The 231,210-nt window shown below is 39.9% G+C and overlaps 3 protein-coding genes, 2 long non-coding RNA genes and 1 pseudogene across 8 annotated transcripts; 4 read left to right on the top strand and 2 right to left on the bottom strand.

Annotated features, from left to right (window-relative positions):
* The first annotated feature begins 14,008 nt into the window (after positions 1 to 14,008).
* LOC100938116 (protein argonaute-3-like) lies at positions 14,009 to 15,048 on the top strand (annotated as a pseudogene).
* Positions 15,049 to 20,796: 5,748 nt separating this feature from the next.
* LOC129060446 (uncharacterized) lies at positions 20,797 to 30,374 on the top strand. The gene is made up of 3 exons (XR_008527178.2): positions 20,797 to 20,961; positions 29,282 to 29,342; positions 30,131 to 30,374. It is a non-coding gene; the product is annotated as an uncharacterized LOC129060446 (long non-coding RNA).
* Positions 30,375 to 86,251: 55,877 nt separating this feature from the next.
* SLC26A3 (solute carrier family 26 member 3) lies at positions 86,252 to 123,874 on the top strand. Its single transcript, XM_002818341.5, has 21 exons — positions 86,252 to 86,361; positions 94,933 to 95,151; positions 95,649 to 95,788; positions 97,588 to 97,698; positions 98,297 to 98,478; positions 99,807 to 99,971; positions 101,971 to 102,123; positions 102,571 to 102,653; positions 106,109 to 106,256; positions 106,368 to 106,481; positions 106,586 to 106,663; positions 109,700 to 109,795; positions 111,195 to 111,301; positions 112,767 to 112,836; positions 112,929 to 113,021; positions 114,594 to 114,689; positions 115,315 to 115,548; positions 117,365 to 117,419; positions 121,429 to 121,571; positions 121,698 to 121,763; positions 123,463 to 123,874. The coding sequence occupies exons 2-21, from the start codon at positions 95,021 to 95,023 to the stop codon at positions 123,484 to 123,486; spliced, it is 2,289 nt and encodes a 762-aa protein (XP_002818387.3). The 5' UTR covers positions 86,252 to 86,361; positions 94,933 to 95,020; the 3' UTR covers positions 123,487 to 123,874.
* A 3,767-nt stretch (positions 123,875 to 127,641) lies between these two features.
* On the bottom strand, positions 127,642 to 145,404 carry CBLL1 (Cbl proto-oncogene like 1). Of its 4 annotated transcripts, none has more exons than XM_003780713.4 (6): positions 145,169 to 145,404; positions 140,274 to 140,441; positions 135,806 to 135,906; positions 135,336 to 135,419; positions 133,817 to 133,890; positions 127,642 to 131,162 (listed from the first exon to the last, which is right to left on the bottom strand). In XM_003780713.4, the coding sequence occupies exons 1-6, from the start codon at positions 145,179 to 145,181 to the stop codon at positions 130,127 to 130,129; spliced, it is 1,476 nt and encodes a 491-aa protein (XP_003780761.3). In that variant the 5' UTR covers positions 145,182 to 145,404; the 3' UTR covers positions 127,642 to 130,126. The 4 variants fall into 4 exon arrangements, with proteins under 4 accessions (XP_003780761.3, XP_024105935.1, XP_054415626.1 ...); XM_024250167.2 differs by having other exon boundaries at positions 135,806 to 135,903; XM_054559651.1 differs by lacking the exon at positions 145,169 to 145,404 and adding an exon at positions 144,508 to 145,063.
* Positions 145,245 to 148,631, top strand: LOC112134379 (uncharacterized). The gene is made up of 2 exons (XR_002915806.3): positions 145,245 to 145,607; positions 145,942 to 148,631. It is a non-coding gene; the product is annotated as an uncharacterized LOC112134379 (long non-coding RNA).
* A 25,048-nt stretch (positions 148,632 to 173,679) lies between these two features.
* On the bottom strand, positions 173,680 to 230,688 carry SLC26A4 (solute carrier family 26 member 4). The gene is made up of 21 exons (XM_024249891.2): positions 230,661 to 230,688; positions 229,712 to 229,878; positions 228,082 to 228,221; positions 219,287 to 219,397; positions 217,181 to 217,365; positions 216,419 to 216,583; positions 208,522 to 208,674; positions 208,339 to 208,421; positions 202,653 to 202,800; positions 201,612 to 201,725; positions 197,039 to 197,116; positions 196,803 to 196,898; positions 195,480 to 195,586; positions 193,414 to 193,483; positions 191,356 to 191,448; positions 190,350 to 190,445; positions 189,494 to 189,724; positions 187,161 to 187,215; positions 181,334 to 181,479; positions 178,891 to 178,974; positions 173,680 to 176,082 (listed from the first exon to the last, which is right to left on the bottom strand). Exons 2-21 carry the CDS (start codon positions 229,873 to 229,875, stop codon positions 176,059 to 176,061), a joined length of 2,343 nt encoding a protein of 780 aa, XP_024105659.1. The 5' UTR covers positions 229,876 to 229,878; positions 230,661 to 230,688; the 3' UTR covers positions 173,680 to 176,058.
* Between the last annotated feature and the right edge of the window lie 522 nt (positions 230,689 to 231,210).

Raw genomic sequence — 231,210 nt, 5'->3', positions numbered from 1 at the left:
GAGAGCCGATTGGTCTGTTTTACAGAGAGCTGATCGGTCTGTTTTGACAGGGTGCTGATTGGTGCGTTTACAATGGCTGAGCTAGACACAAAAGTTCTCCAAGTCCCCACTAGATTAGCTAGATGCAGAGTGTCGAGTGGTGTATTTACAAACCCTGAGCTAGACACAGAGTGCTGATTGGTGCATTTACAAACCTTGAGCTAGATACAGAGTGCCGATTGGTGCATTCACAATCCCTTAGCTAGACATAAATATTCTCCAAGTCCCCACCAGATTAGCTAGACACAGAGCGCTGATTGGTGCATTTACAAACCTTGAGCTAGACACAGAGTGCTGATTGGTGCATTCACAATCCCTTAGCTAAACATAAAATGATTCTCCAAGTCCCCACCAGATTAGCTAGATACAGAGTGCCGATTGGTGCATCCACAAACCCTGAGCTAGACACAGGGTGCTGATTGGTGTGTTTACAAACCTTGAGCTAGATACAGAGTGCCCATTGGTGTATTCACAATCCCTTAGCTAGACATAAAGAGTCTCCAAGTCCCCGCCAGATTAGCTAGATACAGAGTGCCGATTGGTGCATCCACAAACCCTGAGCTAGACACAGGGTGCTCATTGGTGTGTTCACAAGCCTTGAGCTAGACACACAGTGCTGATTGGTGCACTCACAATCCCTTAACTAGACACAAAGGTTTTCCAAGTCTCCACTAGACTCAGGAGCCCAGCTGGCTTCACCAAGTGGATCCTGCAGGGGGGCCGCAGGGAGCTGCCCACCAGTCCCGCAGTGTGCCCGCACTCCTCAGCCCTTGGGCGCCAGTGGGCCGGCACTGCTGGGGGACCTGGCGCACCCTCCGTAGCTGCCGGCCTGAGTGCTAAGCCCCTCACTTCCCCGGGCAGGTGGGGCCGGCCGGCCAGCCTGCGAGTGCAGGGCCCGCCAAGCCCACGCCCACGCGGAACTTTAGCTGGCCCGCAAGCGCTGCACGCAGCCCGGTTCCCACCCGCGCCTCTCCCTCCACACCTCCCCGCAAGCCGAGGGAGCCGGCTCCAGCCTTGGCCAGCCCAGAAAGGGGCTCCCACTGTGCAGCGGCGGGCTGACGGGCTCCTCAAGCGCGGCCAGAGTGGGCGCCAAGGCCGAGGGGGCGCCGAGAGCGAGCCAGGGCTTCAAGGGCTGCCAGCATGCTGTCACCTCTCAATATTAGCCTACAACATTAGTTCTAATGACCACTGAGTATTTTGGGACATACCCTAATTTATTCAACTATATTTTATTCTTAGATATGTAAGCCATTACCAATTTTTCAATATCGTGATTAGCTTATCACTAAGTCTTTGCACACATTCTTTATCACTTCCTTGCAGTAAATTCCCAGAAGTGGAATTGCTAGGTCAAAGACAAAGCATATTTTAAAGATTTATATTGTCTCTCACTTATTTTATTTTATTTATTTATTTATTTATTTATTGACAGAACCTTGCTCTGTCACCAAGCTGGAGTGCAGTGGCGCGATCTCAGCTCACCGCAACCTCCGCCTCCTGGGTTCAAGTGATTCCCCTGCCTCAGCCTCCCAAGTAGCTGGGATTACAGGTGCCCGCCACCACGCCTGGCTAATTTTTGTATTTTAGTAGAGACAGGGTTTCACCGTGTTGGCCAGGATGGTCTCCATCTCCTGACCTCGTGATCCACCCGCCTCGGCCTCCCAAAGTGCTGGGATTATAGGTGTGAGCCACCGCACCCAGCCCACTTATTTTAATTCTTAACAGTGGTTACTTTAAATGAATCAGAAGTTCTAACTGGCAGTTTAAGGGGTTCATTAAACCCCTTAATTTAAGTGGGTTAATGGAGATGAGTTATTCATTATAAATGCAATAAGTCAGGCAATCAAAATACTTGAAAAGCATGGCTTTTCAAAACACTTCTTTTGCTGGTTTAAGAAAAAGGAAATATTAAATACAATAGGCTATATTTCATCAAGTTTTTTGGTACAGTTAATAATACAATGACAAGAGCATGAGTTTTGGAGTTGAAAAGGTTTATGAATTCTTGCTCCTGAACATAATAAATAAATATGGAACCTTGTAAACGTTTCTTAACTTTTCTAATCTTCACTTTCTTTAAAGGTAACACAAGGTGCTAGCTCCCACACGACAAGTTGTTGTAATTATTCAGTAGATGATATATGTACAAGGTCTAGCCCATGGTAAGCATTTAATCATCAGTCCCTTTCTCAAGCCCTTTCCTCCTCATATCAAACTATATCTTAATTCCTTCCTGAGCCAGTATAACAGACTCAGTAAGTCTTAGAAGAAAATGTACCTTCATAATGCAAATGGACTAGAAATTTAAATAATCAACAAAGTGGCCACAATTAAGTGTTCCATCCAAGGACAGAGCCAAATGGGGATTCTATCCTTTTCAGTCTCCTTCATTGGTTCTTCTTCATCTAACCTCTTAAATGTTAATGTTTCATAAAAACCTATCCTTGGCCGGGTGCAGTGGCTCACACCTGTAATCTCAGCACTTTAGGAGGCTGAGGTGGGTGCATCACCTGAGGTCAGGAGTTCGAGACCAGTTTGGCCAATATGGTCGACCCCATCTTTACTAAAAATACAAAAATTAGCTGGGCGTGGTGGCGTGTGCCTGAAATCCCAGCTACCCAGGAGGCTGAGGCAGGAGAATTGCTGGAACCCGGGAGGCAGAAGCTGCAGTGAGCTGAGATTGCACCACTGCACTCCAGCCTGGGCAACGGAGCAAGACTCTGTCTCAGAAAAAACCTATCCTTAACTTTCTGGTCTTTTCACCGTACATTTGCATTTTGGCCATCTTATCCATTTCCATGGCTTTGGCACCTGCCTACATACACTAATAACACTAATAATTTCTAAATCCTTATCTCCAGTCTTTCTAGAATTTGTTTTTTTGTTTTTGTTTGTTTGTTTGTTTTGTTTTTTTGTAGAAACAGGGTCTCATTTTGTTGTCCAGGCTGCTCTCAAACTCCTGGCCTCAAGCGCTCTTCCTGCCTCAGTTTCGCAAAGTGCTGGGATTACAGGCATGAGGCACTGCACCTAGCCCTTATCTTCAGTCTTTACTTCTCTCCTGATGTCCAATTGCATGTTTTCTCTCTTTTTCTGTTCTTCTTCTTTTTTATTTTTTTGTTTTTGTTTATAACATGGTCTCACTCTGTTTTCCAATCTGGAGTGCAGTGGAATGACCTCAGCTCCCTGCAGCGTCAACCTCCTGGGTTCAAGTAGTCCTCCTGACTCAGCCTCCCATGTAGCTGGGAGTGCACACGCCATACCCAGCGAATTTTTAAATTTATTTTGGTAGAGACAAGGTCGCACTATGTTGCCCAGGTTGGTCTTGAACTCCTGAGCTCAAGCAATCCTTTCACCTTGTCCTCCCAATGTGGTAGGATTACAGATGTAAGCCACTGCACCTGGTCTCAATTGCATATTTTCAACTGTCTACTGAATATGTCTAACAGTTATCTCAGTTTCAGTTATCTAACATCTTAATATAAAATACATACTTTTTTCATTATGATTAATGTTAATAACACCTCTAAAAAGCCTATATGAAAGATTTTGTAGCCAATTCTCAACTCCTCTCTTTATCCCATGTCTAACTGGCCACTGCTTTAGTTAGATTCTCTAGAAGCATAACCAGAAAGAAGAATTTGAATGTGAGGAGTTTATTTGATAAATGATGCAAGGAAGCACCAGTAGGAGATGGAAAAGGGATGAAAACTATTTCAGATACATTAATTAGTAGATTATCACTTGTTGGGAACAAGCCCCCCAAAATCTGGCCATAAATTTGCCCCAAAACTGGCCATAAACAAAATCTCTGCAGCACTGTGACATGTTCGTGATGGCCATAACGCCCACGCTGGAAGGTTGTGGGTTTACCGGAATGAGGGCAAGGAACACCTGGCCCACCCAGGGCGGAAAACCGCTTAAAGGCATTCTTAAGCCACAAACAATATCGATCTGTGCCTTAAGGACATGCTCCTGCTACAGTTAACTGGCCCAACCTATTCCTTTAATTTGGCCCATCCCTTCGTTTCCCATAAGGGATACTTTTAGTTAATTTAACATCTATAGAAACAATGCTAATGACTGGCTTGCTGTTAATAAATACGTGGGTAAATCTCTGTTTGGGGCTCTCAGCTCTGAAGGCTGTGAGACCCCTGATTTCCCACTTCACACCTCTATATTTCTGTGTGTGTGTCTTTAATTCCTCTAGCGCCACTGGGTTAGGGTCTCCTCGACTGAGCTGGTCTCAGCAACCACTGTGGGCAATTGGGCTCAGACTCACTGGAGGCATCTGGGAGACAGCATAGAGCATGCTTCAGAGTTGCCCTACCCAATCTATATCCATCAACTTCTATCAGTCATTGAATGAGAACTGATTACAGGGACTTAACTCTCTACACTTCTCACCTGCCCCATAAGTGCACAGAGTGAGTATCAGCAGCCAGAGAAATCTCCCAGGCAGAGTTTCTGATGCTTGCAGTAGAAATGCTTTGAGTGAACATGCAGAGGAGAACTGAGTGCTAAGAGGATACAGGGGAGACACTCACAAGATCTGTGATAATCACCAAGTCCTATAAATTCTGAATGTGAGAATGAGAGTGAAGGAAACATTGAGATGGCTCCAGAGTTGCTAGCTTAGACAGCTGGTAGAGAGTGAAACCAATGCAGAAATACGTAACACAGGAGAAAGAGCAGCCTTGGAAAAAGATAATGAGTTATGTTTTCTTTTGAATTTGAGATGCCAGCCGGACAACTGAGTGGAGAAAAGTTATTGGAGCACAATTCTAGAGCTTAGAAGCTCTAGACGTGGACTTGGAAATTTGCTGGCATGTCGACACATATGGGAATAGATGAATTCACTAAGGATAGCATGTTTTTAAAAAAAACGTTATGAGGGAGCATGAACAGGAGCTGAAAATGGTATGTCTGATACAGTGTTGGGCGTGGGGCAAGTCCAGGCTGGAGTGCAGTGGCATGAGTATAGGCTTCTTGCTCACACGGTGTTTAGTAGTTTCTTCTTGAGCCAATGCATGTATTATAGCAGCAGGCTTCCTTGTGCTTTCTCATCATAGTAATGTACTACTTGTAAATACATTTTTCCATTTTCTGTTTTTTTGTGTTTTTGATGTTTTGTTTCATTGGTGTGCTGTATATTTTCCATGCCCTCACTCCTTTAAGAAAAAAAAAAAAAGGAAAAAAGCAGCACACACCCACACAAAATCATTATTTGTTATATTATTTTTAACTGGGCTCTGGGTCTTTTAGAAGAGGCAGTTGCACAGAAGAATCCGTCATATAGTGCCACTCTCCTCCAAATTGCCTCAGGCAAGAACAGAATTGGTGAAACCCACACAGTGGGACCTGAGGGGTCATTAATTGGCCCCCACTGTCCCCCAAATTGTTCTTTTCCACCTAACACTTACCTAACTCCTGGCCTGAAAGTTTTCTATTAAGAAATTTATTCTTATTGCTCCATCTCCAAACATTTTCTATTCCAACTAGCTAACAGTTGCTGGATTTAAATACGATTCTTCCCTTAGGGCAAAGAGGGTAAGAGGATTATTCTAAACCCTGTGTGAAGCTTTTCATCATTTGTCCATTTAATCATCACTCCAGCCCTGTGAAGTGGTTTGCCAGTAGATTTTCTTGGATGGTTAGCCAAGGAACTAAGACTGTCAAGTGGATGAAGTAATTGTCATGGAGGGTAAGATCCTTTCCCAGTTGGACAGACTTAGGGCAGGGGGAGGGGAGCAGAGTGAGTGGCAAGTAGATAGCAGGTGAAGGGCAGAGGCTGAAAGAAAAGAGGAGCAAACATTGATGAGAAGTCAAAGACACCAGGCTTAGTAAAAATGCTGTATTGTCTTGAGTATGAGTACTAACCACTGCAGTAATAGTGTTAACAACTTTGATAATCTGCATTTTCTTTATAGCTTGTAAGATCTCTTTATCCATTCACTCCCTCACAGGTCCAGTAATCACTGAGGGCCCATTATGTGCTTGACATCGTGCTAAAAGCCAGGAAGGCAACAGAGAGCTAAACCAGAGCCAGTCCCTGACCTCATGGAGTTTACATCCTGACGGTGTAACTAGGTTAACCAACTACTGCCATATAAAATAGAAGAGTGCAATTACGATAAGCGCTATGAAAGAGCACGGAGATCCAGAAAGGATTTGAACGAGTTGGGCAAGACAAAAGAGCAGAAAAGGCTCTTCTGAGGGAGTGATGCTTGAGCTAATATCCAAACAATGACAAATTATCTGAGCAGGGAGGATGGAATGAGTGTTCTAGGCAATAAACATTATCAACATACTCATTTTACAAATAGGAAAGAATGTTATAGGGAGAACTGGACTGACAATCAGGAGACTCAAGTTCTAGACCTAACTGATCCTTTACTTTCAGTGTGTGTAATCTAGCATAAGTCATCTCTTCTTTTTATTTATTTTATTTATTACCTGCACTACACAGATATAGCATATGTCACATCTCTTGGCTTCCCAAACCTTAAATTGAGGGATTCCAATGTCCCTTCTAGCTATAAAGCCTACAGTCCTATTTAACTGAGCTGCAAAGAGCTGGCTTATGAAGAACCACATAATGGTCATAGTAGCCTCACACCTGTTAGGATGGCTAATTATCAAAAAGACAAGAGATAACAAGTGTTGGCAAGGTTATGGAGAAGAAGGAACTCTTGCACAATGGAAATGAAAATCGGTATAGCCATTATGGAAAACAGTATAGAGCTTTCTCAAAACATTAAAAATAGAACTACCATGTGACCCAGCAATCCTTCTTCTGGGTATATACCTAAAGGAAGTGAAATAAGTATCTTAAGAGATAGCTGCACTCCCACATCACAACCTTATCCACAGTAGTCAATATATAAACAACTAAATGTCCACTAATAGATGAAAGGATGATAATATTCTATTTTATATATGTACATATGTAAATTATATATTAAATTATATGTTATATTACCATTAATAATATTAATAAATAATAATAACAATAATTTAAGAAGAAGGAAATCCTGTTATTTGTAACAACATGAATGAACCTGGATGACATTATGCTAAGTGAAATAAGACAGACACAGAAAGCTAAATAGTGTATGATCTTACTTATATGTGGAATCTAAATAAGTCAAATTCATAGAAGCAGAGAGAATGGTAGTTGCCAAGGGCCAGAGGGTGGGTTGGGGGGAATGGTGAGATGTTGGTCAGAAGGAACAAACTTTTAGTTATAGGATGAATAAGTTCTGGGGATCTAATGTTCAGCAGGGTGGCTATAATTAACAATACTGTATTGTATACTAAGAGAGTAAATCTTTTTTCTTTTTTTTTTTGAGACAGAGTCTCACTGTGTTGCCCAGGCTGGAGTGCAGTGGTGCGATCTCGGCTCACTGCAAGCTCGGCCTCCCAGGTTCACGCCATTCTCCTGCCTCAGCCTCCCGAGTAGCTGGGACTACAGGCGCCCGCCACGCCTGGCTAATCTTTTTATTTTTAGTGGAGACGAGGTTTCACCGTGTTAGCCAGGATGGTCTCGATTTCCTGACCTCGTGATCCGCCTGCCTCGGCCTCCCAAAGTGCTAGGATTACAGGAGTGAGGCACCGTGCCCGGCCTAGAGTAAATCTTAAGTGTTCTTCACACACACACACAGACACACACACACACGCACACACACACACACTGGTACTGGTCCTTGGCCTGTTAGGAACTGGGCGGCACACAGGAAGTGAGTGGAGGGCGAGTGAACATTACTGCCTGAGCTCCGCCTCCTGTCACATCAGCCAAGGCATTAGGTTCTCGTAGGAGCGTGAACCCTACTGTGAACTGCGCATGCAAGGGATCTAGGTTGCCTGTTCCTTATGAGAATCTAGCTAAATGCCTGATAATCTGAGGTAGAAGTTTCATCCCGAAACTATCCCCCTTTTCTACGAAACCAGTCCCTGGTGCTGAAAAGTTTGGGGACCGCTGCTTTATGGGAACTCCCTTTCCATGTTTGAGGAATCCACCACAGTTTGAGACCAGACTCCATTATCCATTAGCAAGCCCAACTGGCCACCCCTGGCTCTCCTGGCCTCTAGCAGCTAGAGCAGGCACGCAACCTAAGCTCCGCCAATCAGATGCATTCACCAGGACCCGAATCAAAATAGGCGGCACAAAGAAACCGTGACAACTTAGAATGCACCCTACTGGCAGCAGCAGTGACTCTAGTGTCAGTGGCCAGTGGTGGCAAGGTAGTATCATACTCATACCCTTCCTGTGGAAAATCTCAGCCGGGGCCGTTTAGCTTTCTGCCAATTTGCCAACCTCATTTCTCAAAACTTCATGTTGATTCTGTTGCTATTGGATAGCCTGCCAATAAGTTCCTTTTCTGCATAAGCGAACAAGAGATTTTTCTCAGGCTATTTGCAACCCAGAATTCTGACTGGTACACTACCATTTATTGAAAAACCACCACATACCAGACACTTTAAGTGAAGTATTATTAGAAGTCTCATTTTCCTATTTTTTATTAGAAAGTCCTATTTTATTATTAGAATTATTAGTCCTATTATTATTAGAATTATTAGTCCTATTTTATTATTAGAAGTCTCATTTGCCTATTTTATAGGCAAGGAAACAGAAGCCCAGAGAATTTAAATAGCATGTCTAAGGTCACGTAGCCAAAAGGTGACCAACTCCACTTAATCTGCCCCAATCTTTCCTCAGTTATATACTACATCACCAGACACAGTACTAATTGGCAGAGAATAGTGTCCCTGACTCTTCCTTTTTACTACCTCATATTCTTATTGTGGAAGGCTTCATCCCTGGCATTCCCCTCTCCTGATTATTTAAGCCAGGTTTCCTGGAATTGAATTCTCCCCTTCATTATGGAAAAAATGAGCCCAAATGGATTTCAGAGTTATTGCCATACAACTCACAGCTCTGGGTTTTGTTTAGGGAATAACTGTAATTCACTTCCTAATCATCTTTTTCCAGAGAAATTTCATTTTCTTAGATGGTGCTTAAACAACAACAAAATTGTGTCAAAATGCTAATCTAATTAATTGTGGTTGATTGAGTAGATAATAATGAGTCATAGTGTTAACAGTATCTAAGTGAGCAGAGAGTTTTAGAATCAAAAGACACCAGCGCCTTCTGCCCAGAAGAGGGCAATGTTCTCTCATTATGCTATCTGCAAAAGCTGGGAACTCCAAAAAAGGAAACATGTATACTGTGGTAGGAACCCAAGGATTTACCATTAATGCTTCAAAATGATTCTAAATACAAAGTTATTAGGCCATGATGTGCCATAATCAATAAATCAACAATTACCAAGTGTTTGTTGAGCATTTACTGGATATAAAATATTGCACAGGACACTGAAGGAAACACAAAAAAGTTATCAGCACTTCTCCCTGATTTTATAAAGCTCATGATTTAGTTGAGGAGATCAGGCATCTATGCAAGCAGCAAAGAAATATCGGCCAGGCATGGTGGCTCACACCTGTAATCCCAGCACTTTGGGAGGCCAACGCGGGTGGATCACGATGTCAGGGGTTCAAGACCAGCCTAACCAACATAGTGAAACCCCATCTCTATTAAAAATACAAAAATTAGCTGGGCATGGTGGCATGTGCCTGTAATCCCACCTACTCGGGAGGCTGAGGCAGGAGAATCGCTCAAACCCAGGAGGCAGAGGTTGCAGTGAGCCAAGATCATGCCACTGCACTCCAGCCTGGGTGACAGAGCAAGATTCAGTCTCAAAAAAAAAAAAACAAAAAAAACAAAGAAAAGAAATATCAGACAACATGCCATCCTGGGCTGGATTTCTGTTCACACACACCCCTTTCCACCTTTCTCCTCAAACCAGCAGTAAACATATGACTCACTCCTTTGCCTCCTTGAAGTCCTTATTCAAAAGTTACTTTCTCAGTGAAATCTGTCCTTACCACTCTAATGAAAATCGCAATACAACCCATCTCTGCCCTGCACTGTCATTCTCCTTGACCTGGCTTTTTTTTTTTTTTTTTCATGATAAAGAAGCATTTATCATCTTCTAACATTCTATATAATTACTTTTTGTGTTTGTTTTATAACATTTTCTCCTGCCACTAGAATCTAAGCTCCACAAGTACTAAGATTTCCATCTGTTTTGTTCAGATACATCCCCGGGGCCTGGAACAATGCCTGGCATGTAATAGGGACTCAAAAAAAATTGTTCAATGAATGAAAGTCAGTAGGAAAGATAAGTGCTGCAGGAATTTGCAGGTAGGGAGATGGTAAGGGGCCAGGGACTTGGGGGATGTCTTTGTGCAAGATGTAATTACTTAAATTGGATTTTGAAAGGTAGGTAGGATTTTGATAGAGGGAGATGAAAAGTCAGGGAGAATGTGACTCTTGAGGCCTAGATACATCTGGGCAAAGAGGAATAAAGGACAAAGGCATAATAATTTACCAAGTAGTAGAAGGAAAAGGGTACAGGCTTTAGGGTAATGCCTAGGGGTTTGAATCTCATTGCGCAATTCCTTTGTGCCCTTGGACAAATTTGCTGACCTCTCAATTATTTCCTCATCTGTGAAACTGAGATAATACTTTCATCGAAGACCGTTAGGACAATTAGAGAAAACTTGTAAATAATCCACCTGGTTCACAGTATGTCCTTAAAAAGGTAAATTATTATACTGCTATAACACACTGAACACTTATCAAGCAGGTTTGTTGAATTAACTTTTTTTTTTTTGAGCCTGGTCTCACACCCGTTGCCCACGCTGAAGTACAGTGGTGTAATCACAGCTCACTGCAGCCTTGACTTCCCAGGCCCAGCTAATTCTCCCATCTCAGCCTCTCGAGTAGCTGGTAGCTGGGACTACAGATATGCACCACTGTACCCGGCTGATTTTTTGTATTTTTAGTAGAGACTGGGTTTCACCATGTTGCCCGGGTTAGTCTCAAACTCCTGGGCTCAAGCTATCTGCCTGCCTCAGCCTCCCAAAGGAATTCACTTTCAGAGTACATTTTGAGTCACTTGAGTCTCTGCAGGTATTCTATAGTGAATCTTCCATAAAATGGATTAAAGTAGTTGCCATGAAATATGAGTCTTTAATGAGCTCTAAGGGCAAGTATTAATTGCACTTTACATTTTATAGAATTTTGTCACAGACATTACCAGTACTGGTCTACATAGTAGTGATCCTGACATCGATATTATTATTATCATTACTTCTGATAATAAAGCATGAAACTACTGCTTTAATATGATTGAGTTGCTGGTCGAAGCTTACAAGTCTGACAAGTGATTAAGACAGAACTCATATTCAGAATTTCTGATCCCAAGTCCCTCACTCTTTTTATAAAATGACTGTCTGCCTCTAACCATTTTTATGGGATTTGAACCAACACAATTATACTGTTGATCTGTTCAATCAATTGAAAAAAATCTAAATGCCTCTGAAACCCATAGACGCCTTCTCACTTCCTTTCTCTGTCTAACTGAGACCGAGATAAGAGGAACGGGAGAACTGGAGTGTATCTCTTAAAGCCCACTTTCTGCCAGCTTATGAAGGATTTCCTCTTCATGGTCTTTGTTCTCACAGAATTTAAACCCCTTCAGGTGGAAATGGTACTTGAGGGAAAATACTTATCTCTTTCAACATATTTCATTTAATATTTCCAGTTAAGAAAGAAGTAAGAAACAAACAAAACAAGAAGTTAAATGACCCAAACACTCAAGATCTGTGAATAAATCCACATTGAAGTGGAAAAGTTATTGCTATATCCAAGGATTAAAAGAGCATGAAATAATGTAGGAGAAAATTGTGGTAGGGCGTTAGAAAATCTATTAGGCAGAGAGGAACTGGAGTTTGCTCTTCACATGACAGGGTATAAAGAAGTACATACGGGCCAGTTTAAGAATGAACTAGATGTGGCCAGGCACGGTGGCTCACGCTTGTAATTCCAGTACTTTGGGAGGCTGAGGCGGGTGGATCACGAGGTCAGGAGTTCAAGACCAGCCAGGCCAACATGGTGAAACCCCATCTCTACTAAAAATACAAAGATTAGCTGGGTGTGGTGGTGTGCACCTGTAATCCCAGCTACTCGGGAGGCTGAGACAGGAGAATTGCTTGAATCTGGGAGGCAGAGGTTACAGTGAGCTGAGATTGCACCACTGCACTCCAGCCTGGGTGACAGAGCAAGACTCCATCTCAAAAAAAAAAAGAATCAACTAGATGTAATGGGATTAGATGAAGTTTGAATGCAAGAGCTGTAACTACCGTACAAATATAGCTATCCCTAACAATACTATTACAGGTGGGTTCTCTGATGTGCTATAACAAAGAACATAGTTATTATCTGCCACAGATTGGATATTTCTTTGATTCCTACTCACAAACGAAGTAGGTATTTCTTATTTATTTACTTAAGTCAAGAAGAGAGATGCTCAAAGACATAATCTCTACAATTCCTCCTTTCTGCATCTCTTAGAGAACTGCAAATTTTCACTATGCCAACAATGATACAGTTTATCATGATTTTTCTGACAAAATCACCTTTAGCATGTTAAGCTAAAAGATGTTCCCATCTAATTTTTTTCTAGAGGCATGTGAAGTCAATTCTTTTAAGTTCATCTTTTAAGTTATTCTCCCCAAGATGACAAAATTATATCCCATGGTAGCAATTAATCAACAAATCAACATGTAGTACCCACAGTATGTCCAGCACTATACATGCTGCTGTGAAGAATATAAAAACATATTGTCCTTTTTTTGTTTAATTTTTTTTTTTTTTTTTTCTGAGATGGAGTCTCGCTCTGTCACCCAGGCTGGAGTGCAGTGATACAATCTCGGCTCACTGCAACTTCCGCCTCCTGGATTTAAGCAATTTCCTGCCTCGGCCTCCCAAGTAGCTGGGACTACAGGCAGGCACGCACCACCGCGCCCGGCTAATTTTTGTATTTTTGGTAGAGACGGGATTTCACTATGATGGCCAGGCTGGTCTTGAACTCCTGACCTCAGGCGATCCGCCCTCCTCGGCCTCCCAAAGTGCTGAGATTACAGGCGTGAGCCACTGCACCTGGCAATTTTGTTTGTTTGTTTAAATTTTATGGAAAATTTCCAACATACACAAAGCAAAGTAGCATAATAAACCTTCATAAATCCATCACTCAGTTTCAACCATGATCAGATTATGGCCAATATTGCTTTACTGCTCACTTCCCTTCCATTTTATTTTGAGACAAATCCCAGTAGTCATATAATTTCACCTATAACTAGTTCAGTGTGTATCTGTAAAGGATAAGGATTTTTTTTAATATAAACATTTAAAAAAAATAAAATTTAATTCCATAATGTTATCAAATTTCCAGTTACTGTTCAAATTTCCATTAAGACTTGTTATTCTTAACAATAACATTGACAGCGTTCTTTATATACATCAGGCGCTGTGCCAAATAATTTATAAACACTATGCAATTTAATCTTCACAATAACGCTATGAAGAAGGTAACATTATTATCCTACATTTTATAGCTGAAGGAACTAAGGCTCAGAGATGTTAAGAAATTTTCTCTGGTCAATGCCTTCAGAAGGTGAAGAAAATCTGCAGAAACAGAAACCAGGGTCACTTACAGTGGACTGCTGACTTAGAATAATACGGTTATGTTGGCGGCGGTGGCCCGCAGTCGTGGAGGAACGGTGGGAGCGTCGGCTGCCGCGGGCGATGCAACTTCCGGACAGGACTCCCCTCTGTCCGCGCCTCACATCTCCTCTTCCTCTCGCCTAGTCCCGTGCCGTTTTCCGTCCGCGACTCTTCCGGCCCAGAGCTTTCGGAGTGCGGTTGCTCAGGGGAAGCCGTCGCCGCCCCCGCCTCGGGGCCGAGTGAGAGTGCCTGCCGCGTCGCGCCGCGTCGCCCCCCGGGCCGCCTTCTTGCCCCCAGTGGCGGGCTCCACTCTCCCTCGAAGCACTCCCCCCAGCTCCGTGAATGGAAATCGGCTCCGCAGGACCCGCTGGGGCCCAGCCCCTATTCATGGGGCCCAGAAGACCTCGCTATGGCACCATGGGCAAACCCATTAAACTGCTGGCTAACTGTTTTCAAGTTGAAATCCCAAAGATTGATGTCTACCTCTATGAGGTAGATACTAAACCAGACAAGTGTCCTAGGAGAGTGAACAGGGAGGTGGTTGACTCAATGATTCAGCATTTTAAAGTAACTATTTGGAGACCATAGACCAGTTTATGATGGAAAAAAAAGTCTTTACACCGCCAATCCACTTCCTGTGGCAACTGCAGGGGTAGATTTAGACGTTACTTTACCTGGGGAAGGTGGAAAAGATCGACCTTTCAAGGTGTCAATCAAATTTGTCTCTCGGGTGAGTTGGCACCTACTGCATGAAGTACTGACAGGACGGACCTTGCCTGAGCCACTGGAATTAGACAAGCCAATCAGCACTAACCCTGTCCATGCCGTTGATGTGGTGCTACGACATCTGCCCTCCATGAAATACACGCCTGTGGGGCGTTCATTTTTCTCTGCTCCAGAAGGATATGACCACCCTCTGGGAGGGGGCAAGGAAGTGTGGTTTGGATTCCATCAGTCTGTTCGGCCTGCCATGTGGAAAATGATGCTTAATATCGATGAAAGAGACCTCTGGCAGCAGTGTGGAGAATAGATAGAGGAGAAAAAACTAATCTGAGAAGCCAGTTAGGAGGCTTTTCAATTACTAGTTCAGGTTTCAGTCTACATGTTACTTCCTTGAGAAGCAGTGTTTGACACCCTTCTCCCCCAAACCAGCCATCCCCCAAGTCTGAGTTAGGTATTTCTCTTCTGTATTCCCATAGCACAGTGTAATTCCCCTATAATAGCATGTATCACCTTGAATTATGAGTGTTTATTGTTCTGTCTCTCCTATTAGAACGAAAGCTCCATGAAGGGATTGTCATTTTATTCACCAGTGTACCCTCTATGCCCGGCTTTTGGTCATATTAAACAAAGAATGAATAAATAAATCCAAAAGCATAGGAGGAGGAGCATCCAAATGAGCCTGAAAAATCAGAGAAATATTTGTAGTAGTATGTGATATCCTAGCTGAGCTTTAACAAGTATAATGAGATCAAGAGTTTGGATTGAAAATGAGGTACTCAGGAATAAACGATTTCTGAGGTCTCTAAGATATTATAAAACTTTATTGAAAGATCTAAGAAAATTTAATGAAACACATTATTCTTATTAATCTATAAATGTAGTTTTAATTAAAATTCCAATAGGGGGCCAGGTACGGTGGGTATGCCGGTGTTTCCAGCACATTGGGAGGCCAAGGTGGGAGGATCGCTTGAGCCTGGGAGTTCTGACCAACATGGCAAAACCCTATCGCTAAAAAAAAGACAAAAAAATTAGCCAGGCGTTGAGGTGTATGACTGTAGTCCCAGCTACTCAAGAGGCTCAGTTGGGAGAATCGCTTGAGCCCAGAAGTCGAGGCTGCAGTAAACTGTGATCTCACCACTGTACTCCAGCCTGGGCAACAGAATGAGACCCTGTCTCAAAAAACATAAATAAAATAAAATTCCAGTGGGGTGTAGTATAACACTTGATAAGTCGATATTAAGATTTATATGGAAGAATAAGTGACTAAGAAAAACCAATAGAATTTTAAAGAAAAATAAAGCAGAAATTGCCCTACTTCCTATAAAACTGTAACAGTTATACCACATGGCTTCAAGTGCAGGGACAGGCAGATTAATGAAGCAGAGTCTAGAAATGATCCACATATGTGTTTATGGAAACTGTAAATATCTGATGTAGTGTTTCAGATCAGTAGGGAAAGAGTAGAATATTGAATAAATTGTGTTTACACAGTTAACTGTTTAAAAAATTAGATCCATCTTACATTAGACACAAAATTTATTTCTAGGTGAATTATATCCCAAATATGAAAAGCAAATCTCCAAAATTCTTTTAGGATAAAAATGAGAGAATATTCCTAACACCAAACAAAGTACAAAGTATAAACTGCAAAGGAAAATACTGATAAACTTGACCAAAATTTAAAACTTGTGTATTGCGAAAGAAACAATAAAGTTAAAAACATTAGAAAATTTGTAGCTCATATAACTGAGAACTTTACAAAATACAAGGACAGATGAATTGAAAAATAGGTAGTTCTCAAAATAGGAAACGCATATAGCCCGTAAACACGTGAAAAGATTCTCATTCATTAATAATCAAGAACTTGCAAGTGAAATCAGTGTTACCATTTTGTACGCGTCAGATTTGTAAAATTAAAAAGCCTTATGATTTGCAAAAAGTGCAAGGTGAAAAGAAAAATCTTATTAAATACCAAATGTTGGTGCGGATGAAGTAAAAGGAACTCTCACACATTGTTTGTAGAAGTACCATTTGGTACAACTACCCCGGAGAGCAATTCTCAACTGGAAGAGATGAAGTAAAGATGAAATTGCATAACTTAAAACCCATAAAGAAATATCTTGCATGTGTGCTTGAAGCATTATATGTAATAGCAGAAAATTGGAAACAGCCTAAATTCCTGTCAGTAGCAGAGTGAATAAACAGCACATAAATAGTTACATAATATTGTGGTGTACTACATAACAGTTAAATGAATGAACCAGATCTATATGTATCAATGTGAATTATTAAAACGATGCTGTACCCAGAAAAAGAAAAAGAATAATAGGGTTATGTTTAAAGGAAATCTATCTGTTCTGTAGCTGACAACAACAACATTCTGTTAAACGTAGGCCTGATAATCCATAATGCACAACTATTAAGATTTTTCTGTATTCTGTGATAAATAAGAATTCTAAAGAAAAGTCATTTCAAGATGCAGTTGAAGAAGTGTCTTGCCAGAAATATAAAGGGGCCCACAAATGACCAGCTTCATTTTTTTGGTTATGAAGCTGTAATATGTGACACAACCAATAGATGGCGGCAACATGGCAGCAATATTAAACGTCTCTGATCCTATCTTGCTCTATCCAGTAACAACCCTGCTTCACTCTGGATTGCTCCAGCATATTTCAGCAGATGTCTCAGTACTCTGAGCACTCTAAAGGTAATTTTGGAAACACAGAAAAAATAAAAGTGCGCCTGTAGGTTAGTGTTTCTCAAAGTATGTCTCATAGGCCCTCCACCCCCCAACACATTATCATCAGTTGGAAGCCTTGTTAAAATGATGGGTTTTGATGACTTGGTACAAGAAATGATATAAAACATTTTAATCACCATTTATGTTGATTACATGCTGAAAGAATGATATTTTGGATATACTAGGTTAAATAGAATGTATCATTATATTTAATTTCACCTTTTTTTTTTTTTCACTTTTTAAAGTATGGCTACCAGAGAATGTAAGATTATATATGTGGCTTATATCTGTGCCTCACATTTATGACTCCCCTTATATTTCTATTGGACATCTCTGCCCTGTAGAGATATGACTCACGCCTGGCCAATCAGAGCAACACATTCCCATGGCCACAGGAATTGGTTTAGGGACTTAAGGACAGAATAAGAAAGAATGAAACACACCCTTGTTCCTTTGAGATGTCCATCTGAGTGGATATAGAAACTGAAGCCATTGCAACTGCCTTGCTCCCATGCGTGGTCCTATGATGGAGCAAACTCTAAGGAATTAGAGGTAATCAAGGAGAGAAATGGCATCACAGTGATACGGAGTCCTGGATGAAGCTGTGCCTGTCCTTATTTCTATTTCTGGACTCCCCAGTTATATGAGCTGATACATTCTCCTTTTTGCTTAATCTAATTTTAGTTAGAATTTCTATTGCCTGTGACAGAAAAATGCCTGAATCAGTACATTTGCATTAGTGAGTGAGCTTTGTGAACAAATTTCAGTTAAAAAGAAGCCATAATTTAAGGGATTGAAAACACAGTGAAAAGGAAATATAGGCAGAAAATGTAGACATGATGTTTGTTGGTAAAAGGAAAGATAGGCTGGGCACGGTGGCTCACGCCTGTAATCCCAGCACTTTGGGAGGCCCAGGTGGGCGGATCACAAGGTCAGGAGTTCAAGACCAGCCTGACCAACATGGCGAAACCCCATCTCTACTAAAAATACAAAAATTAGCCAGATGTGGTAGTGCGCACCTGTAGTCCCAGCTACTCAGGAGGCTGAGACAAGAGAATCTCTTGAACCCAGGAGGCAGAGCTTGCAGTGAGCTGAGATTACACCATTGCACTCCAGCCTGGGCGACAGAGTGAGACTCTGTCTCCAAAAAAAAAAAAAAAAAAAAAAAGAGAGATAGCTAAGTCAGGGTCTGCTCAAAGGAGTATTGGTTCAAAGGAAGCAGGTTTTCTGTTTGCTGGTTTGGGGAGATCTGTAATATCCTCATTGCCTAGTTTTCCCTGGTTTGGGGTAAAAAAGAAACAAGGAATGTCTTCTCATCACCCTATCAAAAGTGTAGCATTAAAGTTTAGGCTTTCCATATCTTAGAAGAGAGACTTCTTGAAGTATCCCAAGCAACAAGTGATACATTCCTGAACTATGTTCATAGAGGTGGAGGGAAGAAAAGAAATTGAAGAGGCAGTAAAGAATGCACAGTTAAAAGGCTGGTGGTTTACTAGATGTAGGGGATAAAAAAGAGAAAGATGGCTGAGCACAGTGGCTCATGCCTGTAATCCCAGCACTCTTGGAGGCCAAGGCAGGAGGATCACTTGAGCCCAAGCACTCAAGACCAGTCTGGGCAACATAGGGAGACCACACCCCGCACCTCACTACACCCATCTCTACAAAATAATTTTTTTTTTAATTAGCTGGGTGTAGTGACAGATGCCTGTGATCTCAGCTACTCAGGAGGCTGAAATGGGAGGACTGATGGAGCCCAGGAGGCCAAGGCTGTAGTGAGCTATGATCATATCACTGCACTCCAGCCTGGGTGACAGAACAAGACCCTGTCCCAAAAAAGAGAGAGAGAGAAAGCAAAAGACAAAAATGACCCTCAGTTTCCTGACTTAGGATACTTGGTTTCTGGTGATGCCTTTCACCCACAATGGAGTACGGGAGCAGGAGCAGGTATGATGGATGTGCGGGGTATGTTTTTTTATACATGCCAGTTCATCTCTTTGCTCTCCTAGGGCCACTGAAACTGGCCTGAGGATGCCCCCTAACCTTTTCTTTCATTTTTCTTTATTCAAAGGGCTACTCCAAGAAACCCTCACTCTCTACAGATCTCCAGACAAGAACTGGACAGCAGTCTTCATGGATATAGAAAATCCCTCACCCTCGGGGACACTCATCAATCTCTCCTAAATATGCTCAGCTAACTTTCCACCCACAGCCACACATTTGGCTGCCCAGCTAGTATCCAGCCTGGGATCAAGAAGGCAGTCTCCCCTTCTTGTAGGAGCTCCGGTCTTTGTGAGTGACTCCCTCAGAGACCCACAGCACATTGCATGGGGTGGGGTGGGGAAGACACTTCCCGGTGGATGAAAGCTCAAGAACTCTCGACTCCTACTCCACCACAAATCACATCCCCTTCCCCAGGCCTCTCCTTATTTAGAAGGCAAGTAGTGTAGGGGAGGTAGTAGATGGCAGTAGGGCTGTTTATGGCTACTTCTGTGTATGGCCTGGGGGAAGAATCTTACCATATTTTTTAGTGGTTTTCTTCAGAATGCTGGGAATCAGAGCTTTTTTGTTTTTTGCTTGGGTTCCAATCACCAGAGTGCTAGAAGCAATGAATGAGGCAAACCTGGTGGAGCTGGGGAAAGCAGATTCCAGGCAGAAGGACCAACAATGCAAAGACCCCAAGATGGAAAATGTCTCAGCAAGTTTAAAGATCAGAAGAAGGCACAAATCTCAAGATCCTTAGCACAACCTATAAGGATCTTGAGGAAATTGCATTTCCTTGTCTTTGCCCTTGTCCGTCAATGCATTTCCCACTCTGTCTTCTGAGCACCAGTTTTCTATTGCTACATAGCAGGCTGTGCCAAAACACATTGGCTTGCAACAACAATGATTATATCTCATGAGTCTGGGGTTGACTGGACTCAGCTAGGTGGCTCATGTGTGCCATGTGGTTATTCACATAGGTGTGCAGTTATGTGCATAGCTTCGTTCATCTGGAAGCTTAGCTGAGGCTGAAATGTCTAAGATGGCCTCATTCATATGTCTGGGGCTTGGTTGTTGACAATTCTGTTGTCTTGGTGCTTCTGCCAATGGCCTTTCTCTCCACACAGTCTTTCATTGGTCAATAGTCTGACCCAAGTACTTTACATGGTAACTGGCTTCTACAAAGGTGATAACTAAATTTCCTAGCCTTGGAAATTTCACAAGATCACTTCCATTGCATTCTACTAATAAGTCAAGTTACATGACCAGCCCAGAGTCAATATCCCAAGTCTGGATGGGAGGAATGAGAAAGAATTGTGGCCATCTTTAAACTGTCATACTCTGGCAAAATAAATTTACATTTTTATTTTTTGAACACCATGCTGCTTCTTTACGTGTGTCTTTGGACATAGAATTACTTCTATCTGGACTGGCTTTTTCCTTTCCCTTTCTATTATCTTTATTAGTTACCTTACTAAATTACTTTGCAAGTTTCTTAAACCTCCACAGTGACCAGTCATCGGATACAGGCAATGACCTTGGGCATGGCAGCTCTCTTCAGTCTAGGGCAATTTCTGGAGAGGGCTGGCAGCCCTGGCAGCTGGAGGAATTAGTATGTTAATTTTGAAGGGGTATCTGGGTGGTATGGCACAATGTCCATTGTATCCTACTGTCCTCCCGCATTTTCTGTCTCTGTGTTGATAATCTGTTTTTTGTTTTGTTTTTTTGAGACAGGGTCTTATTTTGTCACCCAGGCTGGAGTGCAGCAGTGCAATCATAGCTCGCTGCAGCCTTGAACTCCTAGGCTCATGTGATCCTCCCACCTCAGCTTCCTGAGCAGCTGGGACCACAGGTATGTGCCACCACACCTGTTGTTTTGTAGAGCTAACTGTTGTGTTTTTTGTAGAGACAGGGGTCTCCCTATGTTGCCTAAGCTGATCCAAACTCATAAGCTCAAGTGATCCACCCACCTCGGCCTCCCAAAGTGCTGGGATTACAGGTTTGAGCCACTGCACTCAGCTGATCTATCATCTGTTCTTCACAAGCCTTATTGGAGTCACTGCTGCTTCTGAACTCCAGCCCTGCGGCTGGAATAATTACCCTTGTTTCCATTCCTCCCTAAGTTTTCAAATATTTACTGTACCTTAACTCACTGCTTTAATTTGTCACATATAGTCTCTAACCCATCCAGTTATCACTTGTTGTGTCTTCTTGAAGCTTACCCTGTTCTCAGTTGACCCATTACTTGTCAACAGCCCCCGAATCTTGAGTTTTGGCTCTCTGTGAATACCAGCTTTTGTTCCCTGGCTCTACCCTTCTAGTGTCTCTCCAGTTTAGGAGCCTTGTCTAATTTCATGGCCATCTCTGTTTGAGTCAGTGAACCTACATATGAAGAAATATTTTGGTTCACTAATAATCACAAAAATGCAAATAAAACAATTTTGACCTTTTTTGCATGTATAAGATTATCAAATATTTAAAACGCTGACAAAATCTTTGAAAAATGGCACTACTCCGTTTTCTTACACTGTTGGTGTGGTTAAATTGATATGATCTTTCTGGAGAAGAGTTTTTCAACATGTTTATCATCACGTAAATTATCCAGCAATTGAATTTCCAGTTATTTATACTAACAAGTTATTTTTGCAAGTGTGAAATGATTTATAAATAAGGATAGTCATTGTAATAAAATAGGAAAATTGGGAAGATAAACTAATAATTAATAAGTAAATTAGGGAATAAAGATACAATTTTATGGAAACATTAAGATGAGGAATACATTTATATTTATGTACATGAAAATATGTTTATGGTATCACTAAATGAAAAAATCAAGTTACAGAAAATCATGCATACTATGATCTCATTTGTATAAAATTATAAACATATTTATAAGTATATATTTATGCATCAAAAGATATTTGAAAGGTTATTTATCAAAGTGTTCCTATAAAAAAAATACCATTTGGGGCCTGGCACAGTAGCTCACACATATAATCTTTGCACTGTGGGAGGCCAGTGTGGACAGACTGCTTGAGGCCAAGAGTCAGAGACCACCCTGGTCAACATAACGTGACCTAATCTCTACAAAAACTTAAAAACAAAATAGCCAAGCATAGTGGTGGCATGACAATATTCCTAGCTACTTGGAGGTTGAAGTGGAAGGATCGCTTGAGCCCAGGAGTTTGAGGCTGCAGTGAGCTTCAAGTACACCATTGCACTCCAGTCTCGGTGACAGAGCAAGACCCTGTCTCTTAAAAAAAAAAAAAAAGGTACTATTTGAAGCAAAGATTTGGATAACATAATATAAAAAGTATTAGAAAAAATATAGGTGTACATATGTAAAAGTATTCTTATGCCTTGTAAGACTAAACAACTAAAATCATACAGGAGTAGATCAAATACATAAACCTTTGAAATTTCTGTATGGGATAAATATCATAAACAACATTGAAAGGCAAATGTAGGAAGCTTTTTTTTTAGAGACAGGATCTCACTCTATCACCCAGGCTGGAGTACAGTGGTACAATCACAGCTTACTGTAGCCTTGACCTCCCTGGCCCAAGCAATCCTCCCACCTCAGCCTCCCAAGCAGCTGGGACTACACATGGGCACCACCGTGCCAGGCTCTTGCTTATTTATTTTTATTTCTCCTTTACTTTATCAGCTTCACTAGAATGGAAGCTTTAAGAAATCAGGGACCTGGTCTGTTCTACTTCCAGAGTCTAGAATAGTACCTGTCAAAGAGTAGATACTTGATAAATATGTATTGAATAAATAGACAATGAGAGATAAGAACTAAATATCTTGCATCTCTGGTTTTTCCAGAAATACCTTTTTAGCTTTTATATATTGCAGACTCTCCCCTAATTTCACTGCTTCCTTTCACTTTCCTCCCTTCTCCATTTCTTCCTCTTCTACTTTCGTGGAAAAAAAAAAATTAAATCTTTCCTCCCTTCTCCATTTCTTCCTCTTCTACTTTCGCAGAAAAAAAAAATTAAATCCAATTAATTGGGAATAGTTCCAGCTGGAAGGCAGAAGGAAATGCATGCAGGTGACATCCAGGATGACTTCTACCCCTTTACATCTACATTTGCCTTTTTTTAATTAGGAAAAAATTCAAATTCTGCAGAAAGAGAACAAAAGTTGAGAGTCAGGAAAAGGCCAAAGATTAAAAATTATATAAGGTATAGTATAATGCAGGTTTATGTTAATTGAAGAGTTCATTTCCTTAAAATAGGATTGATAAACATTCATCCAAAAAAGTCATTCGCTTATTGCACACTTAAATAAACAAACGCTTATTATAGAAATGTAATTATGTTTTCAAAAGAAGCAAGAGTTCTGAATTTATTGACTTTTTCTGAGTCAATCTTGGCAAAGAGTATTCAAAACAAATTAGAAATTTCTGTACTTTGTCCAGTAAAAGCTTGGAAATAGGCTTGGCTTAGAATACAGGTGAGCAAACAGGTATTCTTTGGGTAAGCCCCAGCCCATACAGTTGTTTTGCCAAAAATTCAAATTTGAAATTGTTTTGAAAAATCATTTTCAATCTACATTGCCAATAGCAACAACCAGCTGGGGCTCATTAAGTACTAACAGTTGCTGAGCTTTAACATCTGACCCAATCTCAATAATCTGTATTTTGCTGACCCCTAGCTTCCTTTCCTTGTTTACATCACTTGCTTGGTCTCTGTAAATTTTCAAGTTTGAAGTAGCTATCTTAAAACAGAAATCAAAATCTATTAATTTAATACAATACTGAAGTCAGGCCACTATTCGGCCCATACACAGTGGTGCAGGAGCATCTCTTGTTTAAGCTCAATGATCATTCTGATTGGTCAGCACCGTATTGTACTGGTTGTTAAATATTTTGAATTTTTTTAATACTTTATTTTTTGGAGGAGTTTCAGGTTTGCAGCAAAATTGAGACGAAGTTACAGAGATTTTCCATATATCCCCTGCCCCCACGCATACACAGCCTCTCCCATTATCAACATTCCCCACCAGAGTGGTACATGTTTTACAATTGGTGAACCTACACTGATATTATTATCACCCTAAGTCAATAGTTTACATTAGGGTTCACTATTGGAGTTGTGCATTCTATGGGCTTGAACAAATGTATGACAACGCCGGGTTGGTGGCTCATGCCTGCAATCCCAGCACTTTGGGAGGCTGAAGTGGGTGGATCACCTGAGATCAGGAGCTCGAGACCAGCCTGGCTAACACGGTGAAACCCTGTCTCTACCAAAAATACAAAAAATTCCCCAGGCATGGTGGCACATGCCTTAATTCCAGCTACTAGGAAGCTGAGACAGGAGAATCACTTGAACCCGGGAGGCAGAGGTTGCAGTGAGCTGAGATGGCACCATTGCACTCCAGCCTGGGCAACAAGAGTGAAACTTCGTCTCAAAAAAAAAAAATACAAAAATTAGCTGGGTATGGTGGCACATGCCTGTCGTCCCAGCTATTCAGGAGGCTGAGGTGGGAGAATTGCTTGAGGCTGGGAGGTCGAGGCTGCAGTGAGCCAAGATCATACCACTGCACTCCAACCTGGGTGACAGAGCAATAACCTGTCTTAAAAAAAAAAAAAATGGTGAAATGACATGTATCCATCATGATAGTATCATACGAATTATTTTCATTGCCCTATAAATCCTCTGTGCTTTGCCTATTCATCCCACTGCTTCTTCCCTAGCCCATAAATATAATTCTTGCCTAAAATACTTCTCGTCATATTTTTAAGTTGACAGTTGTTTGAGTTTGTATTATAGATATTCAAATAAATAGAAAACTTTATTATATAATGAAGGTGAAGAAATTAGACCAATAAGTAAAGAATTTAAACCATATTAGATTTAACCTAAAACAAAGTAAGCTGTGAATGAGTAGAAATGTTTATCAAGTAGAAGAAAATATCCTACAGCATTCTTTAGTAATTATTTAGGTTAATCCTGTTTACAAAGTACTGAAAGTATTACGGTTTAGGGTATATTCAGTCTTGAAATCATATATTTAACTACCTATTTAACAACTCCAATGAAATATCCCCAAAACATCTCAAATATGACCACAAAATATTTGCAGTGATACACAGGAGATTCACCTTGGCTGGGTTTCATTATTATGGTAAAATTCTTTTCATAATCAATAAATGTGTACCTTTGTCCCATGTCTTTACTAAATGAGTTGACAAATGAGTTATAGCCCATGTCTTTGCTGAATTAGTTGATTCTGAAGACACAGGTATTCTCAGCACTGTGAGTGGGATTCACTATGATCACAGAAAAGCCTTTAGAGCAAATCCCATAAAACAGATTTCAAATAAAATCACACAAAAGAACTTTAAGCCCTCCCCTTCCATTTTGTCTCACTTCTTTGGCTGCCACAGTTGCCCTAAGATGTTTGGGTAATCTGCTTTTTTACAAAGTGGGACTGGTGATGAGTGACCCCGAAAGTGGTGTTTGTGGCTGCTGGGGTCTTAGACCTCTGCTTGTTTACTGCCTGGTCCTCAGTGGAAATCTGAACTCTCTTTTTCCTGTTGCTCTGTCTTGGAAAAGGATGTAAACAATGATTCAGTGTGAGTGTTTGGGGCCCATGGTAAATGGGTGGAATAATTGAATCATGGAACATTATAGGTGGTAAGAGCCTTTATATGTTGTTTAATCTGCTCTATTTCTTTTACAATTGAGGAAATTGAGCCTCAGAAACATAAAGTGACTTGCTTATGAGATCTTATAGCCAGTGAATTAGAGAGTCAGTTAAAGAACTTACCCTAGGCTGGGTGCAGTGGCTCACACCTGTAATCCCAGCACTTTGGGAGGCTGAGGTGGGAGGATCGCTTGAGGTTAGGAGTTTGAGACCAGCCTGGCCAACATGGTGAAACCCCGTCTCTACTAAAAATAAAAAAATAAAAAATTACCAAGGCATGGTGGTGCATGCCTATAATCCTAGCTACTGGGGAAGCAGAGATGGGAGGATTGCTTGAACCCTGAGGGCAGAGGTTGCAGTGCGCCGAGGTCACACCACTGCACACTCCAGCCTGGGTGACAGTGCAAGACTCCGTCTCAAAAAAAAAAAAAAAAAAAGAACTTATCCTATCATTTCAGATGAGCATATTGGTAGCATTGCTACCGTGAATTGGGGAATTAGCATAAGGAAACTTTACAATGGCAAATATACCATATCTCAGGAAAGCTCTGTATTTCACTCTGAAACTTCATGTGTCACCATCCTGCTAAGTAACTCAAAGGCATTTTCTAAATGACAGGATTCTCATTAATACCATGTTCAACTTTAACATTGAGAGTTAAGACTTTTGAAGAGATTTAGAAGACATGTCAACATGGGCTGCGCACTGTGATACAGGGAGGAAAAGAGGAGGCTGATGGTTGGTTGTGGTCAGCATGAGCTATGCAGAGGTATAGCCGACCAAGGAAACTCCTCATGCCCTTCTGTTGAATTCTTCATGTGCCTGGCATCATCTGTCACTCTGGCCTCTCTCCCAAGCTCCCAGCTCAGATCCTTCACTGCCTGTTGGACGTCTCTACGTAAACATATTAAAAAAAACAAAGGCTAAGCAATTCTCAAAGTGTATCTACCATCATCCCTTCAAAATATATTTAACTGCAAAATATGTTTAACTACAAAATATTTGTACTTCAACTCCAACAAAGTGTCCCAAAAATGTCTCAGATATAACTTATACACTCTCATCTTCACCTTGGCCCTCCGGCTCCTCCTGCAAATCTCATTCATCTCAGAAAATGACAATACCAGCCTTTCAAGATTGCTTGAGCCCAACACGCAGAAGACATTCTTGATCCCTCATTTCCTCTCTACTTTCAATCCTTCAGAAAGCGCTGGTAAACCGAGCTCCAACTGTATCTCAAATTCACCCACTTCTCTCCTTTGCCAGCCCCACTTCAAGCCATACCACCTCTCCTCTTACCGGTTGTACTGTAAAAGCTTCCTAAATGCTCTCTCTGCTTTCATTCCATTCTATGCCCCTCTCCAGTTCATTCACAGACCAGCACCAAGATTGATTTCTTCAAACACAAATTAGAGCAGGTTATTTCTCTGCACCAAAATCCTTCCCTGGCTTCTCACTCTGCTTAGAATAAAGTCAATGTCAAACTATTTACCATGATCCTGAATTATGTTACCACCAACTCCCCAAACTTAATTCAAGCCTGACTATTGTTTACTCTCCAACTCTTCATTTTCTCAGCATGCCAAGCTCATTCCAGTCCAGGACCTTTGCACAGGCTGAGCCCTGTGCTTGGAACTATTTTTCCTGCCACTATTCCAATGGCTGGCTCCTTCTCATCTTCAGTGTTGGCTTAAATGGCACTTTCTCAGGAGACTTTCCTGACTACCCTTTTAAAACTATGATGACCCATTACATCCTGTCTCAGCAACGTGTTTCCTTTGTAGCATCTGTGAACATCTGTAATTATTTTATTTATGGGTTTCTTATTTTATCTTTGTCTTGCTCACTAAATTGTAAGCCCCAGGAAGTTGAGGACCTTGACTATTTTGTTTATCTTTTTGTCTCTAACTCCTAGCATGGGACCTGGCATTTAGAAAGCACTCATTAAATATGTGTTGAATGGATGAATGAAGGAATACCTGCTTACTTCTCTGCACCCCACCCCCACCTCCACCCCAGGAGACCGCAAACTCTGTGTGGGTGGCAAATCTATCTTGTGATCAACACTTCCAACCCCAGAGCCTAGCACCATCCCTGGCACACAGTAAATATTCCATAGATATTGCTGAATTAAAATAAAATATAGGAGACCAATTATGAGACTATGGCAAGAATCTAGACTGATGGTAATGGAGACTGAACTAGAAAGATGGAGGGGAGAGAAAAAAGCGGAGGGCACCGCCACCACTTATTGCTGGGAAGACGCTTGCATTGGTCTTGTCCATCCTAGGCACTATTTGGTGCTATGTTATTAAAGCACTCTGGGAAGACTCTGCTAATCTGATGGCCACCAAACCATGCTACTAAATGAAAACAGCAAGGTGAAGAAGTGTAGTAGATTGTGTTCCTATTCCTATAATGTAAAAGTTGTATTTATACGTATGTATAGAAAATTTCAGTATACTCATGACCTATTAATGATTGTTTCTCAAGGAAGAAGATGGAGACTGGAAGGGAAATCTACATTTTAATAAATATTCTCTCATGTTGTTTAACTTTCTTTGCCATCAGCTGTGTGTTACTTATTTTCAAAAAAACATACTAGTTAATTTATTAAGTTAACAAATGTCCCTTTACGTATCCCCTTATGGATTATAGACTTCAATTCTTAGGAAGCTAGAGTAATTAACACAGGTGTTATTCCCTCATGATGAATTAAAACAATAATTAACATTAGCATAGTACTTTTTCATTTCCAAAGCACTTCCACATACATTATCTCATTATAACCTAGTGATGAATGTATTAGTAGTAGTAGTAACCACATTTTATTTTATTTATTTTGAGACGGAGTTTTGCTCTTGTTGCCCAGGAAATGGCACGATCTCGGCTCATTGCAACCTCCGCCTCCCAGGTTCAAGAGGCGCCCACCACCACACCTGGCTAATTTTTTGTTTTTTTTTTTTAGTAGAGACAGGGTTTCATCATGTTGGCCAGGCTGGTCTCGAACTCCTGACCTCAGGTGATCCACCCACCTCAGCCTCCCAAAGTGCTGGGATTACAAGTGTAAGCCACCGTGCCCAGCTGAGTAACCACATTTCATAAAGGAAGGAACACCTTCAAGGTAAACTCTAAATCGTGGATTCAGGGCTTATGAGAGGTCTATGAACATCAGATGCTGGTATTCTCTCTAAACACAACTGCTCTTCTGTTCACCAAATCATTTCCAAAATGACAACTTTCTACCTTTACTTCAGATTATATACATATGTATATTATATAGACTATTGGAGTGTATGGTAATTATTGTAAACACGTTATTGGAGTGTTGGCTATCCCTTTAAAACTCTATTATTAAATTGCAGGTTTCTTGCGTGCATTGAACATCTTGAATAAAGGTTACTCTATTTTTAATTTATGCTATCCTCTGTTTTATTAGAGAAAATATGAGTAACTTAAGACTTTTTTCCCCCCCAGTATGTATTGATCTGTTATCAACTTTTGATTTTGTTGACAGGAACTTTCTGTGAGCTGAGGTGCATGATCCTGATATTGATCCCAGACAATTGCTACATCTGGTGAGTTTTACCACAGCCTTGCTGGTATCAGAGTAGCAATAATGAACTCTGGACAGATTGAATTTCAATCCTAATAATATAAAATGGAGGTAGGGGGTTCCAGAGTTCTCCTCTCTTATGTTAGTCTAAGTAACCTGACGGAGCTTTTTGATGAACTGGATAGATACACCCCTGCCACAACAAATAGGAAAGGGCCTTCTTCCTTCCCTCCTCACCAAGAGTTCTCAGTCCTGTATGCACATTAAAATCACCTAAAGAGGTTTCTAAACAAATATCGATGCCTGGGCCCAACCCGCAGAGATTTTTTGAGTCAAATTGTCTGAGCTGGCACCTGGATATTGATATTTTTTCAGACTCTGCAGGCAATGCAATATTAATAAATTCAAACTGTCTGGAGCTGCATTAGGCAACCAACTTCTTTCAGGTCTACAGGACGCAGTTATTCCCCGAAGCAAACATTACCCCCCTCCTCCCTTATCAAAGTACTTTCATGGCCCTCAGTGGTCTTGGCCAGCGCCATCTCTCCCACGCTCAGTGATGCTGAACTCTGGGCCTCCAGCTGAGAACTTGCTCAGACATTTGAGCCAATTCCAGAGATCTTTATAAAACACCAACCCTGCCTCTGGCTTCCTGTTGTGCCCTCTGTATGATGTGAGAAGACTCCAGATCTAGGCAAGAATTCAGGTTTCTATATTTCACAACAAAGTAAAAACTTTACCTACTGGCATGCCTGGAATTTAAACCAGATGAGTCTATTTTCAATTAATAACAGAATTTCTACATTTCAGGGCCTGCTAAGCAATACAGCCTGGAACTCTCTGCTCTTCAGTGCCAAATAAAATCTGACTGAAATCATAATCAAATTTCAAGGTCCACGAGAATCATCCTCTTGGCTCAATTCCATATGCTCCATCCCTCTGCATGGAGTTAGCCAGATAGTGCCACACCTGTGCTAGTACTTTAGATTCTATTTTCATGTCACCACAATGGTAACCTTTAGTATTATGGCTTTGAATTTTTATGGCGAGTTAGTAAAAGGAGTAGTCACAGAAATACCAGCCCTCTGATTTTAAGTAAAACTATATTTGAAATCAATAGCTTGTCTTTTGCTCAGTGGACAGTATCAACCATTTTGCTCATTTTGTTCAATCAGCAATCATTTACTAAACACCTCCTTTGGACAAATAGATAGGCCATACATAGGTAAATCAGATACGTATCTATGTTTCCAAGAATTCACAGATAGTGAAGAAAACTGATAGAAATAGTCACAACGCAGTGAGCCGGGTGCAATAAAAGGGTTTAGCACAAAGTGCACAGATAAGGACCCAGTGCCAACTTGAGGCAGGTAGTCAGAGAAGGCTGCTGGGAAAAGTAAAAGGGGTTAGACGGGAGGACATGGCTTCTCTATGTGGAAGGTTTACATTTAACATTTTAGCAAGGTAATTCTGGAAGCAGTAAAAAGGTGGATTTACTGAACAAACGCATGGATAGCGCTTGCCATGACCCAAGCACTGTTCTAAGTGCCTATGTATAGTAAGTCACTTGATCCCCGAACAACTCTTTGAGGTAGGAATATTATCCTCAATTTACACATGAGGAAACAGGCACACTGAGATTGTGCAACTTGATTGAGGTTGTACGGTAGTTAAGGAGCAAAGCCAAGATTTAGAGGCAGTTGGTTTGGCTCCAGGGTCCTTGCACTTTGTCATTATATTATACTGCCTCAGGGAGAGCGGCAGAGAGAGTCAGAGAGGAGAGGCAGGTGGATCAGTTGTAAAACTTATGTAATATTCCAGGAGAGATGGATATGCTTTATTTAGGAGGTGAAAACAATGAGAAAATTGACTGACACTCACTCCTGACTTCTAGCTTGGAGAGGTAGGTAAATTACTAAGCTTTTAACTGAATTTAGGAGTGCTTAGAGGTAGATGTTTCAGACATGTAGACCAAAAGGAGAAGAAAAGAGAAATAACATTTATAAAGCAACATTACGTTCTAGGCCTTCTACATAGTTATCTTGTTAAATTCTTACAACTCTAAGAGGTAGGTATTAAATATGAGGAAATTAAGATTCAGAGAGGTTATGTAAGGTCACACAGTACATTAGATGTTTGTTGGTTTGGGCTGCCTAGCATCCTAAGAGCACCCTGGTTTTCTTTGGGGGAATCCCATCCCTCCCATGCATGCAGTCTTGGTGAGACCATAATTCCAGGTACCTGCTGCCAACAAGCATCAAGGAGCTGTGCCATTCCTCTTTATGGCTTTTATTATAGTCAAGGCATGGTGAGGCTGGCCAGAGCTGTTTTGGGCTGCTTGCAACTAAGAAATCCTAACTGAAGTACACAAGCAACAAAGCCAATACTCAAACCCCAGCCCGTCTGATGTCCAGCTCATACTTTTCTACTCCACCATGCTGCTCCCAGGGTTTCTGCACTCAGAATATGTGTACATGGAGATTGTTCACAAAGGGCCAATATGAGAGCCTTTCTACAAACCATTCAGTGCTTACTCCATAGTAAGTGAAAAATCTGTCAGGCAGTTAAATAAAATCCAGTTTGTTGAGGTATAACTTGCGTACACACAATTTATCCTATTTAGCCAACCAATTCTATGATTTTTAGCATGAAACTGCAGTCAGAAACAAAATATAGAAGGGTTCCGTCATCCAAAAAAGTTCTCTTATGTCCCTTTATAGTCAGCCTCTAACATCTCAGACCCCAGTTTCTGGTAACCACTGATCTATTTTTTATCCCTATGGTTTTGTCTTTTCCAGAATGCCATGTAGGTGGAATTTTACAATATGTAGTTGAGAGTCATGCATGGGGTTCCCTGATCATTAGTTCATTTATCGGGTAAATTGTACTGAATGTTAAATTTGTTAAGTTATCAGACAGTCAATAAATATGTATTAGGCTGGGTACTGCTCCAGGTATGGGGGGACAGGAGTGGGAACAGCAGGGACCGCAAGGATCTGAGTTCCTGCCTTCAATGAGCTCATGTTCCCATATTGGGCTGGGTTGTGGGTTGGGGGAAAACAAGCAAAAAACACATAAACAGGGCTTTAAAATAATTTAATTTTAAATCCTGCTAAGTGCCAGATGCGGCTCTAATAGGATAATGAGAGAGTGGTAGAAATGGGCAGAGAGGCCGGGTACGGTGGGTCACGCCTGTAATCCCAGCACTTTGGGAGGCCAAGGCGGGCAGATCACGAGGTCAGGAGATCCGGATCATCCTGGCCAACACGGTGAAACCCCGTCTCTACTAAAAACAAAAAAAAATTAGCTGGGCGTGGTGCTGCGCGTCTATAGTCCCAGCTACTCGGGAGGCTGAGGCAGGAGAATCACTTGAACCTGGGAGGCAGAGGTTGCAGTGAGCCAAGATTGCACCACCGCACTTCAGCCTGGGTGACAAGCAAGACTCCATCTCAAAGAAAAAAGAAGTGGGCAGAGAGTGCTGATTTATCTAGAGTGGTTTGTTGAGAAATCTCTAACAAGTGGATGTGAATTGAGACCCAAATAATGAGAGGGGGACAGCCGTGCAAAGATCTAGGCAAGAGGCACACAGCAGAAGGAAGAACAAGTGCAAAGGCCCAGAGCAGGGCTGAGCTTGGTGCATTCGTTCAGGAGATAGAAAGCCGAAGGGACTAGAGTGCTGAGGACCAGGAAGCAAGTTGTGGGTCACCTGGGAGAGCCAGGAAGGAGCCCGATCAGGCGAGTTTGGTAGGCCAAGGCTGGAGGGTAAGTTTTGTTCTAGTTGTAAGAGGAAGCCTTGGAGAGTTTTAAACCAGAGAGTTATGTAACCTGATTTACGCTTGGTAAAGATACCTCTGCCTGCTGCGTGTTCTATGGACTGTGCTTGACAGGGAGGAGGGTGGGATAAGACTGGAGGAAGGGAGATGGGCCTGGAGGCTTCCTCAGTGTTGAAGGGGGAGCTGACGGTGACTTGAACCAGATTGTGGCACTGCAAAAGGTGAGAAGTGTTGGAACTTACTACTTTCGTGGTATGGTGGATAAAGAAAAAGAATCCCAAAAGCAGTTACATTTTAGTATTTATTTTAAAAGCTGACTTCAAAAATCTCATTGATGCAAATCTGGAGAAATACACAAAAGCTTAAAACTCTCTATAATACAAAGTAGGTTGGTGACTAATTTGCACAATGCAAGTAAGCTAGTCTTGATACTCGAGGTCAAAAAGCCTAAACTTGGGGATTCATTTAGTTTTGCTGTATACACTGACGGAAATAATCCAGTAGCCTCCATAGCCCCCACTCCACTTTGTGTTATGAGGACAGCAGGCAGTCAGCACACATGCACTGACTCACATGACACCCACATTCAAAGAGCTTTAATGCGTTGGTTGGATTCCAAAGTAAAAAGAATAGAGACTCATTGCCATGGTTGTACCTGGTCAAAGTCACACCCCAGCCACACTTCTGAGCCATTTGGCTTGGAAATGGGAAATATTATAAAGTTGAGTCAGGAATATGGCAAACCTCCAACCACAGTAAACTATTTACAAATTCACATTTTCTTGTGGCCTTCAGTTTTTTCTCCTTGACATCCTCTGTTCTATCAAGACATTAAGGCCCATGGCCCATGCAAAAGACACTTGGTGCTGTGTTCTGAGATTATCATTTTGGTCTACATCTGACTACCATCTTTCCAGCCAAGACCAGCCTTCCTTGTAAATAAAGATCTGTTCAGAGGATATGAAAGAATACATATTCAAGGAATGCTCTATTCCTTTAGCTGTTCAAAGGATTTGAGGACCTTGTTTGTTTTGAAACAAGTAACCGGCTTTCTCTAACCACATAACCTCAACCTCACAGGACAGCCAGCAGGAAGTCAGAAATGAAGAACAGCCGATGACCTGGGTGCACTCTCTGGGTGCAGCCTGCTGTTGTCCTGTCCCCACCCTTGTCCTGTTTTTCACTTGTCTTGTTGTTTTTAAGAAAAATTTTTGTCTGCTCTGAGGATCTTCTGCTCATCTCAGGTTTTTCTTTCAGGTAATACATATGACAGGTGCTGGACAGAGTTGAACTGGAACAGGGGTCTGCAGCCATTCACAGAGGGCATGTCAATCTCACTCAGGCAGGAGGCAGGAACATGCAGGATGGGAATGGGGAAGTAAACAGGAGTGGCCATGGACTCCTAGCCTCTTCTCTCCATGAGGTTTTCTCACTGTGAGCCTGCTCCAGGGAAGGTGGTTGGCTAAGGCCTGGGGAACAGCTCTGTGACGCCTAGGAAGACCCCAGAAGAGGACTTTGCTGAGAAGAGAGCAGACGAGAAGTCAGGAGCGAGGTGAGAGCAGCTTCTCCCTCTCCTTTGCACACTTGTACGTAGGCATTCTCCCTCTATTCCCAGCTCCTGCGCCCAAGCCATAAAAACAAGTGTGGCCTACTGTAAGGCATTCCACAATAAATACCTCATTCCTTCTGAAAACTTTTCACACTGTAAGAAGCTTCTTCTGAAAGGCAAGCACAGTCACTAGCAACTAACACTGTAGCCACTGCTATTCATCTTTCTAGGTATTAAATAACATCTAGTTGAGGGCAAGAGTGGAACACAAGAGACATATCCAGAAGGAGAAAAGAGAGAGAGAATGAAAAGGGAATTAATTGGTGACGTGGGATGTACCAATTTTTCCTCAGGGTTGCCTGTATTCAAAATACAAAAATACTCTGTGAATACGAAAGTATTCAAAAATATTCGGTGAGCAACTTTCAGTGTATATTATTTATCAAATAAGCATTTTTTTTGCACCTTGGCACATAGTAGGTGCTCAATAAAAGTTATTGTTATTACTGGTATTAGTACTGTTGCTGTAATACTATTACTGCATGCCATGTTAACATACTGTTCTGGGTTCTAGGGATAGAGAGAGACAAAACCTAGTCTGTGTCCTCAAGGACTTACAGCCCAGAAGGGGGACAAGTGAGTTAGTGGCAGGTCCTGACACAGTGTTAATAAATGCTGTGATTAATGTCAGCATTAATAATATGACTAATGCTATTAATGTCAGCATGAATGCTGAGCCAGAATGGACCAGACTTTTATGGGAGTCTACAGGAGAAACACTGGCTAGGAGTGGGGCAGGGATGAGCACTGCTTTCCAAGAAAATAGTCACTGAGAGGAGTCTCAAAAGACAAATAGAAACTGGCCAGGTATATCAGAGCCTTTCTTTTTGTTAAGAAACAGGGTCTTGTTCTGCAGCCTCAAACTACTGGGCTCAAGTGATCCTCCTGCCTCAGCCTCCCTAGTAGCTGTGACTACAGGCATGCACCATCATGCCCAGCTGTTTTTTGGTAGAGATGGGATCTGCTATGTTGCCCAGGCTGATCTTGAATTCCTGGCCTCAAGGGATCCTTCCACCTTGGCCTTCCAAAGGTGCTGGGATTACAGGCATGAGCCACTATGCCCAGCCAGTCAGAGTCTTCATGGCAATTGACAGAAACAGACTGGCCTTTTTAAGCAGAGAATGTATAGAGAGGCTATCAGATGATCACACAATTTCTAGGAAACTTGGAGAACAAGATTTGGGAAAGTGGTGCCAGTGAGGTGAGGATGCCATTGGTGGTGTGGCATCACAGACTGGCCGCTGGAAATCACATGCTGCTGCCCCCTCACTCCTGCCAACCACCACGGCCAAAGGGAGTCTTCCTTGCCCTGCTTGTTTGTATCATTACTTCCAGATTCAATATTGCTAATAGGTGCAGCTGATGGACCAAGCCAAGGCTACCTCCCCACATCTTAGCTGCCAAGGTAGCAGCAGATTGAGTGCTGGGTCTTTTCAACTTCTGTAAAGGAAGACAAGCACTGTCTCCCAACAAGGCTCACAAGTGAGGAATGTCCTCACACATTTGGAGAGGATTCAGAGGCCATGAGTCAACAAATGCCAATTACTCTCCACCAGGTGAAGCAGGGAGGAAAGGGTCTAGTGGAGAGGGAACATGACCTGGGGGTGCTGGGGGTAAGACACAGCATAATGCAGGATGAGGACAATAACTCACTTTGACTGGAGCATGGAGTATGAGAGGGAGATAACCAAAGAGGAAGCTGGAAAGGTAGAGAGTCTAGACCAAAGAAAAGCCTTGTATATTCTGTGCCTGACGAGGAGTTTGGTCTTTATTTTGTGAATGAAGACATAGTGATTTATGTTTAGGGCTTTGGAGGGGAATAGAGGTGGGGTAGGGGTTGGCAAGGAAGATCAGAGTTTTGAAATTTGAGATGTGCGCTCACAAGTCTTCCCAGAGAACATCTTCTCTGTAGTTCTAGGTCAAGGACATTTATTTAGCTTTTGTAATCATCTTGCCAACCATGGCTTTCCATTCTGCCTTTTTGTGTCATAAGTTAATTTCACCTTCCCCAGGTTGCATCTATCACACAGGCTGATTTTGGGCTATGCATTGTTCTTATATTTGAGGGTTATGTAGACACAGGTGGAAACTGGCCAGGATTGCAAGAACTGTATTTGTTTAGAGCCAACACAAACGCTCAGCTACATCTATATTTTCACAATAGTAAGTACACTGCACTAAGACATAGAGGCAAATTGTGAAAAGCAGATATCCTCTTGTGATCCTAATTCATCAGGAAAAAGTACAATATAGAGATGTCTGCAGGTGTCACAGAGTAAAGTGGAGGCGTAACAACAATCTGGTTAGTGGGGGGCTGTTGTTCTGATAGGAATTTGTAGGCTAGAATGGGAATTTAGTAGAAAACTAGTTTCCCATCTCCTGGAGAGTCAAAGCTGTCTGGCTTTCAGGCCAGGAGAAAACACGAGGGTGAATAACATCTGGGGAGGCGATGCTCTGGGTGAGGCACCAGGAGTTGGTGCAATCACAGACGTTGTCTGCAGCACTTGTGTGAAAAGGCAAAGAGGAAACCCATTTCCATCTTCATAGGGGGCAAAAGAAAGAAACTAATTCAGACTCAGTTCAACATGTCCTTCCAATTCACCATCTCTCCCCTACCTGCCCAATCACACCTGCCCATAGAACGAACCATTACAGCAATCTCTGTAAAATCATCCGCAGTCCCCTAGTTCAGGAAGAGGCGCTGTTCGGGGGTACATGGTTTATGAGTGCAAGGCTAGGAACACCCCCAAACCCTAAGACATCTTCTCAGTGAGCCCCACCCCAGCTGCCTCTGCTTCCCAGGTCCTTCGCTGCGTTTGTTAACGTCTGGAATTCCTTGGTTGGAACAGATAACAGCATCTCAATAAGTGAGGGTGATTCTTGTACAGTTCTTGACAGCAAAGGATGCCAGACGTTTCGTGATTTTGAGTCTAGAAAACTCTATAATTTCTTTGTGAGGTCTCACAAAAGTTTACAGTGAGAATGCTTTGGATAGCTATATCTGTACATGTTTCTATGCAGATTTAGAACTTATGAATTTCAAAGGATTTTTTAAAAATTTAAACTAGGATTTTAAAAGTGAGTAGAATCTTCCCTGCCTTAATAGCTTCAGCTCTGACAGAATTACCTTGTTAGCCAATGAATCTAGCTGAGATTTCAAAAAGTAATTTTTAGGCTGGGCGCAGTGGCTCATGCCTGTGATCCCAGCACTTTGGGAGGCCGAGGTGGGTGGATCACTTGAGCTCAGGAGTCCAAGACCAGCCTGGGCAAGATGGCAAAACCCCGTCTCTACAAAAAATACAAAAGTTAGCCGAGCGTAATGGTGTGCATCTGTAATCCCAGCTACTCAGGAAGCTGAGATGGGCAATTGTGAGTCCGGGAGGAGGAGGTTGCAGTGAGCCGAGACCTGCCACTGCACTCCAGCCTGGGTAACAGAGCGATACTCTGTCTCGAAAAGAAAAAAAAAAGAAAGAAAAAGAAAAAAAGAAAAGAAAAAGCATTTTGGGGGAGGTAGGAAGTAAATCACTTGGTTCCTTATGTAAACCACATTATTCATTAGATAAATATCAGACGTAGACTTAAATGTACTTCTTGAGGAGTGCCTTGGAAAACCACCCATATGTGAATGGTGAAATGGGCATCTCTGCTCCTCATCATCCTGGGTGTGGGGTAGAGTGGGGCTTATGAAAATTTCAGCCCCACTGTCAAAACACAGTACAATGATTTTGGGGAAAACATGGCCAACAGCATATTTTCTCAACTCAGTCACAGTTTTGTAGATACAAGCACAGTCACATGAATATAACTCACTTTTCTTTTCTTTTTTTTTTTTTTTTTCGGTTTCCTTACAGTAAGAGCCATACTCTTACCCTCTTACACTGGAGTATTCTGGCTGAGCTTGATTGATGTGCTCTGGGTCAGTTTAGAGACCAAGACATTCCTGGCACTTCTCCACATTAGGCAATTGTTTAAATGTTTATTTTTTAATTATATGCTTTACATTGAACACTTGAAGAAAGAAAATAATTACAATGATTTCAAAATGCAATCCCTAGACTTAATGAATATTCTTTATAATTATACCCAGTCAATATATATAAATGCGTGGAGATACTAAGTCAACTAACAAAATAAGTCAAAGGACTATGTAAACTATAAATCTTAGTGATGGGGAACATACACTCAAGTCACTTATTTATCTACTTTGGTAGAGACAGGGTCTTAATATGTTGTCCAGACTGGTCCTGACCTCAAGCAATCCTTCTGCCTCAACCTCCCAAAGTGCTGGGATTATAGGCGTGAGCCACCATTCCCGGCCCCACTTTGTTTTTTTAAAACATGATTCACCTGTGTTTCAATTCCATACATTCATTGCAAGAGTTAAATGAGACTACTGAGTCTAACAATGTAAACCTGAGTCTCAACACTAATGTTCATAGCAGCATTATTCACAAAACCAAAAGGTAGGAACAACCCAGATGTCCATTAATGGTTAAATTAAATGTGGAATAAACATACAATGGAACACTATTCAGCCTTAAAAAGGAATCCAATTCTGACACATGCTACAACATGGCTGAACCTTGAAAACATTATGCTAAATAAAATAAGCAAGACACAGAAGGACAAATTTGTATGATTCCACCTACCTTGAGTAGTCAAATTCACAGAGACAGAAAGTAGAATAGTGGTTGCCAGGAGCTGGGGAGAGGGAAGACTGGGGAGTTACCATTTAATGGGTGGTTTTTGTTTAGGATGATGGAAAAGTTCTGGAGACAGATAGTGGTTCACAATGATGTGAATGTATTTAATGCCACTGAAAAGGTATAATTAATATATACTTAATGATTAAAATGGTAAATCTTTTTGTTGTTGTTGTTGTTTTGTTTTGTTTGAGACAGTCTTGCTCTGTCACCCAGGCTGGAGTGCAGTGACATGATCTTGGCTCACTGCAACCTCCACCTCCCAGGTTCAAGCAATTCTTGTGCCTCAGCCTCCCAAGTAGCTGAGATTACAGGCACCCACCACCACGCCTGGCTAATTTTTGGGGGTTTTTTTTTTTTGTATTTTTAGTAGAAATGGGGTTTCACCATGTTGGCCAGGCTGGTCTCCAACTCCTGACCTCAGATGATCTGCCCAACTCAGCCTCCCAAAGTGCTGGGATTACCAGCATAAGCCACCGCACCCAGCCTAAAATGGTAAATCTTATGTATATTTTACCACAATTTAAAAACAAAACAAAACAGAGTCTCAGGTGTAAAGGTTTCCAGTTCACTGGCCCTTTCCTGTTGCTGAAGACCACCTGGCTTTCTATTAGTCCAGGGCCTTTGCTTGCTCTTCTGTCTTCCTGGAATACTATTTACCAGCACTTCACATAAATGGCTCCTTCTTAACAGGCAGATATCAGCCTGAGTTTCTCTTTCTCCAGTCTGAATCACTTTACTCTGTTCATAACTTATTTATGCTTCATCAACGCCCCTCACTAGAATGTAAACTTGAAAGTTCCATCTGTTTTATTCTCTAGTACATAGAACAGTCTGACCCTAAGTCAGTACCCAATAAATAGTTATTGAATGACTGGCACTTAGAGCATCAGTGAATGCTCTCTATAAACCGACCTTATTGACGTCCAGTGCAAAAACTCAGGACTATGCCTCTGTTTTCTTGAGTATAAAGATGCATCCTTATACTCTCTCCTCCTCATCCTCACCTTTCAATTTTCCCAGCCCTAATTCCAGTTTAACATCATTTAAGTGAGTAATACTAAGCTTCTAGACACGGACCTCACCCATGTTAAAGTTCATTTGGTCCACACCCATCATACTGCCCTACCCATACTGGAGAGGTTGGGGTTTTAGAGGGGGGGAAGTGATTTGAAAGGTGAAAAAGTCAAACATCCCAGTCCATGGGGCCTCATGGAAAGATTCCAGAGTGGAATGATGAAATGGCAAGTTTTCCTGCATAGTTACATTTTACTACAGTCATCAGCTGGAGTAAGGCTCACTTCTGGATGTGATAGGCCCAGGAAGGAAAAATACAAGTAGGAAAAACCAGGAGCCATCTGAACTGGTCTCCATTCCAGCTTCTGCTCTCACAGCAATGATGTCTTCAATGCTGACATGCTCACATCCCCCAGAGCAGTACATTTCCAAGCACGGGGCTCCACTGCCCACAGATGCACCCAAGATCTGGGGGCTGGCTGTGGAAGACCTGGGGTGATCCAAAAACCTCTATGTTACTGGGAAATGTTTGTGTCAAGTGAGCCCAGGTCTAGCCCTTCAGATGTTAATAGAAGGAAGTTGCATCTATCTATTGCCAGCAGCTGTTAATCCAACGACCACAATCCCCAAGCACCCTATGTAAGGCCGGATCTGATCTGCCGTGGGTGATAAATGGTGGGCAACAGGAGTGCAAAATAACATATATATACACATACATATATATGTATACACACACACACACGCACATATTTTATATATATATATATATTTTTTTTTGGAGATGGAGTCTTGCTCTGTCACCCAGGCTGGAGTGCAGTGGCATGATCTCGGCTCACTGCAACCTCCGCCTCCAGGGTTCAAGCAATTCTCTTGCCTCAGCCTCCCAAGTAGCTGGGACTACAGGCACATGCTGCCATGCCTGGCTAATTTTTTTGTATTTTTAGTAGAGACGGGGTTTCACCATGTTGCCCAGGCTGGTTTCGAACTCCTGAGCTCAGGCAATCTGCCTGTCTTGGCCTCCCAAAGTGCTAGGATTACAGGCGTGAGTCACCGCAACCAGCTGCAAAATAACTTATATTTATTACAGTATGCCTTTTTCTAACATAGGGGCTTTACTTGACCTCATTTAATTTACCTGTAATCTTCACTCCATTCTTCAGCTGTAGACTACAAATCCCCTCTGGCCAGCCATGATACAAATACAGGTTCTGTGACACATGGAGTATTGGGAAAGATATGAGTTCAAATGTATCAGTCTTGGAAAAACTATTCAAGATGCAGATTAGAGAAAGTAGTTGACAACACATTTATTTATTTATTTATTTATTTATTTATTTATTTATTTATTTGCATAGTAAAAAATGATACACAAGGAAAAGAATATGCGTTTTGGATGATTTTGTCCTAAAAGTGGGATTACTCAATAAGTTTATTCACACGTGCCCCTTCCCATAACCACCACTTCACCTCCCTTAATCTTTTTTGTTTTCTCCATGAATCAGGTTGCTGTGACTATCAAAAGAAGTGGGAACTCTGAAGTTATGATAAAGTAGCCGAAGAGAGAATATAAGTCTAATATTCAAAAATAAAAGTAGGCCAGGTACGGTGGCTCACATCTGTGATCCCAGCACTTTGGGAGGCTGAGGCAAATAGATCCCTTGAGTCCAGGAGTTCAAGACCAGCCTGGGCAACATGGCAAAACCCCAGTCTCTACAGAAAATTAAAAAATTAACTGGGCATGGTGGTGTGTGCCTGTAGTCTCGACTGCTTGGGAGGCTGAGGTGGAAGGATGGCTTGATCCCAGGAAGTCAAGGCTGTAGTGAGCTGAGATCACACTACTGCTCTCCAGCCTGGGTGACAGAGCAAGACCCTGTCTCAAAAAATAATAAAATAAAATAAAATAAAATTAAATTAAATTAAAAAGTGTTGTTTATACCTCCTCGACAACTCCAACTGAGCCTTCTCCAGTTCTATCAACTGGAGGATTATGCTCTCCAGCTGCAGTTGAGCAAGACTCCTCAAGTGCAACACCATGGGAACAGCCCACTCTTCTTTTCACAGTTTTGAAAAATAGCACAAGTATGTGCACAGTGAGAGATGTGTGCAGAAGTTGTACATGTGAATGAGTAGGTTTCTGTGTGTGTGTGTTTGTTTGTTTGAGACAGGTCTCACTCTGGTTGCCCAGGCTGGACTACAGTGGTACAATCTCAGCTCACCGCAGCCTCTACCTCCCAGGTTCAAGCCATCCTCCCACCCCTGCACCACAAGTAGCTGGGACTACAGGTGCACACCACCACGCCTCGTTAAATTTTGTATTTTTTTGTAGAGATGGGGTCTCGCCCTGTTGCCCAGGGTGGTCTTGAACTCCAAGAAAACGAATTTTTGATCTTAATGTAGTTTGGAGTGGTCAGTTAGTTTGTCTTTCGAGCATAATTTAAAGTGGCTATTTAAGTGTTTCAATGATTGGGTTATTTAAATGGGAAACATAATAAAATCACTCTTATTTGAGATTTCTCTAATAAGAGTTGTTGAGTTAAAAAAATGTCAGTTTTCATGGTTACTTGGCTATCATTCTCATTTTTGGATTAATACATAGGTATGGATAATGTATCTGTATACATATAACCGTATATTGCAAAGGGACTTTCTGAGGTGATTAGGGTTAAGGACCTTGAGATGAGGAGATTATCTTGGATTACCTTAGGCTAGCCCAATTTAATTACATGAGTTCTTAAAATTAGAAAACAGAAAAAAGTAGGTCTGAGAGAAGCAATATGAGAAGGACTTGATCTGCCATGGTTGGCCTTGAAGATGAAGGGAAAGACCACAAATCAAGAAATGTGGGCAACTTCTAGAATTGGAAAGGGGAAGGAAACAGATTGTTCCCTAGAGCCTTCAGAGAGGAACATAGCCATGTCAGCACCTTGATTTTAGCCTAGTGAGGACTATGTCAAACTTCTGACATACAAAGCTGTAAGATAATATATCTGTGTTGTTTTAAACCACTAGTTGTGGTAATTCACACTTCAGAAAGAAAATTAATAAAGCTAGCAATTTCAATAATGGCATTCCAAATATCTTCTTCTGTCAAATTGGAGGAACAAGTGGAAAATATAAAAGATTTTAATGGTCCAAAAAAAGAAATCCTCTGCATCCTTGTCATCTAAATCAGCTAGTTTTAAATTTCATATTCCCTTCTCCCTATATCTACAGATTCTTGGAAAAGGCAAAAACTCTAGGGACAGAAAACAGATCAGTGGTCGCCAGAAGCTAGGTGTGAAGGAGAAAGTTTGCAGCCACAAAATGGAATTTTTTCAGGTGATAGAACCATTCTGTATCTTGATTGTGATGGTAACTACACTGCTGTGTATGACTGTCAAAACTCACAGAATTACTTGGGGGTGTAATATCTACAGAAGGAAAAAAATCATCATCATAGCTATCATTAACTGAGCTCTTGCTTCTACCATGCACTGTACTAAGTACTACAACTGTGGTCACATTATATCCTCACGTTAACTTCCATGAAGAAACTCAACCTTTAAAAGTAAAGAAAATTACCCAACACGACTAGTAGAGATGGGCAGAACCAAGATTGGGATCCAAGTTCCTGTGACTCCAAAGCCTATACAGTTAACAATGACCATAACTTTGGTTAATCCAGTTTACCCCAGAGCTTTGTGTATTTCCTCTAGCCCTACCATTGCCATAAATGTAGCAGGACAAGTGGCTCTAGACCTGTCCTGTAGGACAAGCATACACCTTAGATTTTTCCAGAACTGTCTTGCTAATTGAAAATATTGTCTCTTTGTTTTCAAAAAGTCACCACAATGTCCTAGAAATTCAAATGTTTCCTCAAAATGGTAAGTGAATAAACATTGTAATAAAATACACAGAGTCCCTCAAAATCATTTTTAAATCATATTTCCTTATTTGTGATTCAGATAATATGACCCAGATACTGCTATGTCACTTAGTCCCTTAGACATGTCATGGTAATTTGATGTCTATTGTATCCATTAAATTCCATCCTCCTAGGGAGGCTAATTTATGTAGCATAAAGTGAAGGGTAGGTTGAGCAATAATCCAGTTCATGTGATCAGTAGGGCACCTCAAACTGGGTGGCAACTCCAGATACACAGTTTAGGAGCTAGTTCCCCAGCATAGGACATTTCAGTGCACAGGCATTCAAGATGTATATTTAAAGCCACACAATTGTCACCCTAGAGACTCCCAAACAGCATAGCTGAGTCCTCAAGCTGCCAAGATCTGCTCTCCAATTACAGGTACTTATGCAGGGCCTGGGCCATCAAATTTCAGTCTCCTGGGCTGCGCTAGTCATCTGTCTTAGTCTGACCCTGAACCTTGTGGCTGGAGCAGCCCAAAGTACCACCTGTCAGGCTGGCTCCCTACGCCTACTGCAAACCAGGCCAGGACTCAGGGGTGGCTGAGCCAGAAGCAGGGGACTATCTGCTTTCAGTTTGTGATCCCGTTTCCATTTCTTCTACTGTTATTCACAAAATATGTTGCATTCTCTACCCATCTCCAGACAGCATAGAATTCAATGCAATATTCACTTCTGGACTGGAGTCTATGCTGTCAGGAAACAGGTAAAGAATGTAACATATTGTGTGAATAACAGTAGAAGAAATTAAAATGGGATCATAAACTGAAAGCAGATGGTACCAGCTGAAGGTCCCTTGCTTCTGCCAATCCAAAAGTGAAAGTTGCAGGCCAGGCACAATGGTTCACACCTGTAATCCCAGCGCTTTGGGAGGCCGAAGCTGGCGGATCACTTGAGGTCAGGAGTTTGAGACCAGCCTGGCCAACATGGTGAAACCCCTTCTCTACTAAAAATACAAAAATTAACCAGGTGTGGTGGCAGGAGCCTGTAATCTCATCTACGAGGGAGACTGAGGCAGGAGAATCCCTTGAACCAGGGAGGCGGAGGTTGCAGTGAGCCGAGATCATACCACTGCACTCCAGCCTGGGCAACAGAGCAAGTCTCCATCTCAAAAAAAAAAAAAAAAGAAAGAAAAAAAGAGAAGAAAAGAAAGAAAGAGAGAAGTGAATGTTGCAAATTTAATAAATAAGAGATACAGAAAAGAAAGGAAATCTTAATTACCTTTAAAACAAACCAACAAAAAAGATTTGTGCTAACTGGATTTGTTCCAGTGCTAACCTGAACTTTATACATTAATGGTGGGAATGTAAATTGATACAGCCATTTTGGAAAACAGTTTGGCACTTTTTAAATAAAGTTAAATATATGTTACCATATGACCCAGCAATCCCACTCCTAAATATTTAGCCTAGAAAAACAAAAATATATGCACACACACACACACACACACACACACACACAATACAAATACTGATACTGACTTTACTCATCATTGCCAAAAAACAAAAACAACCCAATGACCTTCAACAGGAGGCTGATATGATACATCCATACACTGAAATATTAATTAGTCAGCAAACAAAAAGGCCCAAACTACTGATACACACAGGACATAGAGAAATCTCTAAGTGAAAGAAGTTAGACTCAAAAAGCACTCTGCAATATATGATTTCATTTATATGAGATTCTTGGAAAAGGCAAAAGCTCTAGGGACAGAAAACAGATCAGTGGTTGCCAGAAGTTGGGGGCAGAGGACAGAATTTGCAACTACAAAATGGAATTTTTCTGGGTGAGGCAAACATTCTGTACCTCGATTGTGGTGGTAACTACAACACTGTATATGACTGTCAAAACTCATAGAACTGTACAATAAAATACCTCAATTTTATTGTGTGTAAATTACATCCCTAAGCAATCTGTGATCATAAGTATCTTATAATCTTCATAAGATAAAGGCAAACCCCATTCTTAGCTCTTGTAAAATCATTTTGGATCCGCGTGATCCACATGACTAAAGGAACACTGCCGCTTTTGGTATTTTCATGTAACAGTTGATTGGAGGTCAGTGACGTCATTCCGCGCTCACTCACCGCAATCTGCTTAGGTGGCCTCGCTCAGTCCCAAACACAGTCGCGTGTCCCACCACCGCCCTTCTGCGCATGCGCTCCCCACCTGCTGCTGCTGCTGCTGCTGCTGCTGCTGCTGCTGCTGCTGCTCTTTCTGGCTCCTCGCTTGGGTGGTGTCCTTGTACCTGCAGGTCTCTGCTGAAATCACCTCCTGAAAGAGGTGCTACCTCCTTTTCCCAAGCTAGATTGCGTGCCCACTGTTTTTCTCTATCACCATGCCCAGTTTGTGTGCTTCACTGATCATGGTCTTCAGCTTTTTCTCGTGTGTTCATTGATAGACTTGTTTATTGCCTATATTTTCCTGGAGATGGAAGCCCTGTAAAAGCAAGCACCGTTTTTGCCTTGTCTCTGGTTCTATCCCTAACACTCAGCACAGTTGCTAGACAGAATAGGTGCTCAGTAAATGTTTGTTAAACCAAGGAGACTGGATGCCTTGTCTAGAGCAAGCAGACCAAATCTACAGCAGCCTAAGTTGACCAAGCATTGAGGTTATCTTTAAAACCTGCAGTCGCTATCCCCCAGCCATTAAAACACAGTGGTGTCTGTACCTTGTTGAGCTGCACTGAAACCCAAGATGTGTGAAATAATATTCACAGATGCATTTCTTCTCCAAGTTGGAAGACTGCTGGGGTGAGTTCCATGGGGTTTGGATGGAACCAAATCGTGTCCCTCATACACTGAGACATAAACAATTATATCACAAGATCTGTGTATGTTCACAATACCTTTGCCCTATGTAATACTGCAGGATGAATGCAAACACCTCTAAAATATGAAAGAATTGGTTTGATCAATACATTATGCAACACTTCTCAGTCAGTAAATTATTAATCAATAAGTTAAAGCTTTTCCTAATGAATGTGATTTAAAAAGATAATTTCCTATTTAAATCATCGTCCAAGACTCAAATATTGATTTCTTCTCTGGTAATTATAGGCCAAATGTTTAAATCGTAGTCTTATCTGTTAACTAAGTATTTTTTTCCCTCTTCATCAAAAACTACATCCATGGGAACCACCAAACTGAACATTTCTTACTCAGGATTCTCTTAAACATATGTCATTAATTTTTTTTCTTTTTTTTTATTGTACTTTAAGTTCTAGGGTACATGTGCACAACGTGCAGGTTTGTTACATATGTATACATGTGCCACGTTGGTGTGCTGCACCCATTAACTCGTCATTTAACATTAGGTATATCTCCTAATGCTATCCCTCCCCCCTCCCCCCACCCCAAAACAGGCCCCGGTGTGTGATGTTCCCCTTTCTGTGTCCAAGTGTTCTCATTGTTCAATTCCCACCTATGAGTGAGAACATGCAGTGTTCGGTTTTTTGTCCTTGCAATAGTTTACTGAGAATGATGGTTTCCAGCTTCATCCATGTCCCTACAAAGGACATGAATGCATCCTTTTTTATGGCTGCATAGTATTCCATGGTGTATATGTGCCACATTTTCTTAATCCAGTCTATCATTGATGGACATTTGAGTTGGTTCCAAGTCTTTGCTATTGTGAATAGTGCCACAAAAAACATACATGTGCATGTGTCTTTAGAGCAGCATGATTTATAATCCTTTGGGTATATACCCAGTAATGGGATGGCTGGGTCAAATGGTATTTCTAGTTCTAGATCCTTGAGGAATTGCCACACTGTTTTCCACAATGGTTGAACTAGTTTACAGTCCCACCAACAGTGTAAAAGTGTTCCTATTTCTCCACATCCTCTCCAGCACCTGTTGTTTCCTGACTTTTTAATGATCGCCATTCTAACTGGTGTGAGATGGTATCTCATTGTGGTTTTGATTTGCATTTCTCTGATGGCCAGTGATGATGAGCATTTTTTCATGTGTCTGTTGTCTGCAGAAATGTCTTCTTTCGAGAAGTCTCTGTTCATATCCTTCACCCACTTTTTGATGAGGTTGTTTTTTTCTTGTAAATTTATTTGAGTTCATTGTAGATTCTGGATATTAGCCCTTTGTCAGATGAGTAGATTGCAAAAATTTTCTCCCATTCTGTAGGTTGCCTGTTCACTCTGATGGTAGTTTCTTTTGCTGTGCAGAAGCTGTTTAGTTAATTAGATCCCATTTGTCAATTTTGGCTTTTGTTGCCATTGCTTTTGGTGTTTTAGACATGAAGTCCTTGCCCATGCCTATGTCCTGAATGGTGTTGCCTAGGTTTTCTTCTAGGGTTTTTATGGTTTTAGGTATAACATTTAAGTCTTTAATCCATCTTGAATTAATTTTTGTATAAGGTGTGAGGAAGTGACCCAGTTTCAGTTTCTACATATGGCTAGCCAGTTTTCCCAGCACCATTTATTAAATAGGGAATCCTTTCCCCATTTCTTGTTTTTGTCAGGTTTGTCAAAGATCAGATGGTTGTAGATGTGTAGTATTATTTCTGAGGCCTCTGTTCTGTTCCATTTTTCTATATCTCTGTTTTGTTACCAGTACCATGCTGTTTTGGTTACTGTAGCCTTGTAGTATAGTTTGAAGTCAGGTAGCATGATGCTTCCAGCTTTGTTCTTTTGGCTTAGGATTGACTTGGCAATGCAGGCTCTTTTTTGGTTCTATATGAACTTTAAAGTAGTTTTTTCCAATTCTGTGAAGAAAGTCATTGGTAGCTTGATGGGGATGGCATTGAATCTGTAAATTACCTTGGGCAGTATGGCCATTTTCATGATATTGATTCTTCCTATCCATGAGCATGGAATGTTCTTCCATTGTTTATGTCCTCTTTTATTTCATTGAGCAGTGGCTTGTAGTTCTCCTTGAAGAGGTCCTTCACATCCCTTGTAAGTTAGATTCCTAGGTATTTTATTCTCTTTGAAGCAATTGTGAATGGGAGTTCACTCATGATTTGGCTCTCTGTTTGTCTGTTATTGGTGTATAAGAATGCTTGTGATTTTTTTTTTTTGAGATGGAGTCTCCCTCTGTCACCCAGGCTGGAGTCCAGTGGTTTGAACTTGGCTCACTGCAAGCTCCGCCTCCCCAGTTCCCACCATTCTCCTGCCTCAGCCTCCCGAATAGCTGGGACTACAGGCGACTGCCACCACGCCTAGCTAATTGTTAGCCAGGATGGTGTCGATCTCCTGACCTTGTGATCCGCCCGCCTTGGCCTCCCAAAGTGTGGGATTACAGGCATGAGCCACCGCACCCGGCTGTCACTAGTTTTTTTGGAGTGCAGTCTTTGTTATCTCCTGTTTTCTCTGCCTAGAACACTCTTCCCACATCTCCTTGTGGCTTACTCCTTTACTTCCCACCAGACTTGGTTCAAAGATCACCATATTAAAGACCCATCACTGATCATGCAATATAAAATCACATCCGTCATCCTCCCCTCCCCATACTCTGCATTCCTCTTTCCTGCTTCACTTATATCCATAGCGCTTATCTCCATCTGCCATTTGTGAATATAACTTATTTGTTTTGTTCACCTGATGTCTGCTCTCACTGGAATATAAACTTAAGGAGATCAAAGATGGTTTTTTAAACTCTTTTATTTACTATTATATCTCTAGGGCCTAGAACAGTGCCTGGCACACAGTAAGAGATCACTAAATATGTGCTGGATGAATATTTAACAGATTGATGCAATTTATTATATCAATCATTTAATACACAATTAATGGCAATCATCATATTCTGTGTCCAATCCCGCCTGGACAATATTCATTTGTTTCTCAGTTAGCTCTTGTTGGCAGGTGGGCCATTCAGAGCTCAGGAGCTGCAAGGGTTTCAGGGGGAACTAACATTTCTTGGGTGCTCTTGAGCTATGGACAATCACTAAGTATTTCTCTGAAATTCTCAGCACAAACCAAGCAAGTATCAGGTGGAGGCAACATGATGGAAATACCACTGTCCTGGGCTTCAGGACTCTGTATCTCTGTGGTGTCAGCCCAGTCACTTAACTCTCTGAGCCTCAATTGCCTCAACTGTAAAATGGAGGCAGTACTTGCCCTCCCTCCCTTATCAGGCTGAAGTGTGGGTGAAATGAGAAGTCTTTCCCCACTTCCCTATTACTCACTGCTTACCCTACCCTCTGGGTCCTACTCTGTTGCAGAAGTCTTATCAACTCACGAGAGCTAATGGGTATTAATGGACTAATGTACATGGGTTTAAAAAAAATTAATGGAGATTTTAGGGAGCTCTTGGACTTATTCTGAAAGAACAATTTCAGACAAACTATGAAGGTAAGAATTTCAGACAAAGTATGAAGCAGAGTATGGAGGTGGCAGTTCATTTTTTAGGGGGTGATGTTCCTTTTGACATGCACTAAATAGGACTTCAGACTGATCCAGGAAAAAATAGCTACAGGCTCTGGAGAATTATTGATTGGATTTTACAATTCAGGAAATGTCCTGAGCACCTGCTATGTACCTGGTACTTGGTGAACTGGTGGCTCCAGCCAGTTACCTTACGTCAGCTACATGTGCATGTTCTCTGATGTGCCACTTCCATCATTGTCTTGCTACAAAGTAGCAAAACACAAGGCACCTAGGAGAGGAACCCCTTCCCCCTCCTCAACAAACCCTCAATGTTGTCTGTAGATCAGGGATGTGCAATCTTTTGGCTTCCCTGGGCCACATTAGAAGAGGAAGAATGGTCTTGGGCCACACATAAAATACACTAACACTAATGATAGCCGGTGAGCTAAAAAAAAAATGGCAAAAAAATTTCATAATGTTTTAAGAAAGTTTAAGAATTTGTGCTGGGCTGCATTCAAAGCCATCCTGGGCTGCATGCAGCCACACAAGCTTGTTCTAGCCATCCTGTCTCCAATCCCAAGGAATACTACTACTGTCCTTATACATCTGAAAATACTTAGGTTAAAATTTACCTACTAGCTTCTGCATTCCTATCCTTTGTGTCATATCAGATTCCCCTTTCTTTTTGGCTATTTTTCTCCTTCCCTCATGTTTATATCTAGGTTGGCAGTTGATTTATACTGGGAGGAGTATGGTGTGGTGGTGGTGGTGGGTGCAGTTAAACTCATTATGCACTGTCAAACCGCATGTCTGTTAAAATCTCATACAATCAGCTAGGCACAGTGGCACATACCTGTAGTCCCAGTTACTTGGGAGGCTGAGGTAGGAGGATCATTTGAGCCCAGGAGTTCAAGGCTGTAGCGTGCTGTGATGGAGCCTGTGAATAGCCACTGTACTCCAGCCTGGGCAACATAGCAAGACCCAGCCTCTCTAAAAAAAAAAAAAAAAAACACTCATAGACTGTGTGTGGTGTTTGAGTTTGGGGCTGGGCTTATTGCATTCTTGGCCAGTTCAGTCTGTGCTTCTTAAGAAACATATCTGATGTGGGTCTGTGATGTGCATCTTTGTCCTTTATTAATCTTTCACAGAATAGTTAGGGCCAAAGTCTTCTAAGACTTCCCCTGAGAGAAAGGTTTAGGGGAAAAAATGTATTATCTCCTCTCTGGGCCTCTAAGACTTTGCTTATGGGAGAAAAGAATTTAAAAAAATTTTTTTTGAAACTCATCCTCCATCCAGACTTTCTGACTCATACCAACAAAGTGTAATCTTGATACATAGAGTCTCAAAACCCAAGTTCTTTCATTCTTTCAACAAAAATTAATTGAAGTCTTCCATGCACCTGAAGATAAAAGAGTGGTTAAGACAGACATGGTAGCTGTCCTCCAGGAACTTTCAGTGCAGGAGTCTGGCAATAAATAAAGAAAACAAACAAACCTAAATTATGTTAAGTGCTGAGAAGGGGAAAAGCATGGGGCAGTGAAAAATAAATGCAGGAGGAGCTCATTTAAAGTTGGGGAGGGGGAATGAGACAAGGCCTCAGGGGAAGAGTAAGTGGAGTCATCTAGGTGAAGGGAACAGGTGTTAAGCTTCAGACTTAGAGTCTTGTTATGAGGGCTCTAGGATGGGAGTGGGGGCCAGTGAGACTGAAGCCCTGGAAGTGGGGCAGAGAGGTAGAGTCCTGGCTGGACAGGGAGAGGTGGGATCAGGCAAGGATGTAGGCAGACTCCCCAAAGTTCCTCCCAAGCCAACTGATGTCCCCCCTGCACCTTTAGGGGATGGAGAGTATGGCGGGACACCAAGCTCTGCCCCACCCTGGTTTTTTTTTGGGTAACATTGATCTTTTCCCTGCAAATGAATTTCCCATGTTGACTTATTAATTTGGTGAGGGCAAAGAAGGAGTACAGAATGATGAGAAATGCACAAGAGGCATTTTTGATGTATAAAGTTGAAGCATCACTTCAATTCCAGTTAAAACCAATTTAAACCTGTTTAGACAAAACAAACAAACAAACAAAAAAACACTGTTGGCCCCAGGGAACTAGTGATCTGCCCTGATGACACTACCTATCACCTGAATTTCTCCCTTTCTGCACCTGCAGGCTCTTTCCACACTCCTAACAAGTATCTTTTTATTTTCTCCCCCCACTAACTATATCTTATCTCTAAATGCCATGTCATGTAAAAGTTGGTGGGCCCTGCTGAGGTCAGCCCCTGAATACATGAAAATCCTTATTCCCCTTCTAGCTGACCTTGCTGAAGGATATCACCAGGTGAGAAGCAGAGGCCAAATTTAAGAAAGAGGAGATGCTCCCCTAGCTAAATCCTTCAGAGACCATCTGGGTGGCAGAAATGTAGGAGCGACTGCATAATGGCTCCACCGTTGCCCACACCCTAATTTGAGCTTGGCAGGTGTTAACAATCCTTATCCCTGAAGTTTCTCTCCAGAAAATATTTGTCAGATTGCCTCACATCCCTTAGGCTGCTCAGGCTTCCACATAGTATGTGGAAGAAGCAGATACTTAATAATAACATTTATCAGTAGTTCCAAGCCAACTGACATGTGACCTTGACAGCAGTTCATGACAGATAACCCAGCACACAGCAAACACTTAAAAAGATAGCCGTATCCTGATAACATCAACATGATTAACACATTGCTGCATTTATGACTAACTCAATATCTCCTGCACATTGGGAAAATAGTTCATCTGTTGCCAATGGGCAAAAGATTTTCTCCACAGTCCGCCTGGTATTTGGGCTTCCTCCTGATCTATTGAAAAGAATAGCAACTGTTTTTTGACTGCTTATCATGAGGCAGAGCCAGGGCTAACCATTTATTAAGTTTACTCATCTCTCTAGTCTCCACAGCAGGGTATGAGATAGGTACTAGAGATGGGGAAAATCTCTGTTTTAGAGATGGGGGAAAATAGACAAAAAGAAGGTATGAAATTTGGACAATTTATACCCCTAATAAGTGGTGGAGGTGGGGATCCTACTCAGGCAGTTTGATTCCAGATGCTCCTTTAAACCATTTAGTATTGTCTATATTTGCTGGCACCACAGGGTACCTGCCAGGTACCATGGTTGCTTATAGTCCCCTGATCAGGGTAAAATTATAGCTAAACTGGAGAAATAAGTTCTAGTGTTCTTTAGCATTGTAGAGTGATTATCGTTAATAATTTATTCTATATTTTCAAATAGACAGAAGAGACAATTTTGTATATTCCCAGTACAAAAAAAGGATAAAGATGAGAGGTGATGGATATGCTAATTACCCTGATTTGATCATCACACATTGTATACATATATGGAACTATTGTGCTGTATCCCATAAGTATGTACAGTTATTATGTGTCAATCACATTTTTTGGAAAAGAAAGTAAATGGAAACCACTGGAGACTAGATGTGATCTGGAGGCCAGGGGAAATGGAGAGAGTGGTTTCTGTGCTCCCCTCATTGTGGGAGTAAAATCGCCATGCACACTTCTCCATACTCATTCATGGATGTGTCTCTTTAGGATTTATTATACCTGCCCAGGTTTTGGATGAAAAGATTGTGCTAAATGTGGAAAGAATGACTTTTTAAAAAAATCATACAGTTTGGTTTCACATAGCTAATGAATAGTGTGAAAAGGAAGTGTGTTTGTGCGTGTGTGCGTGCTGTAAAGGTATATACATCCATTAGTAAGAAAAGGGTTACAAATAATTGCTTCACTCTTTTACTCCACATTCTGCTCTCAAATCACACACAAAGGGATGAACATTGCAGTGGTTTTCTAGTTACTGAGTTTTACCAGTATTGACTTTAATTTCTGTCTTCTTAGATCTCTCGTCTAAGTTACTGTTTTATTCAACATTCCACGCATACATCAAGTTTACTGTCCAAAAAGTCTTGAGCTTTTGAAGCTGCTGCAAAGTTAACTATGAACTTATCAGACCATTTGTAATTACTCCTAAGATTGCTTTGGAAAAAAGCAACCTATTATATAACCCTTCTCTCGCTTGTGCTCTGTTTGGCCCAGAGCTAAGTGAGACCAAAACACAGATGGGGGTCAGAATAGCCTGGTCCAAGTGGGCTCAGATGTACTTGATGAGGAAAGAAGAGTTAAAGAACAGTCATTCTTCTACCATCAGCTCCATCTGGGGCATGTGAGAAATTGAGAAAACGGAAGGGGATTCACAATTTATGGGCACCTTCCATAGGCCAGGCACTGTGCTAGGAGCTTTCACAAATATTCCGCAATCTAATTGTTTCAATTTTATAGTTGATAGCTAACATTATCAAGCACCATGTGCTATGTGATTTACAAGTATTAATTCATGTAAGAGTCACAATGGCGTAAAGCAGATTCTGTTTATTATCCCCTCTTTAATACATGAAGAAACTGAGTCAGAAAGAGGTTAAGAATAATTTGCCAAAGGTCATGCAGCTGGTATATTGCAGAATCAAGATTTAAGCCCAGCTCCATAAACACTGACCTCTACCTCTGCACCATACTACCTCTCAGGGGGAGGAAAATGAAACTCAGAGACGTTATCTGGTCCAAGGTCATACAATTAGAGTGCGCAGAGCCAGGGCTCAGAGCCTTGCTTTGCCTGACATCAAAATTCTTGCTTTCAACAAGGTGCAGTAGCTCACATCTATAATCCCAGCACTTTGAGAGACCAAGGCAGGAGGATTGATTGAGCCCAAGAGTTTGAGACCAGCCTATGCAACATAGGGAGATATTGTCTCTGCAAAAATTTTTTAAAAATTAGCTGGGAGTTCTGGTGTGCACCTGTATGTGGTCCCATCTACTCAGGAGGCTGAGGCAGGAAGATTGCTTGAGCTGGGATGGTCAAGGCTACAGTGAGGTGTGATCATGCCACTGCACTCCAGCCTAGGCAACAGGGGTAGATGCTGTCTTAAAAGATAAAAAAAAAAAAAAAATAGTCTTACTTCCCACTGCACTTCACTACAGCCTTCCTCTTGTGGTGGCTGAACTATTTCATCCTACCCTTTAGGAACAAATTCACATAAATCTTTCCTTTTCTGATTCTCTGTTTTCTCCTCTCTCCTTAATTCTCCCCTTCATTCTTTCCTGTCTCCATTTCTCTTCCTTTTCTCCTATCTTCTTTCTTTTCCTTGTTTCATGTCCTTCTTTTTCCCACCCTTGCTCATGTCTCAAGTCTGCCAGTGACACCCAGAATAGGCAATGAGGGCTGAAAAGGTTAGTGAGTTCTGGCACTCATTAATTTAAGCAGACCCATTTAGCTTCAGAGTAACTGCCAATCTTGCCAGAAGCCTGTTAATAACTGAAACAGTGAATGCTTATCTCAACGAACACTGACATGATGAATTGGTCCAATTGTTGTGACAAAGGAGCAATTCGATTTTCATTACGGTCAGCCTATTGACCAATTAGATCGGATGATTAAGTGCTCACTGGATTAATTGTTTAATAATTTGATCAAGGGTTTGGTTATTGACGTGAGTGTTCAGGTTCACCAAATTACATAACCTTACCCTTAGCTGGGTCCTAGAGAGACCAGCAGGCACAAAAGTATAGGCTACCAACAAACTTCCCAGTTTATTGGCCTGGGGACATTATGGGTTTATAAGAGACCACACATTTTTTCAAATAAAGGGATTAAGCCATCAATGTTGTTGGGCATGGTGGCTCATGCTTATAATCCCAGTGCTTTGGGAGGTCGAGATGGGAGGATTGCTTGAGGCCATGAGTTGAGACCAGCCTGAGCAACACAGCGAGAACCCATCTGTATGAAATAAAAAAAAAATGTAAAAATTAGCCGGGCATGGTGGTGCACACCCATAGTCCCAGAAACTCTGGAGGCTGAGGTGGGAGGATCACTTGAGCCCAGAAGTTTGAGGCTGCAGTGAGCCATGATTACACCACTTCACTCCAGCCTGGGTGACAGAGCAAGAACATGTCTCCAAAAACAACAAAAAGTCATCAATGCCTCAACAACTCCTGAACATTCATTCATGTGTACAATTCTTTTGGTACATGATACCATCTATACATTTTCTATTCAAGTTCTAGTGCTGTCCGGGACTCTGACCCAGATCTTTTTCTTTTACATGTCTGCCTACTCATTCCCTTTTCTCTTGCTGATGACTAGACTCTCAACTGATGTTTCCAACAATCTTTCTGAAGCCTCCACTTGGCTATCCCTCAGCCATCTTAAATTCAACCAGAGTTCCTCGACCTCTCCCCATGCAATTCTGTTAATGGTATTTTTCAGTCTCATAAGCTAAAATCTTTGATTCATGCTTGAGTTCTCTTTCTCCTACACCCCATATTCAGTAGGTCTCCAAGTTCTACTAGTTTATACCATTGAGATGACTTCCAAATACCTTCATTTCTCTATCCCTACTATGACTGCCTCAGTCCCTCATCTCTTACAAGATAATTGCTGCAGGCTTATAAGGAGTATCTGGGATAGAATATGTGTTTGCTTCCTTATTTGTTTTCCTTCACAGTCTCTAAGTTACTTAAAGGCAAGAACTATGTCTTATTTATCTTTAGATCTAACTCCTAGCAGAACTGAGATGAGCTCACCTCACTTTAGTCCACTATTTATATTGCTGCAGAGCTTCACTTTCCACAAATCAGTCATCCCTTTATTTCCATCAGTTTTCCTATTACTTACAGAAGAAAGGTTAAGCATATTGCCATGGCATACAAGGCCCTTCACAATGTGGTCACAACTTAATTCTCTCCCTCCTTATTTCCCACCACTTTTCTCGGATATGGTTTGGATCTGTGTCTCCACCCAAATTTCAGGTCCAGTTGTAAACCCTGGTGTTGGAGGTGGAGCCTGGTGGGAGGTAATTGGATCATGTGGGTGGATCCTTCATGAATGGCTTAGCACCATCCTCTTGGTTCTGTTCTTGTGACAGAGTTCTCCCAAGATCTGGTTGTTTAAAAGTGTGCTGCACTTCCCCTGTCGGTCTCTGTCTTGCTCCCACTCCTGTCGTGTCAGATGCCTTCTCCCCTTTGCCTTCTGCCATGATTGTAAGTTTCCTGAGGCCTCCACAGAAGCCAAGCAGATGCCAGCATCGTGCTTCCTGTACGGCCTGCAGAACCGTGAGCCAATTTAACCTCTTTATTTCTTATTATTTTTTTTAAATAAATTACCCAGTCTCAGGTATTTCTCTATAGCAATGTGAAAACAGCCTAATACTTTTTCTATCTTCATGACTCTCCAACTGAACCCAGATATTCCGTTTCTCTGAAGAGGCCGTGCTCTATGTGTCTCCATGACTTTCACATGCTGCGGTGCCTGCCAGGAATCACCTCCTTGTGCACTGACCCCAACGCTGCCTGGAAAATGATGGCTTACCTTTTGAAAACCAGCTCAGTGTCTCTGCCTCTGGGACCCCTCCCAGACACCTACCAGACAGTTCCTTCCTCTGCAACCATCCACCACCTTGATTCTTACCTCCATATTTAATGTAGTTCTGCAAGGATTTATTTACTTGCATCACTGTCTGCATTCAATTCCTATGGCTGCTGTAATAAATTACTGGAGTCTGGGTGACTTAAAAGAACAGGAACTTATTCTCTTCCAGTCCTGGAGGCCAGAAGTCTCAAATCAATATTTGTGTGTTAAAATCAAGATATCAACAGGGCCTTACTCCCTCCAGAGATTCTAGGGTAGAAACAGTTCCTTGTCTCTTTCAGCCTTTGGTGGCTGCTGGCATTCCTTGACTTGTGGCTGCATCAGTCTAATCTCCGTCTCCATCTTCACATGACCTTCTCTCTCTCTCTCTCTCTCGCGTGTGTGTGTGTGTGTGTGTGTAAAATCTCCTTCCACCTCCTTCTTATAAGGATTGGCATTTATGGCCCACCTGGATAATCAAGGATAATCTCTCCATCTCAAGATCTGCAATCACATCTGCAAAGACCCATTTTCCAAATATTGTAACATTTACAGGTTCTAGGGAGGATTAGGGTCTGATATTTTGGCCACCATTCAGTCCACTACACTGTCCCAATAAACTGGGACCTCCTAAAGGGCAGGGACAGGGTTTTGCTCATATTTTTATTCCCAGCATTTAAGACCAATAGGGATTTAACAAATGTTTAATGAAGAGTTGGAGAATAAATAAACTAAACACTCTTATTTTGCAGGTATTGACTATGTATTTGTTCAACAGTCATTTATTGATCATTTTTAAATGTACTTGCCCTAGGCATAGAACATACAGATACTGCCCTAGGCATAGAACATATAGTAACAACACAAAACACACATGGCTCTGCCTTCAGGGAGCCTACATTCTAGTAGGGAAACCAGACATTTAAAAGGAGCATACACAAACAAATATATAAGTACATGCTATAATAACGGTTAGGAAATAAAAGTGCAAAGATCAATGAGAGAGAATAAAGGTGTGGAAGTCAGCAAAAACCTCTTCATGGAAGTAACTTTGTAAGCCCACAGCTAAAGCATGCATTATTGCTAAGTGAAGAGTGGAGAGAAGTACATATTCCAGGCAGAGATCATTACTCCAGGCTTTAAGGCCATAAAGCGCTTTGTGAGTCCAAGCAACAGAAAGAAGTCTGGAGAGGCTGGAGTATAATTTTTCTAAACGAGAAATGAGGAAGTACTGTCAGGGCAAATCATGCAGGCTTGGGACCATTACAGATTTTAAATTTTATTCTGGAAACATTCAGGATTTAAGACCAGTGAGTGACATGACATTATGAGATTTTAATTTTACATTATGTCTCTGGCTGCTCATTTGAGAACTAATTGGAATGGTAAAGAGAGGAAAGGGGAGACATCAGGAGTCCAGATGAGAGTTGATGGAGACTTGGACTGGAGTGGTAGCAGTTAATACGGGGAAAAGTGCACACATGAGATATATTTGGGAAGTAGAATGGATAGATTCCACATGCCAAATCAGAAATGCCTTTAAAAATAAAGATTAAGTTCACATGTCCATCTGGTCTGGTCTGGGTAGAGAAAGTGCAAAAGTCAATGGAGTAGATACCAATAGTTATTTGATTTTTGACAAGAGTATCAAGACCATCCAATGGGGAAAGAATAGTCTTTTCAACAAATGGTGCTGGGACAACTAGATATCCACAGGCAAGAGAATGAAGGTGGACCCCTATCTTACACCATATACAAAAATTTACTGAAAATGTATCAAATATCTGAAATTGAAGAGATAAAACCATAAAACTCTTGGGAGAAAACATCAGGGTAAATCTTTATAACCTTGGATTTGGCAATGGATTCTTAAAAATAGAAGGCATAAACAGCAAAAAAAATTAAATAAGTTGGACTTCATCAAAATTAAAAACTTGTGTGTATCAAAGAATACTATTAATAAAGTTAAAAGGGAACCCACATAATGGGAGAAAGCTTATCTGGTAAGGACTTAGTATACAAAATATATAAAGAACTGTTATAATTCAATAAGAAAAGGCAACTCTGTTAAAAAAAAAAAGGGTAAATGACTTGAATAGATATTTCTCCAAAGAGGATATACAAATGGCCAAAAAGCATATGAAAAGAAAAGATGACCAACATCATTAGTCATTAGGGAAAGGTAAATCAAAACCACAATGACACACCACTTCATACCCACTAGGATGGCTGTAATAAAAAAATGGAAAATAACAAGTGCTGATGAGGATATGGAGAAATTAGAATTCTTGTGCATTGTAAAATTGTCCAGCTACTATACAATGTAAAATGGTCCAGCTACTATACAAAACAATTTGGCAGTTCCTGAAAAAGTTAAACATAGAATTATCATATAACCCAGTATGTCCACTCCTAGGTATAGACCCCAAAGAAATGAAAACACTTATTCAAACAAATACTGGTACAGAAATATTTATAGCAGCACTATTTACAGTAGCCAAAAGGTGGAAACACCCAACTGTCCATCAACAGAAGAATGGATAAATCTTGAAAACATTATTCTAAGTGAAAGAAACCAGACCAAAAAAGTCATATATTGTATGATTCCAATTATATGAGATATCCAGAAAAAGTAAATTCAGAGACGGAGAGCACATTCTGAAATCTTATTTTGCATAGTTTATAAAAACTGGAAGGCACTGGCAGGAAGCAAAATGCTGATAAAGAGGTTTAACAAGTCATTGAGTAACATTTTCTCACAATACAAACTTAGTTCAACTTAATCCCAAGCATAGACTAAATTGATAATTCAAGAACAATACATATAGAATCATCAGCGTGTATTTTCACCTTGCAAGTGTTATATCCGGTGCATATGTAACTGATACTGGCAGGCATGTGATAAAATGTATGTGTTAATAATATAATAAATAACACTTATGGAACACTGACCAAGAACCAAGAACTCTGCTAAGTATTCTATATACATTTATATTACCCTCACCACAAATCTATAAGGTAGATACTTTTTTGTTTTCTTTGTGTTACATGCAAAGAAGCTAAAGAAAGCTTAGAGATGTTAACCTGCCCAGGGGCATACAACTAATAGGTAACAAAGCCAGGATTCTAAGCTACTTTGTCCATGTCACAGGAAAACCTTATAAAATGTATGAATGTGCCCTTTTCTTCCACATACGTATTTTCATGTTGTATACTTTTCTGTCATATGTATACAACCTTCTCCCTACAGCACCTGGGGCATACTGAGGGAGTTGGATGAGCTGGGGAGCAGGTGGGGGTGTGAGTTTAGGATTGTTACAGCGGAAAAGAAAACAAGAAAGAAAAAGAGAGAGAGTTAATATTCAGCTTTTGACATCCAAACTGAGATTTTTAATGCCTTAGCAGGACAATAGGCTTGAAATCACCAGGCTTTGTCAATAAAGAAAAGGATTTTTTCTAAATTTTCTTATCTCCTCCTCTACCATATCAAGAAGCATACATGGAAGACTTGATCAGAGACTTTCATAAAGGAGAGGTCTAGATAACATGAAAAAGCCCCCTCTCTCCTCTCTCAATGGTCTGTGAAGAGAAGAGCAGAGTTAGATTGGCAGGGTGAGATATGTGTCCCAATCTTCCCTCTCTCTGCCAATACCCCTGAGAGAAGAGGAGTTACAGATAAGGTGAGAGGAAGTCTAAATTAAAGGGGCTTCTGTTCCCCTTTCTGCTAAGGACTCTGGGAAGGAATCACCCGCATGAACTGTCTTGTGCCAACATGGAGGCAGCCATGTTGAAGTAAATTCAGAACGCAGCATGGTTAGGCAAGGGAGGGGCCTCATTTTAGTTGCGATAGGGGATATCAATTTCCACATGGGATATTTGAGGTTGGGGGAGCATGACATGGACGTGAGTATAGGGTCTGGAAAATTTGCCAAAAGTATTCATGTCCAAGGTGCCCTCAGGCCCAGTGAAGGCCAAGGCAGGGTTGAGGTGTCAGGGAAGAGAAGGGCAACCTAACCAAGCCAAGAGAAAAGACCATTCCCCTTCCTCAGCTGCAGACACCAGCAAAATACCTGGGGACTGGTTCAGACACCTTTAGTGGTCACCAGCTCAGGATGTCACTCTTAGGACTTCAGCATCCTCCACCACAGATGTTCACATCACTCCCCTCCCCACATGTCTCCCAAAACACTTAGCACCATCAGGACCAGAGGGGCCAGAAATCTGACAGAGTGAGCACTGCCTCCAAAGAAACGGAAATTTAAGTCTAAAGAGACAACTTAACTACTGACTTAAATTAGACTATTAAATTAAAATCCAATTTTTCCTCACTAACAAATACCATGGGAGATTATAAAGGCTATTATGCAGTTATAGAACCACTTCATTTTCTCAGCGAAAATCTTCACCCAAAATCTGGGCAGTGTCCGTAAATTTGTCTGAACCCAGAGCCTGTGCTCTAACCACTGCATTCTACTACTAGCATATGCTAGTGGTAAGGCTGCAGTCAAAACCATAGAGAGGTTAAACATTTTGATGTTCCTCAAGCATATATTGAAAGTGGTGGCAGAAGGTATATCACGTGCTAAAATAAATAATAAGACTGCTTTTCTCACTGGGTGGTTGTGAAAATTGAGCTTAGAATAGAGCCTGACAGTAAGTGCTACGTCCTTGCTGTCGTCATTATTATTATTTTCCTAGTAACTGTAATGAACATGGACAACTCCCTGGCATTCATATAATTCTTCTCCCACCAGGTAGCAGCTGTGTATTGTAAGTGGGCACAGATCCTAAATTGGTTCAACCAGAGTGAAAGCTGTTACTTCTATTTGACATTTTGGGAGAAAGCTCTCTTATAGGATTTGGTGAGTGAATTTGTTATCTAAAATTACTGTAGCCAATTTTGCCACTATACTGTTTAGGCTGTATTAGCAATTCTCAAATTTTCTGCTCTGAGGATCATTTTATACCCTTAAAAATTATTGAGGACCAAAGCCGGGTGCAGTGGCTCACACCTGTAATCCCAGCACTTTGGGAGGTCAAGGAGGGTGGATCACTTGAGGTCAGTAGTTCAAGACCAGCCTGGCCAACATGGCAAGACCCTGCCTCTACCTAAAATAACAAAAATTAGCTAGGCCTGGTGGTGTGTGCCTGTAGTCCCAGCTACTGAGGAGGCTGAGGCAGGAGAATAGTTTGAACCTGGGAGGCAGAAGTTGCAGTGAGCTGAGATTGTGCCACTGTACTCCAGCCTGGGTGATGGAATGAGATTCTGTCTCAAAAAAAAATTATTGAGGACCACGAAGAACTTTTATTTATGTGTGTTATAGTTATAAATATCTACTTTATTTAAATTAACACTGAGAACTTTGAAACTATTACTTCATTTAACATAATATTAGACCAGGTATGGTGGCTTATGCCTATAATTCCAGCATTTTGGGGAGGCCAAGGTGGGAGGATCCCATGAGGCCAGGAGTCTGAGACCAGCCTGGGCAACATAGTGAGATCCCATCTCTACAAAAATATATATATATTAGTTGGACATAGTGATGCATGTCTGTAGTCCTAGCTACCCCAGAGGCTAAGGTAGGAGGATCGTTTGAGTCCAGGAGTTTGAGGCTGCAGCTATGATTGCACCACTGCACTCCAGCAAAGGCAACAGAAAGAGAATCTGTTTCTAAAAAATAAATAGCAATATTAAACCCCTTACAGGTTAATATAAACAACATAGTTTTAAATGAAAAAACAATGACATTCCCAGCCCTATTCCCCACTTCAAATGTTTTATTCTGGACTGATGACTGCTAAGGGTAACTGGACCAGTCCCCAGGTATTTTGCTGGTGTCTGCAGCTGAATGGCTTCTCTCCCCCAAAAATTAGTGGGAAGAGTGGCATTGTTTCATATTTTTGTAAATCCTTTTAATATCTAGTGTAATAGAAGACAGCTAGATTCTAATATCTGATGCACTCATTGTGTTGTTAGAATATATCATCTAGCCCTTGGATTACTCCCCTTTATGCTTGGGAGAAAATGAGAGAGAAAAAGACAAATAGCATTCAAATATCTGCATTAGCTTCCTATTGTTGCTGTAACAAATTGACACAAATTTAGTGGCTTAAAACAATAAAAATTTATTATCTTACACTTCTGAGGTCAGAAGTCCAAAATCAGTCTCAGTGGGCTAAAATCAAGGTGTCAGCATGAAGGGTTCCTTCAGGGGGCTTTAGGGGAGAATCCATTCCCTTGCCTTTGCCAGCTTCTAGAAGCTGCCCACATTCCTTAACTTGTGGCCCCGTCCTCCATGTTCAAAGTCAGCAACGTAATGTCATCGGAGCTTCTTCTTTGACTCTATGCTCCTGCTTCTCTCTTATAAAGATCCTGTGATTACCCTGGGATCACCCAGATAATCCAAAGATATCTCCCCATTTCAAGATCCTTAACTTAAACACATTTGCAAACTCCCTTTTGCCAAGTAAAGTAACATATCCATCCACTGGTCCCCTGAATTAGAACATGGACATCTTTGCAGTGCAGCATTATTCAGCCGATCACAGTACTATTGTAAACATACTCTTGACCTCAGTGAACACTAAAAAAGTCTCAGAGACCCCCAGGGTCCAGGCTGGCTACTCTACACACCCAAAATAATTGTGGTCTAAACAAAATGCATATTTCTTTCACATTACTGTTAAGGCATAAACTGTAGAATGGCTGTCATGGCAGTTCTACAGTGTCAGGGACCCAGGATCCTTTCCTCTTGCTCTGCCTTAATCTGTAGGATTTGGATGGTTTTGCCTTAAAAGGTATCACCTTCATCTGTATGATTCAAGGTGACACATTACCCATGGTTAAATTCTATCCAATGAGAAGGAAGAAAATGGTGAAAAGAGGGCACGCTCTTTTTCTTTAGGGAAAGACTCAGAAACTACATACTTTATTTCTGCACATATCCTGTTAGCCAGACCTGGGCATGTGTTCACACCCAACTGCAATGGGATTTGGAAAGGTAGCCTTTAACTGGGCAATCATGGATCTAGCTAAAAATTCTATTGGAAGCAATAGAAGTCTCTACCTTGGTTCTCATGAGGAAAATCTAACCTGGTGATGGAGATTACTGAGAATAGCAGAGCCAAGACATTTCTCAAAGAAATGAAGCCAGACTAAGCCATCCCTGAGGCCTACCTCTGAACTTTTCAGTTGCCTGAGACTTAACACTTTCTTTATTTTAAAGCCTATTTGAGCCAGGCGCGGTGGCTCACGCCTGTAATCCCAACACTTTGGGAGGCCGAGGCGGGTGGATCACCTGAGGTCAGGAGTCGAGACCAGCCTGACCAACATGGAGAAACCCCGTCTCTACTAAAAATACAAAATTAGCCGGGTGTGGTGGCGCATGCCTGTAATCCCAGCTACTCAGGAGGCTGAGGCAGGAGAATTGCTTGAATCTGAGAGGCGGAGGCTGCGATGAGCCGAGATCATGCCATTGCACTCCAGCCTGGGCAACAAGAGCGAAACTTCATCTCAAACAAACAAACAAAAAAAACCTATTTGATTTGCAGTTTCAGTTATTTGCAACTGAAGCTATCTTCTTTAGTAACTGTACAGTATTTTTCCAATCAAAACATCTTACAGGGTCTTACCAGTTTATATGCAGTACAGGGACAATAGCATAAATTATTTAAAGTTGGAGCCACCCAGAACATTTGGGGGAAAAAATGGTCACTATGTAGTTTTAATATTGAGTCACATTCCCCATTAGCTAAAAATTCAACCACAATTTTTTTGAGAAGTCTTGAACACTGTGGATTAATGAGTCTAACTTCTTTATTGTACAAGTTGCAAGGCTACAATCGAAGGTAGTATCATTCAACATAAAACTAAGAATATCTTATTGGGGCTAATATGGGGTCTTCATGATTCATGGACTCTGGCTCCTTCCATCTTGTTCTATATCCCCTTAGAGTGGTTACGTGTATGCATATGATCTCAAATAGCACCACCACATCTGAAGTCTCATCAGCAGGAAAAGTGAAAGGAAGGTCATTCCAAGTCCTTCTGAGGGGTATTTATAAATTTTTACTGAGAGAAATCATCTATCAATAATCCTTTAGGTTTTACCAAAAAAAGAACATAAATAAGGGTTATCATTTACATAATTTAATTTGAATTTTAAAACAATGTTTTATTCCCAAAGCTGTAAAATAAAACAAAACACCAAATTATCATAGGATTTAGGAAAATGTTGAGGTAAAGGCACATTTTAGGTCATCAGTCGATGTTGAATGAATGGATGATAAAAGACCAATCACAGCAAACTTGCTAAGAAAATTGCATCAAAAGAGATGCTTATTTCTTTTATGTAAACCAGAGATCTTGAGTTGGTACCCCCAAACTCACAATAGATGTGAGAATGTTCATATTTTCTGCTGTCAAAAATTTTCCTCTTACAGACTCAGAGAAAAAGTGTCTAAAATCTTGAATATAAGGAAATGAGTTTTTTCAAACCAACAGGAAAGAGAAAAAGGAATATTTGCCATCAGGAAAGGGTTACCAAAGTGGTCTTAGCCTTCACTGCTGAGCCTGGTATATCACTTAGCATCTTAATAATATGCTCTGGAAGACGCACTGTATAGTCAGATCTTTGTATGTGACAACATAGTGTTGGAAAATGAAAGGACAAGCCAATAGGACTGAACCTGTTTTGAAGACTTTTAAGGGCTCTATAAATATGCAAAGAGGTGGAACATGAAATTTGGAGTTGATAACTAATTCAAGTAAAATGTATAAGAGAATGAATTTTTGAGCTTACAGTTGTGTGTCTAGAAAGGGATATAGAATTCACAATGATCTGTCCTCTGACTTTGCCTGCCTTTCCTTGCTGGATTAGATTGGATCAGCAGGGTGTCAAAGTAAAATATTTTTAATGTTACAGAACAAAAGAGAAAAGCCATTGGGAATACTGTTTTCTATTTTTTAAAACAGGGCAATGTAGTACTGACTGCAAGTACATAAAAGTCAATTATTAATTAGTATTAATTAACATGGTCAAGAAAAACTTCTCTCTTTTCAATAAAGGGAGTCATTTTTCCTTCCTTTTCATACTCTACTGCCCATAATGTATGTGTTCGTCCCTCTCCGTTTTTTGTTTTCGTTTGTTTGTTTGTTTTGTTTTGTTTGAGACGGAGTCTCACTCTCTCGCCCAGGCCGGAGTGCAGTGGTGCGATCTCGGCTCACTGCAACTTCCACCTCCCAGGTTCAAGCAATTCTCCTGCCTCAGCCTCCTGAGTAGCTGGGACTACAGGCGCGTGCCACCACGCCTGGCTAATTTTTGTATTTTTTAGTAGAGACAGGGTTTCACCATATTGGCCAGGCTGGTCTCGAATTCCTGACCTCGTGATCGTCTGCCTCAGCCTCCCAAAGTGCTGGGATTACAGGCGTGAGCCACTGCACCCGGCCTCTCTCTGTTTTTAAAATTTTGATTACCCGACAAAGAATACATTAAAGTTGGCAATATTTGCATATGCAATCTCTTCATAATGAATTCAACAGACATTCAATGATTATAAATAGTAACACTAGGACAAGAAATACTTAAACTTACAATGGGTTGCATTAGTCAAAGAGGTATAATAAATTAAAATATTGTGATTTTCACATAGGAACAATGCTGCAATAACAGTGTTATGTTTGTAACCAAATGTCTGATGCCATATGTTGTTTTAATGACCATACTATCACATTTAATCAATTCTAAGTTATATGCCACACAGTAATACACTTTTTAATGTGTATATAAATCAATGACCAATTCAGTTGCATAACCAAGTGTAAGAATTGTATTTATTTAAGGGCGCCTATGGAGAATTTTGGTGGCAGGAGCAGTGCTGATCTGTAAGAACGTTCATCATCCCAAGAAATATTGTATCTGGGGCTCAGGAGGCAGAGCAGTTCCTAGGAAATGATCTACATACAGAAGAAACCGGGGCCCTGAAGGTTCAAGGCCAATGGAGACAAGGAAGGCCCCAGTTCATTCTTACACAGTTCAATTGGGAGAAACTGAGGGTGGTCTATGAGCAGAGAGGAGAGAGTCTGAGGACTTAAATATTGAATACCTGGCAAAGCCAGGTAGTATCTCCTTTTACCCAAGCTTTGGTTGGCTCTGGGGATCTCCTATACAAAGCTTATCTCTTTTGCTCATTTTAGATGTTCTTTGTTTCTAGTTCCTCTGTTCAGCGATTGGAATAGTAGTATTTAATCTGTCCTATGAGCACATCCAGAGAATGGCATTTTTGCCTCACATTCACCAAAACCTTAAAAAAAAAAAAAGATCAGTGCTATTGAAACAGGTACAAAAGGTGAACAATTAGTTTCTCTTCTCATCTAAGCCTACTAACACTACCGAAATTTCTATCATAAATAACTCTTGGTTAGCTTTTTTGTTAACAAGTAAAATTGGCGTGATAGAAGGGAACTTTCCATTTTACCCTGAAAAAAAAAGCTTTTTTTACAACGACCATGTGTAACTTTTGCACCAAAAAACTTTTCTGTTTTGAAAATGAGCATGGGAAAGACTGTAGAGAAATGGATTGACTTGAATCAAATTAAAGAAAAGTGGAAGAGAAAATAAAATAGATACGGTAAAGCTGATTGATGCAAGACCTTGGGTAACGAGTAGAGCAGTTGAGGCTTCCCCTGCTTACTGGTTACTTTCTACTCAAATTACAGCAAGGAGAGTTTACAAAAGGGTCTCAAGGATGGAAGTTAAGGGGTTTGACTGTGGGAAAACTTGTTCCAGGGGTAGCCCCTAACTCTGCTAGTCCAGATCCATGGTAACAGCAACAACCATCTCTTCTCCTTCAGAAGAAATTCTCCAAGAGCCTCACCAGCTCACCAGCTGTCATGATGCCAGTCTTGTCAATCTGTGATTCCAGAGTAGGGTCATAGCACAAAAGAGAGTTAGCAAAGGAATTCAATGATGAAAACAGTATTTCAGAAAGTTAAACTTGATAGCAGCATGTAGTATAAATTAGAGGATATAGTAGCAATAGGAAAAAACCCTAGAGAGAAAGTAGAAAATGGTATTTATTGAGCACACACTCTATGCCATAAATTTGGTTTTCTTACATAATTTTAATCCTAAAATAACCCCTCTTCACTATGTAGAAGTTATTATTCCTATTTTACATATGAACAAATTAAAGGGTGATTAAGTGGCTTACCCACGTTCTCACTGCAGATAAGTTCAGAATCAGGGCAGAGGCAACCTTAATGGAGATGGAAGGATGAAGCTAAGAGACACTGTGGAGGAGGAAGGGGATTTGGTGACTCCACAAGAAAGTCAAAAATGAAAGAGGATTCAAGGCTGGTTCCAAACTCCTAAGCCATGGTGTTAAAAGAGTAATGCGAATGAAATTGGGGAAACCAGGAGATAAATTTGTAGGAAAGAAAGGAGTGGTTTTTTTCTGCTGTTAACAATAAAACTATAAGTATTTTTTAAAATTCAGCAATACAATATGATTTACATTGAAAAGTAAAAATCTTCTTCCTTTTCCCATTCCCACTCTCAAATCTTAGTGACTATTCACTGCTTCTTGTGTATTCTTCCTTAAAAGTTTCTTTTACACAAATAATGATCATACACTACCAAATCTTATTTACGTTGCCATTAATAGTATATTTTTAAGCTAGAGCTTTCCAGGTGTGCCTCATCCTTTTTAAAAGCTGCATAGTTTTTCACTGTACTCACTTATCCTTAACCAATTCTGTACTCAGTTAAACTTAACCAATTCTGTATTGATAAGTATTTTGGCTGTATTTAGTAGGATCGTTTATAGTGTTGTTTTTGCCACTATTATTGCTTACAACTACAAAACATTGCTGCAATGCAAATTCTTGTATGAAATTTTTTCTTTTTCTTTTTTTAATTTTAATTTTTATTTTTGAGATGGTCTCTCCTTATGTTGCCAAGTTGTAGTGTAGTGGCTATTCAGACACAATTATAGTGCCCTACAGCCTCAAAATCCTGGGTTCAAGCAATCCTCCCTTCTCAGCTTCCTGAGTACTGGGACTTCATGTGTGTGCCGCTGTGCCCAGCTTCATTTTTAACTGACATACAACAATTTTACATATTGGTGGGTTACATAATAATAATGTAAAATGATCAGATCAGGGTAATTAACATATCTATCATCTTGAACATTTATCATTTCTTTGTGTTGGGAACATTCAGTATCCTCCTTCTAGTTGTTTGAAACTATATATTATTGTTAACTACAGTCATTCTACAGTGGCATAGAACACAGGAACTTATTTATTCTATCTAGCTGTAATTTCGTATCCTTTAGCAAGTCTCTCCCTATACCCGTCTTCCTTCTACCTTTCACAGCCTCTAGTATCTCCTGTTCTACTTTTTACTTCTATGAGATCAACTTTTTTTTAACTTCTACTTATGAATGAGAACATGCAGTGTTTACATTTCTGTTCCTCCTTATTTCACTTAACATGATGTCCTCCAGTTCCATCCATGTTGCTGCAAATGACAGGATTTCTTTTTATGGCTGAATAATATTCAACTGTGTATGTAAACATTTTCTTTATGGCTCTTTATGGTTCATTCATCTGTTTTGGGCCACCTATGTTGATCTCATATCTTGGCTGTTGTGAATAGTGTTGCAGTAAACTTGGGGGTGCAGATGGCTCTTTGATATCTGGTTTCCTTTCCTTTAAATAAATGCCCAGTAGTGGGATTGCTGGATCGTTAGGTAGTTCTCTTTGTAGTTTTTTCCAGAACCTCCATAATGTTCTCCATAGTGGCTGTACTAATTTACATTCCCACCAACAATGCATGTGTTCTCATTTCTCTGCAACCTCACCAGGATTTACTTTTTGTCTTTTTGATAATGGCCATCCTAAATGGATCATTGTGGTTTTGATTCTGATGATTAGTGATGTTGAGCATTTTTTCCTATATTTGTTGGCAATTTATATGTCTTCTTTTGAGAAATGCCCATTCAGAGCATTTGACCATTTAAAAATCAGATTGTTTGGGTTTTTTGCTGTTGAGATGTTTGAGCGCCTTGTATATTTGGATATTAATCCCATGTTTGATGAATAGTTTGCAAATATTTTCTCTCATTCTGTAGGCTTTTTACTCTGTTGATTATTTCCTTTGCTATGCAGAAGCTTTTTCGTTTTATATAATCCTATTTGTTTATTTTTGCTTTTGTTGCCTGTGCTTTTGAGGTCTTATTCATAAAATCTTTTCCCAAACCAATATCCTCAGGCATCTCCCCTGTATTTTCTCCTAGTATTTTTATGGCTTCAGCTCTTATGTTTAGGTATTTGATCCTTTCTTAGTTGATTTTTGTATATGATGAGAGATGAGGGCCTAGTTTCATCCTTCTGCATATGAATATCCAGTTTTCCCAGCACCATTTATTGAAGAGACTGTCCTTTTCTCCAGTGAGCATTCTTGGTGCCTTTATCAAAAATCAGTTGGCTGTGTGGATTCACTTATAGGTTGTCTATTCTGTTCCATTGGACTACGTGTCTGTTTTTATGCCAGTACCATGCTGTTTCGGTTATTATAGGTTTGTAGTATATTTTGAAGTCTAGTAGTGTGATGCCTTCAGCTTTGTTCTTTTTTTTTCTCAGGATTTCTTTGGCTGTTTGGGATCTTTTTGGGCTCTATACAAATTTTACGTTTTTTTTCTATTTCTGTGAAGAATGTCATTGGTATTTTGATCAAGATTGCACTGAATCTGTCAGTTTATTTGGGTAGTATTGTATGCAATTTTAAAACATATTTATGAACATGTATTTCTTTCTTTTTTTTTTTTTTGAGACGAAGTCTCGCTCCCACTGTGCCCCGGGCTGGAGTACAATGGTGTGATCTCGGTTCACTGCAACCTCCACCTCCCAGGTTCAAGGAATTCTCCTGCCTCAGCCTCCCAAGTAGCTGGGATTACAGACACACACCACCACACCCGGCTAATTTTTTGTATTTTTAGAAGAGACAGGGTTTCACTATGTTGGCCAGACTGGTCTCGAACTCCTGATCTCATGATCTGCCCACCTCAGCCTCCCAAAGTGCTGGGATTACAGGCGTGAGCCACCGTGCCTGGCCTATGAACATGTATTTCTAAGAGAAATTCTTATTAATGGCAGAGCTGGCCGGGTGCGGTGGCTCAGGCCTGTAATCCCAGCACTTTGGGAGGCCGAGGTGGGCAGATCCCCGAGGTCAGGAGTTCTAGACTAGCAGCCTGGCCAACATAATGAAACCTTGTCTCTACTAAAAATACAAAAAATTAGCCAGGTGTGGTGGCAGGCACCTGTAGTCCCAGCTACTTGGGAGGCTGAGGCAGGAGAATCGCTTGAACCTGGGAGGCGGAGGTTGTGGCGAGCCGAGATTGCGCCGCTGTACTTCAGCCTGGGTAACAAGAGTGAAACTCCATCTCAAAAAAATAAACAAATAAATAAAATAAAATAAATGGAAGAGCTAGGTCAAATAATTTCTTTTATATTTTAATAAGTGTCTTTTAAATGTTGATAAATATTACCAAATAAACATACTAACAAACAGCCATACCTACAGAACACAGGGGGGCCTTATTCTCCACACTTTTATTATTTTATTTTATTTTATTACTTTTATTTTATTTATTCTTTTGGAAATGGAGTCTCACTCTGTCACCCAGTCTGGAGTGCAGTGTTGTGATTTTGGCTTGCTGCAACCTCTGCCTCATAGGTTCAAGTGATTCTCTTGCCTTAGCCTCCCAAGTAGCTGGGATTGCAGGCGCCTGCCATCACACTCAGCTAATTTTTGTATTTTTAGTACAGACGGAGTTTCGCCATGTTGGCCAGGCTGATCTTGAACTCTTGACCTCAGGTGATCTGCCCGCCTTGGCCTCCCAAACTGCTGGGATTATAGGCGTGAGCCACAGCACCCAGCCAGAATGTGTATTTTCAAACTAATTCATCTTGCCAAACTGACACATGAATAATGTTACTATATTGTTTTAAGTTGCTGCATGAAATGTTTTTTGAGTTTGAGGAGCTGCAGGGTCACTTACAAAGAGCATTCTTGTAGGTAGTTAGAAGTATAGGATCTACATTTGAATGAACAATGAGGATTATAGATGTTGATTTTGGAATCATGCCCATGAAAAACTAAAGTGTTCTAAAAGAGTAAGTGTACAGTGAAAAGTGAAGAGGAACAAAACTAAGCTCTGGGGATGAGAAGTGGTGACAGAAAGAGGAAGATGAATCAGCTATAAGGAAACTATAAGGCCTAGGAAAATTCGGAGAAACTTAAGATTACAGAAGGCAAAAGAGGAGAGTCCAGGAAGTGAGACGTGTCACGTGTTGCATCAAGAACTAGGAAAATAACCAAAAAAGAAGTTATTTGCTTTGTCAGATAAATGAAAACAGGTTTATTCAGTTTTATTATCTATATGTTGGAACTCATGTGAGCCACATCTATGGTTGAAACCTTTACTATTTATTAGACAATTCCACCATAACATGACAGATGAGAAACCCAGCTAGCTCTTTAAATTTTTCCAGAGATGAAGTTGGCCCATTTCCAGAATGTTAAATAATGCTGGCAATAAAATGGAGGGTAGTTTTGAAATGACCATTCTCACCATCCCATCCCAATGTACCCTGCCCACCCATTGTTTTACTAGCAGTTGCACCTTTAAAATGAAGACTCTAGCAATGCAAGGGAGGCCTGAAAGGTTGAGGATAAAGGTTATTGTGTTATATTTAAACATATAAAATTTAATCTTTATTCCAATATTGCTATAAGAAGTCTATTCATACTGCTACACATAATAAAATGAACTGAAATAAGAAGCAATAAAGAAATCATGACTTATTCTTGGAATGAGAATCATGAACCCTAGGTGACTAATGTCAAGACTATGCAAAGTGTACTTCCTGCCAGTGTCTTAGCATCGCCTCCCACTCCCTTCCTCAACCACCCACACCTTCCATATATATCTGAAGATGACTTCAACTCCACTATGCCTCTCTAATCCAAGCTCTTCCAATGGAAGAAGAATGCCTTATAATTGTATTCTACAGGATTATTTCTTGTCTTCCTTTTGTACTCTCAAGACTCAAGTTTGACCAAGATAAAAGACATCAGAAAATATAATTTGTTTCCGACTGGTGATTACTCGCTGATTTTACTTTTTGCTCTCTATTCTGAAATATGAGTTTTCATCTGATGTCTCTGGACTCATCTTTGTGGTGGTGGTGGTGTTGCTGCTGCTGTTTTAGTTTTTTAAGAGATAGGGTCTTGCTATGATGCCCAGGCTGGAGTGCAGTGGCTATTCAAAGGTGCAATTATAGCGCACTACATCCTCAAACCCTCTGCGTTCAAGTGATCCTCCCACTTCAGCCTTCCAAACAGTTGGGGCTACAGGCACACACCATAGTGGCTGGCTCTGGACTCATCTTGACACTGAAAGGGATTAGTAGAAATTCATATTAAATTTAGGAATTATATATTTGCTGCATTAGACTCCTTTCAGGGTCAATCTTTATGAAGTATATAATAACAACTGTCTTGGCCGGGTGCAGTGGCTCATGCCTGTAATTCCAGCACTTTGGGAGGCTGAGGCAGGTGGATTACCCGAGGTCAGGAGTTCAAGGCCAGCCTGGCCAACATGGTGAAACCTCATTTCTACTAAAAATACAAAAAAATTAGCTGGGCGTGATGACAGTCACCTGTAATCCCAGCTACTCGGGAGGCTAAGGCAAGAGAATCGCTTGAACCCAGGAGTTGGAGGTTGCAGTGAGCTGAGATGGCTCCATTGCACTCCAGCCTGGGCGACAGAGTGGGACTCTGTCTCAAAACAAAAACAAACAAACAAACAAAAGAATAACTGTCTCATTTCCAACTTCTCGGGGAAACAGAAACAGATGCTCTGAATGGACACACTGGGTTCCTGAAAATGAAGCCTGGAGTCTATTAAAAAAAATCAGTATGATTTGAAGTCAAGGCATAACAGTAAGTCTAGGGGAGGTGAAGTTTTGTTCCCTCCATGACCAAGAGATTTGCCTCCCAGTGTAATTTCTGCCCATTTTGTCAATGATGTTTGGGGATGCACCTGCAGTCAAACACTGACTGGTCAACTCAGGAGAAGGAAAACCAAGCTCATTATTTAAATGTAGTCCACTAATTGTTACACACAAATTGTCATAATTGGCCAGTCAGTCTAGCCACAATATTAAGTCTCTTAACTTTACTCTATAACTTTTCATATTTCTTCACATATGCAAGTCTGATGAAAACTATGGACACGTTCCCCTGAAAAATTCACATTTGCATACCCACCCCACCCTCCGACACACAAACATGCACACACATGTCTTTTGTAGAGCTTTAATAGATACTCTGAATTCTAACCACATATCCCTGGGGGTGCCCAAATAGGCACTTCTCTTACCTTTAAATGAGTTTGAGTCAGGAAAATTTTATCCAAATATTCTTCTAGTAAAATTCAGCACAGCCAAGAGGCCATGCCTTTCAGGCTATAGAGTAGGGTGATACCACACTACTAAATATAAAAATACCCCTCTCAAAAGTGATATGAGTAATGTGCTATCACATCTGGAACAACCCTGTGGGTGGAAAACTTGATGGCTTGGGAGAACATGGATGGACCACCAAAATCCCCTTTTTTAAACAAGTGCTAATTTTCTTCTTAAATTGAGTACACATCCAGGCTGGGCATGGTGGCTCACACCTATAATCCCAGCACTTTGGGAGCCCAGGCAGGCAGATTACCTGAGGTCAGGAGTTCAACACCAGCCTGGCCAACATGGCAATACCCCATCTCTACTAAAAATACCAAAATTAGCCCAGGAGCAGTGGCTTACACCTGTAATTCCGGTACTTTGAGAGGCCAAGGCAGGAGGATCATCTGAGGTCAGGAGTTCAGGACCAGCCTGGCCAACATGGCGAAACCCTGTCTCTACTGAAAATACAAAAAATTATCCAGGCATGGTGGCACATGCCTGTAATCCTAGCTACTCGGAGATGCTGAGGCAGTAGAATCGCTTGAACCATGCAGGCAGAGGTTGCAGTGAGCCGAGATCACGCCACTGCACTCCAGACTGAGTGACAGAGCAAGACTCAGTCTCGAAAAAAAAAAAAGAAGAAAAAGAAAAAATTAAGTACACTTCCTTCCACCATAAATGGAAGAACAGAATAAAACAGGATTTTTTACCTCAATCCAAATTTGTAAATGGGGTCACATTAAGATTTCTTTATAAATTTGAAATCTTCTAAAAGAAAGATTGGTGATTCTAGTCTATCATATTTATGCTTTAAATTAATATGCTTGCTTATTTGTTTATTGACTCAACAACCTTATTGAGCACTGGCTATGAGCCCAGCACTATGCTAGGCATGTGGGACAGAAAGATATATAAATAAACACAGTCCATCTCCAAGAAGTGGGAGAATGGTGAGAAACTGAGAGTATTTAATACAAGGTATAACATCAATTACAGGGATAAAGTGTGACAAGCAAAAAAAAAAACTGTTTTCTAGGATATACAGGTAAGTCAATACATTTGTTGTATTAAGCCTTAAATATTAAATTATTAAGTGTGCTTCTAAGTTATAATCATACAATGGCTTTAACTATAGTTTAGTAACATATACTACCAAAGCTTTAACTCCATGAAACTTGGGCTAAACTTTTAAAGGATATTCCTTATTTTGGTGTTTGAGGAAAAGTTTTTGCTTTTTTTTTTTTTTAAAGAAATAAAATGAACACCCATCATAACGGCTAAAACTGAAAAGACTGATAGTGCTAAATGGTGGCAAGGATAGGAGCAACTGGAACTCTCATATGTTGAGTGTAGGAATTTAAATCGGTAAAACCACTTTTCAAAAATTATTTAGCAGTTTCATATAAAGTTAAACATATTTCTATGCCATGACTCAGCAATCCTCCCAGGACCCAAGAGAAATAAAAATATGTTCACAAAAGACTTTTATAAGAAAGTTTGTAATAGCTCCAAATTGGAAACAATCCAAATGTTCATTAACAAGAGATTGTATAAACAGAGTTTGTCATATTCATACTAATGGAATACTATTCAACAATAAAAAGAATGGGCAACTAATACACATAACAATATAGATGCACCTCAAAAACACTGTGCTGTGAGATAGCACCTAGGCACAAAAGAGAACTTACTGTACGTCCCATTTGTATGAAGCTCTAGAACAGGCCAAACTAATGAAAGATGATAGAAATCAGAACAGAAGTTGCCTCTGGCAGTTGGCTGTGATGAACTGAGAAGAAGCACGAAGGAATTTTCAGAGAGAGGAACATTCTCCATTTCGGGAGGGTGAGTGTTACATGATGTGGTAGGCAGAATAATGGCTCCCAAAGATGCCCACATCCTAACACTCCAAACCTGAGAATATGCTACCTTATATGGCAAAAAGGACTTTGCAGATGTGATAAAGGTTAAGGACTTTGCCGGGCGCAGTGGCTCACGCCTGTAATCCCAGCACTTTGGGAGACCGAGGCAGGCAGATCACGAGGTCAGGAGTTCAAGACCAGCCTGGCCAATATGGTGAAATCCCATTTCTACTAAAAATACAAAAATTAGTCAGGCATGGTGGTGCATGCCTGTAGTCCTAGCTGCTCGGGAGGCTGAGGCAGAAGAATTGCTTGAACCCGGGAAGTGGAAGTTGCAGTGAGCTGAGATCATGCCACTGCACTCCAGCCTGGGCGACAGAGCCAGACTCTGTCTCAAAAAAAAAAAAAAAAAAAAAAAAGTAAGGACTTTAAGATGGGGAGATTATCTGGGTGGGTCTAATCTAACCATATGAGCCCTTAAAAGTACAGACCTTTCCCTGGCTGTGGGCAGAGAGAATGGTATCGGACAAAAAGGGCAAAAAGATACAATATTGCTGGTGTTGAAGATGCAGGAAGGGGTCATGAGCCAAGGAATGTGGGTGGTCTCTAGAAATTAGAAGAGAATAGGAAATAGATTCTCCTTCAGAGCCCCCAGAAAGGAACACAGCCCTGTCAACACCTTGATTTTAGTCCAGTGAGATCCATATCAAGCTTCTGACCTACAGAAGTGTAAGATAATAAATTTGTGATGTTTTAAGTTATTACATTTGTGATAATTTGTTACAAGGTCAATAGAGAACTAACACACATAGGTATATGCATTTGTCAAAACTCATCAAAAGGTACATTCAAGATCTATATATATCACTGCATGTAAATTATACCTTGTTATGGATTGAACTGTGTTCCCCAAAAAGATATGATGAAGTTCTAATCCCCAGTACCTCAGAAAGCCTTTATTTGGAAATAGGGTCATTGCAGATATAATTAGTAAAGATGAGGTTGTACTAGCGAGTGGGATAGGCCCTTAACCCAAAATGACTAATGTCCTTACAAGAAGGGGAAAGACAAAGATATACCGTGAGAATGCCATGCAGTGACAGGGGCAGAGACTCAAGTGACGCAGCTGCAAGATGAGGAATGCTAAGAAGTGATCACCAGGAACTAGAAAGAGCCAATCAGGGATTCCACTCAGTGTCTGCTGGGGGTGTGGCCTTGCTAACACCTTGATTTTGGAGTTCTAGTCTCTGAAACTATAGAATAAATGTCTATTGTTTGAAGTCACCCAGTTTGTGATACTTTGTTATGGCAACCCTAGGAAATTAATATATATCTCAAAAGTTTGTTTAAATCTGGAGTAACAAAAAGAAATAAAATATTACAGATACAGTTGAAGCCCCTTTCATAGTCCTGCCAGTAAACTTCTTCCCTCTCTCCATGGAGGTAACCACCATCCTTAATTTCTTATCTATCATTCCATTGCTTATTTTTATACATTTGCTATATATCTATGAATCAAGCATTTTTGCATGTTTTTATTTTTTCATTTATTGGAACAAAAATAGAAACTCCTCGTTTCTTTCTTTTTTTTTGATAAGTGTATGGGTACAATGATTTGATACGTGTGCACATTATGAAATGACTACTACAATGAAGCTAATGAACACCTCTATCACCTCACAGTTACCTTTTCTGCGTACATATATGGTGAAAACACTTAAGAGCTACTGTCTCAGCAAATTTCAAGTATACAATACAGTATAATTAACTGCAGTCACTGTGCTATACAACAGATCACAACAATTCATTCATCTTGTAACTGAAACTTTATACTCCCAGCCTCTGGAAACCACCACTTTATTCTCTGTTTTTATGAATGTTTTGTTTTTGTTTTTGTTTTAGTGTATTGCAGTCTCCATCTCCTGGGCTCAAACCATCCTCCCACCTCAGCCTCCTGAGTGGCTGGGATGACAGGCGTGTGCCACCATGCCCAGCTAATTTTTAAAATTTTTTGTAGAGATGGGGTCTCAAACTGGACTGGTCTCAAACTCCTGTGCTCAAGCAATCCACACGCCTTGGCCTCCCAAAGTGCTGGGATTACAGGTGTGAGCCACCACGCCTGGCCTGTACTGTTATTTTTTAATAGAAACCACATCACTTCATTTGTTACAGCAAATAATAAATGAGACACAATAATTCAAAAGGGACCCAAAAAGCTTTCTCATCCCACAAAATAACAGAAAAGATAAGCACCCAAGCCTTTGGTTAATTTTTTCCTTTGATCCCTGTTCTCTCACCCACATTGGCATGCTGCTTCCAAAATAGAACTTTGCCTTCAACTTTTACACGAGCTAAGATGCTAGTCCATCAACTTGCCTTCATAATGTAATGGAGGTACTTAACTTAGCTGAGGCACCTGGACAAGAATTTGATTTCAACTTCATCCTAAGGCCCATGACTGGTTTCTTTAAAAAGCTGCAGGTGAATGAGATAGAAAGGACAGAGACATGAGATGGAAACTAGAGAAGGATGAAGAGGATGACTCCACGCACTATAGGACCGCAGGCCTCTCAAGGCTGAAAACTCAAAGAGCAGTATGACACCCACACAGCTGGGGAGAGCACATGCCTTCGGTTTCTCCTGTAACATGGGCCATGGGGCAAAAATCTGGATGGCAAATGTCACCATGATGAAGGCATACAGGGACCAGGGAAGGCATGAGGACAGGCAGACAGAAGCAACGATGGCCGTGTTCAAGGACAATGTGATGGATACAACGGCAGCATTGGTGCCACAGTGAAAGCAGATGAGGTGGCCTAACAGCGTGAAGACTGACTGACACAGCACAGGTGGTGTCAGTGCTGACAGACTGTCAGGGTCTTCGACACTAGCAAACAGCCATAGATGAAAGTACTGAAGACTACAGGCTCTTCAAGTCAGCCCACCGGACATGCCCACTCTACTTCCACCCTTCACCTCTAATCAAGATCAAATAAAACATATGCAGCCGGTGAAGAAGCCAGGCCAGTCCCAGAAGGCCAGTGGGAGACCAGAAACCCTTTGTCCATGTAACATCAGATAACTACGAAAAACATAGACACCATGCAGCTGATGGATCACCACACTCAACTCAAATACCCCAGTCGAATATTGGTATTTCTGAGCACAGCTCTTTCAGGTCCACGTAATTATCAGGGAAGGGCTGTCACTCACATAAGGCCTTCTGCCACTCGGCCTCCTTAGTGTTAGTTACAGGTTGGCATGATTTCTTTATGCACTGTCTACTGTCCTATTAATGAAGAGTAGATAGCGGATAAAGGATATTAGGCTATTTATAAGGTGAGTAGACTATCAACCAGACTATGAGTAGACTATCAACCAGGCTATCTAGTGGATTGAGGATATTTATTTTCTTTTTTTGCTATTATAAATGTTGTATATTTATATATGCTAGAAATATTCATTAACATGAGTCAATGTTTGTTAAGGATACATACTAATGGAATTGCCAGGTCTTAGAAGATATATATCTTCAATTTGACAAGACAGTCACACACTGCTATCGGAAATGACTGCCCCAATTTACAACTCACAACGATAGTATAAGGGTTCCTATTGCTCCACAGCCTCTGTGACACTTGGTATTTTCAGGCATTTCATTTTTACCATCTGATAGACAAAAGCAGATTTACCAGAAAGCAAATGAGGTTTAGGCTTCAGGACCTTTCATTTGCATGGGCCCCTTCAAAGGCCCTGCAGTTAATTTTATATGTGAAATTTTGTAATCTTTTTCTTAAAACGAGATCCACAAATTGCATAATCTTCATGCTCCACTGAAGCTAGTTACAGCCCTGCTAATGATGGATGTGAAATGTATATGGTTGTACTTACTTTTCCCTGATAACTAGTGAACTTGAACATACTTTCATATGTTAATTGGCACTTCAAGTTTTCTGTGAATTTTGCCTTTTGTTTATTGATTTGTAGGAGTTCTTGATATCTTCTGGATATTAATCTTTTTTAAGACTTAACTGGGCAAATACCTTGTTCAGTCTAGAGCTTGTCTTCACTTTTGTTGTAGTGTCTTCCATGTTTTAATTTTAATAAAGTTGGATTTGTCAATCGTTTCCTTTATGATATGCACATTTATGTGACTTGTTGAAGAAATATTTTTATTCCAAGGTTATAACAGCATATTTTTTCTTCTAAAAGTTTAAAATTTTACCTTTTCTATTTAGGCCTTTGGTCAATCGAAAAAATGTGTGTGTGATTGCTGCGAAATAGAAATCTAAATTTTATTTGTTCCACATGGATAGCCAGTTGTCTCAGCACCATTTGTTGAGTAGTCCATCTTTTCTCTAATGCCATGTAACCTCTATTATATATCAAGTTTCAATACATGTTTCTAGGCCTTCTGTCCTCTTCCATTGGTATGTTTATTTCCCACAGCACAAACATATAACTGCCATAATTACTATAGCTTGATAATAAGTCTTTATATCTGCAAAATAAGTTTCCCCATTTTTTCTTCTTCAAAGTTGTCAACAAATGTTGCATGTTCTCACTAATATGTGGGAGCCAAAAAAGTGGATCTCATGGAGAGAGAAAGTAGAATTATGGCTACCCACAGGCTGAAAAAAGTAGCAGGGAGGGGGGATGGAGAGCTGTTGATCAATGGGTACAAACGTACAGTTAGATATAAGGAATAAGTTCTAGTGTTTGATAACACGGTAGGGTGGCTATAGTTAACAATAAATTATTGTATAGTTCAAAATAGCTAGAAGAGAAAATTTGGAATGTTCCCAACACAGAGAAATGATAAATGTTTGAGGTGATAGATATCATTATTACCCTGATTTGATGATTACACATTGTATGCATATATCAAAATATCACATATATCCCATAAATATGTACAATTATTATGCATCAATTTCAAAAATTGTCTTGACTTTTCTTGGCCCTTTGTGCTTCCATACAAGTTTTAGGCCAAGTTTGTCCAGTTCTATTACAATGAAAAAGAAAAGCTTTTTCATTGTAATAGCATTTATGTAATAGGTTAATTTGACGAAAACATCTATATGATATTGAACTTTCACATTCATGAAGATTTATGGCTTCATATTTTTTTTTCTTTTTTTTTTTTTGAGACGGAGTCTCGCTCTGTCGCCCAGGCTGGAGTGCAGTGGTGCGATCTCGGCTCACTGCAAGCTCCGCCTCCCGGGTTCACGCCATTCTCCTGCCTCAGCCTCCTGCATAGCTGGGACTACAGGCGCCTGCCACCACCACGCCCGGCTAATTTTTTGTATTTTTCAGTAGAGACGGGGTTTCACCGTGTTAGCCAGGAAGGTCTCGATCTCCTGACCTCGTGATCCGCCCGCCTCGGCCTCCCAGTGTTGGGATTACAGGCGTGAGCCACCGCGCCCGGCTATATTTTTCTTAGGTTTTGTTTTTGTCCTTTAATAATGTTGTGTAATTATCTCTATAAAGTTCATCATTATATATCTTTAGATAAGATTTACTCCAGCCAGGCACAGTGGTTTGTGCCTGTAATCCCAGCACTTTGGGAGGTCGAGGTAGCAGGATAGTTTGAGTCCAGGAGTTGGAGACCAGCCTAGACAACATAGAAAAAACCCATCTCTACAAAATAAAATTAAAATTAAAAAATTTACTCCTGTAATCCCAGCACTTTGGGAGGCCGAGGCGGGCAGATCACGAGATCAAGAGTTCAAGACCAGCCTGACCAACATGGTGAAACCCTGTTTCTACTAAAAATACAAAAATTAGCCAGGCGTGGTGGTGCACGCCTGTAATCCCAGCTACTCAGGAGACTGAGGCAGGAGAATCGCTTGAACCCGGGAGGCAGAGGTTGCAGTGAGCTGAGATCGCACCACTGCACCCCAGCCTGGGCAACAGAGTGAGACTCCATCTCAAAACAAATAAATAAATAAAATTAGCCAGGTGTGGTGGCATGTGCCTGTAGTCTAAGCTACTTGGGAGGCTGAGGCAGGAGGATCACTTGAGCCCAGGAGTTCAAGGTTTCAGGAAGCTATGATTGAGCCACTATACTCCAGCCTCAGTGACAGAACCAGATCTTGTCTCTTAAAAATAAAAAACAAAAAGGATTTATTTCTACTAATCTTTGTAGCTTTTGTTGCTATTACCAATGATATCTTTCTTTTCATTACATTTACTACATTGTTATTATTAGTATATAGAAAGGCTATATACTATGTAATATATATAGTGTAATAATTTGCCTTTGTTCAGCTTGTATCCATCAATCTTGCAAAACTCTCTTATTTGTTCTAAAATAAATCATTTTTATGCTGATCAATATAATTCTGAGCCTCTACCTTTAAGTGCAATATTTTCCAGTTCTTCCATCAACCATACCTAAATACAAAATTTAATCAGTGTATAGTGGTTCTGAATAAATATGCTGTACATCTGTTAAAATTATAAAAAGCAGTATTATACAGTAGTTAAAGACATGACAAAGTTAGGCTTTCTGGATTCTAGCTGGCTTCAATAAAAGCCAATAAAAATTAAAAATTGAGATTTCACCACAAATGAAATCTCAATCTATTCATTTGTAAAATAGGAATAAAAATACTAAGCTATCTATGGTTGTTATGAGGATTAAATGGGATAAACCCAATAAAACACATTGCAAAGTTACAGCCCATACTAAGCACTAATTAAAGTTAGCTAATATTGATAAAAGCACGATAAGTGGCACCACAGCTCATTCAGTTACGCAGTTAGCACAGGTGTGAGCCAGATTTAAAAACACAGGTTAGATTAATTTCTAACAAACGCTAGTGACCTGTCCACATTCTTTTGGAATTGTCTTATATCAAACATAATTCATTGATTAAACTGTCATTGAACCACTATTTATTGAGTCATTGTTCTGTGGTAGATTCATTCTAGGTACTGGGCATACAGCAGTGAATTCACCAAAGTCCCTGCCTGCGTAGGGCTTTCATTCTGATGAGAAAGCCAAACATTAGCCAAGTAAATAATTGTGTATTTTTAAATTATGATGCTATGTTTTAAAAAGTACATGCAAATTAACCAAGGGACTTTAAATGGTTAAAGTCTGAGAGAATGCCACAAGAGGGGCTAATTGAGATTAGGAAGTCAAAGTGGTTCTCCTTGAGAAAGTGATGTTGAAGCTAAGTAACAGCCAAACCGAGAGAGAGACAGAGAAGTGCATTTAAGCAGAGAAAATGATGTCTGCAAAGAGTGGGCAAATTTGGGACTACAGGGGGCCACCATGGTGGGAGTGGAGAACAAAAAAGTAAGAGCAGAGTCAGATGAGGTTGGAGGGTTGTGCAGGGAGATCATGCAAAGACTTTGGAGGCCTGTTTTCTTCCGTGTAATCATCAGCCCCACAAAGAGGACTAGTGTGAAAAGATCATTCTGATTAATGAGTGGTAAAGAGATGGGGAGGGCTGCAAGAGGAAGCAAGAAGTGCAGCAAAAGGTAAGAGTGAAGATGAAGAAAAGTGATGGCTTTGGGATGTATTTTGGAGGCATGCTCAATAGGGCTTAAGGATGGATTGGCTGCGGGTGGGGAGAAGGTCTGCAAGAGGAAGTGTCAGAAATGGTTCCCAGGTCTCTGACATGAGTAAAGGGGAATATTCTTTACTGAAATTGGGAAGACTAGAGATGGAGCAGATTTGGGAGGAAAGATCAAGAGGTCTTAATCTCGATATGTGTCGTGTTTGAGATGCCTATGAGGCATCCAAGCAAAGATGTGGAATAGGCAGTTAAATATGTGGACCTAGAGAGCTGGGGTTAGAAATCTGAATGTTGCTGGGAGCCATGGGACTCTTATTTAGGGTAAGAGGGTAGCAAGAGAGGAGAAGGAAATTCAGAACAGAATCTTAGGAAATGCCAAAGAAAGAGTTAGAGAAGAAATTGGCAAAAAGGATGAGGTGAAAAACAAGTGTGTTAAAATTTTTTTAGCATTTTAAGAAGAGAAGATTTTAGCCCAGCATGATGGCTGAGGCCTGTAATCCCAGCTACTCAGGAGGTTAAAGCAGGAGGATCACTTCAGGCCAGGAGTTTGAGACCAGCCTGAGCAACACAGCAATACCCCATCTCTAAAATTAACTAATTAGTTAAATAATTTTTAAAATAAGAAGAGGAGTTCATGAAAGAGTAGTCAGCAAGGCCAATGCTTTTAAGTAAGATGAGAGTTGAAAGGATTCATTGTGTTTAGCAACATAGGGTTTATTGCTCTTAGGAAGAGCTGTGGTGGGGGCGGAAATTGGAATGCAGATATGGCCTGTGGCTGGAAGTTGGGTGAGTGTTCCTAATGAGGGCCTTTATCATACCAGGAGTTAACCTATACACTACACTTTTGTAGCCCATGACAGATTCCATGGAGTCATCCAGCCAAAAAACACCACCACTAAACTCTCATCTAAACAAGTTGGTAAAATGTCAAGGAGATAACCCTTGAGAAGATTTTTTTTTTTTAAGTCCACGTGCGCATCTGCTGTGCAAATCTCTGCAAACCAATGAAATTACATACACACAAGTGCAATGGGTGGTTTAATCTCACAAGGAACTTGAGGAAGCAATTTTCATCATCACTTCTGCTGATCAAAGTCTCAAAGGTCAAGACCACATTGCAGTCTTTTCATTGTTGTAAAAGTTAATGAAAGTTAATTATTAAAGCTGACAGAAAGGTAATTTGTCCACTGTCTTACATAGCCTATATATAGACATCCCTATGCATATGGATGCATGCAGAGCCTGTAGACCTGAGTGGATGGACACTGCCTCTGAGAACTAGAACTTAGAACTTTATCTTGAAAATGTACCACTGTTGCAGAAGCTCCTCACAGAGTGTATGTCAGGTAGGAACCAAATTTATGATTGTTATATTCAAACTGGTTTTCTGTTCCTTGAAAATGGTATTTTTTCTGATCAAAGCCTATTTAGGAGTTATGTTCTTAAATTTATTCCATGTGTGTGAATATTTTGAATGAATCCACTAATAAGCTATGCATGTATGTCTGGAGCACTAGCAATGTGGAATAAATATTTAAGTAGACTTTAATTTAACAAGTAAATGGTTGTAGGCATCATTATAGCCTTTTCAAAGATATTAGTGTTCTTGTTTTAATTATTCAGATAATTCCTTTAATTCTCCACTCAAATCTTGACTTTATAGATAGATTGCTCTGAGGGTTGGCAAAAAAAAAAAAAAAGCAAGCTTTAAGGAAAGAATTTCTCCAGGAGACAGAATCACCTACTAGAAAAGATTCAGAAAGGCCATCTGGTCCCAGACAGGCATAGGGGTATGTACCTATAGTCCTAGCTACTCAAGAGGCTAAGGCAGGAGGATAGCTTAGCCCAAGAGTTTGAGATCAGCCTGGGCAACATGGCAACACCTTGTCTCTTAAAAAAAAAAAAAGGGGGTGGGGGGCATATGGTCTAGAAGTGAGAAATTTATCTGCTAGACATCCTAGAAAGTCCAAGACTAAGGGAAACAGGGAGAGAAGAAAAGGCAATGGGAGTAAGAAGGATAGAGAATGGAAAGAGAATAGAGATGGGGAGAAAATGGTCACTGGAAAGTAGCAGAATGCCCTATGCCACAAGTAGTATAATATAATATAATATATTAGTAATGTATGAGTACTTATCCCATACGTTACTAACTCTATCAAGATAAAATCTATTTTATTCTTTAAAATGTCAGGAAAAGATTATACAACTTTCTTTGTATATGCAAGTGAGGAACAATTTATCAAATTATTGGACTAAATAATTCTCTTTTCTGAAGTAAGTTAGTCATTTGGAAAAACTGTGTCATGAAATTTGACTGCATAAAGCTCATTCCTTTTTTTTTTTCTTTTCTGAGACGGATTCTCACTGTGTCGCCCAGGCTGGAGTGCAGTGGCACAATTTCTGCTCACTGCAACCTCCGCCTCCCAGGTTCAAGTGATTATCCTGCCTCAGCCTCCCAAGCAGCTGATACTACAGGCATGCTCCCCTGTGCCTGGCTATTTTTTTTTTTTTTTTTTTTTTGTATTTTTAGTAGAGACAGGGTTTCGCCATGTTGGCCAGGCTGGTCTCGAACTCCTGACCTCAGGTTATCTGTCCACCTCAGTCTCCCAAAGTGCTGGGATTACAGGCATGTGCCACCCCATCCGGCCAAGGATTATTGCTAATGAAAAATTAGGAAGCAACTAATTTGATTTCAGAAACAAGTAAAATGGGGTAACACAATACATACTTTGCCTTCTCCCTCTGGATAAGGGAATAAGTAAGTATATAAAGACATGAACAAATGTTTAATACCTCCTAAACAGCTCATATTCTACTAAGAAACAAAATCATTCAGAAAATGAGAATGAATATTTTTCAATTACAAGAATAAATATGCAATAACACAGTCTAGCTCTTCTCTACAATAAAAGTCTTTGATTCTCCAAAGAGAAAAGAAGAGGCTTCTCTAGCCTCTTTGTCACTTTGTTGAGAAGCAAGGGGAAGAATAAAGCAAGTCACCTCAAGGAGATTGGTCCCTAGGCCACCAGGCTCATGTTTTGTGTTGTGGATATTGAGTGTAGGAGTGTGAGGCTTTCATGCTCAAAAGCAAGGACCCTGAAGGTGCCTCACCTTGTTCTTTTGCCTTGTCTCTCTTGGGGGTAGGGGCTGAGCCCCCTGACATTCAATATGTAGCAGAGAAGAAGATGTAGTGGAGAGAGTCAGTTATTCACAAGATGTGGCTTCTCATCCTGGCTCTGGGAAGTTGAGAAAGTCATTTATCTTCTCTCATCTCCATTTCTTCATCTGTAAATTAGTGACAATACAGCCTATCTTGTCTGCTTCCATCACACAGTAATACTCAAGGAAGCAAAGTGAAAGTGCTCAGAAAACCTCAAAGCCTTATAGAAATGGCCAGGGATTCTCTTTCGCCTTCTGTGAGCCTACTGGGTGTGAAACCCCTTGCTATGCTGCATCCCAACATTTCTCTAACGGTTTAGCCTATGGGCCAACAAAGCCTTCTGTTTCAGTGTTTGGAACTCTCAATATCTTTTGACATGATTTGCTTATTGCCCACTGCTTTGTCATCACCCCTGCCAAACCTATCTGTTCTTTAAAGTCTAACCCAAGACTCACAGTTCCTTCACAAAACCTTCCTAACTCCAACCCACATTTACATCCCTTCTTCCAATTTATTATCTGCACCAATTATTTTGGGCACTTCTCCTGTGTATGTAAACTTTGGAGTTTAGGTCTACATTATTTATATATCTTTTGCTCATAGTTCAGTTTATTTCAACAAACTTTCTTGTATACTTACTATGTCATAGGACCTAGCAAAAGAGGGAAAAATGGTTAAGATTTGGGCCTCGCCCTTGGGAAACTCAGTCTTAAAGGGAAGAGAAACATAAACAAATAATGTATGACATGGAATAGACATATATACAAGGTACTTACAAGAAGGAAATGATTAACTCTATCTAGGGATTCCATGAAGGCTTTACATCATTTTCTTATCTTCTACAACTGTTTTAGGAACTGAGTTCCTGACAAATAATAGGCTGATACATGTTTGTTGAAGGAATGAAGAAATGAATCAATGGTCAGCTGAGTTGTGTTCTTTTTTGTTTGTTTGTTAGTTTGTTGTTGTTTTGTTTTTTTTGTTTTTTTTGTTTTTTTTTTAGAGACAGGGTTTCTTTATATTGGCCAGGCTGGTCTTGAACTCCTGGCCTCAAGCAATCCTCCCACTTCAGTCTCCCAATGTGCCAAGATTACAGGCATGAGCCATGGCGCCCAGTTGTGCTGAGTATTTTTAAGAATGAATTGGAATCTACCAGGTATTGGAGAAGAAAAACACAAAGGAAATCATGTGTACAAAGATACGGAACTGCTAAATATCATAGTGTGTTAGGAAGCTGCTGCAATTGTGAAGGAGGAGTGAAGAAGCTTGTGAGATAGACCAGAGCCAAAACATGAAGGACCTTGTATGCCATTCTAGGAAGCTCAGATAGATAGATAATTTTAAAACTACGTTAAAACAAACTAGGATAAAAATGGAAAACTGCTACTTCTAAAGATAAGCTTAGAGTAAACATAAAGTCATAGAAAAGTTGGCAGCACTAACATTTTCCAACAGGTTCTAGCTGACTTTTGTCATGTGGACCAGTTGTAAATTCAGTCTAAACAGTCAATACTAAACTCACTTCTGAGACTGCTACCTATGAACTTAAGGCTAAGAAGTCTCCCTTTGTATACCCTGCTTTCAGTTTTAAGAACAGCCCTAGAAGGAAAATAATGGTCTCTTCCTTTTGCTATTAGGAAATTGAAGGCTTGGGCCGGGTGCTCACGCCTGTAATCCCAGCATTTTGGGAGGCCGAGGCAGGCAGACCACTTGAGGCCAGGAGTTCAAGACCAGCCTGGCCAACATGGCGAAACTCCATCTCTACTAAAAATACAAAAACTTAACTGGGCATGGTAACGGGTGCCTGTAGTCCCAGCTACTCGGGAGGCTGAAGCAGGAGAATCACTTGAACCTGGGAGGTGGAGTTTGCAGTGAGCCGAAATCGCACCACTGCACTCCAGCCTCCAGCGTGGGTGACAGAGCAAGACTCTGTTTCAAAAAAAAAAGAAAATTGATGGCTTGAATCACTGGCTCATAGCAAACGTAGTTAAGATATGGCAAGGCAAGGATTTGAAACCTGGTGTGCTTAGTTGCCAAAGTCTCACTCTTTTCTGTTGTACCTCCCAATTAAATTAGGTTTGACTTCCTTCTTCAGCATCTTGGGCAATGTAGTAATAGAATTGATGAAAAATAATAGTAATGATTATTGCCCACCTCAGCCTCTGACCTCTTCTGAGCTCTCTTAACCAACCTCAGTGCTGAGACCCCCTCCCCTCCATTCACCACTCCAGCCCTCTCCCATTCTGATGCCATCATCTCCCTGCTTCTATCCAGCCTCGCACTAACCAGAATGTGGAGCTTCTTGTGCGCTTGATTTCTGATTCCTCTGGCTGCTGATGGAGATCCCTCTGAAGGTGCTCACTGGAGCAATTATTCTGCTTGTTCTCCCATCTCTCACCTGCTCCCCCAAGTACAGTTATCAGGACGCTGCTGTATTTCCCATTGTCCAAGGACTAATTCATGAAATAGGGCTGGCTTACCTCTGGTTTTGCACTGACTGGCTCAGAGATATTTTGAGATCCATGAGGTGAATCGTGTTTTCAGCAGATTTCAGGCACAGTATGGCATTTTCAGTGATGTCTCCATTGAAGGCCTTTCTCAGCTTGAGCAGCTATGGAGAGGTGATGCTACTAGGAGCTGCCTTGTCCAAGAGTGGAGGCATCTAATGTGACTGCGGACGGACTGGGAAGTGTTCTGCACCCTTGCTTGTCTGCTGGTTTCAAATGACCGCTAATTAAAGACAAATCCTAGCACTGCTCGTCAGCATCTTGGTTCAAATTAGTTGTTTCCCAGCAAAAAGGGCAGACCTCTGAAAGACTAAAACACAGAATAGATAAACACTGAGTGGAAAGGTCAGGGCCAAAAGACACTTCTCAGCAGAGCAGGGCAGGCAGAGTGGAGGTTCTCGCAACTGGAGGCCAGTCTGCAGGTTGGAAATGGGTGGAACTTGGAGTGGTGGGGAGGTATGTACATGACAATCCCTAGAAATATCAAAAAGTTGTTAATACATGGGAATAGTTAAACTGAGAAACTGAACTTCAGAAATTAGTCCCAGGATTAAATTTCTGCTCAAAAAGAAAAAAAAAAAAGCAGAGAACAACAATGTGTATGACTAAGCCACAGCACCAAGATATGTAGGTATATGAATGTCTACGTGTGTGTCTATGTATGTAATATATATATCATAAAGGCCAAAAAAATAATAAAAAGCACGTCATAGGGAAGCAAATAAAAGTGGAAATATATACAAACAAGGCTTGGGATTCTATAATTAGTAAGAGGAAGGGACTCTGCGAATGAATTTCAATCCCCAAATCCGCAGACACCCCAAGGAACTCAGAGATCCATGAAGATAGAACATGAAAAGGCTTTTACATTAATATGGGCGTAATATTTGAAATTGGAATTGTGATTCCAGGAACCAGAAAAAAGTGTTTTCCAAGAATTTCTGGCAAAAATGTAACTTGTTCAGGTGAAAAAAAAGTTTAAAAAATCTCTTTTGAATTCCTAATTAAAGACGAGCCGAGATCTCGCCACTACATTCCAGCCTGGGCAACAGGGCAAGACTCCGTCTCAAAAAAAAAAACAAACAAACAAACAAAAAAAAATGAAGGTCATGCTCAAGAATCTCAGAAATGATGACATGGAGAATGTCATTAATTTATGACTATCTGGAACATCTCTTCAGCAGAGGTACCATTGGGGTAGTTGATTCAGAGGCCCACATTGTATGTTACACATGGAGGCATAGCTTTTGGAAGCGGGGATGGGTGCAAGGGGAAAACAAAAAGGCTGGAATGTGGCCCTCAAGATTTCTCCCTAAAGTCTGGAAAGATTTCTTTTCTTTTCTTTTTTTTTTTTTTTGAGATGGAGTCTTGCTCTGTCGCCCAGGCTGGAGTGCAGGGGCATGATTTCAGATCACTGCAACCGCTGCCTCCCGGGTTCAAGCAATTCTCCTGTCTCAGCCTCCTGAGTAGCTGCGATTACAGGTGCCCGCCACCACGCCTGGCTAATTTTTGTGTTTTTAGTAGAGACAAGTTTTCACTGTGTTGGCCAGGTTGGTCTTGAACCCCTGACCTCAAGTGATCCTCCTGCCTCAGCCTCCCAAAGTGCTGGGATTACAGGCGTGAGCCACCCCGCACCTGGCCGGAAAGATTTCTTAAGCTCCCCTGATTCCTACCCTGAGCAGTCCCCTTGCAGGCAGTGCTTGGGTATGAGGAGGAGGCTTTTACTGGCAAGACAGCCAGAGTTCAGGCTCTTGATTCAGCTGGAGGTATAAGAAAGCCCACTAAAGAGACAGCCATAGCCATCCTCAGAGAAGGAAGCTGATTAGAAATGAAGTTATATTTCTCCCATCATTGTCATCGGCAAAAAAAAATTAAAATTAAAAAAAAAATACAACAGCCAGAAGAACATAAGTACCTTCAAGATATTTTTTTAGGGAAGATAACTAATACATTTCTGTGAACTTCTTGAGGAAAGCATGAGTAAAGCAAGCAAAGAGCAGAATCTTTTTTTTTTTTCCTGTCCATAGCAGCATCTGACAGAAATACAAATACACAGTGCTGAAGTCTTCTTCATCCTAAGGTTGGCTAGGTTGGTTCCTTCAAAGGATTAAAGCTGTTCTTATAAGATATTCCAGATACCCTTTGTGAGAAATCCAAGATGTCAGAAGTGATTGACCATGGATTAGATCTTAATTATTAATGCTCCAATCATGTTGTTGGTAATCAGCAAAAAAAAGACAAAAATCCATGCTCTGCACAGCAATGCACAAGTCACCTCCACTTTGCGAGCAAGTTCTTCTGACAATGGGAAGTACTGTCTAGTTAGTGGGATTTGACCCCTGCAGTGTGGGTGGAGAGATGGAAGAGGGAATGGAAACAAAAGAGAAAAGAAGCACTTGGGAGTGGCAGGGGAGGAGAGGCCCAGAAAGAATAGCAAAGGAGGATCTAAATGTCATAACCTAGGCCCTGGTGGTGCACCTATCAGCTACTTGGGAGGCTGAGGCTGAAGGATTGCTTAAGCCTAGGAGTTTGAGGCCAGCCTGGGCAACATATGAAAGATCCCTGCCTCTACTGAAATATTTTAAAAATTAGCAGGGCATGGTGGACCACACCTGTAGTCCCAGCTACTCAGGAGACAGGAGGACCGCTTGAGCCTAGGAGTTAAGAGGCCATAGTGAGCTATGATTGCACCACTGCATTCTACCCTAAGCGACAGTGAGATCCTGTCTCTAATAATAATAATAATAATAAGGGAGTCATAACTGAACTCAAAGGAACTCAAATCCTGGAGGTCAAGCCAGAGATTTGGGGCAGAAGCAGTACATTGTGGTCAAAAGTTAGTACAGAGGACTTTAGAGGAAACTAGAAAATGGGGTGGGAGAGAAAAATGGGTGATCAAAGAGAGGTCAAGTGGGGCCAGCAGTAGAGGCCAGCATCTGATTCCTGGTTATAACTTGAGCTCTGCAAACATGCTGAAAATCCCATAAGGTATATGAGGGCACGGTATAACAAGATGCTATCTAGTGTGAGATAATTCAATTAATCGCTGTGATTGAAGTTGAGGAACAAAACTTGGGCATTATGAGTAGTAATATAGAACAAGATTAGAGGGAAAAAATGCTAGCAGTTAGTTGGAATGTTCTTCGATTATGTTCATATTGAACAATAGAGAAGCTGCATGACATAGAAAAGATAGCAAAGAAGTCTGAAAATGCAGGTACCATTTCTGCCATTTTAACAAGCTGTATGTCCCAAGAAAAAGTATTTCCATTTTAGTGTGGGTTTGGAGTGTGTGTGATTATTTTATCATTTGTAAGAATAAAATAATAATAATAAAATAATAAGAGTAACTGCCTCGAATTGTGAAGGCTAACCTGGTAATGTGCATTTAAACATTTTGTAAAATTGATCTTTTAAGCATAATAGAACAGGATTGAGATAAGAATTAAAAACTTAAACATTTTGTGTAGAAAATGCTAATAATTAAAATAATAACTACCATTTAGTAAATGCCTATAGTGTGTTGGATATAAAACTAGATGCTTTGGAAACCTTATTTAATCTTCACAATCACCTGAAACTTGAATATCTTTATCCCCATTATACAGGCAAGGCTCAGAGAGGTTAAGGAACTTGCCCAGGATCATTCCTTTAAAAAGACCTTATTACTCACAAATAAAGTAAACAAATAATATTTAGTTTGTTTCATAGTTTCCTTAACCACAAATTGTAAAACTCTAACTCCCAGAAACAATAAGGAAATAACTGAAATAGGCAATACCTTTAAATTTCACAATTTTTTAATTTTACAAGGTAAAAAAATCAAATTTTAAAATTCTATTGGGTAAATTGGAACAGTCTGGACTGGAGTTAGGGGCAATAAATAAACTTTAAATCTAATCTGTCCCAACACTTCAATGCCTTAACTTTGGAAATATTTCTGGGAAAAAAGTTGATGAGAGTATCTTGCCTTATAAGTAAAAAATTGACTAAATGATTCATAAACTGAGTCAATTTTGTTACTTTTTGGCAAATTAAAAAATAAAATAAAGCTCTTGTTTACTTACCTAAAAAAGCCATGTCCAGCTCACCGGAATAAAATATCGCTGTCGCAAAACACAATCTAGGTCCCTTAATCCTGCCTTTTTTGATCTTAAAAGGTGGTAACATTCAGTTCGGAGCTCACTCATCTGTAAATTGCATCACATTATCTCTGAGTTATTTAAGAAGCAAGCTCTGTTTGGTTTCAGGCATTTTTAACCTGCTAAAGGCAAGAAGAAGTGTTCACCACATAGTTCCAAAGGTCTTCAACTTGCCACAGCCAACAGAAAAATCAAAATGATTGAACCCTTTGGGAATCAGTATATTGTGGCCAGGCCAGTGTATTCGACAAATGCTTTTGACGAAAGTCATAAAAAGAGAGACAGACATCATAAAACATTTCTGGATCATCTCAAAGTGTGTTGTAGGTAAGATATTTTTTAAGGTATTGGCATTAGGAATACATTTTTGAAACACTTTCTCCTAAATTTTCTAACTTTCCAACTCTCCCTTCTGGCTCTAGTCCACAGCCTACAGTTCTTTCCTCTTTAGTTTCCAAACCTCCTACTCCCTGACAGAGTTGGAAAGGTAGTGTCTAAAATGAACCCCATCTCGGCTTATCAACACGGTCTTTCCAAATCAGACAACTAACAGATGGGGACAGAGGAAAATTCTCATTTGAAATATTGCATGATTTGAGCTGAGGATGACAAATAGGTCTATTATGGTTAAAGAAAAGCAAGCATTTTAAAAAATCCTTTGTTGGTGACCAGAGGGCAGCTGATTATGGGTAAAGAATGTTACTGGGAGTGAAATTACTAGTTTAATCTTTAGCATATTACCATCTTTACCAATTTCCCACCGACAGGTACTAAACTTAAAGTTTGATGTTAATTGACTGACCTGTGGCTTTCCATGTTTTCAGCTGTTCCGCACAAAAGGCCAAGAGAATTGTCCTCTCTTTGTTCCCCATAGCATCTTGGTTGCCAGCATACCGGCTTAAAGAATGGTTGCTCAGTGATATTGTTTCTGGTATCAGCACAGGGATTGTGGCCGTACTACAAGGTAAAAATTTTTTTAAGTATAATTTATATACCATAAAATTCATCCTTTGAGTGTGTACAGCTCAGGGACTTTTCGTATATTCACTAGGTTGTGCATCTGTCACCACTATCTAATTCTGGAACATTTTCACCACCACCAACCCCTAAAAATCCCTTACCCATTAACTTCACATCCCCCCCACCCTTTCTCTGTGGATTTGCCTATTCTGGATATTTTATGCGAATGAAATAATACAATACATGGCACTTTGTGTCTGGTTTCTTTCACTCACTGTAATGTTTTCAAGGTTGATCCATATTGTAGCATGTATTGGTACTTCATTCCATTTTATGGACAAATAAGTATTCTGTTGTATGGGCATATCACAATTTTTTTATCCGCTCATCAGTTGATGAACATTTGAGTTGTTTCCACTTGGGGGCTATTATGAGTTATGAGTAATGCTATTTTGAACATCTGTGTACAAATATTTGTGTGAACATGCTTCAATTTTCTTGGTTATATCACTAGGATTGTAATTGCTGGATCATATGGTAACCCTATATTTAATCATTTGTGGAATTGCTAACTTATTTTCTAAAGTAGCTATACCATTTTACATTGCCACTAGCAGTGTATGAGGGTTCAAATTTCTCCATATCATCAACACTTGTTATTGTCCATCTTTTTTCTTTTAGCTATCCCAGTGAGTGTGAAGTAGTATCTCATTGTGGTTTTCATTTGCATTTCTCTAATGACTAACAATATTGAATATTTTTTCCAGGTGTTTATTGGCCATTCATATATCTTTTGAAACATGTCTATTCAAATTTTATATCCATTTTTAAATTGGGTTATTTGTCTTTTTGTTGTGGAGTTGCAAGTGTTGTTTCTATATTCTGGATACCAGACCCTTGTCAGATACACAATTTGCAAATAACTTTTTTATTTTGTGAATTATTGGTTAACTTTCTTGATAGTATCCTTTGAAGTACGCATTTTTAAATTGTGATTAAGTCCAGTGTATCTGTTTTTTTTATTGGTTGCTTATGCCAGGGGTCCCCAATCCCTGGGCCACAGACCAGTACAGGTCCGTGGCCTGTTAAGAACCGGGCCACACAGCAGGAGGTGAGTGGCAGGTGAGCAAATGAAGCCTCATCTGTATTTACAGCCACTCCTCATTGCTCTCTTTACCTCCTGAGCTCCACCTCCTGTTAGATCAGTGACAACATTATATTCTCATAGGAGTGCAAACCCTATCGTGAACTGTGCACACAAGGGATCTAGGTTGCGTGCTCCTTATGAGAATCTAATGTCTAATGATCTGTCACGGTCTCCCATCACCCCTAGAGGGAACCATCTAGTTGCAGGAAAACAAGCTCAGGGCTCCCACTGATTCTACATTATGGTGAATTGTATAATTATTTCATTATATATTACAATGTAATAATAATAGAAATAAAGTGCACAAAAAATGTAATACACTTGAGTCATCCCAAAACCATCTCCCCTTCCCTAGTCAGTGGAAAAATTATCTTCCACAAAACCAGTCTCTGGTGCCAAAAAGGTTGGGGACCGCTGGCTTATGCCGTAGGTGTCATTTCTAAGAAACCATTGACAAATCCAGGTCACAAAGATTTATACCTATGCTTTCTTCTAAAAGTTTTATAGTTTTAGTTCTTACATTTACATTTTTAATACATTTTGAATTAATGAGGTAACATTTTTAGGATCCAATTCTAAGTACCATAAGAACCAAATGAGAATGTCTTCGATTCCTCTTGCACAGAGTAAGGGCTCTGCTGCTTATGTGTTTACAGGTTTAGCATTTGCTCTGCTGGTCGACATTCCCCCAGTCTATGGGTTGTATGCATCCTTTTTCCCAGCCATAATCTACCTTTTCTTCGGCACTTCCAGACACATATCCGTGGGTAAGTCAGTTACTGAGCTGATTAATGCTCACATTGTTTTTTCTTTATGAATTTTATTAGCCATACCTTGTATCAATTCCAAATTTCACATAATCCAGGAGAAGAGTCATGGTCTCCTGTGAGAATTAGGACCAGGGTTTGAGAAGGAGGGCAGGGTCACAGATGGCAGCCATTTTATTTATTTATTTATTTATTTATTTATTTATTTATATTTATTTTTTGAGACGGAGTTTTGCTCTTGTGGCCCAGGTTGGAGTGCAGTGGCATGATCTCAGCTCACTGCAACCTCCACCTCCCAGGTTCAAGCGATTCTCCTGCCTCAGCCTCCCAAGTAGCTGGGATTACAGGCATGCGCCATCACGCCTGACTAATTTTTGTATTGTTGGTAGAGACAAAGCTTCTCCATGTTGGTCAGGCTGGTCTCAAACTCCCGACCTCAGGTGATCCGCCCGCCTCGGCCTCCCAAAGTGCTGGGATTACAGGCATGAGCCACCACGCCCAGCCTCGCCAGTCATTTTATATGCTCTTATTCTGTGGTTGAAAGACAATATGCTTTAGAGAGGCATATACTGACCACAATTCACCCACTCTTAATTAGGTCCGTTTCCGATTCTGAGTATGATGGTGGGACTAGCAGTTTCAGGAGCAGTTTCAGGAGCAGTCCCAGATGGCAATGCAACTACTTCGGGATTGTCTAACAACTCGAGTAATTCTTCATCACTGGATGACAGGAAGGTGATGGTGGCGGCATCAGTCACAGTGCTTTCTGGAATCATCCAGGTGAGCACCTTCTCATGTAACTTGCCCACCTCAATCTGTTCGTCTTGACTGTTACACATCTCTCTATTTTTCCTCCCCCCTGCCACTCCTCCCCATCTTCCCTTTGGTTTGTGTCTCTCCCTCATGGCCCATAGGAAATACTGTAAGAAGGGTCACTCACCACAACCAGAGGGAGAGGAGTGGGTCAACAGTACAAAAACGAATGAATGTGGGTCTAGACAGAAGGAAGAAGGGGAATGGAGAGGCACAAACAGTGACAAGTGAAATGCTTCAACATATATCTGGGAATTGATAGAGTCAAGAAACATAACTGTATACAAGAAATCGTCATACTGGTGGCTTTGGAATTTTTTCTTTAATACTTCAGCAACTATAATCTAGTTGGAAGGGATGGGGGCTTTGAACTGTTCATGTCAATTTTGGGGAAAACTGAAGAGGTTTATGGTGGAGCCTAAAGTCTCGCTCCCAAGCCATACGCTGACACTCCTGCTGAATAGTGAAAATGTCATGGACTTTTTGAGATGTTGCCTAAGTTTATGGATAATGATATTACTGGTTAAGACCATTTCTCAAAGAAAGAAAAAGTCAATTTCTACAAGGACATAAGCATGTGTCTTATTGACAATTTGGTTAGTTATTTCTAATACATTTCTGAACCTAGTATAGAAATGGAACCCAACTGGGCTTTGGGCAGCCACAGCTCTGGCTGCGTTCTGGAGACGTGAGCAGAAAGACAGGCCAAGTATCCAAGGGAAGGAGAATCCATCCAATTCACTTTATTGCAAAACAATGATGCTTTAGGGGTGAATTAACCATCCTTTTCCCCCAGCTAGAACCAAGCACTTCTGATGTCCAATATGCAGTTATGTATTTCTTAAGCAAGTTGAGCAACTTTGAGGAAACAGGATAGACACTCGCTCATGTATGTTCCAGCAGCTAGAAAGTATAACTTAAAATTACATCAGCAAATTTATGAGGGCTGATGCTAGCTAAGATTCTACTAGAAAAGGCCTATGAGTCTTCCAAAGACAGCACACTTAAAAATAAATTAAGTGCGAATAAGCCTGTTACTTCTTGGGGGCAAACTAGACTTATATCCTATGTGAATACCATGTAACGTTCCACCTAGATGATGCGGTGGAAGGGAAGGAGAGCGAGGAACCCTGGATGGGAGGTGTCCCAGGAGGCAGGGACATTTGCTTATTCAAGGCATGTACATACAGTTTGAGCCTTTACGTTTTGTGTAATATTATTTCAGTTGCGGGTCCTTGAGTTTGCTGAGGTATACTCCTAATCTATGCTGACAAAGGCTTTTGTTCTCTTTCCAGTTGGCTTTTGGGATTCTGCGGATTGGATTTGTAGTGATATACCTATCTGAGTCCCTCATCAGTGGCTTCACTACTGCTGCTGCTGTTCATGTTTTGGTTTCCCAACTCAAATTCATTTTTCAGTTGACAGTCCCGTCACACACTGATCCACTTTCAATTTTCAAAGTAAGTATTTTTTTCACCTAAAAAATACTGAAATACATGAAACTCACTACTGTGTTTTTAGAGAGCTTTCCTTTAATGCCTTTGCCATAGGGTTTACCTACAGGTTGTAAAATTTATTCATATTAAAAAAGAAAGCAGCACTTTGGGAGGCCGAGGCAGGCAGATCACAAGGTCAGGAGATCGAGACCATCCTGGCTAACACAGTGAAACCCCGTCTCTACTAAAAATTTAAAAAAAAAATAGCCAGGCATGGTGGTGGGCACCTGTAGTCCCAGCTACTCGGGAGGCTGAGGCAGGAGAATGGTGTGAACTAGGGAGGTGGATCTTGCAGTGAGTCGAGATCACGCCACTGCACTCCAGCCTGGGCAACACAGTGAGACTCTCGTCTCAAAAAAAAAAAAAAAGAAAAGAAAAAGAAAGTAAAGCCAGGCATGATGGCTCATACCTGTAATCCCAGCACTTTGGGAGCCTGAGGCAGGAGGATCACTTGACACTTGAACCCAGGAGTTCAAGACCAGCCTGTGCAACAAAGTGAAACCTCACCTTTACAATAAATAAAATAATTAGCCGGGCATGGTGGTGCATGTCTGTAGTCCCAGCTTTTTGGAAGGCCGAGGCAGAGGATCTCTTGAGCCAGAGAGTTAGAGGCAGCAGTGAGCTGTGATTGCACCACCGCACTCCAGCCTGGGCAACAGAGCAAGACATAGTCTCAAAAAAAAAAAAAAAAAAAAAAAAAAGAAAAGAAAAGAAAGAAAAAAGGAAAGGAAAGAAAAGAAAAAGTAGCAAGGGAACAATACTGAAAATCAACCACATCTACCATACAGCTAATGTTAACAACAAAATTAAGTAACACTTCTCTTAGATTTGACTCAAGTATTTTCCAAAAGGAAAAAAAAAAGTCTATGTTTTAAAAGCTTTACCATTTTGTCCCAAGTTTTAAAATGTTTCTTAAAATCTTATTTTGAAAGAAATTTGCTGATTGAGTTATGATGTTTTCCTGTTTCTTGAAAAGCATGTCTCATTCTTTTAGAATTGAAGTTCTTGGGTCCTTTTTGCACCCCGTTTAGAAAATAAAAGAACATTTACCACTATATAGGTCAGCAGTTCTCCCCTCCTCCAGAGGATGCAAAGTAGAACAGATAGTGTTCTTAGTTTTAAAACTTGGGACAAAATGGTAAAGCTTTTAATAACATAGATTTTTTTTTTTTGAAAATACTTGAGTCAAATATAGGAGAAGTGTTACTTAATTTTTGTTGTTAACATTAGCTCAATGGTAGATGTGTTTGATTTTTAACAACTCCCAACAGTTTTTGGGAGTTGAGACAGAACTTGCTCCCAATTGGAACCAACACTCTCTCAATTCCATCCAGAGGCATTCCAGAAGTGGAGTGTTCTAGAAGCAATTTGGGATCCAGTTTTGGCCTGCTTGGGCTTTTGGGGGTATGTGGATGTGGAACCCAACTAGCTTCAAGAAGTAAGACCATGCATAGTGCACAGTTAACCAGAAAACTATTTTCCAGAAGTGACATAGAGAGTCAGCTAAGAAATGTGAGGGGGTGTAAACCCCCAAAAAGGGCCATGAATTGAGCATACTAAGCAAAACTATCAAAGATCAGAAGTTATTCCCTGGATAGAGTAGTGATGGCTGTGAAATAAAAAGTGATGACCAAAGAGACCTAATAAAGGCAGGAGACCAGTGGGAAAAATGTGAAAAGTATCCAACAAAATTTGACACTAGCCATAGAGATTCCCAGAAAAATGCCAGAAGCATTCTTAAACTAGTGTGCCGCCTACACTATGCTAACTTACTCTTCTCATATCTCCATCGCTACTCTCTACAATTTCACATTCACGATTAAACCGGGGCAGAACAGGAAATCACCATCAGTCTCTGTCAGTCTTTTTGCTTCCATGTTTATTTTTATTTGTTTGGAGATTTGTTGTATCCAAATTATGCATTAATATAGGGCTTTGGTGGTTTTTGTTTTTGTAATTGTAGGTACTAGAGTCTGTATTCTCACAAATAGAGAAGACTAATATTGCAGACCTGGTGACAGCTCTGATTGTCCTTTTGGTTGTATCCATTGTTAAAGAAATAAATCAGCGCTTCAAAGACAAACTTCCAGTGCCTATTCCAATCGAATTCATTATGGTAATTGATCATTTTCAGACTCTGTCATAGTTACTCTACTGTTTATATGTTGAAAGTCCTTCACCATCTGTAGCTCAGGAGGTTTTAGTGGGGCAGAGGCCATCTCTGCAGTTTTCGGGCATAATGTTTAGCATGGTTTTATTTTTATTCAGAATTTAATAACTTCCTCTTAAGATTTTGAGTTAATTTTTTCCATGTGAGACAAGGATAGTGCAGAGAGCAAGACCCTTGACAAAATGTCGTGTTAGAGCCGTTTGAATTTAGCTGTGGTTCTCAATCCTGGAGGCATGTTAGAATTGCCTCCGAATTTCTTAAAAAGTAACAAAGCCTGGGCTGGAATTCTTACTTAACAGGTACAGAAGTGGGTTTTGGCAATTTATTTTTTTTCAAAGCAAGACTCTTACTTGCATCTCACATTTCTAACTTGGGCCATTTGCAACTTTGCAGACCGTGATCGCAGCAGGTGTATCCTATGGCTTTGACTTCAAAACCAAGTTTAGAGTGGCTGTGGTTGGGGACATGAATCCTGGGTAAGTGTGTCTTCGATGATGGCATCACCATGCACTAAGCAGAGAGTTAGCAGTAGTGACAGGAGAGGTACAATCCGAACTGCAGGTCAGCCTGCAGGTAACCCTCATCAGAATCCTCCCTGCACCCTGCATCCCTAAGGAAGGCTCACTGCTTTCCTTCTAGGAAGGTGCTACAAAGAAAGGCAGGGTGTGCAGTTGTTTTTTTTTTTTTTTCAGCCTCCCCACAGTGAATGCAGTTCTTAATATCAGAAGGCTTCTCCTTGTGGAAGAACTCACAAACAAGACAAGCAGGGACACAGACCAGTAGAAACTCACAGGAAAGTAAAATTTAGCAAAGTAGTGAAAGTATAAAAATAAGCAAAGTAAGTCCAGACGTGGTGGCTCATGCCTGAAATCCCAGCAATTTGAGAGGCCAAGGTGGGAGGATCACTTGAGCCCGGGGGTTCAAGACCAGTCTGGGCAACACAGCAAGACCCCCATCTCTTGTTTTTTAAAAAATATATAAATAATACAATAAAGAAATATAGGCAAAGTAAACTGCTTCTCCTCTTAAAGAAACATCAAGTGAAACCAGATTTCCTTGTCCATAAATTACTATAAACAATATGTAATGCTTTGTTTGAAGTTACTGGAGCCAAGTTCTGAAAGTTCAAAGAAGACACTGAAGGAACACAGGCACTCCACGTGAGCAGTCCAGATAGGCACACTCTGTCCTTTCTCCTGATCAGATTCAAAACAAGGGCAGAGCAACTTTTCCCACTGCAAAAGGATGAGAAGTCCAATTTGTACAAGAATTTTAAAATGTATTTCATTACATTTAGTGAATTGAGAAGGAAGATCATTTTGTGTTGTTTCTTCTAACCACAGCATCAGTTTCTTCCAACTTACCAAGGAAAAGTTGTTTTCCTGTTTTGTTTTGTTTTGTTTTTTTAAAATATTAAAATATGCTTAACACATATTTGAGAATTCGAGAAATCAACATTTATATGAATTTTTTTTTTACTTTAAAACAGCCACATTCTTTTAAAGGCAAATATATGTTCTTTTAATTTTTTTAAAGAAAAAAAATTTTTTTATTACCAGATCTTCGTGTGTTACATTTCATGAATCTCAAGCATCACTTTTAATTTTTAAAGTTTTAAAGTGGAAATTAGGCTGAAACTGAAAGACTGTTTCTAGGGTTTCCTTCTATTCTGCCACTTTGAAGTGATTTCACTTTACTTAAATGTCTTGGGAGACATAAACCAAATAGAAAAAATAAATACTTGCAAAACCAAACAGGATCTTGTCAGAAGGGCTTGGAAAATAAAAGATAAACTTAAGATCACTGAGTTACACCTTAAATACCTCAACAACAGTCTTGTTTAGTGAGTGTATTTTCAATGTCAGTGTACCTCTCTCCACAGTGTGTGGGGTGTGGCAACGGGTAACCATTACATTCAAAAGAGTGGCAGTGTAACCTAGTAGGTAAGCTCCAGTGTTCTAGAGGCAGAGTACCTGAGATTTGATTCTGACTCACTTTCTGAGCTAAGCACATTACCAAAAACTGTGCCTCAATGTTCTTGGCTGTAAAAATGAGGCTAAAAATAATAGCTATCAAGTAGGATTCTTTTAAGAGTTGAGTGACTTAATACATGTAACATGCTTAAGTGCCTGACTTACAATAAATGTTCAAATTACACTACTATTGTTACTAGTTTAACACCTAAATTAGGTAGCAAGCACTTGAGCTTTTTACTCTCCGTTTTTTTTCTGGGTGATGATTGAATGGGTATTTTAAGTTTTTGTTGATTGCAAATAGACTATAACTGGAAGGTAGTGATTATTAATTATTGCTAACCTACTGTTCATGAGTATGCCACCTTAGAAGTTATTTTGCAAAGTCTCATACACTAAATACAAATAATTTGGCTGAAGAAAAGTGCTCATTGAAACAGTAAAGGAAACACAAGGAGTATATTCAGATTCCAGAGGGATCCTATAATAATAGCTGACAGGCACTTTGTGTTTTACAGTGTGTAAATAGTATTTGCATTTATTATTTGACCCTCCCACTAAACTGTGAAGAAAAGAGAACAAGGACAGGCGCCATGGCTCACGTCTGTAATCCCAGCACTTTGGGAGGTCGAGGCGGGTGAATCACTTGCGGTCAGGAGTTCGAGACCATCCTGGCCAACATGGCAAAACCCTGTCTCTACTAAAAATACAAAAATTAGCTGGGCGTGGTGGCATGCACCTGTAGTCCCAGCTACTTGGGAGGCTGAGGTGGGGTGATCTCTTGAGCCTGGAAGGTGGAGGTTGCAGTGAGCTGTGCACTCCAGCCTGGGAAAGAGGAGACCCCATCTCAAAAAAACAGAGAACAAGCATTATTATCCTCACTCTACAAATGAGGAAATTGTGACTCGGGAAGGGCAAGTGGCAGAGCCAGGAAATGAACCCAAGTCTTTAGACTGTAAATCTTCATCACATCACTCTGTCTATGGTGTTCAGAGACCAGAACAAAAGAATAATAAGGTCCTGGTTATTAAAAAACAAAAACATTCCAAGCTAACTTTTGGATTTATAATGGCATCAGATATAATAGTACTTCTTCAAAATTATGGTATAATAGTACTTCAAAATTAGAGCTAAAAATGTATTACCATAGATATTCACAAAATGTGGAACAGCAATTCAGAAAGAGTTGATTGGACCTAATTAACCCACTTCCAATAAGTCTGATGTCAGAAATAGATGCTTATAGGAGTGGAACATTTTAGTAAATTGATGTTAAGCTTGAGATACATCCACCTTTTATGATACAATTAGTAAATATAATTGAACTGGTCTGCGTTCATGAGGCTTAAGCACAGAAGTATGCCCTATGAGTTGAAGGTTTCTCTGACATATATCACTTTAAAGAGAAACCCACTCTCCATTAGGGTCACAGTTGGCTCTAGCATTTCTGTGAAGTGCAGGGCAGAGTCCAAGGCCCATCTATTTGCCAGGAGTTTTCCATGAAAGGTTATTATTATCAACGGAAAGAAGACTTTTTTGCTTTCCTTGTCTCGGAATTGTGTTTGCTCAAAGGACTTCATGTATGGATAACTATTGGGAGCATTTTGAGTGATGCTTTGCAACCCAGTGTAACAATACAAGTGGAATGGAAGACATTTTGCAGGAAGCTTATAAGAATACACACGCACATTATAGTGTGGTTTTACTGGCAAAATCATATCTGATTTACCACTATCCTTGGATTGAATTTGCAATCTTTTACCAAATTCAGGCAGTGTTGCTTTTCAGCATTAAGAAAGCAGATTCCAAAGTTGTCAGTGGAGATAAATTCTCGTTAATCATACTCCAAAGTGAGACACAACTCAGCCTAGATTGCATTCATTCATTGATTTGCCCAATGGTTATATCAGTTTATGAATTGGTTGGTGACATTCAGACTTGCTTAATTTCAATTTTAGATTTCAGCCTCCTATGACACCTGACGTGCAGACTTTCCAAAACACCATAGGAGATTGCTTCGGCATCGCAATGGTTGCATTTGCAGTCGCCTTTTCAGTTGCCAGCGTCTATTCTCTCAAATATGATTATCCACTTGATGGCAATCAGGTAAGTATACAAACTACACTGGGTCTCATTGGGCAACTTTAAATAATATTTTGCACACATAATATCAATGGTGCCACTTCTGAAAAAGGTTCCTTCTTGTTTTCTTGTCAGGAGTTAATAGCCTTGGGATTGGGTAACATAGTCTGTGGAGTATTCAGAGGATTTGCTGGGAGTACTGCCCTCTCCAGATCAGCAGTTCAGGAGAGCACAGGAGGCAAAACACAGGTATGTTAAGATCTTTGCTGCAAGCACTGTCCTAGCATTAGTAACTAGGAAATTCAAGCCGGGGAAAAGTTGAGTTGGTGATGATAATTTTTTTATCCTCCCAGATTGCTGGGCTTATTGGTGCCATCATCGTGCTGATTGTCGTTCTAGCCATTGGATTTCTCCTGGCGCCTCTACAAAAGGTAACACTGTCTTTGGATAGCATCTCTACTTTTGGTGGTAAATCAAGGACCCCGGTTCTTAAATTCTGAAAGCACAAACTAAACTAGGGGAAATGAGGTAATGACAAACTCTCAAGTACTCTTCTTGGCCAATCCTCTGTGTGACCAAAAATATTTCTTTTCTGCTGGCAACGTTTTCTGAATGTTAGGAACATAGATGCCCAACCCGCCTTATCTCCTCTACACTTTGCATGTGCATAGCCCCAAGTAGAATTAATGTTGAAATAGGAGGGCACCCTGTAACCGCACCTTCAACATGCATGGACTGAGTAGAGGTTTTCTTAAAGGTTAAGGTAATCAGGCCCTCTATCTAATTCAGAGAATGGCACTACCAGCCACACAACTCGTTCTTAGGAAGACACCCTGAAGCTTCTAGAACTTTGGTTTAACCCCAAGACCAACACTGTTGGATTGTGGGATGGGAGTGAACAGCCAGCACAGACCTCCCAGCCCTACTCTCATGCTCCTCTGCCTATAAGCTTGAGGGTTTAGTTTAATACTTTGTAAATTGCTGCAGCACTCAGATATAAAACATACCATCAGACCCTGGAAAGCAAAGGCTCTCTAGGAAACAAGATGACAGTAAATATATTGTTCCTTGTGGTTTTAATATAATTTTGTGATGGTACATGGAGCCCTGTTGACCTGCTTCTAATCCTGGCTCTGCTACTTATTATCTGTGTGATTTTGGGCAAATTACTTAATCTTGCTGAACCTCAAGCGCCACATTTGTAAAATAGAAAGGGAAATAATACCCACTACACAGAGTGACTATAAAAATAAATAAGATCATGTATGTGAACTACTTAGCTGAGGGTTTGGCATATGATAAATACTTGATAAATGATAGTCATTATTGTTAATATTATTATTATTCTACATTGTATTACACTCCTGGCTACAAAGGATATAGAGATATGATACAGCCCACCAATGTCTATTGGCTGTTACCTAGGCCTTTTTTCCTTGTTGGTTGGTAGCCGAACGGTGACTTTGGTCCCAGGTTTCTGGACTCCCAGTGTGGTCATCTCAAAAAGCTCACTGACCAAATCCATCTTCAAGCAGGGCAGAGAACAATTTGCCAAAAATATGCATTCTCCATAGGCTATACTTCTGATTTCAAAATAAGTGGCATAAAAGGAATGAAAAAGTCACCACTAAAGAAATAGAAGAATATATCTCAATAAAAATAAACGCACACACACTCACCCCTACAGAGAGAACTCCACCCTCTCATGCTTCTCCCCGGGTATACACTTGAGTTCTACCTAGCTCACATCTATTTGGAGACACTAAAGGAATAATTACCAAATCTTGTCCAAGATTTAATCAAAGCCCCTTTTATAAAGGGTCCTGTGATATGTTCTTTTTAGGCCATTGCGGTCAGGAATGTCTTTGTTTCAAACACCCAAATAACTATTTTGCTTCTTTTTATCATATGAAGGCAAAATAACCCATAATAAAAGCTCATAATAGATATTTGTTGAGTGCTCACTGCATGTCAGCAGAGCTCTAAGCATTTTCTCTTCATTTAATCCTTTATATCAAATGCAGTACGGATACCAGATTCCTGCGGAAATTATCCCCCTTTCCTTTCTATGATTTCTTAATGCTCTGTAATCTTTACTTTAAAAGTACTCTGTCATATATGTATGTCATCGTAAATTATTTCAAATTGTTTTTCCGTAGAATACTGACTAGGTGGGAAATAATGCCCGTGAAAAAAAAATGTCTCTTCGCACAGGTGTCTCTTGACATATTTTATACTTAGAGAATTAAAAGTCCTGCAAAATGGAGAAGCCGGTTGTACAGTCCTCTGACTTCTTCGCCTAGCTACCACAATGGTGACATCTTACGTAGCTGTAGTACAGTATCAGTACTATACATTAGTATAGTATGTTAAGTAGATTACAGACTTTATTCAATTTTCACCATTTTTTAACTGGCATTCACTTGCGTGCCAAATTTTTTAAAAATCACTTAAGACCATATTTCTTCTAAACTGTGACCTCTATTCTCACAGTTAGTAAAATTAATTGCTTAGATATTATATTATAAGGATTACCTGTGAAAATTAGAAATAGGCAGATCAGTTCAACTGTCCTCAAGATATAAAAATAAAAACTGTGTCTGGCTTTTCTTTGTACATTGTGTTTTCATGGTATAGCAGTATACAAGTTCCATACTCCATTCAGAATAAAATAAATTGGCAGAGGGAACGGACAGTGAGGGGCATGTTCCTACAATTACGATAAAATCCAAAGAACGAAGAGAATTTACTTAGCTATTCAGCATTTTTCACCTTAACTATCACAATTCCTGCAAGACAAAAGATCACATTCTGGCTGTGGAAGAATTGGAAGCCTGAAGCGTGGCTGTAGGGATTAGTACTGGCCTGGGAAATATTCATTCATTGGCTCAGCCACTCATTCACTGACTAATTTTAAAGCCCCTCCTGTATGCATTTAACATAGTAGGTTCTGGGGATATAGCAGGAACTAGATAGATATGTTTCATGCTGTCCCAGAAAGCCCGCCTCAAGTCATCTCATTCCAGGACCTCAAGCTCCCCAAGCTATTTTTTTTTTTTTAAGCAAAGAGCAACCCCCATCTCCTTGACTCCAATAAACAAACACACATTAGACTGACTGTCTCTGCTTGGGAGGAGTTTATTCCAAGTGTTTATCTCTCATAGGTCTGAAGGTCTGCCTTTCTCTGTCCCAAGGTGCAGGCTACTAAACGCCATCAGATCATCTATCTCATAATCACAAGAGCAGCCTAGGCCTTGTCACTGTTGTGGGGACAAAGTCATTCATAGGAACAGGTCAGAGTCCCAGTTCTGGTGTGTCTTGTGTGGCATCGCACACCGGAAAGGGGTGTATGCTTTGATTTGCTTTGAGGCCCTTTAAAGCACACACTTATCTATAGCCTTCACCTTCGCTTCCATATGGTTTATTTCATTAACTTAAAGTACATCTGATGTTTGTGTTTTTCACAGTCCGTCCTGGCAGCTTTAGCACTGGGAAACTTAAAGGGAATGCTGATGCAGTTTGCTGAAATAGGCAGATTGTGGCGAAAGGATAAATATGATTGTGTAAGTAGAGGCAATAGTATTTGAAAGAGAGATAAATCACAATAGCATTTTAACGCTAATGTGAAATGTATGTTTATATTGTAAACAAAATATAGAAATTTTGTTTCTATATATCCATTCAAAAAAACCTTAGTTTGTTTTATTTGCTATTTTTAAATTGCATACTCTAATGATCATTTTCTGGGACTTTAATTTTTTTAAATGGGCTACTTTTAACTTAAAAGAATGGGCTCCATGAAACACTAGTCTAGAACTTCCTTAGGCCTATTCTAAAAGTTCTTGCAGTAATCCCAAATACCACAGAAACTCTCTGAATTTAGGGTATGCATGGCTTCTGTTCTTCATTACATAATGTGTTTGTTTCCACAAATCTGTGAAGAACTTAATTTCTGAACATTCCTTTTGGAAATACTCTCATTTGGAAAGGCTCCCCCTTGCTCTCACATGCTTTGCTATTTTAACAGGGTCAAAGTCTGTGGTGTAAAAATGCCTGTTAACATACCCTTAGGTATTTAAAGATCGTAACTAGTAAACTACACTTGGTTTACTTTTGTGGGGCATTTTAACACCCTTTTGGCACGCTAAAATTCTTATAAAGATAGCAACCATTAATTAAATCAGCAGACCAAGAGTAAAACATTAGTATAAGCTCTACCAGTTAATTTGCTGATTTTTTTTTTAAGAGATAGGATCTCCCTCTGTCACCCAGGCTGGAGTGCAATGGTGCCATCCTAGCTCACTATAACCTCAAACTCCTGGGCTCAGGCAATCCCCCTGCCCCAGCCTCCTGAGTAGCAATGACTACAGCTGCAGACCACCATCCTCAGCTATTTTTTTTTATTTTTTGTAGAAACAGATTCTCACTATGTTGCCCAGGCTAGTCTTGAACTCCTGGGCTCAAGTGATCCTCCCACCTCAGCCTCCCAAAGTGCTGGCATTACAGGTGTGAGCCTTCACGCCCAGTCTAATTTGCTGATTTTAATGAACAGCACCTGGTTCTATTAGGTTGGTGCAAAAGTAATTGCGGTTTTTGCAATTATAATTATCACTGTGAAAGATAATTCCATTTCCTAAGTGAGTTGGAGATGGGATTAGAAATAAATACACTTTCTTTGACTCCTCTTATATTTGTGTGTGTTTTTGTGGCCCAGAACCTGAGCCAGCAGAAATGACCTCTTGGGAAAAGTGTCTTCTGTGCACTTTACTCCCTGGCGCAAGATGACAACTTTCAACTTCCACCACGTCTGGCAATTTTTTAAATTTCTTTTTATACGGACAAGGTCTCACTGTCTCTACAAAAAAAAAAAAAAAAAAAAAAGAGTTTTTTTAAAAGACCCCGTCTCGACATTGTACTTCAATCAAAGTAAATTGTAGTGTACGTGTTGCCTTCTTTTCACAGTTAATTTGGATCATGACCTTCATCTTCGCCATTGTCCTGGGACTCGGGTTAGGCCTGGCAGCTAGTGTGGCATTTCAACTGCTAACCATCGTGTTCAGGACCCAATTGTGAGTGCTCAAAGTGCTCTGCATCCTGGCAGGCTCGGACCTGCCCACATCAGAAGAGAAAAAAAAATGTCACTGGCTAAGAGAACAGTAGTTGGTTGATAGGTGTGCATTTCTATCAGGATGGGTCAGTTTATCCTCCCTCCGGTTGCTCATCTCAAGGCCTGAAGGGCAATAGCGTGGCCCAGCTTTGGAACATCAGCCCAGGGAGGAGACCTGCTGTTGGTCTGCTTCTGGCTTTGACTCCAGTTCAAATAAATCATATAAATCTCTGAGTCTATTCGCCCAGCTATAAACCAGAAGTAATTCTATTCCAAGCAGGCTTAATGTCTTTGCCTTGTACTTGTTAAACATGGAAATGTGTTACTGAGATTGTGAGATTCCTTCCATCTAGTGGATGGATTTCCTCTTTATAGGTTGTTAGATTGCACTCGTACCTTTAAAATATGGAGCTGGATTAGAGAACTTCTCAAAGGTCCCTCTTACCTTAAAATTCCACAAAAGCCATTTGGAATTCTTGATTTTTAATAATCATTCAGTCCAAGCATCTTTTTAATTTTTATTTGTTTATTTATTATTTTTTGAGACAGAGTTTCGCTCTTGTCGCCCAGGCTGGAGTGCAATGCTGCAATCTCGGCTCACTGCAACCTCTGCCTCCTGGGTTCAAGCAATTCTTCTGCCTCAGCCTCCCAAGTAGCTGGGACTATAGGTGCCTGCCACTGGCTAATTTTTGTATTTTTACTAGAGACACGGTTTCACCGTGTTGGCCAGGCTGGTTCGTGAACTCCTGACCTTGGGTGATCTGCTCACCTTAGCCTGCCAAAGTGCTGGGATTACAGTCATGAGCCATGGCGACCAACCTTGATTTTTTTAAATCTCTGCCATGTAACATCACTACCATGTGGTTGCTGAGCCTATTTTGAATTACATGGTGTGACAGAAAAAGAGGCTTCCTTGGGAACTAAGGAGTTCTAGAACAGAAATTGTTATCACAAAGTCAATCCCTGACTGATGGAATACATCCATATTGAAATACTCCTGAACTCTTTCATTTATTTATATTTCATTCCATTTTTTACTGGGAACCCATCAAACATAGAGACAATGAATGGTCATAAGCAAGTCATTTTACTTTTCCATGTCCTTATCCATACAACTGGGTAATCATATCTGCCTTACCTCATGGAATAACTGTGATATTCACAATCAAAATGGCAAAAGCATAAGGAGTTGCTTTGTAAACTGTAACATGACAAATGAGAGGCACTTTTTAGGTGCTGTGAGAGGATACAAAGATAAGTAAAACAAGGTGTTCACCTTCCAGAGTCTCTGATGGCATGATGATTCCCCAACCTTTTACATTTTGAAAAGTGAGCCTGCTTTGGTATGCTGGAAAAAAAATCAGTGTTAGCCTTATAGGCTTAACAAACATACATGAATGATTTACTTGGTGTTTTTCTCCCTACAGTCCAAAATGCAGCACACTGGCTAATATTGGAAGAAGCAACATCTATAAGAATAAAAAAGATTATTATGATGTAAGGGAGATTCATTTTTTTCTTTGACTTGCTAAATGATATTAACTATGGATCTAATGGGCACCACCTAACAATGCTTCTCTGCCTTATAGATGTATGAGCCAGAAGGAGTGAAAATTTTCAGATGTCCATCTCCTATCTACTTTGCAAACATTGGTTTCTTTAGGCAGAAACTTATCGATGCTGTAAGGTTTGGGGTTATTTAATTTTTTTCCTTGTAATCTTACTGAATATCTGGGAATGTCATTGTTCTGTAAGGTCATTGTTGAGGCTGGGTTGTGTCACATATGTTGAGGTGGGGTTGTGCCAGTATTTTTTGTCCCATGTCCCACAGCAGATGAAATTACCTTATGGGGAGTTTGTTAATAGGTTGGGAAATAAGCCTCTTCAGATGACATCTAATATAGAAGAATCCTTTTCTCAAATTCTGATGTAGAGTAAAAGAAATTTACCAAGTTTTGGGCTGCTAGCTTTTAGTAAGTGTCATCCTACAGATTTTCTTTGGGCATCAACTTCAGAAACAGTGAAGGAGCATTTAATATTTGACCACATTCTCAAAGAGATTCACTATAACAGTTGTAAATGAATAGTTAATACTGAATAACAATAAATACTGAGTGTCCCTGGCAAACTGGAGAGATGATGACAAGGAAGCAGTCTTGAGAGTTAAGAAAAAAAGCTCAGTCCTCCCTCTTGAAACATGCCTTTGGTCTACTCTGTACCTTGCATAGAGCCTCTGCCTTAAACCTTAACTATTATTATTAGTTTGATATGCATCCGATATTTTTCTACCGAGTTTTTTGTTGTTGTTTGCAAAATGAGATTATATTGTATATTTGGTTTTCTGTACTGCCCTTTTCGATTACTCTAGTAAACTTCCATCTAACTATATTTTTTGTCAAGGATTTTTTTTTTTTGAGACAAGGTCTCGCTTTGTCACCCAGGCTGGCATCATCACAGCTCACTGCAACCTCAAACTCCTGGGTTTGAGCCATCCCCCTACCTCAGCCCCCAAGTAGATGAGACTCCAGGCATGTGCCACTACACCCCACTAAATTTTAAATTTTTTGTAGAGAGGAGGGCTTGCTTTGTTGCCCAGGCTGGCCTTGAACTCGTGGCCTCATGCAATCCTCCCACCTTGGCCTCCCAAAGTGCTAGGATTAGAGGCTTGAGCCACCACGCCTGGCCAAGGATTTTTTATTATGTAATTTGATCCTCCTCTCTTATTTATCTGTAACTAAATATTACAGCAATAAGAATTCATTAGTGTTAAAAAAACAAAGATTAGCCTCAAATATAATACTAAAATTATAAAATAAAATTATACAATAATAAATAACATACAATTATAAATTTTAATAAGATAAAAATTACATACAAGCAGAACACTTATGTAGGTGCCACTCGTACTCAATAAATAGAAAATAAGTAAAATAAAATTCCTTAAGAGTTGTGTAGGTTCCAAACACAAACAGATTCAAATAGAGTTTATGTCCATTCATGTATAATTTATGGATGAATCCTGGACTGTGTTATACAAAAGCTTTTGACTGTTGATAACTGCATACAGGTGGAGCAGAGCATGGGTGTGACCCAATGTTGTTGCTGATGTTGTTTAAACCACTTTTAAATTTTGTCACAAATATTTTTATTATCTGTCCCAATCCCTCAAATCACTCCACTTAAAGTAGTTAAAATTATGCTATATAAATAACAGAATATTCAGTACTCTTGTAACACAGCAATGGGTTTCTCAGGTTGGCTTTAGTCCACTTCGAATTCTACGCAAGCGCAACAAAGCTTTGAGGAAAATCCGAAAACTGCAGAAGCAAGGCTTGCTACAAGTGACACCAGTAAGTTACTTGACCACATTTCTATGCATTATAGCTAAAAGCTTAGTAAAGGATGATTCAAGGTGTTAGTTCCATTCCTTTAAATGAAATGCCAGATAAACAAGGGATTTCATGTGTCAATGAGTGTTATATTTTAAAATGACATCGTTTTGAGGGTCTCCCTAAAATTTTTATTCTCCTGGGAAAACTACCAAACACAATTGTCTACAATCTTGTTGTTGTTTTGAGACAGTGTCTCACTCTGTGGCCTAGGCTGGAGCGCAGTGGTGTGATCACAGCTCATTGCAGCCTTGACCTCCCAGACTCAAGCGACCCTCCCACCTCAGCCTTCCAAGTAGCTGAAACCACAAGCACATGTGCCACCACGCCTGGCTAATTTTTTTATTTTTTGCAGAGATGGAGTCTCGCCATGTTGCCCTGGCTGGTCTCAAACTCCTGGGCTCAAGTTATCCTCCCACCTCAGTTTCCTAAAGTGCTGGGATTACAGGCATGAGCCACCACACCTAGTCCAATCCCATCGTTTGGCTCAACTCAGAATCAGTGCTTCTGAAACTCACTGGCTATCTCTGACATACACAATGTTTTTCTTGGTCACAGTTTTCATGCTTGTTATCCTCTCCTGCAGAAAGGATTTCTATGTACTGTTGACACCATAAAAGATTCCGACGAAGAGCTGGACAACAATCAGATAGAAGTACTGGACCAGCCAATCAATACCACAGACCTGCCTTTCCAGATTGACTGGAATGATGATCTTCCTCTCAACATTGAGGTCCCCAAAATCAGCCTCCACAGCCTCATTCTCGACTTTTCAGCAGTGTCCTTTCTTGATGTTTCTTCAATGAGGGGCCTTAAATCGGTAATTTCTTTGTTCTTAATGGAAACAACCAATCAATGACTAAAGGTAAAAAAAAAAAAGTGTATTTGTGGGCTGAGCACAGTGGCTCATGCCTGTAATCCCAGCACTTTGGGAGGCCGAGGTGGGTGGATCACTTGAGGTCAGGACTTCAAGACCAGCCTGGCCAACATGGTGAAGCTCCGTCTCTACCAAAAATACAAAAATCAACTGCGTGTGGTGGCGTGCACCTATAATCCCAGCTACTCGGGAGGCTGAGGCAGGAAAACAGCTTGAACTTGGGAGGTGGCAATTGCAGTGAGCTGAAATTGCACCACTGCAGTCCAGCAACAGAGTGAGACTCTGTCTCAAAAACAACAACAACAAAAAACTGTATTTGTGGAAGGATGCTCCTTTAGGTAACATACATTTAATTAGAAGTAAATGATAATCTTAGAGTATTCCATGGAGGGAAAGGTGGTGTTCAGTGGACTCTTGAAAAGGGCATTTTCCATGAGACTGGGTACTATATTGAAGGGAATCAAATCTACAGTTCTAATGTATGCTGAATCTGCTGGTGGACAACTATGCTCACATTCCTTTCAAATTTCAATTCTGTGCTGTTTTCAAATCTTTGTGGGCATTGTATCTAAATTATTCTGAAATCAGAGAAGATCTGGAAGGGTCCTGGGAAAAAATGTAAGAGTGGATCCTTTTGTTTTATCCTCATCTATTATAAGCTGATGAAATTTCACTTGGCTAAAACCCAAATAGATATATGAGAGAATAAATGTCACGTGATTTCAAAACACGACTGAAACAATCAGATTGCAGTCTGTTTTCTTTCCACAGATTAATCACGTTTCTAAAATAAATTAGTTTCTAACAGAAATGCAGAAACATATAAAAAGAAAATTTAAGAAATTCTACATCTTTCTCTCTTTTTCTTGGGTTTCCACAAAAATCTGCCCAAGTGAGAGCTGACTGAAGATAAGACCTATTAAGCATGGGTGAACTGGATACAAAATTAGAAAATGGAAGAATTTTTTTTAAATGTTAACATCATGCAATTCTCAAGTCTACTTGCATTTTCTTTTCTTTTTTGGTTTTGGTTTTTGTTTATTTTAGCTTTTGATTACTTTAGCTTTTGTTTCTGCATTTTCACTCACACACACACACACACACACATTTATTTTTTGGTTCTAGCAGTATAACACAAAGGACAGGGGCTCTAATTCTTAGTTAAGTGCCTAGAAGAGGTTCTGAAAGTGTTTACTGATGATGGCAATGATATTAATGATCATCTAACCTAATCAAACAATATAAGCTACTTTTCTTACCTCACATGATCTTACTCATATCACTACTGGTATTTGTTCTTAGCCTAGAGACCAGAAAAATGTATAAAGATTCATTGGTGCTAGATACATCCATTCATTGTGGACAAGAATAATTAGCAACTCATGGTCCATAGGTTCTTTTTTAAAACTTTTATGTAGCAAGAAAGCTCTAGTTGAGATCATCCCAAAGAAGACACTATTTTAAAATTAAATCAGAGTTGTTCTTATGAGTTTGAGGCACAACATTTTCCCATAATACTTCCTTCAAGAATTATCATTTTTAACTTCTTACTGAGGAGAAGGGCTCCTTTGTTTGGGTTTATTTCTGTCATAGAGCCTTGTTTTTAACTTTAGTATCTCTTGACACTATTATCTCTTTTTAAAATGTTAAAGCTTCTAAAAGCAATATATCACCCGTAAGGTATAATTCTGATTGTTTTCTTTATATTTCTGACAAGTGAAACTGTTCCCTAAGGAAGATATACTTTTCTTTTTAACAGATTTTGCAAGAATTTATCAGGATCAAGGTAGATGTGTATATCGTTGGAACTGATGGTAAGTGGCTTTATTTTTGTTTTATGTTCTGACAATCACTTCAGGCTCACTGCCAACTCTCAATCTAGACAGCCTCTCCAAAGAATGAGTATTTTATATAATCATGATGAAAATCTAATACGCAGCCAACCCAATAAAAATCCCTATGGAAACAGCATCTTTGTATTTTAGTTATGTTGATATGTAATTAAATACATTCTACAATTTGAATCCTGATTTCATAGGCAACAAAGGAGGAATATGTTAACTATTTTTCACACTAAACTTCCTGAAAAGGTAGCCTTGTTTTCTGTCTCTCTTCCTCCCTTCCTTTGCACTCTCCAGCCCATAACAATTTGGTTTAGCTTCACCTGCTGATGAGACCATCCTTGCCAAGGTTATCAGCGATGTCCAGATTGTCAGGATTAACTGCCTTCGTCTCAGGTCCCTCTGCAGCAGCTTACTTGAGCATCTGGCACTCTCTCTAGCATTTGTCTTTGAAACTCTCTCCCTCCCTGACTCTGGCAGGACAGTTCTGATTCACCTCCTACCTCTCAAACATCTCCTCAGGGTCTGACATTGGTTCTTCTCCCACTTTCAGTCTCCTCCAAGCTTCAACCTTACACTCTATACCATAGTTCTAATTCCACAGATTCTTTCTAGTCAATTTCCTACATGTTTATGATTTCATGTATATCTACTTGTTAATGAATCCCCAAACTATACCTCCAGCCCAGATCTTTCTTCTGAGCTGTAGACCAATGAACTCGACTGTGGACGTCCCCCAGGCACCTCAGATAGACATTTTTAAAACTACGTATATGATTCCCCCTCCCAAAAATACTTCTTTCCTATCACAATCACTGCATCGCTGCTTACCTAGTTTTCCAGATAGAAACCCTGAAACCATCACCAATTTCTCCTCTCCTTCCCTCTAGTCAGTGAGTCACCAAGGTCCTATAAATATTTCCTCTTAAATCAGTCTCTTCCTCTCCACTTCCAGAACTTTAATCTAGACCCTTCTCACTTCTCAACTAGGCCTTCTAGAAGGACTTTCTAACTAATATCCTTGTCCATCCCTATAATGCTCTCCTATCCCATTTTCTGAAAGAAGGCTTCTTCAGGAATTTTTCCGACAATAACTGAAAATATTCTTGCTTCCCCAGGCAGAGCACTGGGTCTTCAGACGGTTTGTATCTACAGAATACGCACATATCACATAATTTTGCAGTTCAGTTTCTGTCCCTACTAGACTCTTATCTCTTCCAGGGCAGGTATTGTTCTTGCTTACCTTTTCCCTGTCTCTTCTCTAGATCCTAGGACATGATGGGCATTCAGTAAAGACTTATTGAATACCTACTATTTATCAGGCACTGTTCTGGGTGCTGGGAATACAGCAGTGAATCTGACAAGCCCCTGTCCTCATGAAGCTTATAGCCTCATAGGAAAGCCACATAATAAACAAACAAAAGCATATTTCAGGTAGTGATAAGTGCTAAGAAAAAAGCAGAGTTAAGAAACAGAGGCTGGGAGCGGTGGCTCATGCCTGTAATCTTAGCACTCCAGAAAGCTGAGGCAGGCAGATCACTTAAGTCCCAGAGTTTGAGACTAGCCTGGGCAACATGGTGAAACCCCGTCTCTAAAAAAAAAAAAACATATTAGCTGGGTGTGGTGGCATGTGCCTGTAGTCCCAGCTACTCAGGAGGTTGAGGTGGAAGGATCGTTTGAGCCTGGGAGGTCGAGGCTGCAGTGAGCTGTGATTGTGCCACTGCACACCAGCCTGGGTGACAGAGCAAGACCCTGTCTCAAATCAAAAAAAAAAAAAAAAAAAGAAAGAAAGAAAGAAAAGAAAGAGAGAAAGAAAGAAAGAGAAAGAAGAAAGAAAGAAGACAAAATAAGAAGGAAAGAAAGGAAAAGAAAGAAAGAAAGAGAAAGAAAGAAAAAAGGAAGGAAGAAAGGAAGGGAGGGAGGGAGGGAGGGAGAAAGAAAAACTGGTGATCAGGGATGTCCAGCAATATGACATTTTGAGTAGAGACTATTATGAAGTGAGGCAGTCAACCTTGACAGTACTTAGGGGGAGCTTTTTAGGGAGAGGAGATAAGTGGTACACAGGTCCTTCGAAAAGTATAAAATTGCATCCTTAATCTCTCCCTTTCTACTGGATCCTGTCCCTAAAATATACAGACATATTCTAGTTTTAAGACTTTTTAAAAAAACTTTTAAGTTCAGGGGTACACATGCAGGTTTATTACATAGGTAAACTCGTGTCATGGGGGTTTATTGTATAGATTATTTCGTCACCCAGATATTAAGCCTAGTACCCATTAGTTATTTTTCCTGATCCTTTCCCTCCTCCCACCCTTCACCCTCCGATAGGCCCCAGTGTGGGTTGTTCCCCTCCATGTGTCCATATGTTCTCATCATTTAGCTCCCACTTACAAGTGAGAATATGCAGTATTTGGTTTTCTGTTCCTGCATTAGTTTGCTAAGGATAATGGCCTCCAACTCCATGTACCTGCAAAGGATAGTGGGTTTTTAAAATTTTTTTTATATGTTTTTATATAGTATTCCATGGTGTATATGTACCACATTTTCTTTATCCAGTCTATCATCGATAGGCATTTGAGTCCATGTCTTTGCTGTTGTGAATAGTGCAGCAATCAATGTATGCATGCATGCGTCTTTATAACAGAATGATTTATATTCCTTTGGGTATATACCCAGTGATGGAATTGCTGGGTCAAATGGTATTTTTGTCTTCAGCTCTCTGAGGAATCGCCACACTGTGCTTATACACTGTTGGTGGGAGTGAAAATTAGTTCAACCATTGTCAAGGCTTCCTTATAATTAAAAATATCCCCTTGATCCCAGAAACCTTTAATTTACTAACAATTTTACCCTTTCCTCATCATCCCAGATATTTTGGAAAGTATCTGTTCCTGCTGTCTCTGTTGCCTGGCATTCTTTTCAGTCTTTATCAAAGATTATCACCTTCCTTCCCATTGCACGCCACCCACTCCATCCCAGATCCTGGTGGCCACAATGCCCTCCACGCTCCCTCTCCGTCACTGAAAGCTTCCTGTAAACAGAAGAATCCATCTTCATAATTGTGTACCTTCTCTTCCTCCACTTTTCTCCAAATCCTAGGCACTTTTAGATGGTATCTGCTCAAGTTTTCCCAGATACCCACCAAGAGGAAAATTTCTCAGAATTTTCATAGTACATGATCTATATCTCTCTTATATGTTCAACAAAAAATATGAAGACATACTGTGTGCTGGGAATTATTTTAAAACTAAGAGAAGGAAAAAACTAGATTGCTCCTTTCCTCATTATTACACTACACGTTTTCTGTCAGTACTACAGGAATATATAAATGTTCTGTCTTCCTTGAGGCCAAGATTCAGGTCTAATTTATCTTTTGATCTTTCTTATTACTCAGCCAGAGTTTTGCACATGGCAGACATAAGGTAATAGTTGGTTGAGTAATCTATGTAAATGAATGCTGTTTAGTGCCTACAAAAATGGGATTTCTCAAAGATGATTAGAGAGGTAAGTGGTAAGGAAGATGTTTTCTCATAAAACCCAGCAGCTTTGGGAAAATGGGCTACAATAAAGAACCACAGCATATCACTGGTCCATAAACATATGTTCCATTTTGGCAGAATCCCAAACTTTAATAAGAAGCCACACTTGATACCCTAATCATTAAGCAGGGAGATCAATTCACTAGGCTCCTGCCTAAATGAATTTTTTTCTAGGAACTACTGTTTTTCATTTGCTCCTTTGCCTTCCTCCTTTTTACATTAGGGCATTAAATTTTTTTTTTTTTATTAGAAAGGTATTTGTTAGTTCCAAAAGACATTGTACTAAAGATAGACCGGTATTATACCACTGCAACCCACAAACACTTAACCAAACCTCAATGAAATGCACATTTGCAAATGGAAGGTGAAATTACTAGCCTCGAGGGGAAACCGGTAGCCAAACAATTGTTTCTTCCTAAAAGTTGCTGTTTTTTTCTCTTCAGATGACTTCATTGAGAAGCTTAACCGGTATGAATTTTTTGATGGTGAAGTGAAAAACTCAATATTTTTCTTAACAATCCATGATGCTGTTTTGCATATTTTGATGAAGAAAGATTACAGTACTTCAAAGTTTAATCCCAGTCAGGTACCAGCTCTTTGGTGACTTTCACAATTGCATAAGCAGCCATCTGCACTCCTTAAATTTCTCTTTATTTTTCAACATTAAAAAAAAATCAGCCCCTAATCCATATTTCCATTCTCTTTTTCTCAGGAAAAAGATGGAAAATTTGATTTTACCATAAATACAAATGGAGGATTACGTAATCGGGTATATCAGGTAAGATTCTGCAACAGGTTTATCTTCACCTAGACATCACAGCAAAAAAAACCCTTCCAAGTAGTGAGGCCACTTCCTGCGTGTGGCAGAAAGTCCAGCACTTGCTTGAGCCTCTGTGCCTCATCCCTAGAAAACTGAAGCAATGCTAACCAATTTCACAGGGAGTTTTCAGGAAAAGAAACTCAGACCCGTACAAAAACAGGATGAAAAAATACTGACAATAGATCTCCATTAATGCAATATTGAGCACATCTTCTTTTGTTTTTCAAACCACTCACAACAATGCTCTTATTCCGGCCCTGTAATAATCCACAGAGCAGGGAAGGTATTGCTCTTTCCATTTACAGGTGAATTAGCGATGAAAATGATAAGCGAATACACACGTCCCAATAGCCAGATGCTTGAGAAGTCCCTAGCACAGTGCCCAGTCAAGCAACGAAACAAGTTTCTATCCTTCCTTACTAGAGTGAGTTGCCAATTCAGCATTTAACTGGAGAGTCCCATTTCATTGTAGATGTTCATTTCTAGAACATTCAGTCCTTTAAAGCAATGTTTCTAGTTTGGGAAAAGTAGAATCACAAATTAAAATGGGTTTCTGCTGTAGGCCAGGTAGATGGCAGGTGTATTACATTCATTATCTCAATCCTTATAACAATATACAAAGAAGATATCTTCATTTTCCAAATGAAAAAAAAAAAATAGGAAACAGGCTCAGAGAGCTTAACTAATTTGCTTGAGGTCACACACCAAGTGACCCCAACAGGATTGCACTAAGATCTTTCTGATGACAAGACCAGTCTTCTGTTCACTATAGTACACCACCTCTATCCTCTAGTGAAAGACTTAACGGATTGAGGGACCAGAGAAAGAATTTAATGATTGTCTTCAAGCATGGCAGGTGGCTGGTGGTATTTCTTAGTTGAAAGGTCTCAAAAAAGGAATTTCTAGTCAAAATGAAAAAGAAATGTATAGCATAAGATAAATCTGGAACATTATTAAGAGTGGTATCAAGTAGCAAAGGTCAGATGAAAAGGCCATTCCAGAAAATTGGATAGACCTGAGGTAAGAGGTGAATGTACATAAGCACCATGATTCTGTCTCCCAGGACTAGATTCCAGAGAAACCCAATAAAACTGGCACCTTGCCTGAGTACCTTATAAGAAAAGTCTCGCACCAGAAACCCTCTCCTCAGTAATTGTATTCAGAATTGTCACCAAGTATTGGAGGATAAAGGGTAGGAACAGCATTTACCTCATGTCTGACCCAAACACTAGAACCAATTGTCTAACAAATGTAGCTAGCACAGTGGTGGACCTTGGCTTCCCCACATTAAAAAAAGAAACATTTAACACCAGCTCTTTGGCCTCAAGGAAGGTAAATCACCAGCTGTGGATAGGCTACCAGTGGTGACTAGGGTAAAAGCTGAATGTACCAGGCCAACACACATAGTCCTTTGGAATAAATGTGAAGAAAGATATTGCTACAACACACTGTACCATTACTTTAAGTTAGGCCTTTGAATTACAATGTGGTATCACATGGATCTATGTTAAACAAGCAGTGATGGAAGGTACTTGATCATTAAAATTCAAGACAAAAAAACCCCTGATAACTCTGGTAAATTCTAGCTCCTAAGATGTGATTGTTGTAACAGAACTTGACGAGTATTTTAAAACAAGAACTTTCTGTCTTCTTCCAGGTGCCAGTTGAAACAAAATTCTAATCAACATATAATTCAGAAGGATCTTCATCTGACTATGACACAAAAAACAACTTTATACCCAGAAAGTTATTGATAAGTTCATACATTGTATGAAGAGTATTTTTGACAGAATATGTTTCAAACTTTGGAACAAGATTGTTCTAGCATGGTATATTTTTCACATATCTAGTATGAAATTATATAAATATTCTAAATTTTATATCTTGTAGATTTATCAAAGGGCGAAAATTATTTTGTTCATACGTATTTTTGTAGCACTGACAGATTTCCATCCTAGTCACTACCTTCATGCATAGGTTTAGCAGTATAGTGGCGCCACTGTTTTGAATCTCATAATTTATACAGGTCATACTAATATATTTCCATTAAAAAAATCAGTTGTACAGTGGATGTGTCATGTTTTGTTAAATTTGTTAGCTTTCTGAAACATGCCTGCTGTGGGTCCTGTTATATAGTGGTCTGGCTGGAAACCTGCTACATGAGAATCTTCTAACAGAACCCCTGTAATCAGGCTTCTTTGCTCAGATTTTATGATTAGCAGTTTTTTAAAGCATCCAACCTCCTATCCAGATTTTAAACACAATCCTTCTAATGTAATATCTGTAACTATATAGATTTAGTATGAAAACTATACAAGCTAAAAAATGAGAAAACAAGGAAGGTGAAAAGAAAAGATGGGTAGCCAATTCTTCCGGGTCTCAGTGGGAAGAAGAAAAACAGATGGCAGGAAGTAGTACGACTCTCTTCTTTTTTCACTGCTGGTTATTATTTGTAACTCACAGGGCAGAATAACAGCTCTAGACCTCAATTTATCTGGAGGAGGAGATTCAGCACACCTGCTTCTCTTTTTCCACTGGCGTGGCTCTTGGTGCAAATTTGTATTTATGTAATAGTTAGAAATTAAACATCAGCACCAACAGAAAAATATTCAACGCCCTTTATTAAACATCAAACCACTTTGTCAATGGGAAAAGCTGCCCCAACTGTTTTAGATCTTACCTCTGAACATTGTTGTCAAAGTACCTTTCCACTCTCCGTTAGTGTTTTTGAGAGGGCTTCTCTACTGGACTTAAAACTACATACACAAAGGTAAGATAAAGGTTATTTACATAGCCAATCTTAAAAGCAGAATATCAGCACTCTTTAATTTTCCCATTTTTTTGTAGAGACAGGATCTATGTTGCCCAGGCTGTCTCAAACTCCTGGCCTCAAGCAATCCTCCTGCCTCGGACTCCCAAAGTGTTGGGATTACAGGTGTGAGCCATTGTGCCCGGCCACAGCACTCTTTATAACAGTGTTTAACTTTTTGAGTCATGGACTCCTTAGAGTCTCATACACCCTATGAACTTTGGGGGAAAAAATACACACACACACACAATTTACATATAAAATGCCTCACAAATCTTGGGTTAAGAACTTCTCCTCTAAAGAGGGCAGGAAGTCGAAATTGAAAACAGGAGCCTATTTACTCAATCATTTGGTTTGAAGTTGAGGCAAATGCCTTATATATAGGATTGTCGCTGAGGTCTCCATCTTCCCAAGCAACGGTGCCCTCTGCACTCTTCTTGCCAAACAAACCAAACCAAACCAAACAAAAACAAAAAACTCAAGAAACAAGCACAAGCACTCCAATTCTTGTGCCCACATCACAGTACATTCAACCTTATCACCTTAGAGGTTTACTTATCCTTATCCTTAAATGTTTTTTTCTTGTAGGCCACTAAGGTTGGGTATGCTTCTAGTAATGGGAATACATGGGGCTGAGCCTCTACTTGCCTGCCTCAGAGCACATACTGGAAATTGACTAGTACCAAAATCTGATCCCTAATTTAGGAAGAAGTCAAGAGACCATGTTGGAAGATAAAAATAAACTTATATAAACCAGAACAAGATTGGAGGGGACAGGATGCAACTGGGAGACAGAACAACTTGTGAAGAGACAAATACATTACAGAAATTCAGAAAGTGTGAAAGTAATACATGTTGAGCAGTTTATCTTTAAAATTATTTTATAAGTTATTTAAGCACTTGATACATATTTTTGTCTAAACACAGGAACTTACCACTTAGAAATGTAAATGAAAATTTTTAAATGGCTGACCCTACACTGCATGAACAAGAATATAAAAGAGGGATATTTAATTCATGTTTCTAGCATCTTCATCAGGATTTCAACATGTCAAGGCTGATCTGCTGATCTTCCCCTAATCTGCTCTACCAGCATTTTTTCTACCTCAGTTAACGACAACTCCATTTTTCTTAAGCTGATCAAGCCAAAAAATCCACCAGGAAATCCTACTGACTCTCCTTTTAAAATATAGTCATTTAACTGTCAAAAGAGCCCCAATAATGTCGGTACTATGATTTCCCGTTTTTTAAAAAAGCAAAGTAAATGAAGACTCAAAGAGCAAGTAACTATTCTAAATTAGATAGTCACAGGTGGTAAAGCCAGAAATCTGTCTGGACAGTCTAACTCTATACAACACAGGCTTTTAAATATTAGAAAACATCACTTCTCAAAAGAAATTAAAACCTAACTAAAATCTGATTACAAGATAGGACTAAACTCAGGAATAATTATAGGTGCATTCCACAGATTTGTTCCAAAGTCACTAATTTAGCATTGTACAATTATATCCAGATAAGCTGCTAGGAAATACTAATGTTCAGAATTAAATACATTTTCTCTCATGGTTTTGTATGTATTTTGGTAATGTATTTTTAAACATTAAGATTTATGTCCCGGCCACAATACTTTGAATATAAGGAAAATTTTTGAAGAAAATTTAAGGACAACTATCAAGAACAATTCCTAGGTCTAAAGTTAGAATGTAAGCTCCTAAAGGGCAGAGACCATCTATTTTGTTCATTATCATACACCCACATCTAACATATATAATAGGTATTTAACTTTATAAATCAATAATTCATATATATGTATCTTTATGCATATCTTTCCACAAGTCACCCACTTCCCACTTCTTGATACGTGTAATGTTACCACCACTATCTCTCATGTAAATTATTAAAACACCCTTCTGACTGGTCCCCCCGCTTCCATCTTAGCCTCCTTCATCTTATCACACAGCCAGAATAATCCTTTTACCCAAAAAAAAAAAGTTTTAACATTTTTAAGTGAATAGATTTTTTTTTAAATAAGTCCTACCCAATTGTGAGAACTAAACCCATGACTTATTATTGTTCGCTTCAATCCTATGCTTCTACGGTGCCAAAAAATTCAAAATTTTTAAAGATGGGGATGTGGGAAAATTAAACACTAAAGTGTTAGGAATTCTGCCTTAAAACTTTTTCCCTCAATGATGGAAAACTGAAGGGACATGAATCAAACAAGATGTTTAAAAATCCAAATTAGGTTTTATTAGCATCACTGCCAAGTATTTTACCTGGCTTATATCCACTTCTCGTTAAGCCTAGTATATCTGATACTGCTTTGATTACACATATACTGTATTAAGCAAACTGATTGGTTTCTAGGCCATAATTTAGCAAATTACAAACCAGTGAAGAAGAGTAAGTCCACTTCAATCAGAATATAGTATGTTTATATCAGTATGAAGAGTTAAGTCCACTTCAATCAGAATATAGTATGTTTATATATGCTTAACATCAACATACTAATTTGACGGCTAATCTAATGAAGAAATATCTTTGAGTACTCATGCACTTTTTTCATGTACTCATAATATGGGGCATTTTCAAAAAATGAAAGACGGAACTGTAGAGTTTTCCCAAAAAGATTACAAAAGATACTCTTCCAATATATTAGTCAGAACAAAGCCTTCGGCAGTTCTGTATACTTCATACAGCCTCTTATTCAGTTTAAAAGATGTTCAAATATCTCTTCCATTTACATTTCAGTGGTATCTAATTAGTATTTACACGTTAATTTTGAGCAAGTAGTTTTTACAGGGCAAAATGAATATAGTTTCTTATAGTCTTTGCAACAGATATTTCCCCAAATACTGTATTATACTCTGAATAAACATGCCACTGAAGAAATGTAACATTCAACTTGATGGTTTTAATCTTTTAGAAGTGAACTTAATTTTACTGTAGAAAGTTGTATCAATATAAACATGGAAAATTCTGCATTCTCCCAAATGTGCCAATACATAAAAATTCATCTCGGCAAAATAGTATTTATGCTTCCATTTTATTGTTTTTAAGAATTAAACTGCCACCTCAGTAGTCTTAAGAGCAATATAATGAAACATACATACATTTAATTTAGACTTATGTCCATCATAGCTTCAAAGGCTTCCCTGAAATAAGGCTGGGATTCACATCTTTTTCCGTAAGGAAAGAAACACTAACAGTAATTTTGTTATCCTTCTACCCACCCACCCTCATTCAAACAATTGATGAATTCAAGTCTAACACGATTTAAAACTTTTGTCTGCTACAACATTCATCTGATATGCCTCCCTGCATAACATAGATTTCTTAAACCTAATTGAAAATAAATCATTTTTTTAAAACTCTACAAGAGTTCTCTTAATTCAAAATTTTATCATGATACTGATTTTCTCATCCAATACATAGGCTAAGTGGTTTCTTACCACATTCAACTCTAGTGACTTTCAATAAAAGCAGGATAGCTCTTCATAAATAGCTGAGAAGCTCTAAAGTCATTTTGGCTATTTTCTTATTACATGGAACAAAGAATGGTTTGGATTTTTAACAGTAATATTTTAATAGCTCCTAAACAGAGGGATGAAAAGGAATCAAGTTTGCACCAGTCCAAGTACCTACAGTAATATGATAGAAGCACTCACCACCATTTCACACTACTTCACTCCCATGCTTTTAATAACAAGCATTTCTCACTAGAAATATTGCATTAACACTGGACTTTCAAACTGCTAAATGTAGAAAATCACTTGCCTGACTTAAAACAAAAAAGTTTATTAGTTATTTTTGGCCAGTCAAGGTTGAAACGGCCATTTTGTTATTTCTAACTTCTGCTCTAGGGTTCAGAAATGATTTTGCATCTGATCATTCAAGATGAGAATTTGTTTCACCTGTATCTGACAGAATAAAATGGTAAATTAGCAATCAGATCACCCTTTGTCAAAAGAAGTATGTTCTAAATGTATATACTACAAACTATCTAATAAATGATATCTGCATACTACATATTTCATGTTTTATTATGCACCATTTTAGTGGGGAGGAAAAACTTCACAGGGATTTATTCAAAGGATATAAATAATATCCTAAGAATGTTGATTTATACATATGAGTTCTGTATAAACTGTTAAGTGGTCATCTTAGCTAAACTATAACAAGCCCCTATAATGTAAAAGCTGACTCGAAAGGCACCATGTAAAGCACTGAAATCCACAATTTAGCTGTTATTTCCTCTTCTCCAATACAAAATTATCTGGTAGTCTTCACTGTTGACTCCATGCTAAAATGTTCCAAATTCAGACTGCTTTACCGACAAAAGGAATAGGAAATAAAAGTTTTTAAATTTCAAGTTAGAGGAAAAATCCTATCACACAGCAATGAAACCTGAGCAAATGCAAATTTGTGATTACAAGAATATGTCCTTCATTAATACATTATTCAAATTCCTCCATGGCATTCAAACTGTAGTTGAAAATCCTATAAACAAGAACCCACTTAAACACAGCATCAAACTCTAACATGAAATGAAGAATTACATAAAGCCTATTCAGCCCTATTCAGTTTAAGACAATGAACAAAACAGAACACATTTCATCTAAAGAACACCATTTAAATAGTTCTATAAAATAATGTTACGTAAGATCAGTATGTGTGGTGCATATGTGATTCCGACCATTCAGTAAAAAAGCATTAATGAGTAACAGCATTCCCCCACCAGCTTGAAGCCTGTAGAGTTGATTACTTTGACCATCTCTTTCCAAATAATTAGTAATGTCTTTTAACATTACGAACAAATATATCTTAGTACTAGAATTCCAATGTATTTTGGTGCTCCTGAGGCTGCCTAAAAATGAAAAGGCATCCAAGTGAAGTGCATTGTATACTTACTATACCTCGAAACCTCAACATTTCAGTGCCTAAAATGTGAAATAATTCTCTATCATTTAACAGTCTGCCTTACAGCAAATTCTAGTAGATTTTTACTTTCAGTATTTTATTATAACTTTGGGAAATTAGTGGTAAAACATATGGTTTAAAAAACAGTATGTGGCTGCACTTAAATTGACATAAAAATAGCATTTTTACAACCATATTGAAATTTAATCCTTTTACACAGGTTAACAAAATGTATCACAAGAAAAACTAAACATTGGGTTTAACAAAACAATACTTTTGAAGTAAAACAATGAAAAATTTTTTCAATGTTTTTACAAATGGTCACCTCTGGGTCAATTTACTAAACTAGGGGAACAAAGAGATGTTAAAATATAGCTGTGCTCAACTGAGCCACTTATCTGTACTACAGTATGGTACTTGAAATCAATCTTAAGGTCAAGATTTAAAACCACTTTAAGAAACAAGACCCTATGTGTTTTATACTACCTCGGTAAGAGGTACTCTTCCTTCCCAAAACAGTCAAAGCTTAATTAAAAGATTGACTATACATAAGTTTTTTTCCTCCTCATATCTTCAGTTCAAAATACTATTATCATTGGTAATACGGTCTATATCTCGTCTGATCTGGATGATGTGGTCCAGGAAGTGGGGTTTGAGAAGGCGGACCCTGCAATCGTGGAGGAGGAGGTGGCCCTCTTGGTGCAGGCCATATACCAGGACTCATTCCCCCTGGTTGTGTAAATGGAGGGCTCAGAGTTCCTTGATCTTCAGTGAACTGGGGTAATGAGTTAGGATTATAATGGTGAGGAGGGGGTGCAGTTACAGGTGGACCACCATGTTGAGGTGGGGGAGGTCCTGGAGGAGGATGATTCATATAAGGTGGCATCTGGGCAATAATATGTCCAGGGGGCGGGGTTATTGGTGGTGGAGCAGAGGTCATTGGTGGAGGTGGAGCTTGGCTATATACCAAGTGAGGAGTACCTGCAGCCTGGGGAGGATGTGGCATTGGATGGCTTATTGGTGGTGGAGGAGGTGGGGGTGGTGCATAATGTTGCTGTGGAGGCATAATATGATGAGGGTGCGATACCACTGGTTGACCCTGATATTCAGGATGATGGTGAGCAGGTGCTGGGGCAGGAGGTGGTGGTTCTCTAGCACCTGAATTTGAGTCATCCTGAATAGGGACGGTTATTAAATTGCTGTGTTTTCTTGTTGAAATACGAAAGGTTTCCTGACTGACCGATCGAGGTGGAGGTGGAGCCATGGACAATTCTGCTGGAGGAGCACGAATATCCTCATGTGGCTGATTATAGTGCTCATGTGGCACATGTTGCAAAGGAGGTGGTGGCATCATGATGTGCTGCTTTGGCGGAATATGGCTCATATGGTGCTTGTCTGGTGGCATTATAAAACGTTCAGGGATTTCAGTTGGTGGTGGGGCAATAGGAGGATGAACATTTTCAAGTGAAGCACGGGTAACAGGTTTTCCAGCTCTCATATGGCGATGGTTGATATGAGCCTGTAAGTCTCTCTGAGACAAATATGTTCTCTTGCACCCTTGAACAATGCTACACATGAAGAGAGAACCTCGTGTACACTGCTCAATTCGCTGCACAGGATCACTACAGCTAAATTAGAAGGGAAAAAAAATGAGATTTACTAAAAGAGAATATAAAAAATTATGTAATTTTCAAAAATATGCCTGTTTTTAAAATTTGACTGTTACATAAAACACAGCAAAAGTCCACAATTAGAAGTTACAGTTATTCTACGTGAACTTTTAATCTTCCCTACTTTGTTGTCTGCTAGCCATTAAGCATAGACATTTCTGTCAACTTCAGAACTCCTAATATCAAACAGTATGTTTCAAGAAGAGACCTCATTCTTCCCAAGGCCTAGAATTTACCCAATTTTCTCAAACAATTGTACTTTCTGCAACCATTTGCCAAAAAACCCAGCAAGAAAAAAACCAACGGGTTGATTACTTACAATCATGGAATTCAAACTTGTATGGTATTATTGAGTGATAACTGTTTGTTGAGCAAATAATACTAAGTGGAAAACAGTAAGTAGAAGACACTCCAAGGACTACAACAAGTAACATCAGCCTCATCATTAGGGTTCTTAACATTAAACATAAACAATTTCAATCCAAGCCTTGACTATTAAAAGTCCTTTAAAGAAGGGTTTTTTTCTGAATTGTCAGACAAATTTACACTTTCCTAACTTTCTAATTTGTGAGCACTAAATTTAACTTCACATTTTCTTAAAAACTCAGGGTCAAAATTGTAACTATTTTTCATTTACCATATTTAATCCATACTTGCCATTACAGCTTTCTTGACACAGTGGGGAAAGACGACTGAAATAGGAATCTGAAGATCTTGGATCTGGTATTGGCTCAGTAATTTGAAGTCATTGAACCATTTTTGAGTTTGTTTCTTCATTTGTACAATGAGGTTAAAGTATCTACCCACTTCACAATGTTTTTATATCTATTTCATATTACTTAAAAGAATATTAATATCAAATGAAACAATGAAAGTGACAGTATTTAATCCCCAATTAAGCACTATATATAAATATATGTGTGTATATATATAAGCAATTATCATTGAATATGTGTGTCAGGTCATTTGACACTATACTAAATGGCTCTATGCTCTTGATTTTGAGTTGTGTCTATCTTTCCATCCTTACTATAAGGCTGGCACTCCTTATTGATGTTATTATGCTTCCCTTTTGTGGCCATCTGGCACACTGTTTGCTTCTAGTTCACTGTAAATTCCGAACTACCTCCACCTTAGCAAGATGTGAAGCACTTTCTCTTGGGTGGTGCTTAAAAACAGTAATATATACTGTTTAACTCTGACTGCCATTTCTTCACTTCCTGATCTGGGTCTGTTAATCCAGATAGGCTTCTGTCCTAAAATTGCTACTAACGACCACATAAGTGAGGTGTGACATTTAGTACTTTGTTACATTTAGTCCATTAGTAAGGTTAGTACATTAGAATATTCAGTACATTAGTTACATTTAGTACCTTGAGAACTAATTTCTTTAAACAGTAAGTACCTTTTAATTTCCTTCTAATACTTATACAAAAGAGGAAACCTTTAAAAGTCCTCTAAATAATGTTTTATCACATCTGAAATCCTTTATCCCGATGAAGCAATCAAATTTACTATGTAACTTAAAATGAATGTATACCATGCTGAAAAATTAGGCCTGAGAGAAAACACCCAAAAAACAAGTGATACGTATTTCTAATGTCTTAATTTTCTGAATTATAATTCTATAAACGAAATATTTTTTAAACTCATAGAACAAATGTTATAATCTGTTACTTTAAAATGCTAATAAAAACATGCCAAGAGAATTAGTTGTCACTGAGCTGTCAATAAATCACCCCTTTCTCTCCTGGTGACATCAAATTTTCCTACACCATAAAAGGGAATCATTACCGACAAGTGTCCACAGCTTTGTTATCAATCAATACCACAAATCTTGGTGTAGCTTTAAGCACAGGTTATAAGTGATCTAAGAAGCCTATGGCTACTCCAAGCAAGTATCTTGCATTCTTTCCTAAGCCTTCCTTATCAAGGATTCTGAACTGATATAAAAATTCTTATTCTGTTTTCTTCAAGACCATCCCAAAATGGATCTAGCTTTTTATAACTTGTTTGAGACTATGTAATGATGGTGTTCTAAGATATACTCCAAATATAATAATCCGATTTGAAAGTAACAAGAGCTTATATATACAGTGCTTACTATATGCCAGCTACTATATATATGTATGTGTGTACATGCGTTATATATATATATATAAAACCTCATTTAATCCTAAAAATACCTCAAGGAGGTAGGTACTATTATCAGCCTCATTTTATCAATAAAGAATACCCTATGACAGTAAAACAGCTAATAAATAGCAGAACAAGGATTCGAACCCAGGAATTCTAATTCTGGAGTCTTTGCTCTCAATATATCTTAATACTTCTTTAATGTCCCATCAAAAAAAGTAACTGTTTTTTGTTTATAATACTTCTATAACGGCAAACAGATTTCATTTTGACCAATTTGAGTTGACTGATAGTGGCTACCTTGCCCTATATTAAAGAGAAACCTAAAGCAAGCTGGGCTCACAGAAAAAGATTAGCCATGTCTGTATGTTTGATCTCCTGCCTGATTTACATCACTCCCTAACCTTTAATCCAACTTATAAATCATTGCACTAAAACTTTATTATTTAAAAAAGGTAATGATAATCTTATCTTACCCTGGACACATCTTGTCTCCCTTTTTTTCATGTAAAATAGCACAGTCATAGCAAAAAACATGCTTGCATGGAATCTGTAAACAAAGACATATTACAGTTAAGCATATTAGAACTTAAAATATTTAAAAATATATATATATATAGTAACCTATACATAAGGCTTAGAAGACACTTGAGAATACCTGTTAAAATGAACATTTATTAAGTACTAATTATAATAACCTTTTTCAATCACAAAGCCTTTTGAGAACATGACAAAAACTATGGCTCTTTTCCCAATAAATGTACACACATGCATTTGCTTATACTTTCTGGAGGTGTAAACCCTATGAATTTCACCCATGGTCCCCACACGTTTTTTTCCTTTTTTTTAAGAAACAGATCTTGCTCTGTTGCCCAGGCTGGAGTCCAGTGGTGGGATCACAGCTCACTGTTACCTCGAACTCCTGGCTGATGTTCCCACCTCAGCCTCCAGAACAGCTAGGAACACAGGTGTGTGCCACCACACCAGGCTAATTATTTTATTTTACTGTACAGACAGGGTCTCACTAAGTTGTCCAGGCTGGTCCCAAACTCCTGGCCTCTGGCAATCCTCCCACCTCCCAGCCTCCCAAAGCCCGGGATTATAGGTGTGAGCCACCACACCCAACCCCCTGCAGGTCAAAAGCTCCTGAAGAATACTTTAATTATGTGGGGTTTTTTTTTTTAATCTTGTTTCTCCTGAAACTATTCCAATGCAGTAAAATAACAAGTATGTCCTATATTTAACATAAGCAGCACCTTCCTCTGGTGGTTTTAAGTTAATTGACTCATAAAAATCTAAAACTCAATCAGAAGGATACATTAAATGATCTTAGAACCACATTTTTAAATTCACAGCCTGTTACTATTTCTTTACTACGATGTACAGCAAAGCAACAGTGCATAATCCACGCCATCTACCATCACAGGTATGTTACTGAATTCAATTTTTTTTTCTAAAGGCAAATGCAAAACTATCTTTTTTGGAGGGAAGAAATGTGAAAATTACTATAAAATTACAGTTAGGATTGTAAAATTTTTTTAATGATTAGAATTCAATTTTCAGAAATAATAATTACTATTAAGCCTCTCTGAGCCTCAGGAAAAAAAGAGAAATTATAAATATTATTAATGCAGTTTTAGGTAAAAAATTGTGGCCTTCAAAAATAAGCAGTTTTGTTCTATTTATTAAGAAAAAAAAATTTCCTTAATAAACTGGAATAACTGTAAATTCACTGGTATCAAACACTCCAAAGAAATTAGTTTTCAGAAATTATTCTAATTTTCAGTTTTATTTAATATTTTAAAAGAATTCAACGATTTGTCAAGATAATCATATTAAATTCATAGTATTCCAATACTTCCCTTAGTTATTTCATACTTATTTAAAATTTCACAAACTTAGTCATTAAACAATGATAAACCTATCTAGTTAAATTTCAGAACCCCACCTCTATGCAAATGCTTACTTACAAAAACAATATTTAATTATACTTACCATTCTCCCATAGATTTTAATAGGCAATCCACACTTGTCACAGAAATGAACTGGTGTATCATCCTTTTCACCTAAGATGTTTATCTGTTGAAATGATATAATTAAAATTACCTTCTTACACCATTCTAAAGATTGTATCTACACAATGAATTGGTCAATATTTTATAAAAGTTGTTAAAAAAATTAGAAATAGAAGCCTCTTGGTATAATCTCCATTTATTCCCCACCATTAGCTGTGATACCATTAGTTTTTCTTCTTAGTGTTAAGAGTTATTGATTTTACTGAAAATTACTTCAAATTATTGTTGAAAACAGAGTATTAACAAATGATTTGTATGTGCTGAAAATCATAGTTATAACAAGTTCATAACATTCTTTATGTATTGTGCATCACTCCAATAAAACATTTTAAGTATTTAACACTTAAAATATTTTATTGTTATAATACAATTTTTCATTTTTAATTATACCTGAAAGTCCCAAAAAAGGTGTCCAGGAAATCTTCGCTGATTTCCAAACAGCTCACCCCCTTTACAGTCATACCGTTCTTCTTCATTATAATCAAATCCTTCTGAGAAAAAAAAAAGTATTGCCCATTAACTTTCCAAATCTCAAATTTCATTTTGGAAGCACATATACATGGCAAAACAGACCTTTTCACTAAAAAGCCCATCTGATGCCTTTCAAAGCTTTTCTAAGAATAAGACAATCAAGATTAGTTTAAAACATCAGTTAGAAGTGATCTTGGTGATCTAGTCCAACTCTTTTACTTCATTATTGAGATTACTGTATGGAGACTCATAATAACTCAACATATAGAAGATAAGTGGCAAAGCCAGGAACAGACCTCAGATCTCTTGACTCCCATTCAAACGCTCTTATCAATTCACGAAACTATTTCTAATGTAAAACTTTACTGATTACTGACTATCATGCCTGTTACACAAATTTTTAAGATATTGATCACCATTTATTCTAGTCTAGCTACAAAAATGGTATGCTAAGAGACTGATTTTATTGCCAATAGTATAATGAAAACATAAAGCATTCTATGGATTTTATTAGCAAACAAGTTATCCTCTTCTTTAGCCCTAAAATGAGTGATTTAGACACTTTAACATATTCATATTTCATCCTGTCAATTAAAACCACTCCCTGATTAATTACTCAAACAACAGGAGACATATCATATTCTTATGTATCCTTTCCTACAATGCATTTATCAATATCAATAAACTTAAGATATATGAAGATGAAAGGGGCTCAATTTCTCTGGCCTAATTAAAAAGTTGATGGCAATCTTCTCATCTCCTACAAAAGAACAGAAAACCAATCAACAGTCTGATGGGAATTCTAGGTAGAATCCAATTACCTAAAGTAAAGCTGAGCAGACAAATATATCCCTCCAAGGAGCCAGGCTTCTCACGACTCTTTTGGCCCTAGAACTGGTAAACAGAGTAGCCAAGCACACAAGTTTTAACTTTACCCACATGACTAAATTACAGCACCTATACACAGACACAGACACACACACACACAGAGACACATTCACATTAACACACAAACAATGATGCAAGAAGTTTTTGAAGCTGAGACACTTCAGTGTACTGCTATTTAATTACTGCCAATACGAATGTATAATCCAGTCAGGATCCTCTTGTAAGTTACACCTGAGTGTTCCTAGGCTCCTATATCACCCGTTTACACCTTAGAAAAGCTGGTGTAATCTAAAATTCAAAATAAGGAAACTCAATTTTTCATTTTTTTTTTTTTTTTTTTGAGACAGAGTCTCACTCTGTCACCCAGGTTGGAGTGCAGTGGCGCGATCTCCGTTCACTGCAAGCTCCGCTTCCCAGGTTCAAGCAATTCTCCTGCCTCGGCCTCCCAAGTAGCTGGGACTACAGGCGCACGCCACCACGCCCGGCTAATTTTTTGTATTTTTAGTAGAGACGAGGTTTCACCATGTTAGCCAGGATGGTCTCGAACTCCTGACCTCATGATCCTCCCGTCTCAGCCTCCCAAAGTGCTGGGATTACAGGCGTGAGCCACCACGCCCAGCAGAAACTCAGTTTTTCAAACCAGAAAATTATTGAGATAACAGCCAAGGAAATTAGGAGCACATTATCATTTTTCAGAGTAGTTCCACCTGTACTCCCATCATTAAACTATATATATTTTGATTGATGCCTAGGAAAACAACAATCAAAAACAAATTTATTTTACTCCAAAATCCGAGAGGGAAAGGGGAGAAAAGGATTTTGGCTTTTCTGCATTGTTTGAACTATTAAAGAATGTATTTGTACACTACCGTGTTGTTTTAAAAAACTGTTTTTTTAAAAAAAGCCAAAGCAGGAGTGACCCTAAATTACAGGTAGTGCAACAACAGCCCTAGGTTATTACTAACATGATTTCTAACATTTTGACTTCAAATATACTTGTTTAGATGGGAGAGGAACCCTACAATAAAATAAACCATAACGTATGTTGTAACTAAAGCAGTTTGATTCTACAAAATAAATACAGACAAATTGCTGGAATAGAACGGCAAGTCTAGAAATACAAAAAAATACTTTTAATACAGGGGTCCCCAACTCCCAGGCCTTGGACCAGTACTCTTGGCCTGTTAGGAACTCGGCCACACAGCAGGAGGTGAGGGGAGGGCTAGGGAGCATTACTACTTGACCTCTGCCTCCGCCTCCCGTCAGATCAGCAGCCACATTAGATTCTCATAGGAACGCAAACCCTACTGTGAACCGTGCAAGAGAGGGATCTAGGTTGATGCTCCTTACGAGAATCTAACTACTGCAACAGTTGCATCCTGAAACCACTCCCCGCACACTGCCATCACTCTCCATCTGTGGAAAAACTGTCTTTCACGAAACCAGTCCTGGTGCCAAAAAGATTGGGGACTGCTGCTTTAACATATATATGATAACAGTAAAATTCCTATTCAGCAAGGAAAAGAGTTGGGACAATGTTTCGAGGGAAAAAAAAAGCCAGACCCCATCTTTTTTCCCCTTAATAACCAAATACATATCCATAAATGTTCTAAAGCAGTATCAGTGAACTTTTTCTGTGAAAGGCTAAATAGTAAATATTTATGCTTTGTGGACTATATGGTCTCAATCACAATTACTCAACTCTACCATTATAGTGTGAAAGCCCCCACAGATAATACTTAAATGAATGAGCATAGCTGTGTTCCAATAAAACTGTTTATAAAAACAGGGCTACATTTGGCCCACAGACATAGTTTGCTAACCTGTAATCAAGGGTAAGATGGAAAAACTCTTTTATACTGGTGAAACAGGGGAAGGTCTTTCAAATAATGTCACAAAACCCAGAAGTCATAAAAGCAAAGACTGGATATCTGACTACATAGAATCTTCAGGATTCTCTGCAATAACTGTAATCCCAGCACTTTGGGAGGCCGAGGCGGGCAGATCATGAGGTCAGGAGATCGAGACCATCCTGGCTAACACAATGAAACCCCGTCTCTACTAAAAATACAAAAATTAGCTGGGCATGGTGGCGGCACCTGTAGTCCCAGCTACTCAGGAGGCTGAGGCAGGAGAATGGCATGAACCTGGGAGGAGGAGCTTGCAGTGAGCTGACATCCTGACACTGCACTCCAGCCTGGGCGACAGCGCAAGACTCTGCCTCAAAAAAAAAAAAAAAAAAAAAAAGATTCCCTGCAATAAATATTTTGTATACAAAATTCAAAAGACAAATGAAGAATATATACAATATAGGCCAGGTACAGTGGCTCACGCCTGTAATCCCAGCACCTTGGGAGGCTAAGGCAAGAGGACTGTTGAGCCCAGGAGTTCAAAACCAGCCTGGGCAACATAGCAAGACCCCATCACTACAAAAATTAAATATAAAAAATTAGCCAGGCAGGTGGGGTGCACCTGTATTCCCAGCTACTCAGGAGACTGAGGTGGAAAGATCACTTGAGCCTGGAATATCGAGCCATGATCCCACCACTGCACTCCAGCCCAGGCAACAGAGTAAGACCCAGTCTCAAAAAAAACAAAAACAAACAAACAAACAAACAAAAATATATATACACACACACGCACATACATAACATATAACAAAAATCCTATTAATTTACAAAGAACTCAGAAGAAAGGATCTAAACAAGAATGACCAATACTATGAAAAAATATCTGCTCTCTCATAATTAAAATAAATTTACATCAAAACAAAAATTTTAAAAGGTTTCTAGTACTCAGTATTGGTATATGGGAGTAAAAACTAACATACCTTTTTTGAAGAGCAATTTGACAGTACTTGTCAAACTCTAAAATCCACAGTATCCATCAAGTTTTAAAATATCCAAATTTGTAGTTTTAAAGTCTTTGGAATTAAAAAAAAAAAAGGCCAAATCTGTACAAAGTACAAATTCTACAAAGTATACATACTAAACTGTATGTCCAAGAATATTTGGTGCAACGTTTTTTGTAACAGAAAAAACTGGAAAAACTGTTAAATAAATTATGGTATATCTATAAATACCCAAACCTATTTTTTTAATGAGGTACATCTGTATGTACTGATAAGAAAAAAATCTCAAATGAATATTACATGAAAAAATGGTAACTACACATAAAAAATTAATACTTTTGTATAAAAAAGTCAACAGGGATTATCTTTGGATAGAAGGATTTTACTTTTAATGTTATGCTTTCTGCAATACTGTTGAGATTATTGAACAATGGGCAGTATTGCTTTCAACAACAAAAGGAATCAAATCAAAAAATATTTATAAAGGAAAATAAAAATACAATGTGCTACAATGAGAAGTCAAACAAGAAGGTTGAAGAATGAATAGAATACGTAAGACAAAAAGAGGTAGCTATAAGATCACACAGACTGTCTGGAGCAATCAGATAAAACAGAAAGAGTGTTGGACCTATTAGTTAAACAAATTACCTTCATCACCAGGTGGAGCCTTTGCAGGCATCCTGTTTATAGTTCTTTGAGTTCGCGGTGCAGGTTTCGCTTTGTTTGCTTGTTTGGAGATGAGCTTTATAGGAATTCGTCTGCGAACATCAAGACCACCCAGGGATCCAGAACTATTAGTGCCTTGTAACTCATTGTCTGTGTTAGGAAAAAAAAGTTGTAATTTCTTTTAGTTTTTCTTTTTAAAGATTATTCTGCCACAGGTATTAAAACAACATACCTAACATTATCAAGGTTAAAGATCTGGGTTCTGATTTTCAATATTACATTAAGTTTAACTGCTAATTTTATTTATTTTGGATCAACACTTAAGGCAATGCTTTTTAACCCCTTCTGAGATATGGAATCCTTTAAAAAATTGATAAAAGTTACAGGACCTCTCCCTAGAAAAGTGAATAAAATTTTTCATATAATTCCAGAGAAGTTTACAGAAACATGAAACCATTCATGAACCCAAGAACCATTGTCTTGAACTACAAGAGAATTTTTTGAAAGAAAAAGAGTAAGAAGGAGAAAAAGAAAGAAAACCATCCCTATCTCCATGTCTGATCATCAAGCATGCAAAGCAGAAAATAAATTTAGTAAACTGAACTAACACTGATGAAGGCAAAATTAAATAATGCATTTGAAAATGAAGTTAAGAAATGTGATTATTCCTTAAGTGTAAAATAATTATTCTAAAAATCATTCAGAAATATAGTAAAAATCATTATACCATTTAGTAGTAAAAACATGCAATAATGTATTTGTGCTATAACATGTGACTGAGTTCTTAGTCGGCACTGTAATGGAAAATTATAATTTAAGAGGATGCAAAGTTCCTATACTATAACTAGGTCTAAACAACTGTCACTTTCTAGTCCCTGGAGTCTTTACTTGTTATTGTCTATAGAACAAATTAATTCTTGTCCCATGAGTAACAGGAGTATAATTTCATAGAACTGACTCCATCTAAAGCTTAAGAGTTACCTTTTTTCAAGTAAATGAAAATATATAATACAGAAAATATTTAACGTGACCTACTAAAGACAAAAAGGAAAATGCTTAAAATAGGAAATACAAATAACATGTTTTTTAATTTGTAGTGTTTTAAACATGACAAGTTATTGAACAAGGTTGTATAACTGCCCCTGCAGGAAATATTACAGTCAAGATTGATAGCCAAACCATCCACATTAAATTCAGCAAAGCCAAATTTGGAAGTAGTAAGCTAGTACCAATGGCCTCCAAGGCTACTAGGATTACAGACACACACTAAGTTCACATTCATTTGCACTTTTTCTGAACAATGTATCAAACAAAATTAAAAATGAGTCCTTAATGATTATTTTAATCTACTTACTACTCTTACAACAGCTAATCCTAAAACAAGGGGGGGCGGAATTACATAGTTAGCTAGAATCTTGAGTTAGAGTAAACCCAACTTGATCAGCTTTCAACACTTCATTAAATAGACTCACAAGCTGATTAATGTATTTGATCTGTTTTCACTGTAGTTGCTTATGTATGTGAAAGTACTGACAAGCAACGCATTGGCCAAAAGAAATATGAATGACTTTTTTCCTTGCTCAAAAAGTATTCCTGACATTCCAATGAACTAAAAAGCAAGTCGTTGTAGACATATAATCAGTTCAATGCTGTCCCTCAAATATTAAATATTCAAATATCAAAATGGTTTAATCGTTTTACCTTTGTGAATAATGAAAATACCAACACTTCATTACAAGTCCTTTTCACACCATCCTGAACACTTGAGGTCTCTACTGTTGCTTGCATAGTCTACCACTTTCAAGAGCTGGCTGGCCCTTCCCACTTTACTTCACAGATTCAAGTTCATGAGGTACAGCATTTAATAATGATAACATTCTGGGTTTCTTTGGGACTTTTTTGCTTTTTGTTGTTTTTAAATTAAGAATCAGAACATAAAGCACTATTTCCTTCTAAATACAGTAACAAATTATAAAGTCCTTAACAACAAAAATTTCTTAGATATTACATAGAAAGTGACTAAGGACTACTGGCCACTTAAGATAAATTCACTTTAAAAAGGCACAACGCTTCCATATCATATAGTTTAAAAAAGATTGGGGATTTTTATCTTGAATAAAAGGAACCAACAAATATTTTACAAAATCTGGGATCTTTTACAAAATCTGGGATACAGTTACAGAAGTGCTAATTCTTAGAATGACCAAAGAATAAATCTAGTGTTAATCGGGAGCCCCTTGGAGTAATTTTTCTGGCAAGATTCTATTAGAACACCTTCATTTTTACATTTGAATGTTTCAGTATGATCATAAAATGGGTCATTTTTGCATAATGTTCAAGGGTTTCATCTGTTTCCCCAAGGACCTCTTAATCCTTTAATATTGAAATTATTCTTTTGAGATGCCTATCCTGTCATGATTCTTCAATTATCTAGCTAAGTGGCATTTCCTCATTTGTCAAAGGCTTTGTGATTTAAACAATTATCAAATTCATGTTTACAAATTTAATGAAAACCAGAATCTTCTGCAAGGTTTATAATTTTATTTCACAATCAATGCACAGTATTTGATACTGTCTTCTGATACTAAACATCAAAGAGATTGATTCATTTAAAAAAAATAAAATAGGTAAGAAGCTAGTGTTAAGCAGAAGGGACATCTGAGTGGGAACTAATTTTTTAAGTGTTCAGTTCATTCGTGAGTATTTTCATGTTAAGATGAGTTTTACTTCCTTAGGCAATCTCTAAACTTCAAGAATTAAGATAATAAACACTCTTTACACTCACCCCTATTACGATTTCCTAACATAATAGCCTCTAAACTATGGCAGGAACTTGACTCACAATTCCAGTAGTGGGCTCAAATAGGAATTACTTTCCTAAAGTTGAATGTTTGCTATTCTAACATCAAAATCCCAGTTTCAGCTCTATAAATTCCCAAACACTGGAATTCTTTACAGCCTGGTTCTAGGCCGGCTTCTCCTCTGAACACACCCTTCTTAAGTGGTCTCATCTGTCCTCATGCTTTAAAATACCAGCTATAAATAAAGGTACTAACTTCCAAATACGTATTTTCAGTGCAGATCTTTCCTCTCATCTCCACTTGGCATCTCTCCTGTGTCTCAATAGTTATCTCACACTAGCAGTCCAAGACCAAACACTTGTTCCCAAATTCCCGTCTCACCTCTACAAAAAAAGATTGTTTTCTGCCCCAAGTTTTCCTCAGCTCAATAATGGACCCTACCTAGTTGCTAAAACCAAAAACCTAAGCATTTCTCCTTTCTCTCACATTCCTTCAAACACCATCAAAGTATTTACTGAAGCTGCCCATTATCCTTCATTTTCACCAAACCAACCTTCTCTTCCCGTCTACTGCAATCAGCTATTTTCCATCATTCTTACCTCCCTCTCTTACACCATTCTTCATAGAACAGCCTATTATATTTTTTAAAAGAGATTGTGTTCCTCCTCCACTTCTGTTCAATGGCTTCATATTCACTTAAATTAAAATTCAAACGTTTACCATAGCTTTCAATGACCTGAATGATGTGCCTGCTGCCCTCCTTTCCAATCTCACTTCAGGGCTCTTACCCTCTGGCTATTACTAGGCTGCAGCTGACTTCACTGTATCTTCCTACCTCACTGCCTTTGCACTTGCTGGAAATGCCCTTCCTCTTGCTTTTTTCCCAGGGCTGGGTTCTTCTCATCCATCAGATCTTAGCTTCCACAAAGACCATTCCTAACAACCCTCTCTGAAATTTCGTCCTATGAATCTCTCCACAGCACTCGTTTATTTTCTTCAAAATACTTATAATCCGCAAACATTAAAAAAAAATAAATTAAAAAAAAAAGAACGTATTGTCTGTGTTCCTCCATAAAACAGAAGTTCTATCACGGACCTGGTCCGTCTCGTTTACCATTCCATCTTCCATCTCCCGACCTACAGATATCTGCATGTATCTGGCATAAACATACACACCTACATAAATAAACATACACAACTACGTAAACATACATACCTAATTATATAATCAAGTAGATATCTGATGAGTGAGGACAACTCAATACTCAAGAAAAAGCCTTTTTTTCTCTATTTGTGATATGGTCGCTATAAAGGTATGGGGTACATGTTAACTCCAAGAGCACTCATTCAATATCCAAGAACCACAAAGAAGCAAAAGCCAGAAAATACATAACAAAGGGTGGAGCTACTCTTACTTGGAGAAAAGTATGAGAATGCCTTGATTTTAAGCTCCTCTTTGTAAATACCCTCAAATGATGAGTAAGGACCTCAGCCGAAGCGCGGGGCATGCTTTTGGTTTAGGTAGAAAAACTGCTCCGAGTTTGATTCCAAAAACTCTATCAGACTCCCTTCTTTCACCTCTCTAGTCCATAAAGGATCGGAGACACGACAGGAGGTGACCACTGCAGCACCCGCCCAAAGCTGACTGAGACAGCAGGAAGTCTCCAACCCATTCTCGCCCGTCCACTCCCAGCGTAAAGAGGATTCCGCGACTCGGAGACCGCAATCTACCCGCCAGTCTCTATAATGTAGGCCAGAGCAGCTGGGCTGAATAAAACAGAGCCGGGGCTCTCCCTTCCCAAAGGCCTACATCGCCCACCGGTCCGGGCTCGGAGCTCAGCAGAACCAGAGAAGGAGCGGTTGTTGCCGGCACGGAGGAGGTAGGTACCACACCAGACGGTAGGCCAGGAAACGGCAGGCCCCTACCGGGCACAGGAAGGCATCTGTGAGATTTCTTCTCACTGCCACACCCTAGTGTTGTGGGGCGAGCGTAATCCCTTTTGCCTGCTGGGCGACCAGCCCCAGGCCGGCTAAGGGGGCATGGAACAGGGACCCCCACTGCCTCCGCCTCCTTACCAGTGTGATCCATGATTCGGCTCGCAGAGCACAGTGGGAGCGGAAGTCAACCGCGCCGGAGTCGCAGCGAGCGCGTGCGCACTGCCTTCCGGAGGCCGGGAGGCGGAAGTCCGAGCAGGTTGTCCCAGTTTTGGCCTGCAAAGACTTCCTTCTTTCGCCTCCACTACCCAACTCCTGTGAGGGACTCAGGCATAGTTCGGGCAGAGACAGAAAGAGCGAGCGCGCGAAGAACTTTGGTATCGAGGTTGCTAAGGCTTCTCCTCATGTGCTTCAAGAGAAAGTAGCCTTTAACTGTGGAAAGGATACCAGGGGGACCGGGGAAGGGGAGAGCAGTGGTAAAAATAAGCCTGAAGCAGATAAGGCGACTGCCCGCCCCCGCGGAGAGCTGCCTTCTGGGACTTGTAGTGCGCGGGGACCCCGGGGCCGGCTGGCTGCGCAGGTTCGTCCGTTGCGCTGGCCCCACCCCGGCGGGCGGAGTAACGGTTTGGAATCTCCCGGGGTCAGCGAGCGCTTGTTTCCTCCGCCTGGTGTAGGAAAAGTGTAAACACGCGCGCTCCGGAAGGTGTCCTCCAGTGGGAGGTTGCTTAGGGGATGGCGGAGCTGTGAAACTCGCAGCTAGAAGGAAAGTTTCAACGCTTATTGTCTAAATTTTGCTTTGTCGTGACGAGCTACCTAGACCCACGCAGAGCTGACTATATGCCCCGGTTCCCATCTCTTAAGTCTCTTAACAGTTGAAACACATTTATAATGCTTGACTGCCACTCACTTTCTAGGGAGAGCTCTTGTGACGCTACGAACCTCTCGAACACCTGACGACTGGGCGCCAGGGCCGGATGGAGGGTGGAGAGCCACTGCGGCGCAGCTGCCTCCTCTTAACGGGGACACCTAGCAGGAATGTGCGGAGTGGAGCTAAGGGGAGCGGATAGAAACCGAGGGAGGGGAAGAGAGCGCGAAGGCTTGGCCGGAAGGAGAGGTTAAAAAGGAAAGGCCTAAAATGAGGAAGAGAGTTACCACAACAAGCAGTACCTAGTTCCAGTTCTTGGTCCCAGGAGTTTGTGGTTGTTGCTGCTTTCATCTTCCTCAGCCAACACAAAAGGAAAGTGCCAAGGGGCGATTCCTAGGACCTTCAGTGCAGTCTCCACCTTGCGGACTTGGCTTATTTGTGTGCACTCCTTTCTCCAGCCTTTTACACTTGATGCTCTTGGATGAATAGAAAGGAGCACAATTAATGGAAAACACAAGCTTGGGAGTCAAGGGATTTGGGTTCTATTCTTGTCCTCCCTTGGTGACGACATCATTACCTTGGGTTATTCAAGCTTTCAGTGCCAGAGTTCCTATATTAATAAAAGATTATTACATTGACCTCTAAGAGAAATGTTTTCATGGTACTGAATTGCAAATAAAGTATGTGTAGCAATGTGTCATATCTTTGTAGTTGTACGGTATTAGCTGTGAATCATACTGTGATGATCAGTGCGATTTAAGTGCACCATGTTATTTGGTGATTATTTTTCTGAGATCTTGTAAAAGATTTTTCCGCTATATATATGCAGCTTTATAAACAAGTTTTTAGGTACATTCACAACTAAGGACATTTGTGAATCAAAATTATCCCTGCTTTTTTTAAATGTAAAGTTCTGTATTTTTAGGTGGTTTTCAAGATGCTTTCAGTTTCTGGAATTATTGTTTTGGGCGTTGGGACTTGCCTAACCTTTTTCCCATACCTCCCTATTTTTCTAAATACAGTGTTGATATAGTCAGGCATTTTTCACCAATTTGGGTTTTTTTTAAAAGAAGTTTTCCTTAGAAAGTACTTCTTTTTCATATTAAAAAAAAATTTTTTTAAGAGATGGGGCAACCCAAACTGGAGTACAATGGCACAATCATAGTTCACTGCATCCTTGGACTCCTGGGCTCAAGGGGTCCTTATGCCTCAGCCTCCAGAGTAGCTGGGTCTACAGATGCTCATCACCACCACTGGCTTTGATTTTTTTGTTCTATCATACTTAGCCTATCAGCTGACAACCTTCAGATTCATGCAAATCCAGGTTCAGAGTAGTAGTATTAATGTCTGCTGATGCTGATATTTAAATAATTAGAATTAAATAGAGCTTTCAAATTGTATTTTATATAATTTAACCTGTAAGTTAGAAGTTTTGTTGGCATTTTATGGTGCATCAAGAAAACTTACTGAGAGAAGATGTACTTATTTTAGATCTGATAAAATGTTAAACGTGTTTGATTTGATTTGACATCTCTTACTTTCAGGCATTGCTTTAGCATCTGTGGTCTGTATTTACCCCCTTAATTGTGGTTGCCTTGAATTACCAATGCAGTAGTAATGTGATAAATTAATTTCTTTATGTACGTTTTATTACTGCCCTCTAGTATCTCTTTTCAGGGACCAACGTGCTGTAACCGGTCACAATTTCTTTATCAAGAGTTGCCATTAATATTTATAGAGCATAAGGTTTATATTGCTTATATATAAGCTATATATAGCTTAGATGCTGACCTAAGGTTTATAAAAGTGAAAACTTATCGTAATGGGCAGTCTGAAGCACTGAGGTACACCTTTTTATCTTACTGGCAAGACCATCTACTACCTATGAATTATAAGTTAGTGGTCTCCAAGATGTTTTCATAGCCTCCCATTTACATAGTTACTGTTTATGCTATGAGAAAAGTAAGAGGGGTATCAGAGAGCTTGTTTTCCCCAATAGCCTGTTACAGACTCCTCAGTACCAAGTAAGGACAAAAACCTTCATCTCCTAACACTCTTTCAACTGTATCCCACTGAGTGCCTAGGACTGCATAAGGCAAAAGCTGTATAAATAATGGCCCCTACTTCAAGGATTCTACAGGATATCATTTATAGAAATATGTGAAGATCTATATAATTTAGTTCTAAGTGTTGAAAGGAAATTCAGTGCTACCTACATTTAGATAAAGTAGTGGGACTGAGGGTAGTTAGTTTGGCTTTATGGAGGGATTTAAGCTGAGCCTTATGTAAATGGATAAAATTTGGAGAGGAGGAGAGCAATAAAAGGCATATCACACAGAAGAGCAAGGGCACAGATGTGAGGATTGTATGGTTTATATACAGGACAGTGAAGAGCTTTATTTGTAGTCTTGATCCATGTTTGGGAGTTCTAAAAAAGTTATTATGGAGCACCTTGAAAAAGTAAGATTTCAGAGTAACAGTAAAGAAATAGAGCAGTTAACAAAACCTAGCATAATATATTCATATAACAATATAATCCAGCAAGATATATTCAAAAACAATGAGCAAATCTTAACTTGGGGTGGGGAGATGAATCAGTTGATGAACAATCAATCAGAATTAAGGTGTAATACTATTACACCTAGACCAAGAACAATTGACCAGGAAGCCAGAGATACCTATGATGGCCAAAATGCCATGAAGTATGAATGAATTGTTAGTAAAAAAAAAAAAAAAAGATCCAGGTAGTGTCCAGTATATGTTAATACGTTTGATAAGCAGAAATGGAAAAGGCAGTAAAATATCCTGGTTAGATATATGCCTTATCAAGGTATGGCAGCCAGCTTTTCAAACACCATCAAAAACTGGGCAAGAGACAGATTCAGAGAATAAGAGGGAAATAGAGTGTAAAAACAGAATGTTGCTGATTGAAGGCCTTGTCCCGTTCCTGTCTCGAAGGAGATTACATTCTCATTGAGGCCTGGCAATATATGTACTCATTTGAAAAGGAACCTTTTGATCTAGAGAGGTCCTTCAGCCTTCCTTCTTTTCTGAGAAGGAAAATTTTGCAGTGGATATCCTTTGAGCTGGATAGACCAGCCCCTCCCTACAGCTTCTTTGCTAATATAATTGCCTCCAGTTCACTCCTAAAAGGATGCTTAGGGTATTAAACTGCTCTGTAGTAAGCAACTAGTCTGTATATTGTTTCCTAAACTTAAGAAGGCTTTTTGTTCAGGGGCCCCTGACCCTAACCTCAGCCGCCACTCCATGCCAGTTGAAAAAGGCTTTCAGCCTTCCTTGGTGCTATGGTTTGGATAAAGGTATTCCTCCAAAATTCATATGTTGGAACTTAAACCCCAAGGTGGTGATATGAAGAGGTGGGGCCTTTTGGGAAGTGATTTAGCTGTGAGGGCTTTGCTGTCATGAATGGTATTGCCGTTAGAGTCTTCAGAGAGCTGCCTGTGAGCCATGTGAGGACAGAGCGTTCATCCCTTCCAGTATATAAGCAACAGGGTGCTCATCTCGGAAGCACAGAGCCCTCACAAGACACTAAATCTGCTGACACCTTGATCATGGACTTCCCAGCCTCCAGAACTCTAAGAAATAAATTTTTATTGTTTATAAATTACGCAGTCTCAGGTATTTTGTTACAGCAGTACAAACAGACTAAAACACCTGGTCGCTTGGTTTGTAAGTAGATCCTGTTACTGTTAAATAAATGTTTCTGTCAGAAATACATTCTACATCATAGTCCAGTACATAAACTCACAACACCTAAGCATATATATAAGTGTCATGAAACTATACTTACCCTTTCTATATGCAGTTCTGTCTGCTATTTTTATTCTGTCCCTTTAAAAAAAAATGTTGGTTATAATGCACTAAAATAATGTCAAAGTGCACTAATTGGTTATAATTCAAGTTTGAAAACCACTGCTTTATATCTCCCATGATGTTATGAAGAGCTTTTTGTATTGGTCAGGGTTCTCTAGAGGGACAGAACTAATAGGATAGATAGATCCTATTATTATTAAATTATTAAATATCCTCTTATTATTAAAGGGGACTTTAAATATTAACTCACACAATCACAAGGTCTCACAATAGGCCATCTGTAAGCTGAGGAGGAAGGAGAGCCAGTCCAAGCCCCAAAACTAAAGAACTTGGAATCCGATGTTTGAGGGTAGGAAGCATCCAGCACGGGAGAAAGATGTAGGCTGGGAGGCTAGGCTAGTCTTGTCTTTTCACATTTTTCTGCCTGCTTTATATATTATAGCCGCCCTGGCAGCTGATCAGATGGTGCCCACCCAGATTAAGGGTGGGTCTGCCTTTCCCAGCCCACTGACTCAAATGTTAATCTCCTTTGGCAACACCCTCACAGACACACCCAGGATCAATATTTTGCATGCTTCAATCAAGTTGACCCTCAGTACTAACCATCAGAAGTCTACTTCTTGTCAGCTTGAACCCATACACATCTCCTGAGATCATACATAATCTTCAAGTAAAGACAATAATAAGGTCATAATTACATCTAACATAATACAACCATCCTTTGTACAAACGGAAATGCACCAATCCCCTACCCAAATACTATTACATAAAGTTAACAATATTTAAATGCTGATGTGAAGTCAATAAATCTTATGTCACATGGTAACAGAAAAAGGAAATAAAATGAAGATATTTTCTTAGTACAAGTGTATACATGCACAAACATGTTTTTAACAAAAGAAGGAAGAAATACTCCTGACAATTATAGTCCTTGTGTCTGCAGCTGATCATGTGGTCGTAGCTGGTATTGATGACTACCTTCTTCTACTATCCGTTCTGTATTCCATTTGCCTTCAGCAGGCACCTCAGCAGGTCATGGTTTTTTCCTGGTGGAGTGACCCAAACCTTCATTCCTGAAGTGTCTAGGCCATTTGTAGTCCTGCCTGGATTGCGCTGTTGTAGTTTCCCGTTCATCACAGGGCATGATAATACTAAGAGACGCCCTAATGGATCTCCTGTATTCCATGTGTACTCTTCCCTACCTCTATTGTGGAGTAGTAGACTGATTTTGTCTTGATAGTCCAGGTCAGTCACCGCAGCCAACACTGTAACTCCCTTCTTAGCCTGTTGACTTAAAGGTAATAGGAGCCCAAAGTGTCCAGGTAGCAATCTTAACTTCCAGTTTAATGGAATCGTTGTGTCTCCTGGTGGCAGTGTTCCTCCCTCTGAACTAAGATCTCTAGGCCAGCAGAACGTAATGTTGCAGGAACAGGAAGCAAAAATTTTACTAGTGGATCACTAGGGGTGATGGTAAGTGGTGCCACTTCTATTTCCAAACCTTGATTCCTGGACCTGTGAATCCTGGCTATGGGAGAAACAGTACCATATATTGGACGCTGCTTCAGAGCATCCATGGCTTTCTGGAGGACTTTGCCCCAGCCCTGCAAAGTACTGTCACCTAGTTGGCATTGTGACTTCAAAAGGCCATTCCACCGTTCTATTGATAGAATGGTGCTTCAGGGTAATGGGGAACATGGTAAGAAGAGTGAATTCCATGAGCATGAGCCCACTGCCACACTTCTTTAGCTGTAAAGCGAGTGCCTTGGTCAGAGGCAATGCTGTGTGGAATAACATGACAGTGGATAAGGCATGCCATGAGTCCATGGATGGTCATCTTGGCAGAAGCATTGCATACAGGGTAGGCAAACCCATATCCAGAATAAGTGTCCATTCCAGTGAGGACAAACCTCTGCTCTTTCTATGATTTAAGAGGTCCAATATAATCAAACTGCCACCAGGTAACTGGCTGATCACCCCGAGGAATGGTGCCATATTAAGGGCTCAGTGTTGGTCTCTGCTGCTGGCAAATTGGGCACTCAGCAGTGGCCGTAGCTAGGTTAGCCTTGGTGAGTGGAAGTCCATGTTGCTGAGTGCATGCATAACCTCCATCCCTGCCACCATGGCCACTTTGTTCATGGGCCCATTGGGCGATGGCAGGGGTGGCTGGGGAAAGAGGCTGAGGAGTGTCTACAGAACAAGTGGGTCATCCTATCCGCTTGATTATTAAAATTCTCCTCTGCTGAGGTCACCCACTGGTGAGCACTCACATGGGTTACAAATATCTTCACTGTTTTTTACCCCTCAGAGAGGTCCATCTATATATCTCTTCCCCAGATTTCTTTGTCACCAATTTTCTAATCATGCTTCTTTAAAGTCCCTGACCATCCAGCCAAACCATTGGCTACAGCCCATGAATCAGTATATTGTTGGGAACAGGCCCCCCAAAATCTGGCCATAAACTGGCCCCAAAACTGGCCATAAACAACATCTCTGCAGCACTGTGACAAGTTCATGATGGCCATAACGCCCACGCTGGAAGGTTGTGGGTTTACCGGAATGAGGGCAAGGAACACCTGGGCCACCGAGGGCAGAAAACCACTTAAAGGTGTTCTTAAACCACAAACAATAGCGTGAGTGATCTGTGCCTTAAGGGCATGTTCCTGCTGCAGATAACTAGCCAAACCCACCCCTTTATTTTGGCTCATCCCTTTGTTTCCCATAAGGGATACTTTTAATTAATCAAATATCTATAGAAACAATGCTAATGACTGGCTTGCTGTTAATAAATACATGGGTAAGTCTCTGCCCGAGGATCTCAGCTCTGATGGCTGTGAGACCCTGATTTCCCACTTCACACCTCTATATTTCTGTGTGTGTGTCTTTAATTCTTCTAGCGCCGCTGGATTAGGGTCTCCCTGACCGAGCTGGTCTCGGCAGTATGTAATCACACATCTGGCCATTTCTCCTTCCATGCAAAGTGCACAACCGGGTGCACTGCTCAAAGTTCTGCCCTCCAGGAAGATTTCCCTTCACCACTGTCCTTCGGGAATGTCTTAGAAAGGGGCTGTAGTGCTGCAGCTGTCCACTTTTGGGTGGTTCCTGCATACCATGCGGAACCATCTGTGAACCAGGCCCTAGTCTTCTCTTCCTCTGTCAACTGATCATAGGGAATTCCCCATGAGGCCATCGGTGCAAGCTGGAGGAGAGAAGGCAGGGTGGCAGGATTGGAGACCATGGACATTTGAGGCACTTTCTCATGTGACTTACTTGTGCCTTCAGGACCTGCTCAAGCCCAATCATGTATATACCACTTCCACTTGATGACGGAATGCTGCTGTGCAGGACCCACTTTATGGCTAGATGGATCAGAAAGCACCCAGTTCATGATAGGCAGTTCAGGTTGCATGATGACTTGATGACCCTTATTCAAACATTCAGTTTCCACCAAAGCCCCATAACAGGCCAAGATCTGTCTCTCAAAAGGAGAGTAGTTATCTGCAAAAGATGGCAGGGCCTTGCTCAAAAATCCTAGAGGCCTCTGCTGTGATTCACCTATGGGGGCCTGCCAAGGGCCCCAAACAGCATCCCTATCAGCTACTGACACCTCAAGCACCCATTGGATCTGCTGGGTCATATGGCTGAAGTGGCAGAGCAGCTTGCACAGCAACCTGGACCTGTTGCAGAGCCTTCTCCTGTTCTGGACCCTACTCAAAACTGGCAGCCTCTTGGGTCACTCAATAAATGGGCTGGAGTAACTCACCCAAATGAGGAATGTGTTGCCCCCAAAATCCAAATAGGCCCACTAGGCATTGTGCCTCTTTCTTGGTTGTAGGAGGGGCCAAATGCAGCAACTTATCCTTCACCTTAGAAGGAATATCTCAATAGTCCCCACACCACTGGACCCCTAGAAATTTTACTGAGGTAGAAGTTTCCTGAATTTTAGTTGAATTTATTTCTGGTCCTCTGGCATGCAAATATCTCACCAGTAAGTCCAGTGTGTTTGCTACTTCTCACTCACTGGATTCAATCAGCATAATGTCATTAATGTAATGGACCAGTGTGATATCTTGTGGAAGTGAAAAGTGATCAAGGTCTCTCTGAATAAGGTTATGACACAAAGCTGGAGAGTTGATATACCCCTGAAGTAGGACAGTAAAGGTATATTGCTGGCCTTGCCAGCTGAAGGCAAATTGCTTCTGGTGGGCCTTATGGACAGGAATAGAGAAAAAGGCACTTACTAAGTCAATGGCTGCATACCAGGTACAAGGAGATGTGTTAATTTGCTCAAGCAATGAAACCTGGTACAGCAGGTAACTCCAATTGGAGTTACCACTGGGTTAAGCTTATGATAATCCACTGCCATTCTCCAAGATCCATCTTTCTTCTGCACAGGCCAAATGGGAGAGTTGAACAGGGATATGGTGGGAATCACCACCCCTGCATCTTTCAAGTCCTTGATGGTGGCACTAATCTCAGCAATCCCTCCAGGGATGCAATATTGTTTTTTATTTCCTATTTTTCTAGATAGAGGCAGCTCTAATGGCTTCCATTTAGCCTTTCCCACCATAATAGCCCTCACCCTACCAGTCAGGGAGCCAGTATGGGGGTTCTGCCAGCAGCTAAGTATGTCTGTGCCAATTATGCATTCTGGCACTGGGGAAATAATCATAAGATGAGTTTGGGGACCCACTGGACCCACTGTAAGTTGGACCTGAGCTAAAACTGCGTTAATTACCTGACCTCCATAATCCCCTACTTTAACTGGAGGACCACAATGACGTTTTCGGTCCCCTGCAATCAACGTCAGCTCAGAGCCAGTGTCCAGTAGTCCCTGAAATGTCTGATCATTTCCCTTTCCCCAAGATACAGTTACCTTGGTAAAAGGCCAGAAGTCTCCTTGGGGAAGGATGGGAGAAAGATACTGTCGGTAATGTAGTGGGGTCCTTCATCAAGGGGACCCAGCCTCCCCTTCATTCAAGGGGTTCTGGGTCTGTAAACTGGCTCATGTCTGGAAATTGATTGAGGGGGCATGATTCTCTGTTTTTATAATTTAAATTAGTATTTTATCCATTTGACCTAGAAGTTTTCTGCTTATATAAATAAAGTAGGAATGCAGTAGGCTTCCTATCAATTTCACTTCTAGGAACACTGTGATTAATTAGCCAATGCCAGAGCTCTACATGAATCAGACTATTGTGATTGCCACTTTGCCTCTGCTTTCCATTACAGTAGCTACGGCCACCTTGCCTTTTACAGTTGAGTGCTGCCACTTTGCCCCTGCCACCTTGGGATCCAGTTATTCCCATTGTATTTAAATTTTGTAGTTGAGTGACTGTGGTTCCCACTGTCAGCTCTGACATACAGAAAACAGCAATTACAGGGCTCTTCAAAGATGCAGGTGCTGCCCTCCCAAATATATTTTGCAAGGCATTTGTCAAGGATATAGCTTCCGGACCCTCTCGGGTGGGATGAGTAGGTCTAAAGTGACTAATCCACTCCACCATCCCAGTCTCCCTAAGCCTTTGGATCCCTTCCTCTACATTAAACCAAGAGAGATCAGGCATTTCCAGCTTGCTCACAGTGGGCCATCTTTTAATCCATGTTTTAGCTAACCAAGAAAATAAACTATTAGAATCTTTTTAACTCCCTGAGCTGCAACATTAAATGATGTCCCTACTTAGTGGGCCCAATCAGTAAATTCAGCCTGATCCAATTCTATGTTCCTTCCACCATTATCCCACACCCTTAATATTCATTCCCATGCTGGTTCTCCAGATTTCTGTTTATATAAATCAGAAAACTCAAGCAGTTCTTTTTGAGTGTAATGCACCTCCTTATGGGTCACACTCAACCTCACCTCTAGGCACCCACCAGGACTTTAGTCTAGCTATAGGTCTAGAAGCAGAGAGGTGTTGGGGGTGTCTCCTGAGGAGAATCAACATTATCTTGCCTGGCAACTGCCTGAGGGGATGCCATCACTGTTGCCTCAGGCATCACAGATGTCTCCTCAGACAAACGTGGGAAGACTGATGGCAGCATGGGTCAGGGAGGGGATGTTGCCACTACTGGGGATGGGGAAGCTGTTCCTTCTGGCAAAAAAATGTTCATCAGATCTTACAAGCTCAGTGTCCCCAGCTTCATCAGGGTCCTCCCACACATCCCCATTCCAAGTTTCAGGGTCCCATTCTTTTCCAATCAATGCCTTCACTTTAACAGTAGACACCTGGTGAGGCTGTGCATGCACCTTTCATCGCAGGTCAGCCACTCACGTGATAAGAGCTTATGCCTGTTTTTCCACAATTTCAGCTCTTTCTCTACAGGAGATAAGACTGTCACTCAGGGCAATCTCAGCAGATTTGTGGCTCAGTGTCTGTTTCTGAAACTGGGAGACAGAATCCCTGAGTTCATTATTGTCTTTCATCATTTTGTCCACTGAACTTAGGAGCAACCAACCAACCAGCTTCATTATGTTCCTTGGTTCTCCACAGATGGTCAAAGGTATTATGTATAGAGTCACTAAACTCCTTGCCTCCCACGAGCAATGAATCAGGAGTGTCAATTGCATTTATTTCGCATAACTCTCTAAACAGTTCACACCAAGGACTGTCAGTGTTCTCCATACTATTAGAAGTAGAGTCCTTAGCATTTTTGGGTCTAATCATATTAAGCAGCCACCTCCCCCCAAAACCAACCTAACTACTCCATCCTTAATATTCTGTTCCTCTGAACCGCACTCCTGGTACCAAAATCTCATATATCTATCTATCTATCTATCTATCTATCTATCTATCTATATATATGAGTTTATATATATATATGAGTGTATATATATATGAGTTTATATATATATGTTTATATATATATACATACACATACATATATATATACACTCATATATATATATGACTTTATTCAGTATTAACTCACACTATCACAAGGTCACACAAAAGGCCATCTGCGGGCTGAGGAGCAAGGAGAGCCAGTCCGAGTTCCAAAATTGAAGAGCTTGAAGTCCAATGTTCGAGGGAAGAATGCATCCAGCAGGGGAGAAAGATGTGGTCTGGGAGGCTATGCCAGTCTAACACTTTCACGTTTTTCTGCCTGCTTTATATGTGCCGGCAGCTGATTAGATGGTGCCCATCCAAATTAATGGTGGATCTGCCTTCCCCAGCCCGCTGACTCAAATGTTGATCTCTTTTGGCAATACCCTCACAGACACAACCAGGATTAATATTTTACATCCTTCAATCCAATCAAGTTGACATTCAGTATTAACTGTCACAAGCATACAGGCAAAAGACAGTTATTTTCAAACATGAAGGAACTCAAGCAACACAACATGCCTGAGTTTTTCTTGGGACGGGGGGAAACATCTGTGTATATGTGTATGTTTATTTATACACCCATATGCAACAATCAAATACAATTAGAGAAAGTTTTAAACTCAGGAAGTAAAAAATTGGGAAAATAATTTATTGAACAACAAGTATTTATTAGTGCCTACTATGTGCCAGACATTCTTCTAGACACCAGATACATCAGTGAACAAAGCAAATAACTCATCATGCCTGCATGAAACTTACATTTTAGTAAAGTATAGCTGGTTTAAATATGTAACTTTACTAATACTAAACAACTATGGAAATTATGATTACAGAATAAAAGGCAAATATTTCAAACCTGGATAAAATAAATACCATGTAACTGAAAAATTGTTGTGGAGAGAGGAGACAAAGCTAGTAGGTACTAATTTTTCACGAAGTGTCTACTTTTACTGTTTAAAATTGAAAAGCAGTTTAAAATACAGTTATATGCTGCATAATGATGTTTTGGTCAACTGCACATGCAAAGGTAGCCCCATAAGATTATAACGAAGTGGAAAAATTCTTAGCACCTAGTGACATCATAGCCAACCTAACATCATAGTGCAACTCATTACTCACGTTTGTGGTGATGCTGGCATAAACAAACTGGTGCTACCAGTCATATAAAAGTGTAGCACATAAAATTATATACAATACATAATACTTGATGATAAATTATTATACTAGTTTATGTATCACTATACTTTTTATCATTATTATTATTATTATTTTTGAGATGGAGTCGCCCAGGCTGGAGTACAGTGGTGCGATCTCGGCTCACTGCAACCCCCGCCTCCTGGGTTCAAGCAATTCTTCTGCCTCAGCCTCCCGAGTATCTGGGACTACAGGCGCCCGCCACCATGCCCAGATAATTTTTGTATTTTTAGTAGAGACGGGGTTTCACCATATTGGCCAGGCTAGTCTCAAACTCCTGACCTCGTGATCTGCCAGCCTTGGCCTCCCAAAGTGCTGAGATTACAGGCATAAGCCACCATGCCTGGCCTTTTTATTATTATTTTAGAGTATACTACTACTTGTTTTTTAAAAATGTCAGCTGTGAGACAGCCTCAGGCAGGTCCTTCAGGAGGTATCCAGAAAAAGACATTGTTATCATAGGAGATGACAGCTCCAAGCATGTTATTATCCCTGATGACCTTCTAGTGGGACAATATGTGAAGGTGGGAGATAGTGATACCGATGATCCTGAACCTGAGTAGGCCTGTGCTAACGTGTATCTTTGTCTTTGTTTTTAACAAAAGATTTTAAAAGTGAAAAACATTTTTTAATAGAAAAAAACTTACAGAACAAGGATATAAAGAAAAAATATGCCGTACAACAGAAACACAAACAGCTGTACAACGTGTTTGTGTTTTTAAGCTGTGTTATTACCAAAAGAGTCAAAGAGTTAAAAATTAAACAGTTTATAAAGTTAAAAAATTACAGTAAGCTTAATTATTGATGACATAAATTTTTTATAATTTTAAGTTAGCGTTAAGTGTACAGTGTTTATAAAGTTACAGTAGCATACAGTGATGTCCTAGGCTTTCACATTCTCTTACTGACTCACTCCATATATGGTAAGTGCCCTATACAAGTGTACCATTTTTTGTCTTTTATGCCATATTTCTACTGTACCTTTTCTGTGTTTAGATACACAGATACCATTGTGTTATAGTTGCCTACAGTATTCAGTACAGTAACATTCTGTACAGAGTTGTAGCTTTGGAGCAATAGACTATACCATATAACCTAGAAGTGTGGTAGGCTGTACCATCTAGGTTTCTGTAAGTTCACTGTATGAAGTTTGCACAATGATAAAGTCACCTAACACATTTCTCAGAACATATCTCCATCATTAAGTGATGCATGACTATTAAGAATAATATCAAGAATAAAAAACATTCAGCCTCTTGGAGATTTTCATAATTTCTTAACCTAGAAATAGCCTTTGGAAAAAACACTTCCCATGTTAAAGAAAAAAAAAATTTTTTGAGACGGAGTTGCTCTGTTGCCCAGGCTGAATTGCCCTGTTGCCCAGGCTGAATTGCTCTGTTGCCCAGGCTGAAGTGCAGTGGCGTGATCTTGGCTCACTACACCCTCTGTCTCCCAGGTTCAAGCGATTCTACTGCCTCAGTCTCCTGAGTAGCTGGGACTACAGGCATGTGCCACCATGCCTGGCTATTTTTTTTCTATTTTTAGTAGAGACGGGGTTTTGCCATGTTGGCCAGGCTGGTCTCAAACTCTTGACCACAAGTGATCTGCCCGCCTCAGCCTCCCAAAGTGCTAGGGATTATAGATGTGACCCACCACGCCTAGCCTGAATTTTTTTTTTTTTACTTCATATCTTTTTGTTGTATCAAATTTAAACAAAATTAATTAAAATTAGAACTTTTAAATTAAAGAGGATCTATTGTAGAGCAGTCAGGGTCTAACTAGAAACTGCTTCAAGTATTTTAAATGAGGGAATTTAATACGTGGAATTAGTTATTCAGGTAATGGAAGAGCTAAATCAAACAAGATAGTAGCAGGCGTGGTAGCACTTGCCTGTAATCCCTGCTACCTGGGAGACTGAGATGGGAGGATCACTTTTGCCCAGGAGTTTGAGACCAGCCTGGGTAACACAGCAAGACCCTGTCTAAAAAACAAACAAACAAGCAACAATGACAACAAAAAACCCAAAACATGATAGTAAGTTAATGTGGTGATTAGTAAGAGCCAGAAGCCACTCCGTTTTTAGACTGAAAGGACAAAGCAAGAAAGCAGTGTTCACCTGAACCACAGGGGCCCAAAGAAAGCACAGCTCCGCCGGGCGCGGTGGCTCACGCCTGTAATCCCAACACTTTGGGAGGCCAAGGCGGGCGGATCACGAGGTCAGGAGATCGAGACCATCCTGGCTAACACGGTGAAACCCCGTCTCTACAAAAAAAAATACAAAAAAAATTAGCCGGGCGTGGTGTCGGGCGCCTGTAGTCCCGGCTACTCTGGAGGCTGAGGCAGGAGAATGGCCTGAACCCGGGAGGCGGAGCTTGCAGTGAGCCGAGATCGCGCCACTGCACTCCAACCTAGGTGACAGAGCGAGACTCTGTCTCAAAAAAAAAAAAAAAAAAAAGAGAAAGCACAGCTCATATGAAGACTATACCTCTGGCTTCTCCTTTTCTCACACCCTCCAGTTTCCACGAGTCTCTCATTGACTGATTCCAGCCTGGGAAATGCAGACTGCAGAGATGAAACTCCTTGCGGTACTGGTAGAGCAGAGGCAGGGCAAGGAACGGGCATGTAGGCCTTGGATTCAATATACAGTACTGTAGTACTTTAGAAGTTTTGTTACCTAGCTACATGTACAGATATACAGAGAGATAGTTGGGTGTGCTCTTCACCTGTCAGTGATAGTTGCCTTAGTCCATTCAGGCTGCTATAACAAAATATCATCGACTGGGCAGCTTATAACAACAAAAATGCCTTTCCCGCAATTCTCAGGGCTGAGCAGTCTAAGATCAAGGTGTTGGCAGATTCTGTTTCTGGTGAGGGCCCTTTTCCTGGCTCATAGATGGTTTTCTGGTTGTGTCCTCACATGGTGGAAGGGGGAAGGCGGCTCACTGCTGGAGCCTCTCTTTTCTTTCTTTCTTTTTTTTTTGAGACAGTGTGTTGCTTTGTAGCCCAGGCTGGAGTGCAGTGGGGCGATCTCGGCTCACTGCAAGCTCTGCCTCCTGGGTTCACGCCATTCTCCTGCCTCAGCCTCCCGAGTAGCTGGGACTACAGGCGCCCGCCAACACGCCCGGCTAATTTTTTGTATTTTTAGTAGAGAGAGGGTTTCACTGTGTTAGCCAGGATGGTCTCCATCTCCTGACTTCGTGATCTGCCCACCTCAGCCTCCCAAAGTCCTAGGATTACAGGCATGAGCCACTGCACTCGCTGGAGCCTCTTTTTAAGGGCACTAATCCCATTCATGAGGGTGCTGCCCTCATGACCTAGTCACCTCTCAACAGTCCCACCTCCTAAGACCGTCACATTGGGGGTGAGATTTCAACATACGAATTTGAGGGAGATAAAAGCATTCAGACCATAGCAAAAGTTATTCCTGAGTAGAATGATTTAGGGTGATTCTTAGAATTTTATTTTAGTATTATTTGAGGGGTTTTTTAGTTGGAGTTTTAATATTTTTCACCCACATATTCTGATGAGCTAAATCACTAATGAACTTAAGTTTAAAACCATGCTAAATTGAGGTAGAATTCTAGAATCATAAACATACAGTGTTTTCCAGCATTATTACCACGTAAGTCAATCCTATATGTTTACTTGTGCAATTGATAAGCCTTCCGATTCCACTTAGGTAAGAAGTTTAAATTAAATCTGAGGCAAATTAATTATGCATTGTATTTTTGTAACAGCTTTCCCCCCATTTCATTGGTAAGTATTTCAGTATGAATCTCTAAAATATAACATAGTGACAATGCCATTATCACACCTTTGTCTCTTCAAAAAGTCAAGGTCCTGAGGGGAGGAAAGGGTAGGAGGACTTTTTTGAATTAGTAAAACTAAAGACATTTAATCATTATCATTATTTTAGAGTATACTACTACTTGTTTTTTAAAAATGTTAACTGTAAGACAGCCTCAGGCGGGTCCTTCAGGAGGTATTCCAGAAAAAAGCATTATTATCATAGAACATGACAGCACTTTTTCAAATGCAATGAATTTGATTGGATCCAAATTCAGGGGAAAATAGCTATAAAAATTTGGAGAAATTTTAATATAGATGGGCTAGGAGATGATATAAGATAATTATTCTTGCGTGTAATAATGGTATTTTGGTTAGGAGATGAACGCTGACTCGGTAGGAGGTAGCATATTGTGATGTGCAAGTTACTTTCAAAATATATATAGGTAGATAGGCATATAGATAAGGCAAGGATGGCAAAATGTTGACAATTGGTGAATCTTGGTGGGGGAGGTATAATATTGTATCCTTTCAACATTTCTGGTGTTGAAAATACTGTATAATTAAAAGTTGGGGAAAAAAACTCTAGACAGATTCATTTGTAACAAAAATAAATGTAAACAAAACCAATTAAAATAAAAGATATCTGGTGCTATAAATTGAATATTTGTATCCTCCCAAATCCACATGTTAAAGCCCTAACCCCCAGTGTTTATGGTGTTTGGAGATGGAGCTTTGGATGATAATTAGGATTAGATGGTCATGAGGGTGGGGCTTTATGGTGGATTCAGTGCCTTTATAAGAAGAGATACTGAAGAGCTTTCCTCTCTCTGTTTCTCTCCACACACATGTGCTTAGGAAAGGCCATGTGAACACACAGTGAGAAGGTAGCTGTCTGCAAGCTAGCAAGAGAAGTCTCACCAGAACCCAGCCATGCTGTCACCCTCATCTCAGACTTCCAGCCTTCAGAACTGTGAGAAAGTAAATTTCTTTTGTTTACATCACCCAGTCTATGGTATTTTGTTATGGCAGCCCAAGCTGATTAATACAGATTTTGGTACCAAGAAACAGGGTGTTGTGTAACAAATACCTAAATATGTGGAAGCAGTTTTGAAACTGGATAATGAGAGACTGGGAGAGCTTTGAGATGTATACTAGAAATATGAACATTAAGGGCAATTCTGTGAGGTCTCAGAAATGAGGAACATGTCATTGGAAGAATATATTAATTGGAGGAAAGGTGATCCTTGATATAAAGTAGCAAAGAATTTAGCTGGACTGTGTTCTAGTGTTTTGTGGAAGGTAGAACTTGTGAGGCTGAATTGGATATTTTACTAAGCAAAGTGTCCGAGGAGTAGCTTGATTCCTCCTGACTGCTTATAGCAAAATGCGAAATGAAAGAGGTGAATTGAAGAAGGAATTAAGCAAAAAGGAACCAGAGCTTGAAGATTTGGGAAAATTGTCAGCCTATCCATATTGCAAAAAATGAGAAAGCTTGTCCTGAAAAGAATACTAAGGGTGTGGATGAACATCCATTTGATAGAAAGATCATGAGTGCAGTTCGTGAACACAATCAGCCATTTCAACGGAAAGCAGGCATAGAGATGGGATTATACCAGCAGAGACACCACCTGTTTGAACTAAAGGGGACAAAGAAAGAGAGGGCCCAGTGCAGTGGCTCACACCTGTAATTCTAGCACTTTGAGAGGCTGAGGCAGGCAGATCACTTGAGTTCAGGAGTTTGAGACCAGCGTGGGCAACATGGTGAAACCCTGTCTCTACAAAAAATACCAAAAAAAAATTGCCAGGCATGGTGGCATGCACCTGTAGTCCCAGCTACTTGGGAGAGCTGAGGCAGGAGGATTGCTTGAGCCTGGGAAGTTGAGACTGCAGTGAGCCATGATCATGCCACTTCACTGCAGCCTGGGCAACAGAGCCGGATCTTGTCAAGGAAAGGGGAGGAGAGGGGAGGGGAGGGGAAGGGGAGGGAGGGCAGGAGAGGGGGTTGGAGAGGCGAAGAGAGGAGAGGAGAGGAGAGGTGAGGAGAGGAGATCCTGTCAAGGAAAGGAAAGGAGAGGAGAGGAGTAGGAAGGCGAGGGGAGGGGAGGGGAGGGGAGGGGAGGAGAGAAGAGGAAAGGAGAGGAGAGGAGAGGAGAAGAGAGGTGAGGGGAGGGGAGGGGAGGAGATCCTGTCAAGGAAAGGAAAGGGGAGGGGAGGGGAGACGAGGGGAGGGGAAGAGAGGAGAGGTAAGGAGAGGAGAGGAGATCCTGTCAAGGAAAGGAAAAGAGAGGGGAGGGGAGAGGAGGGGAGGGGAGAGGGAGGGGAGAGGGAGGGGAGGGGAGAGGGAGGGGAGAGAGAGGAGACGTAAGGAGAGGGAAGTAGAGGAATGGAGAGGAGAAGAGAGGAGAGGAGAGGAGAGGAGAGGAGAGGAGAGGAGATCCTGTCAAGGAGAGGAGAGGGGAGGGGAGGGGAGAAGAGAGGAGATCCTGTCAAGGAAAGGAGAGGAGAGGGGAGGGGAGGGGAGGGGAAGGGAGTGGGAGGTAAGACTGACTTCTTGGATTTTACAGGACAGGACCATAGAGCTATTCAGCCGTGAAAGTGAGCTACTCTTCAAGAAAAGGAAAAAAGGACCCCAAAGGCAATTGAGAGGTCATCAGGACTGCCACTCCTACCACAGTCTAAGAGTGCATGGGCCCAGGGGGACGGCATAGGGCAAGACTGCCTCCACCTTGGTTTCAAAGGTCTCTGCCCAGCAAAGCTTCATGTTTGTGGCCGCACGTTAGCAGTGGGGGTGATGCTACTACCTCAGTGAGTCTGGAAGGCCAAGCATTGAGCCAAAGAGGAATTTCCTCCAGGCTTAAGATATAACAGAATTTGCCTTGCTAAGTTTTGGACTTGCTTGGGACCCATCACTCCTTCCTTCTTTCCTATTTCTTTATTTTTGAACAGAGATTTGTATTCTACGCCTGTGTCACCATTTTATTTTGGAAGCCCGTAACTTGTCTGGTTTCACAAGTTCATAGCTGGAGAGGAATTTTCCCTCAGGATGAATCATACCTCAAATCTTATCCGTACCTGGTTTAGATATTTAAATGAGACTTTTGACTTTAGATTTCAGAATTGATCCTGGAATAAGACTTTTGGGGATTGTTGGGATGAAATAAATGTATTTTGCATGCAGTAAAGACATGAATTTTGGGGGACCAGGGGGCAGAATATTATGGAGTGTATCCTCCCCCAACTTCATGTGGATGCTGTAACCCTCAGTGATGGTATTTGGGTATGGGGCCTTTGGGAGGTAATTAGCATTAGATGAGGTCTTGAAGGTTAGACCCTCATGATGGGATTAGTTTCCTTATAGGAAAAAACACCAGAGAGCTTGCATGTGCCTGCCCGGAGGAAAGGTCTTGTGAGCCACACTGCAAGAAGGCTGCTGTCTGCAAGTCAAGGAGGGAGGTCTCACCAAAACCCAGTCATGCCAGCACTCTGATCTGACTTCCAGCCTCCAGAACTATGAGAAAATAAATTTCTGCTGTTTACACCACCCAGTCTATGGCATTTTGTTATGGCAGCCCAAGCTGACTAATATACCTGGGAATGACCTAATTTCCCTGAGTTGCACAGAAAATCCTTTATAGTACCATGAAGATAAAATATACTAGAAAGAGAAAAGATTGGTACTTAATTGCAGTGAATCTCTCACTGAGAGGCTAGAGAATAATATACTCTTTCTTTGTTCGGAATAAACACTCCAGATTGTTGGAACAGAGTGTGAGTTCTCTATCTAATTTGCTATATGGGGAGGAGAGTGTCAGTCTTCACCTAACTTTAGCTATTCTATTTATTGTTACTGTTTGCTTATCTCCTGCAGTAAGAGGCAATACAAATGATAGCCTAGTTCTCCTTAACCTTTACCTAGGGCACTAAAGGAATTCAGAATGAATCTTGTCTGCCCAGTGTCCAATTCAGGACATTTCTTAGGCCCTTTCTTAATGCCCCAGGGAACAATCTACCTGCTTCCTTGGACCCCATTAGCATTTAAATCTTTTTCAGCTATCTCTAGGGTGTTAAACCACACCATCAACATTCACTTATCAAAAGAAATTGTACTGATTTCTTTAATTGTAGAATTGACTCAATGTTTTAGAATAGTAGTTAAAGGATTTGGGCTCTGGAATTTTAGCTCAGCAGTTTACTTCCCGAGTGGCCTTCCTTAGGCAATTCACTTAACCTTTCTTTTTCTCAATTTCCATTATCTGTAAAATGTGGCTACTTGTTCCCACCTGTAGTGTTTTTGTGGCAATTACATTAGCCAGTGAGGCCAGGTGTGGTGGCTCACACCTGTAATCCCAATGCTTTGGGATGCTGTGCTGGGACAATTGCTGGAGCCCAGGAGTTTGAGGCTGCAGTGAACTGTGATTGTGCCACTACACTCTTGCCTGGGCAACAGAGCAAGATCCTGACCCTAAAAATAATAAGTAAGTAAATAAAAAATAAATTAGCCAATGAACTTAAATAGCTAGCATCACAACTTTCACAATGCCTAACAAGTAATAAGCACTTAATGACTGTGAGTCATCTTCATCTTTGTCTTCATCATCCTCAAATTTGACAGATAAAAATCCTAGACAGAAACCGTTTTAGGAGATGGTGTCCACTAGGTGGCACCAGCCACAGGTAAATAAAGTCTCCCACATACGTTTCACCAAAAGTTTGGAAGTCATGAAGAGATGTAAAATATATTGCATTATTGCAATGGCAATAATGGAATATATATATAGAGAGATATAAATATATTGTGGCCCCAAAACTAGATATTTCCTCCAAAATAATTACCTAATGGATGTCTTACAAGCAAACATGTTCTGGTTTGTGATTCCCAGGCCCCAGGAGATTCTGAGGCAGGATCAGCAGACAAATTTTGAGAAACTCTCCTATTCTGTAGCTGGGTATGATGGTATGATACTAAACCTCACCATCTCAGGAGTGTAATTAGGGTCAGGTTTGGCTAACAACTGGAGCTTTTGTTTTGCAGAAATATGTTCCTCCTACTTATGTTGTAGCAGGGTGTGATTTGGAGAAGAACCCTGTTGAAGGTCAGAGATTTTGTACCTAAAATTCTGTGGAAGGAAACTCTTTGTGGGCAGTAGGGAGGGGAGTAGACAGCTGACACAGGGACAAGAACTTGGTTGGAAGGGCAAGAGTTCAAATAAGGTTTTTAGGAAGTTTTTCTACATGACAAGTAAATATCCGCAATCCTTTTGTAATTGGATGTTTTTCTGATATCTGAGAAACTCTTAGTAAAGCAAGAACAAAATGGGCTGGACATATGAGTTATAATACTTTTAAACTTTTCTGTCTTGACTCCTTTCTGTTATCCCTAAGCCTTCAAGCAAAATGTTATTAAACATATCCTAGTTATGTTTAAGGGAAGTAAGGTGGTGTCCATCTTTGAGATGTATTATTATACCAGTTGAAACTGAGTTATAGAATTAAAGTGACAAACTTTTAAAAATGTGAATGCACTCATTAATAGAGAAATTGAATAAAAGCCTGGAATTCCTACATAGGGTGGACTGTTTTGTCATTTGGGTATCAAAGGGCAAGGCGATCCCAGAAGACTGGCGATGGTAATACTCTAAATCAGTTGAAGACCTAGGGGCTGGAGATGGATCCCAGACAGGGAGAAGTTGACAGAAAAAAAGCATAAAAGGGTAAAAGTGAAGAGGAGATGTAAGCAAATTGGAACATAATTAAATTGGGTAGAAGAAGTTGAAAAGAGCATTTTGGGAAGTAGATCTGTCCTGGCCTTTCTGTCTTAGAAAGAAATAGAAGAAAGGCCTGTGGCAGAACCATTCCTTCAACTTCCTGGCTCCCCACTCCCATCCCATCCTAAATTCCTTTCATCCCAGAGAAAGGGGAGTATTCATCCTATACAAGTTAGATCCCCTCTCATCTTTTGTCCACACACCATCAGTTATCTATTCCCTCTTGTACATTTTCAATTCTTCTTTCATTACTAGTTCTACTCTCTAAGTATGTATGTGTGTGGGAGGATCCCTTGAGCACCAGGAGTTTGAGACCAGCCTGGGCAATATAGCAAGACCCTGTCTGTATAAAACAAAGAATACAAAAATTAGCCTAGCATAGTGTGGCAAGTCTGTGGTCCCAGCTACTCAGGAAGCTGAGTGGTAGGTTCACTTGAGCCTGAGATGTCAAGGCTGCAGTGAGCTGTGATTGTGCTACTGCACTCCAGCCTAAGCAACAGAGGGAGATCCTTTCTCAAAAAAGAACATAGTATCAGTGGTCACCAATATTTTTAGCTCTCCTTCCCTTCTTAGACATTTGAAGGTATTATATTTGCCCGCTTTTTTTACTTTGGCCACCGAAATGTGAGTGAAAGTTATATGTTGCTTCTGGGTGGAAATATTTGAAGCAGGTTCACAATTCTTGCTTTCTTTCTTGTTTTGTTTTGTTCTTCCTTGCCTTCAAGAAAGGTGATCCTGTGTTGAGATAATAGATGTCTAAGATCAAAGCAGCCTAGAATGCTAAGTCATCACATGGAAAAAAAAATTGCCTTGACCCACAGCAAACATTCAGCAAGAAAAAACCACCCCAAACTTTTCTTGTATAAGTCACTAAAGTTTTTGCTCTTTTTAGTTCTGAGGTATGAATGTGTTAGGTTACTGTAGTATAATTAAACCTATCCTGGCTAATATAAATGCTATGCAAACACATATTTTAAATACATCTATTTTAGCCCCCACTTCCAACTAGCTGGCCACCCATAAGCCTCCCTAAACAGAAATTATGGAGCTGCCAACGCTTGTGAACTGACGCTCTTCAAGTCTCCCATATTTCAGTAATTATCATCACCATCCACTTAGTTACTCAATCCAGAATTCAAAAACAGGGATTATCTTAATTCTTCCCTCTTCCTCCCCTCACAGTCTGATCACTAAGTTTTCCTAAGTCTGTCTCAAATAGATCCTGAACATCTGCGATGGCCTTCTTCCTGTTCCTACTTCAGGTCTTGGAATATTTTATATATATATAAAATACAATACCTTCTTGTGGTACAAAATCAGAAGTTAATACAGGGTCTACAGTAAAAATTCTGCCTTGAACCCCTGTCCCCAGGTACCCAGTTCCTTCCTGTAGGCAACCAAAATGACCAGTTCCTTTTGTATCCTTTGAGATGTGCTCTGCACATAGAAACAAACAGTCTACACTTCTGTCAGAATAATCTTTTTTTTTTTTTTGAGATGGAGTCTTGCTCTGGAGTGCAGTGGCACAATCTCAGCTCACTGCAACCTCCGCCTCCCAGGTTCAAGCGATTCTCCTGTCTCAGCCTCTCAAGTAGCTGGGTTTACGGGTGCGTGCCACCAGGCCCTGCTAATTTTTGCATTTTTGTAGAAACAGGGTCTCACTATGTTGGCCAGGCTGGTCTCGAACTCCTGGCCTCAGGTAATCCGCCTGCCTCGGCCTTCCAAAGTGCTGGGATTACAGGTGTGAGCCACTGCACCTGGCCAGAATAATCTTTTAAAAATACAAATCTGACTATATTTTCCCAGTCTGAAGCCTTTCAGTGCTTTCCCATTACAAACTTTTGATTGTTTAGCATCCTGCTTTGGTGACCTCCTTGCCTTTTCTCTCTTACTACCCTCCAGTCCTGCTGATCTTTCACTTCTGAGTCAACTCCCCACCCCACTGTGTTCTTTCCTAACTCAGGGTGTTTACCTACACTGTTCCCTCTGCCTGAAAACTTTTTCCCCAGATCTGTACATGCCAATTCCTTCCTTAAATATTACCTCTTTAGAGAGTGTGCTATTCTTGTCATTCTCTATTATTGCCCTTCATTTGTCGCCTTCAGTCTCTACCTCCTTATAATGGCTATTGCTATGTAAGTGGTCATTATATATTTATTGCTATGTTTGCTTCTTTATTGATCATCTCCCACGTTAGACTATAAGTTCCATGAGAATAGAAACTGTCTTTTTTTTTTTTTAGCCGTTCCCTGGATACCCAGCCCCCAGTTTTGTGTCTATTACAAAGTAGGTTCACATTAAACATTTGATGAATTAATGAATGAGGAACTAATGGAAAATCTAATACTTTGGGGTAGGAATGCAGATGGGCAGAGGAAGATGAAACTAAAAAGAGAAACTAGCCTCAACTATTTAAGCAGGCAAATTTGGCCTCCACGTTGTTTCTCCCCTGAGTGAGGGTTTTTATCCCATGCCTCCTTACACTATGTGGCTCGCTCTGCCTCTGGTTAGGCCAGCCACTTATTATGCAGAAGAAGGGCTGGGGAGAAAGAAGAGCAGAACATCACTCCCACACTTTCAAGCCCTTTAATTCTTTGGGAGAATGTGGCAGTAAGCACAGAATGCTCATTTTACAAAATACAAGCACAGCTTGTATTTTGTTGTAAACATTTAATAACGGGTTTAAACAGAAATATTGAGCAATCACTCCTTGCTTTGTCTTAGGGACCAAAAGTTTCTTTATTACAAGCAAGTAAAATCAGAACAAACAATAACTCTCACATAGAAACAGTAACATGTTTATAAGGAAATGTTAACTCCACAATCTCAAATCAATATCTACTTCTACCTATATGTTTTTAAATAGCACATATTTCTTTTTCTACCATAAAAGTAGTGCTTCATGTAATTATAAATAATAGAATACTAAAATTATCTTTAAAGGATAGGCTATGAAAATAAAAATCACATCCATGGAACGAGCCTTTTATTTCTAAATCACAAAAGCTAGTATGTCTGCTTTCATCTCTTACTCTCTTTGGAAACTAAAAAACAAAAGCCTCATTCATCTCCACTTTAATTTCACCTTCTGAATTTATTTCTAGATACCTAGATCACCTGATTGGATTAGCGAGGTAATGTAACCCAGCCATTTGTCTTTATCTCTTACCACACTGGAGGATAAAACCCAGGCTACTTTATGTAGTATATAAGGCTTCTCGTTAGCTGGCCCCAGGCCACCTTCCAGCCTCATTTACCACCTTCTTCCCTTACTCACTTAACTGGGAACTTACTGGAGATAGGTCATGGGCTCATGTGTGTGTTCTAAAGGTCTAGCCCTCTCTTACTCAACCAAATACTTCTGGGTCAGGGAATAGAAAGACGTCCAGACCTCCTTCTTTTGTATATGGCATAGGCTTGAAGGAATGGGTTAAATGATCCTGCTGTGCTGGTTTACTACAAATCGATGAGCTAGGAAGTGAATGCAACTGGAGACAGTAGGCTTGACTACTTTGGTCAACATGCGGAAATAAGAACCGTCCTCAAGTGTTGGGCAGTGCCACTAGTTTACAAATGCCTTGACGAGAATCATACCTGGTCTTCCTTGTGAAGAGTCTCTCCCAACTTGCAGTATTGGCTGGCCAAGGACTTGTAAAATTCTTTAACATCTAAAAGGTGACCTTTACATGCTCCCCAGTATCACCTAGAGCTCCTCCATGGCTGAGGTGGCTGTGGGCAAAAATGAAATTGCAGAGAAAGAGTATGTCCTCATTGGAGGCTCACCAGAAGTCATTGCAAATGAATTCTACAACAGAATATTCAGTGTTCAACTTACCCTGACTATAGGAAGTCTAATATCAGAGCTATTCCTCTAATTCAGAATGTCTTTGTTCAGCCATAAGTCTGGGAATGGTGTCAGAAGAAGAGGTATATCTGCACTTGGAGTGCATTTTTAAAAGGGTCCCCAGAAGGAGTCTTGTGCTGATGGCATAGTTAAGCTTCTTGATTGTGGTGGTGTTTACACAAAGCTATACATGGGATAAAATTGCATAGAGTGCCCCAACACACACACACACGCAAACACACACACACACACGAGTCCATGTATAACTGGTGAAATGTGAATAAGGTCTATGGTTTATACCAATGCCAATTTCCTGTTGTTTTTTTAAATTGTACTGTAGCTAGGCAAGATGTTAACATTGTGGGAGCCTGGGTGAAGGGTGCATGGGAATCTTGCCACATATTTCTTTGCAAATTCCTGTGAATTTATAATTATTTCAAAATAAAAAGTTTTAAAGGAGCTGGAAGGGGACTCAGAGTATTGGTGCACTTGATCTGAAACAATGCTTTGGGAATCACCTTGAAACTAGAAGACCTTATGCAAAAACAGTACCTCAATGTTCAAGCCCAAAAATGTTCCTGAAGAAAACGATGAAGTGGGCTGACTTGGTTGGCATATTCTAAATGGATATAGACATTAAAGGGCCTTTAATTCCCTGAAGCTCTGTTAACATACAAGTGAATTCCCAGGCCATTTTCTGGAGACCAATAGGTGAGGCAGAGAGGCAAGCAGGTGAGCTGTCACAGTAAGTCTTTGGAATAGGCCTGCAAGCTCAGGAAACTCTGAATGTCTTATGTACTTAATGACTGCCATTCTCAAATTATGTTAACCTTACTCAGCATCACTGACTTTAGCTTAATGCATTCATCTGACAATATGTATTGCACCTCTACCGTGTCTCTGACACTCTTTACTCTTCTGAATACTTGGGATATGTCCAGGAACAAAATAAAGAACCCTGCCTTGGTGGAGCTTATGTTCTAGTATAAGTGAGGCGGCAGGAAGAGAAACAGTAATAAGTGAATTACAGAGCATACTAGAAGCTGATATTAATGGAAAGAGCTGGGTAAGGGGGACCAAGAATTCAGGAGATGGTGTGGCATGTGGGGGAGGGAGTGTTGCTCACTTCTCTGAGTTCTTGAAGGATATGATTATATTGAAATCAATCCTCTCTTTGGATTTTATTTTCCCATTATGAAATTCCCTACCCCACCATTCCTTTCTTCTTCTTAGTCTTTCTCTTCCTTCCACCTTTTATTTTACCTTCCTCTTTTCTTTCTTCCTTTAATTTTCCCTTTCTTATTTCTCTTCCTTCCCTAATTGTCATTCTTTTTCTCTGTGGTTCTCTTACATTTTTCTCCCTTACTTTCCCCTCTGACCTTCCTTTCCCTCTCCCCTCATTGTTTCTATTTTTTCTCTCTTCCATTCTTTTTCTAGCTATTTGTCATTATGTGACTTTCTTACAGAACTGAACTTCATGTGATTTAACTAAAGTTTGTGTGGTTTTTGTTACACTGTTAAATTGTTTGCATGATAAATGCTACTCTAACTGAAACCAAACTTTCTTCAGATACCTAACCCGATGCAAATGGAAAATAACCCTAATTTCATTGATTCTCACCTCACAGGTCTAAGCCCCAGATAGAGGAACCCCACCCCACCAAATATTTCTGGAATGTGCAAGGATGCCTCACAAAAATGTTCATAGTAGCACTATTCATGAGATCCCAAAACTGGAAACGACACAAATATCCACAAACAGTAGGATGAATACATAAGTGGTGGTAAATTCTACAATGGAATGAATACTATATACAGCAGGGAGAATGAATGAATGATTGCTATGTTGAATAAGATGGATGAATCTCTTCATTATAATGTTGAGTGAAAGAGGACAGACACAAAAGAAAGGGGGAGAAAAGAAATAATCTTTGATTCCATTTCTATGCAATTAAAAAAAAAACAGATTTTAAAAGTCAGGACAGTAACTGCCCTTTGGGGCAACCAACTAAGAGGGAGCGTGAAAGAGTTTATATGGTGCCGGTGGCATTCTGCTTGTTGATCTGGGCACAGGCCACCCTGGTGTGCTTGTTTTGTGAAAATTCTTCAAGCAGTACACTGTGATTTGTATCCTTTTTTACGTATGTTGTGCCAGAATGAAAAGTTTGCTTAAAATAATAATAACCATTGCACAAAATAAACTGGAAATATTTGGATAAGAATCACAGGTTTAACTGTGATATTTGTGAGTAATGTTGTTTATTGCACTGACAAATCTACAAAAAGAAATTACAAACAGAAGTGGTGCTATAAAGAATGCCTTATAATGATGACTGATAAGAGCAATGACAAACTTAGAATGAAGTATTTTTATTATATTTTATTTATTTATTTATAGAAACAGGGTCTTGCTGTGTTGCCAGGCTGAGACTCTAACTCCTGGGCTCAAGGGACCCTTCCGCCTCAGGCTTCCAAGTAGCTGAGGCTACAAGGGCATGCACCACTGCTCCTGGCACATTCTTTATTATATTTAATAGTTTTGTTCAGAAAGGACACATCCGAGTAGTTTAAAAGACAACATTACATTTATTTTTAAATGTGTGCAAATATTTTCAAATGTACATGATTTGATTTTTTAATTTATTAAAACTCATATACAATACTGGAATCTTATCCTATAGGTTAAAAATATAACAAAAGGCAGCTTTAATTTCAAGTGAAATTTTCATTGATAATACAAAACTAATATTATGCTTACTATTCACAAAATACATAGAAAAGACAGTATTCTCACAGTTTGCTGACTTATGTCATCACAAATGAACCCAGAATTTACAAACTCTAGCCTTGTTATAAAACGTAACTTTGGCATTTCCTTCAAAAAAGTGAGCAGTGCATATTTCCTTTATTGAACAAAGGTATTCATTCATTTTCTGCAAGACTATTACATTCACTGTTTTTTTGTTTTTTGGTTTTTTTTTTTTTTTTTTTTTTGAGACGGAGTCTTGCTCTGTCGCCCAGGCTGGATTGCAGTGGCACGACCTCGGCTCACTGCAAGCTCCGCCTCCCAGGTTCACGCCATTCTCCTGTCTTAGCCTCCCAAATAACTGGGACTACAGGCGCCCGCCAGCCACCAAGCCCGGCTAATTTCTTTTTTTCTATTTTTATTAGAGACGGGGTTTTACCATGTTAGCCAGGATGGTCTCGATCTCCTGACCTCGTGATCCACCCGCCTTGGCCTCCCAAAGTGCTGGGATTACAGGCGTGAGCCACCGTTCCTGGCCTACATTCACTCTTTAGCGAGATGATTTGTTGTCAATATAAGCAAGTAGTGCTGTGAAAATGAGGCAGCATTATAATCCTAGTTATGCTGTAACCAGATTTACAACCAGAATTCAGGATTAACCAATTTGTATGATCATTAATCGTATTCTTTCAGAAACAGACACATTGTTTCTGGTTGTATTTCAGAAGAAAAACAGAGAAACCATTCTACCTTTAGGCAGGGGTGACTGCAGGACTTGAGTGTGTACAAATTTTGGTAAATGCAGGGGTCCTGGAACCAATCCCTGGAGTATACCAAGGGATGGTGTAGTTTTCAATCAAGCAAGACATTCTCAACTGGGGACCTGGGTATTACGTTTCTCTAACAATGAAGTACAACTTCATTCACTCCAGTGTGAAATATATGGGAAAAGTCCCCAAGATCAAAGCCTGTGTTGTATATAATACCTAGAAAATTGTTGGCACTTAGGAAAAAAATAAATAAAAAGAAAATATATAAAAACTTTTGGTCAAAAAAACCTGTATTTTTCAGTATGTACATTCCAAATGAATGTTTTTATACTGAGTTCATTTAGAATGCTTTGTCTTTAAAAATTCACTTTAAACATAGACTACCTAGGTAGTTCAGTTTTTAGATTTTTTTTAAGTGGTCAGAGTTCAGTTAAAGATTACGTACTTTACATACTGCTAAAATTTTTGAGAAAAAATATAAACTCATTTTAATCACCATGGTTATATAAGCACATCAAAAAATTTTTCACTCAGAATAGCACTGTTTTTATGTCAGATTTTACACAGATCATACCTATATATGCCTCCATGCAATGATCATCTCTATAGACTAAGATAATTAAAACTGCATTTTTAAACAAAATAATCTGTCATATATTTTTCTTTGATCTCAGTGGTGATCATGATTATTATCATATCAAAAAAATGATTTTTATAAACCATGAAAATTTCTTTATTATTTCATTTGTCTGCATCAATGTTTCAAAATATATTGGCCTGGTTCTGTAGCTTTTAGGTAAACCATTTCCAGGATCAAAGAGATCCTCAATTCCGGCTATATGTAATAACACTTCATTATTAGATACTAAGCAAATTTGCATTTTTAAAACTCCAACTTATTATCCAGAGTTATTTTCAAAGGCTTTTATTGATGAACACATTAATAATTTTATTTCAGCATTTACTAAATGTGACCTTACATGGTGATCAGTGCAGCTCATGGATATCCAGGTCAGTCAAAAACTGATTTTTCTTTATGATTAATCATTCGTGACTCACTTGACCACAGAGGCTGTTGGGTCAGCACTCGCTCTAACTGAACAGAGGTATGCCAGTACCCACGTGAACATTATTAGCAAATCTGTGATGTGGATCAGCAGCATATTATAACACCAGCTTATCCTGGACGCTGCCAAATCATCTGAATAATTCTCACCATTTTGCACATGTTAGGGATAAGGTGTTTATTTTATAAATAAAGCCTAGAAACAGTTTTAGTGCTTCTCTTTCAATGGCTTAATAGAAAAAGGAATGAGTGTTTTGAGTCTGAAGAAACAGTCAATGCAGTGAGGAAGTTTTGTCTTGTATTCCTTGCTCATGGAGACCTCCCGAGCCCACTTTCAGGATGCAAGTGTACGCATAGCCTGTGGAAGCAAGGGGAAAACAAAGTGTTGATACAACTGAATTCTCCTAAGTCTGCATTATCTTTTTTATAAATATGTTTTTATAGTATTGATTGCTTACTGCTACTCATCTTAGGTGTATATCATCACAATAGAAATAGGGTAAAAACTTAATTTCGTATTCATTATACTTTTTTTTTTTTTTTTTGGAGACTGAATCTCACTCACTGTTGCCCAGGCTGGGGTGCTGTGGCGCGATCTCAGCTCACTGCAACCTCTGCCTCCCAGGTTCAAGCAATTCTCCTGCCTCAGCCTCCTGAGTAGCTGGGATTACAGGTGCCTGCCACCACACCCAGCTAATATATATATATATATATATATATGTATTTTTTTTTTAGTAGAGATGGGCGGGGGGTTACCATGTTGGTCAGGCTGGTCTCAAACTCCTGACCTTAAGTGATCCCCCTGCCTTGGCCTCCCAAAGTGCTGGGATTACAGGCTTGAGTCACTGAGCCTGGCCTGTATTCATCATACTTTAATTGGATTTATTTAAGAGCAATGATTACTATTTATTAAGCACTTACTATGTACAAGGCACTGCTCTTGTTACTTTACATGTATCCTTTAATTTTCACAATTCTGTGGTATTGTTACTACTTTACATGAAGATACTAATATGAAGACAGGATAAGGAATTTGCCCTGGCATGCACAGCCAGTAAGTAGCAGAACGAGGACTAGCACCCAGGTCTGTCTGGTTCTAAAGTCCATGCCCTTGAAACTATTGTGCTATATTGTTTTACCATCTATAGAAACCCTCCCTGAATGATTATTTTACATGGCAACCAATAAATATCCTATAATATAGCAGTCTTAAGTTCTAATGTTGACATATGAGTTTTTGCTCAAACTAAGGCACCCTATATCCATAGAGTCATAAACTACTAGAGCTAAAAGGACTTCTCAGGTCGATAATGACTTTCCTGGGCTCACTAAGCTGGTAGGCCAAGATGCAGGTACTGTGATTTTCACTCTAGCAATGTATTTCCTCCACAGAAATCTCTGCCTGTCATCCTTACTGCCTGATTTCACTACAGGGGGTTGAATGTTTTTCTTTGCAACATTTTTTCAAGACCTAGAAAAAGGCAGAGAAGGCAGGCTTATCAGATTTGATTATGACACCAGGTAACGGGTAGTGGGGTGGAAAATATCCTGGATGACAGATTCAAAACACAAAACTGGCCAATGTGGTAGTTCATGCCTGTAATCCCAGCAATCTGGGAGGGCAAGGCAGGTGGATTACTTGAGGTCAGGAGTTCAAGACCAGCCTGGACAACATGGCAAAACCCTGTCTCTACTAAGAATACAAAAAAAAAAAAAAAAAAAAATTATCTGGGCATGGTGGCGAGCGCCTGTAATCCCAACTACTTGGGAAGCTGAGGCACAAGTGAGAATCTCTTGAACCCGGGAGGGAGGAGTTGCAGTGAGCTGAGATTGTACCACTGCACTCCAGTCCAGGTGACAGAGTAAGACTCAGTCACAAATAATAATAACAATACAAAACTGTGTCAGTAAACAAGAACCAACAAGACGCAATCTAGCAGAAATAGGTGTAGTGTATTAGGGTCAAAACTCAATTAAATAAATATAAGTAGGGAACTCTACTAGACCATAGGTTGTATGAAAATTCCCCAGTCTTTAGTTGGCCCCTGCTCAATAGAAGCCAAAATTCTGATGTTGCTATTATGAAAGGAAACACATTTTTAAGCTGTAGTAATAAGCATATCTTGATGAGATCAAGGTAGGTCATGGTTTAATAATCTCCACGCTGGCCTGGCCACATTTAGGGTTTTGTGTCCCCGTCATGACCAGAGAAGCATTGACTGCATGTTTGTAAGGAATAGAAGGAACTAGAAGAGTCTCAACTGGAAAAGAGTCTGCTGGAGACATGAGAACTATTCTCAAATATTTGAAGGGCTGTTCAGTGGGAAGGTTTGTGTTGCTAAGGAAGGCAGATATCAGTTCACTAGGTGGTTACTACAGAAAGGCCAAATTCAGTTCTGTAAGCACAAGTAACATTTACAGACTTCCAACCATGTAACAAACTCCCTTGAGAAGCCGCTAGTGACCAATGTCTGGAAATATTCACATAAAAGCTGAATGAACATTCATCAAGGATGGTGTAGGAAGGATTTCTGCATGGGCTAGAATGTTAGACTACTTGATTCTAATAAATCTTTCAACTTTTTACAATTCTGTAATCTTCCTTCAGTGTTCACCTCTTACCCAGTGGCAAAGCTGCAAAATTCACTCAGATGCCACAAGTTCAGGCAAGTTTCCTAGGAATAGTCTGATGTCACAAGAGCATCTGAAATACACAGAATCAGTCTAGGGTGGGGAGAGTGTGTTTTTAAAGCGTTTATCAGTCATATGAAGGAAGGTCATAGGGTTTCTGTTCCTCACATACTATTCCTGAGGCTTATGAAATTCCTGGCTTAGAAATTTCCTCTATTCATTTTTTTCCTATCCCATGGCCTTACATCTCTGGAAGAGCAGTATGCAGAGGTGTAGGTATCAAATCAGGAGGAGTGTGTTGGCTCTTGCCAGTTGCTGATCATCCCGAAATGCCTGGGACAAAAGATCCCCAAGTACTTAACGTCTTCAAGGGAGAATTCTTATTTTCTCTTTTTCCGTGCTATGAAGCCATCTTTTTTGCATTTGGGGGAATTATGTTCCCTGACAGTTCTTAATCAGATATATTCACTATTTGTATTACTCTAATTATTCAAAATGTAATTCAAATATTTTCTTCAGAAGAAAATGATCATACCTCATCCTGGACATCAAGTTCTTCTTCCGTCAGCTCTGTTTCTATTAATTCAAGGGTATCTTTACAGTCTTGAATGAGGGTGATCTTGAAAAAGAGAACACAGGGTAGAAATAGAATAGCATCAACCCACCTGATGCTCCACTGAAAATGATTTTAAGCTTTCCTGGTGCTTCTCATCTATCTTTACATACTTCAGAATCCTCTTCAGCTGTATTGTTCTTTCATATTTCCCAACTAAAATTTTTTGTATATCATTTTTTTGCACATTCAAAGGTGAACTGGTATAGTTCTCCATTGTCTAAGCTCCTTTTCAGCTCTCTTCCCCAACCTCTTGAGTGTATGCCTCTTAACAAGTCACCCCCTCTGCCTAAATGATTCAGCAGTCAATAGTGCATCTCTCAATGGCTAAGCTAAGAGCACTTAGCACAGCGTTGAGTGTGCAATGAATGCACAGTGAAGAGCTTGTCACTGATGACAAAAAACAGTCATAAATGGAATTGGGTGGAAATTAATTCTATTGGAGATGGAAACCAATGTCTATGGACCAAGTTGGTTATTCAGAAAAGCTCTACTTTTTAGAGGTGGCATGTAATTTAATCTTCTACACAGAGGAAACCAATGACAATTTTGGCTTTGTGTTTTGCATGGAAAAGGACATTTTCAAAGCAACTCCAAATATATATCCAGGCTAAAATGACATTTTGAAATGCTACTTAGCTACTTTTCAACTCACAAATAGCCCAATTCTCTTAGCTAGTATGAGAATGAATTAGAGGGTTAAGTCCCTGTGCAAATGGTATGACATAATGGGAAAGGTAGAGGATAAGTCTAACTACAAGTTGTGTCCTGAGATAGTCCTGTGATGGTAAAATAAAGGGATAGGAAGAGGGTTGTGTCATTGCCGTCACAATATCTGTGATACAGAGGGACTCTTCTTGAAGGAAAGCACCACAGGTGAGGTTTATCATCATTCACCTACTTATCACATACAAAGCTTTGTGCTAGACTCTGAGAAGACACAGAAATATAAGCCTCTTGATCTCACAGGCCACCAGGAATGTCCAACCCATTTTTAGTGGACCAGTAAGTATGTAATACAAGCATTCCGTTATGCTTAGTCTATTTGTTTAAGGTCCAAAAAAATCCATCCCAGCCACTCACAATACCTCTCTGATTGCAAACAAGACTGAGTCTAACCTAGTAGGTACACTCTTGGTTAGTGGTTTTTATGACATTGATAGCCTAAAATCTTAGTAAGAATGGGTATAAACAAATAAAATAACTGTTTTCATGTTGAGAAAGAACTTGATTCTGTTTTACTTGGTTCTGTTTTACCTTGGTTCTGTTTTACTTTTAATGTGGGTCTCTTAAAGGATACTTCATATGATCCTACTTTCTTATCACCTATGGGTTAGAGAATTTTAAGTTGGATAGAAAAAGGTTTATGCATTTTCAACAATAAGCAGTTTTTTTTTCTTTAGATTTGTAGCTTTACTCTTTTTTTTTTTTTTCCTTTTTTATATTTAAGATCCACAGCTTGGTAGTTAGGACTAGTATTTTACCAAGGAACATTAAATAGAACAATCTCTCCACTACTAGTGCCTGAAAAGAAAAATATAATATCATTTCCTAAGTTAGTTTTCTTCAATCAACTGTCAATCTACAATAAGGATCTACTTATTCTATTTTTAGAAAAATGGGAAGCAATTTAAAATATCCACTATGTCACTGGAATCATTATTGTTATTATATCTTGATAGGTATTTGCTTTAGTTTCCTAAATTCACTATGAGAAATGAGATTCTTGTACCACCAGGAGCACCATTAGGCCAAGCCCAGTGAACCAGACCAGAATGCTCACCTCTTCTGGGTATTTGACAGAAAAATTAACAAAATAATACCCATGGGAAATCAGGGCCTATTCTGGAGCCAGATGCGCTACTGTTGTGCCACGAGGCCTCCCATCAGGACCTATTTTATTTTGTAGGGAAAAATTTTTGGGCTTATTTGTGCCTTGATTTTTTAGTTTCTTTTTCAAAGATCACTTATGGCCTGATGGATCCTGTTTAAAGACATTTATAATTCAAGGTTTTCCGGATTGCTGAGAATTTAAGTGGAATTTATGTACACAAATCCCAGATCACAGAAGATCCAAGATTCAATATTCTAAAAAGGCATTATTAATAAACCTACACATTGTAGAACTATTCAGTACTGGGTACTACCAGGTAATTTCCTGTAAACTATCTTATTTAGTCTTCATATCTACCTAGCAAGGTTAATGTTTTTACTTCCATTTTACTGATGAAAAAAACTGAGGCTCCAAGAAGTTATATAGATAGCTTAAAATTCAACAGCTAGACTAGACTTGTGTAATATTTGCCATTTATAGAAATCATTATAGTTTAGAAAAGATACACCTGTAGAAAGGTTGAATATTTACCGTTTCTAAAATGGAATCTTGACCCTCTTGAGATTTCACCTGGTTCTGTAGATAGAGTATAGCATCATGGACCGTCAAAAAGAATGTGTCCTTTCTAATGTTGTCGTCAAAGAACCCGCATTGCTCCAGCTTTTCTATCACATAATCTTCAAAAGAAAGACACAATGTTTTGTTAGTTCCTAGGAAAAGAAATTTTTGTTTGTTTGTTTTTGAGGCAGAGTCTCATTCTATTGCCCAGGCTGGAGTGCAGTGGCATCATTGCTCACCGCAACCTCCACCTCCCAAGCTCAAGTGATCCCCCTCACCTCACCCTCCCAATTAGCTAGGACTACAGGCACACCCTACCATGCCCAGCTAAGAAAAGAAATTTTAAAGCATCAACCTATATTAAGTTTTTGTAGCTCCTCCTTTTATTTATTTGTTTTTCTCTTATCCAAAATGTGACCCAGATTTGAAATGACAGTTTCTTTTCCAGCAGCGTATAGAATGGTTATCCCATAACTGGTCGTAGTCGACCTTGTGGACGATCACGTCCCTTTGGCCAAGCCAGTGTATCCATCCTCCTGCTGCTGTGGGCCAGGCTGCTAATGTTTCACAGCTGTGCCCTTCTCTGGAGACTTTCCCTTGCCCATTGGCAGCTGTGTCATCTAAAGAGGACTGGGCCTGTAATTCCAGCACTTTGAGAGGCCGAGGAGGGTGGATCACTTTGAACCCAGGAGTTCTGGGCAATATGGTGAAACCCCATCTCTACAAAAAAACGCAAAAATTAGCTAGGTGTGGTTGTGTGCACCTACAGTCTCAGCTACTCAGGAGGCTGAGATGGGAGGATCACTTGAGCCCAGGAGTTCGAGGCTGCAGTGAGCCACAGTTGCACCACTGCACTCCAGCCTGGGTGACAGAGCAAGACCCTGTCTCAAATAAATAAGTAAATAAAGAGAACTGGGAGGGTTCATCCCCACGCATGGCTGGCCTGCAGCCACTGACTGACTGATATTGGGGGAGAAAGCAGGTCCCCTTGCCTCAAGAAGGCATAACCTTCTGGTACTCTTCCTGTGGTGGTGCTCCCTGTGAAATCAGGGATCTACGCTGGACTTCAGAAACCATGTCTTTGATCAGCTTCTTCCCCTTCCCTATCCTGCTCCCCTCACTGCTTCATAAATTTCCTCAGGTGTACTCTCAATAAATCGCTTGTGCAAAAATCCCCATCTTGGGCTCAGCTGCTAGAGAATTCAACCTAAGCGTTAGCACTTTCCTACACACATACATTCATGAAGAAACAGACACAGAGACTCACACCCTTGAGAGTCCTCCTGTTCTAAGGAATCTAAGTAATCTCCAGCTTTGCTCTCCTCATAACAATATCCCCGCATTGTCAATATCCACCGCACCCCCACCCACTGTCAAGACACACATTTCCATACATTACCAGCTCTGTGGCACAAATTGGAAGTAACATCTTTCTGGGTTCAAAAATGTTCTCAGAGTTTTTATGCTTTTTGTTTTTAAATAATAATAATAATAATAGAAACAGGGTCTCGCCATGTTGCTCAGGCTGGTCTCAAACTCCTGGCCTGAAGTGATCCTCTGACCTTTGCCTCCCAAAGTGCTGGGTTTACAGATGTGAGCTGTCATGACCGGCCTATTTATTTATTTAAATCTTAACTCTAGCTTGGCAATCAGAGGTTATTTAAAGGTTGTTTCTAAATATGGACTTAGGAAGGAAATCAAAACAAGGCAGAAAGGAACTAGTAGGTAGGAAAGATGTGGGAAGAAATTTACTAGTATGAAGAAGATAAAATTGAAAAGAGAGTAATTTTTTCTTTTGTATAGGAGAGAACCTTATATGGTCAAAATGATAAGGAGAAAAGAAAAGTAAATCTTTGTCCTAAGGTGCAATGCCAATTTTAAAAAAGGAAGTATAGGACAAAATGAAGGTTTAAGCAAATTGTAGAAGGCTTGTAGAAGATAAATATCACGAAAAATTTTATGCGATTGAGTTGGCTAAAAGTAGAAGGGAATTATTTATAAGTTTTTCTAAAAATTGAGCATTAATATTAAAGTACACTGATGGAAGGCTAAAGTTTGGGCCTATGTGTTGGAACAATAGAGTTTTCTCAGAGGATTGGTTTGCTCTTAACAGAAAATTGTGAGAGGATTTTATCTTCTAGGTAACTGGCCTAGAAAACAGGGATTTCATGTTTCATCAATATAACTCTTCTTGTGCTTTGTGCCTTTGAACTCTTTTTTCATTTTGGTTTTATTTCATAGTGACCTATGATCCTATTTTGATCAAATGTTTTAAACCTTCGGTATTTGACAAACTTCTCAAAAATCAAAATTAAGTCTTTTTGACCTTGAACTAATTTTGGGATGTTCCAGAGGACCCTGGAATTTCTTAAAGAATCTGTAAAAGAGAGATGTTAAACCAAATGGCCTTATCTGATAGGTTAAATTATATGGGAAGCACTGTTAAAATAAGAAATGTTTAACCTTCTTTGTGCTATATTTTTATAGATATGTTATTAATATGTTCCAAAATTATATAACATTCCTAGAAATGTGATAGGTCTTGATATAAATGCTACCAGTCATAATTTTGGTTATTTTAAATTGTTGTGTGTCACAGAAATATCCAAATATCCTTGTCAATTGGGTAACTCACATCTTTAAATATAGCCACTTTAAGTCTTGTTGTCCACAGTTAATTGTTTTGTTCTGATACTTTTTCTGAAAGCTCTTTGTAAGCCATTATAATTCTAAAGTGCTGTGACTTCAAAGAGTTATATAGGAAGAATGAAAAGAACTCTGACAAATACAGGTTTCTAATAACTTTGAATTCATACCATTCGATGGAATTAAACTGCCAGCCAAGATCAAACAGAGCAAGAATTAATTACATGAGACTGAATGAACTGATGGAGAAGAATTATCGGTTTTATGGCTTTTTTATTTGAAACATTGCTGGTTCTTTTAATATTTGTTTTCCAGATCTAAAGAAAATTTTTCTTTAAAGCTATCTGTAGTTTACAGCCACTTGGTTAAGCATACTTTTTTTTTTTTTTTTTTTTTTTTTTGATACAGGGTCTCACTCTGTCACCCAGGTTGGAGTGCAGTGGCACCATCTGGGCTCACTGCTACCTCCACTTCCCCAGCTCAAGTGATTCTCACCCTCAGCCTCCATGCCCAGCTAATTTTTTGTATTTTTTGTAGTAACGGTGTTTTGCCATGTTACCAGGCTGGTCTCAAACTCTGAGCTCAAAGCAATTGTCCGCCTTGGCCTCCCAAAGTGCTGGGATTACAGATGTCAGCCACCGCACCCAGCCTGGTTAAGCATACTTTCATAAACAAAAATTGAAACATTTGCTTTTCCTCTCTACCTGATCCTTCCAGAATTTGGAAACTCTTCGTGAGTATTCTTATTTTTATGGCAATATGATTATTTACATGAAAGTTCAATAAGAATCTGTTCTTTTAAATGGAATACAATTGGAAAACATTGGTTATATTATCAAGGCTTTGACTAGAATATCATATTTGAAAATGTGCACAGAATTCCTGGCTTCAAGGGCTCCTAGCCTTATAGTGAGTGAATAAAAAGTCATTCCTTCCTGGGAGGCCCAGTAACTTCAAGATATTAGCTACATCAGGCAAAGTCTAATGTCTGCCTTGGTTTGACTTCATAGCATCAAGACGTTTTAAAAAGTCCAATCTGAGATTCCTCGTCAAAATTTCTAGCAAAGCAATTATTTTTTGGAGACGTGGTCTCACTGTGTTGTCCAGGCTATAGTGCAGTGGCTATTCACAGGCACAATCATAGTGCATTGCAGCCTTGAATTCCTGGGCTCAAGCAATCCTCTCACCTCAGCCTCCCAAGTAGCTGGGATTACAGGCACGCAACACCTCGCCTGGCTTGGCAAAGCATATTTAAAAGGAGTCACCCATGTAGTTATTCTTGCTGTACTGTGTAAATAATCAGTCAGGCCAAGTTTGAGACTAAACTTATTTTGTAAACAAATTGGTCAGTCTACCATGATTGTCTTTGATAGAAATGGAGGTGACTATAGAAAGAAAAACATACGGTTCAAAAGAAAAGCATAGTAAAACTGTTCTTAGACTGTAGCCCGTTCAATATTTATGAGTTTTTATTATCTACTTGTAGACTGAACTGGATTCTTAATTCTTTTAGCTTTCACTAATATCTGGCTACAACACTCCAATGAAGACCAAGAACTACTCAGTTCCTGAAGTTCTGTAAGCTGAAGCTGAACAACTCAGTGTAAATTTCAAGAGATGAATCTCATGCTTAAACTGTGGGCAACATAGAGAGTTCACCAGAATGCTGGATGCCACAACTAGAGACAATAAAACTACAAACCAAAACAAGAAGTTGTCAACTTCATGCTGTAGACAGCTCCAAGACTGTCAGAACAAGACTCCCTATCATAAGATTCTTATCCCTTTTAATTTTCCCTTACTTGTGCCTACCTCTTTCACTTGGCAGGATAGTGCTGTAGTTAAAATTTCACAATCAGTAGCTTCTTTGGGTAACTTACACTTTCTGTTTTAATTTAAACCAGTCATGGAATGCTAGATTACCTGCTAACTCAACAAGGAAGCATCTGTGCAGTTGGGTGACACTTCTTGTTGTACATATATAAATACATCAGGTACTACAGAGAAGACTTCTTGGTTAAAACAGGTAGTCTCCTTGTGAGGCTATTCAATTTTAGTTGGTTTGGTTCATGGGAATCCTGGCTAAGGAGCATACTATAAACCCTTGGTGTTATCTTCCTGATAGTCATAATAGCAGTCTTCCTGGTACATTATACCCTCTCAAAGTTTTAAATGTTTCCAAAAAGCCACTTGTCAGACATCAAATGGTCTCTCTGAAACAAAAAAAAACTCAGAGAAATACATGATAATGAGGAGGGCACATAAGCTACACATGACCTCCTGAGACCAGAAACCCAAAATGATGGTAACAGAGTAGTGCTGATCTCCTACATTTTGTTCACTCTTACCTAGGTGAGAGCCTGATCAAAATGGGGGAAATCATCAAATAAAAATGGTAAAGGTCATTGTTTTAGTCCTCTTGAGCTTTGCCCTCCCAGAGCTTTGCAGCTTCTAGCAGCCAGAACGAAGGAGTAGAGCAGCCTTCAGTGGCTCAAGGGCCAAGCAGCTGTGCCCATCCTGGGGTCATGCAAGGCACAAACACATAGTAAGATAAAAAATAAAAATAAAAGGGCATTGTTTTAGACTAAGTTCCTGCACTAGGCCCCAACAGATAAGACTAAAAATCAAAATGGAGTCACTCATGCTAAAGTTTCAAGTTATCAAACCTAAACTAAATTGTTATCTGACACTTGAAGAAATCAGGAGAGAGAGGTAATAGCAAATTTCCTAAAACAGGCCAGTTTAAATTTCCAGTTGACATAATAATAAAGCTTCCTCTGCAATAATCCTTATACAAAAAAGTATCCTGACATGACCTCATGTTAACTAATCCATTATTTTCCTATTGTTCTGTCTCACTGTCTCTGACTTACAAGAAAGTAACTTTGAATGGACTAATATACTCTTTGTTGCTTGCTTTTGCTGTCTTTTGCCTTTTCTGTCTATAATACCGACCTCCCACTTGGTTCCTTGGAACACTTATTCTGTTTTATGGAATGAAGCAGTGCCAGATTCTAGAATTGCAAATAATGACAATAGAGATCTTTAAAAGAAAAAAAAAAAGGCCTTCAGACATAATGTGCCCACAGTCCCAGGTAGGAGAAAGGGCTTACGGGAAAGTCTTACAGGTAGATATATAGATATATGTATTTACCTTGAAGTGATGCAAAATACACATTCACATCAATTCTTTGGAATTCTTTGACAATCTAAAAATAAAAAAGGAGAGTTTGTAACAATTAATAACCTTATCTGCCCATAATTCAGTAGCATTCAGTTACTTGCTCAGGAGAAACATTATTACTTTCATGGTTAATCAGGACTTTAAGGAGAGGTTATTATTGCAAAACCGTGGAGGTTTTCAACGTACAGTAATGGTATAATTAGGATTATATCTCAAGAGATGGCAACATCCAGCGCTCAATAGCACAGCACTTGATAGCGTGGAGGTGCTAAATAAACATTTGTGGAAAGAAGAGAGTACAGGAGGCTTCCTAATATAGGCCCTGCTGATTGGAGAAGAGATATGGGTGTGGCTATGCTCATCAGGTTCAAAATGTTACTATTGACCTAAAAGTCAAGGCCTCTATTTTGAATGTCAGTGTCCTGACTGTGATTTTATGCTACAGTTTTACAGGATGTTACTCATTGGGAGAAACTGGGTAAGGGGTACATAGGATCTAAATATTATTCCTTACAACTACATGTGAATTTACAATTATGTCCAAATAAACGTTTAATTTTAAAAAGTCAAGACACAAGACCCATGGTCAATAATAAAAGAGAATTTGAGAATTGTGGAGGAAAACAAATCAAGACCTCTGTTCAAGTATAAAGTTTGGAGTCTTCTTTAGCTATCATAACTGTCATTATAATATTTGAAAGTAAATATTTGTTGTGTGGGAAATATTCTGGCATTAAATATGTTAAGACTCTCCCCAAAAGTAATTCATTGAACTCTCTGGCCAATATAGTCTACAATGGATCTCAGCCAATGCTTAGAGTGAAATGTACAACAAAGAACAAGAGTGTTTTCAAATGAGCTAATAACAAAATCTGCTAAAAGAACTGGAACAGAACCTGTCAGCATATTCTCATACTCTTTTGCCAAGCACAATCACTTCTCTACCTTACCTACCTAGTACCCACATCCTGGAATCATTTCCTCCCCTTATAGAGGTAGCAAAGAAGCCTTAGCTAAGCGGAACCTCAGTAAGGAGTCAGCTTTATATTATTACATCTGATTGTTGGTGTCTTGACCTGCTTACTTTTCTGCCTGACGCTTTTGATACCTGCCTGAAGCTTCACTAAACTTGATGCTTCAGGTGATGTCCTATTCATCTTCTTTGGAGCACTTACTACAGTTGCTATTTATAAGATGACTTAATGTTTGCCTTCTCCTCCAGACTGCTAAGTCCCACGTAGGTAGAAACTGTGTCTACTTCATCACTAGTCTCTTGTGCCTCACAGAGTGCTTAGTACACATTAGGCATTTCACATTTATTTGTTGACAGAATTAATGAACTTCAGCTTGCATAACTGGTTTCTGATATCATTAATGTTTATATCCTGCATACTCCTCAACTCTTACTTTGACTTTCCAGATGCCTGACCTGCTTCCTAATCTAACCTCTTAATAATGCCTGGCTTTTCCAGTCCTAACATACACCTGGTATTCCTTATCCTGTTGCTGTTAACATAACAAATAGAAATGTAATACTTAATAAACTTTTGCCCATTTTTTTCTACTTTTCATATACCATGTGCTATACATTCTCAGAAAGATAAAACATAATAAATGTGAATTAATTTGCTGGGGAGTATCTTTGAACCAGATATTCTTTTTTTTTTTTTTTTTTTGAGATGAAGTCTCACTCTGTCACCCAGGCTAGAGTACAGTGGCACAATCTCAGCTGCAACCTCCACCTCCCGGGTTCAAGCGATTCTCCTGCCACAGCCTCCTAGGAGCTGGGACTACAGGTGTGCGCCACCATGCTCAGCTAATTTTTGTATTTTTGGTAGAGATGGGGTTTCACCATATTGGCCAGGCTGGTCTTGAACTCCTGACCTCATGATCCACCTGCCTCAGCCTCCCAAAGTTCTGGGATTACAGGCGTGAGCCACCACACCCAGCCTGAACCAGATACTCTTCTAAACACCTTATATCTATGAGCATATTTAATCCTTGTAACAACCTGTGAAGGTAGATACCATCATTACCTCCATATTACAGATGAAGAAACTGAGATATAGACAGATTAAGCAACTTGCCCAGGGTTGTACTGCTAGTAAGTGGTGAAGCCAGTATCTACCCCAGGTAGTCTGGCTCCAGAGCTTATGCTTTAAAATATTACACTTTTTTACAAAAGCATTCACCTAGAAAAACTACAAAGCCCAAGTATTTGCCCTGTTGCAATACTGGACAACCCACATCATTTTACTATTGTCAAAGCTCCAAATGTATAATTCAGAAAACCAGAACCTTACCACCCGCAGTGACCTCACTCCAACAACGTCCAGGAAAGATATAGCTCCACAGTCAAGCACAAGGCTATGGATTGGCACTTTGGGAACGTTCACTTTGACTGGAAGCTCAGAGTTCCAATCCACTTGAATCTCTATTTCCTTGGTTGGGATATCAAGTTCCTCCGGATCTTCAATATCTTCATCAGGCTCAAAAGCATTATTTGTTGAACCAGCATCACTTATGATGCCATTCTAAACGAAGAAAACACTGTCAACTTAATTGTCAAAGATTTGAAATCTTTCAACCATTCATATCAAATTATCCAAAAGACCTACACACTGTTCCTTGGTAAGCAAGACATCAAGGAGATGAATTTTTAAGGATGGGTTTCACCTCAGCCCAAACTTTGATGTTGTCTAGGAAGAAAACTGGGAGAACAGAGGAGCCAGGAAACTTTTGTTTTCTGGAAGACTGTGGAACTTGGCAAGAAATACACTGGCCAGAGAGTCCGAGTAAAAGTTAATAGCTCCAAAAGTTTATGGACTTACTGCCTTCTATGGTGGGTAGTTTTCTGGCAATGAATTTGCATTTATTTTGTGCCTTTCGGTAAAAATAAAGTATAGAAAATAATGAAGACACTGTTCATGGTGGGGAAAAAATCACATCCTGTGTTTCCAGGCAGCGCTGCTGATTTTATTTCATTCCCTTCCACTCCCTCTTGCCTATAAGAATAGCTCAGTTGTTCTTTGATACGTACATGTCATTTGTTCATTCACATCTGGATACTAAAGGAGATAGATTTAATTTTAGACCATCCAACTGCTCTCATCAGGGAAAGGAAATAATTTAAGGGGGAAAAGAAAGATGTCGTCTCACCTTTGTTGCTCTTAATTGTCCATTTTTTATTAGTTTCTGTATTTTCCTCAGTGCTTTCAGCCTCTTATTATATACTCTAATGGCATCAAATCCAACCTTTGGAAATAAATGTCAAGTTACTTAAAATGCCTGGCACCTAAAGCTTATTAATGGCAACTGTTATCTGGAAAGGCTATTTCTCAAAGGGTATAATTCCTTGAGCTATCCTGCCAAAAAAGAAATTGTAAGGTCTGATGGAGTAGATCTCTGTCTACTCCCAGGCTACCCTACTCCTACCAAGAAGCTCTGAGAAGACAGTAGCATATTAAAGGCTCCAAGACAGTAAAAGACAAAACAGCAAAAAACAGCAAAAAACAAAACAAAACAAAACAAACAAACAAAAAAAAAACACACGCACACACCAAAATACCCTCTTTAGTTTAAGTCTGGGTTTTCCAAATTCCCTTGGTGTCACAGAGCCCTTTTGTTATTGCAAAATCTGTGAACATTCCTCTGAATCAGTTTGCCCTGGAACTCACTTAGAAAAACACTGATTTACAGGCAAACTCCAAGTTCTTTTTGCTGCAACTGGGCAACCCTACCTCCAATACATGTTTCCACTGTCTCTCAGCTCACATAGTTCTCAAACACTTGACATGATTTCTTTCCTTCAGCCAACTGCGGCACAAAGCCTGTTAGTCCAAGTAATCTGGATCTCTTCCTTCTGTGAACTCTCAACTGTCTATACTACTTATTTGGAACTTACTCAAATTCCGCCTAGAAACATCTCTGATGTTTTTGTCTGGCATAGTTATTGCTACCTGGGTTTTAACACATGTGTTTTTTTAATCCCCAAATAGACTGTAAATTATTTGAAGGCAAGGGTGTTATATTTTAATTCTCATTGCCCTACACAAAGGGAAGAGGGTCTAGTGCCTATTCCTGATTGGAGCCCAATAAATATTTGTAGAATGAATGAAGTCTTAAAAGAGGTTAGAAAACAAATTTCTAGGGTTAAAATACTTACTGTGGACTTGATACATTTTTTAAAACCATCAACATTGCCATAGAAAATAGGACTGGAAAATCTAAGAATCTTCACTCCTCGAGGTTCTTCAATCTGGCATTAAAAGAAATTGTCTGGGGTTAAATAATTTCAAGTCTCAAGTATTTAATTACATTTCTGGCTACTTAGCAAGGAGTCAAGTCACAGTTGCTCAGAGGAGCTGGGTAGCAGCACTCAACTTTTCTTTCTTTTCCTTTTTTTTTTTTTTGAGATGGAGTTTTACTCTGTTGCCCAGGCTGGAGTACAGTGGCTCAATCTCGGCTCACTGCAACCTCCACCTCCTGGGTTCAAGTGATTCTCCTGCCTCAGCCTCCCGAGCAGTTGGGATTTCAGGTGCTGCCACCACATCCAGCTAATGTTTCCATTTTTAGTAGAGACAGAGTTTCGCCACATTGACCAGGTTGGTCTCAAACTCCTGACCTCAAGTGATTCGCCCGTCTCAGCCTCCCAAAGTCCGATTACAGGTGTGAACCACCGTGCCTGGCCTCTACTACTTTTCTTGAATAGGGAGGCAACAGGTTACAAAAACTCTTGGACCTCTACAGTCTCATAGAAGGTCAAAGTTAGAAAGGGCCTTAGAAAGCAATTTATTCAACCCTCTGATTTCCAGATAAAGAAACTGAGGCTTAGAACAGTGCCATGATTTGCCTGAAGTTCATACCACTGACCCTCCTGATTTTGCTAACGTTCTTTAAAAGTAGCAAAGAAAAAAAGCAAAATCAATGGGATTTGCAGAACTGAGGCCTATGATATCATCTGCTGTTCTCACCCTGACATACAATGGCCACACCCAAAATAGAACCCAGGAATCATAGAATCATATACTTTTCTAGTCTTCAGGAATCAGCAATTTTAGTCTAGCTGCTTCAGATGAGAAAACTGAGGTCCTGAGAGGCTGAATGACTTGGGCAAAGTCTCACCAAGATGGAGCCTAGAAGTCAGAATTCCCTAACTCAACTTAGAGCTCCCTGCCCCAAAGCCAAAAATATCTCTAAATCATTTTAGCTCTTAATGGCACTTGGCTCAACATAACAGAAAGATCACGGAAGTAAATTAAGTAGCAGCTACTGAAATCCCAGGTTCAATGTCCAACTTTTTTTAATGTTAAGGTAAAATTAGACTACAACTTCCTAGGGTTCACATTATTATTATTATTATTTGCTAAATTTGCATTTTCTTAATTTACTTTCTCTGCTTTTTTATCTTTGTTTCCCCTAGTCACCACTAAGCAATTTTATTTGCAGGTGACACAAGTCCATCAATGGGATGTTTAATTTCTTTGTTTTTCATTTCCTGTGTCATATTTTATTTCTTCTAATTCCAAGCATAAAGCAAAGCGTCGAATAATAAGGTCTTGGTCATAGAGAACTTGATAATCTCTGGTTAGAACTGAATAAAGAAAATCTTACAGAAGATAAGAAGTATATACCAGATAAAATTTTGGATGAACATCTAGAAATTGCCTATTATTTTTAAATTCCTCTTACAACAGTTTTATATTAAAATGACATTCAGCTGGCCAGGTGCGGTGGCTCACGCCTGTAATCCCAACACTTTGGGAGGCCAAGACGGGCAAATCACTTGAGCTCAGGAGTTTGAGACCAGCCTGGGCAACATGGTGCAACCCCATCTCTACTAAAAATACAAAAATTAGCCAGGCGTGGTGGCACCTGCCTGTAATCCCAGCCACTTGGGAGGCTGAGACAAGAGAATCACTTGAACCCAGGAGGCAGAGGTGGCAGTGAGCTGAGATCGTGCCGTTGCACTCCAGCCTGGGTGAAGAGTGAGACTCCATCCAAAAAGAAAAAAAAAAGACATCCAGCTAGCATAGACAAAATTCATATAAGCCATGGGTGTCAGAAGGTACACTGGATCAAAAATTTTCATGACAATCCCTGTGGACTAACAGAATTTCCCAATAGGCACTTCTCCCTTTGGCTACCTTGTACGTAAAACGGAGCTGCTGAAATTTCAGGCTAGTAAACCCAAGTCCAGCAAATGTCTCACAAAGGTACTTACATTTTTGTAATTCTTGGTACTTTTGTAGATATCTGTGCTAGGGATGCTTCCAAGGCCATTCCAAGAAGGACTAGAGAAAAAATATCAAGGTCAAGATTTTTTGGAACAGCCATATTTTGGAATAAAAAGTTAAAAACAACAGCTACTAAAGAGCCCATCATTCTGGTGTTTTGGACTCTGTCTTTATTGCAAATGACATTTTCCTGTAGCTAACTCTGAAATGAACAGCTGGTGTTTGTGTGGAATCGGCAGGGGAGGGGAGAAACTGTGCCTCTCTTCTGATGGCTGAGAGAAATAATGAGCATCATACTTGCACGTGCACAACACGTTATAGGATAAGCAAAGAGCTTTCACGCATGTGAAATCTTATTTAAGCCCTGCCATAACCCTGAAAGGTCATCAGTATTATCCTGATTTTTACTGTTAACTTCTTAAGAGAAGTGAGAAAAGCCCTGGAGGTAAAGGGCAGCAGAGCCTCTGTCTTTAACCCCTGGTTCTTCCAGTGCCTGGCACTTCTTTGTGACTTAGTCATTTTTTATAGAAATAGGAGACCGGGAGGACCAGAAATAAGTCCTTCCTGTCAACCAGACTATTGATTTCCTGTTCCTGATGCAATCAGATAAATTCCGTGATTCTTCATGTGTGACTAGAGACATGTTAAATACAATTCCTGAAGAAAGAGTATCTGTTTAGTGTACTTTCAGCATTGTGCTCTCTGGATCAGCATGATAATTACTGGAAATTAAATACTGTGGAGGATACTGCTTTTTGTTGGCTAAAAGCCTAGATACCAAACTAGCAGCTAAAATGTGCCACCAGTTATTCCTTGGCTTACAGGTTTGTGCTGATTTTTAACTTAAAAGTTCATAAGCTAATCTCTCTCTGTAAAACTCTTCTTTTCCAAGCACATCCACGCAAGAAAAAATAGACACTGCGGCATACACAGCATGAGAGACAGCATCTTCTAAGGAGGGTTTTTGAGACATGTCCTAGCAGCAAATTGGACACTTTGGGAGCCTGCAAACCTTCTCAGGCCCTTGGGCAATCATTTAGGGTGCTGAGGTGGAAAACACAAGCCTTTTGGTTAGGCACCAATATGCCAAGGTAGGGAAGGAGGGCAGGACGGAGAACTGGCTGGTGGAACAGGAGAGGTGAGCTGATGCTAAGCTGAAGACAGCTATCTTGATGTTTTTCCACGTGTCTTCTTCTTTCACGGCCCAAGCACAGGCAGAGCAGGGGCCAGAAGTCTGGAAAGACGATGGACACATTGAGGAGGGAGAGAAAGACTGTTCCCCTCTAGGCCCAGGAGGGCACTTAACTAAGGCCTCTCTAGAATCAAAACAAAACCAACCAAAAAACCACCTTCAGGCTCCTCACCTTCCCTCACAGGCTGTTTTCCATTATTTAAATCATGTCTTTGCTGCCTTCACTCTGCATATGAGCTAATTGTTTCCTTCACATAAATGTGTGGTTTATTGGTTATATGCCTTATTGGTTATATGACAGATTTGAGTGAATTTTGGCTGTCATCAGCTGTTTTAAAGTCCTCCTGTTCTGGGTTATGTAACTTTTGGTTACTAGCTTTAAAAAAGAAAATGAACTATAATATATAACAGCTGTCTTGTCCCAAGCCTGGGGCTCAGTGCCTTGCATTCCTCATCTCATTTAAAGAAGAAACTACAAAGCAACTTCAGCCTTTGGCTAAACTATGTACCTTTTAGTCTTACCACAACTAAAAGGAGAGCACAGCAGTGGAGGACATGAGTAGGTACATAGGTTCAAATCTTAGCTCTGCCACGTACTAGCTGTGTGATCTTAGGGTTGCTTCTTAGCCTTTCTGAATTTCTCTTTTCTCACCTGTAGAATGAGACTAATCAAATCTATTCATAGGCTATTTTTGAAGATTAAGTATGTCTGTAAAACACTGTGTGCTTAATGCATAGAAGCACTCAATACATAGTAACTATAATGAAAGAAAGTGGCTTCACTGTATTTATCAAAATGGTATAAGAAAGCTCAGAGTGTGTTGTTCTGTTTATAAGAAATCTGGGTTTTATGTTACTCACAACTGAACTCTCAGGACCACAGTCAATAGTCCAAATATAAGGCCAGCTAGTAAACCGAGATCCAGCCCCAGAATGATGGACACTATACACGTAAACACCCAGATAACCTAGGGAAAAAAACAGAAATGAAAAGAATTATATTAATCTATCAGGTACCATCATGTGATAACTACCTATAAAAATAAGATCAATTATCCACAAAAAAATTAGTTTTTTTTTTTCTTTTGAGACATGGTCACACTCTGTTGCCCAGGCTGGAGTGCAGTGGCACCATGATAGCTCACTGCAGCCTCCATCTTCTGGACTCAAGTGATCCTCCTGCCTCAGCCTCCCAAGTAGCTGGGACTACTCACAGGTACATACCACCACACCCGGCTAATTTTAAATTTTTTATTTGTAGTAGAGACAAGGTCTCACTGTGTTATGCAGGCTGGTCTCAAATTCCTGAGCTCAAGTGATCCTCCTGCCTCCCAAAGTGCTGGGATTACAGGCCTGAGCCACTGTGCCTGGCCAAATCACAGCTTTTTAAAAATATTGTGACATCATTCATTTTATATTTAACTAGCTGTAGAAGCTGGGCTTCTCAATTAAGACCAACTGTCCCATTTTATTTATTTCTAAATTTTTGAATAGCTAATATATTTGCATGCTTCATAAGGGAATTATCATTAAAAAGGGGAAAACTCTTGCTCACAACCCTCCCCCTTCTCCACCCATTCCCAACTTCCCTCCCTCCTTGTATCCCTTTTTATTTCTGCCTGTGTCTGTGCTTTTCCCCAGCATTTCTATTCTGGTCTCTTTTTCACTTAACGATTTGTCTTGGAAAATTTTCCATATCAATATGTAGGAAGTCTTCTCATTCTTTTTATGGTTTAAATTAGAGAGGAACTCTGAAGGATTTAGCTTCTGATTTTTAGTTTCTCAGAATAGTTGTGAAGGTTATGTTAGTCAGAGTTAAAGTCAGCATGGGTTTTTACACTTCGTATTTTGTTTTTGCATTGTTTTGTATGTTGTTTGTCCTTCTAAACCAGGGTGTTTAAACATTTTTTTTGCTTTTTGCGTTTAGAAGGCCAAAGGTGTACGAATGAGCCTCATATGGGATTCTTGCTGGAAATTGACCTTCCCAGAGATACAGAATCTTCACAAAATGCAGTTCACATGGAAGACTTCATGGCTTTGATTTATCCCCACAATTCTAATTTCTCCTCTGGAGTTCCCAAAGCACAAGTGAGACTTAGGGGATGGGGGGAATATAGTGATATGGCAGGAAGCATATAAGAACCAAATCTTATTTCAGATAAAAATGGGCGGTAGGTGACTTACAGCATCAATCTTATTCTGCCTCCACAGACGAGGAATGTCACACACCTGCATAAACATCCCTTTCAGGTTGGCAATTACGACAGCTGCCAAGACCGACTGCCAAGAGAGACAGAGAAGGCTGTGTTATTCAGGGAATGGTTTTCCATGTGATGATTGTTAAATCTCCTGTTATTTATCTGGTAGCAGAGTAGTGAAGGGAAATTATGCAATCGGTATGCAGAGAAGCAGGGTTATACCTTCTGCAAGGGTTCCAGAAGCTTCCCCAGGGCAAGAATGGCGATCATCACAATTGCAGCAGAGATGATGCCAGCAACCTGGAAGACACACACCTCCCATGAAAAAGATTCGTCCTTCTCCCTTGTGTCTTCCAGCTCACTGGATGTGTGTATCAGACAGCCTGTTCACAGACACACTTCATCCCTGCCTCCCCCTTCTGCTCAATACTGTCGAGAAAAGTGAGAGTTATTTGCTCAAGCTACAACACTGAACAAAAATGGCATCTATATATGCTATGGCAGAAAAGTTAAAGAAAATGTGGAGACTGATCCTATGAAATTAAAGCCAGTTTGACAGGGATTTCATTTGGAGTTAGTACACACCTGCAGTTTCGGCGTCCATTCAGGCCAACCTTCTAGTTATTTGCCATGGCAGGAAACATGGACCAACCCCCCCTTTCCCAACAACAGAGATCATTGTCATATTCTTGGGAAATAAATTCTCATGGCACATAGCTGATTCTTCTGCATTATTGAAGCTGCAGCTATAATAGCAACTCTGATAACACTTCGTACTTGTAGCACATGGTCTCATTAAAGTCTCAGAGAAAATAAATTTACTCATCCTATTGCAAATTTGAAATGCCACATTTGCACATAGAGAGGTGGGATTGTGTCTCCTGCTTTCTCTGACAGTTCCACGGAGGCAGGCTCAGAGCTTTGCCCCAAGGCAGCCTGAAACAGTGGCTATGGAGTGACGGGGCAATAGCAGGGGTAAAAGGAAGCTTCAGAAACTTTACCTTCACTGGCAAAAATAGCTCTCCTAAGATCCATAATAGTTAGGAGAGAGGCTGAGGGGGTGGGAACTACTCTCTCGTTTGATTAGATGACCAATGAATTCTCTGTTGAGACAGCTGGGGCAGAGCCAAGATGAAGATTAAAAGCTCTGAAACAAAGAAGAAAAGGAGACAGAGAACTACAAGCAAAGCAATCAGAGAGGAAACAACTGGGAAGATTGCGTTGAGCACAAGTACTGCCTAGTGCAAGAGGTCTGAGTTATGGGAGACAGACACTGCAAATATAAACAGAAAATTAGAAAGCACTCGCTCTACCTGGCAAATTGATCATTTATATTTAGATTATAGTTGGGTCAGCCTGAGGCAATATGATGTGTACGAGGTACTAAAAAGCGTGTTTTGGCTGCCTTTTCTATGCTCTTCCTATCCCCACCCTAGATTCCCAGTACCCTGGTGCTCTTTCCCTTCTCCTGACTAAGCAGAGAAGCTGATATCCTCCTTCCCTCCCTTCTCTTCGCTTCCCTTCCTCTCCCTTGTCCTTCCTTCCATTTTCTTCTTTCCTTCCTTCCCTTATCCCTCCCTTCCTTCCTTGCATGCGATTACTCAACCAGTATTTACCGAGCCACTTGCATCTCACTGTGGATGGGGAGCTCTGTGAACTGGAGAAAGATACGGAGATTTGGGGATGAGGACCACAGTCAGCTGCCAAACTCATGCCAGGAGAGTGGCCACCTACTTGCCAAGTATATGTCATAATGAGTCTCCAATTATGGGAGGCCAAGGCTCATTTGGCCAGTATATTAAAATTGGTGAGTGATCAATTATTTGTACTTACTTGATAAGGCTTGCTTGTGAGAAACTCTGTAGACTTTGTATCTACAAGCAGATTCAGTTACTAAAAAATTATTCTGTAAAGGGAGGGGGTAATCAGAGCTAAAGGGTGGTTTGTAATCAAATTACTTTTCCGTGAGTCAGTGGAAGTCAGATGGGGGTGAAGGAAAGAAAAGGTTCCAATGTTTAATTCTTCTACAATCTGTAGATGTGCTAAAAACAGTTCGTATCCACCAATACTCATTCTTCCATTCATTCATTCAGCAAATATATGCCAGGTGCTTCTTATGTGCCAGGCACAATATATGTATCATAGATGCTAAGATGCTATTCTTGCCTAAAGGAGTGAAACAATGAGCATTTACAAGTATGTGCTAAGACTTTACATTTTCTTGTTTAATCCTCACAATATCCCTATGAGACGGATGCAATTATCATTTCCATTTTGTAGATGCTGAATCTGAAGTTCCAACATAAGAGAAAACACGAGAAGCCACACAAGAGAAGCCCTGCCAGTTTATTTGTCCATCAGTCCCTGGATTTCAGTTCAGGCACTTAGACTTTTAACCCCAGAATTTAGTATACATTTCAATAATTAAACATGAAGCCATTTCTTTACTCGTTTCATTCTTTAATGCTGAAATCCTGGCATCCTTCATTCCTAATTATAATACATGCCAGTATGTGGCAGGGGGTATTAGCTTACCAGAACACCATTATCCCCCAAACCCTCTGCCAAGGAGGTCACTTTACATGGGCATTCTTACTGGGACAGCCAGCCCATGCCTCATTTGAGCCTGGAGGTAACAGCAGGAGAATGGACATCAGCAGTTTGAGATTTGCCTGTACCCGCTGAAGACCATGTGCTCTGGAGAGCTTGTCAGTGCTCCGTCTCAAATGAAAGCAGCAGAAGTTCCTGCTGCCGGCAGCTGCAGCCTGAAATGGGCACAGCTTTGGAAATTGGCTCTGACCTCTTCCCCTTGACCACAGATCTCTGGCTATGCCTCCGGATATGAGCTGTATTATTTTACCTGTTCCCTCAGAGCTGGAAATATTTGCCAAAAAATAAAAAATTAAGAAAAATTCTGAAAATAAAATTTTTTGTTGAAAAGCAGCAAAAAAACCTGGAAGAGGCCAATTCTTCCAAGTCTGTCACAAGATCCATTATACATAGGAAAGGAGCATCACATGCATATTGGGGACAATTAAAGCTCTCCCTGGGCAAGTCACTGTTGGAGTCATTAGTTTTTTCAGTTATTCTCATATATATATATATATTTGAATATATATATGAGAATATATATATTTGAATATATATATGAGAATATATATATGAATATATGAGAATATATATATGAATATATATATGAGAATATATATATGAATATATATATGAGAATATATATATGAATATATATGAGAATATATATATGAATATATATATGAGAATATATATATGAATATATATATGAGAATATATATATGAATATATATATGAGAATATATATATGAATATATATATGAGAATATATATATATGAATATATATATGAGAATATATATATATTTGAATATATATATGAGAATATATATATGAATATATATATGAGAATATATATATATTTGAATATATATATGAGAATATATATATATTTGTGTGTGTATGTGTGTGTGTGTGTGTATATATATATATATATATATATATTTGACACAGAGTCTAGCTCTTGTCACCCAGGCTGGAGTGCAATGGCATGATCTTGGCTCACTGCAACCTCCACCTCCCAGGTTCAAGTGATTCTCCTGCCTCAGCCTCCCAAGTAGCTGGGATTACAGGCATCCACCACCACACCTGGCTAATTTTTGCATTTTTAGTAGAGAAGGGGTTTCACCATGTTGGCCAGGTTAGTCTCGAACTCCTGACCTCAATTGATCCGCCCACCTCAGCCTCCCAAAGTGCTGGGATTATAAGCATGAGCCACTGTGCCCGACTTATATTTATTTTTTAAGTGTCCCTGCCTTAGTAAAACCCATTTGAAGACTGTGAAGACTGTGTGTGTGTGCGTGCATGCGTGTGTGTGTGTGTGTGTGTATTGCACTATGTAGTTTGGGTTTTTTGTTCTTTGTAGTCTCAATGCACTTCTTACTCCTAAATAATAGTTCTTTCTGTGTTGGGAAGATAAGGACCTCAAGGCATAAGAGACAGAAGCGCAATTCCTGAGTCTGTCCCTTGTGCCCATCTGCTTGGTGTGGTCTCTTCGACTGTGTCTTGCTGGAAAGAGTGGCCTTTGAGCATGGCTCCTGAGTTTTCTGAATGCTGAAGGAGAGATTATCCAGAGATTAACTAGGATGCTGCCTTTTTGGCCACCTTGTAAAGGCAACAACTGCAAACCACGTTTAAAAAGATAAGATTAAACCCACATGCAGAACTTCAAGAACATAAATCTTACTCAGGAAGAAATGCCAAAAATGTTACAACAAAAATATTCTTGGCTAGCAAACTGTTGTTCTGTGGGAAAAAACACCCGGGGAGGAATTTCCTGATCCTTGTAAAGGAAATGTGAATAGAGCTTTTCACTTTCCTGAAAATAGAATAACTCCTAAAGCCAGGAAGCGCTTTTACCAAGCCGTCTGTCCCCCCAGGTTAACAAATTAACAAAAATAAGCATCCTTCATTACTGATTCCTTGTCAGTTGTTATTGACCATAGAGAAGCAGGTAAGTGTAGCTACATGTCAGGTAAGCACTGACAAATAGATTTGAGAATGACTGTATCAGAAAACCATACATGTTGTTTTTTAAGAGATTTCAGGTGAGGGAGTGGAACAAGAGGAATAGGCTTGAGATGAATCAGATGAGGAAGTCCAAGTCTGAAAGGCAAATTGTCCTGCTAAGCTCTGTGCGAGCCTTCCTCTGTTGCCATTCCTCGACTTGTTCTCTGAGATGGGTATCATAAGGCTGTTGTTCCTACCTGTGTCTTTCCTCCAGTGCTCTCCTGGACGGCCGTGCGGGACAGAGCAGTGGTGGCCACAAAACAAGAGAAGAATCCTGAGAAGATGTTGCTGATCCCAAAGGCAATGAATTCCTAAGGGAGAGACTGGATGACAACGATCCTACAAATTGAATCTTTGCAAGACCTTCACTGAGTATTTCAGGAAGTACATTAAGAACAAAAACTCCTATGTATGCCCACCCTGCGTGGTGGTCCAGTTTAATTTTTACCGTGATAGTTACTTGGGGTCCTTGTACGACATCAAGAGTTTGGACTCCATACCGTTTGAGAGAGGTCTCATTGCTCTCGATAATTTTTAAAGTTGACAAGAAATAGCACCTGATCGTTTGCTAAGCTTTTTCACTGCCTAGTGAATGGAATGTCTGCAGCTCTCACATAAAGTGTTTTTCTGTGGTTGAATATTCTCTGTGAAGCATATTACGACTAGCAGTGCTGTTATTCTGCTTGATTACTAACCATTTAACTACTATCATTGCTATACTGTATTTTCAGAAACATATAGATACAGAACTTGCAAATTTTCAAACAGTGTGAAATCAGCTTACCTGGCAATGTATCACATGCCTACAAAAATTGCCTGTATATATTAACTGCACAGTGAACCACCTCAATTTAAAGTGGTCACAACTATTATTAATGTTTGTTGCACCATTTTGTCACATTATAACTGCCATTAAAAATAATTGCCAAGAGGTACTGGGTTACAGGAAGAATTCTCTTTCTGACCTAATATGTTCACTTTGAATGTTATTTATGACCTGACTGAATTAGCTCTTTTAAAATTAGTGTTATTTCAACTTACTTCTTAAAAAAGCAAAGTGATGCAGTGTGTCTATTCCAAAATAATTTCTAATTAGAAAATGCAAGAGGAAAACCAACCCAATAAGGTCTGGTGAAAGAATCCAACCCCTTCTTTAGCTGACACCAAAATCTTTTCCATTTATGTTTTTTTCCTGTTTCCAGCCCTATAAAACCAGTTCAGCAAAAGGGCACCCATACCTGGTTCCCATCGATGGTGTAATCATACTTGGTGGCATATACTTTTCCTACTGACACTGCAATAGCATAAGCCACTACAGCGATGGAAAATGATGCAGCCAGCATCTCCGAGAACAAGCTCACAGGTGGAAGTTCAGGAGGCAAAAACCTAGTGAGTTTTTAAGTGAAAAATGCTGTGAAGATTTGACCACCATTCTTTTTCCCCATCTCATCAAATGCTATATCCGCTCAGTTACATATTAGACATGAAAGTACTTGATCCAAAAGAACAAAAAGCACATGAAATACCTACATGGTAGTAGCAGCTTTTATAATGTTTAATCAGAAGTTGGTGTTATCTCACTGGCTGATTTCTTTGTCCTCTATTTTCGAGCCTACCCATGCTGACTTTTCTCTATCTCTCACATGAATAAATCTGCTGTTACTGATTCTTTAATATCATACAGCCCCATCCATGCCATCTCACATGTTAGTGTTTCTTCTTCCACAATTTCATCTTAAAGGTCTTTGAATTTAAAAGAGATTCTAGCCATAATATGAGATTTACTGTGTTTGAAGAGGTATCAGGTCTGTTAAAGAGACAAAGTATGTATGATGCTAAAAGAGCTCAGTGGAAAATCCTTTTTTTGAGAGCCAGGACATTTAAAATCTTCTTAAGGCAAAAAAGATTAAATTAATATAATTATCGCAATGCTCCATAGTGACTAAAATGTCTTAACGATTGTGGGGTCCAATGACTACCATTTGACAAAACCAGAGCTACCCTACAAACCATATAAAAAATTAACCTACACGTTATGACATGAGGTTGTCTCAAATATGAAAATTTGGGAGATGGACCTATATCTTGATGACTATCCACATGGTGTAATTCCAGAGGTCCCCAGCCATGAAAGGTCTCCCCGACCTATCTCACTTATGCCTAAAGTTTCTTTAATAAGGAAACTACATTTTCCCCTATAATTAGAGAAGAGTGGTAAAAATAAAATAGAAATAAGGTTCTTAGAGAAAACCATAGAGAAAGTTAACCTAGCAAGCATCCTAGGTATTGTTGAATCCACCGCTCTTGTCTTGTCTTGTTGATAAACGAACTTAGACCTGGAAACGTGAAATGATTTGCTTGAGGTCAGTTAGTGGGTCCAGGTCTAAATGTTAGATATTAGACGATTTCCTACCTAACAAGATCTGTCTTGTTCTCTGCCCTTGTAGCCTTACTCTCCCTACCCGTGAAGTTAATTTTCAGACTCCTTTTCTCCTTATATCCCATCCTACCCCACAAGGAGACTCTGGAATGAGCCCCATCTGTAGACAGACAGGATGTTGGAAACCCTGATCCAACAGTTGGGCGACTCAGCATGACCTCACCTGCTAGTTGGGATGTGACTTGGGACCACACTTCTCAAAACAGGCTCCTGACTTGCTCCTGAGACCCAGTCAACCCTACTTCAGGTCACTTGGACTTGTCAGGGTAACTTTCCAGTTTCACATACAGCTTAGTTTTGATAGCAGCCTAATGCACTTTGCCTGCCTGGCTGCCTAGTTCTCCAAATATGACCTGATCCTTGATTATCCAGGGTTGCAAAGTGTAAAGTGCAAAGACTTAAGTCAAAGGACCAGAATCACTCTCAAATGACTTTAGGCATGTTATTTAAACCCACCACGTCCCGGTTTCCTCAGCTGTCAAATGGGGACTATATACTCTTCTCAAAAGATTCAATGAGAAATCACTTGTGTAAGTAATTAGTGTCTACACATATAGTAGGTTCTTGGTATGTATTGGGAGAACCTAAGTCTGTCATACTCCTGCCACTCATGTCTGCTGTCTTGCTGAACCCTAAGTGTGCCAATTATTTGCCCCAAACCAATTGAAGTCCCATATGGATATCTTCTAATGACCTGTAAGTAAGCCTTTTTTCCTTGCCCTTGCCCTTTCCCTTGCCCTTGCCCTCCTTCTGTGGATATAACTCTCTAAATTTTTTGCTCAGTGGGCCTGTTTGGCCCCAGCCAAGCATGTCAGGCCTGATCATAAGACAACACTACGAAGAGCCCAGGGGAGTGAGCAAGTGAACACACACTTATCTGAAAAAATGAAGACCGGGAGAGGTGAACCCTGAAGGGCCCAAAATTCCGCAAACAACAGGCCAGCGTCATAAACAGAATACCAAACAGAATACCAGAGTACTTCAGACTGGGTCTGAACACTTGGCAAATGCACCACCACTCCGGCTAGAAGAGAAGAGTAGCCCTCAGAAAGCAGCCAGGAAAAAACCCCTGTGGTTTTGTTGGCTTTGCCCCTGTGCCACGCTTTCAAGTACAACTGCAAAGCACATACTTTAAAAACAACAGTAGGCCTGAGTTCCCCAAACCAATGAATGGAACCCAGATTGATGGGACAGGGCATGTTCTGTCGGCCACCTATAACTTGATACATCCTAGGAAACCTGATGAAAGGGGTCTATAACAGTGCCTGTAATCCCAGCACTTTCGGTGGCTGAGGCAGGCGGATCACCTGAGGTCAGGAGTTTAAGGCCAGCCTGGCCAACATGTTGAAACCCCATCTCTACTAAAAATTAGCCAGGCATGGTAGTGTGTGCCTGTTGTCCCAGCTACTCAGGAGGCTGAGGCAGGAGAATTGCTTGAACCTGGGAGGCAGAGGTTGCAGTGAGCCGAGATCATGCCACTGCATTCCATGCTGGGTGACAGAGTGAGGTTCTGTTTCAGAAAAGGAAAGAAAGGAAAAGAAAAAGAAAGAAAGAAGGAAAGAAAGAAAAGAAAGAAAGAAAGAGAAAGAAGGAAAGAAAGGAAGAAAGAAAGAAAAAAAGAAGGAAGGAAAGAAAGAAAGAGAAAGGGAAAGAAAGAAAGAAAAAGGGAAAGAAAGAAAAAAGAGGAAGAGAGAAAGGAAGGAAGGAAGGGGAGGAAAGGGAGGGAAGGGAGGAAAGGGAGGGAAGGGAGGGAAGGAAGGGAAGAAAGAAAGAGAATGAAAGAAAGAGTAACAAACATGACAACAAGAGGACCTCTGGAACTGACGAAGACAGGAGGCAAGACAGTGAATAGGGATTAAAATTTAGAGGACAGAGCTGTCAATCTTGTCATGGGTTTATACACACACACACACGCACCACAGAGATCATGCCACTGCATTCCAGGCTGGGTGACAGACTGAGACTCTGTTAAAGAAAAGAAAAGAAAAAAGAGAGTAACAAACATGACAACAAGGGGACCTGTGGAACTGGCAAGGACAGGAGGCAAGAGAGTGAACAGGGATTAAAATTTAGAGGACAGAGCTGTCAATCTTGTTATGGGTTTACACATACACGTGAGCGCGCCTGCACACACACACACACACACACACACACACCCCACTATAACAGAAGAGGTAAAAGAGAAGCCTGGGCAGGATGAGTGAGGAACTGGGCAGATTACGAGTTGCATATAAGGACCAGTTGCATGAGAAGAGAGGCACATGACTGGCCCTCACAGTGTCTGCTGGTTAAGAAAGCACGCAGGATGAGAGAATGAGTGAATCCTAGTGGGGCGCTTGGATGTTGACTGGACAAGGAAAAGTTGTATGTTTCTACCAGGAAAGGGACTGGAGGGAAGGGCATGGAGCCACTGTTTTTGGCTGTCCAATGGGGCGTTGTTGCTGGGGACTAACTTATGGTCCTAACCTATGGTCCTAGGTTAGGAGTGATCCTAACTTATGGTCCCAACCCTCAATAGGATAAAGGGAACTACCAGCAGCAGCCTTAATGGAGGACTGAAGCAGGGAGGAGATCAAAAGGGGGCATATCACAATCTCTCTGTCCCTCTTCCTTTCACTGTGCTCACCTCAGGGCCACTTTAATACTCTGCTTGCTTTTTTCCAATCTCTCCACTCCCTTTCTTTTTCAGGTTGGTTAATATCATCAGAATTGTTTCTGTGCTACCAGGTGAGATCAGATAACCAAGGCCTTTGTTGTGGCTTGATTATAATGACATGGGCTTGGGTATTTTATTCCTTCAACAAGTGTTTTCTGAGAGCTTACTGTGAGATGAGCTCTGTGCTCTGCGACAGAGCTGAACAACACCAATGGGGTCACTGCCCTCATGGAGTAGCTTAAAGTCCCTGGGGCCAGGCAGGTTAAATTAGCTGACCAAGCTGACCAGGTGGTCTGTCAAAGGATTCAGCTTCATTAAACTCAAGGGCGAGAGGCTAGAAATCTGTTCTCAGGAGGAGCGCACAGGAAAGCTCTGCGGAGGACCTGGAAGGATAATTTAGGGCAGAAGAAATGAGTTCCCCAAACCAACTAATGGAACACGGATGGATGGCACAGGGCCTGCTCTGTGGACCACCTATAACTTGATATATCCTAGGAAGCCTGACAAAAGAGATCTGTAAAGTATCTTTTTCTGTAATTGTTTCTAACTAATGAAATTATCTAATTGTTAGATTAGATTTGTTGATCCTCTCCTAAAGAGTTTCTCAAGTTTCCTTGAGGACAAGAATCACTTGAGGCACTTTTGAAAAATATTAATTCCTGAGCCCCACCTCTGGAAAGCCTGATTCAATAGGTTTGGGGTGGGAACCAGGAATCTGTGTGAAAAAGGATCCCATGTGATTCTTACAAAAGGGTAAGTTTGAGAAACACTATAATGGATAGCATGTAAATTAAGTCCCATGTAGCCAGCTGTGCTTTTTCAAATAGTTTGGAACAGATATTAGAAGAAATTATAAGATTCATCAAATGGGAATACAGCAGTTCCCTGTAGAATAAGCTCTGGGAATAAGCTTGCCTGAGGAAGTTTCTATTAAGAGCATGGAAAACAAACACTGGTACCAAACAGTGGCTCCATGCCCTTCCCTCCCCTCCCCTCCACTCCCTTTCCTGGTAGAAACACTGGTACCAAACTCTTCTAGTCTTAGGGAAAACTAGTACCTCTTGATCAACAGCAAGTCTAGTCTTAAATGTTATGTGTGAATGTTACAAATATAATAAACATCTAGGCCTCCTTTGTAACCCCATATGAGAAAATTATGGTGTAAGGTGTCTTCACTACTCTTCGTTTCATGAGAGATCTCACTGGTGTTTCATAATAAGCTTGAGTTGAGGCTTCAGCTGTTTTTATTATCCTTGTCTTATATAGGAGAATCTCCTCAGGTCACAAAACTGGAAGGTGACAGAGATGAATGAAGGACCTTGGTCTTTTACTTTTCTAATTCACCAAACTACCAAATGTTTCCAAAACTTCCCTTGAAGATGATGCATTTTACTTATGGGTACGAGGGATATAATTATTATCCAAAATTGATTAAACTAAATGATAGAGAATTTAGACCAGATGTCCCTGATTCCTTAAGCAGATTGTTCACAGTGCAATAGATGTTACTAAGAAATGATTCTATTTATATTATATTATAATGTTATGTATAAGTTTAAATCAGGAGTCTGATGTTAACTGTACATGTTCTGCCATGTTTTAAGAAAATGAAGAAAAAAGAGCATATACGGCTGCTTTTAAACAAATGGCTTGACGTTTGTCTACACACATACTGTTTGTCTTATGGTTGTTTCTTCAAGATCACACACAAATAGGACTATTGAAGGAGCATCAGTGAAATGAACTTGTAATAAAAGGTTTCATTTAAATAAAAAGGACTGACTTACTGACTTAATGTATTAGTACTAAGAGGAAACACCACACTCACCCCCTTGGGATGGATTTAACAATGCCAGCATTGTAATTTTTTTCCAGGTTGGCTCCATATGAAATGGCAGTAGCAATTATCGTCTGAAATAAAACAAAAGATGTTAAAAACTCCATTGGTTTTAATAATTCCTTGCTTGTCAACCAAATAATGCTGAACTTTCTAACTACATATTCTACTTACCACAATTACTTCTATAGGAATAGGGACTGGGATTTTGTGTCTAAACCGATCATTTAATTCCTTAACTGCCATACAGACGACAATGGTGAGTAATCCAGCAGTGAAATCAGCAAGATTGGTATCACCAATATTTTGAAAAATCTCAACCAGTGTCTATAAAAAGAAAATAATTTTATATACTTCCTGCTGCTACACACACACGAGCAAGCACACACAATCAATTCTCATATGAATCTTCCCACATGAAAAACCATGATATCAGCATCAAACAACACTCAAAAGTTTCAGTAAAATGATAAAAATGTGTTGGTTGATACAGAGACCGTTACATACATACAATTGCTGCAATATATATATATATATACCAAGTTTTTTATGATTGTTTACTTGGAAAGGAAAAACTGGGTGATTTCTACATTCTTATTTTTGCTTCTCTGTATTTTTTATGATAATAATAAAGATGTCTTAAAAGAAAAAAAGTCATTATAAACATACTGCCTTTTACTTTCAGAAATGCTTTACAAGTTTATATCTTAAAATGGGTTTCTAGGTGCTATCAAGTAGCCTTATTTTTACTACAGTGATACAGCATTGAGACCAAAGGCTGATAAACCTGAAACTCCCAGTTGATCAGTTGGTTGTATTTTTTGTGTGTATGTGTGTGTGTGTGTGTGTGTGTGTTCTTTCTTTCTAGCTTTCTTTTTTTTTGGGCACAATTAGCCAGTATTTTAGGTAAAGTTCTTTCCTAAACCTGAATTATATAGATAATAACAAAAAATAACAAAAAATCCTAAAATACTTCATATGTGGATACCGGTAGACTGACTTCATTCTTTCTGGCAAAGAAAAGCTATTGAATTGACGTATAGGCCAAGCATACTTTTTTTTTAAATTAAAACATTTTCATGTTTTATTTAAAAAATTTGATTTTATAATGATATAATTATATCAAATCTTTTTTTTTTTAATTCCTAAAGCTGAATTGAATCTGTAGTTTTTTGTTTTTTGTTTTTTGTTTTTAAATTATACTTTAAATTTTAGGGTACATGTGCACAACGTGCAGGTTTGTTACATATGTATACGTGTGCCATGTTGGTGTGCTACACCCATTAACTCGTCATTTAACATTAGGTATATCTCCTAACAAGCATACATTTTTGGAAATAAATTTGGTACTTAATTTTATTTCTCAAACTTGAACTAAGATAACATAAAAAAAACTTTTTTTTTTTTTTTTTAGCTCTGTTGCCCAGGCTGGAGTACAGTGGCCTCGAACTCCTGAGCTTAAGCAATCCTTCCACATCACCCTCCAGAGTAGCTGGGGCTACAGGCGGGCATCTATATTTATTTTATTTATTGTAGAGAGTACAATAAATAGGCTATTTTATTTTTTGTAGAGATTGGGGCGGGAGGTGGTGGGGGCGGGGGACGGTGTCTCACTTTGTTGCCCAGGCTGGTCTCGAACTCCTGGCCTCAAGAAATCCTCCTGCCCAACCCCTCAAAGTTTTGGGGTTACAGGCATGAGCTACCACAACTGGCCAAAAAAAATCGCTAAGTAGACAGATGAATCAATTCAAGAAAAACTAGTTTTGTTTTGTAAATAGGTGACTTCTGGGAATCAAGGGTGTTTTCAAGGAAATTAGCAAGGAAGAATCCCAAGGAAGAACACTAATATCTTTGTTATATTAACTTCAGTCCTGTAGAAGGCATGATTTAAGAAAGTATCTTTGAGACATTTCTTTGAGACAATCTCCCAGTGAAGGTAACTTTTCTTTAAATGAGCTTTTTTATAGACATATTTTATAGGAAGATAAAAGAATGGAGCATCTTATAGTTTATAACATGTATTTTACTTATTTTCACAGATAAACTACTTTTAAAATAATTATAATGATAATCTGGTGACAATTATGTATGAGCTTAATGAACTTTAAGAGCTTAATGAACTTTAAGTACTTAATGAACCTTAAGTAATCTAGGAGTCACTTTGCCAGCAACCTCAACTCTCTGGAACACATTCAAGAAGAGTAAGGGAATGGGGGAGAAGTTATTATGCAAGCAAAATACCTCCCACCAAACACTTGGACTAGAGTTCAGGCATTTAACTTGTAGGAAGACTCTTGAACTTTCACTCAGAGAGTACTTTTGCTCTTTCCTGAAATCCAGTACTAACAAATTCACTTTGTCTGGTTTTCAGAGTCACTGAAAATTGCTAAAGGCAGATACACTGACAGAAACAAGACGATGCCAGGGACAGCAGAGTGAAAAAGAAAATGGGATAACTACCACCAGCAGACACAATAACAAGAACTTAGGGCATTTAACACAGGAGCAAACAGCCCTATCTACCCCAGAGGCTTGAAGTTCATCATTGCTGTTTGGTCCTTTACATAATCAGTTTTCTGATGAATGACACTGATTAATTCAGGAGCTAAGTATAACATTTTGATGAATTGTCTCTTCATTAAAGGTGTACTTTTCAACTCAAGATGCAAAAATTAAAACTTGAAAAACAAAACATTTGGAATCATTATCCCAATCACACAAACATTTTTACCTTACAAAAATAATCACTACAGGATTCCAGTTTAATCCATGAGAATCAATTAGACCTTTGAATAAAAAGTATGTCTGGTGGATTAAAAATGTAACATGGGGTTCAAAAACCAAAATCAGTTTATATTACACAATTGCATCATGCAAGGCATCTGAGTAAGTAAATAAGTTGCCTACATATTGAGTAATCATTCAGAATCTTTTAAGAAGAGCTCTATTATAGAAAGTTTAATCTGTGCAGAAATGAAACTCACCATGTGAACTGCAATAGTCAGTTTACATTATTATTGTATAATAATAATATTATATAATAATAGAAGATTATACTTATATATTATGTAATAATATATAAAAGATTATACTTATATAATAAGATAAGATGATATAATAATATGAGATTATATTATATAATAATATGAGATGATATAATAATATGAGATTATATTATATAATAATATGAGATGATATAATAATATGAGATTATATTATATAATAATATGAGATGATATAATAATATGAGATGATATAATAATATGAGATTATATTATATAGTAATATGAGATTATATTATATAATAATATGAGATTATATTATATAATAATATGAGATTACATTATATAATAACATGAGATATTATATAATAATATGAGATTACATTATATAATAATATGAGATTACATTATATAATAATATGAGATCACATTATATAATAATATGAGATTATATTATATAATATGAGATTACATTATATAATAATATGAGATTATATTATATAATAATATGAGATTATATTATATAATAATATGAGATTATATTATATAATAATATGAGATTATATTATATAATAATATGAGAAAATATAATATAATAATATAAGATTATATAAGATAAGATTATATAATATAATAAGATTATATAATATAATAATATAAGATTATATAATATAATAAGATTATATAATATAATAATATAAGATTATATAATATAATAATATAAGATTATATAATAATAAAAGATTATATTATATAATAATATAAGATTATACTTAACGACATAGAAATTAGACTCTACAAAAACACTGAACAGTACTTCTAATTTAGTTTACTGTTAAAATACCATAAAATATGTTAATAGTATGGATACACATATGATTCTGTATTTTAGCTTAGTATTCCAAATAATTCAAATTATGATAACGAACTTTTTGGTAATAGGTAATATTTTACTATATTTCCTGCTGTGTTTGGAAAATTTTAGGACAATTTCATTTAGATAATTTCTTTGTTCTTGCCCAGGATTACCTGGGTTTATGAAGCCATAAGAAAAAAATTATGCCCAATAATGTGTATGAGAAAATTGATCAGTTTACTATTGGAGCTGAATTTATTTGTTTATTTTATCTCCACGAATATCACAAACCCTTCACAACCACCTTTTGCTGTCAGGCATTTCCTTCCATATCTTTTGTGTATACGTGTACAGATCAATCCTTAAAGTGTTACTTTAATACAATGTATAAATTTTACATACTGAGATAGGTACAAAGTAACAAATCTAATCAAGCTTAGTGGTGGCTTTCAAAGCTCTCACCCTTGTCTACTGAGACAAACCATTCAAATTGAATGGTGGGAAATCAACCCCTAAGTGGACTGGGATTTACTTAGATAACTGAGTAGCTACATGGTAGCATCAGGGGTATTAACTAATTCTAAATTGCTGCCAATACCCTGTCATTCTCCCTTCTGCCTCCTACATCCAGTATCTCTGACATTTGTAAATTAATTGATTTCTTTTTCTTCTAATATTTTCTCCCCTATTTCTTTGCATTCGTTATTTCTAGTTGTCAGCACCTCTTTGGGGGAGAGGGCAGGACAAACCAAAGTGCAACCTTAGAACAAAGATAAGTTAACATTCCAGGTAAAGTATTTTACAACAATCACAGTCTTTCCTGGGAGAATCCTCTACTACTCTGCATTTATTGAAGGATTCTTTCATGTATAATTGCAATGGTAACGTCATAAGCAAAATTCTCTGTTCAGGGACTAAGCGGCTCGTTTAACCCTATGCAATCATTTTCAGACCTGCTGATTTTTTTTTTTTTTTTTTTTTCAGAAGAGCAAACTTGTATTCACCACCATATAGGGATGACTGAAATACCTTCTCCAACTTGGGTGGCCTGTGAGGAGTTCCTTGCAAAATTCTATGCTGCATGCTAAACTGAGAGTTCGAGAAAAATATTCAACAGGAAATAAGTTACATAATGACTGCACTTGGTTTAAAAACTATTTTTGACCTTAGTCTAGTGTTTCCTGGTCACTTTTGTCCCTGTCAAAGTGAAATCATTTGCAGAAAGTTTCTTCTTAAACATAATCCTACGAGACCAGAAGAACTATTTCTCTTGTTCTGCAGGGGACCTGCAATGGCCATGGACCCAGGTCAACAATTAGTTCAGACCTCCTGTGATCTGTGTAGATGAAGGCCTAGCAATGTTTGCCCAATGAGGTGAGTATACTCAGTAAGAGATGTCTTGGTAGGTTAATGAGTCACTGGGTTTGTATAGGGAGTGAACAGTGCCTGGCACATGGTAAGTATTCAATATATGTTTATTGAATAGATAAACTGAATGAATGAGAATGAAGGAATAAATGAGTGAACATTTGATGGAGAAAATGTAAAAGTAAGTAAAAGCAAGATGTGCCAGGGGCTGCAAAAGTTACAGAGCCTGTCAAAATAAGGCAGTCAGAGGTCTCAAAAAGAACTAAGGATTGGCCAGGTGCAGTGGCTCACATCTATAATCCCAACACATTAGGAGGCATGCAGTAAGAGGACTGCTTGAGGCCAGGGGTTCAAGACCAGCCTGGGCGACATTGCAAAACCCCTGTCTCTACCAAAATAAAATCTAAAATTTTTAATTTTAATTTTAAAATATGGGCTGGACATGATGGCTCACTCCTTTAATCCCAGAACTTTGGGAGGCCAAGGTGAGAGGATCACTTGAACTCGGGAGTTCAAGACTAACCTGGGCAACATAGCGAGACATTGCCTCTACTAAAATTCAACAAAGAAAAAGAAAATTAGCCAGACGTGGTGGTGCACACCTGTAGTTCCAGCTACTCATGAGGCTGAGGGGGAAGAATCTCTTGACACAGGGAGATGGAGGTCGCGGTGAGCTATGACTGCACTACTGTACTCCAGCCCAAGCAACGGGGCAAGATCCTGTCTCAAAAAAAAAAATTCTTTTTTAATAGAAAACTGAGGATTTGTCAGGAAAAATATATCAAGAATGACCCATATAATGCTGAATCAAAAACTTTTTCTAATGTTTCCTAATAGGCTGGGTCCCGAGGAAATGAATGGCGAGCTTCATGAGGTCTATTCATCTGTGATAATAATAATAATAATAAACTCAATTCTTACTATGTGCCAGATATTGTGCTAAGTGCCTTACACATATTTTCCTTTTCAATCCTCACTGCTCTAAGAGGTAGCTACTATTACTACTCCTATTTTACGATTGAGGACACTGAGGCTTAGGGAAGTTGAGTATAAACATCATGGGTAGTGGGTGGAGAACCAAGACGCCAACTCAAGTCTGTTGAAGTTCAAAGTCCATGATCTTTTTTGTTTGTTTTTTGTTTTTTGTTTGTTGTTGCTGTTATTGTTGTTTGAGACAGGGTCTCACTCCCATCACCCAGGCTGGAAGGCAGTGGCATGATCTCGGCTCACTGCAGCCTCAACTTCCTGAGCTCAGGTGATCCTCTCACCTCAGCCTCCCAACTAGCTGGGACTACAGGTGCGTGCCACCAGGCATGTCTAATTTTTTTTGTATTATTAGTAGGAACAAGGTTTTGTCATGTTGCCCTAGCTGATCTTGAACTCATGGGCTCAAGTGATCCACCTGTGTCAGCCTCCCAAACTGCTGGGATTACAGGCATGAGCCACCACACCTGGCCTCATGATCGTAATCACTATGTTATTCTGCCCCCTCTGTCTATTCTCACTGCTTAGCGTAGTACCCAGCCTGTAGTAAGCACTAGGTAATATTTGTTGAATGGATGGAGTGTAATGGCATGGGACTATGGCACTGTTATAAAATTGAGCAATTCTTGATATATTCACCAATTCTTAGATATGGCCTTACATTGTTTTAGAAGCTAATAGGTGGGTCTTTAAAGACTCAAACTCCATTCTTAATGTTGACACATTATTTTCGTATGGTATCATTCCCCCCAAGCTAGGATGACATCATGTTACTATTATCACCATTTTTCAAGCATCAATAACATGCTTTACATAGAACACATTTTTAGATTCAAAACCTTTTTCAAATCTAATTAGTGTGATCTACATCCTGCTTTTGCATTTCTTTTGCATGGTGAATCATCTCTGAATCTAATGTTCCTTTTCATCTATAATTGTTGAGACATTTACATTATGCATTTTATGGACTCTCATGGTTAGAAAAAGCTTTTAGAGATACATCTCCAATCATTTCATTTCACCAATAAAAAAGAAAAGATACCTTGAAATAATCATTTCAAAATAACTCCTTTATTTAGAGTACTTGTTATGTACCAGCCCCTGGGCCAAGTGCTTATCTATTCTTATTTAACAATCCAATGAGGCATATACTATTACTAACCCAATTTTGCAGAGAAGGAAACTGAGGCATGGTGATTGGCTCACATGGCTAGTAGACAGTAGAGCCAGAATTTGAATCGAGGTCTATCCAGTTCTAAAACTGAGCTTTCAATTAGCACCCTACATGATGTATCCAGGGTCACTTACCTGTTAGAGACAAAGCTGAGGCTAGAAATCAAGTCTGTTACATTCCAGAACAGCCTTTACTTCATTATACCACTTTGTTTTCATTAATGTTTTTAAGTACAATAGTATTTCTGACAAAAGCAACCAAATGTTTTCAATGGCTCCCAAAGTATGCATAGAGAAATGTGGGTGCTCCAGACTCAAGTTTTGTTTTGTTTTGGTTTTGGTTTTGTTTGAAACAGGTTCTTGCTCTGTCACCCAGGGTGGAGTGCAGTGGGGCGGTCACAGCTCACTGCAGCCTCAACCTCCAGGGCTCAGGAGATATTCCCACCTCAGCCTCCTAAGTAGCTGAGACTACAAGTGTGCACCACCACACCTGGCAAATTTTTGGATTTTTGGATTTTTTCTTTCCTTTTCTTTTCTTTCCTGGACTCAAGTGATTTGCCCACCTCGGCCTTCCAAAGTGCTGGGATTACAGGTGTGAGCCACCACGCCTGGCCCAGACTCAGAGAATGAATACAATTATTTCTGGAATGAACAGTAACCCATCCCTGGAGCAAGAAGCAACACTTACATAGATAATAGAGAGAACTCCATTATAGTTTTTGGTTGAAACATTGAGGACAATCTTTAGCTGTGAGACCAGCACTTGGAAGGCAGCAGCTGTTGTGAAGCCACCAACCAAAGGATCTGCCAAGTACCTCACTATGAATCCAATCTGCAAGCCGCCAAATATCAACTATGATAAGGAAAAGGAAAGAAAAATTAAACGTTTGCCTGGGATAGAAACCTACTCTCTGGAAATATTAAATCAAGCTTAATACCAATGAAAACACTAGTAGCCTGCCTATAGCACAAAAATACTGGTAGAAAAAAATATGAATTTCTTAGTACCCTATCACTCCCCTCCCTCCACCACTCTAAAATTTGAAAACTAAGCGTAATAAAAACCTTGAAGTATTTCTATACATGTACTCAGAAAAGAAAAAATCCATAGCTTATTTCTGTGGCTTTCGGTCCTGTGTCTCTGCTCACCAGAACATTTTTTCTCCTTTATGGATTCCCGTATATTTCCCTTCTCTCATCCTCAATTGAATCACACATGTTCTTCTGTGCTTTTTTTCTGTCTCTGACTTTGATGATAAGTGAGCCTTAATAAGTGGGGTCTTGCTGACTATTTTAGCATCTAACCTAAAACAATGTAATTTAGAAAATAATTTTGGGTTCCAGGAAATTACTTTGTTTTGTTTTTAGAAGAATCTTTAAGTCTATATGCTTTAAAGTTAATTTCAAATAAAAATTACACCAATCTATATTTTACTCGTAAGTTCATTACCTGTATGATTCCAACCAGCAGAGTCAGGGCACTGGCAATGAGGACTCTAGCTGTATCTCTAGCTGCAGTGTCTATCATGGTAGTATTTAACACAGTTCCATTGCTGCTGGATATGAGAAAGTGTTCGTTGGGGGCCATGCTCAGAACAACAGATCCCACCATTAAACTCACCACTGGAAAAGGTCCTGGGGAAAAAAAGTCCCTAACAATTAATCAGTTATTAATCACAAATGTTCAATGTGTCTGCATAGGATTTTAAAAATGTATAAAAGATTTAGCTGTGACTAGGAAAATATTGTTTGTTCACGAAAGAAGCTGAGCCAGATGCAGTGGCTCACATCTGTAATGGCAGCACTTTGGGAGACTGAGGTGGGAAGATCGCTTGAGCCCAGGAGTTCCAGACCAACCTAAGCAACATAATAAAACCCCATCTCTACCAAAATGAGACAAAAATTAGCTGGGTATGGTGGTGCGTGCCTATGGTCCCAGCTACTTGGGAGGCTGAGGTGGGGGGATTGCTTGAGCTGGGGAGGTGGAGGCTGCAGTGAGCTGAGATCACGCCACTGCACGCCAGCCTAGGTGACAGAGTCAGATTCTGTCTCAACAACAACAACAAAAAGAAGCTAAAAAAGCAGATATCTCGAGGCATTCATGACCTAGAAATAGGCGAGAGAGACATGTAGGTAGATTATTATAATACGACATTCAGGATGCTTCGTGAGTATATCAAAAGGTCGTCTAACCTGTCTATGTGTGATCCTCATGTGTATGGGTGGTGGGGATGGGGATGAGAGTTGTCAGGAAAGGTTTTCTGGCAAAGTTGGCACATACATTGAGTGTTTACTTGTTCCACTCAATTTTTATTTCATATAATCGTATTAATTTCCTAGAGTGTCCAGTGTCCTGATCTCTGTGGATCTGAGTACCTTGATCAATATCACAGGGTCCAAGTTAGGATTAAAAAAACAGCAAAGGGAGTATGAAGTTTCTTTCTCTTTTCGTAAGACAAAACATTTTTTCATATCAAATGTCAATCTGTAAGATTTTATATTTTTAAAAATATTATTTTTTTCCAGCAACTGCTCCGTTCACTACTGTTATTTTTATCCATGATGATGATGATGATTCTACCCTTTCATCATGGAAGCCTTTATGGTTTTGAGGGTCTCAAATCCTAACCCCAATCACCTGGAATATCTCAATGTATAGAATACCAAAGAGCAAAATCAGCTTCCATGTTCCTCATCTAGTCAAGCACTCAACACTAATTGATTCTCCAAGGTGTGGAAGTTCTTTCAATCAATAACCTCTTTCTGATCTCCTTCTAAGGAAATACAACTAAGGACAAAAACATGGGTTGGGGATAAAGTAGACGGTTGCATTTATGTCAAGAGGATCATCGAGGTAGACATGTCTAGCCAGCAGATGAATGTAGGAGCAAAATTTTCTCTAGTATAAATGTCAGTCACAAAATAGCATTAAAACACTCATTTCCTAGGACATTCTAACAAACGAGAATTCAAATTTTAGGAATAGCAGGAAAACTTATTATAAGCCATACCAAGAAAGAAAGCCAAGCTTAGCTTCTGAATTGTTTTGGTAAGATTTTGCCAGTCTTCTAATATTAGCAATTTAAAATAAGTATGCTCTTTAATTAAATCATGAACATGTATTTGATGAACATACTTAGTAATTTCTAAGTTAATCCAGTAAAATGGTAGGTTCAAAGACCTTGTGTCATTTTTTCCCTGTCATTATGACTCCGAAAATGGAGTCAAATTTATCACGTTTCTAAAAACCAAAACATGCTAAAACGTTAAGGTAGGCTGTCATTTTCACTTTTTCGATTTTTCCTTTTCATTAAAAAAGCTACCTAACATCAATGAATAGAAAAAGCAGGGAAAACACTGAAATCCCATTTCCCTGAGAACATTAACACAGATATATTAGGTTGGTGCAAAAGTAATTGTGGTTTTCACAATTAAAAATATAATTGCAAAAACCGCAATTACATTTGCACCAACATAATAGAGGTATAATGCACTTAATATAGCCAAAACACTTTAAACATGAGCAAATATAATTGTAAAACATGCTTATAATTACCAACTGAGATATGTCTTGATGTTCCAAAGATGAAGTATGTCAGGATAGGGAAAAAAGCAGAGTAGAGACCATATCCAACAGGAACTGCAGCTAGTAGAGCATATGCCATCCCTGAAAGCACATCCAAAGTGATTACATTCACAAACCAAAGTTACAGTATGCAGAAAGTCGTCAACTTACAATGGTTCCACTTATGACTATGACTTTATGATGGTGCAAAAGCAATATGCATTCAGTAGAAACCATATTTCAAGTAATCATACAACCATTCTGTTTTTCACTTTCAGTACATTATTCAGTAAATTACATGAGATATTCAGTACTTTATTATAAAATAGGCTTGTGTTAGATTATTTTGCCCAACTGTAGGTTATTATAAGTATTCTGAGCACATTTCAGGTAGGATAGCCTAAGCGATGATGTTCCATAGGTTAGGTGTATTAAGTGCATTTTTGACTTAAAATATGTTCAACTTGCAATGGGTTATTAGGATGTAACTCATGATAAGTAGAGGAGCATCTATCTTTCTACTGCACAAAGAAGGGCCTTTACACAGATACTCTCAATTTACAGTTTCAACAGATTAGCCTGTCCTGAGTTGGTCTCCTTATCTTGCATACAGACTGGCTACGCTAGGATGCAGAACAGGATCCAAATCACCTGGAACAATGATTGCATCTACAAACATCACCTGCTCAAATGAATTGACTCAAATGATCAGTAATTCAGTCTTCCACTAATTAGATCAGTGGGAAAAAACAATCAAGTCAAATGTTGATTAAAAACTTGGTCAGGCCCAGTGTCCTACACCTATAATCCCAGTGCTTTGGGAAGCCATAGGCAGGAGTATCAGTTGAGCCCAGGAGTTTGAGACCAGCCTGGAAAACATAGCAAGACTCCATCTCTACAATAAAATGAATGAGCCCAGCATATTGGTTCATGCCTGTAGTCCTAGTTATTAAGGAGGCTGAGGCAGGAGGATTGTTTGAGCCCAGGAGTTTGAGGTTACAGCAAGCTATGATCGTGACATTGCACTCCAGCCTGGGCAACAGAGCAAGACCTTATGTCTAAAAAAGAAAAAAAAATGTTTTGGTCAATTCACTCCAAAGGCTCAGACCAGTTTTGCACGGAGGCAGTTGTGTCTGAGCTCAGTGTTTCTCCGCGTTCTGAGGGACACAGTCATTGTTACACTGCCCTTTCTCCTTTCTTGGTGGGGAAGAAAAGTTAGACCCATAGAAAAAATATGATAATTATACTCAACAGCAGACAAGACAACTCTACCCTGATGAAGTTTACCAACTCCTCCACTAGGCAATGGCAGCAGCCCCCAGACCCATTAATGCCTGGCTATAGAGAAATCAACATTCTAGTTTACATGAGGGTTAGAAGAGGATAATGACGTTCTTTTCCTTGGTTAAATACTTGGGTAGTCAGCATATCTTACTCCGTTTTACCTCCTCACCCTTCACTCACTCACAATGAGAGAAAATCAAGCCTTTTGACCCTTGAGTCATTAATAAGGAATTACATTTATAGTAGTTTATTAAAAATGGCAACAACCTGAATATGCTGGCTCCCACACACTCAATATTACTTATCAGATGAATGTCCCCAAGCAGGGAAGTGGTTAACTAAGTTATGCTTCATACTTCGTAATTCTATGAAATGAAATTGATGTGATGCTCAGAAGTACATTCAGTAACGTGGAGAGATGTGAAGTAAAAGGGAAAAAAGTGAGTAAAATCAAGATTCAAAATGGATAGGTATGTATGCTCCTACTTTTGTAAAAACTACACTCCCACTCCAGCGTGTGGGAATGTACGCGTTAAAAAAATCCGGAGGGGCCGGGCGCGGTGAGTCACACCTGTAATCCCAGCACTTTGGGAGGCTGAAGTGGGTGGATCACGAGGTCAGGAGCTCAAGACCACCCTGGCCAAGATGGTGAAACCCCGTCTCTACTAAAAATACAAAAATTAGCCAGGCATGGGGGTGGGCACCTATAATCCCAGCTACTCGGGAGGCTGAGGCAGAGAACTGCTTGAACCCAGGAGGCGGAGGTTTCAGTGAGCCGAGATTGCGCCACTGCATTCCAGCCTGGGCAACAGAGCAAGACTCCATCTCAAAAAAAATAAAAATAAAAAAAAATCTGGAAGTATTTTGAATAAAATATGAAGTAATTTACATCTACAAGAAACACAATACACAACGAATAATATAATAAACTTTCATGTATCCATCATCTAGCTTAAGAAATAAATTACTGCCAATGCAGCGGAAACTCTCAGTATACTCTTCCTCAATCACATCCTCTTTCCTCCCTCTACCCTCAGAAAGCAACAATTATCCTGAATTTGGTGCCTATTATTTCCAGACATTTCATTATACTTTTATATAGATAAGTATTTATGTGCCTAGTAAGATATTTACTGAAATATCAATGGGTTATCTGTATGGTAGGATCAGAGGAGACTTCTAGTTTGTGGTGGAGGTATTTTTTCATGTTCCTTATATGTATTTTCTAGTTTTCTACAATGAGCATTCATTCATTCAACAACAGTTGATTATGCACCTACCGTGTGTCAGGCACTGTTAAAACAAAGTCTCTGCCCTTGTGGAGTTTGTATTCAGAAAAATATATCTATTAGTGCAATTGTTTTAATATATAAATTACAAACAGGAATTGCAATAGTCAGTAGTCCCAAGAGCATGGAATAAAATAGGAAGGTGACTCCACAGAAGGAAGATAAAAGAAAGAGCAGGGGATGAAAGCACAACTTGTCTATTTCATATGGACATTTTTCAAGTCCTTCTCAAACTTCCGTTTCCCCAAACTGGGTTCTGCAGTTCTTAATATGCCTGGAAAAGGGGAACTTTTCAGTTTTCATATAGAGTGTCCCATTTAGGGACCACTACTACTCAAATATACTGGAATCATCTTTATTATAAAGAAACTTGGTACAACAGTTTTAAAATTACACAATTTGTAAAGAAATCTGGGGCTAGGTGTGATGGCTCATGACTGTAATCCTAGCATTTTGGGAGGCTGAGGTGGGAAGATCACTGAGGCCAGGAGTTCTAGACCAGCCCGGCCAACATGGTGAAACCCCGTCTCTACTAAAAATACACAAATTAGCTGGGGGTGTTGGTACATGCCTGTAATTTCAGCTACTCCAGGAGGCGGTGGTTGCAGTGAGCCAAGATCATACCACTACACTCCAGCCTGTGTGACAGAGAGTCTCAAAAAAGAAAAAAAATTAGAAGAAATCTGAGCCATTGATTTAAATGATAGAATTTCTCTGTTGGTAGTCATGATTTATAGGATGGTGACATATACTGACAAAGCAGGTGCTAATAAACAGTTGAAATTTATATTAAATTTAAATTTCTTCTAAAGGTAAAGCCTTCCACCATGTGAGGATGCAGCAAGGAGACGGGCTGTCACCAGAAACTGAATCTGCAGGCACCTTCATGTTGCAGAAATAAATTTCTGTTGTTTAAACAAACAAATAAATAAAAGTCAAAAGGAGAAAGCAGACAGCAGACTCCTTAAAGTTGTGAATAAAAATAGCACTACAAGGTTTGCATTGATCTTTTTCTGTCTGATGGGAATTTGTTTTAATAACAAAAATCAGAAAGATCCCATCATCCTTAGCAACTTCCTGGCTTCCCAGTAACCTGAGCTGGTCTTCTCGGAGTTGTTCTACTACTCAGCTGCTCAGCCAGTGGTTACGGCATGGACATTGTCATCACTGGAAACCACACCACCACCTCCAAAATCTGAATTTTGAGCCTCTCTCCAGCTACAGCCTCCAAGTCTTCCAGCTCACAAACCGCAGAATCCTTATTGCAACATTTATTTGTGCTCATGAGGCTTCTAATCAATTAACCGATCCACTTTCTCCCTATCCTCCACACCTTCCTGTCTTCACTTCCCCCTTGCCCACACAGATTCCACGGAATTTTGCAAATATTCTTAACTCCCTTTTTTCACTCTCTCCTTCCTTCCTTTTCTTGTCTGGCAAAAACCCCAATTTGGCTGACCTCAAACATCCACCTTATCCATGACAGCCTTCGAGCAGCCAGATAAACTGGACCGAAGGCATCTACATCTGGGCTAACCAATTTCATGTAAAATTTGTGACCACAAGTGCTAGATGGGCACTCAACACTGCCTAGGGAACCAATTACATTTCCTCAGGGGGTGTGCCTTCCTCTCCTTGAGACAACTATTCAAACCTCCCCTACTTACCTCAATCTGCCCAAACCCTTCTCCACCAGACTCAAAGTTAAGAGACATATTCTGCATTTAATCGAAAACACAGAATCCATGAGATGCTCCCAAGTTGCTTTTCATCAAAATTTCAAACCTGTTTGCATCTGCACCATTTGGGCTATCTTCCTTTGAAAATGGAAGAAATATCCCTCCTGCCTTTAAGGAGTAATTCTCCTAGTTCTGTTCTCAAACCCCTCCACGTTTGCCCCTTTTTACTACTTTGCTTCTAGTTATTTCTCTTGTACTTCTCGCACCACGGATCTCTTTCTTTCTACTAGGTCATTCCTATCTGTTCACAAATACGTTCTAGTATCTCCCATATTGAGAAAAACAAATTCTCCATTCACTCTATCTTCATCTCTTATCTCCCTCTGATTCATGGCAAAACTTCTTAAAAGCTGTCTGTAATCCTTCATCATACCCCACCCCTCAGGCAAATTCAACACTCTTGGCCCCTCTATGCTTTTTTTTTTTTTTTTTTTTAACCTTCTCTCTTGGCTTCTGATCCCACATTCCTTTGGTTGTTCTTTGTCTTCAACTTCCTGCGCCCAGCTTTCTCAGGTTCTTGGCTGCCGCTCTCCTTGCCTTCCTAACTTCTAAGTACTTTGGCTCTCTTTTCTTCTACACCTGCCCTTTCTTCCTAGGTAATCACAGGCATTCCCACTCTTGTAAATATCACCTCTTCAGCGATGCTTTCCTGATTTTTATGTCTAGCCTAGAGCTCCCCTCTAACCTTCACACTTGCAGTAGCTCCCACTTCTCTATGTGGCATCTCCACTTAGATGTCTCACCCCTGCATCTCAAACTTAGCATATCCAAAAGGAAACTTGATTTCCTATCCCATACCTGCTCCTCAGCCTGTCTTTGCCATTTAGATAAATGATGTAATGATCTATCCGGTTGCTCAAGCCAGCAACCTTGGAGGCATCAGTGATTTTCATCCACACTCATCATTATGTGTCAGTGATTCTTGCTGCACAATATATTCCATATCTTGCAGCTCTCTTCATAGCCTGCCTCATCTGATTCAAGCTGACACACCTATTCTCCCTTTAATTCACAGCAATATCCCCACAGGGCCAGGAATAGGATGAGGCAAATGAGGTGCCTAGGGTACAATATTTAAAGAGGCATCCTGAGAGTGAGTGCCTCCCTTACCTCATCCTAATCCCAGTCGTGCCTCAATTTATTTCATGGTTTACTCACCCTCCCCCACTGCACTCACCCACACTACAATTCTTCCTCTTCCTCCCTGGAAAATACTAAGTTTTCTGGCCTCAGGGCCTTTGCACCTTTACCTGGTACACTCTTTTTTTCTGCTTATCACATGGCTGTCTCCTTCTCATTCTCTTGTCTTTGACTAAATTTCACCTTCTCAGTAAGGTCTTCCTTGACCATTATATCTAAAATAGACCTCCTTTCCTGGCTGGGCACAGTGGCTCACACCTGTAATCCCAGCACTTTGGGAGGCCAAGGCAGGCAGATAACTTGAGCGTAGGAGTTCCAGACCAGCCTGGGCAACATGGTGAAACCTTGTCTCTACAAAAAATACAAAAATTAGCCAAGCATGGTGGCACATGCCTGTAGTTCCAGCTACTGGGGAGGCTGAGATGGGAGGATCACCTGGGCCCAGGAGGCCAAGGCTGTGGTGAGCTGTGATCTCACCACTGCACTCCAGCCTGCGCAACAGAGCAAGACCCTGTCTCAAAAAAATATAAAAATAAAGACCCATCTTTCAAATTAATCCCTATTGCAGTATATTTAATCCATCACAATAGATATTGCAATCTATAATTATTTTTCTATTTATCTACTAATTTAATTCCCATCTCTACCCCTCAAAATAATTTTACAAAGCTCCATGAAGTCAGCACCTGTGCCTGTTAATGAACCACTGAGTGCACATGGCTGGATACCTGGCCTACAGAATTAGTTTATAAATATTTATTAAGTGAATGAATGATAAATGAATGTGTAAGTGAGACAGATTAACCTCCCAGAAATTCACCTTACACAGAAAACTTTATAGAGATAATGTTTCTAGAAAATCATCTTACCCATAAAGTAAGGAATTACACAATAGACACTGGATTAAAATCCCAGCTGTACCACTTACCAGCCACATGACCCTGGGCAAGATTTAATATATTTTTTCACCTACTGAAAATGAAATAATAATAGACCTACCTAGCAGGATTGTTAATGAGGATTAAATGAGATAGCTGGCAACATTCTTACTTAGCATAGTGTCTCATGCTTATAAACAAAATGAATTCTTATAAGATACTTGTCTATGAAAACTGGGGAGACATGGAGCATGAACCACCATTTTTCATATATAAAGAAGATTCATTATCAGGAATGCAATTCAATCTTTTTCACTAAATATACCATCTATTATGTGCCTGTCTCTGTGCTAGGCACCTGCTGAACAAACATGAATTAGGCATGGTTCCTGTCCCCCGGGAGTCACAGGGTGTCACCATGTCACAGCCCTTAGGGCACAGCGTAGAATACTTGGCATTGTTTAACTTAGGAACCGCACAGCCCATCCTAGTCTCTCTCCCGTCCACCTTTGTGATTAAGAACATGCTTGATCAGGCTGAGGCTCCACCCTGGGTTCATAGGCCATCCTCCTTCTCTGCGGGCATCTACCTGGCCTGATCTGAGCAATCTTGAAAGCTCCATAGCCAAATTTTAGCTCACAATATTGCTCAACATTCATTACTAGCTTCTGAAATAGTCTATTTTCAAGCCATCCCCACCCCACCCTACTTCCCATCACTTGGCAAACTCAGACTTAGCCATCAGGGAAACTCAGCTTTGACATTCAACTTCCAGGAAGCTATTCAAGATCCCCTAAGACCACTTTGAGTGAACCTCATTTGCACTCCCTTAGCAAGTAATTTGCACTCCCCTGCCACAGCCCTTATCACATTGAATTGTTATCTCTTTCTCCATTGGACTATGAGTTTCTTGGAAGCAGAGGATGCATCTTATTCATGTCAGCATACCTAGTGCCTGGAACATATTAGGTGTTTCACAAATTATAATAAATAACGAAATTTCTGTTTTCATGATTCAGGGCCTTTGGGAAATTGGTCAGGGTGTTGGGGGTGGGGCAGAAACGAGATGGTGGGGATAGGGGACAGAGGAGAATGCCACACTGCTAGGCACCAACTATACAACAGATTTCTAAGATGCTTATGGGAATATTATGGTATGAACTCAGTTTATAAAAGAACAAATAACCACCTATGTTGGCATATTTTCCCACAAATTAAAATAAAAGGATGAACTTTTTTAAAAAGGGATGAGGGGCAGGCAAAACATTCATGTGGAGTCCAGGCTAGGAAGCTCCCTTCACTTTTCCTTAAGCCAGTTTCAAACTGCACCTGAAGATCCATGTGTGGGAGGCTGGGTGTGGTGGCTCATGCCTGTAATCACAGTACTTTGGGATACCAAGGAGGGCAGATCACTTGAGGTTAGGAGTTCCAGACCACCCTGCCCAGCATGGCGAAACCCCATCTCTACTAAAAATACAGTAATTAGCTGGACATGGTGGCACATGCCTGTAGTCCCAGCTACTCGGAAGGCTGAGGCACGAGAATCACTTGAACCCGAGAGGCAGAGAGGTTGCAATGAGCCAAGATCGTGCCACTGCACACCAGCCTGGGTGACAGAGCAAGACTCTATCTCTAAAAAGCAAAGCAAAACAAAACAAACAAACAAACAAAAAAGATCCACGTGTGGATATAAAATAATTTAATGTGTTGCAATCATCATTTAAAAAACCTAAGCATAATAGAACAAAGTGAAAGATTAGCATATTGTAATAATAAATATTTTACAGGAACTTTAGATATATATGTATATATCAGGATGTAACACATATTTCTTTTTTTTTTTTAAATCTTGACTTGAAACTCTTTACACATTTCTTAATGAATTGTGGTCAATGAAAATTGAGAAGCTGGCCGGGCGCAGTGGCTCATGCCTGTAATCCCAGCATTTTGGGAGGCCGAGGCAGGCAGATCACGAGGTCAGGAGATCGATAACATCCTGGCTAACCCGGTGAAACCCTGTCTCTACTAAAAATACAAAAAATTAGCCGGGCGTAGTGGCGGGCGCCTGTAGTCCCAGCTACTGGGGAGGCTGAGGCAGGGGAATGGCGTGAACCTGGGAGACAGAGCTTGCAGTGAGCCGAGATTGCACCACTGCACTCCAGCCTAGGTGACAGAGCGAGCCCCTGTCTCAAATAAAATAAAATTTTAAAAAATTGAGAAGCCACTGCCTAGTATATGCCTCTAAATTGGACCTCTGCACCTAGTGGGGCAGCAGTTTCCCAGGAAGAGAACTCTAAGGAAGGGGAGAAAAGAGGTGACTCTCTCCACTAAGGGGCTCTTCAGGAAAGATACAGGCCTTGAAGGGTAAGCAAACATCTGTCACAGACCTACGGTAGCTGGGGAGAAGTGTTAAACTCCTGTTGGAGACCAGAACTCTCAATCCGCCAACATCTTACCTTGCAGCGTGGCCACTAGCCCAGTACTAACTCCCGAAATGATGTCACTAAGCAGCCATTCCTTGACTCGGTATTTGGGGAGCCACTCCAAGATGGGCACGAGAGTCTTTAGCACACCAAAGGCTCTCTTTCTTGAACAACTGTCAAAAAGCAAGAAAACTGGCTTTTCAATCCAATCTCAGTCACAATCAATTTGCAAATCATAAAGTTATGAACTGGATTCTGCTGATGTTTATAACTGTTTAGAAAAAGAATAAGAATTTCCTGGAAAATAATAACCCTGAAGTGCTTACCATGCTTTTGCCAAGAACCGTATCTATCCTTTTAAATGCACTCTTCTAGAGAACACAGGATTAAGTGTCCCACCCCTCGCTCACCTTTTTAATCCTCTGAGAAAATATTCCTACACAAAAACCTATTTTCTGGTCCAGCCAGAGACTGATGGATGTGGAGTCTCTAAATGGAGATTAATTTTCAGACTCCTAATCCAGGCGCCTTATTATTATTATTTTCTTTAAAGAAAATAAACACACTGAGTATATTTTGGCAATACAAGCCTGGAGCTAGTTTTTACAAAAATCTTAGCATGAGGAATGTATACCTTATACCTTGCTACTTAGTAGTTTTTAAATTCAATGACCTGTAGATAAAAGAAAAATATCAAAAGTAGGTGGTATAACTCCTGATTTGAATAAATTGTTTTTTAATTAAGGCATTTATGGGAAAATTGGACATTTTAATAATGACTCGATTTTTTATATTAAGGAGTTATTTTTAGATATTAAGGTGTGATCATGAAATGTGGTTATATTTTTTAAGAGTCTTTAAAGATACGCAGTAAAATACATAAAGACAGTATGCTATATGAGATATGCTTAAAAATAATACTGGAGGGAGCAAGTAGGTGTCGATACAAGAAACAAGAGTAACTCGGAGTTTATCACAGTTGAGGCCGAGTGATGGGTTAAAAACGGTGGGGGTGGGGAGTTCATTATACTACTACGTCTACTTATGCATATATTTGAAATGTTCTATAATGAAAGGTTTTAGAAACTCTAATTTCTTTATGTTTGTGACATCTAGTTACGGCATGTTTGGGTTTAGAGACTGAGGGTGGCTCTCCCTAGGGGTCCCACCGCCTGCTGGTGAAGTACTTGGCACACCCCGCACTCCCCTGGGTCCTAGCTTGTATTCTGGTCTCTAACTGAATGTTAGCCCGCCTACTTAGTTTGGGTGTTTCAAGGACTCCTCCTGGTCAAGAGCTGGGTTTCCCTATTCATTTCATTTAAACGAACTCCCAAGAAGGCAACAGGGACCCACTGTACCCCAAGAGGCACTCCAAGTTTCCTTCAGAGAGGAAAAAGAGAGATGGGGCTCCCAGAACCCACTCTCCCCAAAGGCGAGTTTCCCAGGTAAGTTCATTTCGGGCCCGAGACTGATGGAGCCACCCTCCTACCAGAAGGGCGGCGTGGAGGACCGGAGACCGAAAGTCGGGCCTCTGGGAGAAGCAGCTGGCGCCCAGGGGCTCCGCCGCCCGCACCCCACGCTCGCCTGCAGGGGACGCCCTCGTCGCCCCAAGCCGTGGACGCCCCGCTCCGCTTCTCCCTACGCGGGCCCGCGCGGCCGCTACCTGCAGCCCTTGGCCAGGCTCTCCCGCAGCGTCTTGCGCTCCTGCAGACGCCGCTCGTGCTGTTGCTGGAAAGCGAGCTCGCTGTAGACCGGCCGCGACACCACGTAGCTGCAGCTGTACTCGGGGAGCTGCGGCGGCTCCGACCTGCCGCGTGGCGCTGCCATGACCTGCGAGCCAGAGGACAGCGAGGAGGGAGGAGACGCGGTAAGGGAGGACGATCGCAGGTGAAGAGCGAGGAGCAGAAAGAACGGGATCACCTGTTAGCTGCAGCCCGGCCCCCCTGCACCGCGAGTCTGGTCCGCGTCCTGCAGCCCTCGGCGCTGGCGACAAGCGCCCCACGGCGCGCACGGCCAGCCTGCAGGGGGGCACCTGAGAACCTTCGGGTCTCGCGGCCTGCACCCGCTGCCCGGGGTTCCCCAAACTTGAAGAGAGTAAGCCCTGCTCTGGGGACTTCCCGAGCTCCACTCAGTCCCCTATGGCCCGCAGCCAGGGCGCTGTCCGCGTCCTGAAATCTCCCCCAAACCAAGGGGCTGGGGCAGGGGCCAAAGGCGCGTGCAAGGCTGGAAGGGGACACTGAGAGTCCCTCCCTCCCCGCACCTGACCCGGGACGCAGCTCCAGGCTCGCACTGGAGGAGAAGTGCAGGCCCCCGGGCCAGGCGTGGAACCCTCAGGGCGCGCTCCGCGGGTCCCCAATAGGCGGACGCTGCAGGCACATTCCAGCAGCTGTCGCAGCCCTCTCAGGGACAGAACTTTCAGCTTATTGAGCAAGTCTCTCCCCGCGTCCTGTTTTCCGAGCAGCCTGTTCGCTCTCGGCGTCTCAGAAAGAAAGCTGTACTGCCCCCTGCCCGCCTGATCCGTGCCCACTCAAGAGTCCCATCCGCAACCCTCGAGGCCTCCCCGGGAGTGGAGCCCGGGCCGGGCGGTGTGGGCATCTTCAGGGTGAACTCACCTGTCTCCGCTCGCGCCCCGCCCTGAATGCCCCGCGGACTACCCTTCCGCTGCCTTTATAGCGCTCTCAGAACGCAGTGGGACGTTTTATTTACGGAGCAACAGACACCTTGGTCGAAGGGAAAGACACACACAGGCTGCGGTCTTTCCCAACCGATCCTATCAGGAAATAAATCCTACCCCTCCTGCATTCTTTCCCTTTCCCGAACCGGGAAGGCTGAGACTCTTACTGGCTGCCACGCAGGGGCCACCCGGATCCTCACTCATCCCGTTACTAATCTCAAGGGCTGGGAGGTCAGGGGCGGGCCAGGCCCTGTGGAACTCCTTAAAGGAGAGCAGAACCTGCCTAGAGGAAGAGGTCCGTGGTCTCTGGGAGCCTGCCACAGGTGGTCTAATACCACATGGGGAGGAGAAGAGGAACAGTGGCCAGGTTTCTATATAAATAAGTCCTTGAATTTCTAGAAAGTCTTTTAGGAGTATTCAGTGGGTGGAGGATACAGAGAGTTCACGATTTACTCAGATTTTAGCCACTTATTCCACGTGTGCATGTG

This window comes from Pongo abelii, chromosome 6 (genome assembly GCF_028885655.2).
Source record: "Pongo abelii isolate AG06213 chromosome 6, NHGRI_mPonAbe1-v2.0_pri, whole genome shotgun sequence".
Taxonomy (NCBI): Eukaryota; Metazoa; Chordata; class Mammalia; order Primates; family Hominidae; genus Pongo; species Pongo abelii.
Note: the sequence above shows the minus strand (reverse complement) of the source record. Positions and strands in the feature narration are given on the sequence as shown.

Excerpts from the sequence above, each read along its gene's own strand:
- CBLL1 (XM_003780713.4), bottom strand. Across the intron at positions 135,420-135,805 it reads ACCTTTTTTGGGACTTTCAG|ATAAACATCTTAGGTGAAAA; the intron begins GTATAATTAAAA and ends TCATTTCAACAG. Across the intron at positions 131,163-133,816 it reads GGAGACAAGATGTGTCCAGG|CTGTAGTGATCCTGTGCAGC; the intron begins GTAAGATAAGAT and ends CTTCTAATTTAG.
- SLC26A3 (XM_002818341.5), top strand. The coding sequence starts at position 95,021 with ATGATTGAACCCTTTGGGAATCAGTATATTGTGGCCAGGCCAGTGTAT. Across the intron at positions 106,664-109,699 it reads TCCTGGCGCCTCTACAAAAG|TCCGTCCTGGCAGCTTTAGC; the intron begins GTAACACTGTCT and ends TGTTTTTCACAG. Across the intron at positions 121,572-121,697 it reads CAAAGTTTAATCCCAGTCAG|GAAAAAGATGGAAAATTTGA; the intron begins GTACCAGCTCTT and ends TCTTTTTCTCAG.
- SLC26A4 (XM_024249891.2), bottom strand. The coding sequence starts at position 229,875 with ATGGCAGCGCCACGCGGCAGGTCGGAGCCGCCGCAGCTCCCCGAGTAC. Across the intron at positions 208,422-208,521 it reads TTCCTATAGAAGTAATTGTG|ACGATAATTGCTACTGCCAT; the intron begins GTAAGTAGAATA and ends GTTTTATTTCAG. Across the intron at positions 178,975-181,333 it reads AAGATTCCATTTTAGAAACG|ATCACCCTCATTCAAGACTG; the intron begins GTAAATATTCAA and ends CTCTTTTTCAAG.